General features: G+C 47.7%; 14 protein-coding genes, 1 non-coding gene and 1 pseudogene across 19 annotated transcripts; 3 read left to right on the forward strand and 13 right to left on the reverse strand.

Annotated features, from left to right (window-relative positions):
- Window positions 1-1,104: 1,104 nt before the first annotated feature.
- Window positions 1,105-20,619, reverse strand: HDAC1 (histone deacetylase 1). Of its 2 annotated transcripts, none has more exons than XM_056846901.1 (14): window positions 20,557-20,619; window positions 16,699-16,811; window positions 15,504-15,621; window positions 14,270-14,344; window positions 13,038-13,176; window positions 10,445-10,586; window positions 9,174-9,266; window positions 8,632-8,740; window positions 7,892-8,032; window positions 6,427-6,535; window positions 6,168-6,298; window positions 2,951-3,097; window positions 2,181-2,229; window positions 1,105-1,262 (listed from the first exon to the last, which is right to left on the reverse strand). In XM_056846901.1, the coding sequence occupies exons 1-14, from the start codon at window positions 20,603-20,605 to the stop codon at window positions 1,235-1,237; spliced, it is 1,443 nt and encodes a 480-aa protein (XP_056702879.1). In that variant the 5' UTR covers window positions 20,606-20,619; the 3' UTR covers window positions 1,105-1,234. The 2 variants fall into 2 exon arrangements, with proteins under 2 accessions (XP_056702879.1, XP_056702878.1); XM_056846900.1 differs by having other exon boundaries at window positions 2,945-3,097.
- On the reverse strand, window positions 11,378-11,446 carry TRNAG-GCC (transfer RNA glycine (anticodon GCC)). The gene has a single exon. It is a non-coding gene; the product is annotated as a tRNA-Gly (tRNA).
- Window positions 20,620-24,405: 3,786 nt separating the features above from the next.
- LCK (LCK proto-oncogene, Src family tyrosine kinase) lies at window positions 24,406-53,651 on the reverse strand. Its single transcript, XM_056845766.1, has 12 exons — window positions 53,547-53,651; window positions 51,364-51,445; window positions 49,361-49,451; window positions 48,725-48,823; window positions 47,077-47,180; window positions 45,600-45,749; window positions 44,294-44,446; window positions 43,130-43,309; window positions 37,583-37,659; window positions 30,922-31,075; window positions 25,756-25,887; window positions 24,406-24,608 (listed from the first exon to the last, which is right to left on the reverse strand). Exons 1-12 carry the CDS (start codon window positions 53,643-53,645, stop codon window positions 24,406-24,408), a joined length of 1,524 nt encoding a protein of 507 aa, XP_056701744.1. The 5' UTR covers window positions 53,646-53,651.
- Window positions 53,652-66,973: 13,322 nt separating this feature from the next.
- FAM167B (family with sequence similarity 167 member B) lies at window positions 66,974-69,864 on the reverse strand. The gene is made up of 2 exons (XM_056847443.1): window positions 69,555-69,864; window positions 66,974-67,266 (listed from the first exon to the last, which is right to left on the reverse strand). Exons 1-2 carry the CDS (start codon window positions 69,861-69,863, stop codon window positions 67,003-67,005), a joined length of 573 nt encoding a protein of 190 aa, XP_056703421.1. The 5' UTR covers window position 69,864; the 3' UTR covers window positions 66,974-67,002.
- A 9,727-nt stretch (window positions 69,865-79,591) lies between these two features.
- Window positions 79,592-91,960, forward strand: LOC130475260 (myotubularin-related protein 9-like). Its single transcript, XM_056847009.1, has 10 exons — window positions 79,592-79,817; window positions 84,847-84,955; window positions 86,402-86,527; window positions 87,385-87,558; window positions 87,957-88,174; window positions 88,796-88,957; window positions 89,381-89,522; window positions 89,742-89,962; window positions 90,857-90,999; window positions 91,818-91,960. The coding sequence occupies exons 1-10, from the start codon at window positions 79,621-79,623 to the stop codon at window positions 91,958-91,960; spliced, it is 1,635 nt and encodes a 544-aa protein (XP_056702987.1). The 5' UTR covers window positions 79,592-79,620.
- A 1,280-nt stretch (window positions 91,961-93,240) lies between these two features.
- On the reverse strand, window positions 93,241-223,440 carry EIF3I (eukaryotic translation initiation factor 3 subunit I). Of its 2 annotated transcripts, none has more exons than XM_056847054.1 (11): window positions 223,436-223,440; window positions 101,305-101,398; window positions 99,928-100,015; window positions 98,953-99,018; window positions 97,579-97,728; window positions 96,833-96,960; window positions 96,189-96,299; window positions 95,062-95,151; window positions 94,047-94,120; window positions 93,507-93,599; window positions 93,241-93,364 (listed from the first exon to the last, which is right to left on the reverse strand). In XM_056847054.1, coding segments are annotated over exons 1-11 (978 nt in total). In that variant the 5' UTR covers window positions 223,438-223,440; the 3' UTR covers window positions 93,241-93,282. The 2 variants fall into 2 exon arrangements, with proteins under 2 accessions (XP_056703032.1, XP_056703030.1); XM_056847052.1 differs by lacking the exon at window positions 223,436-223,440 and adding an exon at window positions 102,076-102,120 and having other exon boundaries at window positions 101,305-101,397.
- On the forward strand, window positions 102,541-108,574 carry TMEM234 (transmembrane protein 234). Its single transcript, XM_056847056.1, has 5 exons — window positions 102,541-102,636; window positions 104,694-104,845; window positions 105,517-105,583; window positions 107,105-107,197; window positions 108,481-108,574. Exons 1-5 carry the CDS (start codon window positions 102,624-102,626, stop codon window positions 108,555-108,557), a joined length of 402 nt encoding a protein of 133 aa, XP_056703034.1. The 5' UTR covers window positions 102,541-102,623; the 3' UTR covers window positions 108,558-108,574.
- On the reverse strand, window positions 109,502-125,561 carry DCDC2B (doublecortin domain containing 2B). Its single transcript, XM_056847051.1, has 9 exons — window positions 125,284-125,561; window positions 121,222-121,279; window positions 116,524-116,600; window positions 114,983-115,114; window positions 113,798-113,944; window positions 113,563-113,601; window positions 111,064-111,263; window positions 110,184-110,284; window positions 109,502-109,606 (listed from the first exon to the last, which is right to left on the reverse strand). The coding sequence occupies exons 1-9, from the start codon at window positions 125,559-125,561 to the stop codon at window positions 109,502-109,504; spliced, it is 1,137 nt and encodes a 378-aa protein (XP_056703029.1).
- Window positions 129,209-133,287, reverse strand: IQCC (IQ motif containing C). Its single transcript, XM_056847093.1, has 5 exons — window positions 133,236-133,287; window positions 131,450-131,593; window positions 130,102-130,447; window positions 129,711-129,829; window positions 129,209-129,247 (listed from the first exon to the last, which is right to left on the reverse strand). Exons 1-5 carry the CDS (start codon window positions 133,284-133,286, stop codon window positions 129,209-129,211), a joined length of 699 nt encoding a protein of 232 aa, XP_056703071.1. The 5' UTR covers window position 133,287.
- CCDC28B (coiled-coil domain containing 28B) lies at window positions 137,646-144,979 on the reverse strand. The gene is made up of 5 exons (XM_056847055.1): window positions 144,783-144,979; window positions 143,418-143,587; window positions 141,092-141,246; window positions 139,715-139,737; window positions 137,646-137,780 (listed from the first exon to the last, which is right to left on the reverse strand). The coding sequence occupies exons 1-5, from the start codon at window positions 144,941-144,943 to the stop codon at window positions 137,726-137,728; spliced, it is 564 nt and encodes a 187-aa protein (XP_056703033.1). The 5' UTR covers window positions 144,944-144,979; the 3' UTR covers window positions 137,646-137,725.
- TXLNA (taxilin alpha) lies at window positions 152,493-164,895 on the reverse strand. Its single transcript, XM_056847058.1, has 11 exons — window positions 164,857-164,895; window positions 163,116-163,369; window positions 162,170-162,496; window positions 160,975-161,066; window positions 159,290-159,460; window positions 157,949-158,143; window positions 157,265-157,384; window positions 155,730-155,804; window positions 155,319-155,411; window positions 154,411-154,506; window positions 152,493-152,961 (listed from the first exon to the last, which is right to left on the reverse strand). Exons 2-11 carry the CDS (start codon window positions 163,333-163,335, stop codon window positions 152,617-152,619), a joined length of 1,734 nt encoding a protein of 577 aa, XP_056703036.1. The 5' UTR covers window positions 163,336-163,369; window positions 164,857-164,895; the 3' UTR covers window positions 152,493-152,616.
- KPNA6 (karyopherin subunit alpha 6) lies at window positions 170,758-206,235 on the reverse strand. Of its 2 annotated transcripts, none has more exons than XM_056847049.1 (14): window positions 206,229-206,235; window positions 188,539-188,675; window positions 186,243-186,338; window positions 185,165-185,264; window positions 183,682-183,776; window positions 182,669-182,800; window positions 181,863-181,951; window positions 180,426-180,525; window positions 179,148-179,311; window positions 175,063-175,141; window positions 173,125-173,250; window positions 172,081-172,208; window positions 171,281-171,459; window positions 170,758-171,148 (listed from the first exon to the last, which is right to left on the reverse strand). In XM_056847049.1, the coding sequence occupies exons 1-14, from the start codon at window positions 206,230-206,232 to the stop codon at window positions 170,961-170,963; spliced, it is 1,617 nt and encodes a 538-aa protein (XP_056703027.1). In that variant the 5' UTR covers window positions 206,233-206,235; the 3' UTR covers window positions 170,758-170,960. The 2 variants fall into 2 exon arrangements, with proteins under 2 accessions (XP_056703027.1, XP_056703028.1); XM_056847050.1 differs by lacking the exon at window positions 206,229-206,235 and adding an exon at window positions 190,610-190,632.
- LOC130475787 (cyclin-dependent kinase 11B-like) lies at window positions 201,403-204,110 on the reverse strand (annotated as a pseudogene).
- On the reverse strand, window positions 208,731-212,639 carry FAM229A (family with sequence similarity 229 member A). Its single transcript, XM_056847057.1, has 3 exons — window positions 212,615-212,639; window positions 211,332-211,469; window positions 208,731-208,859 (listed from the first exon to the last, which is right to left on the reverse strand). The coding sequence occupies exons 2-3, from the start codon at window positions 211,448-211,450 to the stop codon at window positions 208,757-208,759; spliced, it is 222 nt and encodes a 73-aa protein (XP_056703035.1). The 5' UTR covers window positions 211,451-211,469; window positions 212,615-212,639; the 3' UTR covers window positions 208,731-208,756.
- Window positions 216,460-222,788, forward strand: TSSK3 (testis specific serine kinase 3). The gene is made up of 2 exons (XM_056847653.1): window positions 216,460-216,631; window positions 222,127-222,788. The coding sequence occupies exons 1-2, from the start codon at window positions 216,460-216,462 to the stop codon at window positions 222,786-222,788; spliced, it is 834 nt and encodes a 277-aa protein (XP_056703631.1).
- Window positions 223,441-227,015: 3,575 nt separating the features above from the next.
- Window positions 227,016-240,310, reverse strand: BSDC1 (BSD domain containing 1). 2 transcript variants are annotated; one of them, XM_056846885.1, is made up of 11 exons: window positions 240,272-240,310; window positions 238,495-238,555; window positions 236,727-236,843; window positions 236,318-236,485; window positions 236,152-236,206; window positions 234,275-234,390; window positions 233,799-233,867; window positions 232,551-232,632; window positions 230,975-231,490; window positions 229,651-229,754; window positions 227,016-227,198 (listed from the first exon to the last, which is right to left on the reverse strand). In XM_056846885.1, the coding sequence occupies exons 1-11, from the start codon at window positions 240,280-240,282 to the stop codon at window positions 227,166-227,168; spliced, it is 1,332 nt and encodes a 443-aa protein (XP_056702863.1). In that variant the 5' UTR covers window positions 240,283-240,310; the 3' UTR covers window positions 227,016-227,165. The 2 variants fall into 2 exon arrangements, with proteins under 2 accessions (XP_056702863.1, XP_056702861.1); XM_056846883.1 differs by lacking the exon at window positions 240,272-240,310 and having other exon boundaries at window positions 238,495-238,611.
- Between the last annotated feature and the right edge of the window lie 22,918 nt (window positions 240,311-263,228).

Raw genomic sequence — 263,228 nt, forward strand, 5'->3', positions numbered from 1 at the left:
CAAATACAATGATCTTTCATTTCACCAAATAACAAGTTATCAAAGAGCAGGAAGATCTGCGCGAAACTTGCGCCCAAGAGACTTAAAAACCAGGTAAACCGGTGGCTTAAAAAAACAAAAACCCTTTACCCCCCACCCCCTCCCCTTGAGTGACATGGCTAAGGTAGCAGCACCGCTCGGGGCCGACCCCTACCGCGGTGCTCTGCAAAAGGACACTGCCCCACATCGTTCCCCCTCCCGGAGAGGCTCCAGCTTGCCGGCCTTCTGCAAGCCGCCCCTCTCTCCAAGTATCAAACAAACATGGCGCTGTTTAAAACAGGCCTTCCAGAAAGCGACCTCGCCTGAGAGCCGTCTCTCACAAGCCTGTTTTGTCACACACCAATACATATTATGGGGCTTCGGAGCTGACACAAAACCAGGAGGGGCTGGGAGAGCAGCATTCAGAAGAGCCAGGTTCTACTGGTGCAAGAGGCACCGATCCCGGAGAGATCCACAGTCATGACTGCTTTCCTTCCTTAAGAAGAAAATGCATATTCCTCCCAGGAATCTAAAGGGAGTGACAGGTACAGGGCCACCCCCCACACACACACAAATCTCCTCCTTGCCCTAGTATATGCACTCACCAAGCCTGTGCCCTTGGCAACACCTGCTGAGGCTGGAGCCCCCTGTGTTAGCCAGGCGTTGGGATGCTCAGAGGCAGCATTTTATTGCAAGCTGCCTGAAAGGAAAAGGATTCTTCCATGGGCATTAACGGTCTTATCACTAGCACACACCCTTCCCCCCCCCAAAGTTTCCCAAGGTTTTATGGCTGTATCCATACTTCAAAAAAAAAACTATCCAAGAAAAGAGAGCAAACCAAAGCTCCCGGAGTATATAATTCTCAAAAGGGGAGCTTCATCGTTTCAAAACGAGAGAAAGTGCAGGAGAAATTGAGTGAGTCTGGGTTCCCCACCCACCCAAAGAACAAAAACAAGAACACGTTCCCAATGAAGCAGCGGCAGGAACAGGAGATTAAGGGGCTCTCGCTCTCTCAAGCCGGGGCTGTGCAAAATCCTCCCCATGGCTTATCCAGGGAGGGGCAGAAGGAAATGTTGCCCAGGTCTATTTCCAGTCCCCCCCCCACAATATATTTATATAGAAATATCTACAGAAACATAAAATACAAATTCTGAAGGAACGGAAGGGGAGGGGGAGCAGAAAACCTGGGAACGTCAGCTCCCCGGCTGCCAGCCTCTTAAGTCGATTTCGTCTCTTCCTTCACCCTGGTTCAACGGAAGCAAAAGAAGAGGGTATGGTTAGCAGCGCCGGGTGGCTAGCAAGCATTTGCAAGGTTGCTGGCCCACAGTATTTAAGGAACCTCAAAGGTCTGGGCGCACCAATCCTTTTTTGAGCACACAGAACAGATTCCTCAACTGTGAGTCAACATGTTGAAAGTGTGATCAGAGTCTGACCCTGCATGTGCACTCCCCTTTCTTTCCAACTGTGCCCATGCTGGAGAGCAAACTATGCCATCACCGGAGGGAGGCCCTTCACCTCACCCTGTGGGCGCCTCTGCCAAACTGTGGTGTCGATTTAAAACACACACACACACACCGTGAGGTGGCTATTTTGTCTCTCTGAGCATACATACGCCTCTCAAACGATTTCTGTTCAGGGGAAACTGCCCAAGCGGAGCCCGCTAATGCTTCTCCCAAAGGCACCGCTACCTCCAGAAGTGAGCTGCTTCATCCCTGGAAAGAGCAGCAGAGGGACAGTCAGAATGAGGCCACGTGGCTCCACCTAAGCCCATCCCTGCTTGGGGGGAAACACACCAAGAAATGCACTGAGGGCAAGACTCGGCCCTCCCAAACTCCTGGGTAAGCGGCAACTGTGCCTGAGTGTATGGCGGCCCCACTAGGAACATATTCAACTTCCTGATTTTGCCACCTGAGGCTGCAAAACGTACAGGCGTTCTCGAGCATCTAGAGGCCACACCGCTTGAGGCTAAGTGGGCTGTGCCCAAGGTGTGACAAGCCACAAGGTAGGCTGGAGCAACAGAAATGGCCAAACTCTGTATAGATACTGACACACGCAGTTACTGGGGTGCCTGACCACGAGAACCGGCTACTAGAAAACACCAACATCTCACACGGGGGGTGGGAATACAGCAGCCCCTGCCAGTCCAGGCAAGGAGGTCTCACCCCTTGGGCTCTGCCATCTCCTCTTTGGCCTTCTCCTCCTCTTTGACTTCTGGAAGGGAAACATAAACACACATTTTTCTTGCCCCATAAAGAATTAAGTGCAGAAGCTGCATTTACACACACAACCTCTAAAGTGCATAGTAAAGCATTCCTTTTTCTCTAGTTTGCATTCCTTTTCTTGCTCCCATTCTTCTGCCCCCTGCCCCGAGAATAAAACACCACAGAAACACAGAAGGAGTGTAGAATTCAGCTTCCTGGGAGCTGAAGAGAGCCAAAACGATAGCCGAAGAGGAGGGAGGGAGGGAGGGAGGGAGAGGGAGGGCAGATTCTAGTGCTTCTGGCTACAGAAATAATAAATGCCTGCTGAAGTTTCAGAAGCCAGGGAGATGGACTGAAGACCACATCCAGGGGCTGGAGGACACGTCTTATGAGAGCTTCATGGGCTCCCAAGGTGGGGCTTGACAGAGCAGTGCAAAAATGCTGGTGGTTAGCCTTTAAAGCCCCAAGCATCTCGGGCCAGGGCACGTAAGGGAAGGCCTGCTCCTAAGCTGACCCTCGTGGATCATTCACTGGGCCTGAAGATGGAGGAAGTGGAAAGCAGGACATTTCCTGTGGCTGCCCCACCCCTTGGCAGCTTCCTGGTTCTCCAGCTTAAGAGTTTGCCGCTCTTAACCATTACTGGCTCTAGAACTTCCCAAGGGTCTGCACACCCCTCCGCACTCCCCAAATGCCAGGCATAAAGTCCTGTTTGGCTTCAGGTTCACCCTCACCTTTTTTCTCTTCCTCCTTCTCCTCCTCTTCCGTTTTCACCCGTTTGGCCTTCTTGAAGTTCGCCACATTTTTGCGCCCACCTTCCCCTTCATCCTCGGAGTCGGAGAATTCTTCATCACAAGCTATCCTCTTATCAGAGGAGCGGACTGCGGGGCAGCAGAAAGTATATCAGCAATGCAAGACTTTTCACTCGGGTGGGGGGCGGAGAAGAGTTTCAAATGTTACAGTCAACTATATGTAGGTACACGAACACAGAGAGAAGTGTGCAGTGTCAAGGCAATGGCACTGTGCTGCACCTTATCCCCACTAAGGAATATATGGGGCTGTGTGTGTTATAAGACATCGAGGCACTTCCGGCTTATGGCAACCATGTGAATTAATGACCTCTAAAACATCCTATAATTGACAGCATTGCTCAGGTCTCACAAACTGGCTGCCTTCAACTTTCCCTAGCTTTCCCCCCCTCTGTGTATGTTAAGCATACTAAAAGAACTCAAGGATTCTGCACCAAGAAAAGCTGGATTCTGTTGGCAGAGTATGCTAAGTACTCAGAGAAGGGTCATACTAACTGATTAAAGTTGCCTTTATTGAGGGAACTGCAAATTTAGATAGGAAAGCTGAGAGACGGAGCTTCGAGCTGCCTATCTAACTAAGGAGGGAGGAGAGAGTAGAATGACTTCCAAGAAGGAGGAGGAAATTTGCCTTCTAAGAAAATCTGTCTAAGGACAGACAAGAGGTGTGAAAAAAAGGGTGGAAAGGTCTCTAACCTTACAGCCCTAACTAGCTGACCACTTGCCCACCCCCCTTTCTGGGTCTTCTTCTGAGTTCCTTTGCACACTAGACATTGCAACTCTTCCAACATATTCTAGGGCTGGCACACAACTATGCATACTGGGCAGCTTCGCACAGCTTGTTTTGCATGATTTATTCTGATTCTGCTCATTAGGGGTTAAGGGACCCAGAATGCCTTGACCAACGGAAATTGTATTCTGCAATGCCTCCAGCGGCCGAGGCTTCAGTAGGGCCTTTGTCCGCACCATCAAGACACTCTACAACCAAAGAAATTTGCTCTTTAAAAAAAAGGAAGAAAGCTGTGATCTTCAGGATACTGAATTTTACAGCTGATACCACATTCCGCTTTTAAGGATGGTACAGAAAAGATGGATTGCCAGACTAGGATCCGGAAGGTCCACTTTAGCCTAAGTCACCTAGCAAGCTTCATGGCAGTTGTGCTCCCTGTTAAACCTACCTCACAAATGTGGCTGTGAGGACAAAGGGGAAAGGAAGAATGATATACGCCACTCTGAACCCCCTTGGAGAAAGCACAGGATTAAGATGCACTAGATAAGATTCTGAAGTCCCACAGGATCACTATATATTAACAGCCAGCAGCAACTGACTGTAGGCTCCCTGTTGCGAGTCCAACGACCAGTCCGCCGTCTTGTCAACAGCAGCCATTCCTTCCCTTTCCCCTATCCAGGACTCTACTTTTCCCGATTCTTTGTCTTTAGGGGGGAATCTCCTTCCCGACCAACCAGTTTTCCCATTTCCCACACAGCAGCTGACCCGTCCACTCACTAGTTGCAGTGTTTGCTTTCATTCCGTGGTTTCAGAGCGAGAAGAAGAGTTGGTTTTTATATGCCAACTTTCTCTACCACTTAAGGAAGAATCAAACCGGCTTACAATCACCTTCCCCTCCCCCTCCCCACAACAGACACCCTGTGAGGTAGGTGGGGCTGAGAGAGCTCTAAGAGAACTATGAGTAGCCCAAGGTCACCCAGCTGGCTTCATGTGGAGGAGTGGGAAAACCGACCCGGTTCACCAGATTAGCCTCCACTGCTCATGTGGAGGAGTGGGGAATCGAACCTGGTTCTCCAGATTAGAGTCCGCCACTCCAAGCCACTGCTCTTAACCACACCACCATGCTGGCTCTCAAGCCAAGCCAATGGTTCTGGACCAGGCCCCCCTCACACGTGAAAAACTGGAAACATCTAAGAAAATATTGGCCTTCAAAGCTTAAGCCTGCATTCAATTTTTTTTTGAAGTAGCGCATTCAAGACAGTTTTTTGGCACAACGACGTCAGCCCAGGACCCTGTTTCCAACTTTGCGCCAAGGGCGTAACAGCCTCTTCTATTTGTTATTTCTTTAGCACAACTGGAACCCTCTAAGACACAAGAGCGGTAGAAGAGCACCAGAGGGCTAGGCCTTTCCCCACCTTTGCCAGACCTCTGCAGAAAACCCAAGAGATGGCAATTTCTCCTAGCCTGGGGTTGCGTGCTTGATTAGCGGAAGGAGCCCTCGCCAGTTAGAAAGGGACCCACACCTATGTATATCTCCCAGGCATCAAGGACACCACCTGGGAGGTGGCAGTCACCACGCAGATGAATAACAATAAAGTGCCATCAAGTGACAACTGGACTTACGACAACCCCTCATGCATTGTTTTTCAAGGCAACAGTTGAGCAGAGGTGGCTTGCCACTGCCTTCCTCTGCATAGCCTCCCCCCCCCCCGTTTTCCTTGGTGGTCTCCCATCCAACTATTAACCATGGCCAACCCCTGCTTAGTGTCTGAGCCCTGAGAGCTCAGGCTATTCAGGCTGCTCTACACAGACTAGCACCGGCGAAAGAGCCTGACGTTCTGCCACCTACTGCCACCCAAACTTTACATTCATTATAAGATTTGAACTCTCCGTCTCCTGTATTTGAGACAGCTGGCCAGCAACAACACAGTCTGCACAACGATACCATAAAATCTCAACAGACCATGACGAAAACAACTGATACAGACCACATCCCAAGAAAACTAACTCTTATCGATTTATGCCCCGCAAGCTCTCCTGAAGGGTGCTGCCTTTCAAAGGTCAATTTTCTGAACTTTTCTAAAGTTCAATTTATTTGTTAACCGCAGGTTTGGATTGCCTTTCTGTGCAAGTTTTGGTAGAATTACTATTTACACAGAAGTGTCTACATTTGAATATTGCCTTTCTAAGGACAGCAGTGGGCTTTTTTGGACCTCCTCAGTCAGGCCATTTCAGAGTCCTGGGTCTGCAGCCAAAAAGATTTTGGGTCTTGCCAAGGAGGTTCAGATCTCTAGAGGAGAAGGAACAGCCGGGGCCAGAGCTGCCAAACAGACTCAAACAGCAAGTGGTTTCTACACAGCAACTTACACACAACCCCCAACAAGGCACCACAATCCTCACAAGCCCAGTACTCACTGGAAATCCGTTTGTCAGGATCTTCCTCGTCTTCCTCTCCACTGTCCTCCGCCACGGCATCCTCTGGGATGGGCTGCATCTGGACGCCAGGAGCATGGGGGAGCATCCGCAGGTTCTCAAAGAGGCGCTGCCTAGGGCCAAAGCAAAGACACATGCCCCACCACACACACCAGCCGATCAGAACAAGGGGCAGCGGTCAACAGGCAAGAGGACAGAGAGCTCGTGGCAAAAGCTCACCACAGCCGAGCAAAAGACTTACTTAATCTTCTCCAGATATTCATTTGTGTTTTGGTTGGTCATGTTGGAGGGGCTGATGTGGAGCTTGAAGTCTGGGCCGAAGTATTCAAAATAATCGTTATAGGGAAGCTCTGCAGGAGACACAAGAGGCACGCACTGCTGAAATGGGACTGGGTCGGCACCAAGGCATTTCAAACCGTGCACAAAGAAAAGCCACAAGAGCTGCAGCTTTCACACACATTGAATAATGCACTTCAGGCGTTTGCAAGTGGATTTTCCTGTGTGAAAACAGTAAAATCCACTTGCAAACTATTGCAGTAAAGTGCCTTGAAAGCACATCATCAAGCATGTGTGAAACCAGCCAGCTTGGGGGGAAAACCTGGTTCAGATGAGAGAGTCTCTGCACAGGCAAATGGATGCAGATTTATTGAATCTGTGTACTATATTCAACGAGCCCCGTGGTACAGAGTGGTAAGCTGCAGTACTGCAGTCCAAGCTCTGCGCACGACCTGAGTTCGATCCCAACGGAAGTTGGTTTCAGGTAGCCAGCTCAAGGTTGACTCAGCCTTCCATCCTTCCAAGGTCGGTAAAATGAGTACCCAGCTCGCTGGGCGCTAAAGGAAAGTTGACTGGGGAAGGCACTGCCTAGTAAACGGCAGGATGTGACGTCACCCCATGGGTCAGGAATGACCCGGTGCTTGCACAGGAGACCTTTACCTTTACACTACCATATATACTCGGGTATACCCGAGTATAAGCCAAGGTGCCTAATTTCACTCCAAAAATGGGGAAAAATTAGGCACCCACGTATAAGCCGAGGGGGAAATGCACCCCCCCCCGCAGGCTTACCTGACCAGGCTCCAGGTGCGCAGGCAGGCGGCGGTGGTGCCCCCCTCTCTGTGCGAAGGCCCCGCAGGGTCAGCTGGCAAGCGGGAGGACCGGCCTGAGGTGGGGGGGTGGGGAGGTGGGGGAGGTGGGGGGGGAAGAAACCGCCGCCGCCACCCAGCAGAAGGCGGGGTGGGGTGGGGTGGTGAAGAAACAGCCGCCGCTGTGCAGAAGGCGCGATCGTGCAAAAGGCGCAACAATCGCGTGGGGTGGGGGTTAAGAAGCCGCCGCCGCCACGCAGAAGGCGCGATCAGGTGGGGTGGGGGGGAGAAGGCGGGACAGCCCGCCCATCAGCTGGCCGGCGGGAGCGCGCTGGGAGAGGGCCCGACAGGCGAATTACCGTAATGACCCGAGTATAAGCCAAGGTAAGTTTTTAAAGCCAAAAATCATGGCTAAAAAAACTCGGCTTATACTCGAGTATATACGGTATATTCAACTAGGATTGCCTGGGCTGCAATGTGTGTGTATTTGGGAGGGCATTCAATCTCTAGTGCAAAATTTCTGATGTCAATAGAGTGTCATTTTCCTCTCAAACTGAGAGCAGCTGTAAAAGCTCCCGGGGAGGTGGAAAAAAACCTCCATATACATATGTACTACTTTACCATTTGGGATCTCCGTGTTCAGTGCCACAGCGGTCTCGTACGTCCAGCACCTGGCCACGTTGCGAATCGTGTAGCCGCCACCTCCAAGCATCAGCATGGGCAAGTTAAAGCTTTTGATGAACTCCACACACTTGGCATGACCTATGGAAGGGAGAAAGCAAGTCAGGCCCCTGTCGAGACATGGAGAACTGACATGACGGGAGAGAAGAAGAGCTGGTTTTTATATGCCGACTTTCTCTACCACTTAAGGAAGAATCAAACCGGCTTACAATCACCATCCCCTCCCCACAACAGAGACAGGGAGGAAGGTGGGGCTGAGAGAGCTCGAAGAGAGCTGTGACTAGCCGAAGGTAAACCAGCTGGCTGCATGTGTAGGAGTGGGGAAACCAACCCAGTTCAATAGGTTAGAGTCTGCCACTCATGTGGAGGAGTGGGGAATCAAACCTGGCTCCCCAGATCAGAGTCCACTGCTCCAAACCACCGCTCTTAACCACGCCCAACTGCACAGGTGGCTGCTTGAAATTTACTAATTTGGGGGCACCAATAATTCAAGCACTGTGCCCCCGCTGGACACTTGAGTACATTGCAAGTAACTGAATGTGCTCCAAAACATGCACCCTGACATGTTCGGCAACATGTCAAAGATCCTGAGATTCGCCTCGTGATGGAAAAACATCTTGAGAAGGTCCTGAAAAAGCCCCCATGCCATCCCGCCTGCAAGAAGCAAAGTCCCCTCTTACCTTTAATGGTCAAATTAAAACAACCCAGCCTGTCCCCTGATAAAGAATCCGACCCACACTGCAAGGCAACAGCGCTAGGCTGGAATGTCTCCATCACTTTAGACATGACCTGATCAAAAAAAAGGGAGAGGCTAGTCAGAAGAAGAGTTCGTTTTTATATGCCGACTTTCTCTACCAGTTACTCAAACCAGCTTACAATCACCTTCCCTTCCCACAACAGACACCCTGTGAGGTAGGTGGGGCTGAGAGAGCTCTAGCAGAGCTGTAACTTGCCCAAGGTCACCCAACTGGCTTCACGTGTAGGAGCGGGGAAACAAATCCAGTTCAACAGATTAGCCTCCGCCGCTCGTGCGGAGCAGTGGGGAATCAAACCCAGTTCTCCAGATCAGACTCCACTGCTCTTAACAACTATACCACGCTGGCTCTCAGATGCCCACGCAGGAAATATTGCAGCAATACAATGAAGTTGTGACAATGACAGAAGAGCAGCAGCATGTATATGGGGGGGACCCCAGTAAGATGCACCAGGGAGAGAAGCTTACTGGCTTGAAGATGGCTTCATAGGACTCATCGTCTATTCCATCCCGGAGAGGGTAGTTGACAGCGTAATACTTTCCTTTGCCTGCACCAATGTCCTAGTATGGTAAAATAAAGGAGGTATCACAGAACAATCAATCTCATCTAGTCTTTCTCTCCCCTGACCCCAGAATAGCAAAACACATGAAGTACCATTTCAAGTACTTGAAGGGCTGTCATACAGAGGATGGTGCCAAGTTGTTTTCTGTTGCCCCAGAAGGTCGGACCAGAACCAACAGGTTGAAATTAAACCAAAAGAGTTTCCATCTAGATATTAGGAAGAATTTTCTAACAGAGCGGTTCCTGTTACAGACTTCCTTGGGAGGTGGTAAGCTCTCCTTCCCTGGAGGTTTTTAAGCAGAGGCTAGATGGCCATCTGTAAGCAATGCTGATTCTATGACCTTAGGCAGATCATGAGAGGGAGGGCACCTTGGCCATCTTCTGGGCATGGAGTAGGGGTCGCTGGAGGTGTGGTGGGGAGGTAGTTTGGAATTTCCTGCATTGTGAAGGGGGTTGGACTAGATGACCTGGTGGTCCCTTCCAACTCTATGATTCCATGATCACTTTAGACATTTTTTTTTTTTAACTGACCCACCTTCCTCCTCCTTGGGAGCCAAGGCAGTTGCACATACTTTTTGAGCAAGGCAGAGTACGCTTTATGCAAGTGTGCAGAATTTGACAAAACAGCACTGGGGTAGGGTTGGGGGAACCTAGCCAACCCAAGCCCATTTTCAAAACCTTCAGGCTGGCTTACGGTACAAAAATGTAATCTACTCCAGAAGCCCCACACTCCGCCTCCAGGACACCCCACCCCAAGCACCCAGGTCAGTTTCCAAAGTCTCACTTGGGGATCGCTCAATTTTTCGCGCTTCCATAAGGGCTTGAAGCACAGCTCAAATAAATAAAGTAAGAGATCCTCAGAATGCTCAATGCTGAGACCAGTCTCTTCCTGTGTTTCCTCAGTGTAATTACAAAGAGCACAGAGGATATGGTTCTCTGCTCAAAGATGCTATAAAGCCAGAGAGTCCAGCATCGAGAGGATTCTTAATGAACCCTAAGCCATGGTTTTAGAAAGGGATGATGCACAAGAGGGCCACCCAGGATACACTTCCACCATGGGGGTGGGGGTGGGGAAAGGGAAGAGACTGTTCAGGAAGAACAAGTGTGAGATTTTAAGGAAACAGAAATCAATTGGGGGATTTCCAGGGCACATTTCTGCTCCAGCCTCCATTCTCACCCGCAGGTCCCCCGTTCCCGGGAAGTATTCTCCGTACTTATGAAAGGACGCCGTCATGACGCGGTCTGTGGTGTAAAAGGCCTCCTCCACGCCATCGCCGTGATGGATGTCGATGTCAACGTACAACACCCGCTGGTGGTACCTGGGATGGCAAACAGTTGTCCAGCTGGTTACCTGATGCTCAAATGATGCCTGCTCGACAGCACCTCTTCCACGCCATTCTGTGTAGGTAGGACTGTCAGGATCCCACCACTTGCAAGCTTCTCCCTTTAGGGAGCGCTTCCTATATCAACTGGCCTGCCAAGGAACCCCTGAGCATTGCACAGAGGGTTCTGGGGGACACTGCCTAGACGCTAGAGTTCACAGTCCATTCCCCAGGGGGCACTGGCCAGGCGTGTGGGGTCTCATCATCATCATACGAACTGACAGCATGCCCCAGAACACCTGCTGATGAACCCCTTCCCCCTCTAGCTGCCTACTCCAGGGGAAGATCAGCCACACCACACAATGTTGCCTGTCTGAGAAGTCCTGACTACCATTATTTACTTCTCTTTCCCACTGAAGAGGAAAAGAGCTGGTTTTTATATGCCTTCTCTACCACTTAAGAATCAAACCGGCTTACAATCTCATCCTCCCTTCCCCTCCCTACAATAGACACCCTCTGAGGTAGATGGGGCTGAGAGAGCTTGAAGAGAGCTGTGACTAGCCCAAGGTCACCCAGTTGGCTTCATGTGTAGGAGTGGGGAAAACAACCCAGTGCTCCAGATTAGAGTCTGCCGCTCGTGTGGGGGATCAAACCCAGTGCTCCAGATTAGAGTCCACTGCTCCAAACCACATGAACACATGAAGCTGCCTTCTACTTAATCAGACCCTGGGTCCATCAAGTCAGTCTTGATGGTCTTTCACATTGCCTACCTGCCTAGTCCCTTTAACTGGAGATGCCGGGGATTGAACCTGGGACCTTCTGCATGGCAAGCAGATGCTCTACCACTGAGCCACGGCCCCTCCCACCGCTTTTAGCCACCAAACCACGCTGGCTACAGCCCTTGACAAACTCTCAAAGAGATTCAGTATCACCTGGAATATGGGCTGACAGTGACTGTGCTATCCTGACGCACCCAGGCTAGGTAAATACACCAGCCAACTGGATATGTAGTATGAAGGTCAAGTCCAGGAAAGTGGGACACTTATCCCACCCTACAGAAGCCACACATGGGCAAGTTTTTTTGCAGATGGGACTTCAAATGCATGTCTGGATCTCAGCAACTGGCTTTCTTGCAAAATCTCGAGTGGGAAGAGCTGACCAGGTGGGCAAGAGCAAGTGAAATCTCAAGCAAGGAAACAAAAATGAAGCTAGAAGAGGAATCAATGCGGGTCCCAGTCTCTTCTTCCTGTCCCACACAGGAACAAACTATTAAAATCCATCACAGTACACATGGGCTTAAAGCCATCTGGGGAGCCAAACTGCCCCCCAACGCAGGGTATATAAAGCTAATCCTGGTAGCATCCAGGGGAGAAGTACCATCTTTCACAGTTACCGTGACTCAGGAAAATTGTTAACCTTCATAGCAAACTCCACCTGGAATAGTACAAAAGAGCAAATGTCCAGTAGCACCTTAATGACTACAAAAAATTCTGGCAGGGTATGAGATTTTGTGAGTCACAGCTCACTTCTTCAGATACAGCTAGAATGTGAGCCCATCTACCCTTAAGCAGAGAAAGAGCGAATTCAGACACCCAATGGCAATAGCATGTAAATGTCAACAGCAAGTAAATGACATTAGTATGTGCGACTGGATTAGGTGTGATATGCAGAGGAGGAGTAGGCATGGAAAATCAGCATTGGTAATGAGACAGGAATCCTAGCTCTTTATTCAACCCAAGAGAATGTGTTGTCTGAATTCACTCTTCTCTACTTAAGGATAGATGGACTCACATTCTAGCTGTATCTGAAAAAAATTGAGCTGTGACTCAAGAAAGCTCATACCTTGTCAGAAATTTTGTTAGTCTTTAAGGTGCTACTGGACTCTTGCTCTTTTCTACTGCTACAGACTAACATGGCTACCCACCGTGATCTACGATTGGAACAGTCATAAACTTCTCTGCATACCAGCTTTTGCCCCACCCTCATAGAACATCTCATGGTAAAAGAACCTCCCTTGCAAACCAGCCCAAAGGGGAAAATGACATTGCCTCAAGCCTGTTTTACACCAACAGCAGGCAAGCTAGTTAGCCCTTTCAAAATTCATGGGAGGGAAGAAGGGAAAGGATTGACTGAATGCTTCCCACTGGAAACTAAAAAAAACCCCAGCGTATCAGGAAGGAGCCCAATCTCCCCAACACCCCACTACATGCAGGGAGTTTTTTGTAGGCAGGACCATTCTATCATGCGACCCTCCACCAGCAGGCTGAAACAGCAGAGTCCAATAACAGCTTTACTGCCTCATCTGCTGCTGTTTATACCATATAGGCCGAAGAATGATAAAACCCAGTACAGATGGGCATTCTATTGACACAGGGCGAGGCATGTCGTTTTCTCTACTAGAAACTCCTTTCTTTATGAACTCTGGAGCACGCCGGCCGCCCTACGTACTTGAGCAGCTCCAAAATGGCCAGGACGATGTCATTGACGTAGCAGAAGCCAGAGGCCTCAGACTTCTTGGCGTGGTGCAAGCCGCCCGCCCAGTTCACAGCGATGTCCGTCTGCTGCTTGTTCAGCTTCACCGCGCTGGCTGCGGAGAGATTTGCAAGCCCGTGACACAAGACAGTTTTTGCAAAGAGCCCTCTGAGAAAGTACAGAGTCAGGGAAATCGAGAATTCCGCGCAGGAGGCAACCCACAGCTTGCACGGATGAATTCAGGATTCTTATAACCCAGCTGGACACCAAAATCTGCAAAGCCAGCATTCAGGTTGCACAGCAGAAGGTCGATTACTACCAGTCACTGACCTATAAGTCTGAAATTTCGACCAGACTCACAAGAAACCTTACTGGATCATACCTGCACAAATGAGAATTATGTACTCTCACAATGCCTCGTTGCTTAACCTTTTAGCATCACAGCATCTCATGCACCCCTTAGCACAAGCAGTCAAGATTTTTTAACTAATAGACATAAGCGGTTATAGTAGTCAGTACTGTTCTCTATTAACTGTATCAAATTGATCTAGGTGTAGACCAGCTTAGTTCTATTAAAATTAGTAATCTGGGGTTATGATTAGTTGATCTTGAGCACTGACAACTTGTAGATTATGTTTTTTCTCCCCCCCCCCAAGTGTTTTTCTCACCTTTTTTCTTTCTGAATCATATTGAAAAATAATTTAAAATTTTTTAAAAGATTTTTAATTAATAATGATAATTGCATGCCATCAAGTTGCAACTGACTCATGGCGACAGTGTGGTTTCCAGGCAAGAGATGAGCAAGGGTGGTTTGCCATTGCATTCCTCTGCACAGCTGAGGATGTCCTCTGGACTTCCTTGGTAGTCTCCCATCCCAATACTAACCATGGCTGACCCTGCTTAGCTTCCAACTCTGATGAGATCAAGTAGTCAAGGCTATTCAGGGTGCTATGGTTTTTAACTACACAGCTGCTAATGCTGTGTATCTGTTGAGAACATATGCATGCACCTATAACTAATTATCTACAGTGTCTATAATGACACTAATTGTGAGTGCTGCTGATTACTATTCACTGTTTTGTAATTTCAAAGCCCCCTTGCAAGGCAGGAGGTGAAGTCAGAACACTTGTGCAATGGAAATCCCCTTCAAAGAGGATTTTCCCCCTTCACAATGCAAGTTCATCCATCCTTTGAGTACTAACACTTACCAACAGAGCCTCCTGTAGAAAGCTGACAGAACTCAAATAAGCCATCAAATACAGGGCAGTCTTCTCCAACATTGACTTGGGGTAAAAAAAGAAAAAGATATTGACAAGACAAGCAACAAATTTATTCAAAGACTATAAGTAGACTAGGCAGAGCAAGACAGAGGTATAAGAAACAAAGACCTTTGGATCAGCTTCTGTTTAAGACTAGGATAGTTCTATGATTCTATACACTTGTCAAGGATGCTCTAGGCTGATCCTGCATTGAGCAGGGGGTTGGCCTGTATGGGCCCTTCCAACTCTATGATTCTGTGATTCTTCCAATCAAGAAAACAATTGCTGGGGGACGGGGAGAGACAGATGGGGAAGAGGAAGATCTGGCAATAATATAAAAAATGGTAAAGGGTCTGGAAAAAAGGTGAGATTTCCCCTTTAAACCAATCCATGTAGTCTAAGCTTGGCACTGTACAAGCAGACAGCCAATGCATGGCAAAGGGGAGCTTTACGGAGAAGAGAGCACAGCCTTTTCACAGTTCAACGTTACAGAGGCATGGGATGGGGAGGCTTAGCCAGCAGCCTCGATACTTAGTCACATGGAACTGAATGCAAGAACTCAAATGATCACAATACTGTGCATTTCTATACAGGGTCCCAAGTACTTCATGCGTACTCTGTCAGTATGGCAGGTCAGTATTGTTCCCAGTGCTATAATTCCTTATTGATTCGGACTGTTGCCAGCCTTTACGTTTCCAATGAGAAGCTGCTTCTTACTCCCAGAAAACCAGGGATACAACCCAAGACCACCACCATTTAAAATCTGCACGCCTGCTCAGCATTTTGCAGAGTGATGACTGGACCAGCTTACGATCATGACCCAAAACACCCGCTGCTGTTCCCCCCCCCCCAATTTTGTGTTTTTATTTTTGTGACATCCACCCTGTTGAAGTTCTGGTAAACTCAAAAGTTTGTACACTGTTTGGCGTCATTTTGTTTGGATGTTAACATTTCTTTGGCTGACCATACGCAAACCCCTTTCTTGGTTTTGGTTTTTACTTCAGACGGACGTAGTTGCCTACAATTTCTCTCTACTGATTTTGAGAGTGTGCTCTATGTATTATAATCCCTGCTCAACTCTGATGCTATTTCTTACAGTGCAAAATCCCCTTTCAGACTAGGAAGTGCCTGCCCTGCCCCTCCTGTTCCAGCAAACATCAGAACATGACCCTTGTTAACTTACACCGCTGCATCTGCTTGCTGTATTCAGACATGTTGTCTGGACGAATCGACCGCAGAAATTTGATGTAGTCGTCACTGTGGTATTTGGTCATTTCTTCAGCACTTGCTTTGTAAGGGCGCTGCAAAAACAGACCAGTTCAAGACTCTTTGGTCATGGCCGTCCCATCTCAACAAACCTCAAGCTATCACGAGTGCTGTCCACGTTTATTTCAAGACTGAAACATTTCATTACATGGAACTGGTAAGTGAAGTCTTGGAGCACCTTAAAGGCCACCAGCTTTACTACGGTAAAAGCTTTCATGGGCTACAGTCCACTTAGTCAAATGCATAAAACGAACTCTCAGACACAGATTTATATAAATACACGAAGTGGAAACTATGAACAGAGAGGCAAAGAGGCTGACATTTGTGCAAAACTCACAATATGCTCCATAAGTAATCACAATATTTTTAATTGGCAATAACAGGCTACCTAGTTATATTCATTTAACACAGGGGTGGGGAACCTTTTTCCTGCCAAGGGCCATTTGCCCATTTATAACATCATTCGGGGGCCATACCAGGTGTAGATCTCTCGGGGGGGGGAGAGGCTAAGGTTGCCAGGTCTCCAGCCACCACCTGGAGGTTGGCAAACTAAGGAGAGGCTATGCAGAGGCCTTGCAGGTCTTCCCCCCCTCTCCACACACACACACACACACTCTCACCAGCGATTGGGGGAAGCCTTACTGGCTTCCCCCTTTACACACACACACACACACACACACTCACTCTCCAGGTGGAACCTTCCTGGCTTCCCACCCCACTCCACACACACACTCCCTGGGCTGTGCTAGCAGCCCGGCGATCGGGGGAAGCCTTGCTGGTTTTCCCCTCACACACATGCATGCGCACCCCGGCCCTACAGCGGCAATGGCGGCGGCTTCCACGGGAGAGTCCGCGGGCCACACCAGATGACGTCACGGGCCTTAAATGGCCCGCAGGCCAGAGGTTCCCCACCCGATTTAACATCTGACGAAGCTTAAAAAGGTGCCCGTTCTATCTATCTCTTGCCATCCCGATTACAAATTTCTTTTCAAGATGATCTAATTCTTTTAATGTATTGAGAACATTTGTTTCTTGAACATGGCTTCTTGACTGATATGTCTTGCCCCGGGTTAAGTGTGGAAAGTAAAAATAAATCTGTTGATTATACTTACATAGATTTCCATTTTTCTGTAAAGGCCATAGTTGAGGAGGAGGTTGTGGGTCATCCTGATCCTGTGGGGTTTCATAGGATGGCCTTGACCATAATAGTAGTTCCCAATGTCCCCTGAGAAGTGAGATGAAAACAAACCAGTTACATAGCAAACTGCCCCGAGCAAGGAAACTGCGGTTCAGCTGCTGGCATTTTGGGCTAGCAGGGATGGAAGATCTAACTAGGCACAACTTCCCACAGCACTCCAGGCACAGAGGGGGAATAAGCAGCTTGGGACGACATGGAACAGTGGCCTGGCGCTCAGGGAAAGGCAGATTTATGAACGCAGTTATACAGAGGCTTACCGAGTTTGCTGCAGAGAGGGTGAGATGTAGAGACTGAAATGTCCAGAAAGGGAATTTGTGCAGAGCAAAGCAGCTCCAATAGCTAACAGCACACATCTACACTCATGCACAGGTCTCATTGTTCAAGTCTTGGGGCAGCTTAGTATATTAGAAGGCTATCACGCCGGCAGCAGGTATCACTGTTCCCTGCTGCAGAAACATGACAGGAACGGTGGAACTCCATCGCAAATACAGTCACCCCACCTCCAAAAGGAAGCATCATAAAGCGTTACAGAAAAGGACCACCAAGACAACAAAGACACCCCTTCCCTAGGAGGAAAGTTTAAGGTGAGCCTAAACACCTTAACAAGAACAGGATGTCGAAGTCTGGATGGACAGATGGTCCAATCCAGTAGGACACTGTTTGAAAACTGGAGCCCAACTGGGGCTCCAAACAGGTGTATGAAGACTTGCAGCTGCCTTCATACTTTTAACTAGTCAATGCAAAAAACCCCACTGTAGTCCCAGAAAACCAGACTGCTGTGGGGGCGTCTCTCAGGAGATGTTAGCCCCATAAGGAATTCTGAGGCTTGATTCTTACTGAAGGTTTAGTGAGATTAACAATTAACCCGCTTTAGCCCAGACCCTCCTACTTCAAAATTATGGCTACCAGCAGATGAGGCTCTTTAAAAATGCAGCAAACCAAGGAATTTGGACCTTTCGGAAATTGCTAAATCATGTGACTATAGCCAGCATCAGTAAAGGAAGCTACCCATCTTGGAAAACATGGCCCCGGTAGCCCGAAAAAGGGAGGAAAGGAAGCCTAGAATAAGAAGTGGCTCACCCTACTCCTACTGATACTATGCTAAATAGAAGAACCAGGAAGAAGGGAAACGACTTATGTTGCGGTCAGAGGGAATGTTCTAAGACCCCAACCCTCGGGAAAGCACCGCTTGAAACACTTCCTGCTCTGCACAAGCACCCAACACTGTTTAGCTTGGAAAGAAGGTGGTTAAGGGGAGATATGATAGAGGTCCAAAAAATTATGTATGGTATGGAGAGAGTGAACAGGGAGAAGCTTTTCTCCCTCTCTCATAATACTAGACCATGGGGTCATCTGCTGAAGATAGAGGGTGAGAGATTCAAAACTGATAAAAGAATGAATTTCTTCATACAATGCATAGTTAAATTGTGGAACTCCCTGCCCCAGGACGTGGTGATGGCTGCCAACCTGGAAGGCTTTAAGAGGGGAGTGGACATGTTCATGGAGGAGAGAGCTATTCATGGCTACTAGTAAAAATGGATACTAGTCATGATGCATACCTATTCTCTCCAGGATCAGAGAAGCATGCCTAATATATTAGGTACTTTGGAACACAGGCAGGACAATGCTGCTGCAATCGTCTTGTTTGTGGGCTTCCCAGAGGCACCTGGTTGGTCACAGACTGCTGGACTTGATGGTCCTTGGTCTGATCCAGCATTGCTTTTTTATGTCCTTATGTTCTTATTCCTACCACCCCACTGTGTAAAGCTGCCTGCCTCATCCCGGACACAAGAAGCTGCCCTGGGAAGTGTGAGAAGGAAATAAGAGGCAGATATTTGGGATGGGGGAATTGTTGTTGAGTTTGAGCAGATTTTTAAGACACCACAATTTTTACGGCTGAGGTGGCAATATTAAAGAACGTGCCCCATTATCATTGCCTCTCCTCAATCAGTTTTCCTTCCCAGCCCCACTGCTTCACTTATTTCTCTTCCAAGACCCACCTATAGCATCCTCTATACACAGTTCCTACCCACAGCAGATCAAAGACTTGTCTCTTGCAGCCCCCCAAACCCCCATTTCTTTGCAAGACCTTCTTCATGCACCTGGCACTCAACACTTGGGCCCTCTATGCTGACCTTCAGGCCCCGTGCCTCCGGCCTCAAAAACAGCGCCAAGGATGAACCATCTCCCAAATATTGTCGAAGGCTTTCACGGTCAGAGTTCATTGGTTCTTGTAGGTTATCCGGGCTGTGTGACCGTGGTCTTGGTATTTTCTTTCCTGACGTTTCACCAGCAGCTGTGGCCGGCATCTTCAGAGGAGTAACACTGAAGGACAGTGTCTCTGACAGGAGACACTGTCCTTCAATGTTACTCCTCTGAAGATGCCTGCCACAGATGCTGGCGAAACGTCAGGAAAGAAAATACCAAGACCATGGTCACACAGCCCGGATAACCTACATCTCCCAAATGTTGGGCAGGGAAGGTTTGGTCAGCTAGAAGATAGTTGTCTTTTACCTCTTTTAAAGGAAAATATTATTAATGTTCTTATTTGTGGGAATGCAGACTAATGAAAGGTTCTGTATGCCAATAATGTTTCTGAACTCCTCTACTAGGTTTTGCTAGCAGCCATCCTGCTTCTTCCAACTAGCCCTAGTATTTCCCTCTCACTTCCAGTTCCCTGCACACCTTCATTCTCATTCTACTCCAGCTGCTATCCATCCTCTGCCACCTTGATTCTTTCCTTCTCACCCAACCCACAGCCCACATATGAGGCTTCCCTCAGCCCCAAACAGCCTTGACCTCCAATGACCTATCTAGCAAGAGCAGCAGCCAACAGTGCAAGCCAAGAAGTCCTGGGATCAAATGTCACCCCAGGGGCCACAAGCAAACCCCCAGTGTATTTCAGCTTCCCTCCCACCTATAGTATGGAGATAAGACCACTTGCTGAGGTTGTTGTATGGATTAGAGGTCACATCCAGCACACCCAACAAGGGTAACACAAACACTTTGGTAAATGATTACAACCAGCTCATTCCTCTCCAAGGACTTCCCTTGTGATGGTTCCTCTTCCGGCACCAGAGTCTTCATCACTGGTGGTCCACCATCATCTCCAGACTCTCCCCGGAACCTCCCCTCCTTCTGTGCTTTTTCCTCCTCTCCCCCATCCTGCATTCTTCATTGCCCCACCCAGCAGCCCTCCCCTGCCTTTCCACCCCCATCACCACCCTCCCCTACCAGCTTGGCGTAGCGATCACCGCATCAGACCCGGGTTCGAATCCCCACCTGGGCGACCTGCAGCCGCCCCAACCCCTCTCATCCTAGCCTACCTCACAGGGCTGTTGCGACAAGAAAACGGAGGAGGGGAAGAGAACAAACAGAGAACTATATAATAGAGAACTATATATATATATATATAGTTTAATAAATATAGTAAATATATATAGTTTAATATATATATAGTTAAATATATAGTTAAATATATATAGTTTAATAAATATATAGTTTAATAAATATATATATATAGTTTAATAAATAAAATTGCCAATGACAAGAGTCCTCCCTCTCTCTCCCACAGCTTTCCCCACCCTCCCCTAGTTTCCCCACCGCATCCCCCACTCCCGCCTTCCTCCCTACCCCGTTCCCCTCCACCCCAATCATAAGAAGCTCCAATTTCTCCCTTTCCCTAAAGCCTTCATCTTCACTCGCCCCCCCTCAAGCCCCTCATCACCCCCTCCCTCGCCAGGCCCCTCCCCCGAGCCCCCCACCCACTCACCGTCGTAGTAGTAGCAGACTTTCCGCTTGGTCCCCTGAGTCAGCGCCATTTTCCCCCTCCCCCTCCTCCTCCTCCTCCTCTCCCCCCTCCCGCTCCCTCCCGACAGCGCCTCCGTCCGAGCCCGAGTTCCGCCACGCAACCGAGCGCGCCCGACGGAGAAAGGAAAGACCGCCTCCAGCGCCCGCCCCGCTCCCTTTCTAAGCTTCCTGACCAATCGCGACGCCAACGCCTGCCGCGTTACCCAATCGGAAGTCAGGGGAGGCGGGGCGACTCGCGCCAACAAGTTAGATAGAGCCGGCGAGGAGTTGCTCGGACTGTGCCATTCCGTCGCGGGAGGGCGACGGGGCGGGACCGAGCGGGTTGTACCATTTCCGTGGAGGACGGAAGGGGTGGTTGCGCAGGGGGAGGCTCCTAATGAAGAGACGGGATTCCCCCCCCCCCCGCCGCGCAGGAGCGTGCCATTGCCGTGGCGGGGGAGGCTGAGCGAGCGGGTTCCGTCTCCCGGACACCAAAACTTTCCCCAAGTTTCTTCGGATAGATAATTCACAGTGGGTAGCCGTGTTAGGGCGAAAACGCATGGTTGCTTTATCCTCCTTTAATCCCTGTTTTAGCCAGGATCGAACGCACATTAAGTGAAACGCACGTGTTCGATCCTGGCTGAATCCTCGCTGAAACAGGGATTAAACGAAGATAAAGCGACCATGGTCTGTCTGCAGTAGTAGAAAAGGGCAAGAGTCCAGTAGCACCTTAAAAGACTAACAAAAATATTTTCTGGCCGGGTATGCGCTTTCGTGAGCCACACTCACTTCTTCAGATCTGCAGTTGTAGAAAAGAGCCAAGAGTCCAATAGCACCTTAAAGACTAACAAAAATATTTTCTGGCCAGGTCTGAGCTTTCGTGAGCCACAGCTCACTTCTTCAGATACAGCTAGAAGTGAATCCATCTACCAGAAAATATTTTTGTTAGTCTTTAAGGTGCTACTGGACTCTTGCCCTTTTCTACTTCGGATAGAGTTTGCCAAAACCGAGCTGCCACTGCCAGACGAATAGCGTGTGTGGCAGCATGGCATAGTGGTTAAGATCAGTGGTTTGGAGTTGTGGACTCTGATCTGGAGAACCGGGGTTTGATTCCCCACTCCCAGGGCCGGTGCTACCATTAGGAGAACTAGGCGGTTGCCTAGGGCGCAGACCTCAGAGGGGCGCAGTTTTCAACAGAATGGCTTCTTGAAGAAAAAAATGAAACTGACAACTGATAGATAGATAGATAGATACCACAACAGTGCTATAGAATATAGCTAATAATAATGTCTTATAAAAAGTTTTGTGCTTTTATTTTTTCTACAAGACATCTGTTCTTGAAAATTGGTTAGCAATTGGAGGGGGCACAAGTGGCTAGCCTTGGCTAGGGTGCAAAAATGACTGGCTCTGGCCCTGCCCACTCCTACACATGAAGCCAGCTGGGTGACCTTGAGCTAGTCACAGTTCTCTTAGAGTTCTCTCAGCCTCACCTACCTCACAGGGTGTCTGTTGTGAGGAGGGGAAAGGACGGTGATTGTAAGCGGGTTTGATTCTTCCTTAAGTGGTAGAGAAAGCTGGCATATAAAAAACAACTCTTCTTCAATGGCCGTGGATTTGGCAAAGAGACCTTCACAGTGTTTCTCATCCCCTTGGCCTGCCAGTTGCGATGTATTCAGATCCCTTGGTTTTATTTTGTATTTTATTCCGATGCTTATGATATCCCTGATGGTTTTCATCGCTTTGGACCATTTTCATTGCTTTGGACTGTTTATCCTGACCTGCTCACTGCTACTTTAAAAAAAAGCATTTCGATACTTTGCATTTTGTGTTTTTTTTAACTTTATTGTGAGGCACCCTACTTGTAGAATGACAGGGCAGCAATCTTTAAAATAAACAATACTCAAAAATATTTTCGCTTTAGCAGAGATTTGGCCTGGACACCCAGGAAAGAATCAGGTGGAATCTACCTATGACATGGTGTGCAGACTGGCTTCCTCCCTTTTTCCCTACGCAGAGATTTATGATGTAATTCATTCTCTGCCTTCCATTCTCATCCCCCTTCATGTAATAAGGATACCCAGTTTGATTTCCGCATATATCTGAAGAAGTGAGCTGTGAGTCAACAAAAGCAAATATTGAAATAATTTATGTTAGTCTTTAACATGCCCGTGGACTTTTTTCCTAATCAGCCTTGCCACGATTTTTGTCTCTTTCCTTCACTCCCTGCTCCTCACGACCCCCACACGCCTTTCTCCCAGCATTCATTTACAGTCAACCTGTTTCCCCTTCCTTGAGTCACCTGCCTTGGACCAGGGTTGGGGGATTTCTGAGACCCCCTCTCTTCTTGGGAACGTGCCCTGCCAATGGTGGGGAGAAACCCACAAAGCTGCCTTATACTGAATCACACCATTGGCCCATTAAGGTCAGTATTGTCTACTCAGACTGGCAGCAGCTCTCCAGGGTCTTAGGTAGAGATATTTCACATCACCTGACTCTTTTCACCAGAGATGCCGGGGATTGAACCTGGGACTTTCTGTATGCCAAACAAGTGCCCTGCCCTAGGAAGAGATAAACTACCAAGTTCAGCACAAACCTAAACACAGACCAATAACCCATGGTCTGTTCCGTGCTAGAGCAGAAGATTCAGAGCGAAAGGGACTGTTTCTTGTATAGTAATAGAGCATCTTTGCTGGGCATTTACAGCACTGGGGGTTCACTCAGGTTTCACTTCAGAACTTGGCTTTGGTTGCCACCATTCAGTGCTGGAATGTGTTGTGCGGTAGTCACCAAGGAGCATGTGCAAAGGGCCTTCTCACTACTAAGAATGATTATTATTGTCTTGGATTATTTATATTTACCCTTGTACATGGTGCTTTGCAGAGCAACGTAAGCAAAACAAAAAACCAAAAAAAACAAAGATAGGGCTTTGTCCCGAAGAGCTTACAATCTAACAAAGTGCTGCGTCTCGGATTACAGGGTGGGTGCTCCCATCACTGACAGAGTTGCCAACCGCCAGTTGGTGCCTGGACATCGCCCGGAATTACAACTGATCTTCAGGCTACAGAGATCAGTTCCCCTGGAGAAAATGGCCGCTTTGGAAGGTGTCATAATATATGTATGGCATTATACCCTGCTGAGGTCTCTTTCATCCCCACACCTTGCCCTCCCCCAGGCTGTACCCTCACATCTTCCAGGAATCTCCCAACCTGGAGTTGGCAACCCTAGATGGCTTTGTCTAAACAGGCATTGATTAAGACACTGAAGGCCAGGTTTGCTTGGAGGCAGGCTTAGCCCAGGACAATGTTTCTCAGCCCTAGAATATGTGAGGTAATAGAGGGAATAATAATCTCTCAGATGTATCCAGAGCCTCCCCCATAGAATGGGGGCTTAAGGGAAAAGCCTTCCAGGTCTCAGAGGGCGTAGCGAGCCAGTGTGGCATAGTGGTTAAGAGCGGTGGTTTGGAGCAGTGGGCTCTGATCTGGAGAACCGGGTTTGATTCCCCAGGAGGCTAATCTGGTGAACTTGATTTGTTTCTCCACTCCTACACACGAAGCCAGCTGGGTGACCTTGGGCCAGTCACACTCAGCCCCACCCACCTCACAGGGTGTCTGCTGCAGGGAGGGGAAGGGAAGGTTGATTGTAAGCCGGTTTGAGTCTCCCTTAAGTGGTAGAGAAAGTCGGCATATAAAAACCAACTCCTCTTCTTCTGGTGTCCGGCTGCATTGGGCCTTTCCAGGCCATGCCAGTGCTTCTTGCTCCTCGTTGCAAAATGTTTTAAGAAGGGATCGGTGTGCTGGGAGATTTGGTCAGGGTTATACGTCTGGTGTTGCGGTCACACCTGCTGCTCGTACTGTCCCTCTGTGGCAGTGAAAAAGTCCTCCAGGACATGCCTCAGATATTCAAAGGTGGGCCTCTGCTCGGGGATGTCTTTCCAGCACTGCAGCATCAGCTGATACAGCTCGTCCGGGCAGTTGTCAGGTGCAGGCATGCGGTAGCCACGCTCCAAATTCTGGATGACTTCCGGGTTGGTCATCCCTACAGTCACAATGCAGAACACTGAATCAGAAAAGGCTGGGAAAGACAGCACAAAGATATACAGACTGGGGATGGAGATGTCCCCCAACCAACTTGGTGCGTGTGTGAGTGTGTCTAAAGGGCCATCAAGCTGCGGCTGACCTAAGGCCACCCCATGAGGGTTTCAAGGCAAGAGACTGACAGAGGTGGTTTGCCATTGTGTTCCTCTGCACAGCAACCCTGGCATTTCTTGCGGGCCTCCCATCCAATTACTAACCAGAGCCAACTCTGCTTAGCTTCTGAGATCTGACGAGATCAGGCTAGCCTGGGCCATCCAGGTCAGGATCAATCATCTCTGGGCCTCCTTAAAGGTCCAAAGCACACCTCAGAATCCTTGCATCTGTAGCTGCGGTCCAAACAGGAACGTTATCAGCTTTATTAGAGCTAACTACAATCACAACGCAGTTAGTCAGCTTTCAGGTTTCACAAAACTCTTCCTCAAGCCCAATGTAAGAAAGAAAAAAAAAGGAAGGAATGGAATTAACAGAAGCTGCCCCAGTCTGCAATACGGTAACCTTCCCAAAACTACATTTTTTTATTTATCAGAAGGGGTGATGGTAGTAATTGGGGTAGTGGCAGCAACAGCAGTAGTAGTGTTAGTAACTGCAGTAGTAGTAATAAAGTAGTACAGAGATTATGAAATATCAAAATACAGGCCAAGGAAGGTTACGGTATCTATGGCCATTTATGCTGGGTCAGTTTTGATGCTAGCTCAAAGCTCTTTTAAAATGTGACCTTTAAAATGCCTTTTCATGGTCCCTACGCAAAAGGAGAAATTCTACACACACACCACTTGCCTGCTTCCTCGTTCCTTCCATTAGCAACCGCCGTTTGCATAGCTAACACATTTTGCATGCTTCCTTGAGGGGATTCTTTGAGGCGGGGTGCAGCAAACACAAAAGGTCGTGTTAAAGGGGCTTGTAAGAAATGCGAAGCATGATGGTTCTGCGTGAAAAACTCAAAAAAATATGCAGGGCACCAGTCTGGAACGTGCTGCTAATTACCAAGCATAAATGGCCTTTGTTTGTTAGTTAAAAAGAAAAATAGATGCAGGGCTTTTTTCTGCAAGAGGAAAAATTGCTACATGTTGCTGCTGAAAAATTCTGACCTGGATAAGGAATCCGGCCGTAGGTGATGATCTCGGTCAGCAGAATCCCGAATGACCAAACATCCGATTTTATGGTGAATGTCCCATAATTAATGGCCTCTGGGGCGGTCCACTTAATGGGGAACTTTGCTCCTGGAATAGACAAAGGAGGGGATGTTAGCTTGACAACATCGGTACACAATTGCTCCTTGGTGGTGTTTCTGGTGCCTTGACTTGCTTTGGCCACAAGACGGTGCTCTGTCTCCACTTGATGCCAAAAGACCTTACAAAGCAAGCCCATTTCACTGTCCCGAGCAGACACGCATTTTGCTAGGGTTGCCAGCTCTGGGTTGGGAAATACCTGGAGATTTTGGGGGTGGAGCCTGGGGAAGGCAGAGGTTGGGGACGAGAGGGACCTCAGCAGGGTACGATGGCATAGAGTCCACCCTCCTAAGCAGCCATTTTCTTCAGGGGAACTGATCTTGGTCGCCTGGAAAACAACTGTAATAATGGGAGATATGCAGTGCCACCTGGAGGTGGGCAACCCTACCTTTTGCACATTATTATAAACCCTCCCTAATGCAGGTCTGCACAGATGTTGCTTGAAAAATGCTGCAGGCAACATATCTAGGAAATGCAGGCTACAAAGACAAGTACCTCTGAGCATGGGCAGCCGGGCCATAGAACATGACCCTCACTGACGCTTTCTGATCCACTCAATATATCTGGCAAAATGGCGCACAAGAGTTTAGGCTGTGATTAGGGTTGCCAGCTCCGGGTTGAGAAATACCTGGAGATTTTGGGGGCAGAGCCTGAGGAGAGCAGGGTTTGAAGAGAGGAGGGACTTCAATGCCACAGAGTCCGATTGCCAAAGTGGCCATTTTCTCCAAGTCAACTGATCCCTATCGGCTGGAGATCAGTTGAAATAGCAGGAGATCTCCAGCCACCACCTGGAGGCTGGCAACCCCAGCTGTGATATATTTGCCCCTTTATAAAGCACAGTAGGATGTTGTGTTCTGTCTCATGAGGGCAACTGTCTCCAGACCTGTCAGCCCCCAAATTCCACCCCACTTTCCCATCACACTGGGCAAAATTCTTGGGGATGAATCTGCAATATAGCTCAGCTTTTGAAAGGCCTTTATTTACATCACAGGGGTCCCTGTTTTCTGTCTACCTAATTTCCACAGGAGCATTGGTCCCCATAACCAAACAGCAACCAATGTTTGGTCCTCTTCCTGAGGGGAACATGCCCTACTCTGTTGCCCATTGTGGCATCAGGGAAGCCCCAGAACTCTCCAGTTTTGCTTCCTGGGAAAAAAAAGAAGTAACTTTACTCTGTTGGAGCATCCACACAGCAGTTTTCCATGTACTTTCCTTATCTTAGCTGCCCACACCAACTATCCCTACCCCCCAGGCCTTAAAAACAACAACGGCAATAGCTAAATCACTATGTGTTATGATATTACAATGATCTGTTAACCAGGATTTACTGGATCCCAGCATACAGTTGTTATTTTAAAAATATGTCTCTAGCCCAGGGGTGTCAAACTCAATTGTTATGAGGGCTGGCTAAGATATAAATGTCTCTTGATCAGGTCGAGCCATGCCTTGCCATCCCAGATTGACAGTGGGGGGGGGGGGAGGCGGGCTGCCTCAGCTGGCTCATGGGCTGGATAAGAGCTCTCAAAGGGCTGGATCCAGCCCCCAAGCCTTATGTTTGACATCCCTGCTCTAGCCCTTTTCTTTCTGGAATTAGAATGGGAAATGTGCAGCACCTGTCCCCTTAGACCTCTGTAACAAAAAGCACCAGAGACATACTTTATTAAAAATGAGTGCTGGGAACTAGTGGGTTGTGTCATTATAATGTAAAAACACTATGGCAATTAACAATATTTTGTAAAAGTCTGAAAAAAGCCCTCTAGTGGGGGGGGGAGTAGCCATGGGGGGGCTGAGGCAAGGGAAATGGCATTGATGCAGTCAGGACCTGCAAAAATGCACACCTTCCAATCCTCACACTGTCCAAAAACATCTTTCCCAAAATATTGTACCAAACCTGGTTTGGGAAAGAGCACAGCAAAGCTGGTAGACTGCCTCTGCACATGGGGATTCCATTTAACTATCAATGAAAATAGCAAAAGTTAGACCTATTCTCCATTAACTAGTAACTTTCTGATTAAAATAGTGGTGGTCACCACACCTTGTGGTACTGACTTAAGAACATAAGAAAAGCCCTGCTGGATCAGACCAAGGCCCATCAAGTCCAGCAGTCTGCTCACACAGTGGCCAACCAGGTGCCTATAGGAAGCCCCCAAACAAGACGACTGCAGCAGCATTGTCCTGCCTGTGTTCCACAGCACCCAAGATAACAGGCATGCTTCTCTGATCCTGGAGAGTCCATAAGGTGATCCTATTATGGATCCTATTATGGCTCTATTATGGATCCATCCTACAGTCCATAAGGTGATTATGGACTGTAGTATTAAAAATTGCTTCAATATTCACAAGATCCAACAATGCAGAAGTACAGCTGCCTGCTGTACAGCCTATCTTTCTATTCTCTCCACTTCCACGGAGAACAAAAACAGAGATCATTAAACTAAAGTAACACAGTTCAGGAATATAATTTCAATACTGTTTTGCCCTTTGGGCTATCCAAAATTGTGATCCTTCCACCCACCATGACTGAACTGGGGTGGGGAGGAAATCGCTGGGCAGTTCCAAGAAAGGGAGCGGCTTCCTGTGTTACCACCATGCAAAATTTCCTCCGGCCGCTCCAACTCAAAACCACAGGCCCCCCTCATACACCCGCAGCGTGTGCAAAGCGCTCTTTCACACTTCTCCCTCGCACAGACAGAGCGGCCTCCTGTGGGTTTCAGCTTCCTCTAAGAAGTGAGGTTGTTGCGTCAGGCAAAAGCCAAACGAGAAGCAGAGGCGGTCTCTCAGCTGGTGTGTGTGTGGGGGGGGGTTAGGGTTTCCAGGCCCCTCTTCGAGGAGGTTTTTGGGGCGGAGCCTTCGGAGGGCGGGGTTTGGGGAGGGACTTCAGTGCCATAGAGTCCAATTGACAAAGCGACCATTTTCTCCAGGTGAACTGATCTCTATCGGTTGGAGATCCGTTGTAATAGCAGGAGATCTCCAGCTAGTACCTGGAGGTTGGCAATCTAGTGGGGATGCTCATGTGAATCCTCTGACCCGGGGAAGATGGAATCAGGAAAGGCTCCCCACGTACCACAGAGCCAGGGACCCAGTTACTAGTTCTTATTTCGGAACAAACTGCTGTATGTAGGGTTGCCAGGTCCGAGTTGGGAAATACCTGGAGGTTTTGCGGGCGGGGCCTGAGGAAGGCCTGGTTTGGAGAGGGGAGGGATTTCAACGCCATAGAGTCCAATTGCCAAAGTAGCCATTTTCGCCAGGTGAACTGATGTCTATCGGCTGGAGATCAGTTGTAATAGCATACCTTTCCCTAGGCTTCTCTTGCAAAGAGTTCCCCAAAATGTGCTAGCTTAGGGCTGGAGAAATTGAATAAGGTTGAGGAAGGGCCATACACCTAACCTTGCGTTAACCTGCCCTGCCGCTTCTCCACCATTTCCTTTGACGTTCACTCTTTCTTCCAGTGCAGCAAAGCTAACAAAAAGGGAGGGAAAGGGTTGCCCGCTTCACCTTTACGATTTGCAAATGTCAATTCTGCATCAGCAATGATGCACATAGGGAAACGCCCTTTTGAAGTCTCCCCAGCAACTGTAGAAACAGGTGGAAGGTAGAAGTATCCCCCAGTAGCCACTTTTGCTTGGTGGGAAGGAGAGTGGAGGATGGGGAGAGGGGGGGTATGCCAGATGACACTGCCCCCCCTCCAGTAGCCGTCTTTTCCTTGCAAGCAACTTCCTGCCTTTCCCAGGGCTTTGCTCCTTGTTCCCAGCAGGCAATTTGCAAAAGTCAGGGCACTCTGCCAGGACTGCCCTACAGCCACTTCACCACTGCTAGATCTAGGGTTGCTAAAAGCCAGGTGGTGGTAGGCAAACCCCTGCCAATCCACCTGGCTGCCCACCAACCAGCTGAGGGTTGGCGGGCTACACGTGCACATGTGCCTGCCCTCGGCGACACATCACTTCCGGTTTACACCGGGAAGCGTTGCCCGGAAGCATCACAGTTTGAGTGGTAAAGGCCTCTTGCGATACGGCACTTCCGGGTGTAAACTGGAAGTGACGCAATCGCTTCGGCGCGGCCACGATCTCACCTCACCTCCACCCTAAAAACCTCCTGCCGGAGGAGAGGAAAGATCTGGTAAGCCTGGCTAGGTCCGAGACCAGTATACTTGAAGCATGGAGGTTTGACTCTTGAAAGCTTATACTCAGGATATCTTGTTGGTCTTTAAGGTGTGACTAGACTCGAATCTTGCTCTTCTACCAAAGACCAACATGGCTACCCACCTAAAACTACTAGCACGAGGGAGCTAGCCCTCTACTCTTCTAAAAAAATGCCTTGTGATACTGTGAGTGGACTGGGGAACAGTGGGCACAGATGTAGCTGCCTATACAGAGCCAGACCACTGGTCCGCCAAGGTCAGTGTTGCCTTCTCTGACTGGCAGCATCTCTCCAGAGTCTCAGGCTGAGGTCTTTCACATCACCTACTCTGCCTGATCCTTTTAATTGGAGATGCTGGGGACCAATCCTGGGACTTCCCACATACAAAGCAGATGCTCTACCACTGAGCCATGGTCTAACATTATAGGAACGGTAACCCCCAAAACTGTGGGGGTTTGTTGTTGCTGTTGCCTATATTGTTCCTAGCATAACGAATAATTAGGCAAATGGGATAGGGGAAAAAAATGTGGGCTAGCACTTTTGGACAGCATTGAGGCAAGTCCTCAGTGAGGATGCTACTGTGCTGCAGGGGCTCAGCTCTCTTCCAGCCACCAGCAATGTGGGAAGTGAGGGAGTGGCCACCAAGACCCATGCCTAGGGTTCCCAGCTTCGGGTTGGGAAATACCTGGAGACTTTGAGGGTGGAGCCTGAGGAAGGTGGGGTTTGGGGAGGGGAGGGACTTCAATGGGGTATAATGCCACAAAGTCTGCCTTCCACAGCAACCATTTTCTCCAGGTGATCTGATCTCTGTCACCTGGAGATGAGTTGTAATAACGGGAGATCTCAAGCCACCACCTGGAGGTTGGCAACCCTAGGAAGAATACACACCTTCTTGAGCGGTATACTCATCGTCCTCTATCAGACGGGCCAGGCCAAAATCGGCAATCTTGCAGCAAAGGGTCTCGGACACCAGGATGTTGGCAGCTCGCAGGTCACGGTGGATGTAATTTTTCTTCTCCAAGAAAGCCATTCCTTCAGCTACCTTTGTTGGGGAAGAGAATGGGCTGGTTACTACAGGCCAAGATCAACCTGGCAGATAGGGTTGCCAGGTCTCTCTTCGCCACCAGCAGGAGGTTTTGGGGGCAGAGCCTGAGGAGGGCGTGGTTTGGGGAGGGACTTCAATGCCATAGAGTCCAATTGCCAAAGTGGCCATTTTCTCCAGGTTAATTGATTTCTGTTGGCTGGAGATCGGGTGTAATAGCAGGATATCTCCAGCTAGTACCTGGAGGTTGGCAAGCCTACTGGTAGAGTAGCCAGCTCCAGGCTGGGAGATTCCTGGAGATTTGGAGGTGGAGCCTGGGAAGGGCAGGGTTTGGGGAGAAGAGGGTCCTCAAGTATAATGCCACAGAGTTAGCCATTCAGAGCAGCCATTTTCTCCAGGGGAGCTGATCTCTGTAGTCTGGAGATCAGTTGTAGCTCCAGGCCCCAGTTGGAAGTTTGCTCTTGTCCATTCATCCACTTTAATGCTGTCCCTCCTTCCATCTCCAAATGGGTTAACCTCATACTTCAAGACAGGCAGGATTTCACCCCCAATGGATTCCTCTGTCACTGAATCTCCTTGGTTTTAAACTGGAACTCTAAAATTTGTAGATTGGGGGGTTTGAGTATTTTTATGCCTTCCATCTTGAGATTGTAATGCCCAGATATAAGGGCTGGTTGAGGACACTATGTATTCATACGCGCACACACATGGAAGCTTTGGGAACGTTGGCATCCACAACTATAAGAGGCCAACAGATTACATTGCTTGCCTGGTACGGCCTTTCACCAGTAGAGAAAACAGTGTCTTTGAATTACCTTCATCCTTAGGAATGTGGTTTTGAGTTACTAAGATCACAAGACCTAGCACTTGCTTAGAGACGCCTTCGGGCAATATCTATAGGCTATGCTAATTAATGTGGAGTAGACACCTAATGTCTATAGGTGCTTTTGTGTATCAATCTGCTTGTCAGCAGCTATGGGCCTGCCCCATCCGAATGCATAAATGATACTGAGCTTCCTTTGTTCTCTGGTGAGTAACTCTGCATCTTATTTATGGGTTATTTCACCCCAGGTCTGTGTTTAGCTAAACAAAGAACTGTTGCTTTTAACCTCCTCCTTGTTGTCTTTATTGGACTCTATAAGACCACCAGGCACTTCATATGGCGCCCAACGTGGGGCGAAGCTGCAAGGCTGCCTCCCTATTTTTTTAACACCCCAACATAATTGGGAGGGGATTCGCTTTTAGAATCCTCTAGCCTTCGGTAGGTGGGCATGGAGAAAATTGCCCCAGAGGAAGCCTGATGTCGCTAGTGCGCACCCAGCCCTTTTGGCTGGAGAGACCCCAGCTTGCTTCCCTGGGGGGCGAAGGACTCCAGAAAAAGCCCACCCGAACGTTCGCTCAAGGAGGTTAAACTGTGTGAAGAGGAATGAATGGCTGGGATTGCAATCCGTTGTGAGTATGATGAAAGAAAAACAAAACAGAACATGTGCATGTGTGTGTATGAATGAAGGCAGCTGATTTTTACTGTCTGTGTGAAAGGTGTTGCCTCATAAAATCCCGGAGTAATGGTAGTAGCCCCCCACCATGGTGAGGTCGGATTGCAGGTAACTGGCAGGGAAAAGAATCCCGGGTTCCATCAGTCAGTTCCCGCTGACGAGTGAAGAAAAGCCTTAGCCGGAGGGGTCCTCATGGATCAGAGCCATGGGATGTGTGTTAAAAAACTCAAAGAAAACTTTTATCCCTGGTTTTCCTGTTTCTACTTACTGCCCTCTGGGGTATTGGGGTAAGAGTGTTAATTCAGGACCAGAGGATTAAAAGTAAGAGGACAAAAGGTCCCTTTGAAGTTTAAAAAGCCGAGATGCATCAGAAAAAGGTTAACCGTATATAAGGGGAATGAAAGTAAAATAAAAGATTTTTTTTAAGTGAAAAAAAAAGTTGTTTAGATTTTAAAGAATGAATTCTATTGAAGCTTTCTTTCTTTCTCTCTTAAAAAGCTGTTTTTTACTTATCAAGCTGTTTTGTATCTGCCTAGCCCTGCATAGCCAAATACATGCCTTCCATAAATCACTTCCCCCTTTTCTCCCTCCTCCTTTCTCATTTCGCAAAAAAAAAAATGCAGCCTGCTCCCTGCTGGGGTGCCAGATTTAGACAGGAGCGGGACGCAATGTTGGCTGCTGGGGAAAGGGAAAGGCTCATTCCTTGTGCTTGTTCTGTTCGGCTTCTTTCTCTGTGTTTAGTGTTTGTTTTGTGGTGATATAAAGCAGACAAAAAATTGAGCATGTGTAATTTCATATGGTGGCTGTAAAAGTGTAAAGAGGGTAAGTTCTAAAAGTGGAAGAAGGGGGGCTGTCTTCATGACAGACTGTTGTCATTGATGGATCTTGGTTTAATAAACGTTGAAAAAGGTGGTAAAGTGGTTTGTATATTGAAAGCAAAGGAGGCAATGTGAAAGGGTTATTTAATATGATATTTGGAAGGTTTAGCTGTGCACATAAAGGAAAGGAATGAAAAAGTGTATACAGAAAAGAGCAAAGAAATTAAACATTATTTTGTTGTATTTTAATTGAAAATTTTTAAGCTTGTTTTGGTTAAAAAAAAACCTCAGCCTTACAGGGTTCCATGTTGGTATTACATTTAAAAAGTATTAAATGCTGCTGTATATAGTAAAACAAAAATATTATAAAATTGTGCTTCTCTTATCTGTTGCTGGGTCAACAAAATGTCTTTTTTATTGTTTTAAACATGTTTGGCTAAGAGTGAAAATAAGCTGTCAATTCCCTGATCACCAAACCCCCATCCTGCTCTAATGGTTATGTTAATTTTGATGTTAAAGTGTTTGTAAAATTAGTGTCTTTTGTCTTTTAAGCAGGTACCCACAGTATTCTTTAATTGTTGATAACAAAATAAAATGCAGGTTATCTTCAAGTTAAAAATTGAAATGCCTAAAGGTTTTACAAAGGGCATCATGAATCCAGCATTTTATAAAATGGTAATATTGGCTATTTTTATAAGTTTATCCAGACTTCTATGTATGTATTTTTAAAGGTTGCTGCTCTGCATTTCTTCTGAATTATGTTAAAAGCCTGCTCCACAACCCTCATATAAAAGAAATCACACAGAGCAAGGCTGTATGCATTTTTGCATTTTAAAAAGAGGTGGGGCCTCAACAATGGCCATGTTAAGGTGGCACCTACCTTGTCCACATCATCCATTCAACATAGCATGTGCCCTCCCCCAGAAAAACAAAAAAACAAAACAAAAAGAGGTAATATAAAAGTTTAATTATAATGTGTTTGTTTTCTGTATCAATTATTGCATATAACAATTGAACTTGCAGTTTCCCCTGCCCTGAAATAAAAAGGGGGGGGGGCAGAAGCTGGTTCCTCTTTTTATTTCTAAAATTGTTTTTTTCAGGTTAATAATTGCATCAAATATACGTAAGGTTGCACATATTCCCATTCAAAGTTAGCAAAGTGCTTTTCATTATAGTTTTTGGGATACTTTGTTTGAAAAGGGATGGTAAAGAAAGTTGTTATTGTTTTTTCTAGGATGTGCAATTCCTAAATTGTTGTTTCTGCCATTTATTATACCATGTCTTATAAGGTGTATATGCTCTTCCGTTAACGCTTCTTGTTTAATTGCATTGCTGGCTCACCAAAACCCCACTGGGGCTCCTGCTAACTCTATGCTTCTTCAAACTATCTTTCCCAAAGTTTGTCCACCTCTTGGACTCTTAATAAAGCAGTTTTAGGGATCTCCCGGAATCTCCTGGAATCACCCTGAAATTGACAAGAATGTCAATTAACATGAAAAAGGGGGAAAATAAAGTGCCCCTAATAAAGGTCTTTTACCTGTGGCACTATAAACTGCCCCTGTATACATAAGCAGGCGCAGAAATCCTCCTTTTAGATGCAACACCCGTGTAGATAAACGCATGTCAAGAACAACCCCTCCATCCAGCCTTTAATGCTAGAAGTGTGGCGTTCAGGTACTGTTAATGTTGTAGTTTATTGCAGGGTCTCCATCAAAGACAATGACCCCTTTGCAAAGATGTTTTTCCTGAGTCAAAAAAAAATGGTTTCCAGTGCCTGACCCTGTTTCCAGCCTCTTCATCATTACTCTAGCCCTTATTCAACACTCACAAAGACTGATTCCTTTTTTAAAAGTAAGGCTTGGACTTTCTTACTGCTACAAAAGATGTCTGTTTTGACCGTGTCTTTTAATACAGGTCAAGTAATTAAAATGCCTAAAAAAACTCCTGAGGGCCTGTGCCAGATATAATGTCATTCCAGGCAAATGGGTACTGATCCAGGAACTCTGCGGAGCTGATGGCCTACAACTGAGGTAAAGCAAATGTTCCAGGTACTGCTCAATTACCTTTTACAGCGGTCAAAAGTCGCAGAAAAGACAGCGTGGAAACATGCTAGTCATGTGGAAAAGGTATCCCAGATGCCTGATGCTGAATCAACAATAAAAATCTCGGGCCCTAAACCCTCACTTTGTTTCTGCAGAGAGGGAGCACAACGTTTACTAACTTAGACACCCCTCTGGATAATGGGGGCCCTTCCTGAGTGTTTCCAATGTGATTTCTGGAGGCGATTGACACTGACACTGACAGTTACAAAAGGACTAAGTTTTGTTGTTTAAAAAGTTTGTGGAAACACTAAAATTGTGTTTGATTTTAATACGGACTTTGGCTACACATCTCCATCTTTCAGACTATACATAAAGAGACTAATTATATGGACCTTGCCCACGTGCCTGTCAGCCCTGTTATCAAAAAGTGACTATTAAACTGAAACCATCAACACAGGTGTACTAAAAAGATTGTGGGGATATCAACAAGGGTTTTCTAATCATCATAACCAGGACATATTTGGACTTACGAACCACTTAAAGACATTTTGCCTGTGACATTCGGTTTGATACTCTAAATGGACAATATTATAGGTGCAAGTGTTTCATAATGTATGCCAAGTACAAACTGGGGATTTATGGGGAGTTCTTAATATGTCTGCATAGAAGGTTGTTTATTGCTTAATGATCCTTTTTGGTTTATTGTCTGTTGCTGCCTACAGTGCCTGCCCTCAGGTTCTATATATATTGACACTTTAGCTTAAACTCTCATGCCTGCAGTTGCTCTCAGCACCAATTGTTCTATTAACCTGCTGATCCAACGCGCACTGTCCCAAGGAGTTTGTGCGCCTCCTGGACCCCTAGCCCCCTCACACTCCCGCACTTTAAAAGAATTTAAAGGTAACAAGGAAAAGGGGGGAAATGTAATGCCCAGATATAAGGGCTGGTTTAGAACACTATGTATTCATATGCACACACATGGAAGCTTTGGGAACGTTGGCATCCACGACTATAAGAGGCCAACAGATTACATTGCTTGCCTGGTACGGCCTTTCACCAGTAGAGAAAACAGTGTCTTTGAATTACCTTCATCCTTAGGAATGTGGTTTCGAGTTACTAAGATCACAAGATCTAGCACTTGCTTAGAGACACCTTCGGGCAATATCTATAGGCTATGCTAATTAATGTGGAGTAGACACCTAACGTCTATTGGTGCTTTTGTGTATCAATCTGCTTGTCAGCAGCTATGGGCCTGCCCCATCCGAATGCATAAATGATACTGAGCTTCCTTTGTTCTCTGGTGAGTAACTCTGCATCTTATTTGTGAGTTATTTCACCCCAGGTCTGTGTTTAGCTAAATAAAGAACTGTTGCTTTTAACCTCCTCCTCGTTGTCTTTATTGGACTCTATAAGACAACCAGGCACTTCAAGATTTGCCTGGCACCTGCCTTACTATCTTTTAGGTGCCTGGCCAAAACATTTCTTTTAACCAGGCTTTATCTTTCCAGCTGTTTTATGGTCAGATATTTGTTTTATGGATAGTTTTACAGCGCTTTTATGTCACTGGGCTTGTTTGAATGTCTTACGTTTTTTTAAAAATATTGCTCATTTATTATTTTAATTGCAAGCTGCCTCGAGGAGAACTCTGGAGAGGCAGCATAAATATTTCCTAAATAAAATAAATTGTAACCCCTTCAAATAAAAACCACAGTTCCCTAGAGAGGGGAAGACACAATGAAGCTGGCTTACGTATGTCATGTAAATACGCTACTAGCTTCCGTTTTGCCAGCAGAAATCCTGCCCAACATTTTTTTCCACCATTGGGGGTAAAAAGGTTTCCAAAGAATAGAAACTCCCCCTCCTATTTCCTAACACAATTATTCCCTTATAGGGTTTGCCAACTCTGGGGGTGGAACCTGGGGAGGGAGGGGTTTGGGGAGGGGCAGGACCTCTATGGGGTATGCCATATAGTCCAAAGCAGCCATTTTTTCCAGGGGAGCTGATCTCTGTCACCTGGCAATCAGCTTTAATTCTGGGAGATCTCCAGGGCCCACCTGGAGACTGGCAACCCTAATTCCCTAACACCATGTCCTCCCCTGCTGTCTTACTAGGTTTTGTTCCCTCCAGACCCCACCCAAACCCGTTTCACACCTGTGCTGCCATATCCAAGAGTTTATAAATGGTTAGGTGCAGTCCTTCTTCATCCTTGAAAAAGTCTACCAAGTTTCCTGCCAGGAAAGAAAAATATATGTAAATGTCGTCAAGCTGAAACTGACTGAAGGCAACCCCAGCAGGAGGCTTTCAAGGCAAGTGAGAAGCAGAGGTGGTTTGCCATTGCCTTCCTCTGCAGATTCTTCCTTGGGGTGGTCTCCCATTCAAGTACTGACCCTGCTTACTACCTAAGATCTGATGAGATCAGGCTAAACCATGCCACCTTCCCACCCCGAGAAAGAAAGAAAAAAACACTTATCAAAACATGCAAAGTAACAATATGGATGCAAGCGCCTCTGACTGCCTGTAGAGTGTATTTCCTTCACCAGTGAATAATTACAACCCATCTATACATACACACAGACACATTTATATATAAAGGGCCTCCAGAACAGAGGACACGTCTTTCAAGAATTCTTCAACTTCGGCATCTCTTTTTAGAAAAAGTCCACCACTGAATATGGGGGCAGTGTCTTTCTTGTGGACAATTCACCAGGAATGTCTCCTGGCCAAGACCCACTGAAATGAATGGGGCTTAGAGCCCTGCCACAAGGGGATGGACAGGTTGTGTACAGATGATTCCTTCCCCACAAATTCCCTCTTGCCCACAGGGGTTACCAATGTGTCCTCCTGGTAGTGACTCCTAACAAGTGGAGGTCACTGGCTAAATGTGATTATCTTTCAGAAAAAGCCCAGTTGTGAAGATAGGGAGGGGCAACAGCAGATGGATTTTGCATGTCATTGAAAGAGGCAGATTGGAGGCCAGTAAATTATCACCGTCCACTGGGAAGTTCTCCTGCGTCAGCCCTACTGAAAGGAATAGCAGCTGCACAAGGCCATGCCTGGATTGTGGTCCATAGTAATCTATCGAGGGTTTTTTTTTTTGGGGGGGGGGGTTGGTTGGTAGGGTTGCCAGGTCCCTCTTCCCCACCAGCTGGAGGTTTTTGGGCGGAGCCTGAGGGGGTGGGGTTTGGGGAGGGGAGGTGCTTCGATGCCACAGAGTCCAATGGCCAAAGTGGCCATTTTATCCAGGGGAACTGATCTCTATCGGCTGTAGATCAGTTGTAATAGCAGGAGATCTCCAGCTAGTACCTGGAGGTTGGCAACCCTACATATAACTGTTATCAGCCTGTGCCCATGCCACCCCCAACCATAAGGGACACAATTCCTTTTTTTCTCTTGTAAAATTATCAAAATAAAAAAAAATTATGAGGTTTTTCTCTCCAAGGCAAGCACTTCTTTATTACTGGGGTAGAGGATGCGGGGCGGGGGGGGACAGCTCTTCCATTGTTTCTTCAAAAATTACCATCTGTAGAGTGGGAAAAAACCTCTTAATTCCCCTTTTCATGTCCTGCCCACCATGTGGGTAGAGAAACAGCACAAAAATAACCCAGGTTTTGGCAAGAAGACAAACTTTTGTGCACGCGTGGCCATGTGAGGATCTTTTTCGAGCCTTTCCTTGAGTTCCGATTCAGAACCAAGCGGCTACGATGGGGCCACAAACTCTCAGAGGAAGGAGCACAGCCACAACCCTCTGGAAAAGATGGCTGCTTGGGAGGGTGGAATCTATGGTCTTATACTCCCTGAGGTCCCTCTCTTCCCCAAACCCCACCCTCCCCAGATTCTGTGTGTGTGTGTGTGTGTGTGTGTAAAGAGCCATCAAGTCGAAGCCAACTTATGGCGACCCCTTATGGGGTTTTCAAGGCAAGAGACTAACAGAGGTGGTTTGCCAGTGCCTTCCTCTGTATAGCAGCCCTGGACTTCCTTGGTGGTCTCCCATCCAAATACTAACTAGGGCCGACCCTGCTTAGGTTCTGAGGAGATCAGGCTAGCCTGGGCCATCCCCTCCCAAATCTCCAGGAATATCCCAACAAGGAATTGGCAACTCTACATTTTGAACTTTATCTCAGAAGCCAAGACATCTAGAACCTACTCTGTTCTCCCTCCAGCTAGAATCTCCAGTAGGGTTGCCAACCTCCAGGTACTTGTGGAAAAAGTAGCCAAGTAGGAGGTAACACTGCTACATTCTTTTGTATCCCGAAGTGGAACTTGGCTACCATCCTAAATATCTGAATGCAGTCATGAATTATTGAAGCTGGAACTATATAAGATTGTTTGTTTAGGGGACTGAGGAAGAACAGAACAGAAGAATTTTGAAACGGCCGTATCCCCTTTCTACTTTGAATTCATTCTTTGAAGATACCAGCTGGATATTACTGTATGCATATTTTTGGAAGAAATGTACTAAGACATGCTTTGAACTTTGGATATTGATGGATTGATCAGTGATTGATCCCGAAGTGGAACTTGGCTACCATCCTAAATATCTGAATGCAGTCATGAATTATTGAAGCAGGAACTATATAAGATTGTTTGTTTAGGGGACTGAGGAAGAACTGAACAGAAGAATTTTGAAACGGCCGTATCCCCTTTCTACTTTGAATTCATTCTTTGAAGATACCAGCTGGATATTACTGTATGCATATTTTTGGAAGAAATGTACTAAGACATGCTTTGAACTTTGGATATTGATGGATTGATCAGTGATTGTTACTATGTATGATGTCTTGTTGGTAGCTCACAAATAGATATTTTTGCACTTTGTTATACACAGTTTCACTCCTGTGCTAATTTCCTAACCTCCAGGTACTAGCTGGAGATCTCCCACTATTACAACTGATCTCCAGCCAATAGAGTTCAGTTCACCAGGAGAAAATGGCTGCTTTGGCAATTGGACTCTATGGCATTGAAGTCCCTCCCCTCTCCAAATCCTGCCCTCCTCAGGCTCCGCCCCCAAAACCACCTGCAAGTGGCAAAGAAGGACCTGGCAACCCTAATCTCCAGTGTTGCTAGACTGCTGTGCACTGAATGAGCCATATCTCCAGTAATTTCCCAATCCAGAGCTGGCAACCCTAGAGGGTCTCCCATATTGCACATGAGATCTAGCTGGGGCCTTACAGTCCTGTTGCAGCCTACCCAGGGTGCATCCGAGAAAGGAGACACAGCACACAAGCCTCCCCATCCCCGCTGTGAGAGGAAGGAAACCCCTCCCAAATCCTCTGGCTATTCTTGTATCCCTGGCAGGCGACTCCTATTGTAGCTGTGTCATGACAACTTTTAATTTCCTTCTTTCCCCATTCCTCTCCCCCCTCCACCTCCTGGTTTCAGATTCAGCAAAAGAGGGCCTTGACCTTCATTATCTAGAACAGAGGTGGGCAAATTACAGCCCCAGAACAGCATCCTGCCCAGGGGAGCTGTGCTTTTCCTCCAGCCCTCAAAGCTGTTTAACATCAGCATCAACTAGAGGTGCTCCTGATGCATGCTCCCAAAAATGTATTAAATGGCAGGGGCCATTTGGAGCAGCACAACCGGAGAAATGGCCACACCTGGGTCTCCGCCTGCTTCAGCAAGCTTCCAGTGCAATCCTAAGCAGAGTCACTCCAGCCTAAGCCCACTGGTTTCAATGGGTTTAAACTGGAGTGACTCTGCTTAGGATTGCACTGTTAATGTTGGGTGGCATTTCCTGGAGCTTATGCTGGAAACAAGAAGAGCTGACAGAGACCCTGATGTGGCCCTTGGCCCAAAACAACTGCCCACTCTTGACCCAGAGCAAGGGTGAAGCTGAGGAACTGGGCAGAGACAAAGGTCGAAAGAGGCAACTTGGCACGTGAAGAGGTTACCATCTTTCCCTTGCATGCTGATGGCCACTGAAGGTTTCTTGAGTTTGCTGAGGACACTAATAGTTTTTCAGCGGGGGACCTCCGTGGGGAACGTCATCGAGTGTATCCTCCAAAGCAGCCATTTTCTCCAGGGGAACTGATCTCTGAAGTCTGGAGATCAATCTTAATTCCGGGAGATCTCCCAGACCCACCTGGAGGTCAGCAACCCTATATTCTCCCCTGTGCTGAAGACTTACATTTGTAAATACACAGATAATAAATCCTGTAGAACCTGACCCTGATGTCCCTGGTGTTTGCCACGGATTGTGGAAGTGGGGAACCTCTGTGTATTCCACATTTGGGATGGTTGAAAGACAGGAAAACAGAGATTGGGGGAAGGAATATCAGAGAGACAGAAGGCTTCCAAGACGAACTGGTGAGGTGGTGAGCTCCCCCTCCCTAGTAGTCTTCAAGTAGCGGCTCGATGAACACATGTCAGGGATGCTCGTCTAGGCTGATCCTGCATTGAGCAGGGGGTTGGACTAGATGGCTTATAGGGTCCCTTCCAACTCTATGATTCAATAGTTCAAGATTACCTTTGGTGCGGCAACTTTGAAAAGAACAGGTTAATTTAACAGACCCAAAGGCTTGAAGAGTGGGCACTACAACCACTAAGATCTTTAGAGCTATAGGTTTCTACCCTTTTCTTTTCCCACCCTTCTCTCCCCCCGCCCCTGTCAACTGTTAAGGCACATTATTCTCCCTCTCCCCCAGTTTCTGCCCCAACCTTTGTGATATATTTAATTTTTTTAATTTATTGCAATTAAAATTAGTTTAAAATGTTTGTAAAGGGCCCTCGAGTCAGTCCCCTTCCCAAGGTCACGGCTGTCAGCTCACAGATTCAAAGCCCAAGACACAACAATCAGAAAGCAGAAACCCTGCCAAAACTGACGGCCAAGGCATTGTTACAGAACACCAGTGCCAAGCCACATTTTGTACAGGAAATGGGGAGAAAAGTCCCATTTAATTAATCTAGGGGAAAGTCTTTGCTAACTCCACATAGGGAGATCCATCAGCCTCGAGAGTGAGAAAAACTCTGTAGAGAGTTACCCTCAAAAGAAAATGATATTGGATGCTATACTATGAGATACTTCAAAAATAAAATGTTCTGCCTTGGGTTGAAGGGAAGTCTGAAGTGTGGAAAGGCTGCTGCAACAAAAAGTCATCTGGTATTGGGGCTGCCAACTCCACCTTGGGAAATTCCTGGAAATTTGGATATGGAGCCTGGGGAGGGTGGCGTTTGAGGAGCAGAAGAGCTCAGCAGCGACATGATGTCGTAAGATCCATCCTCCAAAGCTGCCATTTCCTCCAGGGGAAATGACCTCTGGAGTCTAGAGATCAGTTGTCATTCTGGGATAGGGTTGCCAACCTCCAGGTATTAGCTGAAGATCTCCTGCTATTACAGCTGATCTCCAGCCAATAGAGAATAGTTTCCCTGGAGAAAATGGTCGCTTTGGCAATTGGACTCTATGGCATTGAAGTCCCTCCTCAGGCTCCACCCCCAAAATCTCCCATTGGTGGCAAAGAGGGACCTGGCAACCCTATTCTGGGAGAATGTCAGGCCCCCAAGACTGACAATGGGCCTGCCACTCTAACTAAATCACCATTCTCACACCACTGAACAAAGAACTCAAGAAGGTCAGAAGGTTGGGAACCCTATGTGGGGTGCTCAGAATGTTCTGGGTTCTGGAGCCCAGGACAATCCTGGCTATACATGAAGCCCCCCCCCCCCGAGTGTGAAGGCAGGAAACAGGGCTCACCCCCTCACCTTTTTCCATGTACTCCGTTATGATGTACACAGGCTTCTGGGTTACCACAGCATACAGCCTCACCAGCCGCGGGTGCCGCAATTTCTTCATTAGGTTGGCTTCGGCAAGGAAGGCCTCAGGCGACATGCTGCCTTGCTTCAGGCTCTTGACAGCAACTTTGGTGTGACCATTGTAGTAACCTACAGAGAAACAGAGTGAAGTGCTGAGCCCAAGAATCCTTATCTGTCTAGTACATTTTTTAATCATATCAACCATCCAAGGAGCTTACAGTACTGTAAATGTACCCTTCCATATTTTATCCTCACAACAACAACCCTGTGAGGTAGGTTATGCCAAGAGAGAATTACTAGCCCATGGTCAACTAGTAGTAACTTTCCTGGCAGGCTGGGTATTTGAACTTGGACCTCCCAGATCCTAGTCCAATACTCCAACCACTTTATGACACTGCAAAGTGAAAAACAGAACTTAAGTCTGTGGTCATGGCTCAGTGGTATAGCATCTGCTTTGCATGTGGAAGATGCCAGGACCAGTTTCTAGTTTAAAAGATCAAGGAGTAGGTGATGCAAAAGATCTCTAGAAAAAAAAGGAATTAACATATAAGAAGTAAAACACAGTTGTATACATTTCTTTTCTTCTCTTCTCTTCTTTTCCTGCTTGTTTTTGTTGGGAAAATCTTACAGAATTATTTAAAAAAATCCACATGGGTTCATAGGCTAAACCAGTGTTTTTTCTGGGGCTGTGGCTCAGTGGTAGAGCATCTGCTTTGCATGCAGAAAGTCCCAGGTTCAATCCCCATCATCTCCAGTTAAAAGGACCAGGCAGTAGGCTATTACAACTGATCTCCAGCCAATAGATATCAGTTCACCTGGAGAAAATGGCCGCTTTGGCGACTGGACTCTATGGCATTGAAGTCCCTCCCCTCCCCAAACCCCGCCCTCCTCAGGCTCCGCCCCAAAAACCTCCCACCAGTGGCAAAGAGGGACCTGGCAACCCTACTTCTGACATACAAGATTTTGTGCAGGCTCCAGCTCACTGTAAAACTTATTTCCACAATCATGAGGACTAGACATTTATTGGGTTTTTTAAAAACAGACTCCCAAGGTGCTGAAATGCAGAAAATTCAAATGACCACCACCCTTGTTCCCAGTCATCACCACACTGACCCATCCAGACTTCTCCAAACTGCCCAGCTCCCAGTTTCTCCACCAGTTTGAGTGTCTCCCGGGGCACCTCCCATTCATCCTGCCACCAGGGCTTCTGTGGCTTCTGGGTCTGGCAGGGTTTGCCAAGGAGGGTGCACAGCCCGTCGGTGTGATCTGGTATACAGGAGGCAGAATCAAATCAGAAAAGATGAAGCAAAGAGGAGGAGCAAAAGTTCTTTTGAAGGGTTATGGTCCAGGTGACAATTAAAATGTCCACTTGGAAGAAAGGGTCACTGCAAATCCTAGGAACAGGTAGGAAAGGAAGGTCATCAACTCCACATCCCAAAATAGGGCACATAATCCAGATCACAGCAGGCACAATGGGTGTGCTGCAGAAAGGGCAATGCAAATATCTCCATGTGACTGCAAAGGCTGATTCATACATTACCTTCTCAAGGAAGTGACATGGGCATTTCAGTGCCCCTCTGCCTGCTCTGCCCTGATCTGGATGGCCCAGGCTAGCCTGATGTTGTCAGATCTTGAAAGCTAAGCGGGGTTGACCCTGGCTAGTACTTGGATGGGAGACCACCAAGGAAGTCCATAGTCTCTACAGAGATGCAGTCAACGGCAAAGGCAAACCACCTCTGTTCGTCTCTTATCTTGGAAACCTATGGGGTCGCCATAAGTCAGCTGCCACTTGATGGTACTTTCTGCTCCCTGCCCGTTCTAGAATTCCATACTCCTACTTAAAACGTCTGCCTAGCAAAGTCCCACTGCCCACATCTGGCAAAGTGAGCCTCTGACAGTGGGCTCTAGTCTATGAAGGCTGATGCCAGAATAAAATCTTGTTGGCCTTTAAGGTGCCACAAGATTCTAGCTATTTTTTTCTGTAGCAAACTAACATGGTTACCCCTTGGGAATTCCAGAAGAGGTGCTGAGTTACACTGAATCCCTTAAAGAGCACGATAAAGTCCACCAAATATATTGGTAGCAAAAACTTTAGCAGGTGACAGCTCGCTTTACCAAAGGCAAGAAAAGTTCAGAATTCCTCCCACCTAGGGTTGCCAATATCCAGGTAGGGCCTGGAGAGCTCCTGGGATTACAATTGATCTGCAGATTCCAGAGCTCAGTTCCCCGAAGAAAATGGCTGTTTTGGAGGGTGGACTCTATGACAACCTCTCTCTGCTGAGGCCCCTCCACAGACTCCACCCCCAAATCTCCAGGAATTTCCCAGCCTGGAGCTGGCAATCCTACTCCCACCAATAGCCAGAACAGGCAGAGAAGGATGGAGAGGCTCCCAGGACTGGCCAGAGTCTTCTAGCCTTACGCGTGTAATGCTCCACCAGCTTGTGCAGGCTGTCAAAAGGGATACGAGGGGAGATGTAGCAGCCGCCATTGTCCATGTTGCGGATCTTGTAATGCTTCACTACTTCCCCTTGGTTCTGGTCAAAGTCCCGCACGGAGAGGGAAAAGGATCCTAGGAGGACGCACGAGAAAAAGGGAACTCAGGTTCTGGATCAGGTTCTTTTCTTTCCTTCTATCTAGAAATGACTGTTCCTTACCAGCTGGGTTCATCTAGCTCAGTATTATCTACACTGGTTGTTGGTGGCTCTCCCAGATCTTGGGGAGCCAGAGGTTCTATCTCATCTCAGTACCCACCACTCAAAATGCTAGGCACTGAACCTGAGACCATTTTCATGCACAGCAAATGGTCTCCCACTGAGCAATAGCCTCCCCCACAAAAAGAAGTCACTATAGAAATTCTTTCTTCCTCCCTTATAATTTTTAAAAGACGTTTCTTCCTCCAAATGTGCTTTGAGATTTTGCTTTCCGTGAGAATCGGCAGAATGTCTCAGCTATTACCACCTCTGCTAGATTGTACGGGGAGCTGCTTCAGCAGTTGGGGGTCCCAAAAGAAAATTCAGAGCTCATCAGAGGCAGATCATAACGTAGCACATCTTCATTGACACCTTGCGATGAATCCCAGGAGGTCTGTGTGGATTCTGTCCCCCCTTACCTCAAAAAGATTTCCTGTTCCATTCCAACAGGAATCTCCAGTGAACTTTTTGTTTTGTTTTTTAAAAAGAAGTGCCAGTACTCATATATAAAGTTCCTCGATTGGTACCAACTCCCCCTCAGGACTTGGGAGAAACCACCCCCCCTTGACAGTACTGGTGAGTACTACCACAAAAAAAGCCCTGGGAATCTCCATATTTATACCCCACCTTTAACCATGACGAATGGCAGGGTATAAATGTTTTAATTAATACATTATTAGACTCAAAGGGGCCCACCTTTCCTAACAATTCTGGTCACTAACAAGACAGAACTGCCCTTTTGAAAGGGGCTGGGTTTGACTCAAGGAACAAAAAGCATTAGTATCTTATTAATGCTCAGGGCATGTCTGCACCAAACGTTTCGTCCCAGTTTAACTCTTATGATTTCTCTCAAAGGATCCCAAAATCTCATGTTCAGGAATTTTCTGACCGGAAACAGATAAATTGTTTTTATCAAGGCAGGTGAAGGAAGTTTGAAAAGGATTTCTGTTTGTACGGTGGCCACTTTTATCCCATTTCGTATTGTTTCAAAAACCTGTCTGACTGTGTGTTCCTCAAGGCAAGCAAAACCTCTCTCAACTCAGCTTCAGCTCTCTAGCAGTTTCTTGGAGTTTCCCGCATTTCTTGGGGGAAATGAATTACAGTTTAGCCAAACTGAGTCAGTAGTATGGATACCCTTCTGTGCCCAGTCTCCAAACCCCCCAATGTCACAAAGCTTTGACTCTCATCTGCGGGGCCACTGGTTACCTTTGGTGGATTCACTCTCTCGGATGAGGAAAGCACCATGTGTGTTACCGGCAGCCAGGAGCTGCCGTTCAGCATCCTTCCTGCTGAGGGCTTTGAAAAACCACCTGCCAGAAACAACAAAGAGCTCATAAACGTCTTTCCCACCATGTAGTTTGTGATCAGAGTAAGCAGTTGCAATGAGGTTTATTTAAGCAAGTAAGAACATTGGCCTTTTACGCGTGGTCTGTTTCTGTGGATCTGCTGCTCTCTAACAGCACAGTATTTGCAGTCAAATTCTCAAAACAGTATGCACAGGGGCTTCCACACACACACCCCAAAGAAATTGAAGGAGTACCTTGTGATCAATTATGCATCCCCAATGAAAATGCAGAGTTTCTGAAACATGTGTGAGTCCCTCCTCCCTGAAAACGCTTCTTTGTAATTGGCTGCAGTCTATTTTTTTGAAATATGTCACCAGCCCCTGCCAGCCCCACAGCAGGATTCATTCATTTGATCTGAACTGTGACCACTTTACAGCCAAAGCAGAGAAGGGTCTGGACAACCCCCCAACCAATTTGTTTCTGGCTACCTCAACGCAGAGGCCATAAGAACATAAAAACACTCACACAGTCGTTTGTGACCATTTCATTGCTCCAATGGTACACTCACAACAAAAAACAGGCTTTCATGCCTATAAGAGGAAGAGTATAAGGCAGCAAATCAGCCCGGCTCTGTTCCATTCTGCCAAGAACCGAAACAGACCCACACTCGCTGTGAAACTGACCAAATAAGCAGCCTCATGGGTTGTTTGTGATTATTTCAGCATTCTCTCAAGTGTTCGCTCTGAAACTGACCCACACATGCTGTGAAACTGACCAAATAAGCAGCCCCATGGTATTTCAGCATTATTCTCTTGCTAGTGCACTCGCAAATAGCTTTGAGCGGAGGGGTTGGATGAGGGGGACAGACACGTGAGAGGCAAAAGTGTGAATGGGCATAGGGAGAAAAACCCGAAGTGACAAATATGCATAGGACCGGCTTTCGATTCGGGATCAAGGCAGACTTTAAACTCTGGGTAAAACGGCATCCTGAAAACGTGGGGAAAATGAGAGTGGAGAGTGAGGCAACATCTGAAGGTGGAAAAATACATGCATAATTAAAATGAAGACCCAAAGTAGTTGGGCGGGGTGTGTGTGTGTGACCACAACAGGAACAACCCGTGCATAAAAGTCCATTGAGTACTCAGATTTTAAAAGTGCATGAAACATTTCCCCAAACATGAAAGCACACATTAAAATAATTACAATAGAGTATCCCCCAACCTGTCCCCTGCCTCTCTAGTTCAGATAGAGTGAGAAAGAGAGTGACAGAGTTGCACCAATTCACAAATACATTAACACAGTGGAAACTATGATAGGGATTAAAATCTCTATTCTGTGCACCACTTGCATGGTTCCTTCATTGCAGCTGCATAACTCTGCCTTGGAACCCATCACTCGGTCACGCTCCAGGATGACAAAGGGACAGAACTAAAGATTTGGCATTTATAAAATCTACTCTTTCAGAGCTGGTTTCTTCCTTTGTTTTGGCATATTTCTAATCACCTAGAAAGACTTGAGGGTAGTTTATGAATGACGCTTTGAGGGAGAACACGATCATTTCTACTCACGGTTCTTGTTCCAGGCTGTTGTATCTCACAACGAAGTTGCATGGGATAAAGCCCACCTGCCCTGTAGTGAGGGATTGGGCTTTCCACCACTCTCCATCCCTGGAACGGGGAAAATAAATATCCGTCGTCCCCCTTTGCTGTGTAATTTTATTTTATTCATTCTAGAAAAAACATACTTCTACACCACTTTTCCTGCTCAGAGCAGTTAACAGGAAAATCTAAAAACGAATTCAGTAAAACAATCACCCAAAAAAAAGCAACAACAAATGCAATGTATCAAACACCAGTCACTATAGGGAAGCCAACTAAACCAGGCTCAATTGACTCCAGCAGAAACAAGAGATTTGAATCCTCTACTGAATCCCCCCAAAAGGGGGCTTTGCACACCTAGATGATACTGAGGAGTGGGGGGACCATGGGGGCAGCATCTTGTACATGTGCATCATGGCATGCAAGCCCACAATGCAAGTCATACTGCTAGTGAATGTGAGAGTCAAGAGCTTTTGTCAAAGTGCCAGACCCATAGGTAAAACTCTTAAGCGGGAACAGACTTACTCTTATTTAATTATTTAAAACATTTATTAGCCACCTTTCTCCCTTGTGGAACTCAAGGCGGCTTACAATACTCTTACTTACTCTTCCAGTACCCGCAGCTGTTCCCCTTTCCGAAGCACCAAGTCTCCATCATGGGTTGATTGGTAATCATATAATGCAACCACCAGGTTATCTGAAAGGAAAATTAATACACTTCTAGAAGATATTCAGAGTTGCTTGACAGGGGGAGATATTTCAAACTCGGCTTGCATAACTGGGGAGTTACTTGAAGATAATGTAACATGCGTTTGCAAACAACAGCCGGCCTAATCGCACAAGCAATGAAAGCCGTCCCTTGAGAAGGGGATGCAATATTTTTAGGGATGACTGTAAAGCAGTGAGAATTAATCCTCAGATCCTTTGCAATGCCTCTGAAGATGCTGCCCCCACTTCTCCCAGCCAGTCTGGGGCGTTACCCCCTTTGCTTCGTCTGTACCCTGGGAATGTCCCCTTGTTCAGTCCTATGCCCTAGATTGGCTTGCTGGCCAGCTCCCACTTGAAGACACCACAAACGTTTCTATGTTCCCAGTGAGGCCGTCAGACGATTGTCAACTCTGGGCTTAAAAGTCTGCTGCCTCCACCTCCAGTACAAGATCTGCTGAGTTTGAGAGATGCTGACCAAGTTTGTGCCCTTTTGGCACCAAGGGCGAGAGAAGCTTCCAGCTGACCTCTTTTGATAGGATGGTAAATCTGAGCCAGAGAAAAATCCCCCCTCCTTTTTCCATCCCGCCCCAGTTTATCTGCCCTGTTGATGAAAAGCAATGCAGTGGTTATGTGAGGCAGCTGAGAGCAGAGAAAATGATTGCAGTGTGTTGTCCCTCAGAGAAAATGGCAACTCACATCCTTGCTGACTGAGCTCCCTTCCCTCTCCAATCTTGGCTAGGACTGCCAGACTCCAGGTGGGACCTGGAGATCTGGAATTTCAGCTGATCTCCATATGACAGAGATCAGTTCCCCTGGTAGGGTTGCCAACCTCCCAGCACTAGCTGGAGAGCTCCTGCTATTACATCTGATCTCCAGTCAATAGAGATCAGTTCACCTGGAGAAAATGGCCACTTTGGCAACTGGACTCTACGTCATTGAAGTCTCTCCCCTCCCCAAACTCTGCCCTCCTCAGCCCCCACTCCCAAAATATCCAGGTATTTCCCAGTCCAGAGCTGGCAACCCTATCCCCTGGAGATATGGCTACTTTGGAAGGTGGACTTGATGGCACTATACCTCAGTGAGGTCACCCCCAAATCCTGCCCTCCCTAGGCTTCACCCCCAAAATCTCCAGGAATTTCCCAAGCTGGAGTTGGCAACCCTAATCTTGGCCATCCCTAGGCTCTGCCCCCAAATCTCCAGGAATTTCCCATCCTGAAGTTGGCAAACAAGGCTTGTATCATGTTCAGATGTAATAGTGGGAGATTTTCAGCTACCACCTGGAGGCTGGCAACTCTATGTACATGCATTGACTGTAACATGAGAATTACTCAACACACATATAAAGAGTAAACAAATGTACACTGTACACAATTGTATGTGCGTTCAGTGTAACTTGTGCACATGACTTAATTTTCAGGCATTTTTAACTACGTTCCCAGAATACACCCTCATGCACCCCCTGTGTATTCTGAAAATTGCAGCTCCCAGAACACCTGATAACCAACGTCAGGCATTCTGGGAACTACAATTCCCACAATGCAGTGCAGGAGAGGATTAGGGTTTCCAACTTCCAAGTGGTGGCTGGAGATCTCCTGCTATTACAACTGATCTCTAAATGACAGAGATCAGTTTCCCTGGAGAAAATGGCTGCTTTGGCCATTGGACCCGATGGCATTGAAGTCCCTCTCCTCTCCAAACCCGGCCTTCCTCAGGCTCCACGCCCATAATCTCCAGGTATTTCCCAACCTGGAGCTGGCAACCCTAGAGAGGATGTAAGCAGAGGACTACAGTCTGCGTTTGTGTGCCCTGGCCTTTCACCCAAGTTCCCAATGTCCTGCCCTGACAGTGGTAGATAGGCTTTTTGGCCTGCATTGCAGTTAGGAGTGGGAAGATAGTAAAACCTTGAAGAGGAGAACTGGGAGGAGGAACCACTTCATTAGACAGCAGAGGATTCCAAGCTTCAGAGCCATTGGCAGTCGGCCTCTGAGGGAGAAATAAAGACAAAGTCAAGATCATTTGGTAGCACTTCTCAAGAGAAGAGGGTGACCATCACATTTCTCACCAGGCGGGTTGCCAACAACCAGGTCAAGCCAGAATTACAACTGATTGCCAGACAAAACCAGTTCCCCTGGAGAAGGTGGCTGCTTTGGGTGGACTGTATGAAATTATAACCCACTAAAGTCCCTCTAAGGAGCCCCATGGTGCAGAGTGGTAAGCTGCAGTACTGCAGTCAAAAGCTCTGCTCACGACCTGAGTTTGATCCCGACGGAAGTTGGTTTCAGGTAGCCGGCTCAAGGTTGACTCAGCCTTCCATCCTTCCAAGGTAAAGGGAAGATGACTGGGGAAGGAACTGGCAAACCACCCCATAAACAAAGTCTGCCTAGTAAATGTCGGGATGTGACGTCACCCCATGGGTCAGGAATGACCCAGTGCTTGCACAGGGGACCTTTACCTTTAAAGTCCCTCTTGAAGTGCCCACAATAAAGGTATTTTACCTGTGGCACTACAAACTGCCCCTGTGTACATAAACAGGTGCAGGAATCCTCCTTTTAGACATGACACCCATGTAGATAAAACAAGAACCGCCCCCCCTTCCTCTGCAAACTCTTGCTTTTCACTCAGTCTGCATAAAAGCACTCACATAACATTCCTCTAACTGCAACATTCAGAGAGAGAGAGAGAGAGAGAGAGAGAGCGCTGTCTCTCCCTCCCCCCGCTGTGGAGAATGGCCAGGTCCCCCTTTCCCTTACCCTCAATGGTTGGGAGGCTAAAGCCTCCCCTCCCCTCTAGCCGCGATTGCTGGGCGGGCGGCTCGGCAGTTCCTCCCCCCCCCCGCCTATCAGCTGTTGGGCGGGCGGGCTTCCTTTGGTAGACCTGGCCTCCGGCTGAGTCCCACTGGGAGGCCATGTCTACCCACTGGCTTTCTTGGCGGTAGACCTGGACTCCAAGGAGGGGAAAAAGTCCCCCTTCAGAGGCCAGGTCTACCAATTGGCTTCTATGGGCCTCCGGAGGCCAGGTCTACTGCCAAGAAAGCCAATGGGTAGACCTCGCCTCCCAATGGGACTCAGCCGGAGGCCAGGTAGACCAGGCCTCCAGACGAGAACTCCGGACGGGGAGGGGGAAATGGCAGGGACTTACAATTTAATTTTTATCAATAAATAAGATCACTATTAAGTATGATATCAAGTTTTATTCAGTGTACCTACAGTTTAATTAAGACTTAAAACTTTAATTAAAGTTTATTAAGTTAATAAACAGTGTACCTACCTATATAGTTTAAGTTTAAGAAATTTGGCTCTCAAAAGAAATCAATCGTTGTACTGTTGATATTTGGCTCTTTTGACTAATGAGTTTGCCGACCCCTGACCTGGGGTAACGTGTTTTTTTAGGCACAACTCCTCCCCAAACCCACCCTCCCCAGGCTCCACCCTTTCAGTCCCCAGGAATTTCCCAATCCAGATTTGGCAAGCCTAGCCTCCCACTCTTTTTGGAGGGAAATGAATGTGGATGCAAAGAGTAGGGTTGCCAACCTCCCAGTGGAGGCTGGACACCTGCTATTACAACTAATCTCCAGGCGACAGAGATCAGTTCACCTGGAGAAAATGGCTGCTTTGGAAGGTGAACTTTATGGTATTATACCCCATTGAAGTCCCTCCCCAAACCCTGCCCTCCTCAGTCTCCACCCCCAAAATCTGGCAACCCTATCAAAGAGGGATGCAAGATTGATACGCTAAGTTAGCAACCATTGGTAACAGACCCTAGTGGGTTGCTTTTTAAAATAAAAACTTTTTAAAAGAACTACGGTAATTGTCTCTATTGAAAATGAACTGTCATATAGAGACCAGTGTTGCAACCTACATTCCAGGATCCATCCAGCTGAAGAGAAAATGTACATCGTGCAGGGGAGACAGACATGGCAGGTTAGGGAGGAAAGGAATTTTAACAGCGAGAAGCTGTAATGTGGTTTGGCTTTCAAAGCCGGGGCCAGGGGAACGTTCAGGAACTTTGTGCAAAGCATTCGGCAAGGAGTCAATGCAGACATTTAAGGAAAGCTGTGGGGAATTTGAGCAGAAGGTTGTCTCACCTCTAACTTGGTGTCTGGGTCGATGGGGTAGTGGCAGATCTCACAAATTTCTATATTCTCCATCCACTCGTCCTCTGAACTGTAGCAGCAACCCATCATCTCTGCCAGGGTGTGGGAGGGAGACAAAAGATACCCCACTTCAAATCACTGTCCAGCTACGGGTGGCTTTGAGTAAATTGCTTAGGAAAAGAAGTTAAAAAGACCTCCAGGTGGGGCCTGGAGTTCTTCCACGATTACAACTGATCTCCCGATCACTTCCTCTGGAGAAAATGGCAGCTTCAGAGGGCAGACTCTATGGCATCACAACCCCAAACTCCACCCTCCCTAGGCTCTGCCCCCAAACCTCCAGGAATTTCCCAACCTGGAGTTGGCAACCTGGACACATAGACTTCATAATGTGTGAATTAGCCCAATATTATTTGGCATTAGAAGCATATTTTCAACACTTCCAGAAACAGAGCAAAATAACTTCATCCAAAGGTTCCAGTCCCTCCAACAATTGGTCGCTATCCCCCCCCCCAAAAAAGGCCAGAACTCAAGGTAGTACAACTGAGGACCTGTTCTATACTTCTAGACACCCAAGTCCAAACTCCTCTTTGAGAGTTAGTCCTACAGCTTCATGTTCTCTTGTCCCTTTAGAACCAAAAGTAGTTGCAGTAAACAAATGTAGATCAGCTCCAAAAAGAGAATGTTTCACTACCTGATACTGCTTTTGATAAAATTAATCAAGACACTCAAACCTCACAATCTTCATACCCTCTCTTAGAATGTAGCAGGGTGGGCTTCTAAGAAGATCCTTCCAGAGGTGCAACATCTGCTGAATAAAGCAGGCATTGTCCTCCTCCAGGAAACTTGGGTGACTGGGGAAATGCTTTTTACAGGGTTCTCCGTTCGGGCTCAAATTAATGTTAAGGGGGGCAAGTAGGGTTGCCAACCTCCAGGTACTAGCTGGAGATCTCCTGCTATTACAACTGATCTGCCGATAGTGATCAATTCCCCTGGGGAAAATGTCCACTTTGCCAATTGGACTCTATGGCATTGAAGTCCCTCCCCTCCCCAAACCCCCTCCCTCCTCAGGCTCCGCCCCCACCGGGGGTGAAGAGGGATCTGGCAACCCTCAGACAGGTTTAAAATTGACAGATTAGAGCAGTTAGATTCTTCCCCTTTGGCTTTGCCAGTTTTGATGCATCTAAATGATGTTAAATTGATAATTATTACTGTTTATCTTACTCCATCCTCTGTAAAGGGGAAATTGAAATCTACGTGGAGCAACTTATCTGAACAACTGAGCAATCTGTCTTCTAAGTATCCTGAGGCTTTCTTAGTCATAGCAGGAGATTCGAACGCTCAATGCTCGTACTGGAGCAGATGACATGCACTGGTTTTTAGCCAGTGGAAGATTAGAAGCATCTGTGCTTTGTTATTTGAGGCAGAAATGCAGAGTCGGCAAGGTCAAAACTAAGGGATGCCTCTTTAGAATCAGGCCCATCATTGCTAACCAAACCTCAAGAATTATATCGGAGGGTTTCGATCAGTAGAGGAAACCAGCTGCGTCCAACACCAAATATATATATTTTTGTGATTATTTGCTATAACGATCTTGGCTGGCTGGTGACATATAAACAAAATGGCTCGTTCTCTTCATGCAGTTCTGCCACTGTTCTCAGCAGCAGTTGCAGCTGTGTTTCCTGAGAAAGATTCTGGGCCTTTAAAAGTTGCCCAGCAGGTAGAAATTCAGCAAATATGTTTGGTTTCCCCCCCCCCAGTTGGTGCATCCCCCACAACTGATGAACCTGTTGAATTCCCATGTAGTTAGAAGAGCTTCTGTCAGAAAAACTGGCAATTCTGTTTTCTCCTGAAGCAAACTTGCGTTGTTGTGTCAGTAAAATAGAAAAATGTATCAACCTGGGGCAGCAAATGCTCTCTTCGGCTGCTTTTGAATCTCTGTAATCTGTACCCAATACTAACACATTAACTTGGAGAGCCGGTATGGTGCGTAGTGGTTAGCATGTCAGACTAGGATCTGGGAGATCCTGGTTCGCATCTCCGCTCTGCCATTGAAGCTTGCTGGGTGACCATGGTCCAGTCACACACTCTCAGCTTAACCTACCTCACAGGTTTGTTGTGAGGATAAAATGGAGGGAGGGAAGAACAATGTAAGCCGCTTTGAGTCTCCATTAGGGTGAAAGGTGGAGTATAAATGAAGTAAATAAATAAATAAATACTCTCCCAGTAAAAGTCACAGCCGAGCAGGTTTTTATTATTATCAGTATCTTAATATTAACATCGAAAATCTTTGCATTTTTCAATTACGGCTTAGCTGATGTTTAGCTTTGCTCACAATATTGTAATTTTGTGCATTTGGTTTGATCGTCCTCTTTACAAATCAGTGGGACTCTGTGTATGTTTCTGTATATTTTTACATATATACATAGGCACACTTTTGCATTACATTTAATGTATTGTTTAATTATTGTGGTCCTTTCTGGGTTTATTTTTGAGGTGTCCCCCCCCCCGCCCTGAGGTTTCTTTGTTTGTTTTTTTGTTATAAATTGGAAATAAACTGGGGGGGGGGGGAATGTCCAGATGCCATTTCAGAAGCAGCTATCTGTGAATGTGTACTGTTATCACACGAAAGAGAAATTGAATTTCTGACCACTTTGGTCAACAACAGACAATGTGATGCGGTGACAGAGAACAAGCCGTGATGTGGATTGTGGCAGGGTCAAATCTCACCTCTGCAATTAACTCGCTCGGTGGCCTCAGACAGGCCACTCGGTCCTACTGTCCCTCTCCATGTGTCATATATAGGGATACCAACATAGCCTTGCCTTACAAGGTTGTTGTAAGAGTTACAAGTGGACAAAGACCATCCTAAAGTGCTATAAATGGCCAAGTATTTCTATTTGGGTCTATACAGTTAAATATGACGTAGTATTTGCAATTATTTCATGGTTCGCATTGGGCCCCCTCTCCATCTTTTCCTTCTGTCTCTTTTACTTTATTTTCCTCTTGTAATTGTCACTCATGTCTATATTTTGGCACTGATGTCCTGGTATAATATAACCAATACTTTAGTTAGATGAAGATATTATACATTTGTGTTATAGCAGAGGTTTATTTAATATTCTAATATACATTTTAAAGCGATGCAGGGGAGATATGGGAGAAGGACGAATTGTAGTTTTAAAGGCTTCTGTTCCTTTTAGCAGACATTTTCCTTTTTTCTTTTCTTTTTCAATTTGCACCCATCTTTTCAACCTCAAAATCTCCAAAGATGCTTACAACACATTTGAAACAAGGATAATCCGATACAAAAATTAAAATTGCGACAAAACCGTCACATCAAAGAGATTTAAAAGCCAGAGATAACGTCTGTTCATAACCTCACTAGGCATCCCCCAAAGGAAAATAATTTACCCCTGGCCTAAAAGATCCAGTGGAATAGATCTAGCAGATCTCCTTCAGGAAGGAATCCCACAAATGGGGGACACTCTCCTGGGGTTCAAAAACACGTTCCATCTTGTCCCTTTTCTGCATCGCAAGAACCACACTGAACTTTGGCACTTACCTGTTACCAAGGAGGGCAGAACTCAACCTCCTTCTGATTCCCAGTTTGACAGATGGGGATCATTTGATAGGGTTCTTCTTCTTTTTTTTTATCCGGAGCCCAGACAGCTCCTTCTACAACAGGGCGTCTCAAACTCAAACACTCACCTTCTCTCTTGCCACCTTCCCTTGCTGATTTCCGTCCCTTTGAGGGCTTTGCACAGAGAGCCCCAGAAGCTTGTTCTCAGCACTAGCGTGACCACAAAAAGTTCCAGAGCTGCACAGAAAAACACAAAGGCTTCCTGCCAGCCTCAACCCTGGCCCTTGTGATGCAGCTCTAGAACTGGATGGTGCTACTGGCTCCATCTTGGCCTCTCAACTCACACTGTGTGGACCCCCCCACACCCGGGAATCTCTGGGAGGGGGTGACCGGCACTGAATCTGTCTGTTCAACGGACAGCGTTGTGAACACTTCGGTGCTACCAGCAACCCAGTGTGGTGTGGTGGGCAAAGCATCCAACTTCAGCTAGGAGACCCAGGTTCAAATGCCCACACAGCCACAAAGCTCCCTGGATAGGGTTGCCAGGTCCCTCTTTGCTACCAGCAGGAGGGTTTCGGGGCGGAGCCTGAGGAGGGCGGGGTTTGGGGAGGGACTTCAATGCCATAGAGTCCAATTGTCAAAGCGGCCATTTCCCCCAGGTGAACTGATCTCTAACGGCTGGAGATCAGTTGTAATAGCTGGAGATCTCCAGCTAGTACCTGGTTGGCAACCCTACTCACACAACTAGGGTTGCCAGGTGTGGCTTGGGACATTCCTGGAGATTTGGGGGTGGCACCTGGGGATGGTGGGGTTGGGAGAGGGACTTCAGTGGGGTGTAATGCCATAGAATCCACCCTACAAAGCAGCCTTTTTCTCCAGGAGAACTGATCTCTGTGGACTGGAGATCAGCTGCAATTCCAGGAGCTCTCTAGGCCCCACCTGGAGGTTGGCAACCTTCGTGTAGCGCCTTCAAGACTACAAATTATCACAGCAGAAACTTTCCTGGGCAAACTGGTGCCTCACTGTGTGAATGTTGTGCATTTAACACTGAGGGTTCCACCTCAAGAAGGCTTCCAGTGCCCATGAATTAGGGTGGCCAGGTCCCTCTTCACTACCGGTGGGAGGTTTTGGGGGGCGGAGCCTGAGGAGGGCAGGGTTTGGGGAGGGGAGGGACTTCAATGCCATAGAGTCCAATTGCCAAAGCAGCCATTTTCTCCAGGTGAACAGATCTCTGTCGGCTGGAGATCAGTTGTAATAGCTGGAGATCGCCAGCTGGTACCTGGAGGTTGGCAACCCTACCATGAATCCTCCTTTTTTTCTTTTGTTGGTTTTGTAACATCTAGCCTGAGGAAGAGCTCTGGCAGACGAATACTTGCACACACTTTGACATCATTGCAGCTAGTCCCAAGAAAGGTATTATGTGGATTCTGCTTTCTATTTTTATTTTGGACCGGTATGGTTGCAAAGAAACCTTTGTTCCATTAATCAATCACTCTTGAAAGCACTGGAGGACTCTCCTTTTTGTTGCAAGAGGCAAGGAACTCCACAGGTCACTCGGCTGACATCTATAATAGCTTTGAATAGAGCCATAAGAGCTTTTTCTACCCATATAAAGCAGGAAGTTCAAACACAGATGTAGAGTGTGGGAGAGAGCTTGTGGGTGGAGGCAGGATAGCTGCCAGGAAGGCTAGAAAAGATGACAGTACAAAAGGAATAAAAATGAGAGGGGAGGGGGAAAGAGGCACTACCATTCATGTCTGAAGAAAAGGACAAAACGCAGGCACATCATGATGTCTCTGTGTGTATGAGTGTGAGCCAAGCCTACTCTTTCTGCTACTGAAAGGATCACAAAAGTATTGTTTGTGGTTTGAAAGGACAAACCCCAACAACAACGGATGAGGAAGGCAGGAAACAGTGCACAAGATGCACATGTACTATGGTTGCCAACTTCCAGGGACTAGTTGAAGATCGCTTGCTATTACAACAGATCTCCAGCTGATAGAGATCAGTTCACCTGGAGAACAGGGCCGCTTTGGCGATTGGAAAATATGGCATTGAAGTCCCTCCCCTTCCCAAACCCCGCCTTCCTCAGGCTCTGCCCCCAAATCCTCCCGCCGGTGGCTAAGAGGGACCTGGCAACCCTAACCTGTACCCTTTCAATTGCAGCAGACTTCTACTGAGTGAAAAAAGAAATAAAAAGATTTCTGGCTGGATCCCGTAGATCCCCATTCTGCTAATCAGGGGAAGGCTCTTTTGTGAAATGGAATCTGTGTCTCTGGAAATCTTTCTTACCTTCTAAAATAGGGTTGCCAGCCTCCAGGAAAAGAGGAAGACCCAACAAGAGATGGATGGACTCAATAAAGGAAGCCACAGCCTTCAATTTGCAAGATCTGAGCAACGCTGTCAAAGACAGGACATTTTGGAGGACTTTCATTCATAGGGTCGCCATGAGTCGGAAGCGACTTGACGGCACTTAACACACACACAGCCTCCAGGTACTAGCTGGAGATCTCCTGCTATTATAACTGATCTCCAGCCGACAGAGATCAGTTCCCCTGGAGAAAATGGCCGCTTTGGCAATTGGACTCTATGGCATGGAAGTCCCTCCCCTCCCCAAACCCCGCCCTCCCCAGGCTCCGCCCCTAAAACCTCCCGCTGGTGGCCATGAGGGACCTGGCAACCCTATTCTAAGAGCATTTGTAGAACATTGCCCAACAGATGACCCAGGCTATAGTCTAGGTCAGGGGTCCTTAATATGGTGCCCATGAGCACCATAGCTCCTGCCAACACATTTCTTAGTGCCTGCCAAGTGTTTTTAGAAAGTGAGTGGGGCCATGTGGGCCTGCTGCCTAGCCGGGCTTCTGAATGGCCATTGGAGATCCGATTGGCTGTGCATAATAAAATAATATTGTTTTGGTGTCAGCTGCTGTCTCAAGCCGGCTTTGGGTCTATGTGAGTTTACATGCATGTAACACACTGGGATGCATGTAAAATGTGCTTCTCTTCTTCGTGACAGCGCCCCAAGTTAAGAATCCAGCCTCCCACATTACCAGTGACTTGGGGAACACTAGTAAAGGCCACGTGCAAAGGGCAGAAGTTTCCCAACTACTTCAGCACTTTTCCTGTGCCTGTGGGCTTGAGCCTGAACGAGTGATCTAAGATGCACACGGAGGAGTTGAATCTCAGTCGGCTGCCTTAAACAGGACAAGACTTTATTGCTACAGATTAAGCTAGAGCACAAGACAGGGGAAACACCTATCATGCCTACTGATTACAGAGCTAAGGAAAATAAGAGAAAAATAGGAAGCAGAGAGTAGGAATCAATGGTCAGTTCTCCCAATGGCGGGATCTGAGCAGTCAGGGATCTGTGTTGGGACCGGTGCTTTTCAACCTGTTCATCAATGACCTGGAGTTGGGGTTAAACAGTGAAGTAGCCAAGTTTGCAGATGACATCAAATTATTTAGGGTGGTTAAAACAAAATCGGACTGTGAAGAGCTCCAAAAGGATCTCTGCGTACTGGAAGAATGGGCATTAAAATGGCAAATGAGATTCAATGTGACCAAGTGTAAAGTGATGCATATTGGGGCAAAAAATCCCAACTTCACATATACACTGATGGGATCTGTGCTGGCAGCGACAGACCAAGAAAGGGATCTTGGGGTGGTAGTGGATAGCTCAATGAAGATGTCAACCCAGTGTGCAGCTGCTGTAAAAAAGGCAAATTCCATGCTGGCCATAATTAGACGAGGAATAGAGAATAAAACTGCTGATATCATACTGCCCTTGAACAAATCTATGGTGAGACCACACTTGGAATACTGTGTACAGTTCTGGTCACCACACCAAAAAAAGAAAATTACAGAGCTTGAGAAGGTGCAGAAAAGAGCAACCGAAATGATTAAGGGACTAGAGCAACTGTCCTATGGGGAGCAGTTAGGGCCTTACAGCTGTTTAGCTTTGAAAGAAGGCAGCTAAGGGGAGACATGATAGAGGTCTATAAAATGATGCATGGTTTGGAGAGAGTGGACAGGGAGACGTTTTTCTTCCTCTCCCATAATACTAGAACACGGGGTCATCTGCTAAAGTTGGAGAGCGAGAGATTCAAAACAGATAAAAGGAAATATTTTTTCACACAACGCATAGTGAAATTGTGGAACTCCCTGCCCCAGGATGTGGTGATGGCTGCCAGCTTGGAGGGATTTAAGAGGGGAGTGGACATATTCATGGAGGAGAGGGGTATTCATGGCTGTTAGTTAGAATGGATACTGGTCATGCTGCATACCTATTCTCTCTAGTATCAGAGGAGCATGCCTATTATTTTGGGTGCGGTGGAACGCAGGCAGGATGGTGCTGCTGCAGTCGTCTTGTTTGTGGCTTCCTAAAGGCACCTGGTTGGCCACTGTGTGAACAGACTGCTGGACTTGATGGGCCTTGGTCTGATCCAGCAGGGCCTTTCTTATGTTAACCACTTTGTCCTGAAGAGGGCTTGCTTTTCCAACCGGAATCAACAGCCACATGCTAAGGGGACTCTGAACTTGCATTTTATTACAGAATGAAGCTCAGTACATGGGAGCAGCAGCCCGTCGAGCCAAAAACATCTCCATCAGCCAAGAGGTGTTCCAAAGGCAGCCTTTCCTCAAATGGCTGACTGCCGCATAACCTTGAAGGCACAGGCCGTGTGATCCGAAGGGTTTCTTTCAGAGCACACAAGAGAAAGAATGACTGGCTCAGAGGAGCTCACCCACCACTGTTTCTGAATGAGGAGACACCTGAGGAGAGCGACAAATGGGAGATCCCAGATAGGATCTCTTCTGGGGTTTTTTTTTTTAAGGGTCCCACAGCTGCCGGAAGAACCTGATTTGAGTCAGGGATGCAGCGTTGTTGGTGGAACCCTTTCCGCCACACCCTTTTGCAAATGTAAATCATCTTCCAGAGATGCTGCTCTGAGGCCCCATGCGGCAAAACGTGGGCTCAGAACAGACAGGACAAATACCATGCATTTCCTTTCACTGATAAGATGCAAACTGCCACTTTGTGCAGCCTCAATTTGCCACGGCTGACTGCAGTTTAAAGGAGAAAAACCTGCTTGAAAAGACTTTTTAAAAATGCTGATAGCAGAGTGGGGAAGCCAGCTTCTAATAGCAAAAGGATTGGAGCCAGTCAGACTAAATTGTTTCTTGGTCCGTGAAGCTCAATTCTGTCTCCTCTGTGGTGTTCCAGGGTCTGGGGCAATGAGGGGTCATTCCTATCACCTCCCTGCTGAGACTAGGGTTGCCAACTTCCAGGTAGTGGAGGAGGAAAAAAGACACCTCTGTACAAATATCAAGGTGATAAGAAAATCAGTACAGGAGCGAATATTATTAAAAATCAACAAATTCTTATTGTGACTACACACATATATATTACAAAAATAGTCACGTTGACCATCAACATACAAAACGCAACATGCATCAGACACAAAAGGTGGGTAATAAATAGGGTTGTAATATATATGTGTGTAGTCACAATAAGAATTTGTTGATTTCTAATAATATTCGCTCCTGTACTAACTTCCAGGTAGTAGCTGGAGATCTCTCACTATTACAACTGATCTCCAGCCAACAGAGATCAGTTCACCTGGAGAAAATGGCCGCTTTGGCAATTGGACTCTATGGCATTGAAGTCCCCTACCTAAGCCCCTATCCAAACCCCGCCCTCCTCAGGCTATGTCCCCAAAACCTCCCGCCGGTGGTGAAGAGGCACCTTGCAACACTACCTGAGACCCTTTAACGGGAGCTCTTGCCAGGGATTGAACCAGGGAACCTCTGCTTGTAAAACACATGGCCTATTGGTACCAGTTTGCATTCCCTAACAGGGAAATAGCCACTACAAGAGGAGATTTAAACTGAGCAAGTTGTGAAGAGGGGAAAGCATTCAACACACAGCCACCGGCTCCAGTTCTGCATCCCCAACCTGCTTTAGGTCCCACTGGGGATGAATGAATTAAACACACAGATTAGCGTAAGGCAAGGCCACTTATGGTGTATGTTGGTGTGTGTGCTGGGCCACTCAGAGCCTTTCTGTCCTAAAATGCCCTGTTTTAGTCCTATCAAATATGGGGGCAGGGTAGGGACATGTGCATTGCATGACTACGATCATACCTCGGAGATATTGTGGGCTCGGTTCCAGACCATTGCAGTAAAGCGAATATCTCAATAAAGCAAGTCACACAAACTTTTTGGTTTCCCGGTGCATATCAAAGTTATGTTTACACTATACTGTAGTCTATTAAGTGTGCAAAAGCATCATGCCTAAAAAATGTACTGTAATAATAATGAAAAAGTTTGAGATATTGGGAGAATTACCAAAATGTGTCACAGAGGCCATTTATGCAGGGTCAACTTTGATGCTCGCTCAAAGCTCTTTTTTAAAATGTGACCTTTAAAATGACTATTCACGGTCCCAAAGCAAAAGGAGAAATTCCAGCACCACCCCACTCGCCTGCTCCTTTGTTCCTTCCATTAGCAATAGTCATTTGCATAGCCAAGTCATGGTTGTGTGATTTTGCATGCTTCCTTCAGGGGATTCTTCGAGGTGGGGGGCGGAGCAAACACAAAAGGTCGCATTAAAGGGGCTCTTAAGAAATGCAAAGCAGGTATGTGCCAGCTTCGCAGTCACTTCCTGAATGAAAAACTAAAAAATAAATAAATGAGGGGCAATTCAGCCTGGAACGTGCTGCTAATTGTGTGTGTGTGTGTGTGTTAAATGCCGTCAAGTAGCCTCCGACTCATGGTGACCCTATGAATGAAAGTCCTCCAAAATGTCCTATCCTTGACAGCCTTGCTCAGATCTTGTAAAAATTGAAGGCTGTGGCTTCCTTTATTGAGACAATCCATCTCCTGTTGGGTCTTCCTCTTTTCCTGCTGCCCTCAACTTTTCCTAGCATGACTGTCTTTTCCAGTGACTCTTGTCGTCTCATGATGTGACCAAAATACGATAGCTGCTAATTACCAAGCATAAATGGACAAAGACTCGAAGTGAGCACATGCTGTTGGGGAAATGGCGCCGACAGACTTGCTCGAAAACATAATATCTGTGAAGCGCAATAAAGTGAGGTTTGCCTGTAATTCAGCATTAGGCCTGTGTGGTAGGAAGTGGTAGCAGAATCAGGACATCTCCCTGGCAAGGCCAGCTCTCTATCAGCTGGAGATCAGTTGTAATAGCAGGAGATCTCCAGCTAGTACCTGGCAGTTGGCAACCCTAAGTTTTCAAGAGGGCCACGAAAGATGTTATGTTGAATGCAACGCAACAATCAACTTTGTACCTTGAAACTCAGAACAAAAGTTTGCGCACAAGATGAAGGACAACCTGCTGCATTTCAAATAAGAGGCCCAGCCCAAGTCCTTTCACCTGTTGTCAAGAAGGCTAGGAGCAAGCTGCGCCTCTGAAACATCATGCTTTAATAGGCACATGACGATGAAAAATTACAAGCAGACACACCCGCTGCGTCCACAAGCTGCTGCTCTGATAGTCCTAGGGTATTCAGAATTTCATTCACAAAGCTGTGCGAACCAACCAATGCTGGAAGGCAAAAGAGCAGGTAAGTTCTAGTGAGGGAACCTTCTCTTTAGGTTTTGTACAGTCTCGCCCTAGAAGGCAGGATCTTTATCAATCGCCTGTGAGAGCCGGCTACAGAGAATGGTTTGCACAATTTGAATTTGGCCAAAGAAAAAGAACGTTGGTTCTTGTAGGTTATCCGGGCTGTGTAACCGTGGTCTTGGTATTTTCTTTCCTGACGTTTCGCCAGCAGCTGTGGCTTTCAGAGGCGAAACGTCAGGAAAGAAAATACCAAGACCACGGTTACACAGGCCAGATAACCTACAAGAACCAATGAACTCTGACCGTGAAAGCCTTCCACAAAAAGAACGTTGTCCTGAACCACAGGTCTAGGTGGCTGCTGTGGTTTTTGAAGACTGACGGTGTTTTGGAGTTCCTAACCCCTGCCCATGTGCCTGTCTTGCTTACTACCCACTCTCCCTCTATATTTGTGTGGGGGGATGTTATTTAAGCCTTCAGGACTATGTAATGCTGCACCTGGAATTTCCTACAGTTTGGGGAAGGGAGGGGAAATGACAAGACAGCACAAAAAAATTCAGCATACAGCAAATGGTAAGCCTACCTCAAAGTTGACAGCTTTACATGCCCCACTCCTGAAGCACTTTGTCCTAGCCGATCCTCCTCACCAATAACTGTGGCATATTACTTGACATTACCCAACAGAACTCCCATGGCTCACCTGGGCACCCCTTCCTAGAGCAGCCACTTCGCTCCTTCTTTCTCAGCCCAGACGGGATCCCAGCCTCTTTGCATCTTACAACAGCTACTGCCCATGCTCTTAGGGCATTTGGATTCTGCAGGGCTGGTTCTCCGGCTGAGCCACACAAGTGACTGGGTGGGGCGGCGCCAATATCTCCTCTGGAGGTCAGTGAGCTTCTAGCCATCAGCCACATGGCTAGGGGCCTGACATTACCTCCTGGGTCCACACCGCTGCTGGCCGCTATGTCCTTTGCTCGGGGCAATAAAATGATATGACCCGTCCCCATACATGTGCTACCTTCATCCCCCTGCTTTTCTTCTGCCTGTGCTAGCAAGGTGATAGGAAAAGAAGCTCATTGCGCTCAAGTGCTGCCTCTTTGGCCTTTTCCGCACTGAGTTTTTGCTGCCACTCAGCTTCTTAACTGCATTGTCCGCCCCCCCTCCACCCCTGGCAGGGTTGCCAAGTCCTCCCTGGCTACCGGTGGGGGATGGGAGAGTAGGTTGGGAAAATCCCAGAGATTTGGGGATGGAGGGACAGGGACCTCAGTGGGGTACAATGCCATACAATCCACTCTCCAAAGCATCCATTTCCTCCAAGGGAACTGATCTCTGTAGTCTGGAGTTGAGCTGTAATTCTGAGGGATCCCTAGGTCTCACCTGGAGGCTGGCATCCCTCCCTCCCCCCCCCCCCACACACTGGATCATTTTCCAGTGATCACTCTCCCAGTCCCGCCCCCCCCCCCCAATTTGTCCCATGGCATTTGATTATCAGGTTGGGGCTGGCCTGTGTAGAAACTGCCTCTGCAGCCCATACGGTTGCCAACATCCTGGTGGGGTCTGGAGATCTCCCGCTATTACAATTGATCTCCAGATGACAGAGATCAGTTTCCCTGAGGAAATGGCTGCTTTGGAGGGTGGACTCTATGGCACTGTACCCTGCTTACAAACCCCACCCACTCTCCAAATCTCCAGGTATCTCCCACCCAGAGCTGGCAACCCTATTCGCCCATTACCAAAAACCATGGCCCGATTGCTCTATACGGGCCTTTAGCCTTCGAAGGAGAGGAGGGCAGGCCCCAGTCAAGGTATTTTGTCATTCCAAGCAACACTGCAGAAATTTGGGTTGGACCTAATTGATGCTGGCCCAGGCCTAGGAGGAGATGTAGTTGCCTCCCGTGGCTGGAAGGGAGCAGAATCGTAGCACATCAAGACCCTCTGCCTCATGCCACCCCTAGTAGTCACCTGGGTGGCTTGGCTGGAGAACCAACCCCAGGACAGAGAAACGCCTGTTCTTGGCTAAATCATGTGAGGCAGGGTTGCCAACCTCCAGGCGGTGGCTGGAGATCTCCCACTATTACAAGTGATCTCCAGGCGATAGAGATCAGTTCCCCTGGAGGATATGGCTGCTTTGGAAGGTGGATTCTACGGCATTATACCCCATCGAAGCCCCTCCCCTCCTCAAACCCCGCCCACCTGAGGCTCCACCCCCAAAACCTCCAGGTATTTCCCAATCCAGAGCTGCCAACCCTAATGTGAGGGCCAAAGCGAGGCCTGGGCCGGGGCACAGCTCCTCAGCAAAGGGAGAAACGGCGTGAGTTGATATTCATGCGTGTGACCCCAATGTGTTTGAGGGGCATGGAGAGCAGGAAGGCCGCTTTGGGTGGAATGTTGCACAGCAGGTCGGAGTCCTCTTCGCAGTCCTCCAGCCCAAAAGTGGCATCGTCCAGCATCTCCTTGTGTTGGTGGCAGGCCTGCTCCACCTTCAGCCTGTGAATCTGGCTACGCAGGCCCATCAGCTGGCGGGCCAGCCGGTGGTCCAGAGCCTTCATCTCCCGCTAGACAAGAGGGGGAAAGAGGGTAAGGGGTTGAAGCGCTCCGTTCTGAGGTTGGTTCCAAGGAGAAATGCATGCTTTCCCACCCACCCCCAAATTGAAACCACATTAAGGCACGATGGAATGCAAAATATATAAATAACTGTGAAATAGGTTTGGGAATGGCAAGTAGGTGAAGACTTTTTGTTTGTTTGTTAGGAGTTCCCTCACTAACTCTTACTAGTCCTTCTTCCCTGTTTGTGTGTTTTTATGCATATGATTTCCCTGACCTGTATGGCCCAGGCGAACCTGATTTTGTAAGGTAAGCAGGGTCAGCCTTGGATGGGAGATAGGGTTGCCAGCGTCCAGGTACTAGCTGGGGATCTCCTGCTGTTGAAGGGCTGTCATATAGAGGATGATGCCGAGTTGATTTCTGTTGCCCCAGAAGGTCGGACCAGAACCAACGGGTTAAAATTAAATCAGAAGAATTTCCATCTAGACATTAGGAAGAATTTTCTAACAGAGCGGTTCCTCAGTGGAACAGGCTTCCTCAGGAGGTGGTGAGCTCTCCTTCCCTGGAGGTTTTTAAGCAGAGGCTAGATGGCCATCTGTCAGCAATGCTGATTCTATGAACTTGGGAAGTTCATGGGAGGGGGGCATCTCAGCCATCTTCTGGGCACTGGGTGTGTGGGGGGGAGGTAGTTGTGAGTTTCCTGCATTGTGCAGGGGGTTGGACTAGATGACCCTGGTGGTCCCTTCCAACTCTTATGATTCTATGATTCTATTGCAACTGATCTCCAGCCGATAGAGATCAGTTCGCCTGGAGAAAACAGCCTCTCCGGCAATTGGACTACATGGCATTAAACTTTCCACCTTCACCATGTGTTTGTTCATATTTTATGTGTTTATATTATTATGTTTTAAATTGTGTATGTGTATGTGTGTGTGTATATGTGTATGTATGTACGTATGTATGTATATGTTACATGCTTTTTCATTATTGAACTGTTTGAAATGTTTTAATGTTTGCCACCTTGGGGCCCTGAATAAGGTGGAAAAGGGGAACAGAAGTTTTTAAAATAAATAAATAAAACAAATAAACATTGCAAACACAAAATAGCAAATTAACAGTGAATAATGGGAACTGCTTTAATTCCTTCCTAAGAATTCCCTTGTGCCATAATGATAATCTATGCTTTTTGTGCTCACTTTAATACAGTGTTTCTCATTATTCTTTTTTAGTAAGAGCTATCAAAACTTTTTAAAATTGTGGAATGCAATCAGAATGTACACCCAAATTAATTTTAGTGGCTTTCAGATCAAGCTCTTTTATCATTCCTTCTGTAAAACGGGTAGAAAGTTGTCAGCCTACAAGGCTGTTGCAAAGCCAGAGGTCATATGGAATGTAAAGTGTCTGGGGGTGCGTGTTCACCCCATCTGCCAAGGTCAACCACAAGAAACAACGGTTTAAGCATACCAGTCCCATGAGCACACGAACTTGCCTTATACTGAATCAAACCCTTGGGTCCATCAAAGTCAGTTGGTCTACTCAGACCAGCAGTGGCTCTCCAGGGTCTCAGGCAGACGTCTTTCACATCACCTCCTTGCCTAGTCCCTTTAACTAGAGATGCCGGGGATTGAACCTGGGACCTTCTGCATGCCAAGCAGATGCTCTGCCACTGAGCCACAGCCCCTCAGAATGGATTTAGTGCTTTACAACGATCAAAGGACTCCACATTCAATAGCTCAGCAACCTTCACAACAACCCTATAAGGTAGCTTGGTATTATTATTGTTGTTATTATCATCATCATCTTCTACAAACTGCAGAGGGGGGAAGGTTGAGTGTTGCAGAGAGCCACTTTGTGAGTTCATGGTTGAGGCGAGATTTGAATCGGGGACTCAGGAGCTCAGATTCTTAGCTACTCCAAAGCTCCAGCACAGACAAATTCCAGAGTGGGGGGGGGGGAGCTGTGCTGGCCTGCTGCAGCCAAAAGAAAAGTCTTGTAGCACCTTAAACAGTACTGAATGCTCTGGGGCAAAAACCTCTGGCTCATGAAAGGTTCTGCCACAATAAATGTGTTACGGCAGTTTAAGCGCAACGGACTTCTGGCTACCCATAAGCAAGATAAGGAACACACATCAGGCGATGCTCGGCTTGACCAACAGGAGCGATTCACCTCCTGCTCGCTGTTCCGCACCTTCCTGAGTACGAAGCTGGGGAGTTCCATACTTTTTTTTTTTTACCCGGGGCTCCTTTCTCCCACCCTAGGGAGCCCACATTCCTTCTTTCTCCGTACCATCAGCACTTACCAGCTCCACCCGAAGCCATTCCAGGGCTTCGTCAATGGTGGGGAACCCACAAATGGTCTTCAGTGGCTCCTGGGTCGGGGGCCCTTCCTCCTCCACCTCTCTGGTCTGCTTTTCTTTCAAGGTTTGGAGGGCTCCATCCTTTAGGCTGTTTCTCCAGGACGGGCTCTGCACCCGGGCCTTCCACTCCAGGTAGGAAGGGCGGCGTGTTTGCAACTTCAGCTTGGCTGTCAAGGCCTTGACGCTGTCCAGGTCCTCGTCCTCCGAATTGGGCTCCTCTTCTCCCAGCTCCTTGAACTTCACCAGGGACATAGCAGAGGTGTGCTGGGGTGCAGATTACAAACTGACTCACAGCCTTTCTCGATTGGGTATATATGTGTGTGCGTACGTGCATACACAAAAGCTGTTTATTCTTGGAACAATAAAGCTCTTGGAATTAAAAAAAAAAAGCAGGAACTTTAATTATCCAGAGACTTTAAAAAAAAACTGTATTATTGTCTCCAGCTAGGAGGAGACACCCTGTTCTTTGAAAGGAAGTTTCAGCAAGGACATGCAAGCCAGAAAGAGTGTAAAGTAATTTATCCCACTTGGCACTCCTCCTTTTTCCCTGACTCTGGTATCAGCGGAGAAAGGACATTGATCCTCCACCCAAGCATGAAATGGAGTCAGGGTTGAAAGGTCACTTTGGCAGCTTTGGGGCAATTTTATATCAAACAAAGCCCTTCCTTTACCCACAACATGCCTTACAAATTTGGAAAGTAAAGCATCAGCACCACCTGCTGACTTGTTAGAGAATAGCCACTTATGAACTTCAATGTAGCTTAATGCTGTTCAGTTAGCTCTAACGCTCTTTGAATTAGGTATCCATCACAATCATGTAACATGTGAACCAGCAGCATTTCCCATGATCATGTTGGCTGGGAAAAGTGCTTCCACGGTTGTAGAAATGGCTGTTGGTTGCTCTGCCAATTTGCATATTATGTTTCTGCATGCGAAGGCCTTAGGATAGGTGACTGGGTGGTGGGCGCTACCATCGACTGGGTAGCACCTGCCAGGCCTTGCTGCCCAGTCAGTTGGCAGCTGGGTGAGTTGGGAGTTTTTCCTGGACAGCACCTGCTGGAAAAAGGCCTCCACCCACCTTCCTCAAACACATAGATTGGGTGCCAGGAGAGGGGTCCACTGGATCCACTGTTGGGGGTCGCTGGATTAGACAGACAATTGCATAGATCCAGCAAAGAGATTCTTGTGGGGATGTAAAATAAAACAGGAGTCCAGCTGCACCTTACAGCAGAAGTGCCCAACCCTGTAAAGCCTGTGGCCTCATGTAGGATTTGGAGACGGTATGGTGAGTGCCATCCCAAAAACAGCCTCCACAGGAGGCGAAGCCAAGCCCCAAATAGCTTCTGCAGGAGGTGGAGCCAAAGGGAATACCTCCCTCCTCCTGGGAAGAAGGAAAGCCTGAAGGGGGAATGCAACCAATGTCCAAGGAAAACCCAGGTGCTTACCAATTCTCCTGATCCTCCAGTGGAAAACCCTTTTATTTTAACAAGGGCAGCCAATAACAGTGTGGTGTAATGGTTAAGGTGTCGAACTAGGATCTGGGAAACCCTGGTTCGAATCCCCACTCTGCCATGGAAACTTCCTGGGTGACCTTGGGCAAGCTACACATTTTCGGCCTTGACCCCAGCAAGTATTTGGATGGGAGACCTCCAAGGAATACCAGGGACATGACATGGAAACAGGCAATGGCAAACCATCTTGGAATGTTTCTTGCCTTGAAAACCCTATGGGGTCACCATAAGACAGCTTCGGTCCAAGGCCTTTGGCCCTGGTTCCCTTCTAACCCTCCCTGCTACACACTGGTGATCAAAGATCAGTATAACAGAAATATTCCAACCCAGCTAACACTCTGGAGTGGTTGGCTGTCCTGATGTGAAAACCAAACCCATTCCAGGAGCCTGTGAGGATCTGAAAAAAGGGCAGCCTTCCGCTTCTTCTCAACTTTTTCTGCAATGGGTTATCAAAAGGCATTCTGCCAATGTGGATGCATATGTCTAGGCGCAAGGATGGAGCCAGTAAAAAGGCAATGCTCCTGTTCTCCAGGCTTCAAAGATGAGCCCTCTCCCATGCAACACAGATCTAGAACTTAATGCCTCCTTTTCTGCTAACACACACACAAATATTCCTTCAGGGGAAGACGCACCCGTGTAAACCGTTTTAGGCACTGGTCCAGTTGCTGTGTGGTAAGGTTCAGCCGCTCCTGCCTGCACAAAAGGGAGAGATCCCTCCACTTCTGTGCGGCTGGAACTGATTGTGGTGGTTCTGTGGTGATAAGAAGGCCCTCTGCACATGCCCGGAGGTGTGCTTGAGCCTTGGCATTGAAAACTGGTCCAAGTGACGTCTCAGATCAAATCCTAGTTTGGCCTTCCATGGCCAACTTTAAGCCTGTGTCTCACAGAAACGGCAGACATTTGAATAGACATGAACACACTCGATGCTCATTGTGCAAAGGGTTCAGATGCTGACTGCTGTGGGCATAAAAACACAAGAGGAGGTATGCATTTGCATGTATTTTATTTATGTCTCGCTTTTCTCCCCAGCAGCTTAGAACAGAGGCCCCCAACCCTTTTAAGACTGTGGACACCTTTGGAATTATAACACAATGTTGTTGTTTTAAATCTGCCTGGCCAATCAAATCGCCAGTGCCCAAGCAGAAGCCTTGCTGGGCAAAAGCCCCACCTGGCCCCACATCCCTTCTAAGACAGGTGCCAGGAAAGGTGTAGGTGGCCGCCATGGTGCCCACAGGTACCCTATAGGGGACCCTTAGCTTAGAACATCATTCTCTTGTCTCCATTCTCTCACAACCACCGTGGGGTAGGCTAGGATGAGTTTGTGATGGGCCCACGGTCACCCAGCGAGCTTCCATGGTAGAAGTGGGGATTTGAACCTGGGTCTCCCAGGATCCTAGCCTTACACTGTATCCACTGTACCAGGCCAACTCTTTCGAGTCAGTTGGCAACACTAATGTGGCTTCCTGTCCTGGTGCGTTGTGGGGAAGGCCCAGTTCCTTAAATTGTGGGGCACGATTGCTTAGGCAAAGCCTCATGAGGATGTCACCTCTCAGCTCTTGTGGCCCACACTGCAGTGGTTTGCATTCTGTGGGGTGAATGTGTGGGGCGAGGAAGCTGAATTTGATGTCTCAATTTCCTTCCCCAAACCTTGAGAACCACAGGAGAGAGACCTTGGTTTGAGTCACTCCTTTTTGAAAAGTTAGATATTGTGGGCCTGCCTAGTGCCTGCAAAGACCATTTTTATTTTCTCAGGTGTTGAAATCTCAATTTGAGGACAGTGTGCTTTCTCTGCAACTGCTGTTGTTTTTCTTCTTTTTTAAATTGCTCTTTTAAAAAAAATGTTTGCTTCCACTATTTTAAAAGAGAAAGATGAAGAAGTCTTTTCATCGATAGGTGATAAAATGCAGCTTAAAATAAAAGAGCACAGATAAAATGTCAGAGCACATTTGATACAAAAATAAATAAAGCACAAATAGTAAGCACACTCACAAAGCTATTCTAAGCACAGGAGGGGGGCATGGCTCAGTGGCAGAACATTTATTTGGCATGCATAAGGTCCCAGGTTCAATCCCCAACATCGCCCGTTAAAAGGACCAGGCAGTTCATGATGTGAAAGAGCTCTTCTTTAGATTCTGGACAGCTGCTGCCAGTCTGAGTAGACCATAGTGGCCTTGATGGACCAAGTGTCTGATTCAATATAAGGCAATATCATATCTGTACACACACACACACACACACACATAATATGTAGTTACACCCTTTGAAGGATGTACTTCTCCTTAAGAATGCAAGATTAAGACTGCCGTCCTAGAGTAATGTTACCCTGAACTCCGGTGTGATTTACTTCTGTAGAGGAATGCAAAGACTCACAGGGCTCCATCCCCTTGATTTCCCAGCACTGCATAGTAAACATGTCTTGCTTTGGAACGAAGCCCCTGTTCTTCCTCCTCCCACAAAAAACCAACGGGACTTAAGAATGGTTTCACCTGGGCTGGATCAGGCCATGCCCAGAGCTAGGGTTGCCATCCTCCAGATGGGGCCTGGAGATCTCCTGGAATCACAACTGAGGGGCCGTGGCTCAGTGGCAGAGCCTCTGCTTGGCATGCAGATGGTCCCAGGTTCAATCCCTGGCATTTCCAGTTCAAGGGAATAGGCAAGGAGGTGATGCAAAAGACCTCCGCCTGAGACCCTGGAGAGCCGCTGCCAGTCTGAGTAGTCAATACTGACTTTGATGGACGCAGGGCCTGATTCAGCAGAAGGCAGCTTCATGTGTTAATGTGTCCAGCTGACAGAGATCAGTTCCCATGGAGAAAATGGCTGCTTGCAGGGTGGACTCTAATGGCGCTGTACCCCACTGAGATCCCTCCTCTCCCCAAACTCTGCCCTGCTCAGGCTCCACACCCAAAATCTCCAGGAATGTCTCCACCTGGAGCTGGCAACCCTAAGCTGCTGGTTATGAGTCTCCAGCGCTCCATACGGGTTAAAAAATCAAATGAGTTCCCATCTAGACATTAGGAAGAATTTTCTAACAGTTGGAGCGGTTCTTCAGTGGAACAGGCTTCCTTGGGAGGTGGTGAGCTCTCCTTCCCTGGGGTTTTTTAAGAAGAGGCCAGATGGCCGTCTGTCAGCAATGCTGATTCTATGACCTTAGGCGGATCATGAGAAGGCATAGAAAAGGGCAAGAGTCCAGTAGCACCTTAAAGACTAACAAAAATATTTTCTGGTAGGGTATGAGCTTTCGTGAGCCGCAACTCACTTCTTCAGATACAGCTAGAATGTGAATCCATCTGTCTTTTAAGTAGAGGAGAGTGAATTCAGACAAGCATTTGTATGTCAATGTTAACAGTATGTCAATGTGAATCGCAGGCGTGATGGGATTAGGTGTGGTATGCAGAAGAGTCTGAGATGTCCAGGAGAGAGATGGGTGCGGAGAAATCAGCATCGGTAATGAGAAGGCATCTTGGCCATCTCTTCTGGGCACTGGGTGTGTGTGTGTGTGTGTGTGTGGGGAGGTAGTTGTGCGTTTCCTGCATTGTGCAGGGGGTTGGACTAGATGACCCTGGTGGTCCCTTCCAACTCTTATGATTCTGTGATTCTATTGCAACTGATCTCCAGCCGATCACCAACTCTTATGATTCGAGATTGGCTTCCTGAGCTTCTCTCCCAGCATCTTTCCCGCTCGCCCTCGGGCTTTCCCCGCCGCCTCCTCTGGCCACCGGTCGCTGGGAGGGAAAACCCCCTTGCATTTGCTGAGGCCCTGGACGGCGGGAGACAAAGACCAGCGGCCGGCCAGCAGGCGACCTTCAGCCCCCGCCTCTCCCCGCCCAGGGGCGCGCGCAGTTCCCGGCGCTCCCGTCCCCGCACCCCCGCGCGCCAGCCGCGCTCCGGGGCCAGCTGTCGCCGGGCTCGCGCCGGCTGGATCTCCGCCGGAGCACGAGGGGAGCGCCTGCCCAGCTCCTGCCAGCGAGATCCCCTGCAGATCCTGGCCGGGCGAGGAGGGGGATCGCAGCTCCGGCTGGAAGGTAAGGGACGGGAAGGCGCTCTCCCTGCAGAACCCCCGGATCCATAGCCAACGTAGGAAGCTTCCCAGCCCATTTCTGGCATCTCATAGAATTGGGAGGGACCACCAGGGTCATCTCGTCCAACCCCCTGCACAATGCAGGAAATTCACAACTACCTCCCCCCCCCCACACACACACCCCAGCGACCCCTACTCCATGCCCAGAAGATGGCCAAGATGCCTTCTCATGATCCGCCTAAGGTCATAGAATCAGCATTGCTGACAGATGGCCATCTGGCCTCTTCTTAAAAACCCCCAGGGAAGGAGAGCTCACCACCTCCCAAGGAAGCCTGTTCCACTGAAGAACCGCTCCAACTGTTAGAAAATTCTTCCTAATGTCGAGACGGAAACTCATTTGATTTTTCAACCCCGTATGGAGCGCTGGAGACTCATAACCAGCAGCTTAGGGTTGCCAGCTCCAGGTGGAGACATTCCTACTCCATGCCCAGAAGATGGCCAAGATGCCCTCCCTCTCACCATCTGCCGAAGGTTATGGAATCAGCATAGAATCTCCCCATGGCGAGGCTGGGCACGCAAAGCAAAGAGTCGGTTTTTCAGACTCTGCTTGGCTGTTTATTGGGTATGTTTCTCTTCTGCCCGTTCTCCAAGGAGACCAGGGTAGGGTGTCTCGTTGCTCTTCCGTTTCATCCTCGCCACAGCCCTGTGAGGTAGGCTAGGATGAATGAGCGAGTCAGTGTGAGCGTGCGTGAAAGAATGAGATTGTGTGTTGTGCTGACCCAAGACTGCATGGCAGAATGGGGATGTGAACCAGGTCTCCCCAGTCTTGCCCTCACAGTCCAACAGCCATTATGCCACATTGACTCTTGCGGGACTAAAGTTACGATAGTTGGGTGGTCTGATGCATTATTAGGTAGCTTTATGGCTTCGCATGAGTCCCACTGGTGGGTGAAGGATCCTACTAGGTTTCTCAGCTTCTTTTTTATACTGACCAGCCTCACAAGGTTGTTGTAGAGACTTCTTCCAGGCTGGTACGATTTAGAGCCTGCCAAACGGAATGCAGCCCCTCTTCCCGGAGATTTGCCAACTACTCAGCTGCCCTGTTAGCAGAGCCTTTTGCCTCTTGGCCTGAAGACCTTAGCAGGCACGGACTGTTTACATCCCTGCGATGAAAAGCACAGCAGGCTGCTGTTAAAGGCGTGTGTGTGTGTGTGTATGGTTTTTCCTGGTCAGTTGGCAACTGTATCGCCTAGCCGTGCACCGGGGCCCACTGGCCAGTATTGCCCAAAGCTGTTGAGAACCTGCTGGGTTGTCATAACAGCACACAGAAATAAAAGAGGAGATGTGAAGTTTGCAGAGGTTTACCCATCTCTTAGTCTCTAAGAACACAAGAAAAGCCAGGCTGGATCAGACCAAGGCCTATCAGGTCCAGCAGTCTGTTCACACAGTGGCCAACCAGGTGCCTCTAGGAAGCCCACAAACAAGACAACTGCAGCAGCACCATCCTGCCTGTTTTCCAGCACCTAATATAATAGGCATGCACCTCTGATCCTGGAGAGAATCTGAAGGGAAAGGCTCGCCCACTTGTGGATTTTGCAACCCTCCTTGCAATTTTGGCGTTTCCTGGGCTTTGCAGCATCTTCTTCACAATCCAACCCTTATTGTTGGTCAAGAAGGGAAGGCAGGCACAGACCCTTCGCCAACGGAAATGCTCGATTGTAGATAACCTGTGCAAAGTGGAGAAAATGTCAAGATCCTCCAATGCAGCCACCTGAGATGAAACGATTAAGCCTGCAACCCACTTCCTCTTGCTGTGTCTCCATGCCAGGAAAAAGATCACATGCTCGGTTGTGTACACAGGAGATTGCTTCAAAGAAGCATATCTCTCAATGCAGGGGGGGGGAGGGTTTGCTGGAAAAATAAGAAGCAAAGCAAAGAGTCGGGTTTTTCCAAATTCTTATCTTATCATTTGGATGTTTGGCTCCTGAAGTTAATTGCGGCAGCACCAGAGAAGTTGGCGTTCGTGTCTTCACTGCAGTCTTTCGAGCCAGACATAGGTGGAGAGAGAGAAACTGAGGCAGGGGAGAGTGGGTGGAAGGAGGGGGAGGGGGGAGAGGAAGAGACTTCCTTCCTCTGTCTTCTTTGCTCTCCTTTACTGGAAATAATGGTTGTTGTTTTTTTAAATGATTTATATTGATTTTTATGGGGTACAGAATAAAAAGAGGGGGGGAAATATAACATTTCATTCCAATCTTTGTCCGTGCCCATTACAGCCCACTTTCTTAAACAACAACCCCCAGCTATGATTTCTTAGGGAATTACAAAACATATTTAATGAAACTAATCTCATATTTTTTCCCCATTTTAGTTCGGTTATATAGGTTAATTTAAATCAGCCAATCGATTTTCTTTAACAATCAATCAATAATCAGCTGACAAGCTTATACACTTTCTTACACGTATTAACCGTTATATTTTTTTAACACCTAATAACCACTTACTAAATCCCAGCTCTATTATTAGCCGATGTATAGCTTTACAGTTCTTGCTATACATAGTATTTAACCATTTTTATACATATCTGTCAAAAAACGGTTTCCATAGGAAATAATGTTGATCAGGATTCCCTCCCATACGTTTATTATATTCTTTCCAGTATGGTTACCACAAGCACAGATATCTCTGCATGCTTAAAGGTTCCTTCAGTAAAACCTTAGCAAATTAGGATGGTGCAGAATTTCAAAGCAGAGGACAGAGAGGTCCGACCGCCAAGCAACCTGAAGCCTGCACTTGGGCAACAAACCTCCGAGAGCTCACAGAATTGCTGTCCGCAGAGAAATACACAGCATGGAACGGCCTGCAAAACACCACCTGGGCGCTGCTTCCCCCTCCATTCCTTTCCCTTCTGCAGGATGCTGGTTTACAGGCAGCCCACTGAAAGAAAGAGAGGAAAGTCTTTTCCCAGTAGGGTTGCCAACCTCCAGGTACTGGAGCAATGCTGATAACAATGCCAATATATTATAGCTACATATACCCTTTACAGTATGTGGTAATGAAACCACCAACAACACATACATTCAGAACAACAGTGGATGTGCAAAAATACCACAATTAATTTGAATTATAAATTCTATCAGGTAAGTATCAAGTAAGTCCTTTGAAATAACTATCTCAAAACAGATGCTGCAAGATGAACAGTCAAGGAGAATACGATCGTTTCGGAGCACAAAACGATTGTATTCTCCTTGACCCTAACCCTGATAGAATTTATTCTATCAGCTATTACAACTGACCTCCAGCCAATAGAGGGGGTTACCGCACTTTGTATTCCCAGCAATGTATTAAGAGTTTGAAAATGTTGTAAAAAACATCGCTTTAAAAGGGTTTTTGGATACCATGGCTTATAAATGGTTGGAAGACGACTTCACAGCTAAAGGGGCCAAACAAAGTGCGAATAGTATTTTTTATAATGTTTTCAAACTCTTAATTCACTGGTGGGAATACATAGAAAGTGCGAACAGTATTTTTTATAACATTTTCAAACTCTTAATCCATTGCTGGGAATACAAGTGCGGTAACCCCCAGAGATCAGTTGCCCTGGAGAAAATGGCCACTTTGGCAATTGGATTCTATGGCATCGAAGTCCCTCCCCAAACCCTGCCCTCCTCAGGCTCTGCCCCCCAAAACCGCCCACTGGTGGCAAAAAGGGACCTGGCAACCCTAGAGAGAAGGGAAGTGAATGGAAGGAAGGAACTCTTGAGAATAGTATTCTGGGCAACAAGGGGTCAGCAGCAGGAGTGGACAAAGGAAAGGTCAGAGAGCATCTATCCACCCCTGTATTGACTCTATTGCCCTCCCTTTTGGGTTGCCAGGTCCCTCTTCGCCACCAGCGGGAGGTTTTTTGGGCGGAGCCTGAGGAGGGGAGGGACTACAATGCCATAGACTCCAATTGCCAAAGCGACCATTTTCTCCAGGTGAACTGATCTCTATTGGCTGGAGATCAGTTGTAATAGCAGGAGATCTCCAACTAGTGCCTGGAGGTTGGCAACCCTACCTCCCTTGAGGTTCCAAAGTCTGTGCTAGCAATTGAGCGACATTGCACAGTGGCTCAGTGGTGGAGCATCTGCTTGGCATGCAGAAGGTCCCAGGTTCAATCACCGGTATCATCTCCCGTTAAAGGGACTAGGCAAGTAGGTGATGTGAAAGATCTCTGCCTGAGACCCTGGAGAGCCGCTGCCGGTCTGTGTAGACAATACTGACTTTGATGGACTGAGGGTCTGATTCAGTATAAGGCAGCTTCATGTATTCATGTGTTCATTCCTTCCAAAGCAGGACATTTACAACACTCACGATCACATATGGGAGGAGGCGTGCCCGGCCCTTGCTGAACCCAAGCATCAGCCTTACCTCTCTTCTGCCACAGGTTCCCCTGGCCCGGCAGCCCTCTCCGGGACCGCCACGGCTGCCACATCTCGCAGCCATGGAGTTCGCAGAGCTGATCAAGACCGCCAAGGTGAACAACGTGGTGCTCTCGAGGCCAGGACTCGCGCCAGTCAAAGGGACCCTGTGCATCACCAGCCACCACCTCCTTCTGTCGTCCCAGGCAGGGGGAAACGGGGAGCAGAGCCAGATGGAACTCTGGCTGCTGATTCGCAATGTGGATGCTGTCGAGAAAAGGTGACACCCTATTTCACCCCCTCCCCTCCAGGCACCTGGCCTCTTAGTGCCTTACCCATGTTGGTCTCCATTAAAACAGCTAGATTCGAGTCCAGTAGTTCCTTAGAGACCAACAAGATTTTTGGGGTATAAGTGGCTGAGAGCGGAGGTTTGGAGCGGTTGACTCTATAATCTGGAGAATGGAGTTTGATCCCCCACTCCCCCACATGAGCTGCGGAGGCTAATCTGGTGAACTGGATTTGTTTCCCCACTCCTACACATGAAGCCAGCTGGGAGACCTTGGGCTAGCCACAGCTCTCTTAGAGCTTTCTCAGCCCCACCCACCTCACAGGGTGTCTGTTGTGGGGAGGGGAAGGTGATTGTAAGCCGGTTTGATTCTGCCTTAAGTGGTAAAGAAAGTCAGCATATAAAAACCAACTCTTCTTCTTTTGAGTGTCAGTGCTCCCTTTGTCAGATAGTGGCTGGCCTCTTTGTGAGGAGCACTGATCTCAAACCTGGCTAGTTCTCTTCATGTGGAGCCTAAAAACATATGAAGAGCCCTGCTGGATCAGGCTGGTGGTCTAACTAGTCCAGCATCCTATCTCACACAGTGTGTCAGTCAGTTTATTGAAACGGTCCAAGACCAGTCAAAATATTCATCACATGTACAGAAAATAGAAATATTAAGTTTAGGAGGTATATAAAGTAATCCAAAACATGTAAGCACCAAGAATTAATTATAAACATTATATAGGTCTTATACATGGTTAACCAATTAAAATCCGTGCATAATAATTTACACTATGATTAAAAAAAAAGTCTCAGTGATTATCAGACTGCAGGGAACCTGGTTTATTTGTGAGTGCCTTACGTTTGGTAATTGCAGTGAATAAAAATTTTGCTACCAAACGTGAAACCCCCATATTCTTGTCTTCCAAGAGATATCTCAGGAAAAGGCTCTCAGACTAGTGTAAGGAATTTCCGGCTACACATAGTGTGCACCCATTTACTATGGAGGGCCAACAACTAGACCTACGGGCCAAGGCCTTCCTCTGGTGCTGGGATTCAGAGGTTGACTGCCTCTGAATGTGGAGGTTTCCTTCAGTCACTATGACTAGTAACCACGGGTAGACCTGTCTTCTATGCGTAATCCCCCTTTAAAGATGCCTATGCCTGTGGCCATCACTACACCCACATTTTAATCCACATTTTAATCGCTTGTTGACTAAAGGAGTATTTCCTTTTGTCTGTCCTGAATCGACTGCCCATCAAATTCATTGGATGCCCTCAAGTTCTAGCATTTTGGGAGAAAAAGTTCTCTTTGTCCACTCTCTTTACCCTGCTCATAATGTTATAAACCTCTTGTCATGTCCTCCCCCTCAAGAAGGCTTGCAAAATGCAAGCTCCAGCTGGGGAAAAAAGATCTTCAACTGTACAATTAATTCAGGTTAGCATTTTTTTTCTTTTAAAAACGTGACCGGATAGCTCAGATCTAAGGTCCCGCCAGCCGACTTTCACTAATTCACCTGCAGCAGCAGCCTAGATTCATCCTTTGCGCAGGCAATGCAGATATGAGCAGACTGATGTGCCTGAGTGAACCTTCCTCATGGGTCAAGCAGGGAGGTCCAAAGTGGGCCACTTAAGGAGCAGGAGAAAAGGGCCAGCTCCTCCTCCTCTGGGAGAGCTGGTAGGCAGGCTTGCTCTCTGTACCCCCAAACATTGGGTTACATACCCCATTCTCCACCTCCAATATGGCAGCCTTTTCTGCTCCTTTTCACAGCAGCCTGACTTGGATAAATTGTGTGTGTGTGTGTGGGGGGGTTCTTGAAGGGAAACCTTTCTCTGTTTGATTTCTTTGGCTGGGGCTGCTGCTGTCCTGAAAGGTACAAGAAGGCAGGGGAGAGACTGCAACCCTGCACGAGTCTCTGGAGTGGGCTGTGGAAATCACACTGGGGTGTTTGTGCTCCTGAACCACTCGCAGGTGGGCTAGGATGCTTTGAATTCTGCAGCAGAAGCCCAGATGCTCACCCCTTACACCTGCTACTAACGTCTCCTTCCTTCCTGTTCCCCCAGTGTTCAGAATCTAAGCTGGTATCAAAGCCCCTGGACTAATGGCTCCCTCCAAGAGACCAGGTTTGCCTTTAACCCTTTATCTTCCCTGTAGCCTCTCCTCCCCACCCCCTTCACCATGCAACGCTCAGATTTTTGCCCTGGCCCTCGAAGGCTTCTGTCTCACCCGCCCCTGAGTTTCCAGTGACGCTTACTCAGTTGGCAGAGAATTTCTGGAGCTTGCATTTCCCACACCTCCTTGATGCAGATTTGCTGTCGCATTGTGGGTTTGCTTAGGCCAGGGGTGGGGAACCTCAGGCCCGGGGGCCGCATACGGCCCCCGAGGACATTTTTTGTGGCCCTTGGGAGCTCCGGGAACCCTGCCGCAGAGGCGGGGCGCAGGGTGGCCCTCCCCAAGAGTGTTCCTGGGGCCACGGCTTACAGCGCCCTTGTAGCGCCCTTTGGACCTCCTCTCACTGACTGTTGGTTGTTGGTCGGCGAGAGGGGAGGGACGCTTCCCCCAAGGCTGCCCCCTACAGCTGTGGCATACAGGAACGCTGTGGCACATTGTAAGCCCCTCTCACTGCCTGTTGACTGTTGAGCAGTGGGGGGGGGGGAAGTGGCCGGCGGCTCCCGGCAGCAGAGCATGCATGCGGGAGCCGATTGGGCTGGGGGGGGGCTTTTATGGACTCTGGGGGGGAGTGCATGGAGACTGGGGCCCGGTTGCTTGGTGCTCTGTGCGCCGCCGGGTGTGTGTGTGTGGGCGAGGGAGGTGGGGTGGCTGGGGCCCGGTCACGCAGGCTGGCATGCGCGAGTGTGTGTGTGTGGGGGGGAGGCTTTTCTCTCTTTTCTTCCTCTTTTTCTGTCACTCTTTCTCCTTTCTCTCCCTCTCTTCCTCCCTCTTTTTCTGTCTCTTTCTTTGTCTACCTCCGTCCTTTTTTTTCTTTCCCTCCGTCCTTTTCTTTCTTTCTTTCTCCCTCCCTCCCTTTTCCTCTTTCTCTGTTTTCCTTCCTCCCTTGCCAATCAACTGTGGGTTGCGCCCCCCTGGCGCCTCGTTTTCTGGGGCCCACCGCTGGCTGCCCTCCCACCTGGGAGGGGGGAGGGGGCGCCCTGCAGGCCTTCTCTGGCTGGCCTCCCCTGGGGTTGCCAACCTCCAGGTGGTGGCTGGAGACCTGGCAACCCTAGCCTCTCCCCCCCCCCACCGGGAGATCTACACCTGGTGTGGCCCCCGAAAGATGTTATAAATGTGTGAATGGCCCTTGGCAGGAAAAAGGTTCCCCACCCCTGGCTTAGGCAGAGAGAAACATCTTCAAGATGCTCCGTGTTCTGCTCTCTGCCTGCTAGGACGAGAGAACTATATGGTAGAAAGTGCCATCAAGTTGCAGCAGACTTATGTGACCCCATAGGGTTTTCAGGGCAATAAACAAACAGGGGTGGTTTACCATTGCCTGCCTCTGTGTAGCAGCCTTGGACTTCCTTGGTGGTCTCCCATCCGCTAACCAAGGCTGACCCTGCTTAGCTTCTGAGACGTGATGAAATTAGGCTAACCTGGTCCATTTAGGTCAGGGTGAGGACAATTGGGGGAAGTTATTTTGAAGCATGGCCTCTCTGGGCAACCTACCACATTTTTATCCCACCAAGGAGCTCAAGGTAACTATATATGGTTCTGTCCATTCTGTCCTCACAACAACCCTGTGAGATAGGTTAGGGAAGGACTGGCCCCAGGTCAACCAGTATGCTTCATGGCAGAGTGTGGATTTGAACCTGAGTCTTCCCGGTATTAGTCCAGCACCTGAACCACTCTCACACCTTTCCCTAACCTCCATATATCCACAGCGCCATATGTGTGTGATCCAGACCAGAGCTAGTAGTTGTCATTTGGAGAGGTGACTGGAAATCAACAGTGGCCTCCAGTCCATGGCCCTGGGAAGGGGAGCTGTAGGAACTTGGCCCATCTGAGGATATTTTAGGCCCCTTCCCTGACCAGATTTTTTTCTTACCTTTTTTCTTACAAAGGTATAAGGGGACAAGCAGAGGCCATATTTTGCATAAGTTCTTAACAAGGCATCAGACGCATACTTTTGTTTGTTGATGGTGTGTGAACAGCATAGAAGATAAGGCAGATGCACCCTCTAGACTAACCACTGCAGGACTACCTAACAGTGTTCGTCTTTCTTTGTGTGAAATTGGCCATCACCAAGATGGTTAGAGAATAGTAAAAACTTTTCTGTCTACTTCAGACGCATCTTTATGGGTGGTGCATGCTTCTACACCTCAGTGAGTCTCTGTAAACAAAACAGAGGGTCGGCTTTGGTTCTCGTAGGTTATCCAGGCTGTGTAACCGTGGTCTTGGTATTTTCTTTCCTGACGTTTCGCCAGCAGCTGTGGCAGGCATCTTCAGAGGAGTAACACTGAAGGACAGTGTCTCTCACTGTCAGTGTTACTCCTCTGAAGATGCCTGCCACAGCTGCTGGTGAAACGTCAGGAAAGAAAATACCAAGACCACTGTCACACAGCCCGGATAACCTACAAGAACCAATGAACTCTGACCGTGAAAGCCTTCGACAAGAGGGTCGGCTATTATTCTAGATGAATTGCGCTGGATTTAATAAGATGCCATCTGGTATAGGGAGAGGGTTTTTCTCCTTTAGGCAACTGTTGCACTTTCTTTCTATTGTCTCTGTCTCCCCCAGAAAGCTCATGTGATTTCCTGCCCACTTCAAGTACAAAGTCAACTGGGGCCAGAGAGGATTTTAAATGACGCAGCTTGCATTCTCACCCCACCCGTCACCTCTTCCTTTGCAAGAGCTCGAGCCCTTCCACATGCACCCTGCAGCGATGAGTGCATTACTGCAGGAGCGCATGGCCACACTTTTTCATTTGCACACACCCCATGTTCTGCATCTCCTGCTTGAGGAAACAGACCCCCAAACCCTCTGCCCTGCCCACTTCCCATGAGCCCTCCTGCTCACGGCACCTTCTCTTGGTGGTCTCCCGGCAGGCTTGCCAATGCTGCTGGCACCATCACTCTCAAGTGCAAGGACCTGAAAATTCTGCACCTGGAGATCCCAGGCATGGAAGAATGCCTGAACATTGCCAGTTCCATTGAGGTGAGCAGAACACCCTTTCCGTGTGGCTTCCCTTGAACTCCGGCCAGGCAGGATTCTGGGAAGAGAAATGCCTCTGAACATGTGCAGAGCGTGCATGTGTAAAGTGCCATCAAGTCGAAGTCGACTCAGGGCAACTACATAGGGTTTTCAAGGCAAGAGCCTAACAGAGGGGGGGAGGGGTTTGCCAGTACCGTCCTCTGCATAGTGACCCTGGAATTCCTTGCTAGACTCCTCTCTGTATACTGACCAGGGCCAACTCATAATTATAGCCAGTCTGTATATTTGGCACCCTGGCTCAATGACGGAGCAAGGAAGGGTTTTGCAAGCAGAAGGTCCTTGGTTTAATCCCTGGCTGTTAAAGGATCTCAGGTCCAGGGTGTGGGGAAAGACTCCTCTCTGCCTGAGACCCAGCCAGTCAGAGGCAAGGTTGCCAACTCCCAAGTAGGGAAATTCCTAGAGATTTGGGGGTGCAGCCTGGGGAGGGCGGGGTTGCTGGAGCCCCATTCCCTCATCTCCAATATCCTGTCTGGTTTGAGAGTACAGTGTTTCCCTCTCCAGGGAAGATTTGGATCTCTTTTGAGAATCAGGCCTGCTCTGCTGGAAGCTGGTGATCTAAATGGGGCGGGGGCAGCGCAGAACAGCTGCCTGTGCCTGCAGGAGTGCCTTGCCTCGGCTTTTATCCTGGGGGGCGAGAGAAAGCCAGCGCTCCTGCACTTGGCTGTTTGTTTGGTCAGCGTGAGCCGGCCCCGATTGGCAGACAGTGTTTGCCTGGTGATTTCCTTGTTGGGAAAGCAAACAGCAGCAGGATGTCAGCAGCGAAGGAACTGGTTTTGAGCCTGAGGCACACTTGGCCTTTGAGAGGATCTTGCCTTGGCCTATGAGCGCTGCAAGGGAGGGGAACTTCCTCGGGGACATTTTGCTTGCATGCAGAATTCTCATCCGGGGCCGGAGTCAACACCAGAGCTGTGTGTGTGTGTGTGTGGGGGGGGATTCAGAGCATAGTGCATTTTAATCCCCCGTGTGTCTTCATGGGAGCATCAGGCCAAAAACCACAGTCTGCCCTTCTGCAAAATCACAGCAGACACGAGTCAAGTTTATTAATACGGTTGCTTGACCAATCACGTGCCAACACATCAAAATTTCCAGACACAATAGTTTTGCACTGCAGAATCACAGCTCTCATTTCAAGGATTGGGGCTGCTGGATCCTAGTCCAGAGGCTGGAGGGTGAGTTTGTATTGCTTGAGCTCCATGCCTGTTGGATCTAGTGCTTTGCTGAGCAATCCACACAACTGCCTTCTTCCATTCTTGATTGGGAGGGAGCGGGAGAGAACTTATCTGCCTTTTCCTAGGGCACATCATGAGCTGGAAAGCCGAGAGGCCAGCATGGGTCTGGGTAAGGCCTCAGATGTTCACAGAGCTCACGTACCTTCCTTGTTTCCCCCAGGCCCTCTCCTCCATTGAGTCCGTCATGATGACGTACCCCTTTTTCTACAGACCCCAAAGCATGAAGCTGGAAAATGGGTGGCAACTGTATCCACTTGAAAAATACTACCAGCAAATAGCCTCCGATGTGAGTAGTGGGGGACGACGCTTGATGGCGGGGAAGAGTGAGTCCAAGGCCTCTCAAGATATGGGGCTGGGCAAAGCAAAGTTGTAAATCCCCCGACCTGTTTTATTTCCAGCCAAAATCCCATACAATCCTTTCTTCAACAGGCTCTAGGGCAGGGATCCCCCAACCTTTTTCAGCACAGGGAGGTGAGGGCAACCAAAAAAATGGTCGCCATGGAAGGTGGAGCAAACCGCAAAAGGGCCACCCCAGGAAGCAGAGCCACATGAACACATGAAGCTGCCTTCTACTGAATCAGACCCTTGGTCCATCAAAGTCAGTATTGTCTAAGACCGGCAGCGGCTCTCCAGGGTCTCAGGCAGAGGTCTTTCACATCACCTGCCTGCCTGGTCCCTTTAACTGGGATTGAACCTGGGAGCTTCTGCATGCCAAGCAGATGCTCTACCATTGAGCCACAGCCCCTCCCCATGGCCACACATACACACACAGAGAGAGAAAGAGAAAGCCCAAGTGCAGGGAACAGTTTTTTAAAAATACACTGGGAAAGAATGAGAGAATAAAATCCACACTGCGGTGGCAGCTACCATCAAAGCAATGTTATTTTAATCTGCACAGCCAATCAGAAGCCTTGCTGGGCAGGAGCCTCATCTTGCTCCGCCCACTTTATAAAAACATTTGGCAGATGCCATGGTGCCCGCGCTGTTGGGGAACCCTGCTCTAGAGCTCAGGTGTAGAACAGGGTTCTGCATCCCAGAAGCAGTTAATGCCAACCAAAGCTTCCCCTCACCTCCTCCCCCCTCCCATGGCAGAGCATACAATCCCACCCCGCTAGTCAGTCTGACACCAGGCCTCCCTCCCAGACAGGCAACTGGAGGCTCTCTTCTGTCAACGAGGATTTTACTGTCTGCCCCAGTTACCCCCCAGTGGTTATGGTGCCAGCTGCAGTTGACGATGAAGCCCTGAGAAAGAGCGCCTGCTTCCGCCAGGGGAGACGGTTTCCTGTCCTGAGTTATTACCACAAGAAGAACGGGAGTGTGAGTCCAGTGCTTTGCTACCATTTCCTTGTTTGCTTGCCTTTCTTTCCGAGGACACCACGATCATTTCCCCCATCTTTGTGGTAGTGCTACAAAAAACCAATTTAATCTGAACCATAACAGGACAGGAAAATGAAAAAGAGCGATAATGGCAAAGGTCAAGTTTCTAGTCCCTGCGACTGTGAAGATGCAGAACCAGGGCCAGGAAAATGAAAAAGAGCAATAATGGCAAAGGCCAGGTTTCTAGTCCCTGTGACTGTGAAGTTGCAGAAACAATGATGCGAGATACTAACGACGGGAGAATTATTCAAACGTGATTGATTTTACATAGCTGAACGCAGGGTGATAGTCTCCTTGTCCATAATGACTGCCGCATATGTGCTGTTTTGCTCCGGCAGGTGATGCTCCGCAGCAGCCAGCCTCTCTCCGGGCCCAACCGGAAGCGCTGCCGGGAGGACGAGCTGCTCTTGGGCGCTGTGCTGGAGCAAGGGGACCGCGGTTTCATCCTGGACACCCGCTCAGCACAGGCAGCCAAGCAGGCCCACATGACGGGTGGAGGCACAGAGCACAGGGCTGCCTACCCTTGCTGGAAGAGGCTGCACCGGCCCCTGGAGAGGTAAGCGTACAGAACCCAACTGAGATGCAGGAGAAGCCTGGGGTGGGGCTGTGGCTCTGGTAGAGCATCTGCTTGGCATGCTGAAGGTCCCAGGTTCAATCCCTGGCATCTCCAGTTAAAGAGACTAGGCAAATAGGTGATGTGAAATATCTTTACCTGAGACCCTGGAGAGCCACTGCCAGTCTAAGAAGACAATACTGACTTTGATGGACCAAGGGTCTGATTCAGTATAAGGCAGTTTCATGTGTTCAAGCCCAGTAGACAGCCACTGCTGCCAACTGCCACAGGGGCTGATTGGCATAGACCTGGCCAGCAGCAACAATGGCAGATGAGCCTACATAAGCAGTGGTTTTCATTGCCGACGGCTAAGCTGAGAGGCCCCAGCAGCACCAATGGGCTGCCACCAGTTCCCTAGGATCTAGGGGTGGGGAGGGGAAGGTGATTGTAAGCCAGTTTGATTCTCCCTTAAGAGGTAGAGAAAGTCGGCATATAAAAACCAGCTCTTCTTTCCATTGAAGAAATCCAACGTCCATTTTCCCAAGAAGGCACCTCTGACCGGAACCGAGGCAACTCATCCTCTCTGACTGTTGTCTTGCCTCTCTGTCTTTTCCCCCTTTGTAGGGGCCGTCCCCTCCAGGAAAGCTTCACCAAGCTGGTGGAGGCGTGTCTTGACCCTTCCAACAGCATGGACCGCTGGCTGGCTAAGCTGGAAGCCTCTAAGTGGCTGTCTCACATCAAGATGGCTCTAAACACCGCCTGTCTTGCAGCACAGTGCCTGGAGAGGTAGGGAGGGAGGACCCCTGCTCTTCCCATTCTCCCTGTGAGCGTCAAATGGATCAAGACGGGATTCAGCACAGCTCCAAGGAGGGCAGGCGCTCCTGGAGAGTGCGGGGGGGGGGGGGCGCTCAGTCAAAGACCCTGGAGGAAGAGCATCCTCCCAACCTGAGGGGGACAAAGCCCTTAAGCAGTGGGGTTAGCCCAAATATGGGGTGGAGCCTAGATATTAGGTACCAGTGGCTGGACTGGCTGGGAAGACCACCTGGGCTCACTGAGTAACCCTGGCCTAGTCCTTGGCTTTCAACCTCTAACCTATGAGGTCGTTGTGAGGTAAAAATGGTGTCGCCCCACCCGTGGACTCTAGGTAGGGTCCTTTGGAAGAAGGGTGGGATAGAAATGTCAGGAACGAACGCAGTGGTTTTCTTTCAGAGAAGAGGCTTACGTTCTGGTGCATGGATACGAGGGGACGGACACCACTCTCCTGGTGACGGCGCTCGCCCAGGTCATCCTGGATCCCGACTGCAGAACTCTGGCTGGCTTCCAGGGGCTGGTGGAGCGGGAATGGATCCAGGTACCTTTAAAAACTTTTTTTTTTTAAGGTGAAGCAGTGGGTACGGTATCTGAGGGCTGCCCTTCTCCACAGCCATGAGGACTAGCAACACACACTTTTTAAAAAGCCTGGGATTGTCTGAAATGGGTGCAGATACCACATCTCGAGGCTGCATATATCTTTTTACCAGTCTGACCCACTCTGTCAGCTCTGTAACGTACCTCTACCTTGCTTTCACAGGCCGGCCACCCGTTCTCCCTCCGCTGCGCCCGCTCGGCCTGTTCCCACGCCCGCCTCAAGCAGGAGGCTCCCGTGTTCCTTCTCTTCCTGGACTGCGTCTGGCAACTCGGGCGCCAGTTCCCGTTCTCCCTGGAGTTCAGCGAGCACCTCCTGCTGACCCTCTTTGAACACAGCTACGCCTCACCCTATGGCACATTCCTCTGCAACAACGAGCAAGAAAGGTGAGGTGGGAGCAGACAGGCTAAGCCAGAGATGATGCTCCAGGGCAGCCCCTGGGAGTGGGAGGAGCTGCTTTTGATTGATGGGCCCTTGGTAGTTTCGCGACGGACCACGGGATCATGAGCTTATGCAGCCCACTCTATTACAGCCTTGCTGCCTGCCAGCAACCTTCCCAGTCCCATTCAAGGTGCTGTGTTTTACCATTGAACCAAAACAGTGCAGTTTGAGGCCCACATTCTTAACCACTGCACCACGCTGAGAGCCAGCGTGGTGTAGTGGTTAAGAATGGTGGTTTGGAGCGGTGGACTAATCTGGAGAACCAAGTTTGATTCCCCACTCCTCCACTTGAGCGGCAGATGCTCATCTGGTAAACCGGGTTGGTTTCCCCACTCCTACACCTGAAGCCTGCTGGGTGACCTTGGGCTAGTCACAGCTCTCTTAGAGCTTTCTCAGCCCCACCTACCTCACAGGGTGTCTGTTGTGGGGAGGGGAAGGTGATTATAAGCCAGTTTGATTCTCCCTTAAGTGGAAGAGAAAGTCAGCATATAAAAACCAACACTTCTTCTCAGCCTTTTCCGGTGTGGCCCTTCAGCTGTGAACCACACTCCTTTTTGCCATCAAGTCACAGGTGACTTATGGCAATCCCATAAGGTTTTCAATGCAAGACATTCAGAGGTGGTATGCCATTGCCCACCTCTGCGTTGTGACTGGCCTCCCATCCAAATACTAACCAGGGCTGTCGCTAGTTTCTGAATCTGATGAGATTGGGCTAGCCTGGACCATCCAGTGAGGGCACTTTTCCCATCCCCCAAAACATACCTGTGAATTGTTGAATGTGAGAAGCCCAGCAAAAACATGATTATTTTGCCAGATTTTTTAATTGGCTCCCCCTGCAGGAAGCTCTGTGAAGTGAAGGAGAAGACTCATGCTCTCTGGGCCTGGCTGAATAGCAGAGACAAATATAGGAATCCACTGTATGCACGCAACCCCCTGGTTATCTGGCCATCTGTGGAGCCCCAGAGTGTGCTGCTCTGGCAAGGTATGATATCCCTTTACCAGCATGGTGTAGTGGTTAAGAGCTGTGGTTTGGAGCGGTGGAGTGTAATCTGGAGAACCAGGTTTGATTCCCCACTCCTCCACATGAGCGGGGGACGCTAATCTGGTGAACTAGGTTAGTTTCCCTTCCTCTTCCTTCTCCTCTTCCTCTCCACCCTTTCCTAACTATGGATCCTTTAACCAGGCATCCAAATTCTTTCCTCAAAACCTGCTTTCCCCAACCTACAGCATGTTGTAGGACTTGAGTTGGAAATCCTTATTCTGTGTGTGGACTCTCCAGCCATCAGGCCCAACAGGTTTCAAACTCTTTCCCATTATTATCAGGACTAGACTTGAATAATTGTTTATGTAAGGGATCCCTAATATTAAGTTTTGCTTACGCAGATGTAAAAGACACATAGGACTGTATGAAAAAAACTGCATTGCGAGCCATGAGGCTTGAGAGAACAGTTCCTTTTTAAGGAACTGCAGCTGCTGGATATGTCAAATTATTTAAAATATTTGTAAACCCACCTCTCTCACACAGAGTGGGATTCTGGGGTTTAAATAATTTATGGATATATTTTTTGCCTTACCAGATAAATGTGTGCCATTAAGTTCCCTGCTGTACCTTGAAATGACCCCTGTGGCAATGCTGTTCCCATTCTTATGTTCCCCTGGTTTTTCCCCTCTGGGACTTACAGAGTGGGGTCCTTGAAGATCCCCATAACCCGCACTGAGGAATGAGAAAACGTTAACTGCTCCCTTTCCTACTCTCTTTTGGAAGTGGAAATGTCTTTCTAACCACAGTGTTTTCTGCAGGCTTATTCCTCCGCTGGATCCGTCCATCCCACTATCTAGATGAAGCACAGGCAGAAATAAAAAAAATAGCAGGAAACAGCCAAGTCCACATAGAACAATCGAGCAGGACACCGCAAGAGCAGATTCCAGCACAGACTGATTGAGGAGCAGAAACCCAGAAATGAGAAGATCCCCAACTGACTGGAGAACCAAAGCCAGCCACGGCCTGCTCTCCTCCCCATCTTGAACATGGGAGTTCTCAGAGGCACAAAAACAGAGATTTTGGCTTGGTGCTGGCCACACAAGCCAGGCCGTAGGCATAATCCCCAGTCTGTTTGGACACGCACAGTTTAGCCCAGTCTCTGAACTGTTACAACCAAGCTTGCCAATTAGTTATAAAAAGTACAACAGCCAGCTGCAGGCTAACACTGGTCCAATTCACCAGGTTTCTAAAGCAAGAAAGCCCAGCTCTGTTGCTTAGAATAACTTAGATAAATGGGCAAGCCAGTTTGGGCTTTCCCCCAATATTCACCTCTGGGGGGGGAAAAACCCTAAACTATAGGAGGTTTTGCCTCCACAGAACCACAACTGATTTGCACGTCTGCAACTGGTTAACTGCAAGTCAGTCTACCTAACCCAATACTGTTTACTCTGAAAACAACTCTCCAGTCTCTCAGGCAGGGAGAGGTCCTTTCAGTTGGAGATTCTAGAACTTCCTGCATGTAAAAAGCAAGCATTCTGCTCTGATCCATGGACTGATCCCTAGGAAACCTGTACACAGGGCAGGATGTACTCTGACCTTTAATTAATGAATGAACATTCTGGAGCAGGTAGCCCAACTGTGAATGTTCAGAACTGGCAGAAATTACACACTGTTTTAAAAGAATTTCCGTCTAGACATTAGGAAGAATTTTCTAACAGAGTGGTTCCTCAGTGGAACAGGCTTCTTCGGGAGGTGGTTAGCTCTCCTTCCCTTAAGTGGAGGTTTTTAAGCAGAGGCTAGATGGCCATCTGTCAGCAATGCTGATTCTATGACCTTAGGCAGATGATAAAGAGGGCACCTTGGCCATCTTCTGGGCGTGGAGTAGGGGTCACTGGGGGTGTGGGGGGGAGGTAGTTGTGAATTTCCTGCAGGGGTTGGACTACATGACCCTGGTAGTCCCTTCCGACTCTATGATTCTAAGATTTTCCTTAAACAGTGTATAAGCAACAGACTCAGGCGCATTCCAATTTCAGTGGGAGAAAGAGTATTTATTACTTCCTTTTGTATTACTTCTATAAATATGCCAAAAAGGATAAGACAGCTGCAGTCCCTGAGAGAAGGCAGAGAGGTGGGCCAGGCCACAAGCAGCAGCAGCAGTGCTCTGCCTCATCTCAGGTGGCTCCACCTCTCTTGGGAACAAGCACAACTTCAGGCCCTGAAGAGATTAAAGAGACCAAAACGGCAGTTGTAGAAAGGGGGGGGGAGGAGTTGTAGGGAGCCGCTTCAAGCTTCGAACTCAAACTCAAAGTACTGGGGATCAAAATAATGGATCCGGACATAGCCGTCCTCACCCCCGCTGCTGTAGCTGAAAGGAAAACGAGGGGGAGAGGTGAAGCTGTTGCCCCGGAGGGCTGCGTACCCAATCCCCATGACTCCGCCCGCTTTCTGTCCGTTTGCGTACCCAATCCCCATGACTCCGCCCGCTTTCTGCCCGTTGTGAAACTTACCTCTTTCCATCAGGATGGAAAGCGACACTGTTAATGGGCCCGAAGTGACCCTTGACTCTTCCAAACTCTTCCTCAACACCCAAATGGAAGAACCTAGAGCGGCGAAAGGAGAGGTTTGTGAGGGAGAAACGGGCCAGACGAACAAGAGGCAATGGGGGATCTTCTCGGTATCCTCCGTTCCCAATGCCCCTCTGCAGGAGACCAGTTCTCCGGCCAAGCCACCCCCACGCAGCTGCCTGGGGCGGGGGGAGGAGGAGTGTGCTGATGCTCCACAGGGCCTCCGCTCACTCCCAGCCCCTGGACAGTAGAGGAAGTGGTGGTATTCCCCCTTCCCAGGCCCATGCTGCCACCCATCACCTGCTGCACAGGTTTGGTGTGGCCTGGCTGGCAGTGGGACAGGCCCAGGAGGGGATCAGCGTACCTTGCTTGGGGCAACCAAATATCTTGCCCTGCCCCTTTGCCTGCTGAAACCAGAATAGCTGGGGAGAAAACCACCAGCACCCCCCTCTTGCAAGAAAAAGGCAAGACAAACGTGCTGACCTGGCCTCAAACTTGCCGATCCTGGTGGAAGTCGTTGTCACATCCATGGCTTCCTGGCCACCGCCTAACACCACCTGCCAAAGGGCAAACAAGGGGGAGGGAAACACATCTGAACAAAACCCTCCTCTGGTATGAGGCTATAGTTTAGCCGCTGCAGCCCAGGAACTGCGACCTGCCCGTGGAGGGAAAGAGGATAGATTCAGGGGCTCTGAGGCCCATCCCATCCCAAGGAGAAAGAGAAAGATAGTCAGGCCAGGAGACCTAGCAACTGACTGATCTCGGCTGGACATATTCATGCTGTTTGGAAACAGGGACCGTGGCCTACCCATGTTCTCTTGTCCCTCAGTTTTCAGCCTTGCCATTAAAGCACGCAACTATATTTTTGCCTTCCCAGCCCAAATGAAGACAGTTGGGAGGTCGCAAAGGAAGGCAAGGCATGCATAAATAATCCATGCTCAGATGGCGGCACAGAAAATCTCCATCCTTTTTCGGCTCTGGCCCCGGCACCTGGTGGAACTCTCTGGCTAGTGAGACCTGACCCCTGCGGGATCTAGCACAGTTCCACAGGGCCTGTAAGACGGAGATATTCCACCAGACCTAGGGTTGAGGGCAGCGACGGTTTCCCATCAAAGCTGGCCTCCCCCTTCATTTGCGCTCTCTGATTGGCACAGGTGTTCCTGAATACCTCTCCACTAGGCTGAGTGGCAAGGAAATGGGCGCCATTGGATCTTCCAATCAGTTTCGAACTGTGAAGTTTAAATGTTATATATTCTTTTTATGTAGTAGCAGAATTATGAATTTTTATGTAATATAGTGTTTTATGATGTAAGCTGCTCTGAGTCCGGCTCTGGCCGGGATAGAGTGGGATATAAATCCAAAAACAAATAAAATTTAAAAAATAAAAACCTTAAGTCCAGGAAAAGATCCTTCAAAATCTACTAGGAGACAGCACAACACTAGCCACAAGAGTGTGTGCCCAAGGAAGGGACACTTGTAGGTTTGCCCAGAAACGTACGTGATCAAAGATGGGGGACAGCGCAGCTGAGTTCACAGGCCGCTCGGTCCGGAAGGTCTTCAGGTGGTCGAGCGTTGCGGAGTCAAACAGCTGCAAAGGAAGAAGCGGCTCACCAGTTGCCCTAACGGCGGCCTCGGCTGACACTACCTCAGCTGGGTTCATGGACATGGTCCCAACTGCTTGGCCTGGAGACACCGCAGCCCCCCCCCCCCCCGTGCCACCATTGCAGGGCCAGAAAGATGCTCCCCAACTGCGCAGCAGCTGCAAGTCCCACTCTGGAACAAGGCTGGCAGGGGTTTCCCACCTTCTGCTGTCCCGTTGCACAAAGCCGGATGGTTTCTCATGAACCAGACAACAGCCGAGCACGGCCCCTGACGGTCAGGGGCAAGGCGCTCAAGAATAACTGCTGCAGGGTGACTCGCGACTCAGAACACATGAATCACCACCCCACAGCATTCATCTGGCTGAAGGTGGCCTTTTTGGGAATGGGACAGAATTTTTTGTCGTGCAGAATATTCACAGCCCTGCACACACAATCTTTCCCCTTAATAGGAGGGGAAGCAATCTGCATTTTGGTGTTACCCCGCCATATGGGAGGGGCTGTGGCTCAGAGGTTCAATCCCTGGCATCTCCAGTTAAAGGGACTAGGCAAGCAGGTGGTGTGAAAGACCCCTGCCTGAAACCCTGGAGAGCCACAGCCGGTTTTAGTAGACAATACTGACTTTGATGGACCAAAGGTTTGATTCAGTATAAGGCAGCTTCATGTGTTCATAGCACTTGTGCAGGGAGCATTTCATGGTGTGCACGAAAGCCACACACCTCCCAATGCCTGCACACATCTCTCTTCCCCAGCAGCTGCAGGAAATCCAGCCTAAGCCACAACCCTCACGTGGGAATTACGTCGTTGCGAAGCAGATCAAGGTTTCGTTTTCTTTCACGTTCGTTGTGCACCAAAACCGAAAACACAGGGAGATTCTGGACTTCAAGTGGCAGATGCTCCTGGGTTCTGCCCCACAGCGCCAAAAGGCACCTTGCGCCCCCCCACTTTCCCAACCCAGAAGGTGGAGACTTAGAGGATGAGGCGGGGAAGATGAGGCTTTTGGGCGAGCGATGGGGTGGGGACACACCTTGGCCGTGTTGTCCTTGGAAGCCGTGACGAACATGGTCATGTCTCGGGAAGTCTGGATGTCATTGATCTGTTTTGTGTGCTCCTTGACGTTCACGAGAACCTCCCCGGACTAAGGAGGAAGGAAAAGAAGACAGTGATAGTGCCTCTGGAGCAACAGGAAAAGAGGGGAAAAGCATCCCCTCAATTGCTATGAATAATCACAGCACTCATCGATCATGTTTAAAGCGTTCCACATACATTCTCCCTCTAGTATGCTTTACGACAGCACCGCAAGGCAGGCCATTGTTTGCCGTCTCATATGGCAGAGGGAAACACGCAGTTCCCTCACTCAGAGTGTCCACATGACACCCGCTCTTGTGAAGGCTCCCAGTCTCAACTCTCTGCACAGCAAATCACAAGCTTTCCAGGCAGCAGGGCAGGCCAATGATTAGCGGTGGATGCATATGCACGCAGCCTCTCCAAACACCCTGTTCACCCATAAAACCCTCTGAGGAGACCTGGGCAAATCTCTGCCCTGCCCCCTAGCCTGCCTCACAGGCTACAGAACTCTCTCTCGGAGATGAATTCTAAACTTGCCGTCTGGCAAAGGGTTGCTTTTGGGGGGGAATCTGTCCCAGCGCAACACGCCCCGCACTCGCTCACCTTTCCACTGAACTGGTTCAGCTCTCCGTTTTCATGCCCCACGATGATGAATTCCCCGAGAGGCCCCCACACAGCACTGGTGATTTTGGATTCGCTGCAGGGGATCTTCATGTAAGGCTCGTTGTTCTCTGGGGGAAACAGAAGGCTGGTTTTAAAAAGCAAGTAGAAGCTCAGCTGCCACTTGTCCCCACCGCTCTAGGACTCCACCTGTGGCCAGCCACTCCACCGTTCAGGAGAAGGAGGGAGAAAGTGCTGGAGGACCCTTCCCCCTGACTGCCTCCCTCCCAAGCCTCATCAGCCACCAGCCAATAAAAAATCACAGAATCATAGAGTTGGAAGGGACCACCAGGGTCTAGTCCAACCCTCTGCACAATGCAGGAAATTCACAACTACCTCTCCCCCCACACACACCCAGTGACCCCTACTCTATGCCCAGAAGATGGCCAAGATGCCCTCCCTCTCACGATCTGCCTAAGATCATGGAATCAGCATTGCTGACAGATGGCCATCTAGGCTCTACTTGAAAACTTCCAGGGAAGGAGAGCTTCCCACAGAGGCAATAACCACAGAGGCAGTGAGGCCCCTTACTTTGACCTGCTTTCTGGGTTTGATTTTTCTGTTTTTAAGCCATCTTGCATTTTCCGTCTGGTTTTTTTTTTTTTTTAAATAGATTTAAGGAGGGAGAAACAATTGTGGGTCTGAAGGTTGCTCATCCCAATCCTTGTGCCTTCACCCAGAGGCCTCACCAATCTGGCTGGAGTCCCGCAGGTCAAAGAAGCTGACAAAACACTGGTAGCCCATTTGCTTGTCCGTGGAAAACATGATGATGTTCCCTCCGAAATCGAAGCCACACGTTCGGACGGCGGAGTTGGTCTCGACCAGAGCCAGCTGCTTGCCTAGGCGGAGGATATGGCAGAAAAAGTCAGCTTACAACGAGAAACATTGGGTAATTGCCTCGTATGGAATTGTGACAGAACTTTGTCTCCCTCTCCCCAAATACTAGAACTCGAGGGCATCCAATGAAGTTGATGGGCAGCAAATTCAGGACAGGCAAAATGAAACACTTATTTACTTGGCAAGTAATATTAAAATGTGGAATTTGCTGCCAAAGAATGTAATGATGGCCCCGAGCCTAGATAGCTTTAAATGGGGATCACATAGGTCTGTCGGTGCCTACTAGTCATGGTGACTAAAGGGAACCTCCTTACACAGAGGCGACATCAGGGATAGGCCTTGGCCTCCTTGCCCTGTGGTTGGACCTCCAGAGGAACTGGTCGGCCACTGTTTGAGACAGGATGCTGGACTAGATGGACCACTGGTCTGATCCAGCAGGACTCTTCTTATGTTATGTTCTTAGCTAGCCCAGCACAGTTTCCTCTGCTTGGCTGCTACTAAGGCCAAAGCAGGGACAATTCTTTCCCTGCCCAGCTACCTGTCATCCTCTTCACTGAAGATGCTGAAGACTGAATGCTGGGACCATTCAAAGCCTGCGGCTCCCACTCACAGCCAGAGAATTACCCCCAGGTTAGCAGTCTCACCCCTACACATGTTCATTTAAAAACAAGCCCAGCACTTCCCGAGTAGAAGTGCATCAGTGTACAAAACCTCTAACATAATGAAGAAAATGAAAGGAGGAAGACATAGGGTGGGGGAGAGGGAACTAGAAAAACGCAAAATAAGCTGATTTTTAAAAATGATGTGGAAATCGAGCGCACCAACCACCACTGCTGTGCTTTGCAAAAGGCCAGAGCAGCTGCAGGGCTCAGAGAGTGCCCTAAAAATTCATGCCGAAGCTAAGCAAGGCAGGATCTGGGAACAATCCAGATGATGCTATGGGCCCCAAGAAGAAAGTGCAGATAGGAGGTTGGTGGTTGTTTTTCAAAGGGATCACAGCTGATGACGCAGTTGCAAAATTTTGTTCTAAATATGGTTAACCCTGCTTATCCATATAGATCCAGCATGGGTATCAAACTAATTAAAACCCACATGAGTGAATCCTGTGCTGTTGTGCAGGTCTCCAATTGTCTCCAGGGACCTCTTCCCACCCACCCCACCCACACTGCTTACAGTACTCTCAACAGTACCCTCCCAAATCCATGCAACCCATTTCTAAATTCTACCTGTTTCGCAGTCCCAGAGACGACAGCTGTTGTCTGCAGAACCGGTCAGCACATGCCTCGTGTCCCCTGAAGGAGCAGTGAAGGAATTCAACAATGCAAACACAGACATCTTCCTTCAGGGAACATATGTAAGTGACTAGGCAGCGTCAATATCCAGACAAAAATGTGATGCCATGGTTAGAATGCATTTCAAAACATGGCACCAAAGGGCATGAGGGTTTGGGTTTTTTTTGCAGACCGTGCTGTATGGTGGTTAGAGTGGAGAGGAATGGAGAGACCTGGGTTCACTAGGTGATCTTGGGCCAATCCCAGGATTGTTGTAATGATGAAATATAAGCTGCCTTGAGCTTCTGGGAGGAAAGACAGGATAAAATAAGTGATGACCACATAAATAAATGTGATGGGCAGCACCAAAACACGTTTTGAACACATGAACACACGAAGCTGCCTTATACTGAACCAGACCCTTGGTCCATCAAAGTCAGTATTGTCTACTCAGACCAGCAGTGACTCTCCAGGGGCTCAGGCAGAGGTCTTTCACATCACCTACCTGCCTAGTCCCTTTAACTGGAGATGCCAGGGATTGAACCTGGGACCTTCTGCATGCCAAGCAGATGCTCTACCACTGAGCCACGGCCCCTCCCCTGTTCATGTGTGCTAGATCAAGGGGTATCTTAATTAAAGTGCCTTTCAAAACGCATTAGTTGTCCCGTGAAAACATTCTTACTGGTTTAAGTTGGCACTGTATGTATGCACTGTCTGTATGTATCCTCTCAGCCCATCCAATGAAGCAGGCTGTTGTCTATAAATGCAAAATGCTTACAGCTCTTCTCGTTGCTTTGCTACTACAGGCTAAATTTCTCTCCCAGAATCTTCAAATTGTGCAGAGTGGTCCTGTCACATTTGCAATGGTGCCTCTAAAATTAACTGTCCCACAACCACACAACATTCTCGTTTTTTAAATCCAAAGGATACAGTCAGCATCAACACACCAGACAGCTCCAGTATGTCCATTGTATGTGCCCATCCTCTCACCGTTGACAGAGTACCAAACGTTGACAATCTGGGAACAAAGGAGTTGTAGTTACACACACAAAGGCAAGATCCGGCAAATAACATGCAGAATATTTCAAGCAAATTGTGGCTTATACGCTGGACTATTTTGAAAGCAATCAAAATCTCATTACGTGCTGAATTCAGGAGACATAACAGACAATGCATTTTAAACGCTAACAAAGCCAATCCACTAGACACCTAAAATATATTTCTTCTTCAGGGTTGACACCTAATGATCTGAAATAGTTTTCCAGTTTTGTATAAGAAAAAAAATAAAGAGATTTTTAAAAAAGTTTGCTCAATAAAGGGAAATATTTTCCTCAACACACAGGACAGAATATGATGAATAGGAAATCTATTGTTATGACCCACCAAGATGAAAACCAGACTTTGTCCTTCAAAAGTATTTATGTTCCCTAGGTAGTACAGGCAGTTTACCCAATTAACAAAACCCAAATAGAATATTACCACCTTCCTCTGAAACAAATTGCCACTGGCAACTAAGAAACAAATTCTTCAATCTTCTGGAAGGCCAACTGAAACCCCTGGGTAGCACTGTTATCAAAACTGTGCAGATGACCACTTATAACCATCATAAGAAGCAGGTTTCACAACCTCTGGGTTCCTGTGGCAAAGGCCCTGCCTGGCTACCCTGCCCCAGATCTCAGCTCTTTTAAAGAACATGGCCTACTAAACGTAAACTAGCTGTATCCAAAGAAGTGAGCTGTGACTCACAAAAGCTCATACCCTGCCAGAAATTTTGTTAAGTCTTTGAGGTGCTCCCAGACTCTTGCTCTTTTCTACTGCTACAAAAGGACTAACACAGCTACCCATCGAGATTTAAACTAGTAAGGGATTGTACATGCAGCAATGTGTTTGTGACTCTGTAGATACTGGGCTACGGTGGACTTCAAATACATTCCTCCATTTTGAGTTATGGCCAAAACTAAGTAAGCAGCTGTTGCAATGCAGGCTGGACAACTTCCCCCCGATACCACCCCAACATAAGTACATGGATAACACACTGCATACCTGCTGAAACTTCTGAATTGATTTCAAGGGCAGCCCCACATGCAGCTCATTGCACTTGCCGCTCAAGGTTTCAAAGTCATGAATGTTGACAGCCTTACTGGAGATAACCAAATGTGCTCTTAGCTATACTCTCCACCAGAGTGTCATCTGTTTGTATGAGTCTGTATGTACATACCCTTTGGTTCATTATTTGCATTCTCCAAATAACAAAAGGATACCACTTTGGATTGAAAGGTGCAGAACAAAAATTCAAGAATAGCATACCGGATCTTTGGCCACTGTGAACAACAGGTCACCTTCTCTGTTATATTTGATCTGAGTAACGGCCCTCTCATGGCCCTGAAGCAGGATAGGTTTCTGAAGAAAGACAGATTAAACAAACAAGCAAGCGAAAATATTGAAAATGTGAAAATTAACCTGTAGGCTGTTTATGTGACCCACAAAACAAGTAAGTGTAACTTAATCAATTTTAACTTTGGGGACAGGGAACCTTCCTCCAAGAAACTCAGGGTGTGTACCTGATTCTTTTCTCCTCCATTTTACCCTCACAACAACCCTAGGAAGGAGGTTAGGCTGAGAGCGTGGTTGGCTTAAGGTCAGTGGACCGCTTTGAGGGAGGAAAAACTGCTGGGTTCTTCCATCCTCCGTCCTAGTCTCTTCACGGCACATATGCATTACCTACTCTGACATAGTGGGAGCAGGAAACCCTGACCGGCGTTTGGGTGTAACGTTCTTCCTAGGAAGGCAAAATGATCCCGTTCGGCGCCAGGGTTGCCAATTCTGGCTGCATAAATTTCTGGAGATTTGGGGGGTGGAGCCCAGGGAGGGCGGAGTTAGAGGACGAAGCTCAGCAGGAACGTGACGCCATGAAGACCACCCTCCAAAGCTACCACTTCCTCCAGGGGAACTGATCTCTGTAGTCTGGAGATCCGTTGTATGTCCGGAAAACCTGCAAACTCCACATGAAAGCTGGCAATCCTTTAGCTCACTAACGGCGTAGGCAGGCCTGCCAGGCCACCGGGGTACTCAACTCACCATAGCTGCGGTCAGGCAGGGCCGGCGGCAACAGGACGCGAGAAGAAAAAGGATCCACTTCCGAAGTCAGACCGGAAAAGCGCGGCCCACAGGACATTACTTCCGGTTTCCGCCACCTGACACATAAAGCGGTCCGGCTAGACCGGGACAACAAGCGGCCTGAACTTCCGGCAATAACCAGGAACCGCTCTTTACTGACGCTTCTTCTTTATGGTGGGCCCTTTTGTATGGCGAAGGAAGCATCTGTGCGTCGAAAAGAAAAGCCGGGTCGGTTTGGGAACGGAAGCCGAGAAAAGTGGCTGCTCGATCCGTCAGATCTCTATGGTTATAGTGCCTCTTCCGCGCAATTCGAAACCAAACGTGTTCTAACTTCCATGAGCTTTCCACATTTCCGATGCCTGCCTTGCGGGAGGTAGACATAGGAAGGCGACGGACCATAGAGACGGCACAGGGAGAGCGACCACCTGCAGTCCTCCATTCGAACGATGACTTTCAGTTTAAGTGACGCTCTGCGCCGCTGTTTTTCCGCAACTCTGTAGCCGATCGGCATGGCGTCGCTAGGTGAGGGACCTATTTCCGGTACGGGAGGGAGCGTGCGCGTGGAGGAGGCAGAGACGCTGGAAGGGGGCTGAACGGGTCTTTATTTATGTGGTTCTCCCAGCACAGCCATAGACGTAAAATGTCTGGGAATTTTGAAGTAATGGGGGGGAAACATAGAAATGCTGACAATACTTACTCTCCTACCAAACCTAAAATTACTTTGCTGCTTGAACAACACAGACTGCATCATTTATAACTTCGCATGTAAAATTGCATTGTTTGGCATATTTATGGAATTTAAAAGTACAAATGCCTTTGTTTTTTTACAAATAAAATTGTGGGTATTTGTATATTAAGTGGCATCAAATCATTTCTGACTCATCGTGACCCTATGAATTAATGTCCTCCAAAATGTCCTATTGGTAACAGCCTTGCTGAGGTCTTGTAAACAGAGCAGTAGCTTCCTTGCAAACTGAGAGCCGAGTCCAACTATCTCATGTTGGGTCTTCCTCTTTTAATGCTGCTTTTGACTTTTCCTAGCATTATTGTCTTTTCCAGTGACTCGTGTTCTTACAATGTGACCAAAGTACAATAGCCTCAGTTCAGTCATTTTAGTTTCTAGTGACAGTTCAGGCTTGATTTGATCTAGAACAACTTATTTGCTTTTTTGGCAGTCCACAGTATCTGTAATACTCTCTTCCAACACCACATTTCAAAGGAATCTATTTTCTTTCTGTCATGTTTCTTCATTGTCCCAACTTCCACACCCATAAATAATAGGAATGACTATAGAATGAATTGCCCTGACCTGGATGGCCCAGGCTAGCCTGATCTTGTCAGACCTCAGAAACTAAGCAGGGTCAGCCCTGGTTAGTATTTGGATGGGAGACCACCAAGGAATACCAGGGTTGCTGTGCAGAGGAAAGCACTGGCAAACCACCTCTGTTAGTCTCTTGCCATTAAAACCTCAAAAGGGGGTCGCCATAAGTCAGCTGTGACTTGGAAGGCACTTTACACACACATAGAATGAATTAACTTGATTTTGGTTGCCAGTGACACATCCTTACACTTAATCTTTTCTAGCTCCTTCATGGCTGCCCTTCCTGGTCTCAATCTCCTCCTGATTTCTTAGTTGCAGTCTCCCTTTTGGTTGATGATGGAGCCAAGGAATAGAAAGTCTTGAACAATTTCAGTTTCCTCATTGTCCACTTTAAAGTTGAGTAATTCCCCAGTAGTTATTACTTTTGTCTTCTTGTTCAGCTGTAGTCCTTTGGTACTTTCCACTTTAACTTTCACCAGTAGTCGTTTCAAGCACTATTTTCTGCTGGTAATGTGGTATCGGCATATCTCAAATTATGTTCCTCCCCACAATTTTCACTCCACCTTCATCTAAATCTAATCCAGCTTTCCTTATGATATGTTCTGCATATAGATTGAAGTAATAAAGAGAGAGCTGCAAACTGTTATGCCATCATAGCACACATATCCTTTTGTAATTTGAGGGATGGGAGATGGCAATTAGAAAACAAATTTTGTTGTTAGGGGGGAAAGTGCATCATTTGGGCAGAATATACCATCACAACTGGATATTAGCATATTTGGACAGCAAGCTCAGCTTTGTAGTGCTGAAAACACTAAACTCATTATGCACTATACCATATTAATTGTAGACAAAGCTACACTCATTTCAAAACAAAAAAATTCATGGGAGTTTTTTGGGGATTTCCCCAAACTTTCCATTTGTTTCCATTGAAACACATTCCAAAAAATTCCAACTAAGGAGAAATGTGCTGTTTTTCACTCCTGTTTTTCCTGCTCACAGCAACCATGTGAGGTAGGCTAGGCCAAGGGACTGTGACTGGCCAATGTAATTAATGCTTATTCATCAATATGCTCCGCTGAGTTCAGGGGGGCTTACTTTCAAGGAAGTGTGCACAAGATTGCAGTGTAACAAATATGAGAGTCCATGCTTGGGCTGTGGGGGAAAACTTTAACCACGTTCAACCACCCTCTTTCACATCCCCAATGTACTTTCAGAAGACTTCCTTGAGTCTGCTAATTTGACGGTTACATTGCAGGTGAAGTTGCAGCTTTGGTCTTGGTGGCAGCTCTTTGGGGAGGAACCAACCCATTTTTGAAAACAGGGACTGAGGGTCTGGAACAGGTGAAGAAGGAAAACCGGGCACTGCAGTTGCTGGCAGAAATGAAATTCCTTTTTCTCAATTACAAGGTATGATATCCTTCCCCAAAACACTTTTCTTCCCCCCAGCCCTTTGAAAATTGCCTAAGGCTGCAGTCCTGTATATGTGCTTACTTTGAGGTAAATCCCATTGAATTCAATGCAACTTCCTTGCGAGTATGCGTGGATAGGATTCTGGCTGCAAGTCTAATTAATTTTCTAACTCCTAAAGAATCCTGTCTTATGGGTTTGATATTGGGAAACCTATTTTGGAAAATTCCTTTGTAACGTTTCCTTTCATAAAACAGGATTAACCCCTGTGTTGAGAAACTCAAGACTGGGGGCTTCAACCAGACTGGAGTTTCCCCAAATGAAAACACATTACTTTAACTCCTTGCTTTCCCCAAATTTTGTTTTCATAATCATGGTTGTGTCGTTCATAGAAGAGAACAATGACAACCATGATCCTAACAGTAAGAAAAAGGTAGTACAAGTTTTATGTGGATGCCAGCCTTGTATTAGTGATGCACAGACCCAAAGAGTGGGTCTCTATAACCCTTTCCTCCACTGTTTAAATCAAGACCAGCTTGGGTCTTTCATTACACAGTATACCCAAATCTGCTGTAGTCCAGGGAATTGGGAGGTCAAAGGTATTTATTACAGACCACAACCAGCAAAAAATTGGGAGGTCTGACCATACCATCTTATACTTTTTCTTGCAGTATGCAATTCCATTTATGCTCAACCAGTGTGGCTCGCTCATCTACTATCTTACTTTGGCTTCCACAGGTTAGTCCTTCCTTACTGCTTTTAAAGGATGTAAGCGGGATTTGTGGAGAAGGGGAGAACAAACAGTTCCAGCTTTGAAACGTCATTTGGCCCACTCAGAAACTCCAGTGCGCATGGCCGGTGGGGAATGGGGACGGGGACGGACACTGCAGCATAGCTTCTGGGAATGTTCTTCTTGGGTACCATTCCAGCAAGCCTCAAAGCAGCAGCTGAGTTACAAATTGGGAACCTCCCTAGATAGTCTTCGGTAAGCCACTGCCAGCCCCTATCAGCATAACAGAGATAGCATACATAAGTCTGATACTGGTCTGTCAAGACTGGTATTGTGTGTGACTGGCAGCATATCTTTCACATCAACTGCTACCTCATCCTTTAAGTGGAGATGTTCGGGATTCAACCTGGAACCTTCTGCACGTAAAGCAGACGCTCTACCACCGAGCCACAACTCCTTTGTTTCATGTGGTGTAGCCCTCGCAAAACCTTATAAAGTTGCAAGGACTACACCACATTGATATATGGAAAGTGCTTGGCTGCTTTAAAGTACTAGGTTAAACACTAACAGGTACCTTGTAGGCTCCTGGTATTTGCAGGTGCCCCAGATCTTGATTTCTGAGCAACTTTGATTTTGCATTCTTGTCAAGACACGACAACTGCATGGCCCAAACTGGGACAGATCAGTGGGTGAGTTTAGCACATTCCACCCCAAGTCTCATTGATCACTATGACTAAGTTGCTGATCATATCCCCCCACTCCCATAGCACATAGCTTACCATACTTAACTGAGACTGGCAGAATTCCCACTGCAGTGTGGCTGCTCTCTGTTTCTGATGGTTTCTCCCTATAATTGCAAGACAATTGCTTTTCCTGCTTGTGAAGATAGGACAAGCCATTCAGTGTTAGCTTTTGCTTAGCATCACTATTCTCCATTTTGAATGCTTAAGAAACCGTTGCTTTGTAAGTGTAGAGGCCTAGCAGAGACCATGGAAAACAAGATGCACCTGCAGCCTGTTACCAGGCAGATAAGTCCCGTTCAAGGCCGAGTCAACATACCAGCATAATTGGAAGCTAGATTCATCTATGGAAAGTTGGGAGGGGGGGAATGAGCTCACTCTTCACTCCTAGGACCTAGTCCGGCCTGAACCATCTAGAGGTTTCTTTGAACCACTGTTTCTGATTGGAAGTCATGGGTCATCTGACAATTCAGATTGCCATAAATTAGCCATGCTTATTCTATGCTTAGTTTAAGAATAAGGAACTTCAGCTATGTAGGAGAGTTGTAAGTATAACCAGCAAGACTTTGTTATTTTCTTTGCCAGTGTGTCTTTAAGATTACTGTACTCGCATTTTAATTATTTTCTTTTTAATTTCTTAATAAACCTTTTCATTTAAAGGTGGTTTGAGTTATTTGACCTGACTCGGTTACGTTACAACACGGCTGGGGCTCTGGAGAGGGCGGCCAGTCGTGACACTGCTCTACCTGCTCCTTTGTTAACTTGAAAAAAAACTTGGATCCTTTTCAGACCTTACCTTGGCTGTGCCTCTTTGCAATTCTTTGGCTCTGATGTTCACCGTGGCAACAGGGAAGATGCTTGGAGAAGACATTGGCAGCTCACGTAGGTGTCTCCTTCTGACCAGATGCACACACAACATCCCTCTTTATGTTTTTCTACTTCATAGCCTACAGACGGGAGATGCTAAAGGGGGAAGTGTTATTTCCCCCCCTTTTGCTATGAATAAATCCTGTTGAATAGAAAACTACAAGAAGGAGGCCTGTGAAGTAGTTTGGAAATTGTCCCCCCCCCCACATGATTCTGTAAGCTTAATCCTGACAAGACAGAGGTTCTCTGGGTTAGCAGAAAGGCAGACCAGGGACTTGAGATCTCTCCTGTCTTGGATGGGGTTATACACCCCCTGAAAAGCCAGGTTCGCTGCTTGATACAGCAGTCACCTTAGAAAAAGGTGGCTCAGAGTGCTTTTGCCAAGCTTCTGCTGCACCCATTCCTGATTCAGGCAGATCTAATCACAGTGATCCATGCCTTAGTTACATCTAGACTGGACTACTACAGTTTTATCTACTTGGGGCTTCCCTTGAAGCTGCAGTTAGTGCAGAATTCTGCAACTAGACTACTGATTGGGGTCAGCTACTGAAAGCATGTGACACCCCCCCCCCCAATACTACAGTAATTACAATGGCTTCTGATGTGCTCCCGAGTCCAATTCAAGACAGTGTTTTTGTCTTTTAAAGCCCTACATAACTTGGTACCGGGGTGTCTGAGGGACCATCTTCTCCCATATGTTCCTGCTCAGGAATTGTGATCACAGGGAGAAGCCTCCCTTTGACCAAAGAAGCTCATCTGGTGGGTACATGAAGGAGGGCCTTCCAGAGGCAGCCCCACAATTCTGGAACAGCCTCCCCATGGAGATGCGCCTGGTCTCCTCATTCCAGATCTTTAGGAGGCAGCTGAAGATGGTTTTATTTAGGACTGCATTGGACTAATCTAGTTTATTGGCAGCCCTAATCTGCATTAAAAAAAAAATTGCTGTTCTATTTACATTGTAAGCCACCTTGAGTTCCGCAAGGGAGAAAGCCGGCTAATAAATGTTTTAAAGAGGTAAGCTTGAGCACACCAACACCCCTCTCCCGAGCCTCAGGTACTCTCAGCATTCTTGCACCAGGAACTTCCTCAGTCTTATCAAGGTGAGAGTGTCTTTTAAAAAATAAATTAGACAAAAATCTTATTTTTCTTCATACCGAGTGAACACCTGACCTTGCCTGTGGGCAGCCTGGTTTTATTGCTTTCACACTTGGCATGAGGGCCAGCCCCTTCACACTATGAAATAAGCAGTGAGCACGTTCAGGATTTGGGCTTATTTCCTGCTTGTTTCCTTTCTCTAGGTGCCGCCCTGGGAATGCTGCTGACTGGTTTGGGAGTAGCTCTCTGCATAGCCGAGTCTGTGGATGAGAAACCATGAGGAGAGGGTGCCAGAGACAATGGTTAGCAATGGACAAGGGACTGGAGGCTCTGGCTCCACTCCCGTCACCTTATGCGGTGGAGGAGCTTGCCCCAGAGTCCACACATACTAGAGCCTTCAAGGTCTGGTGGGGATGTGTCGTGTTCCTCCTTTCCTGATGCTTCTTGGAGCCTTTATCTGATTCACAAAGAGCCTTGGAGCAGCTGAGCTTGGACTGGAGTGTCCCTATCAGCCAGTGAGGAATTCAGGAAGAAAAAACCCTCAGTTCTGGCATGGAACATGTTGCTGTTCTGTTCACTAGCTACTGTACATGTGTTTTTGTAGTTAAATTTTAAGTGACAGTTGTCACCCCTCGTCTCCTTTTTTAAAAACAATCACATCAAAATTCATGGTTGTGGCTACTGGACCTGCATTTCAAAGCAGAATTTAGCCCCCGTATTCTGGTTTTACAAATTTATTTAAGAAAATCTGTAAGATATTTAGACAAAGTCAGCACAAATCCATTAGGCGGATGCTTTAAAACATCCCATCCAGGAGGAGAAAGCATGCTGGGTCTCTCTCCCATCATAGTCATTTCTCATGTTCGATTGAGCTCCTCTGAGCTGGGTGGAAGCCGGGCTGTCGAGGAATTTCATCCGCCAGGTCACCAGCAGCATGCTGAATCTGACGGGCCTTCTGCACTGTCTCCTTCTGTTGCATAGAAACATTTTTAGAAAGATACACAGGGATGAAGATGAGTTGATGCCGAACATTTTAAAATAATTATTTGGAGAGGTTGTGGGGGGAGCTGGAAGTGGGTGTTCACTAATGGCGGGTGCTAACAAGAGCTATCAGCAGAGGGGGAATAGAAGGAGGTTTTAACATCAGTGAAAACAGGATTCTAGAATAAACTGTGCTATTTGCTGAAGTCATTCATGTCCTAAACAACACATTCATTATTTCTGTTAAAACATGCTGCCTATGTACCACACTAAAAGGTTCATTACCTTGTTGAGTTGCCACTTTTTAGTCTGAGGCATAACTTCCTCTTCCACCATCTCTGCAACTTTCTGAAGGGGGCAAAAACACACAGAAAGCTCAGGAAAAAGCCACACGTGCTCTTGAAGAAGCAGCCTTTAATTTCTGCAAACAATGGGAAAAGGGTATCCTGTGACTAGTTTACTCTCAAAAGGCAACTGCTTTCGATTTCTCAAGTTCAATGAATTCTGGAAAGATTACTCCAAATGCTGTATTCAGAGATATGCGGCCTATTCCAGTCCTAGGCATCTCAGAGTTTGAAGCTGTTAATAGTTTGCCACAAATGAGGGGACAGTATTAACTTCAAATTACACTGGGTACAATCCATGGCAGTGTCTCCAGTGCAGCCCTGTTGCTACAGTGACAGAACATGTGGCAAGAGGGCAGTCCCCAAAGCATTTGAATTCCAGTAGGTGTGTCCAGAATGTTATTTAAAAGAGCTCCCTAACTTCCTGAAGTATTTCAAATACAAACAACTCCAGTCCAGGAGCCTCTGTGGATTTTAACACTCGCCTGAATCCAGTTACTTCTTTGTGGTACCAAAGATCCTACTAAAAAAAATCCCAGAAGATTTTTGATCAGACAGATACCCAAGTGCATCCCGCATACCTGGTCAACAGGTAACTCCACCTGTGTGTCTTCATCCTCCCCGACTTCCTGTGCTCCCTGCATCTCTTTCCTCGCTCCTTTCAGCTTATAAACGCTTCCTTCTTCTGGAGATAAATAAAAACATCTTGTGAGTATTCTTGTACATACCACAGTTGTGCTTAATTAAATCCACTATCCAGCCACCCACAAAGATGCAGTGATGGTTGCTAGTGCAGAAGGATTTTCAAATTGTTAGGGCAATTTCATGAAGAACAAACCCACTGAGAAACTCCCTTTTCCAGGGCAACCTCCCTCCCACTTCCAGATGCTGAGGATAAAGCTCCCCTCTTAGAAGCTTTCCTTAATCATCAGGCTGGTTGCTTTGGAAAACAGAACTTTAGACCCGATGAACCTTTGTCAGGTCCATCAATGCTATTCTTCCATATACTCACTTCCAAAGGCAGCTTGGTTTTAAAACTGCAGCCACAGGATTATTTTCCAGCCTCAAGTTTCTGCCTTCCTTGTCATCGATAGGCATGAATACTCCTACTTGTGAGATACTTCTGATGAGGACTTATAATAATATTTGGGTGCCATCAAGTCACAACCAACTCATGAGGATTCCAGGACCGTGGGGCTTTCAAGGCAAGAGATGAGCAGAGGTGGTTTGCCATTGCCTTTCTCTGCATGGCAGCTCCAGTCTTCCTAGGTGGTCTCCCATCCAAGTACTAGCCACGGCCCACCGTTTAGCTTCTGAGCTCTGACAAGAATGGGCTATTCAGGCTGCTCCATTTGCTAAACCAAGCATTTCCTTTCTGTGACCACCAAGGCTCTGCACAGCCCTTCATGCATACTGCTGCTTTATATAATTCCTAGGAATCTTAAGAAAATGTCTTTTTACCTTGGTCAGACCACTGGCGAGAGTTCCAGCTGATTTGCCCGACACGGACTGGCTTTGTGTAAATGATGCGCTCCTGCTTCTCCTCTTCGCTGAGTAGATGTTTCCTGGCTTTTTCGTGTGGCGCTGGAGAAGAGCCTGGGCCACTGTCCTTCTCCACAACTCCTGTAGACCGCACCCGCCGAAGATCCAGCTGGAAGTCCCATTGAAGGAAAACACTTAGGGTCACACTCAGTTGTCCCTTGGGGCCAGTTTCATCGAGGGCCTCTTGTATAAGCACAGTCGTGTGCGAGGTAGGACTTCACACTGTCCACTGTTGCCATTCTCATATACTACAGTGCTCCAGAGCTTATCTTCAAGACCACATAAGTCACCATAGCTGATGTCTTTGAGCTCTTGACTCACTTGCAGAAGGACTCACTTTGCACCAACCAAGGTGAACCAAAATAATTTCTGAGCCTACCTAAGGGTCTGAGGCAGAAGCAGGACAGCTTCAGGTGGAGAGAAGCTGTCTTATACTGTGTCTGACCATCAGGCCATCAATCATAGTATCATAAGAGTTGGAAGAGGCCATTCAGGCCATCTAGTCCAACCCCCTGCTCAATGCAGAATCAGCTTAAGAGCATCCCTGACAAGTGTTTGTCCAGCCTCCGCTAAAAGACTGCTGGTGTGTGTGTGGGGCTCACCACCTCCCTAGGTAGCTGATTCCACTGTTGAACAACTCTTACTGTAAAATTTTTTTTCCTAATGTTCAGTTGGTCAACCTTTCCACCCATAATTTAAACCCATTATTGCAAGTCCTGTCCTCTGCTGCCAAGAGGAACAACTCCCTGCCCTCCTCTAAGTGGCAGCCCTTCAAATACTTAAAGAGAGCAATCATGTCCCCCCGCAACCTTCTCTTCTCCAGACTAAACACTCCCAAGTCCCTCAGCCTTTCCTCGTAGGGCTTGGTCTCCAGGCCCCTGATCATCCTCTTCGCTCTCCTCTGCACCCGCTCCATTCTGTCCTCATCGCCTTTGAAGTGAGGCCTCTGGAACTGCACACAGTTCTCCAGGTGCGGCCTGACCAATGCAGTGTACAGTGGAACAATGACATCTTGTGATTTGGATGTTACGCCTCTGTTGATGCACCTCAAGATCAGTACTGTCTACTCAGACCTGGCAGCAGCTCTCCAGGGTCTCAGGTAGAGGTCTTTCACATCACCTGCTGCCTGATCATTTTAACTGAAGATGCCGGGATTGAACTTGGGACCTTCTGTGTGCCAAGCAGATGCTCATTCACTGAGCCACAGCCCCTCCCCAGCCTCAAGCACAACCAGTGCAGAGGTGGACGACTGGCTACAAACTGATTTTTCTCTCTAAATGCTTGAGTGCTAAAATGACCTTGGACACAGTACCCCATATAGTAAAATGACACTGGCTACTTAGAAAATAAGCATACTTTGCTTGATGAGCATCTTGTAGTAAGTCGGCGTACTGGTTAGTGAGTTGGGCTAGGAGCAGGGAGACTCAGATTCAGATCCCTGCTTGTCATGAAACTTTGGGCCGGTCATTCTCTCTCAGCCTAGCATACCTCACAGGGTTGTTGAGAGAGTAGAATAGACAAGGAGAGAGTCATGTATGCAGCCTGAGACTTTTAGGAGGAAGGAGGGATAAAAATGCACTAAACGAATAACAGTCATCCTAAATGATGTGGATCCACACTGATGTGGATGCCGGACCATCTACATTTATATCCTATATAGATCAAGAACCATCATTTGGGGGTGGTGGAAATAAATAAAGGAAATATTTTTAACTTATGATTTGTGTTAAAAATGATTCTTATGATTCCCTAATCTTGAAAGATATATCTGGTTAATGTCCAAACCAATTTGCAAGGATAATAAAGTAGTGCTTAAGGACTTTTGATTTTAAAAGCAACTTCATATGATAAGCCCTGCTCTTGATCTACATTAAAATTTATGACATCAGCCCCCAAAGAAGCTTTGGAACCCAGTCCCAATTTTTCATCCTTAAATCCCAGTATTGCCCCTCATCCATTACCTGCTGCGGTGCTTCAAGGAGAGCTGAGCTGCTGGCGCCATCTTGAGAAGCCAAGTGGAGTTTGCCAAGCTGAGAACAGGAGGAGAAAGGATTTCCATAAAAGGTAAGCGACACGTTTCTTGGCCTCAGGCCAACTTAATTTCAGCAAGAAGCACGAACTGTTCAGCACCACAAGACAATATCATTGACAGCACTCAAGGCTCCCCCAAAAGACGAGGGAACAGCACTACTCTGTCTTCCAGAGCATCCTCCCAGTTCCTACAGTATCCTATTGTGGGAACAGGTGGGGAAGGGACTTGAATAATCCTATTTTGGATAAAAATCTAACATGAGGAAGCCAACCCACAGCTTTCTGGATGCACCCGCCTTCTGGCCCCACTTTTACAAATATAATCCTCCTGAATTATTTATTGCTAGGAATGTGATTTCTCTCCCCCCCCCCCCAAATTCACCTACTTCTCGATTGCAGTTCCTTCTTCTGTTATTGGGGTGGTTCCTGAAAGCACAGACACAGCAAAATACACATTGTTAAGGAAAGGGAGCCCAGAGAGAAAAAGGTTGTGATTGCATCCCCCACCCAGATTTATTTATTCCAAGGGATTGTTTTAGACAAGAGACAGCGGGACGACACAAATGCCAGTGGCAAACACACAACCATTGGTCAGGGTTACGATGCAGTTTCCTTCACCCACCGAGGGGACCGATGGACGACCTTCTGGGGCACCAGTAGCTCCACGTAGGGCAGGTTCTTGTACTTCTCCATCCCCACTGCCACGTAGTAGCTCCCGCTCACCAGTTGGTCACCGCAGGAAATGGCGTTGCCATTCAGCTGGCACAGCCTGGCAGAGACAAAGTGGGGGCAGGTGGCTTTTGGGGAAAGATGACTGATGGAAAAGGAGATCCAGTGTCAAAAACAAGTCCTGCCTTCGAGACTTCACCATAGATCTGAAATACGACTAAGCAAGGGACCCTTGCTTGGCAATCTATTTTCCCCTCCCCACAAGTGGGGGAGAAGGAAATTAATCGCATACCAGCTGTAAACGTAATGTATCAAATGTCATTGTGACTTCAGTGCTTGATATCATATTACTATGAATGTATTTTGCATCTTGGAAACAGGTTCATGAGTTGAGAATGGTGTCCTGAAAATTCCAAATACTGTTGTCAGTGCCCAAAGGAGGCATTATGGTACAAACACACACTCCGAGCACTCCAACTAAAATGAGGCCTTGCTTTTGTTTGACTCTGGCTTCATCTGGATTTTCATAGCCATTGCAGGAACTTCATACTCTGAAGTGCAAATCCTCTATCTAAATAAGCCACATGCCTTCAATTTACTTAAAGCATAATAATAAAGACCACTACCTGCAGGGAAAAAGGAAATGCTATAAATAAATAGGGAGGATATTGACACCACAGGCATAAACTGGTTTAATAGTAATTCCCTCTCCCTGTGGAACCTTGGGAACTGGTTCTGGGAAATGGATCTCAAGCAGAATTCTCAGCCCCTTTGCCAAAGTATAGTTGCTAGGATTATTTGAAGGAAATGCAATGGCATTTAAAGCAGTATAGGTTTGTAGTGTCGATCTGTGTTCCTCAGGAATACCTGAGAGTGTCGACTAATCCCAAGACAACAGCACAGACTCCGGGGAGTGATTGGGGGACACCCGTGCCTCTTGGAAGAGAGCCCTGCCCCAGTGCCGGAGCTCACTCTGCCACCAGGTCACGAACATGCCAAGAACCTTCACGTGGAGTCCCCTTCAAGCCCATTCCCAGAAAACGCTCTGTCCACCGCTCACAGACAGCACAAATATATGTTTTCAAAACTAAGCAGAAAAGAGAAGGCAGTTGGGCGTTATTTACTCAAGACGACTCACTTTTGGACAGCTCCGGTCCGCAGGTTTGCCCTCTCTGACAGCAGGCCTAGGACGGTATTCCACTGCTGCAGGGAGCTCTTGGAGAGGACTAGGCGGAACGGGGGGCTGAGCAAGTCGCCGTTACGGAAAACACTTCACAGAAGAAGCAAAAAACAAAGCACTGGACTGATGATGTGGACAGATCTCTGGAAGAGCACCCCCCCCATCCAGGATACCTCTTCTACACACACTTGTTCAGAGGTATTCCAAAGGAAACCCAGATGGTGCCATGCTGCAGTCTCAGCACCTCAAGTGTCCTTTCCACCAGAGAACCCTGTGCACCCAGATTCTGAAGAACATAAGAAAGGCCATGCTGAATCAGATCAAGTCCAGCAGTCTGTTCACACAGTGGCCAATCAGGTGCCTCTAGGAAGCCCACAACCAAGACAACTGCAGCAGCATTGTCCTGCTTGTGTTCCAAAGCACCTAATGTAATAGGCATGCTCCTCGGATCCTGGAGAGAATAGGTATGCATCATGGCTAGTATCCATTTTGATGAGTAGCCATGAATAGCCTCTCCTCGATGAACATGTCCACTCCCCTCTTAGAGCCTTCCAAGCTGGCAGCCATCACCAACCAAATCCTGGGGCAGGGAGTTCCACAATTCAACTACACATTGTGTTAAGAAATACTTCCCTTTATCTGTATTGAATCTCTCTGCTGAGGAACCAAGTCTTGCATGTCTGCCATGGAGCCCAGTGTGCCACACAGGGTCCTGGAAGGCTCACTCCATTGGCCGCACTCAATGTGCCCATACAGATGTACTCCGCAGAGGAAGATGGCATGCAGCAGGCCTTTCAGAGAGGCTTGCCCACCACTGTCACTGTCCCCATTCCAAGGGACAGGATTGTAGAAATGCAGTCAGCAAGTGAGCAGTGTTTGAGCAAGGCGCACCCTAAGAGGTGAGGTGTCATGAGTGTTCTGCCTTGACACATCCCAGATGGCTTCCCCATCACCACCACCTCACATGCCTGGAACTGGAGCTTGAGATCCATTCCACTAATAGCAGTGTTTCTTTCCCGTGCCAAACAACCTTAGAATCATAGAGTTGGAAGAGATCACCAGGGTCATCTAGTCCAACCCCCTGCACAATGCAGGAAATTCACAACTATCTCCCCCCCCCAACACACCTCCAGTGACCCCTACTCCATGCCCAGAAGATGGCCAAGATGCCCTCCCTCTCATCATCTGCCTAAGGTCATAGAATCAGCACTGCTGACAGATGGCCATCTAGCCTCTTCTTAAAAACTTCCGGGGAAGGAGAGCTCACCACCTCCTGAGGAAGCCTGTTCCACTGAGGAACCGCTCTGTTAGAAAATTCTTCCTAATGTCTAGACGGAAACTCTTTTAATTTCAGCCTGTTGGTTCTAGATACAAGAAGTCTTCCTTGTGCCAGCGAAAAGCACCAGTGTCAGCGGAACAGATCCACAGGATCCAACCTACGTTTACTACTTCACTGTCCCCCAAAAGGAATCTTACACAGAAATCAAAAAGTCACTCACTGTATAACGCAGGGCACATTCACCGGTCTCCTGCATCGCTCCAAAACATTTGCCCTCCGGGAAATGACTGGATAGCTCTGAAAGCCAAACAATATCTGTACATATAAGAAGTACTATTTATTATCAAGATGCCACCATCAGCAGACATGGCCGCTTTGCAGAGAAACATAAAACAAAAATTAGGTCTGTGCCCCAAGAAGCTCACAGTGGGAACTTTGACAGTAAGACATAGAGGAGAGTCAAGAGGAACAAGGGACGAACTGAGTTAAATGGAGAACTGCTATACATCTCACCCAGAAACGCTGGGAGGATTTGTGTGTCCCAAAGCAGAAACGGGATTCTGTCCTCCCTAAAACCTGGAAATGGAGTTTCCTCGGGGATAGATTGCCCCCTTTGGCTCACTGGGAAACTTCCTGGCGGGCTACTGCTCTGAAGGGCGACAGGTAGCCAGGAAGCTGAGCCAAGCGGCCCCCTTAGAGGATGGTAGTGGCTTGGAGGCAGCTTGGATCGGACCCAGACTGGGACTGCTCAGTTTGCTCAAGGACTGTTTTAACATCCCAGTGTGCCTCTGGCTTTTCTACACAAAATGGGCAGCTCTCAATCAGTTTCGTGCACTTCTGACTCAGTCACGTCACACAAAGGAGACAGCAGAAAACCAATTTATTTTGCAAGCATGTTGCAACACTCCATATTTGTTTTTCGATTTAGTAAAAAAAAACACCCAGAATGTCCTGGCCTCCATCATGGTCTAGGGGCTCCCAATGGGGGCTCATCCTCGAGCATGGCTGAGCTTATTCAGGAACGAGGAGGGACACACACACTGTATATGCGGTGGCTTCCGCACTAGGACCCTTCCGCACTGCTCAGTCATTTGCTTTCCACAATCAGCTGCAAGAGAATTGCAACCAGAGTTGTGGCAAGTCACTTGATACAGGGCAGTACTTCCCAAAAGAAGCGAGCAATAGCCCATCTCAGTGTGCACAAGGTTAATCAAACATCCCATTCAAATAAGGTTCTAACTCTTTTTGAGACTGTGATAAAGACTGGCTAAGGCCAACCTCCGAAGGCCTGAACAAGATGGAATGTCTTGCCCACATCCGGGATTCTCCTCGCCAACCCGCTTCATTGCTAAGGCAGACGGCGTTGCTGTCACAAACCCTGGCGCCTTGAAAGGCCTTCTTTACAAAGGTGTGCAAGTGGTGTTGCTAAGGTTGCTGAATCTCTTATATACACACACAGCAGGTCTCAAAGGTGGATGGAATGGTTCCAAAAGGCTCCTCCCATCTCGCATGCTTCAAACCCTCAGGCTGGAAGGGGACAAAGGGGGCAAATACTCCAGGGGCCAACCTCCGCAAGTCAGAGATCTGCCTTCAGCTGCTGGGTACTTCTCTCACTCGCCCAACAAACTAGATCTCGAGGGCATCCAGTGAAATTGATGGAGAGGGGCTGTGGCTCAGTGCTAAGAGCATCTGCTTGGCATGCAGAAGGTCCTAGGTTCACTCACCGGCACCTCCAGCTAAAGGGACCAGGCAAATAGGTGATGTGAAAGGCCTCTGCTTGAGACCCTGGAAAGCCGCTGCCGGTTTGAGTAGACAATACTGCCTTTGATGGACCGAGGGTCTGACTCAGAATAAGGCAGCTTCATGAGATGGACAGTGGATTCAGGACAGATAAAAGGAAATGCTTCTTTACTCAATGCGGAATTAACTGATGGAGAATGTAGTGATGACCACAGGCACAGACAGCTTTAAATGGGGATTAGGCGCGTTCAAAGGGAACAGGTTTATCAGTGCCTACTAGCCAAGGTGACTGAAGGGTACCCCCTATTCAGAAGAAGTAAGCCTCTGAATGCCAGTGCCAGGAAGCCACATCAGGGGAAGGCTTCGGCCTCTATGCTCTGTTGTTGTCCCTCCAGAGTAACTGGTTGGCCACTGTGCCAGAGGATGCTAGACTAGATGGACCACTGCTCTCATCCGGCAGGGCTTATGTAACCCATACCTGGGTTGCAACGGTGGGTTAATTTTAACTTTGCATAAGTGGGGCCATCTTTATTGTCTGCTAGGTTTCTCTGGTTGAAAATGGGCCTTTGTACCCTGACAAGTTTTTATGCTGGCTTTGCTATTCTAAAAGGATTACTGTCAAAGAAAACAAGGCCTCCGTCCTTGGGCGCTGATAAGGTGGTACAGAGCAGAATTTTGAGTTATCCTCCTTGAAGGTACAAGAAGCTAGATACAATTTCTAAGCTGCATGAATGCTTCAGTACTTGCTTATGTTTAATTGGATGGGATAATTCTTCTTTTGCCGTTCTTCCTCAGTAACGTGGGATGTCATTAAAACTCCAAAGTTGTATGCATGAGCTCATTAGAACTTCCGTCTTCAAGTGACTTACTAGGTGAACTTCTCAGCTCGAGCTCTTAATAACGGATTACTTTTAACGGCTCTGTTTTGTTTGGAGAGCATCATTGGGCAACCCTCCTTGGAACCATCAATAAATTCCTCGTCACAACACACCCTAAGCAGAGTCACAGCCAAAACTGACAATTCATCTGATTTATTTAGGACAGTGGTTCCCAAAGTGGGCAGTACCACCCCTTGGGGGGCGGTGGGATTACCTAGGGGAAAACTAAGAGGCAGGGGGGCCCTAGAGGTGGGCCCCTTGAACTGTGTTGTTCACTAATTTACAATAGACCAAGCTATGGCACCATGCTGGCAAATTTAGTGGAAACTATCAGAATTTTTTTCCAGACTTTGAAGAGCTGATACCATTGGATCAAGTTCATCAGTTTTGCTGAATAAAAACTAAAGAAGATTTGATTTTGAACAGATGTGCAATTAATTTTTACCGTTTTGAAATTGTATTGTTATTATCTTCTTTGGTGCGTCACGCAAACCCTTTTTGAATAATGCTTTTTATAGGATAGGGTAGGGGGCGCTGGGGTTGAGTCTGTGGGACCAAGGGGACGGTGACCCAAAAAGTTTGAGAACCACTCATTTAGGAGAAGGGGGAAAAATAGAGCGAAGGAGAGATGGCAGAAGAATCCTGCGGCTGAAACAGCCAGTGTGGTGTAGTGGCTAGAGTATCAGACTAAGATACGGCCAACCTGGGTTCGAATCCCCACTCTGCCAGGGAAGCTTACTGGGTAACCAAGGTTGCCTACCTCCAGGTGGTGGCTGGAGATCTCCCACTATTACCACTGATCTCCAGCCAATAGAGATCAGCTCCCCTGGAGAAAATGGCCACTTTGGCAACTGGACTCTATGGCATTGAAGTCCCTTCCCTCTCTAAACCCCACCCTTCTTAGGCTCCCCCCCAAAAAAAATCTCCAGGGATTTCCCAGCCTGGAGCTGGCAACCCTATTTGGGTCCTCATAGGGGAGAAAAATGGGGTATAAATATAGTAAACAAACAAATTATGACCGCAACTAGGCCTTACGCAGAGAGCACAAGTGAACATGACCCATCACACCAAGGTCCTACAAAGCTAGAGCACTTCAGATGACTCACTTAAGCAAGCCAAGCCAGGCATTCCAGAGAAAAGAGCGCGCACACACAAAAATCAACCAACCTCCCTAATCAACATATTCCAGGGGACACTTCCTGCCTATAATCAAAGCTGACCCTGTGCAAGGGCAAAGTCTTCTGCTACAGCTACAATGCGATGCATACTTACTTGGGAATAAGTCCTCCTGATCTCAGTGGACCTTACTTGAGCCCACCTTGGTGGGGGAGAGGCTAGGGTTGCCAACCTTCAGGTGGTGGCTGGAGATCTCCCACTATTACAACTGATCTCCAGGCAACAGAAAATGGCTGCTTTGGCAAGTGGACTCTATGGCATTGAAGTCCCTCCCCTCTCCAAACCCCGCCCTCTTCAGGCTCCACCCCCAAAACCTTCAGGTATTTCCCAACCCGGAGCTGGCAACCCTAGGGAGGACAGGATATAAATTATTATTATTACTACTTCTGATTCAACCCTGACGGAAGCAAGTGCACCACTACTGGTGAGCTTGGCAAACTTGGCCAGCCATGGCATGGGCCCAGGAGGGGGTATGGTCCCATGGGATACACCTTGAACCTGGTCCTGGTGACTGTTCACACACTCACAGATCCCATACAGCACAATTCCCAGTTGGCGTCTGGAAAGCCTGTCATGAAGCACTGCTTGTCAGTGTGACATCGCCAGGCCCTGCCCTGTGAGCCTGTGGGTTTGGGATAGGATTGCCTATTCGCCACCGGTGGGAGGTTTTTGGGGTGGAGCCTGAGGAGGGCGTGGTTTGGGGAGGGGAGGGACTTCAATGCCGTAGAGTCCACTTGACAAAGCAGCCATTTTCTCCAGGCGAACTGACCTCTATCGGATGGAGATCAGTTGTAATAGCAGGAATCTCCAGCTAGAACCTGGAGGTTGGCAACCCTAGTTTGGGATGCAGAGCACCTGGCAGTGCTAGGTGGCCTCTTGTTTCATACAGAACTGACTGGGCAGGTGCGGGGAGAGTGGCAGCTTTCTGGGGTTGTAGGCCTGAGGGCAAGTGTGCCTCTTCTCAATTAATGTGCAGCCTCTAACAGTGGAGGCATTTTACCCCTATTTGTTAATTTAAATCAGCATTTTGTGCAACATGCTTTGATCTCTCCCCCCACCTCCCGTTAAAGCAGACCCAGCAGTAGCAGTGCCCCAAAAGTCCCCCCCTCCTCCTAGGGACTCACCTGCGCGCGACCTGTCTTCTGATTCTCACTGAGCTGCTTCATTCCAGGTTTTAGATAGCTGCAACGTGAGGAGGGGAGAAAATGAGCACAGTGAACAAAAGGAGGCCTGAGAGTCAGTGCTGGACTTGGATTCGAATCTCAGTTCAGCCATATCTACCTGGGAGCATTTGAGCATGTCCTCGAAGCCTCTCTCTCCCCATCTGTACAACAGGCAATGTCCCTGTGCTTTACCTTACTATTTTTGGCATGGATTAGCCTCAACAAAACCAAGAATTATTCAAAACAACAGAAAGCCACATTCAATATAGCTTACTTGGGTGGTTTGTGATCTATAAACACTAAACTCCCCATCAGGACTGCAGTCTCCTCTCTGAAAGGTTTGTAGTTGTAATAGTTGAAAACTAAGATATCTGAAAGATGATATCCCCTCCCCACACACACGTATATTACTATGCCGTTTTGTAAGATATGCTAAATGGTTTACTAATTTGATTTGTTCTCACAACAACCCCGCCAGGTAGTAACTGTTATTCCAGTTTTTTCAGGCAGGGAACCAGAGGCTGGGGAACATTGACTTGCAGAAGCCTATGCCAGCAATCCGTGTCGGAGGCAGGATTCCGTTCTTCCAAATCCACTCTACCCTGGCACCGTCTTAGAATCGTTACTGTTTACAAAGAGCTTACATTCCTCTTTGTAAGGGATAACATCTGTGGTGTTTGAAGTCACTTTTGGGAAGGTTAGCAGGACAGTCAAATGCAAGGCATCTTACGTCAACAAGTGCAAGCAGCCGCATGGAACTTGATTTCAGAAAAACAAAACAAATGCTCTTTTCTCTGGCATCCAACTACATTTGTTGCCAAACAGGTCTCTGGGGTGTGGCCGTTTCCCTCCCTGCGGACATACTGCTGTGTATGAACTGTTCAATCTGTGTATTCGTTGCAAAATGCGGAGATGGAAGGGTGCAGACTTGGGGGCAGGCACCAGGAGCATGATTCAGCCCCCGGGGGGGTTTCTCAGCAGGTCTTTTGCAAGACTTTATGGCTTGCAGCTGCCACTTCCCAAGCCACAACTCCAGCAAAGGGATCTGGCACCTCTGTCAAAAGTCTCCCTATTTGTGCAGCCAAGCCGTGGCCTTGAAGGGGGCTCTTCTCCCCTCTCCAGGATGCAAGGGCAGAAGAAGTTTTGCTCTCTCCTAGGAGGAAAGGAGAGAGTGTCTCTGGGGTAACCAAGGGAGATGGCCCTACTAAGTCCCTGGCTGATTTTCACACTAAGGGAAGAAAAGGGTTCAAGAGCCCCGTGTGTGTGTGTGTGTGTGTGTGTGTGTGTGTGTGTGTGTGTGTGTGTGTGTGTGTGTGTGTGAGAGAGAGAGAGAGAGAGAGGGGGGGGAAGAAAAGGGTTCAAGAGCCGTGTGTGTGTGTGTGTGTGTGTGTGTGTGTGTGTGTGTGTGTAAGGGAAGAAAAGGGTTCAAGAGCCGTGTGTGTGTGTGCTCCCCCCCCCATGCCATTCCAGCTAACAATCAGGGAGGCAAAACACTTTGCACTTTGACAAGCACAGAAAGGAGTTAGTGGGTCAAGTCAATGTTGTGGGAGAATCAACCCTTTTTAATTCAGAGCATGGTTTCTGTTAAAAATTAATAGCAAATTACATCCTCTTTTTCTGCACACAAGCTATTTGGATGTAACCCTAACCCTTCAGTAGGCTGCAAACTGCTGATCCAAGAATTCCAGACGATACAACAATTACTTAGGATGAATATAGTGCTTTTGAATTACCTTGTAAGGTACCTCTGCTTGATTTATCTCTATACTGCACATGGGGCCGGGGGTTAGGGGGGTGAGGAAGCAACCCTAAGAGAGCCTCAAGCCACCCGGGGAGTTCACAGCGGAGAGATTTGAACACAGAACTTCCTGAACGACAGCCTAGCCCAATACACTGCACCCATTCTCAAGTACGACACCAAACTCCTATTTCAGCCAATGTCAGTTCCTTGGGCTAAATGTTGGCCACCGGCTGTTCTTGTTTTCGTTGTACCTTAAGCAGAACTTGGTACCTACCAAGACCTCAAAAGTATTCCTAGTGGGCTTCTGGATCAGATAGGCCACAACGAATCAAACAGCCTCCACTCCTTCACATGTCTCGCTGCCTTAAACTCCAGAGAGGAACACAGACAGGCAAACTCCGCGCTGGAAATAAAAGCTATGTGCTCATGGCGCTGACATCACGGACTCGCTGGTGTCACAATCCCTGCTTCCATCCAGGGCCGGCATCAACATATGCTAGGGTGGGGCAGCCGCCAGGGCCCAGGGCTTCCAGCAGAGACTACTGCTACCATCCCCTCCTGTCCCTGTCCTCCCACCAACCATGCTGCTGGCTACGTGTGCTGCCCAGCCTTATTGGGGTAAGGGCAAGCATGCAGCACGTGCAGCTTGGAGTGTCCATGGCGGGAGGGCTTGCAAGCAAGTGAGTTGCTGGGGAAGGAGACATAGGCTGGCAGCTGGGGAGGGGAGCACAGGTGGGTGGGCAGGAAGAGGGGTGTGATCAGAGGGTGTGGCAGCAGGCAGGGGAGAGGCCCAAGAACTGTCTGCCTGGGGCTCCCAGGCGCTCTCTGCCCAGGGCCCCACAAAATCTGGAACCGGTCCTGACCACAGATCCCCACCTAGCTCCAGAAACACGCCAGGGAGGGCAGCAGGAGACAGTCCTGGATTTCACTGCAGGAATGTTGTTGACCCACCTGCCAAAGCAGAATTCTCAGGGGGCGGCTTAGTACGACACAACCCTTCCTCCACCACCCTCACCATTCTGTTTTTCCCATCTTCCAACACATCGTTTATTTACTCCGGAAGTGCTTCAGTAACTAGGCACCAGGCATTAAACAGACAGACACACGTTCTGTCACCAGGATGATCCATTACAGACACCAAGGAAGGCAGGAGTGGGGGGGGGCATTCAGGTAAAAACCAGCTGGTGGGACTAGGGTTATACTTTCCCCTCCCTCCAAAGCTTCTCTACTGCAAAGCAGCCCCTCCAGGAGGTAATGGGCAAAGAAGAAGACACTGCTCGGCCACATGGCACTGGGCTTCTTATTCCTCAGCATCACAATCTGGTTTCCATAATCCAGACAACCTCAAGCTTCAAGAGATCCAACAGACTGTTCCCGTCTCTTCGTGCCAAGATAAGAAAATTCTCATTTTACAGGCGCTTCAAATTATTAACAAATGCACATTAAACTTCCTGCACCATTTTCCATTCTGGAAAACAGATGTAATAGTGTTTTCAAAACCAGCCATGAAGAGACAAAGGATGTCCAATTCCAGGCTGCCAAGGAAACAAAAAGTCCAGTCTGGTCTCTGAACACAAGGCAAAGACTCATCGGTGTGTCTCACACAGGGGAAAAAACTATGCTAAGGCTCAGTCACGGGCAGCCCTCGGGCTCAATCTGGCACCTTCAGCTGCAACCCAAGAAGCTATAAGTACCTAAGCAGCATTTTGAAAGGTGCAGCATGGCAGTTACAGTTGCTGGCCAGGAACTTTTGCAGGCCAAACCACATTTTGCCATAATCGGCGAACAGGTGGGACCTTAATGGGGCTCCTGCAGAGCAAATCCATATGTATTATTTATTGACTGTATTCTCCACATATTGCAATGGATGTGAACGCCAGCCAGAACTTGAGCAAAATCCAGCTACTGTAGGTCTCTCTGAAGGAAGTGTTCCAGGGGTGTAAACGTACCCCTCCCCATCTTAAGTGCAGTCTCAATGGAAAACAAAGATGATATTTGTCAGGGAGAGGACCAATGTCCATAATCCTGGCACAATCCCACATAACTGACAAGTTTACCTCCTGCATTATTGGCTTTTCTGCAGCGGGCCTGTGTGAACTGGGGTAGGGCCTGGGGATGAAGTACCTTCTCTGGGATGCAAACACAAGCAGCCACCAAGTGAACGATCCCTGCATTGCAAATGCATCCCCTGGGAGATTCCTCACGAGGCAGGACATGTAGGTTTAAGCTTTGGGTTCCAATCCACCCTTGTGACCCTCCTTGGCCCTTAAAGGTCTACTCACGCCAGCCTTTTGAACCGCTCAAAGCCTGCTGCGACATACTGGCACCCATTATGTAGTTCTCCCAGCTCGGTGACTCGATGGCCCTGCCTGGGTGTATAGATGTTCCTGACGGCTGCAGGGGCCTGGATCGTGCTGGTCACCTCGTTCAAAAAGGCCTCAAAGGTCAGGAAGCGCCGCTGACTGACCACAAACTTCCTGCCGTTAAAGAAGGGGTCTCCGTTCCGATAGACCATCACGTTCTTGGCAAGAGGTGCCACCGCTACGGTCTCAGAGCGCATGTCCAACTCCGTCTGTGGGCACTGGGCTGTGAATCCAGAGAAGGCACTTGGCAAAGGGTGGAAAGAAACTCCAGTGAGCTTCCCCAGCTGAGAGGCAAACCCTGCCACCTGATCCTTTCCCCCTTTGCCAAGCTCTGTTCCGAGTGCAACTCTAGTGTTTCCATAGCATCAAACTCTGCAGGGGGGTGGGGGGAGGAAGTGTCATGGGTTGGCCAGGAGGACAAGACTATTTTCAACAGAGAGAGCCACCTTTTCCCAGCTCATAACTATTTTATTGCTAAGCCTGCAAATACTATGAGCCTCAGTTTGGCAATAGACCCTATTTTTTCAGTTGTGCAGCAAGTGACATAACTGAGCATGAGCAAAGTTCTTTTTCTCTAACTATTGTCACTGGTCTAAGATTTACCTTTACCTTTATCTATGAAACGTAGTGCTGTTATAATCAAGCTCTTTATTGAGCTTTTTAATTTTGGTGAAAGCTTCCATTTTCCCAAGATCTAGTAACATATCCTGCAAGAAGCCCAACAATGACAATTTCACATCTAAGATTTTTTGGTCTAAAATTTAAAGTACGGTTGCCATCAGCCTTGAGCCCCAGTGACTCTCCAAAATGTACTAATACCCCTTTATTAATTCCATACTACTCAAGAATGTAGCATCCAGTTACCATTACATTAGAAAAGGGATGCACAATCTTTATTTCACTTGCCTACCCAACAACCCTGCAAAATATCTCATCTTTGTTCCCATTTTACCAAGAAAATAATTTGTCATGGTCATAAATCACAGCAGCAAGTAAATTATAACAAATGTAATGTTCGCTAAATAGTAAATGTCATAAAAACAATAACACATGTAGAAGCCATAACCCCAGTAAGCCATTTTAGGACATCTTGGAGATCAGCACAATGAGTAAATGCCATTTCAGCCTTCCCCTCACTTGCTACCTTGGGAATTTTCCCAACAGAGTCACGACCTTAATCATAAGGACTTAACCATGCACATCCAGATGCAAGCAAGGATGACAATCTTTTCGCTCAGAAAAAAGATCAAACTTGGGAGAGGTGAAGGAGGTTCCAGGACCAAACTGTGATGGACAAAATTATGCATTCACATGAAAACAGCCCAGAGGAGAATTAAGCCCGGAGCATCTTCTGCAGTCCAGTGCCATTCGCTTATGTCAAGCTCTCTGCATACATCCAAGCACTACAGTTTACAATGTCAAACAAGATGCTCTCTCTTAAAGCAAAGATGGTGAACACCCGCTCCACAGGTTTTATTCTGTTATTTTCTTGCAAGTAAACTATGTTCAATGTACATTCTACATTTGTTTTTTAAAAAGTAATAAAAATGATTAAAAAGCAACAGTCCATAGCATATTCCAGAGGAAGAACTGTCTTAGTCTGCCACGGCCAAAGCAACTAAAAGTCCTTTGTGAGCCAAGGTATTCCGCATCCAAGGCATCACAATTGAAAATACCTTGTCACTTTCCCATCACATCACCTACTGTCAGATCCTTTAACTGGAGATGCTGGGGATTGAACCTGGGACCCTCTACATGCAAAACAGATGCTCCATCACCGAGCATGGCTCCTCCCTTCTTCTGCTAGCACACAGAGTGGGGTATTAGAAGACTGGAGCAGACTTGAAGAGGAGCAGGTGGTCCCTAAGATATCCTGGCTCAACAGCTCCAGTACTTACTGCTCTCCAAAATCCAGGAGTCACCAGAGAGGGCACAGCAATGGCTCACCTCTACCAGGACAAATCCAAAAGCCACAGCAACAGGCAACAGTTGGCTAGCCTATGAGAGACGGGCAGGCAGCTTGTTGCCTAACTGCTGATAAATCCTCTACATCACAATGCAAACCCCCAAATCTTGCTCTATCCAGCTCCCTGGTCGACAGTACCCAAGCAGGGTCAGCATTTGGAGTTACACAAGACCTTGAGCTAGGCTTTGTTGGCGATCACTTGCACCTACAGAGAAAGTGTCCTCTCGAGGTAGCTTGATATCAAGCCACGGATAACTCATTTGATCACTTTTACGACAGAAAAGGAATATGCAGAGCAGGCAGCTTGCCTAAGGCGTTTTTTGTGGACCTAGAAACTTTTGTGGACTTCTTTGCAAAGTTGCCCAGGGTGACATATGGATTAGTTCAGAAAAACTCTAAGATCCCTTTGAGTATTTAAAGACAGTAATGGACTGCATAAGGGAGTGTGTGAGTGTGAGCATTTCTCCATAACGCCCCCATAGTATCCATCCCTGGAGATGGGTAGACCTGTGGGAGTTTCTATGTAATGTATTTATTTAGCAGCAAGACAAGGTAACTTTGGGGCAGATCTCCCACTGATATGTTTGGATATGCAATTGTACCTATCTGACGACTAGTTTTCATAAAACAGGGAAATGTTCACCCCTTTTCCAAAACACAGAGCAAGCTGGCCAGGTAGACCTCTGGTAGTAGGGAGTTCCAGAAAGCTGCCGTAACTGAACTTCAGATGGGAGGGACAATGATAGAAATCTCTACAGGACTAGGGTGTAGGTTAACCAAATCAATGCATAGACCTCTTCTAGTGCAGTGCAGTGCACTAGAAGACACAAAGAGCAGACTCCAGACAGTGAAAAAATATTTTTTATTCATAAACAGAAAAAAAGAAGAAAACGTGTTGACACCCTGACAAAGCTCCTCTTTTACTAGAGACCCCCACAGTCCAGATATTGGACCGGTAATGCTGGCTGATGGCAGAAAGAACACTGGAAAAGTTTGACCAGACAACGGCACAACAGGGCTGATTTAAACACATACCTACCTCCATAGGCACAAAAAGACTACTGCACCTGTGGAAAGTCCAGAAAAGAACTGGGGTTCAGCGGCAGAAGTCACAGCGAGGTCCCGAAGGTTCCCAAGCTAGAAGCTCAGCATTCAGGACACTGGCAACCACGAAGCTCTGGCCTACAACTTAAAGCTTACAGAGATGAAGCTCCTTCTTTCAAGTACCCCACAGGCAACAACAGGCAATGCACTCAGGCCAAACACCAGCTAGTTCAGCAAAGGATGCTAAGTAGGTCATTTCAGCTTGGGTTTGCCTCCATCAAGGACTGCACAAATTCAGCCTGCAGAAATATCACTCTGCATCCCCAGCTGCCGTTCCATCAGTGTAATTCCAAGCAGAGTGGCATTTCTGTTGGTGTAGGAGAAAGAGGGTGATTTCTGCCAATTTCCCCACACACAATTGTTCCTGGAGGTCCACTGAGGTCCACTGACCTGACAATTTTGGGAGGCACAGAAGGCTGCTGCAGGAGGGGAAAGAGGGACATGGCTTTTATCCAGCACAACTCCTGTCACACTCCTTAGGATGTAAACCAGACCTACACAAGGTCTCTGTTCATAATACACCCACCATAAGTGCATCGAGAAGTCTGCAGGTAAGCTTCGTTGCTGTTCTCACAAGTCTCAAAGCTGAGCACAATCAGGATCCAGGGAGGCCATGTGGAGTGGTTAACTCCAAACAGCAGCAACAACAGCCTATTTGCTGCCATGGAGGGAATGCCCCCCTACTCTCTTTTCACCAGCAGCTGGCAAAGAAGGGTGAACTTCCAAGTCTGTGTAAACAGGGACCTTGGGACATGTCCACAGGACGGCATTCAGTTACTTGTGGTTCCACAAGCTCTGTTTCAGGTTCAGATACTGGGATGGGGGAAGGGGAGAGAAAAGGGAAAAAAGGAAATCAGCGTTGAGGCAGTTCATTCAAAATGGTATCTTTCGAACAGCATCTAGCACACAGTTGCTTCCAAAATAAATATTACACCAGCATGCTGCTTTGTATTCATCTGCTCCATTCCGAAAGGAGTCATGAATGCATGCCCAGAGTAACATCTCCTTCCCCAACCCCACCCTCGGACAGTCTTAAGCATCTGTTCAGTGTGACAACTAGTGGCTGAACACTCTCAGATTTAAAGGAACACAGAGGCCCAGGACCTCGACTCCCCAACTCAAAGGAAGACCTGTGTCCTAATGCATCTCTTGCTCACAGCAGATCTGTTTGCAAAAGTAGCAAACAAGTACAGAGGGCACAGCAGCACACCTGCCCAACAGTGATCTGGGCTCCAGACATTTACGGGAGTGCCTGAAGCCCCAGAATGCTTCTTACATTCTTACGGCTGACGATGGCTTGTTGCAGCCACAGCAGCTCCATGGTCAGGTGTTTTCGGTACAGCTGGAGGTCAGGCAGAGCTTGAGGCATCTCCGGCACTCCCTGGAAACGGAGCTCTGCACAAGGAGAAGTCAACATTAAGGAGCCATCCCTCATTCCTGTGATTCTCCCTTCCCTCTATTCCCTCTGTGCACTGATGAAATTTGGTGTGTAGGTTCTTAGGGGCAGGGAGCTCTTGGGGGGGTGTACTGATGCTACTTTGTGTCAAACAACATGTAAATGCTATAAAAACCAACTGAACTGGTAACTGCAGAGTGCACAAAAGGTAGATTATGCAAGGGGAGGGGAGTTCAGATGTCTACAGGAGGGGGGGTTCCACATGCCTTACCTCGGCTCAGTCTAGGAGACTCCATATCCAGGATAAGGCTGCCCCATTCAGACGACACATTGCTGCAGTCTTTGCCTTCTGCATTCTCTCCTGGCAGGACACTGGCATTCCCAAGGGGCTCAGCCATAGGATGATCTGGAACCAGCCTCACATCACCAGCCCCTACTTCCACAGCCATTTCATTCAGAAGCTGGCTCGGAGGCTGCATCTCGCAGTCATGTTCAGTCTCGGTTTGTAATGTCTCTTGACGACTAGGCTTCCGCACCTCTGTGTGGGCACTGACCTTCTTGTTGAATGCAGCATTTTGGCCACTTAATTCCTTTCCTTGACTTGGCTTCTGGGCAGACTAGATTGAAGACATCAAGCAGGGACAAGGGCACGAGAGTCAGAAAGATATTACACGGTCCACCTGGCCCAGAAAGTGCAATATGCTAGTCATCTACACGTCCTTCTCTCTGGCAGAGAGACCAACAAAGCAATCTGGGTCTCCTTCAAGACCCACAAATACATAGTGACGATAACGTCCAGAAGCAATGTCTGACATTGTGAGAAGCAGCACCAAATCATCCATCAATGCAAGCTCCCGCCCACAAAGGCTCCAGCTGCAGCATGTCTTCCTAAGCACTTCGCTGCCTTTCCTACGCTAGACCCATGTGGCTATTCTTCTCTTTGAGGAGAGAAAATTCTGCCAATCAAACTAAACTCACAGTTAATCCATTAATTCTCAAATAGTATCCTGTGAGATAACTGACACAAGAAGCAAAACACAGAATTAAAGCGTCCCAATGAGTCCTCAAAATACTCCCTCCAAACAAGAGGCTTCCCCTCCCCCCCCCCCGGTTCTTTGTTATGGTCTTGCCTTCTTCCAGTTTGCCTCTTTCAGGGAACTCCATGCCTGCTCTCTACATTAGTTTTAATGGCTTGACATTCACTGCCTTGGGGATTGTATTTGGGTGGTAAGACGGCAAGAAATGTTTTAAAAACATATATAAAATATGAAACCTCCTTATACCGAGCCAGGCTATTGGCCAGTTTAGTTCAGTACTGTCTATTCCGATGGGCCGCAGCTCTTCAGGATCTGTTGCAGATATTGTTCCCTATCACTGAGTTGTACCCCACCTGTATGCTGCACGGGGGCGGGGGGGATCAATTTGCTTAGTTTTATCCAGCTGTCCTAATAGTGTCACCTTTTCATTCTTATTTTATGAAAAAAAATCAAACAATTCAATCACTGCCTTTTAAGAGGCCAATTTAGATTTTCCTATGTTCCTTTCTGGTGAAATTTAAAGCCTAAGACATTAAATGCACTACTGCCTCCATCAAAAGCAACATGAACCAACCCTTTTACCTTTGAGAGAAACACAGGCTTTGGTATGGAGTGTTGACTCCACTGCAGCTGATCCAGATTCCCTTCAATCTGCTTTACTATGCTCTCATACTCTCCCTTTAAGCATTGAAACTTTTTTCTGATGAGGTGACCCCGAACACATGCCTAGGAAGAAAGAACCATTCTTTAATATCAAGGATGAGAATGAAATAACAGAACGGACCAACTCCTTGCCACAAGACAAGGCCACATAGATCAACTGACTAGAACGTTTTTCCTCTGGCTGTGCTGTGCCTTTAACAGCCACCTGACAAACACAATTTAAGCATGTCTATCACTTTATCTCCAAGCCCGAAAAAGCTTTACCTGCTAAACCACATTATGTCAGGCAGTTACTAAAGGCTCAGGAGCAGGGGCAGCAGCAAAGATGCAGTTTCAAAACAAAAAAGTGGCCCTATGTATTTGTCTAGTAGCCTGTGGGAATACTATGAACATTTTTTTTTGCCCTCAAGTCACAGGCAACTTATGGCGACCCCGTAGGTTTTTCAAGGCAAGAGACATTCAAAGGTGGCTTGCCTTTGCCTGCTTTCATGTCACTACCCTGGTATTCCTTGGTGGTCTCCCATCCAAATACTAACCAGGGCTGGCCCTGTTCAGCTTCCAAGATCAGGCTAGCCTGGGCTATCCAGGTCAGGGCACTATGAACATAGCATATCCTAATTTCAAAAAAGCTTGTGATAAAGTGCCACATGATATTATGGTTAGCAAACCATGCAGACCTGATCCATCAGGTTGCTTTTATGCAGCCTGGAGAACCAGACCCAAACAGTTCTCACCCCTCCCACTTCATCAATCTATACTCTGGAAGGAAGTTTTGAGTGGGACCCAGGACCCTGCAACATTTTTATCAGTGACTTAGATGGGGGAGAGAAATCTTTATCAAATGCGCAGATAACACAAAACTGGGAGGAAACGGCAGCTTCCAAGTATACACGCTGGCATCACACTCCCCGCTAAGCTCCTCCGCCTCCCCAGGCACACACACACACCCCAAAAAAAACCTCCAGGAATTTCCCAAGCCAGAGTTGTCAACCCTAAAATTCAAATATGACCTCGGTAGCTTGGAAAGCTAAAACTGAAAGTCAAGAGAAATGAATGCACAATTGAATCAAATAGACGACGAAGGGCGCTACGTCAAATATGACCTCGGTAGCTTGGAAAGCTAAAACAGAAAGTCAAGAGAAATGAATACACAATTGAATCAAATAGACGACGAAGGGCGCTACGTGGTTTAGCAGCAGTGCATGCAAAAAAGGACCTTGAGACTGGCCTGGCGTGAATCTATGGGGGTTACCGCACTTGTATTCCCAGCAATGTATTAAGAGTTTGAAAATGTTATAAAAAATACTGTTCGCACTTTGTCTGGCCCCTTTAGCTGTGAAGACGTCTTCCAACCATTTATAAGCCTTGGTATCCAAAAACCCTTTTAAAGCGATGCTTTTTATAACATTTTCAAACTCTTAATACATCACTGGGAATACAAAGTGCGGTAACCCCCCAAAACTGAAAATGAGTCTTCAGGATAGTGCGGCTACAAAAAAAAAAAGGGGGGGGGCTAATGTCTAGCCTACTTCATAGGGTCGTTGTGAGAAAAACATGCATGCACACACACACACACCCTGGAGAAAGAGCAGGATAAAACGAACAGAAGGAAACGAGGGCCTAAGAAACAAGGAGGGACAGCCGCTCTCCTATTGATTTCCGTCCCCCCCCACGCGCCCCCCGCCATCTTATTCCGTTTTCCCACCTGCAGCGCCATCACTCTCCTCATAAACTGCTCTCCTTCCTCCAGTGCCATCTTCCTCCTCCCAAGCAAACGCTAGTAGAGACCGCTCCAGCTGCCCGGGCAACCGCGCCTGCCGATGACGTTACGAAGCGCGACAAGCAGGCCCCCCACCACAGCCCCTTGTTCCCTCTTGCAATTCCAGAGACCGGCCTCAAGGTGGCGTTGCCCAGCAGCCGCCCGGTGCTTGGGTGGGAGCGAAGAACGCGGCGTTTTGTCAGATTTGAAACGCAGTGGCTTGCGCATGCGCATTGAGTTTGCTTTAAATGTTTCTCAAAGCAGCAGCAGAAAGAGTTTGAAACCATCACTTCACATCTATTTTGTGAAGTAATGTATCCTTTGTCATTTTTGGTCCAGCCTTTCCTCCAAGGAGCTCAGCTCAGGGAAGACATATTCCCCCCCCAAAGAACACCCTCTATTTTATGCCCACCATAACCCCGTGATTTTCCTGCCCGAGTGCCATTTGAACCCACTCCCCAACCATTCTCCAACAATTACCGCATTCAGAAGAACAGTGATCTCTTCTCACTAGGGAACTCCTTCAGATCCCCTTTAGGAAATAGTATAGGCTGTTACCACACCAGCGATGTATCAAGAGTTTGGAAATGTTATTAAAAATTCTGTTCGCACTTTCAGTGTATTCCCAGCGATGTATTAAGAGTTTGAAACTGTTATAAAAAATACTGTTCGCACTTCGTTTGGCCCCTTTAGCTGTGAAGACGTCTTCCAACCATTTTTTTAGCTGTGGCATCCAAAAACCCTTCTAAAGCGATGTTTTTTATAACATTTTCAAACTCTTGATACATCGCTGGGAATACCTAGTGCGGTAACAGCCATCAGGCATGTGTATCTGAAAAGTAATGGAGGAGACCCAAATAATTTCTGAGCCAGGATCTGATCCTGCCAGGCTCAAACCAAACTAATGCAGGATCGTGAGCTTTCTGGAGCTAATCTGGCCCCCATCTCTTGTCTCTAGGAATGGACCCAGGTTCCAGAGGTTGATGGATTCCAAACCCCAGGTTAAAATAGTAGGCGAGAAGACTGGCCCTTTAACTTATTGGGGAAATTTCTAGTGGGCTGCTGGCAGCCAGGAACAAACTGAGCCCCCTGTACAGCATTGGCCACACTGTCCGGGCTCAGACTCTCCAATTGCTTCCTTGTGTGCTGCTCTCCTTGGCAAGAACCAATGATCAAGACTGTTCCTGCTCTGGGGGCAAATCTGAGTTGAACAGCCCCTATGGGTGCAGGAAGCCCCACTGAGGCATAGGACTGTCAACCCTAGGTTTGAAAATTCCTGGAGATTTGAGGGGCGCCCACCTGGACATTCCCCAGGCCCTGCCTGGAGGTTGGCAACCCCACTGAGACACTTAAGAACATAAGAAAGGCCCTGCTAGATCAGACCAAGGCCCATCAAGTCCAGCAGTCTGTTCACACAGTGGCCAACCAGGAGCCTCTAGGAAGCCCCCAAACAAGACGACTGCAGCAGCACTGTCCTGCCTGTGTTCCTTGGCATGCTGTGCCTGCTTTTAACATACCCAGCTTCTCCTGTTATCTTGGCTGAGCCAAGTTCCATGCTGCCAGGTCTGCAAGATCTCTGTCTCACTCATGCTTCTCCTGAAAGAGTCCTGGGGGAAACGGAAAGAACCCACAAAACTTCCCAGTTACCAATCCTGGAAGATAAATCAAAATGAAACGGGCAACACCAGATCAACATCTTTTTATTTAAATGGTTCTAATGAGTTGATACCAATGGCTTTTAAACAAGGAGGGGGAATAATTTTCAAGAGATGTAATCAATTTTAGGAGACCATTGAATTACCAGGGTCCAAGAGAGGTTAAACTGCCCCAGGCCCCACAAAACTGAGGGCCCTCAATCTATTGGTTCTTATTGCCCAATGGACAACCAAGGCTGTGCCTGCCTGACCTTTGACCTTCTGAGCAGTGGCTTACAGAGGCAGCTAGGAAGCCTGTTTGCCTACTCCATGAATCAGCATTCATTATTATTAACGGGTTTAGTATTTGATAATGATACACACTAAACTATATACCAATTTATTGCACGGATATTCCTTGTACTTAGAGCAGGATTTGAATCCAGTAGTACCTTCAAGACCAATGAGATTTCCAGGGTATAAGCTTTAGCAAGTATACGCTTTCGAGGGTCAAAGGGATTCCCAACAGCTCATACCCTGAAAATCTTATTGGTCTCCAAGTTGCTACTGGACTCGAATCTTGCTCTTCTACCGCAGACTGACTGATCTACCCACTTGAAACTACTGCATGTACTTCAACACTCTAGATTATCTACTGACAGCCTTGTGGGGGGGACTGCTGGAAGAGGCCCCAAAAGCTGTGCTTCAACCCGAGTTACCTTCCCGCAATCCCAGTCTTCAGAGGATTCCTTGGGAGCACTCGCCAAATCACCCAGCCTGTTGTCACATAGCAGGTCACATTTGGTCACTTTGCAGATGGATTAACAGCATTGATGCAGAAGCACTTGGAGAGCTCAAGGGAGAGGCCGTGGCTCAGTGGTAGAGCATCTGCTTGGCATGCAGAAGGTCCCAGGTTCAATCCCCGGCAAAGGGACTAGGCAAGTAGGTGATGTGGAAGACCTCTGCCTGAGACCCTGGAGAGCTGCTGCCGGTCTGAGTAGATAATACTGACTTGGATGGACCCAGGGTCTGATTCAGTATAAGGCAGCTTCATGTGTTCATGAGGGCTTCTGTCCACACAGAAGTGCCGCCCGTTTAAACTCTTATCACGCCACATCACTGAATTTTCTACTTCAATGCAAACCCTCTGCTGTTGTTGTTGGTTTGTTTCCTATTAACCAAATCACAAACAAGGTTGCACAAAAGAAGTCAAGATTGCGTGCTGGGGACTGCAGCCTCAATAAAAAGGGAGCCCGGGGGGGGGGGGTCGTAGCCAAATGGCAGAGGTTACAACAGAAACACCACAATTTTTTATTAATTGTATGCTTAAATTCCTTGAGAGTTCACTTACAGCGCATTCCTAAGGAGAGTTACTCCAGTTTAAGCCCATTGAAATGAATGGGTTTAGACTGGAGTAACTCTCCTTAGGAATGCACTGTTAGCAGCGGACAGGGTGGTTGTTCTTGTGGGTAGCTTTCAACCCACACTGAGGTGACTTTCACACATGTTGGATCGTGCACTGTGAGGAAATCAAAAACCCCATGTGTATAGTCGTAGTTGTAAATAGCCAAGTATGTGTATTAGAATGAATTTAATGTCTGGTTGTGTAAGGGAAAACATAACAATCATGCAAATTAAGGGCTTGCAAAATTAAGCTGTGGTATCAATCCTTAGCTGGATAAGAAAAGAGCCAGCCAGCAGGGACAATGTAGCCATCTGATTGGCCCTTTTAGCAGACTTGGATAACAGCCAATCAAAAGGGAGAGGTTTCAATCCCCCTTCAATCTATCAGTAGGCTGACCTCTCAGACCAAAAACTCAGAAGGGAGACTCAGAGGAAGAGTTCTGGAGGACTTCCAAAGACAGAGCCAAAATCTATAAATAGCTACAGCAGAGAAATCCCTTAGATCATGGAAGGTGCCTGAAGAGCTGAGGATGATGTAGACCAGGGAGGGCAGAATAGCTGTAGAGACAGCTTGGCCCCAGCAGCCTGACTACAGCCAGTCTCAAAGGAGTCCACGAAGGGAGCTGCTACTTTGGAGTGCAGGGAAGGGGAGATCCCCCTCCCCCTGAGAATGCGGGCAGAAAAGCCTCAGAATACTGTACGTTTGAAATTAGCAAGAACGGTTCTTAAGGTTTCTATTGTTCTTATCAAGTTGCCGTTAAATATTAAAGAATGTTGTTTTGTTTGGATTTTAAAAAGAGTTATTTTTTTACTTGGGAAATAAGTGCTTGAGGCCTAACTATGTTTACCAACCCCACGATCCTGACATGCACTTTCAATGCGCTTTTAGCAACTGTATTTGCCTGTAGGAAAACCCAGTTGCAAACGATTTATACGTGGCGTTGAAAGTGCATGATCCAACGTGTGTGAAAGCAGCCTGAAACTCATGCTAAACTCCCCACGAGATGGGGGGCTGGCCCACTAGAAGCTGAAGCACCGCATGGCCCAATGACAGCACTCCCCCCCACCAAGGTCTCCTACAATGTCACAAAGGTATCCAGGGCACAATCCCGGGGCGCAGCAGAGCAGATTCCTCTGGACTTTCTTCCATTGGCACTTGCCCCGTTTCATTCTCCAGGAGTTGGCTACTTCTGTGCTTGACTTTTCCGCAGGTGGTTTGAACCCAGGCCCCGATCCCTGTTTCCCCCTAGATAGAGCTAACTGATTTCAGCCTTCTTTCCCCGAGTCATTCGGAGGCGGACTCCAGTGCGAGTGTCTTTCCTCTCTCAGGCCTGCTGTTCCTCTGCCAAGGGTTCCCACTCTGCTCGAGAGACGACTCGGGCTGCTGCTTCGCTTCCTCTAGGCTGTGGAGGCATCTTCCAGGTCAGGGTTTTCTGCCAAGTGCAGCTTTTGGCTGAGGTAGTGTATTAAGTGAAAACGGAGGAGCCAAGATCTTGTCCCCTCCCCAACAGTTCTCCAGGCAGAGGCCACATCTGTATAAACAGTTACTCCAGTTACCAGCTTAAATGCGTCATTCCTGTACTATACTCACTGACAGAGGAAGCAGTAAGAGCAAAGTCACCTCTTCGTAAAAAGGAGACAGCCCTCTTTCTAAGCCAGCATGGTGTAGTGGTTAAGAGCAGTGGTTTGGAGTGGTGGACTTTAATCTGGAGAACCAGGTTTGATTCCCCACTCCTCCACATGAGCGGCGGACACTAATCTGGTGAACTGGATTTGTTTCCTCACTCCTCCACGTGAAGCCAGCTGGGTGACCTTGGGCTAGTCACAGCTCTTAAAGTTCTCTCAGCCCCACCTACCTCACAAGGTGTCTGTTGTGGGGAGGGGAAGGGAAGGTGATTGTAAGCCAATTTGATTCTTTCTTAAGTGGTAGAGAAAGTCGGCATATAAAAACCAACTCTTCTTCTTGTGCTTTACAGTGTTATGTAGGCACACAACCAGTCCCCTACATTCTGTCACATTCTAGTATGACCAATGGACAAAAGCCAGGAAGAGGCACGTAGACAGGTGCAGGTTTGATAATCAGTAGACTGGGGTGACTGGAGGAAAGGGAGCAGGTATAGCCCCCACCCTAACAGCATCTGCAAAGGTACCCCAGTACTTTTTCCCACAAGTGAATGGCTGCCATTCAAATGGGGGGAGTTAGCAAGAGAGGACCCCCAGCACAGTGTGCCTCAGGGCTGTGTGTTGCCAGGTATCCTCTGGAATGGGATTTCTGAAGTTTGTGTGTGTGTTTACATGCAATAGATCCTGGCAAAATGCAAGCCTTCCCCTCCATTCATATCCTATCTGCCCTAGTACAGATTCTGCTAGTTGACTGTATTTAATAACCAACATTTAGAGAGTATCTTCTAAGCATTCGCAAATTTCTCTGGTAAATCTTGCATTCCATATTATTAATAATAATCCTTCCAACAACCCTGTAAGGTAGATCAGCCAAATTATCCTCATACTGCTGATGGGGTGGGAGTGAGACCAAGGGAGAGCATTTGCCTAAGGCCGCCTGATGAGTTCATGGTAAAGGGGAGATTTGAAGGGCGGTGGGGAAGACCTTCTGGCTCACAGCTCCTGTTCTCATGTCACAATGTTCAAAGAAGTTCCCAATGAGACCCAATGGGTCCAACTAGACTTAATGCTGTAGGCCTGCAATTGGAACTCCAGAGGTGTTCTTTGATCCTGAGAAGCAGCCAAGTGTGTGTGTGGAGGAAAATATAGACTTGGATCATGGTGCTGGGCGGGGGGGGGGGGAGGTATTTTCCCTCTGCACTGTTTCCCCAGTCAGAAATGCCCCCACCCAGATCCTTTAAATTCTGCACGGGTGCAAGGAAGATGCTCCCTTCCCCCTAGTGCGCTTAAAGCAGCCAGTGGGGAATCGACACGCCTCCCGTCCCAATGCTGTAGTCCCAATCCATGATCAACTGACTGCATTTTAGCATCAGAATAGATACGGGAGGGGCTGTGGCTCAGTGGTAGAGCATCTGCTTGGCATGCAGACGGTCCCAGGTTCAATCCCTGACATCTCCAGTTAAAGGGACTAGGCAGCTGGGTGATGTAAAAGACCCCTGCCTGAGTCCCTGGAGAGCTGCTGCTGGTCTGTGTAGACAATATTGACTTTGATGGACCAAGGGTCTGATTCAGTATAAGGCAGCTTCATGTGTTCATACCTGCAGTCACAGAATTCCAGCCTCATGTATAGTTTGACCTCAGTCCACCACAGAGACACAACGTCCTTTCCTCTCGAGAAGAATGACCCGTCCACTCCACGACCCCAGTCCTGCTCCCCCCTTTGCAGCACCAACTGCCCCCCTTCAGCCCCCATAGGAAGGATACATGGAGTTGCTGAGCTCTTCCAACTGCAAAGGGAAAGAAGAAAACCATCAACAAAGGCAAGCAGCTTTAAAACTGGCCAAGTGAGGGTTGCCAGCTGTGGGTGGGGAGAGATTTGGGGGCCAAGCCTGGCAAAAATGCAGAGTTTGGGGAGGGGAGAGGAGCTCGCTGGGTAAGTAATGCCATAAAATCCATCCTTCAAAGCTGCCATTTTCTCCAGGGCAACTGATCTCTGTAGTCTAGAGATCAGTTGTAATTTGGGGAGAAATCCAGGCCCCACCTGAAGGTTGGCGACTCTAAGCCAAGACACCAGAGGCCTCCAGCACCAAGGATTGGGAAGAGGCAACTGTGCAGATGGAAACAAGTGCGAGGCAAGCTCAAGGACACTCCAGGCTATAGCACCAAAGAAAGAAGATTCAGGGGCGAAAAGAAAACAAGTTTCCACAGGCAAAGAACCACATGTCACAGGGTGGGGTGTAAAAATTATGTCGTTTAGCTAGCTTTAAAACTTGGTGTGGGGGGGGAAAGGTAGAAGAGTTGGTTTTTATATGCCAACTTACTTTACCACTGAAGGAAGAATCAAACCGGCTTTCAATCACCTTCCCCTCCCCTCCCCACAACAGACACCCTGCGAGGTAAGTGGGGCTGAGAGCTCGAAGAGAGCTGTGACTAGCCCAAGGTCACCCAGCTGGCTTCATGTGTAGGAGTGGGGAAACAAATCCAGCCCACCAGATTAGCCTCCGCCGCTCATGTGGAGGAGTGGGGAATCAAACCCGGTTCTCCAGATCGGAATCCACCACTCCAAACCACCGCTCTTAACCACTACACCACGTTGGCTCTCATAGGGCTTAACCAAAGAAGTGGACCTGGAACAGGCTCTCTAGGAAGAAAGCTTTACAAATGACACCACACTGGGAGAGGGAAGGCTTTACTCCACAAGGCACTAACCTGGCCTCTGCTAGAGGCACTCAGAGCAAAGCCTCTCCTCAAGATCTCGGTGGGTGGTTGATCAATCATTTGCACATATGGTGGTGGATAGTGCCGTGAAGTCATAGCTGACTTATTGAAACCTCGCAGGGTTTTAAGGCAAGAGACGCTTTTGCCTGCCTCCGCGTGGGCTGAAAGAGTTCTGAGAGAGCTATGACTGGCCTATGTAAACCCTCCACAAAGCTGACTTCTCAGCGTCACGGAATACACACAAACATTCTAACTGCTTGGGGAGATTGACTGTTTAAATCTCAAATATTTCAGGTCAATTGGTTATACAGATTTCTAGAACGCCTTGGGTAAAACTTGTGACTCAATTTCAAGCTGAAGGAGAGGATGGGAGAAAGAAGAACAGGCAAAAAAGGAAGGACTGAGATCCTCTGCAGCTCTTACGTTTGTCAGTAGCTGATCCAGATTCCTGTCGGCCACAGTTTTCTTCTGGTCCTCAGAGAGCTCCTCCACGTAGACATCCAAGCTGAAGTGCAGACGGGCCAACTTCTCCTGCATCTCCCGAACGTGCTCTAATTGTTCGAAGGAACATTCCTTTCCTGTGCCAGTCCGGAAGGGAAACATGGGCGTTACCCTGTGCAGTCTCCAAGAGATACCAAAACAAACCTCCAACTCTGCTTCCCTCACAGGCAGAGTATAATCCTGGTGGGAAACGCAATTCCCAGTGGTGACATATGAACACACATGGAGCTGCCTTCTACTGAATCAGACCCTTGGTCCATCAAAGTCAGTACGGTCTACTCAGACCGGAAGTGGCTCTCCAGGGTCTCAGGCAGGGGTCTTTCACGTCACCTACTTGCCTAGTCCCTTTAACTGGAGAGGCCGGGGATTGAACCTGGGACCTTCTGCATGCCAAGCAGATGCTCTACCACTGAGCCACAACCCCTCCCCTTAGACCCTTTTGCCCCCAGTTCACTGATTTGAAATATCAATTTTGCTTAAGTGTTAAAAAAATGTTTTCTGCCATTCAGTAAAGCAGAGGTAGCAGGCATGCTATAAACTGAGGTCAGTTTCAAAACCCACGCGTTGAACAGATGACCAGCGATGGGTTTTATAGTCGCTTTAGCAGATGAACAGCAATTTGACCAGAAATTCAATAGACCTCATCACATGAGATTGGGGCTAGAAGACTGGTCTGGGATTGGAGTGTCCTCGGTTCAAATCCTTGCTCATCCATAAAGCTTAGAGAGTGAACTCGGATCTATCCTACTCGGCAGGGTTGTTGATGGGGGAAACATGGGGGAAAGAACTCACATAAGCCATCCTAAGCTCCTTAGAGTGAAAGGAAAGATACAAATGTGAAAAACAGGTAAGTTATTGGGGATAGCCACCCCCCTCCAATGAACACATGAAGCTATCTTATACTAAATCAAACCCTTCATCCATTAAGGTCAGTACTCATTTACTCAGACTGGCAGCAGCTCTCCAGACTCTCACATCACCTACTATCTGATCCTTTTAACTGGAGATGCCGGAGATTGAACCTGGGACATTCTACATACCAAGCAGATGCTCTACCACTGAGCCATGGCCCCTCCCTGAATCATGTCCCCTCCAGTGCTGGTAACCTTCCCGCTAAAGCTTGATATTTATTTTGCTTTCTTTCCTACTCTGTCCCAAAAAAGGGCTCTGGATGGGCTGCCACATGCCCTTGTCTTTAAGGACATCCCAAAAGCTCTGCTGGTTGAGACTAAAGGCCACCTTTCTGCCAACTTGGAAGGCTTTAAGAGGGAAGTGGACATGTTCATGGAGGAGGGGGGTATTCATGGCTACTAGTCAAAATGGATACTAGTCATGATGCATGCCTATTCTCTCCAGGATCAGAGGAGCATGCCTATTGTACTAGGTGCTTTGGAACACAGGCAGGACTCTGCTGCTGAAGTCGTCTTGTTTGTGGGCTTCCTAGAGACACCTGGTTGGCCACTGTGTGGACTTGATGGACCTTGGTCAGATCCAGCATAGCCTTTCCTGTGTGCTTATGGTTCTCTTTGCAAAAGCAGTCAGCCAGATCCCCCCAGGAAGCCCGTAAACAGGACACTGCTAGCTAACCAGAACCTTGCTATCTAACCAGAACCCTCCACGTTCAGACGGAGTAGCCTCTGAGAGCCAGCAGCTGAGAGGGGGCACTGAGAGGCAGACAATCTGCCTTTGTCTGCCTCTCAGTGCCCCCTCTCAGCTGCTGGCTCTCAGAGGCTACTCCGTCTGAACATGGAGGGTTCTGGTTAGCTAGCAAGGCTCAGAGCTCCCCAACATATTCGGCCAGTCTGTTTTTAAAGCCATCCACTCTGAAGGCTGTCTACACGTCTCGTGGCTGGGGATTCTGCCCACTTCCTCCCATCTGCGCTGAGCCAGCTGCCAACCAGTTTTTTTTAACCACGCAGTCCTGTGAGCTGAGCTACAGATGACAGACAGTAAGTTACCCGAGGCCACCCAACAAGTGGCCAGAGTTGGCGTCGGAACACCCAGAACAGATTCCACCTAACTTTTTGGGTTTCCGTGAGCTGTGACCGGCACACATCGAAGTTGCCTCGTTTTACCCTCGCAACAACCCTGTGAGATGAAGAAAAAGACCAATCCATAGCTCCCAAGTGAGCTGAACAGGGATTCGAACCGAAGCCTCCCTGATCCCAACCCCATGCTTTGCCAATTACAGCCCACCGGCCAGGAGAGCCATCAGTTCTGCACACCCTTCTGATGGCGCGGGACTTACCGAAAGCCTGCAGCTTCCCAGAATGGAAGTCATTCAGCAGGTTCAAGAGCCCTCCCTCCATTTCGTACACATCCGAGACGTCCGTCAGGAAAGAGTGCTGCAGAGGGGCAGCTACCGTGGTCCCCGTGCTGCCTGCAGGCTGGGGGGCTCGGGGCTTCTCTTTGTTCGCTCTGCAACAGACACAAAGGACAATAAGAGGCAAACCCAGCCTGGGAGACGGCAAGCAGCCTCACTTCCCCTTTCCGTTCCAAGGAGGCATGGTGCGGGGGGGGGGGGGCAGTGCAATCTGCTTCCTCATGCTACAGGGTCAGCTGAGAAGGTACATGTAGAAGGCAGTGGCCAAGAATCTTCCTGGGGTTCAGCCTGGTCTCCTTACAGGGAGCGACTGAAACAGCCCAAATGATGGGGTGGCCTCATGCGGCCTGGGCTGAAGAGCTTCATCTTCTACACGTGTCTGCTGCTATCATACTGCCCTTGTACAAATCCATGGTGAGACCACACTTGGAATACTGTGTACAGTTCTGGTTACCAGGACTAAAAAAGGATGTTGCATAGCTTGAAAAGGTGCAGAAAAGAGCAACCAAAATGATCAGGGGACTAGAGCAACTGCCCTATGAGGAGCGGTTAAAACGCTTAGGGCTTTTTAGCTTGGAAAGAAGGTGGTTAAGGGGACACATGATAGAGGTCTGTAAAATTATCCAGGTGTACTTCATCACAGGGTCATCTCTGTCCAGGCTGGTATCTTGGCCTCAGATGCTGGGGTGGAGGGAACTGCTCTTCAATACACCATTATCAAAACACTTCAACACAATCTAAGAGATCCTCAGGGCATTTAACATAACATTTTCACAGAATCCCCAAACAACCTTTTTTATCAGAGCTGCTATAAAAAATTGCCAAATATTTTTCTTTTAAAAAGGCCTCATACCTGGGCACCTTAAGCTGAGCGCCCCTAAGCATGTGCAGAGGGTCCTCCCTTTGTGAAGGGATCCAGCTTTTATAAAAAATGGTTTAAGGACAGAACAGCTAAGCATAGGCAAAGTGCTTTTTTCTCACGGAAAGCTCTTTTAAAATCAGCATAAGGGCAAAACATGTTTGAGCTAAAACCAGAGAAGAGCCCCCCCCCAAAAAAAACCACATCCCCCCCCCCCGACTTTACATCTTTCTGTTCTGGGAGCTTGCTAATAGGCAACCTATCTGACGTACCCAGCAAAGAGAGCTTTGGCTCTTGAAAACTTAAACCTTGGAAATGTGGTCGGTCTTTAAGATGCTACTGGACATAAATCTAACCCTACCCAACGGGTTCCAGGTTAAAACACTCTACACCAAGGAAACCATTCAGATCTGCCCTAGTCCTGAACAGACCTCTTGAACTTGGATCTTTGCTTCGGTGATGGGAGGTGAGGCATCCCCAGGGAGAAGGAAGTGCTCTTGCTGGCAGGGACCGGCAGCTTGCGCAAAGCGCTGGAGGGCATTGGCTGAGCCAGGTGGGCCTTGGGGCTCCTCTTCTTCTTCTTCTCTTCCATCTCTCAACCGGTCACGTCCCTCAGCTACCCACAGGAAGGCCTTGGGGTGGTGGTGATGGGGGGCAATACTTCAAAAGAAATAAAGAACAAAGCATTTAGCCATGATGCTGTGGACCCTCCACATAAAGAGGCAATATATCTTCAAGTACTAAAAGCTGAAGGGCAAACTACAGGGGAGGGCTGCTTGGTTGCTCAGGGGCTCTGCAGAAACAGGATACCGGGCTAAAGGAGCCTTTAAACCAATTCAGCTGGGCTCTTGAGTGCACAGAATTAGTTTTTTGCCTTTCTAATTACAAGTGCACACATACCCTACAAAAATGAAAACACTCTAAACTGGTGGAACCCTGACCTGGATGGCCACGCTGATGTGGTACAGTCCTGCCAGAGCCACAACTGCCTGCTGATTTTGTAGTTCAGCAATATCTACCCCCCCTGCCCCGGGTTCCTGGAAATGGGTTCAACTAAAATTTGGGGGTCCCGTTTTTCGGGCCCTACAGTGGTCCCTATGCCTCAAAAATGAGCGCCATCTGTTTATGATTTCAACACGATGATTTTACGGGGTGGTTAAATTGTTTTATTTTTATATTGTGATTTTAGTGTATTTTACTGCATTTTATGTATTAAGTATTATGTTGTTCACCGCCCTGAACCCGGCCTTTGCTGGGGATTGAGGGCAGGATAAAAATCAAAACAAACAAAGGTAACACCCCTCATTTTCACAAGAAATTATCTGCAGAAATGACATAGCCCGGAGTTTTCCTGGTTTAGAAGAGATTTACTAAGATTCCCCTCTTCTACTCCTCCCATCAGTTATTCAGGATCCGTATTCAAGGAGGGGCATTGGGTTGAGGGCATGGAAGGCGACAGACAAGGCCCCATTGGTCTCCCCTGTCCACGGACCGTATCTTATTGCCGCTGGAACACTCTCTGTGGCCCTCTCAGCTGCCCTGTCTTTAGATGCATCACATTCCTCCGATCCCTCTTCCCCTCAAAGGCTGCCTTCAGCCTCTAGCTGCTGAGCCCTAGTTAAAAGAAGTCCAGCGTTCTACTACACGGCCAAAGAATCGTCGAATTTGCAAAAAAGGGAGGAAAAGTAGTCTTGCAGCATCTTACAGACAAACAGGTGGATTGTGGCAGAAGCTTCTATGGGTCAGAGCCCGCTTAATCGGATGCATGAAGTGACTTCACAGGGCAGCAGGTATACAAAAATGCAGAGGGGAAGAAATTACAAAGAGTGGGACTAAAAGACTCCAAAACAAGAGGCCTAAGTCTGGGGCATTTCTATGCAAAACTATACCAAAAATACAGCGACTACTGGCAACAGCTGTAATCAGGGATATAACAGGGCCTACCTGGTTACAGCAAATAATTTTACACCTCTTGTGGTTAAGAAAGCTCATCTCTGTTAAGAAAAGGGTCCCTGGGTCCCCAGTTATCATAATTAATAACCATTAATGCTGTTGACTAATTCTAATTTAACCATATTTTTTCTGGGTTCTCCTTTAAAAGCTCCTTTCTTGAAGAACGGTGACTTTTCTGCCAGCAACGTATATCTTCTGCCCTCAGACACCACTTCATGCTGCTGCTGGTGGTAGGCTCCAGCCCTTGACAGCATCTGCCACAAAAACCAGCTGGTCTTTAAAGTGCCGCAAGGGCCATTTATGCATGGGAGGTTTTGCCTTGGATTTGCCACCCTCTAGATCAGTGGTTCCCAACCTTTTTTGACCAGGGACCACTAGGACTTTTTTGTTCGGTGCAGGGACCCCAAGGTTCAAAATAAAAATGCTGAGAATTTGAAAATAAACTTTAATCATAACTGTTAGTTAAACATTAAACTTAGAATAATATTTGAATATATATTTTTATAATAGAGAACTTTTAATTGAAAATATTAATTTATTATGGGTTTATAACTTTGTTTTGCGGACCTTAATTTAGTTCTCGCGGACCCCTGGGGGTCCACAGACCCCTGGTTGGGAACCAGTGCTCTAGATGCACATTTCCCCCCGTCCAAATTCTCAAAATTCAACAGTAAGCCCGCATGCAGAGTTTTGAGAATTCGGATGGAGAAACTATGCATCTAGGCAGCTGCAAATCCAAGGCAAAATCCCCATGCATAAAGATGAACCCTTTCGGCTTTCGCTCCGGCATATCAGGAAAACGCCCCTGTTAAAAATCTAAGGAGCAGCCCTTTAAAAACAATTTAACAGACCAAACCCCCCCCTCCCACGCTAATATAACTACTTCTTAGCTGAAGAGCCTTTGGCTTGTCTTAGCATCCTATAAAGAAACAACGGCCATTTATGCGTGGGAGGTGTTGCCTTGGGTTGGCCCCTCTCTAGATGCACATTTCCCCCATCCAAATTCTCAAAACTGAACAATAAGCCCCCCATGCAGAGTTTGGAGAATTCAGATGGAGAAAATGTGCATCCAGAGAGGGGCCAATCCAAGGCAACACCTCCCATCCAACGAGACACAAAGAGAAGGGGGGGTCATTTGACGCACGCTAAGCTGGGGGGGGGCTGCAGCTGGCTCTCTTGGGGAGCATCGATGCAAGCCCCCCCCCCATGCCCGCCTGTTTTCGCACAGGGAAGCCTAAAAGGAGGCAGCTCCACTACCCATCCCCAAGCCCCCACCCCCTCTCCGCGGTCCAAACCAGAAAGCCCCCCTCCCCACCCAGGCCGGCGGATCCAGAGAGGGCAGTCGGAGGCCGACCCGGGCGGGCCAGACTGACCTCTGTGCGGACGGAGGCCCCGGTGCAAAGACGCCACCCGCCTGCACATGCGAAGCCCGGCTTTACCTTAGCGGAGCGCCTTCCCCGCGGCTGTTGCTAGGTCAATGGGGGGGGGGGATATCTTTGGACCGGCAGCGGCGCTAGACCATCCGCACCGCCCGCCCTTTGCTGAGCTCCTGGGGGCCCTCTGCAGCCCCCCCCCGCTTTTCGTTGCAACCCCGAGCTGAGATCTCAGTCTACAGGGCCTCCGGGCACGTGCAGAGTGCAGCCGCGCCTAGGTCTGCCACCCCCTCCCTCCACAGGCTTCTTAACGGCGGTCTCTCTCGTGCACCAAGACTGCGGCGCTGCAACGGGGACCACCCCCTTCATGCCCCCTCCCCTCCCTGTCCTGCTTTGTGAAATTGCTGCTAAAAACGAAACGCGTCCGCGGGAGCCAGATCCAAAACTAGACGCCACAGAACAGAACGAGATTCCTTAGCCCGAGCTTCGTTTTAGCACCAAGTGCTTACATTAACCTTCCGTAGCAATTCAGAGCAACTCAAGACATGGGTACTTTGCAATCCAAATCTTGAGCTGGGACACCCCACCTGAAAGCACCCGGCGCAACTCTTACAGTGCATTCCTAAAGAGAGTTACTCCAGTCTAAGGCCGTTCATTTCAATGGGTTTAGACTGGAGTAACTCTCCTTAGGAATGCACTGTTAGGCGGTTGTGATTTGAATAACTCAAAGCTTTATTTTGGGGAGCAGAAGCATGCCAGCTCCCCGAACAACTTCTGGGCGAGTTAGGACCTGTACTAGAGCTGCCCTTTTCCGGTTGATTTATTGGCATCAGCCTCCCTCAAGTTATGTTTCATCCCTACAGGGAAGGACTCACCAGGGCATGGCTGAGAATATCCCACGCACCACCCTAGAGCTGAAGCTAGGCCAACTTTGGGTGGAAGGCTTCCTGGGGAACCCCATCTACCCTACCTAGAACTCCAGGACTGAAGGTAGGATATAAATGGGGTGGGGAAAATGGTCTTGCCCCTACTCTGCTTGACATAAAAGAAGGCTGATGCAACTTCTATCCCCTTCCTAGTAAAATGCTTAATTACAAACTAGAAGGAAGAGGGTGTTATGTTGCACACTGGGGTCCCCAATCTTTTCCTTAATGACAGCTACTTCTGAGTAACAAAAAAAAAAACCCCAACCCCCCCACACACACACCCTCATTACCAAATCTGTTCTATCCTAGGAATTGAATGTGGACTATGAAGGACACCACAAATGAGGCTATCAGCTTAACAGTGCAGAGGATAATCCGATGAAATTAAAAGTTTTGAAAAAGCTGAACGCAGATATTCTCCTGGATTGTCATGGGAAGGCAGGAGCTGGCGTGCAGCAGCCAGCGAACTACCGGATGGGAGATCCATGTCACACAGCAACCACTATGAGATTCCTGGCTCCAAGGCCCAACCTGGTTAAGGTACCAGGGGTTCTGACTAGTACTTCATAGAATCATAAATTGGAAGGGACCACCAGGGTCATCTAGTCCAACCCTCTGCACAATGCAGGAAACCCACAACCTCCCCCCTACACCCCCAGTGACCCCCTACTCCATGCCTAGAAGATGGCCAAGATGCCTTCCCTCTCATCTGCCTAAGATCATAGAATCAGCATTGCTGACAGATTGCCATCTAGCCTCTTTTTAAAAACCTTCAGGGAAGGAGCGCTTACCACCTACCGAACATAAGAAAGGCCCTACTGGATCAGACCAAGGTCCATCAAGTCCAGCAGTCTGTTCACACAGTGGCCAACCAGGTGCCTCTAGGAAGCCCCCAAACAAGACGACTGCAGCAGCACCATCCTGCCTGTGTTCCACAGCACCTAAGATAATAGGCATGCTCCTCTGATACTAGAGAGAATAGGTATGCAGCATGACTAATATCCATTCTAACTAACAGCCATGAATACCCCTCTCCTCCATGAATATGTCCACTCCCCTCTTAAAGCCCTCCAAGCTGGCAGCATCACCACATCCTGGGGCAGGGAGTTCCACAATTTAACTATGCGTTGTGTGAAAAAATATTTCCTTTTATCTGTTTTGAATCGCTCTCCAGGAAGCCTGTTCCAGGAACTACTGAGGAAACCTGTTCCACTGAGGAACTGCTCTAACGGTTAGAAAATTCTTCTAATGTCTAGATGGAAAATCTTTTGATTTAATTTTCTTGCCTTTGCATAGGACTCATCCCTGGAATCTGTTTAGCAGCAGGGCTAAGCCCTGAACAGCATCAAGATACATGGTGGTGGAGGAGGGGGGGGAATCAATCTGAAGCCAATGTACACCATAAATGAATTCTGTACACCAAAGGGGCCTCTGGACTTATGTAACACAAAACCACTATATGCTTTCACAGCTAGCTGTTTCAGGAACTGGAAGGATAGTCTCAATAAAGCGTGACTGGAATGGAAGCCTGTTGTGTTCAGAGACAAGTCAAGAGTGGTACCATGATGAAAAGGCAGGGGCGTCGAAGTTCAAACCCCTGCTAGGCCATGAAGCTCGCTGCAGGACATTGGATCAGCCACTTTTTTTTTTAACGTAGCTTACCTCACCGGTTTGTTGTGAAGATAAAATGAGGACAACCCATGCATTTGACCCTGAAATGCCTGGGGGAAGGGTGGTATTAAAAAAAAAGGTACCAGAAATAAATATACAACATTAGTTTAATTTATATTGCAGTATAAATACCAAGGTATCACCCTGTATTTCAGCATATGCTTAAACCAGTCCAGGCTGGAAAAAATCCCAAGAGCCGACTTGAACCACGACCCAATGATCTGGTTCTGAAGCTGAAGAATTCTGCCAATCCCTCTAAGTGGCACACCACCACTTTGATTCTCAAAAAATCAAGTAGTATATCTCAGCCTTTTACACACACTTGTAATTTTTCAAAGCCCAATTAAAGTCGGCCAATTCAAGATGCATCCGTTTATCTCAAAGAGCACACAGGAAAACAATACAAACAGTGCAAAGCCCAGTCCAAATGTCTGTAGTAATTGGGATGGAGGCTAGGAATAGCTAACTCCATTCATGTTCAACCTCACTGTTCAAAGTGGAAGGAAGAAAGAAAGAGCCAAACGTGCCATCAAGTTTATGTTTGTTTCTATTGGATACAAAAGATATGTACAACAGATCTGGATATAGGCTATTTGTACCACACCTGTTAAAAATGTTCTGAAGGTTCCCTTGAAAGAGCAAGAGCAGAGAAATATCCGGATAGAGGTGGCCAATTCCGGCTCAATAGTTGTCCAAGATCTGAGTTGCGGTCCCCACAGACATCCGCTTCATTTTCTTTCTGCTAGCCCCACCAAATGCCAAAAGCCACTGTGATGGAATCATCACCTCCAATGGGGGGGGGGGGGGCAAAGAAAACAGAAGCAAACCCCAGAAAAATGGGGAAGCTGATCTGCTCATCTGAACAGGAGGCTGTGCCAAATGAATGGTGAAACATGGTGGAAGCTGGACTTACAGGGAGGTCGCTGGGTCACAAGCACAAGTGTGCCTCCCCACCGGCCGCTCCCACAGGCTGGCTCCCTACAGCCCACAATGCAACACACACCTGGAAGCGCAAACAGCTTCGCGAGAAAGGAATGCTAAACCTAAAAAAAAAAAAAAAAAAACCCAGAAAGGGAGGGAAGTTAACTTTCAAAAGAAGAGGTGGCAGGGGCTAACACACAAAAGATGAAATCTGCATCTGGTTTTAAGATCAAGAAGTGGAACAAAACACAGGATAGTAAACTGGGCCCCAAAAAGAAGCATGCTGAAACCAACAGGGGAATTACTAAAGACTAAATGGGACATCTTTTTGTCTCATTCACAGGACTATGCAGAAAGGATGGCCTGCAAAGGTGCAGTTCAGGTAAAACACGCTAGTCACTCCTGACAAGCTCCAGGCAGCAGCAAATCTGCACTTCTGTGTTTGTTACCCAGCACTGTGTGGAAGGGGAGTCCTGTGATGTGATACCAAGGCCCCGTGGAGAGGAGAATAATAATACACTGGGGTAAGCTACCCCAGTTCCTCCTGCCCCAAGGATTTGCTGTGCACAAACAGGTGCGTGGACATTCGTTTCGTGCAAAACACTTAAGGAAGTTAAAACCTTTGGATTAAACCTTTAATACATACGCTTGTGCGTGTGTGCATATAAGCATAGAGGCAACGGTGAAGTTATAAGGCTATTGAGACATAGATTCTGGAAGTAGCAAAGTCTTGGAAGGGATTACCTCCTCTCCCCCAAACTGACAGGGCTCCACGGCCTCAGTCTCTTGTTCCCCCATGAAACAAAACTACATTTACTTTGTTCTCCTTGTTTAAAAAAAAGTAAATCTCAAAATTAAACAACTCACAACATACCAAACTCCTGAGTCTCCTGTACTGGTTTTAAACTTTGGGGCTGTGGGTGTTTTTTTAACCCCTGAAACTTTTAGGAAGGGGAGAACAATCCTCTAAGCCCCTCTGATGTCCACTTTTTGCTTTACATTTTGCATTCATAGCATAGCACCCATTAAGCTGCAGGGGTCAAACAGATGCCACTGCTGTGGAATGGGTGATATCGGGGTGAGAGATTTGCCCCGGGCCATCCGTCACAAGGTCTTTTGGTGACGCTGCCTTCAATCTAGTCACACGACACACAGCAATGTGGATCAATCTAGTTTCTCTCTTTTTGTCTCTCTCTCTATAAAAAGTGGGGGTTGCCCTGTCAACTTTGTGTCATATGTAGATTTTTTTTTAAAAGCAACCAAAAAAAAAAAAAAAGCTTTTAGTATTGTAAAAAATATATATATAACTGGAGAATCTCAAAGGCCCAGGAGGGCTGAGCTCTCACCCCCAGCCCTGGCTTCGGGGAAGGTGACTAGATGAGTCTTTTGAAGTTTGCCAGTCAGCCTCCCTTCTTCCACCTTCACTCCACAGAATTTGCAGCTGCCTCAGTCTCTTCCAGGGCTCGTGCTCCTAGGCTCAGTTCACCAAGGGTCTCAGTGGGTGGTCCTGTGCAGCGCCCCGCCTGCGCCGGAGGAAGGCATTCTCCCACCACGGTGCCCTGGGGTGCCAGCTCGTCCGAGCTGCCTGGCAACTGGTCCTTTGGCGGTTCCAGGGTGCCCGTGCCAGTGGCCGGAGAGGCGAGGGCACACAGGTCCTGCACCTTCTTGTTCAGGTCATTGCGCTCCGTCTGCAGGGCCCGGCACAGCTTCTCGAGGCGCTGGATTTTCACCTGGAGCCCTTCCAGCTCTTTGTCCCTGAGTGTTTTCTGCAAGGGAAGAGGAGGAAGAGCATCCAGGTCAACTCCAGCCTGCTTTCCACAGTGGTGGAAACACCCCCCCGCCCTAAAAAAAAAATCTCTTAAGAAGTTGCTCAAAGAAAGCCAGCCACTCAGTTTCAGTGGAAGTGATAATAAATGAACAGGAGACGTTGCCACCAGTCAGCACTGGGTAACTAACAGCCTGGGGGCCATTACTGACCACAATAATCAGGGCCTCTCCCCACTCCCACCCACTGGCCTCGCCCCAAATGCCTGAGCCTAACATCCTTAAGCCCTGACCTGGAAGGCCCAGGCTACTCCGATCTTATCAGATCTTGGAAGTTGAGCAGGGTCAGCCCTGGTTGGTACTTGCATGGGAGACCACCAAGAAAGTCGAGGAGCGGAAGGTCAAGTTGCTGCGCTGAGGAAGGCAATGGCAACCATCTTTTTTCCTCTCTTGCCTTGAGAACCTTATGGGGTCGCCGTAAGCCAGCTGCAACTTGATGACACTTGCCACCACCAACATCCTTATGCTAAATTCGAGTCCAGCAGCACTCTAGAGACCAGCAGGATTTTCAGGGTATCAGCTTCTGAGAGTCGAAGCTCCCTTTGTGAGATACCCCAAAAATCTTGTTGGTCTCTAAGAAGCTACTGGACTCAAATCTAGTTCTTCCACTGCAGACCAACATGGCTACCCTCCTGAAACTATCCTTAAGCTAGTATAACAAACATTTTATGACACAAAGGGGAAACAAGTGGGCAGTGCTATTCATTCCCTCGCACCCCAGAACTGACCTACTGTTTTGTGCTTTTGGCCCCCATCTGAGTTTATTGACTTACTGTATGATGGTGGCGGGGGGGAGAACATTGCCAGGCAGTCATTCCATAGGGTCACTGTAAGTCGGGAGTGACTTGACAGCACATAACACACAACACACGTGCTCCAGTGACTGGCAAGCAACCACATGTTAAACAAGGCACTTAAAAGCCAGTCGCCAGCTGCTACATCCGGACTGTGCACAAAGGGAAGTCTAATTCAGTGCATGCCCTGACCTGGATGGCCCAGGCTATCCCGATCTCATCAGAAGCTAAGCAGGGTCGGCCCTGGTCAGTATTTGGATGAGAGACCACCAAGGAATACCAGGGATGCTTTGCAGAGGCAGGCAATGGCAAACCACCTCTATTAGTCTCTTGCCTTGAAAACCCTACTGTGACTTGACGGCACTTTACACACACACACAATTCGGTGCACAGAACAACCCAGCATGACAGAGCAGATGTGACTGATAAACTTCTACAGAACTAGGAATTGTGAGAAATATGTAAGTGTTTCATTCCCTTGTTGTTGTGAATCACTCTGCCTCCTCAGCTGAAAACATACAGTGTTCACAGATGGAACTGGTGTCCAAGGGGCGAAATGTGTGCCTAATAGGCCCCCATTCCAAGTTTTATCCCCACCTCTTCTGCCATTTCCAGAAGGGCCTTGTTGCTACTCTCCCAGCGAGACCTGTACATCGTGGTCTCTTTCTCCAGCTTCTTGATCTTCTTTGTCATCTACAGAATTGAAAACCAGGAAAGAAAGAGAGAGAACTAATGTAAGCCAATTCCGATTGGATTTGCTTGGCCTTAAAGGCAACGATATGCCCCTGTGCATTTCTCCCACTTCCCCATACCATGGCAACTACCCACATTATCAAGAGAAAATACGACAGCCGGGTCTGGGAAACAGACACTGCAAACAGCAGTTGGCCTGGCACAGGGGATGCCTGAGGCAGCAGACTGGGAAGTGGGTGAGCTGGCACACCTCACAGGTCAACTCTCCTGAAATTTATTTTGATTAGAAGCATAGCAAGTGTCAGCCTCTTCCCAAGGCAGAAAATGCTTTCCCAGCATCTTGAAGCTGTGGCAGGGACAGACGGGAGCGCCTCAGCCCAGACAAGAACATAAGAAAAGCCATGCTGGATCAGACCAAGGCCCATCAAGTCCAGCAGTCTGTTCACACAGTGGCCAACCAAGTGCCTCTAGGAAGCCCACAAACAAGACAACTGCAGCAGCACCATCCTGCCTGTGTTTCACAGCACCTAATATATTCTGCATGCTCCTTTGATCCTGGAGATAATAGGTATGCATCATGACTAGTATCCATTTTTACTAGTAGCCATGAATACTCCTCTCTTCCATAAACATGTCCACTCCCCTCTTAAAGCCTTCCAAGTTGCCAGCCATCACCATATCCTGGGGCAGGGAGTTCCACAATTTAACTAGACATTGCGTGAAGAAATATTTCCTTTTATCAGTTTTGAATCTCTCACCCTCCAGCTTCAGCAGATGACCCCACATTCTAGTATTACCAAGGCACACCATACCTTCTCCATTTCTTGTTTGAATGTGGTAAACACCTCGCTGCTTTTGGAAAGGGTGTTCTGAAACTCTTCAAACTTCTCTGTATAGAGGGCCAGCTGGAAAGAGGAAGGAATGGAAGATATGTTTATGGCTAAAAGCACAATTTACTTTAACCATAGCAAAGTTCTCTACAATCCTTCCCAGGGGGAGGAGGTAGACCTGTCTAGCACTTGGCTAGAAAATCAAGCTAATCATCAAAAGCAATTAATAGTGACCACCCCCCAATTAGCTTAGGAAAAGGAGCCCACAGTCCTTAACCTGCCAATGACTGATTGTGCCTGCAGATTGGAATGGACATTATCCCTTTCGAGCAGAAGATAGATTTGTCCTTTTTTTGGGCAGAGAGAAAGACAACCAAATACACAGACACCCACCTGCTGCTTAAGATGGGTCTCCTGTTGCTTCATCAACTCACACATTCTCTGGGACTCCACAGCCTCTTTCAACAGCTGCAAGAAAAGGAATGGTGGTGAAAAGAAGTAGCAAGAGGCATTCACTTGGCACAACAGCACGGTATCCTCTCTCCATCCCCAAACCATTCATAGAATAATTTAAGGGGGAGGGGCTCCTGACCCAAGTGCGCCCACTGGGCTGCACTGCTGCCTGTGGTCCTGGGGCAGTTCAGGCTAAACTGATTCTAGCAGCTAAGACCTGTATGCCTGGGGAACAGAAGCCTGTCCATGGACCCTGTGCCCCTTTCTCCCAGCTGTGCTGTTACGAGGATCCAGGGAAAGCGGATCCAATCTGATCTCTTCCACTCCTGCCTGTTTGATCCAGGCACACAGATCCAGGTGAAGTGAGACCCCGACCAGGATGACGGAGGGAGACCTGTGTGAACAGCAAGGCCCTCCTCTCTTATGTTGGTGTTATGTGTGTATTTTTACTGAATTGTTTTATATACACTTTATTTTAAATGTTGTTTTAATGTTGGATGGTTCTAACGTTTGCTGGCTTGGGGACCCTATCTGGGTGGAAAGGCAGCACAGAAATGTTTTAAAATAAACAACCCTCCTCCCGCCCAGGGGAATAGGCATGGCTACCTGGCAGAGGACTACCTTCTGATCTTTTCCCCATTTCTGCAAGGTTAGCCTGAGTCCTGGAAGCCTGACTGGCTGAGGCGGGAGGGGCTGCTCCCTACAGGCTCATGGCATGTTAGGCTCGGAGGCTGGAAGAGCGGCCAGCAGCATGTGCAACCGGCCCTGGGTGGGGGAGGAAGTCAGGGGGTAGAATAGGCCCATTAAGGAAGATGGGGGCTCTGGCTAGGCCACTAGAAGACACTCCTGCCAAAACTCCATGGGTTTTTGCCCTTACATAGCACCACAAGGCTAGGCCATGCAGACCCTTGGGAACGGCTGCCATTTTGCTTTGACCGTCAAGACACACAGAAGCTGCAGTCTCTTTTGAGAGCATTTTTTAATCATTCCCTTTTCTCCTTTACATCCTGCTGGGAACTAACGGCAGGGATACAGATGTGAACATTTCCTGCTTCTGCAGAGCGGGCAGGGCACATACTGGGGATCTGCCTCCCAGAACAGAAACAGAAGCACTCGGCAAAATCTTCAGTACAACCCTCTCTGCAGAGCGAGGTAGGAGGTCTACCCCTCAACAAGGGTACTCTCCTCCATCAATGGAAAACACCTGCGTTCGAAAACTTTCATGCAGAAGGATGCAATGTCTACTCCTTGCCCAAGCGTGCTGTGGATCTCACAGATTCTCCAACTAAGAACCCGCCATGCCCTGCAAGACCCATCCTCTCCTCTCCTTGTCTGCTGCGCCCAGCTCCCTCCCAGTGGTTTCCTAACCTGTAATGAAAACTTCAAGTGTTTTCAATGATCTACAGCACTTTCCTCTCATACTGAGGTGGCAGCCAGACTTGGACCTCCTCAGACATCATGTCACAAAGACTCACAAAGTCCTTCTCTCGCTGGTGTCTCTCCTCAGCCTCCTTCAGCATCTCCTGGGCCTGCTGGAGTTTGGCATCCACCAACTGCTGCTGCAAGTCCTTGTGTTTGAAGACTTTATCGATGTGCTGTGGCCAAGAAAAGTGAGTCAAGAAAAGCTACTTGCTGGACCCAGGCCAGGCCCCGAAATCAGAGCTGCTGTCTGGAGCATAAGCATCAAAGTATTACTTCACCAGTAATACTGCAAGCCCTGAACTGGATGGCCAATGCTAACCCACTCTCATCAGATCTTGGAAGCTAAGCAGGGTCAGCCCTGGTTAGTACTTGGATGGGAGACTACCAAGAAAGACCAGGGATACCGCGCAGAGGCAGGCAAGGGCAACCTCCTCTGTTTGTCTCAACGGAGTTGCTGTTAGTCAGCTGCCATTTGACGGCACTTACGTACGTACGTAACGTTCCAAGGAAAGTGCCCCTCCCACATCAGAAAGAGGATGCAGCATTTTTAGGAGGGGTGAAAGAGTTAGCAGATATATAATGATGTGTAGTTACTAAGCCCAGAAGATCGTCCAAACAGTTTCCCCTGAAAGTTTCCACCCGCAATTCTATAAGCTGCATCAGGACCCTGAAACTTGCTGTGTGATCCAGCCTGAGCCCCACACGGAGCCCCATACTCCAGCCCAGGGGCTGCCCACCTCTTCCCGCAGCTCGTACTGTTCGATGAGCTTCTTCAGCCGCTCGGCCAGCTCCATGTTCTCCTGCCGCAGCTTGGAATTGCGCTCGTTGTGCTGCTCCATCTGCAACTGGATGTCGTTGAGTGTCACCTGAAAATGGGAGGTCACCTCCTTCCGCTTCTCCTCTTCTTCACGGGCACGCTGGACACCCTCCTCCTAGTGGGGGGAGGTAGGGTAAAGGTAGTACCCTGCGCAAGCACCGAGTCATTGCTCACCCATGGGGTGATGTCATATCACAACATTTATTAGGCAGACCATGTTTATGGGGTAGTTTGCCATTGGCTTCCCCAGTTGTCTACACTTTACCCCCAGCAAACTGGGTACTCATTTTACTGACCTTGGATGGAAGGCTGAGCCAACCTTGAGCCAGCTACCTGAAACCAACTTCTGTCGCGATCAAACTCAGGCAGTGAGCAGAGCTTTTCACTGCAGCACTGCAGCTTACCACTCTGCCCCACAGGGCTCTTCTAGTGGGGGGACAGGGGGCAAGAAAGTCAGTCCCAGAGTCCAAGGGCAGGAGAGTGACTTCAATGAAATCACAGAAGAGCACCTGCAGGAGGTCTAGGTTCAATCCCTGGTAGTTCCAAGTTTGAGGATTTCCCAAGCAGCAGGGCTGGAAAGGTCCCCGCCTGAGAGAATCACAGCCAGGCTGAATAGGTACTATATCACATGAATTCAGATCCCCACTCTACCATAAAGCCCTCTGGGTGACCTTGGTCCAGTCATTCACTCTCTCTCTCTCAGCCCAACCTCTGCCACGGGGCTGCTGGATGGATGAAACAGAAGCAGAGAGAGTCTTGCACTCCACTTGGAGCTTCTTGGAGGAAAGAGAAGATAAAATGCAGGCTGGCCAGCCCAACCCAGAGGGCTACATGGACCTGCGGGCCAGCTCACTGTAAAGCAGCGAGACAGTCCCTGATAGAACTGCACTTACCGAAAACAAGTTGACATGCCTGATCTGCTCGTCTTATTGGCTTGGACCCCCATCACAATCTTTTACGATCAACTGGGAGGGCTTAACTTGGAACCTTCAGAATTCTACGCCTGGCCAGTGAAACTGTGCCTGGTAGCTACCCTTGTAATTATCTCATGCTGCCTTCTTGGAACAAAGGGCTGAGCCAGCAGCACAAGTGTGAATCCCCCCCACCCAATCTTTCAGTCTCAAAAGCCATCCAAGGCAAGAATGCTGCATGTTAATACAGCGCTGCATGTGTTGCAACCCCGGGCTTTGGCTGTGGAGTCCTGGCAAGCAGGCACTGGCAACAGCGACAGGCTAGGCTGGCTTAGGGCAGGGTCTCTTGCCTTGAGGGTGCGGTTGTGCCTCTGTAGCTCCCGGCACAGACTCTCCAACTTGCTGCGGGCCAAGATCGCCTTACTGTGCTCACTCCGTAGATGGTCCTTCTCCTGCACCAGCTGAGTCTGCTTCTTCTGCAAGATTTTCATCTGCTTCTGAGAGTTTCGGTGCTCTTCCAGCTAGAAAGACAAACACGGAAAGGGAACTGCATAAAGAAAACCAACATCTGCATAGCAGCAAAAAAGACTGGGGAAGGGGAAGTGCTACAGTCAAGGGAAAGTGCTCAGTGCAAGACTGAGCAGTGGTCTCCTTGACAAGGTGACAATCAACTAATTCCGTTTCAGAGCCCTGACGGCCTTCTTCCCTATTTTAAGCAGCAAAATCAACACCTGCATACCTGTCTCTCCATTATCAACTACCTAAGGTGGCTCAAATGGCCTCACACCACTGACTTGGCCCCAAAGCACTCCCTCCACCATGCTTTCTCACTTCACAGTTCAGTTGGCTGCTGTGAGGGTTGCGTTCCACATGGAACTCAGCTTTCACATGATCCACTGCAATCTGGGAACCTGCTCCCAGCCTGTGCTAGGCTGTGGAGAAGATCAAGCTTGTGTTTGTTTTGCTGGCAGGTGCTAGCCTGACAAGTGGCTCGTCAGCATCCAGACTGCACTGTTATCAGGGAGGAGGCAGGCTTTAGGCCCACCTGTTCTCCAGATTAAAACAGGACAAAAACTGGAGCCCCCTCCCCCTTTAGAGGACACAGAGTTTGGCTGTATGTCCTGCCTCAAGAGTCCAGTGGGAGGATTACTTTCTCCAGCATGTCCTCCTTCATTAAAGCAGGCTGTCGGGGAGATCATCCTCACCTCCACAGAGGGCAGCATCAAGCCTGAAACTCATGACATTCCTACTACAGCCAAAAGATACATGGTTAATATCATTTTTTAAAAAGCATTACCACTTAACTCTGCTGAACGCTCAACAGAAAGGTATTTTAAATGGCTTCGCAGAAGCCGAAGGGCGTAGCCAGATACCTGCTCCTTAGGAAGTGAGCTTGGTGCTCAATCATACTTTTGGAAGCACAAGAAGTATTCTGGAGAAAGGGAAACATCTTTGCACCATAGGAAGCACGGAGCAGGCTGTGGCAGCCAGGCTGGCCCTCATCAGCTATGTCGGCTAGCTTAGAGCATGGCAAGATTGAAGCACCAGCTACTGCTTGGTTGGTCCAACTCACACAAGTAGTCAACTGGAGTGGTGATATATTTAGGAGCCATCAGGGCCCCAGGACTCATGGCAACACCACAAGGAATGCAGAGAATAAGGGCTGAGAATGCGCTGTATTTGGGGTGGCAAAAGATCTCGAGTAAGCCCAGACTTTTACCCGAGGACTGGAGGCCCTGGAAGAGCACTCCAAACACACAAATTTCTAGACGCGGAGTTAGCCGCATTGCTGTTTGGTGGCTGGCTTACCAGCTACAGCTCATTTTACGTTTTTGCCTTTGAAACAGTTGCAGCTGACCCCAAATCACCAACGCAGGGTGAGATTAAAGGGAATCACAGAAGCCTTCCTCTGAGCTATCAGATTTCTTGGGAAATGAGGATCTTGGAAAAGATGCCATTTGAAGCCCTATCCTGTTGCCCTCAGCACTGCCACCCCAAACAAACACGCTTTCCTCTTGCCCTGCCAGAAACTGACCAGTTCTGCATACTTCTTGCAGAGGGCTGCCAGCCTCTCCTCTGAGGTGCTGAGAGTGTTGAGGGTCTGCATCAGCAATGTGATCTCCTTTCCTGGAACACAAAGGGCAAAGCAAACACACATTCAGGGCACAATGGGATGAGGTGACAAGCAAAGGAGAGAGGGAACTGAAATACTTATAGACCAACAGGAGAGATTTTCAAGGTCAGGGAGAGTTCATGTGATACAGGAAAATATCGTTATGGGGTGGAAAAACCCTGCACACCTTCTCTGGTTATCAATCAAGATTTTTTGGGGTGGGGGATAAAAAGCTAAGTAGCAGAAGCACCAGTAGTTTTCACTGGAACATTTTTCTCTGGTTATAGCTTTTTCATTATCTAGGAATACATCATATCTCTAATACAGAACACGACCAGGGGAGTGGATTTTTCTACAAACCTGGGGGAAAACCCAACTTTGCAGGAAGCTCCAGAAAGAAAAAGTGTGTGTGTGTGTGTGTGGGGGGGGGTTATACCAAAACAAAAAGAAAACAAACCTGCAGACAGTTCAGAAAAAGGAGATCTCAGCCACCCTTTTGTGGTTGCCTGGGAACTGCACTAAACATTGCTCAAGAGTGAGGTGGTGGAACAAGAAAGTTGCAGATGTGACAGGTAAGTGGGGGTGGGGGTGCTGATGGGAGGGTTGGGGGGAGAAAGAGGGCAGCAGGAAGACAGTGATGGGAGGGTGGGGAGGTGAGCAACTGAGAGAGAAGCTCGGGGATGGGATTTCTCCTCCCCCATGAGTTCTTTGCATGTCACCTGCTTGTCGCTGCCCTCAGAGACAGCACAAACAAATTCGTATCAGCAAGATGGGTCACTGATAAGCCCAAATAACAGCAATAGATTTGGGCAGGGGGGTGCACTGAATATCATGCAGGTTGTTCGTTGACTCTGGAACTCAGTCTCCTTAAGCACTCGGCAACTTCAGCCAGAACCTCCATGATACCAAAAAAGCTGAGCTGATGGCAGTCAGAAAAGCCTTTACAGGCCCTCTTGATGCAACAAAAAGAGCAGTAGAATGGGCAGAAAAATCAGAACAGTACAAAAAGATTAACAACAGTGAGTGATGACTTATTTCTGGGCAACAGGATTAAGGCACAGATCACCTTTCATCAGGAAGAGAACGCATGATGGTCAGGAAGGAGCAAACTACCTACCAAGCCCCTTGCCCTTCTTTTTTTCCTGGGCTCGCTTCTGATCACGCTCTGCACCCTCATCATTGGTTCCCCTGGGGCTCTCTTTCTCCCCGTTTATCTCAGGACAACTCTGTTCCTGCTCGCCATTCCGTGGGGACTCGCTCCGGCCCTTTTCAGCCTCATCCAGCTCTACATGCTCATTCTGCCCATTGTCATCTCCTGGACCTTCTTGGTTGGTATCCATACAGTACGTGTTCAGGATATCCTCCAGCTGTCTGCTCAGTTCTTCAGAGACATCGCAGGTGGCAGACTGGTGGGGCTGGGATGCTGTCTCCTCTGTCAGAGATGCTGCAGGAATTAGAGGTAGGAACGTGAGACACGATGTTACACCTTGGACCCCTTCTTATTTATCCATAACTCCTTTCTCACTAAGACTCGAAGCGGATTACACTAGCTGCTCCTCCACTGCATCTTGTAACAGGAAATATCTACAAACTGAACACGTCAAGGCAGTTCTAAGCAAGCTGTACCACACACTAGAAAAGAAAGCAAATCTCCTCCACCCTCCAACTGTTGAACTTATTATTGGTTTTATAGATGGTATGATGTTAAGCCTTGTTGCTGTTGAATGCTATAAGTTATCTTGAATGTATAACAGCGCAGGGTAAAAAAATCAGTCAGAGATAACTCTGTCCACCAAGTCCCCAAAGCTTAAGGGGTGTTTGGACAAGAAGGTCAATAAGCTAGGGAGAAGAATTTAGAATGTGTGAAAATGTTAGTGGCAGAACAGAGAAGGAAAAACTCTCTACCTGTAGAAAAATGGGCACAGTGAAAACGAGAAAGGGGTGGGGTGCAGAAAGAGGCCCTCATTAGTGGGAGCCACAAGCCCCTCTGAGCCTATGTCAGAGAGCAAGATGTACATTCAAACAGATTCAATTACTGCCAGGGCAACCGTAACAACACAAACCCTCTTTCTTGCTTTGTTCTTCACTCGCTGGAGCTTCACCACTTCCATCAATCAAAGGCTTTGAGCTGCATGGCTCAGGAGGGTGTGTACATTCACTGCTTCCTGAAGACATTACGGGAGACTCGGCTAAGTCACCGTCATCTGGCCCCAGACTACAGTTTATTTTAGAAGGACTGGCAGGTAGCAGCACAGCTTTGCTTTCCCCATCTTGGTTCTTCATTGTATTACTTCTCCAAAGCCACTTTCAACAGTTCCTAGCAAAAGGAAAATACAAATTACTAGTTTACTATAAGAAAGGAGAGTGGTTGGCCATTTTGGTGCCAATCATTAATCAGCACCAGGTATGGAAAGAAATTTCATTTTTGTATTTTACTTATTTACTTTATATATACCCCACCTTTCTCCACAATGAGGACCCAGAGAAGCTTACATCATTCACCTCTTCTCCCTTTAATCTTTGTAAGAATCTTGTGAGGTAGTTTAGGCTGAGAGAACATGACCACTCCAAGGACACCCAGCAAGTTTCCATAGCAGAGTGGAGAGATTCAAACCTGAAGTATTCCAGATCACAGCTTTTATTGCTACTGTTTTGCTTGTGGCAGTTCTAACATTTGTTTGTTCTCAGTTTAATGGTGAATTTTGTCCTCCTAAGACTGGGAACAACTCTTCCAGCTCTGGGTATACAGGAAACCAAGCAAAGATGAAGTATTCCACACTATAAATATTAGGGGATCCTTTGTTTTGCTGATTTCCCAGCCCCCATTACCCTCCCACCTGTGTCAAAGACAGGGGCCACATTCCATGCACACAGTGCTTGCCAGACACCAGGGTCCCAGCCTACAGACATTACATAATGAGTCCTCTTCCTTTTGTTGGATTTTTAAAGGAAAAACACAGGCCCCCAACCACTCTCTTAAGCCCCTTTTTGGCTTGTTATATCAGGATCAAATATTTTATTGCATTAGCTCAAAAGCTGCAACAGATGGTACAATTCTGGCACAATAAATAACAAATAAAATACATAAATACTTAAATCATAAGTGAAGCTTGCAAAGACAAAAATTCTACATGACATTTCATAAGATCGATTTAAAGCCAAGATAATAATACACTACCGATTTAACAAAAAAAGTTTATCAATCTCCTATCAACTAATTACAAGCACTTGTTATATCCTCCTGCCATTTCAGTCCACTCCTGCCATTCACCCCACTCAATGAACACATGAAGCTGCTTTATACTGAATCAGACCCTTGGTCCATCCAAGTCAGTATTGTCTGCTCAGACCGGCAGCAGTTCTCCAGGGTCTCAGGCGGAGGTCTTTCACATCACTTACTTGCCTAGTCCCTTTAACTGGAGATGCCGGGGATTGAACCTGGGCCCTTCTGCATGCCAAGCAGATGCTCCAGCACTGAGCTACGTCCCTTCCTCAACGACCCAAGTCCTCTCATTTGCCTCCCCTCCCCACCACAGTTGCACTCAGTAATTTCACTGGCTCCCTCAGCCCCACAACTCTCCGCCCACCCCAGCCTCAAGTTTTTCACCCCTTCAGTCTCAGAACCCCCTTCCCCCCTCTACCTCCCCCCACTCAGAAACTCTCACACAAGTATATTCAAGCCCCCCCCCCGGCCTTTCTTCCCACCTCAATTCAGTCACAAGGGCCATTCCCTTTGCGCGCCCCCTTTCCTCGGCTTCTCCGCCTCCTCAATCCCCCCCACACACACACAGCTACGTCACTCACAGCGAAAATGACGTCGCGGCCAGGCGGTATGACGCGTCCCCAACCGTTGGCAAAACAGAGGGAGGGGGGATTCGATCGCCTCAGCGTTCCTCGCCGTCTTCCCCCAGGCCCCCTTTTTCCTCAGCTCCCTCCACACACACAGCCCCGGACAGTAGCAGATCCAAAAAAAAACCTCAGCGACGTTGCGGGGAAGCGGCTCCTGCCAGGGCGTGGGACTGCGCGTGCGCGATCCACAGCCGCCAGCCAATCAGTAAGGGCGCTGTAGCGAGGCACGCTGGGAAACGCCGGTGGAAAAAGCGGTACTCGAGGCGGGAAGCGGGGGAATGGCCTGTGCTTCCCGGCATGCTTCACGTAGCGGAAGGAAGTCGGCCATAGTGCGGCAGCGTGAAAGACTACAGCTCCCAGCATTCTACGGGCCACGGTAGCCCCGCAGGGGCTCGGTGACTTTCAATAAAATATGCCAAAGGATGTATTTCTTAGCGTGGTTCGGGCACGCGCGTGGATGTGCTTGTCTGTGCCTTCAACTCTTCAAAATTAATAAATAAATCCAATGTTGTGTGTGTGTGTAAAGTGCCTTCAAGTCTCAGCTGACTTATGGCGACCACCTTTGGGGGTTTTCATGGCAAGAGGCTAACAGCGGTGGTTTGCCAGTGCCTTCCCTCTGCACAGCAACCCTGGACTTCCTTGGTGGTCTCTCATCCAAATACTAACCAAGGCTGACCCTGCTTAGCTTCCGAGATCTGACGAGATCAGGCTAGCCTGGGCCATCCAGGTCAGGGCCAAATCCAGCGTTACAGACTGACAACACTTATTTGAAGATAAGCTTTTGGTGAGGAACAGCTCATTTCTTCAGTCAGGCAGACTAAGATTACGTGAAGGAGAACGCAAATTATTTCTCCTCACTGTTCATGTTGAAGAGGCCCAAGAACCAGGGCATGCTTGACACAAAGACAAAGCCCAGAATTCTTCAATTACCCTACCTCCCATCCAATTTCCTATATATAACACCAGCAGCCACAAAAATAGTTTTGTGGTTAGTATTATTTCTTGTTAGAAATCAGTCGCATCCTGTGAAAAGTGTCACCAAGAAGAACACGCCTAACAGTGCATTCCTACGGAGAGGGACTCCAGTCTAATCCCATTTATTTCAATAGTCTTAAACTGGAGTCACTCTCCTTAGGAATGCGCTGTAAGTCTGCAAAGACATAGCTTTGGTTATGGAGTACAAGATCTCCTTCATGAGGCAAAAATAGTGCTAGTCAAAACTACAGAGCGATGAGTGGATCAATCGCTCCCGTTTCTTATAGCTATTGGAACTTTCAAAGGCATTTTCAGACAGAGACATTAAAATACAACTGCAAGTAACCTAACGCAGCATTTCCCCCCCTTAGAGTTGAAAAAATCTAGACAAGAGAAAGCAATCATAGTGCTCCAGAGGAAGATTCCAGTTTTTTTTCCCAGTTACATCAACATTATTTGTAGTTCCTCATTTTCACTATGTGAATGTAAACTATACTTCTTTCACTGCCTTTGAGACAGTAAGGGAGACTCGCTGTTAATTCGTAATATATCTTGACAAAAGTCAATATTACATTATAATAGGCAGGTCAGTTACCTTTAAAGAGAAACTGCTGTTCAGATTACCATTTTACCATGGCTTCAAGGCCATGCTCACCCTTCCTCTCTAAGCTCATTGTGGCATACTGTGGGTCTCTATTTTATCCTTGCAACAACTGAAGTACGTTAGGCTGAGAATGACTGGCCTATGTTGACTCAAAATGTTTCACAGCATGCAGGGATGAAAACCTAGGGCCCCCTCACTGTAGAACGGCCACACTGTCATTCCACAAACTATGTAAAACAGAATTGTTCAGGAGGGAATTTTCATGAAGAGGGCTATTATAACAAAATGGTTCAGGAAGGCACTCGTATAAAGGGAACTGGACTGTGGACAGTATAGTCTGCATTACCTATTTGTGGTAGGTATTTTCGAGTTCCCACTGCATTGCTTTTTATCTATCCAATACCATTTACTGCACGGTTTAACATATGTCTCATACTTTGTTTCAGATTTCTGTAATTCTAGTCCTTTTACATTGCTTACTCAAGGTCTCATCCTATTGATTGCATCAATTTACACTGTAATCCGCTTTGCATCTTGGTGAGAAAGGCAGATAATAAATACAGAAAACAAACTTGGTGCACCAGGAATGAAAATCAATATAAATTACAGAGCTTCAGAAACTGAAGCTGCAGCATTTTATTTATATATTGAAGTAGTCATAAGTAGGGCTGCAAACTTCCAGGTGGCGGCCTGGAGTTCTCCTGGAAGTTGCTCTCCAGACCACAGAGATCAGTACCCCTGGAGAACTTAACAGGTTTGGAGGTTGGACTCTTAAGGCATCACATCCCTGCTGAGTCCCCCATTCCCAAACTCTACCCTCCCCAGCCTCCACCCCCAAATTGCCAGGAATTACCCAACTTGGAGTTGGCAATGGTAGTCATGAGCCTAGTTGGATGTTGGGGAAGATATAACAGGCTTCAGTTCAAAATAACAGAATGCACAAATGTAAACCCGTCCTCCCTTGCTTAGCATTTTATGACTCATCCAGGATTTTAATTTAGAGGGCATTGGAAAAGGTGATGCACTGTAAGTATAACTGGACTAGTATAATCTTGCAACTTTCACAAAGAGCCATTCCCGGGTTTCTACACGAACTGGAGTTGGGGTAGAAATATCTCCGGAGAGGAACTTCTCCCTCCAAACCACATGAATTTAGCACAATATATTTACTGATAATATATTCTGTGAAGTTTGTAGAGTTCGACATTATTCATTCTACTATAAATATGTTCAGGGTATGCACAGACAATGCTTTAGAGCTGGGGTGCTTTTTTAAAACTATAATTTCTCTTTTAGCAACAGGGTCACCAAAAGAGGGGCAGAGAGAAAAAACTTCCTCTTTGTCCAGGCACCCATGGTAGAACACAGCCTAGTTTAAGAATTCAAGCCGTTAATTTGTTCTTACTCAAGAGATTAAAGCAGCCCAAATAGCCCAGCTTAGCCTGAACTTGTCAGATTCTGAAAGCTAAGCAGGGTTGGCCATAGTTAGTACTTAGATGAGAGACCACAAAGGAAGACTGAGGTTGCTACGCAGAGGAAGGCAATGGCAAACCACCTCTGCTTGTCTCTTGCCTGGAACGCCCTGTGAATGGGGGTCACCATGAGTCAGTGACATGTTCTGTAGAAACTAAAGCCTGATTCAAAGTTGGTGGGAAAAGCACTCACTCAACAGCAGGGTCATTCCCACAGTGACTCTATTAAACTGGGCTGGGATACCTGCTGTGCAGCTGTATTACTGGGGTATCAGCAGCCCAGTTTAAAAGACAACTAGGGGAGAACAAAAGGAGAATGCAGGCCTAACTGCTATGCTACAATGAAGACCAATGTTATCTCTAGCCAGGGCAATGTGTACTCTACTAAAATAAATATAAATTCTAGTCTTGGAGGATCTAGAGGAACACCTGAAAGCTGAGCTTCTAAAGGAAAGGATACAGTGCTTTACAGACCTTAAATGTTCACACATGGTTTTATGAGCCTTGACAACTTTTCTTCAACTTTAGGACCCTCCCAAAAATTTAGAAACACAGCTTATTTTTCAGCTTTCAGGATTTTATATTTTTAATGACCATATTTTCTAATTATTGCTACCACAAAACATAATCCTAAACTCTTCCCAAGTTTGTCATTTTTTAAAAAGCTACAACAAAAGCGTTGTAGTATATAAATAAATATGGGGTAACCTTGTCATCACAACAAAAAGCTATCCCTCACCTAAATAAACTTTGTACTTCTGAGAAACAGCAGGAGGCACTTAAAATAAAATGCCTGAAGAAGATACTCGGCAACACAATGAAATTGCTAGGGGCCATGGCACCTGGGATTTAATGAGCCCTGGCCTATCTAAAATTATTTTAAGTCTGTGGTGAATGGTCCTTCCCTTGCCTAAAGTGGGGCTTGAGTCCTGCAACACCGAACAACAGGATACTTTGGGAAAAGCTGTGACAGTTTATACAGAAACAGCAGTTTTTAGTGCAGATAGCACCTGAACTTTAAAAGTGAAACCAGTGAAGACAGTGGACTTAGAGTGGAGTAAAGGATTGCACTGTAAGTGTAGGAGCCAGTGCTGCTAGCAGTCAGAGCCAACACAAGGACAAGGACTTTGAGTGGGTAAACTGCAAACTCTGGTAGGGAAATTACATACCTTGACCAAGTCGTGCACAGCCTCAGTCCTAATCTACAGACCCTCCCGCATAGGGCTCTTGAAGTGCTAGATATTAGTGGCAACATTGGGGGAGGGGGGAGAAAAACTTTCACTCCAGGCATATCTGGCTTGCAGTCATTGAATGCACAGATGTAGTTTATTAATTTCCTTGGCATTTTTCTCTAAACAATGAAGAGTAAATCGTAAATCTGTTACAAAATACAGCCCAAGGCTTCACCTCCAATTTCTCATCTACTTGAATGTCTGTTCTTGAAGGTGTTAGGGAACCCTGAATTCAGACCTTGGAGAGCAAGAAGGGGAATATGTGCATACAGTAAGCTTCTATTAAGACACCTGAAGGGTCCCCTCCCCTACCCCAGAAATAAACTTATGGATTGCCTGATGCGGCTAACATCCAGCCTTATCCAAATAAGCTCTGACCAATAACAAGAGTTCAACTGAGCAGGTGGCTCATACAGTACATAAATGAAAAGCACAGCCATGTTTCTGGGCAGGCCTGCCACACAGTATTCCATGTCTCTCTCTTACAAGAATTTTATAATCCCTCTCCCCTGCTTCTGAAGATCAAATTAGACAAATATCTACGTGTATATATAATATATAAAAAATACAGAACTTTGACTTCTTCATTTTGAAGTAAAATGTACACGATACAGTTGTGAGCAGGAGGTAATTCTGAGAGAAACAGGCCACTTGGCTATTTGAATTAACAGAGTAAATTATGCCACTGGGTGTAGCTAATATCACTCCCCCCCCCCCGAGAAAATCACATCTGTCCCCATAACAACTGTCCAAGGGTGTGGGAAGGGGGGAGGGACATGAACCAAAAAAAAAAGCTTCCGTAAGTTTTGAATATTTTTTTTCTTCAAGTAAAGATGCAAGATGGGGTTTCTTCCACAAGTTTTCAACACTTCAGTCAGTAGCAAGTGTAAGTGAAGCCCACCTCCGTGGTAGCTGTGCTTCAAGTCCTTTTATCATGCACTGCGCCCTCACAGCGGACCTTTAGGGGCTGGTGGGGGCAGGGCTTGCTGCTTTCAGTTCAAAGAAAAATCTCCCCCCTCCCCCACCACCAAGGATAAAGTCTTGTGAACGTGTGGTGGGGGATGATGGGCATTGTCCAGCTTTTCCTGCACCCTGCCAACTGGGATGTTTTTAACAGTGGGGCAGGAGGAAGAAGACTGTGGCTGCAACCAGACCCACATCCCTCGAAAGGTGCTGTTTGGCAAGAAGGTTTTCCAAAAACAAAAAAACAAAAACAAAAAAAAAGTGAGGGCCAAAGCAGGGCTTTTGGCAGATTAAGGAGTCTTTAATAAAAATTAACATGTGCAAAAAAGTATTTTTAAATAGTTGAGCCCAAAGAATCCAGGGTTAGACTCCTTGGCTCCAGTGTGTTGTCATTTTGCCTTCTCCCACTGAAAAGTGTCGTCTCAAGTACCCAAGTGAAAAGTCACAACATTTGAGGAAAAGCCACCACAGAAAAGGGGGGGAACACACATGCTAGAAGGTGTAACACAAATGCACACCTCTTCTTTCATCCACCTTCGCCCCTGCTTTTGATACACTGTGGAGCAGCAAAAGAAAAAAGATACATGTACTGTGTGTGTGTGTGTGTGTGTGTAAGAATCTCTCCTCCTCATGAGAGCAAAGCATTACTGCCAGGTGACAGTGAAGGAGAAAGCCATTTGTAACCGGTGGAGTGGGCGCTTTGCAGCCTTGCGCTCTGCAGACAAGAGAACGGGGGCTGGGAGACGGAAGGCTCTCTGTGGTTAACTTCCCAGCAAAGTTATGGTGTTTCCCCCCACGCATGCTCAGCACATGTTATAGCTGGAAGCCTTCCATGGGGGCCTCTGGCTGCTGGAAGATGAACTGCTGCTGGTTCTCGTCTACCTGGGGAGCCAAAGCGGCGTCATCGTCCTCAATACCAAAATAGTGCTCAATCAGGTCAAAGGCCTTCTGGTAGATCTCTTGATTTTCATGGCTCTGGAGGAACTCTATTTTATCCAAGCCTGGAGAAGAAACACATTTTTGCCCCCACAGTTACCAAAAAGTATTCACAAATCAAAATATAATCACGTAAGATCTTTTTAGGCCAAGGAATTCAGCAGGGCCGCCAATTTCACGCCCGCTCTCAGACTTACCGTATGCTTCCTCGATGAGGCTACAGTAAGGGTTGATGCCCGTGCTGCTCTGCTTGGCCTCTTGCTCGCCCAGCCGCAAAATGTTCTCCAAGCCATTGAGAGCCACCTGAACAATCTTGGAGTCCATGACTGTCAGGAGGTCACAGAGTGGCTTGATGCAGCCCAGGTTTACCAAGTACCTGGAAAGAGAAGGAGGAGGAGAAGAGTTGATTTTTAATATGCCGACTTTCTCTACCACTTAAGGAAGAATCAAACTAGCTTACAATCACCTTCCCTTCCCCATAACGGACACCCTGTGAGGTAGGTGGGGCTGAGAGAGCTATGACTAGCAGAAGGTCACCCAGCTGGCTTCATGTGTAGGAGTAGGGAAACAAATCCAGTTCACTAGATTAGTCTCCGCCGCTTATGTGGATGAGTGGGGAATCAAACCCGGTTCTCTAGATCAGAGTCCACCGCTCCAAACCACCACTCTTAACCACTACACCACGTTGGAAGCTGTATGAGGGAAGCCATATGAGGGTCACACCCCTGAAATGTGAAGATTATTACCTGACAGCCATACATTTGGCCCCTGCATTAACTAACATGTTAGGACAGCACTCTGCCAATGACATGGCAAACAGGGTAGATTGATTCCACAAGTTTAACAAGCCAGCAAACTGAATTTGAAGCACTAAAGTGGCTGGAGGCTTTATCCAAGTTGTCACGTTCATGTTGCTGTGCTTGATACATCCCAGGAATAGCTCAAAATTGTTGGCTGGAAAAGACTTGCCAAGTGGCAAACCAACTTGCCAACCTACTTGATCTGCTCCGGGGTTCCTCCAGATGTAGCATTTGTGATTGCCCATGCAGCCTCTTTCCGTGTCCGGAATTCAGCCTTCTGCAATATCTCAATCAGCACTGGGAAAATGTTGGCATCTATGACAGCCTGGAGAGGGAGGGGGGGAAGAGAAGATAATATATATGACACCCCTGTAGTGATGAACTTACTGCTCACTCCAAGCTATCCATCCACCCGGCCTGCCGCATATCAAATCATTCCGTTGCCTTCTCTAGCTGTCGATTGACCTGCAGTGGACTTGAGATTAGCCCCATGGAATTTGTCTTTTTTTTTGTAAGCTGGCATTTTGCTACTTTAAAAGCTATTCTTTATTTTAAATGAAGTAGTAAAATGCTTTGAAGATGCTGCATAGTCTTTTGGCCATTAGCCTTGGCATGCACCAGAACAGAACCATTGCTCTTTTCAGCCACCCTGTTTGTATACAATCTTGCTTTACAGTTTTCACCACACACCCCTTCTGGAGACAGTAAGCCTCAAAAGAGGCAATGCACGTGAACAACTGTTTGGTTCATTACAGATTGGATCTCTCTCCATTCCCTCCCTGTCCAGGAAGTTCATGTTCCAAAATTATGCCAATCGGAGCATCATGCTGTTTTAGAAACCTTGCACATTTCTTAATCGCTAATTCCACAGCTTTTGCTTCATGTGTTTCTGAGAGCAAATAGCTCTCCTAAATAACATTTCTTGCATGGCTAGTTACTAAGGCGCCTCAGCAGTAAGACTTCCATTCAACATGGGGCTGGAATTTAAATTGGAAATTGCAGAGAAATCATTTAATCTCATGCAGTCTCTCCCCCCCCCCGCATCATATCAACTGTCAAAGAAAGCAGTAATCACACCATTAAGCCCCTTAACATGATAAATGTACCATCAAGAAATAGGAGAAGGGCAAACTGCTACTGCTGCAGTAGGGTCAGTAAAAGGACAGGCAGACTAAAGTCTGAAAGTTGAAACACCAGGCTAGAAATGTGCTACAGATGCCTTCTCACATGGGAAGTTGTACCTGTATTTGAGCCCTGTTCCCTGCTGTGACATTGGAGATCGTCCAGCAAGCTTCTTTCCGGATGGACTCTTTGGGGCTGCTGAGCAGATGAAGGAGGCAAGGCAGAGCTGAGCAATTCAGAATCACCTAAGAAAGGAAAAGCCATTAGCTAGAGGGAGATTGTTCCTCTAACCTACCCAAACAGCACAAAGCACCTTCTCCCAAGATTTGGAAAGAAAGATGTTTGCAGTATTCGCCACAAATTCCAGATGCAAGATTCATTTTGGTATTCCCCCTATCAAAACAAGCAGCTATCCCTTGAAATTAAACCAGCATCCCTTTTTACAACAGAGGGGCATCTACTGGCATTTGCACATCTCCTTACAGAAGCCCAAACTGTATTATTCCCCTTGATCATTACCAAGTTGCAGAACAAGACAACTGTACTGCATTTACTTGAAAGGAATATGACCCTGAAGGTAAGACGCCCCCCTCCCCTCAAAAAGAGAATGTTATGCATAAAAGCAGATGATGCTAAAGTTAAAAAACAACCCCTCATAAAAAGGTAGCAGTATATAAACAATGTTTTTCTTAAACAGGAATCAATATGCGGTAAATATAGACAACAGTAGTAAATAATTAGTTTCACTTTTTGGACCTTGTCGCATTGTAACTGTTCCCAGTAGTACTGGATCTCACTTTCAAATTTATAAAGGCAAGAGACTAGCTTTTGAACCACCCCCAAACTTGTGGAACTACTAAAGCAAGGGCTCAGAAAAACTGACCAACTAGCAGCAAAATTCTACACAGAATTACACCCTTCTAAATTCATTGGAATCGATGGGTTTAGAAGGGTGTAAATGCACTGATAATCCCCTCCCCCAGGTCACTATGTTTTCTGTAAGCTAGGAAGTCACACTTTTCCAACAGAAGGTGTTATATTTCCAATCCAGAAGGATTTTTAAAATCAACTACTTGCCTTACCCTTCCCTATCTAAAAATGTCCACAAGCTCATAACAGCTATAACTAATGTTGTGCTAAGCTGCTGTGAAACAAGTGGTTTGTTGTTGTTGTTTTTAGTTTCACTCTCATGGGGGGGGGGGAGCAGAACTGCTAGACAACTCCAGCTTGAAGCACAGGAGAAGAAGCAAAAGTACTGCTGCTCTGAACCAGAAACATGGGTCAGTGGAGGAGCAAATCCCCCACCTCCACTGTTCCTACCACTTCTTACCATTTGCCAGGCAAGGAACTGCAGTGTCTAAAGCTAGCCCGGGAGTCCTTTCTCTTCCCTTGAAACTCAAAGCACTTTGAAAGGCTGTGTTTGCAGATACAGTGTCGCTTTTAGTACCACCCCTGTCAAGCTTTCTCTAAAGCTCTCCCCTCTCCCCGTGTGCAGAGTGAATCACCTCCCATGCTCAGCAGATCTGTATGCCCAAGTGGAAGACAACACCTTCATCTCTTTTAGGCAGATGATGAGAGGGAGGGCATCTTGGCCATCTTCTGGTCACTAGGGGTGTGGGGGGGGGAGCCTAACCAGAGGCTGGGTGGAGATGTAGGCCCAGCAGATTCATACAAACCCCTACTGATCTATTGGAGCTTGGATTAAGATTTGTCACTTCGTTTCCCTTTCTGGGCAAGTTTATACTAAACAGTGAATGAAGTCTGAAAGTGGTTTAGGCCCGCTCCCACCCCCGCAAGCTGATTTTATGACCTTAAGCAGATGATGGGAGGGAGGGCATCTTGGGCATCTTCTGGGCATGGAGTAGGGGTCACTGAGTGTGTGGGTGGGGAGGTAGTTGTGAATTTCCTGCATTGTGCAGGGGGTTGGACTTGATGACCCTGGTGGTCCCTTCCAACTCTATGATTCTTTTTCAGAAAGCCATAAACAAAGTGACAAAATATAATTTTCCTTTTGGGTAAATCCAGTAGGTTCCAGAACTTGGTTCTAATTTTATCACCTGAGTCTGGATGTCATCTCCCGTCACAATATTGCCAACGGCTCGCAGAGCTGGGGAAGCCACCTTGTAATCACTGTGCCTGTGGGGGAAGAACAGAACATAGCCGTTGCACATCCCTGCAGCAGAAGGAACACTTCAGTTCAAACAGAGCTCATCTTTGCCTTCTCAGCAGAATCAAAACACACGTGAGTAATTGTGCCAATACAGATCCTTCCCATTCTGTTCCATGGGGCACTGGTGTGGGCTGCATTCAGCACTGGTCATGCGAGCACCAGAACCACCCCACGGCGTTGCAACTCAATACGACTATATGCCTTAAAAGTGTTCAGGTTATACACAGCAACATGATGCCAAGTTGCACAGCAGGGGAGCTGGACTTTGGTTTACCATATCCACACCCAACTCTGCCTAAAGCTGCCTTGAGCCAACAGGAAAGGCAGAGTATACATGTTAATAAATACACTCTGTCCAATGAGCTGAGAGATTTGCCGGATGCAAAATTGTGCCTTTACACAACTGTGTCTTCATATCGCCCTACGCTTTTGAATTGAGATTCTCCTACCATCTACAAAACTTCCTGAATCAAAGAGTGTCAATGCAGACTGATCTCAGAGGAGCTTGGAAGCTAAGCAGGGTCAGCAATAGTCAGTACTTAGATGGGAGACCACCAATGAAGACTGGGGCTGCCATGCAGAGAAAGGCAATGGTAAACCACCTCTGCTCATCTCTTGCCTTGAAAACCTCATGGTCCTGGGGTCACTATGATTCAACTGCAACCTGATAACACACTATTATTATTATGACGTGTTATTCTCTATGAGTGCTGGCCAGAAATCCAGCTGCTGTATTTTGCACCACACTTCAGAGGCAGCGCCCATATAAAGCTCATTAAAGTCACCTAACCTAAATGTTATAGCAGTATAGGTAACAGCAGCCAAGTTCTACCTCTCTAGAATGACTGCAGCTGTCACACCATCCAAAGTTGGTTAAAGGTGTTCTTATTGGGACTGGAACTGTTTACTGGCTACTCAACCAGCCTGTTATGGCATCCAGGAAGTGCTTTCAGTATCCGATTCAAAGGAACTGATGTTGAATCTACATATTGGTGACACTGTACTGCAAATCCGGGGAAACTTCCCCCAGTGGTTTTGTGTAGATGTTGTTATTTGGACTTTTGCCACCATTTCCTGACCAGGTCAGGCTCAGAGTGGCTCACAACCATTTATACAATTAAAACCACATACAATGTTAAAAAGCACGGAGAGATACAGGGTAGAGCCCTGAAGGTAGCACAAGAGCAATGGGCTCAAATAATTATATCCAACCATCACCTTCAAGTGTTGATTAGCCAGATGGAAATGGAACTACCAGAATGCAGCATCCCTGATTTCTAATCCAGAGGAACACCGTAGCAAGAGATCCAGAACAATCATGTTTCTAGACTAGTCATCCATCCTGGCAACTGAGGTTCTTTAAGCCCTAAAAACCCAAGTCTGAAACAGGCCTAAATCTGTCACCCAAAAAAAACAGCCTGGAGGTGTCTTGCCATACTCAAACACTTTGCCCAGAAAAGGGAAGTCTAAGCCAGGGACCGGTGTTTTTTTCTTCCAGAAGGGATTTAATAACCTTCTCCTTTAAGATGATACTAATGCCCGTCCTTTAAAGCTGCTGTTACTATATCCTGGAACCATCTCAACAATCTTCTCCAGCTCAGCTAAAGCAGCCCAGGTGAACAAGAGTCAAGTGCCCAGAATGTCAGCTGATTTCCCCCAAGCCATATGCCTATATTGTCAAGTTGCAGTAACGGGTGTTCATCCAAACAACCAAGACTGTGCTTAAATAAGCTTCTGAGATTCAGCTGTTAAAGCAGTGGAGTCTGGTTGTGGCATGTTCAAATTATTTAATCTGCACGATGTCTTGCAAAGATGTCACACTGAGCTACCGAACATTCAGAGCCTGTATCAGGGCAGAACAAAGAAGCCCCCTGTCAATTAGCTAAACAGCTGGATGGCTTTGTGCTGACTCAGTGGCAGAGACGCAATTGCTTCAACACCTTGACGGCTACCAAGTATGCACAAAGATCAGTTCTAACTCATGTCTAGACACATTCATATCTCAAGTTTTTCTCCACTTGCACTTTAGTCATCTACCAGCCTGTTTCATTACCCCCAGCTCCACAATAAACCAGGGAGCCAAGCAGACTCTACAGGACCATGCAAGATGCATAGAAGCAGTGTTCCGCAAAAGCCCTTTGCCAGCTTGCTAGTGGAAAGGATGCTTTTCATCCTGGTGGATGCCTTTCTAAACCAATTTGCTGCACTGTGCCTTTACAAGTGTTGCAATAACAGGCTCACAGCACATTTTTACTATCATTTTCAGCAGAGGTGTTTCTTTGCCTCAAATGCATCTTTGGGGGCCTTTTCAACTTCCCATTCCCTCCCAGTATCTTCTCAGTCAGAAAGAGAAGATAGAAAGTGAAAGCATGGCACCACTATCAGAAGCACCCCATTTAGCAGGTAAGAATAGAGGGGTGTTTAAAGAAGTCAGATTTGCTACAGATCTCTGCAAAGCAGCTTTTCCAGACCCAGTATCCAGAGTTTCAGTCTGCTTGTATGCACATTTACTCCAGATGGATTTTCTGGGGCTCCCTCCCATGCACAGGATTGCAGCTTTGAACATAGGAAGTTGTCTTCCATGGAGTCAGACCACTAGTCTGTCTTAGAACAGCACTTTTGACAGGCAGAAGTCCTGAAGATCCTATCTGAAGATCGTTCTCAGCCCTGCTACCAAAGACATATCCATTTGCAGTGGCTGAACTAAGGGACCACTGCACACAAAGCGTGTACTGTAGGCTTAGCTATGCCGCTCCCCATACCTAGAATAACTATCTGAAAAACTGGTCTAGAAGTCTTGCCACCCAAAACACGTTTGTTTTTAGGTGCCACAGAACTCCCTGGTTCTTGAAAAACCTGTCAGTCATCTTCACCATCATAATAAACACTTCTGAAGAGGAATGTAAAGCAAGCACTGCACTGGCCTTTTCGGCAGCAAAGAGAGGCTCTGCTACAAGGGAAACCCAAAACAGAGCATAGGGATTGGCCCAGATTTTAAGAAAATTCTCTCACTAGGAAGTTTACATGCTGTACAGCATCTGAGCTTATTATGAAAGTGATGTCATGTGACGAAAGATTTGAAAAGGCGTCCCAGTCAAAGTTACAAAACAAATCACAATTTAAAAAATTTGAAAATGAATTTGTTAATTTAGATAAGATACTTGCTTGAAGGCAACACACACTGATAGTTAGCAAGCCGAATTGTTCTTAATAACACGATGTTGTTGACAGGACCGGACTTCACAGCTGACTGACAGGCCAAAAGTGCTGGCTACCAAGCCCAGCCACAAACTATGCCTCCTGCTTCAGAGCAGTCACGTCTATGGAGCAGGATACTTTCCAATTTCACAGGACAGCCCGGGCTTTCATAGAAGCACCAGTCACAGCAACAGGAAGTTCCTGAGAGTCGCCAGGAACCCATCCGGATCTAAAATCTAGAGCTTATGCTGTGCAATGGTCTAAGGAGAGCTACCCACACTCCCTCCGCCACTCCCTCCAACATGTCAACCCCTGTGCTGATGCAAGACACACATCCTCTAAGTTCCAGCTATAGAGATGGGGGCCCTCTAACCTCCAAGGCAGAGGTCCCCAATCTTTTTGAGCCTAGGGGCACCTTTGGAATTCTGACATGATGTGGCAGGCACAGCCACAAAATGGCCTGCTACAGGAAGTGGAGCCAGCCATTCAAAGGCTGACACAACTTACCTTCAGTCACACACAGCAAAGATCCTTGTCCTGTGCTGGCAGCTGAAGCAACATGTTTAAAAATCTGCACAGCCAATCACATCTCCAATGGCCAGTCAGGAGCCCTGATGCACAAAAGCCCACCTGCAAAAGCCCTACCCACTTATTAAAAACACTTGGTGGGCATCAGGAAAGGTGTCAGTGAGCACCGTGACGCGAATGGACACCACGCTGGGGACGAAAGGGTAAAGGACTAATTCCAACTTCCTTCATAGGCTGGACACTTACATTAGCAACTCCACCAGTCGCCGACATACCCCAGAGTCTATTACAGCCTGGATTTTCTCATTAGGGCCATCTGATAGGTAGGAGAGTGCCCAGCAGGCATCTGCCAGCAAGTCTGAGTCGCTGCTGAAGAGTAAACGTGACAAGACGGGCAAACAGGACGACACCTACCAAGAAGCACAAGCACAGCGGAAAGTTAGAAAGGATCCCCCATAAGACAAAAGAACAACAGGCTGGTGACCAGCAGCGTTGACGTAGAGCAAAGATTAATTACACACACCCAAGAGGTTTCCTGTACTGGTGGCCCATTTGGCAGAAATTAAAATCCATGGGTTTGCGGGGCTGGTTGTGCTAATGGTTCCAGATGCAAGCCCCTGAAAGGCTATATACTGCTTTTCAGCACATAAAGGGATATAAAGCAGGCCCCCCTGGCTTCGGTATTTCTCCTACCATCCCTCTACTTGTATGACAGCATGGAAGTGTACTGTATGTTCTTGAGAAGTGCGAGCACAAAACAGAGAAGAAGTTAACTTCTACCTAAGAGGGCTACACTAAGTTCAGGAAGGTGCTTTATGAAGGGAACAGGACTGTACCACTGTGTAGGGTATGTATTATCTGTTGCTGTATGTATTTTCCTGTTCCTACTGCACTGTTTCCTGCTTGTGTAATTCCATGCTCTGCATTGTTAAGACATATCATGTCTCATATTTTTTGTGTTGTTCAAACTTCCGCAACCCCAGTCCCACTGGGGAGGGGCCATGGCTCAGTAGTAAGAGCATCTGCTTGGCATGCAAAAGGTCCCAGGTTCAATCCCCGGCATCTCCAGTTAAAAGGGACTAGGCAAGTAGGTGATGTGAAAGACCTCCGCCTGAGACCCTGGAGAGCCGCTGCCAGTCTGAGTAGACAAAGCTGACTTTGATGGCCAAGGGTCTGATTCAGTATAAGGCAGCTTCATGTGTTCATGTGCATCGCTCATTAGATGTGTCATCCTCCCGGTTGTGTTGAGTCACACTGTGTAATCTGCTTTCAATCTTAGTAAGAATGGTGGACTATAAATAAAATAAACTAAGAATAAGAAATAAAATTTCTTCCAGAAGTGTTCATTCGCCACGGAGAATTTTGTTTTTTCACAGGGTTAGGGTTAAGTAATGTGAACCCTTAATCCCTTGCCGTTAAAATATGAAGCAATATAATCCAGAATTGTACTATCTCATTCTGTGGGTAAACTTGAAGTGCCTGGGGCAAGGGAGAAGGCAAGTGGTGCACTTTCTTATGTCTCACCTTTTCAAATTCAGGGGGTGGGTTCTTCCCTCTGCACAAGTTCGACAAAGCCCAAACAGCATTCCGCGTCATAGTCAATCGGGTAGACTTTGTGAGGAGCCTAAGAGACATACAAAATAAGTTTTACTCTCTCTGGCTGCAGCTGTTTGTCCTGACAGCTGTCATTTATTGCATAAGACTGTCTGTTCATCCCGAAAGCAACAGAATTAAATCCATTCTTCATTGCACATAATTTCACAATTCAGGTTTCACACCCTGCATAGTCATGTAGGATGAACCAGAGCAACTTTTATTTCAAAGCTCAAGGGGGATTTGACTCCAGAGCCTCCAACATGCCAAGACAAAATATCCACTGCATTGTAGTTGACACTTCAACTGCACATTATTCTAAATTAGCAAGTTTTTATTTCACTTTCTCCTCCAAGGAGCTCAGGGGAGCTTAGATGGAATATAACATTTTCACTCTCATAACTACATAGCAAAGTGGCCCTACTCAGAGCAAGAGGGATTTGAAGAAGAAGAACTAGTTTTTATATGCCGACTTTCTCTGCCACTTAGGGAAGAATCAAACTGGCTTACAATCACCTTCCCTCCCACTCCCCACAAGAGACACCCTGTGAGGTAGGTGGGACTGAGAGAGCTCAAAGAGAGTTGTGACTAGCCCAAGATCACCCAGCTGGCTTCATGTGTAGGAGTGGGGAAACCAACCCGGTTCACCAGATTAGCCTCCGCTGCTCATGTGGAGGAGTGGAGAATCAAACCCGGTTCTCCAGATTAAGAGTCCACTGCTCCTAACCACCGCTCTTAACCACTACACCATGCTGGCTCATTTGCCTTACAAAACAACCCCATAAGCTTCGAGGTCCCTAGGGAAATGGGGAATTTGAACCTGTTAACCTTTCTGAATGAGGTGGGTTTCAGTCACCACTTTCCAAAGAATTGAGATCTGTTTGAACACTTTTCAGGAAAGGACAAGAGACCTTCTAGATCTCCCTGGATAAAGAATATCTCCCATACTTACACACCCAGACTCTTCAGATTAGCTTATCTTTTGCTAAACCAGTGTGCCACAAGCAAGTACTTAACACAGTGTGCCACACAGAAGATGCTGGTACAGCAATTCCAATGAATCAGGCAAGTGCTAAGTTGCACATTACAAAGTAACCTGCATCCCCAAGCAGGCATCCCTAGCCAGTCTGGTCTGGGGAAAATCCTTCCAGGTTCTCAGTAAGCCAATTAAGTAAGAACCTCATTGTAAAGAACAAAACTATTGGGTCTACACACAGTTCATTCCAGCCAATGAAATGTTTCCTGCTCAATGCCATGGAAGTAATGGAATGGAAGCACACACAAAGATGTGACCCCTGGGTCAAGACAAATGGCACGGAATTTGGAAGAGTCCTAGTGTTTCTACCCCATGCCTCAATGGCTACTCACAACAACAAAGGAGGAAGGATGCCACAGTTGAGGACGTAGTCACGACAAGCAGAGCTGTCTCCAGCGATGTTCCCCAGGGCCCAAACAGCCTGGAAGAAGGGCACGAGCGTCAACATTCAGCCCTTGAATGGAGGGGAGAGGAGGCAACGGTGGAGAAGAAAGCCATTCTCCGGGCTGCTCATTAACAGTGACTCCAAGGCTCCACCAGCTTATGGCAGCTTTCAGTTGATGCTAACTGGGTACAGCACAATTCTTTACGAACTCCATCCTGTGTACCTGAACCCAACTTCACAGCCCTCCAGAAAGTTGCTGCTAAGGTTTGGTCTGCCAGGTCAAGCAGCAAGAAATCCACCTACGACTCTCTTTTGTTCTTGCCATCACTGAAATGGCGGCCCAGTCTCCAGCGTTTCCTTTCCTCCCCATCTCCTCTGAATCTCTCCATATACCAAGCATTAATGCTTCTCCCATGTCCTGCTTCCTGCCAACACCGAGGCATTAGCCTAACATTTCCCTCCTCGCAAAAACTCTACTGCGTCAACATTCTGTTGCTGTTATATCTGCTCTGAGCAGTTAGAATGCTTGAACATTCTATGACACCACTGCAGCTCAGCCAACGGCACGCTTTGGGGAAGGGAGTCACAGCTTTTCTTCCTTTTAAATAACATTTCACAACTAGGAATCTGAAGCTGCAAGACATCTGCCAGAGGCAGAATACATCTGAAAGAAAATATTTCAGACATGAGCCACAAACCATCTCTTTAAAAAAATCTTCTAACCCCAAGCATCAAACCTTGAAAAAGCCTCACCTGCTCTTGGACGTCTTCAAAATCGGAGCTCAACAGCTCAATGAAGATTGGAACGGCCCCAGCCTCAATTACTATCTTGGTTTGTAGAGAGGTGCCAGAGGCAATGTTCGTGAGTGCCCACGCAGCTTCAAACTGAAAAGCAACACCAGCAGCTTGTTAAAGGATGCCCTCACCATAACACCTCAACACAACAGCTCCGCCTGATGAAGGGTCTGCCCAGATTTTGGTTTCGGCACTTGCTGAGCTGTTCAACTTGTGTACTGTTGGAACTCTTTTGCTGGGAGTACCACAGTTCAGAAAATGGTCCTGGCACACTTTCTTTACGGCTGCATCTTAGCACATCTCAAAGTGGCTCAACACCTCAGGGGCTTACAGTCCTGTGGAAGCAGAAATGCATTCTCGACAGTTTCCCTCAGACTGTCCTCTCGTCTTGGAGATACTTAAGTCTGTGGCATCTTTGGGAACACATCACAAGCTTTCTCTGGTTGAGCTTATTTTTGCAGCCAGAGGTGCAGTGGGTTATTTATCATGAAAATCCATGCACCGCCTCCCCAGAGATAAGTGGGATGAGCATTGCAAAGGTACAATGTGATAAAATCGTAACAGCCACAGACATTGTTTACAAGCCATAAGAAAACCTCAGCCATTAAAATACATGCAATGCTGTAGCATACACTTTTTTAAGTCTAACTTTACTGGCTACTTTAATAATTAATTTTTTAAAAATCTATCAAGACCAAAACCCTTGGATAGTGTATCAGAGTTTATTTAATTAGCCTCTTGCCTTCAGCAACGGCATACTTTCAGGAGACTTGTCTAAAGTGGGTTTCTTATATATATTCTTTGGTTTGGTGTTAGATACCACTTTGTGATTGATTCCTTAGCAATCCCATACAACGTGTTGGATCATAAACTTTATCAAGCACCTCTGTGCAAGAGCAGGAACTTCAGTTTTCAAACAGCTGACATTCTGGCCAACCATACGTAACAGTCCATTCTTCCAAATGGCTCACCTGTAGTGTGCTGTTGTCACTTCTCTTGAGGAATTCGACAAACCTGTCCACCACTCCCTGAGAGCTTATCACTTCATCAATTGGAGGATTTGGCTCTGAAGAGCAGGAGGGGAAAAAAGGAACATTTTGTAATACAATCAAGGAAGTGGTATTCCAACACACATGGCCTTTGTTCACAATAAGAGATGGTTTACAGAATTCCACTCAGGTCTTTGATTTCTATAAAGAAGGGAAAAATTACCACAAGGTTTAGATACTTGTCTTTTTCAATCAATCAACATTTATGACGATCAAAAGATCAATTAATATCAGTTTAACAGCATCATTTACATGTGTGTGTGTGTGTGTAAAGTGCCGTCAAGTCACAGCCGACTGATGGCGACCCTTTTTTGGGGGTTTCATGGCAAGAGACTAACAGAGGTGGTTTGCCAGTGCCTTCCTCTGCACAGCAACCCTGGTATTCCTTGGAGGACTCCCATCCAAATACTAACCAGGGCTGACCCTGCTTAGCTTCTGAGATCTGACGAGATCAGGCTAGCCTGGGCCATCCAGGTCAGGGAAATAATTTACATACAAATATAAAATTAATATATAGAGATTAAAATTCATAACCTTATTGTGCTGTTAATTATAGACAACATTTATTAAAATGTTTGGAATATCTGCTTTCTTATGGAGCAATGAGAGCCTGCACGGGGGCTGGATTGTGCCTGGACAGTTTGTGTATAATGCCTCTAGGCTGGGGGCAGAAAAGAGAGATCAAGATCAGAACACCTGGAACTAGACTTTGTTCTCCAGAAACTAATATTCAAAATGGTCATTTCCCTCAAAGCATGCAGCATTTAACCTCATATACATATTTTAAAATCTGCTTTTAAAAGAAATTCTCTTGCCATTATGTGAAAGCCCCTTCTACTGTAGGCTGGCTTTGTACAGTATATCAACAGCTGCATGCAAGCAGATACAGACTTGCAAAAACTTGTGTAAAAGTTTTCACTGCAGAAGTGATTTCTAAACAACCAGCATTAAAACATTAACCCTGACCTTGTCTTGTTTGTATACTCCCACTCTTATTACAGCATTATATTCATAGATTATCTTTTAAAAGACTTTTCAGGTAAGTCTGAAAAGTCTTTTAAAAGATAAAATGGGGAAGGGCTGTGGCTCAGTGGTAGAGCATCTGCTTGGCATGCAGAGGTTTCCAGGTTCAATCCGCGGTATCTCCAGTTAAAGCAACCAGGCAAGTAGGTGATGTGAAAGACCTCAGCCTGAGACGCTGGAGAGCTGCTGCTGGTCTGAGTAGACAATACTGACTTGGATGGACCAAGAGTCTGATTCAGTATAAGGCAGCTTCATGTGTTCAAGCCATTTCAAAATGTTGGGCATTGTGAAGTTCCTGCAGGAATACCATGTATGATCTTTGTAAGTGGTCTCTAAACATAAGAACAGCCCCCACATAAATGCATTTTTTAGCTGCATTTACCTTTTGAAAGCAGTTTCCTGAACCTCTGAGTAGTTACTAGCTGAAGGTCAGGGTCTTCTGAGAAGAGCATTTCCACCATCTCTCTTGTGATAACTCCCTCCTGAAAAGATAACATGCCAGGTCTAAGACGCTTCCCAATGAATGCTAGATTTAGCATACTTAAATACAGCATCAGCAGCATTCAGCTTTTCAGAGACAGAAACTACTAAAGCAAGAATAGGAATGGAGAACAGAGTCCAGCTAGACCACTGGTTCCCAACCGGGGGTCTGCGAGAACTAAACTAAGGTCCGCGAAACAAAGTTATAAACCCATAATAAATTAATATTTTCAATTAAAAGTTCTCTATTATAAAATATATATATTCAAATATTATTCTAAGTTTAATGTTTAACTAATAGTTATGATTAAAGTTTATTTTCAAATTCTCAGAATTTTCATTTTGAACCTTGGGGTCCCTGCACCGAACAAAAAAGTCCTAGTGGTCCCTGGTCAAAAAAAGGTTGGGAACCACTGAGCTAGACAATCAGGTAGGTTGCCATTGCCTGCCTCTGCATAGCAATCTGGACCTCCTTGGTGGTCTCCCATCCAAATACTTACCAAGGCCGACCCTGCTTAGTTTCCAAGATCCAATGAGATCAGGCTAGCCTGGGCAAACACCATTTGGTTCCTCTTCCTCCAAGTGCTCCAAGATGTGAGCTGACAAGACCTTTTCTTCCTCCAGCAGCCTATCTTGGATCCAGTGTCATTTGGCTACTCCCTCCCACTCCTGCAATGGCCATTCTACCTGGTCACTATGCAGCCTTGACTGAAGCTATCTATGAATTGGTATTAGAATTTGCTGGCTTTCTTCTTCCCTTCCCACTCCTTTTCCTTTTTGTACCATTTGCATTGTGTTATAGGCAATTATGATGAATGGCAAGCCACCCTAAACACAATGGCAGAAAGGCAGAACACAAATGTAGTAAATAAATATCCAGTATTTCAGTATAGCACACCCCCAAAAGGCATCCTGCACTGTGAGAAGTGTTAATACAATGAGAATGTAACAAATGAAAAAGTCTTCCAAAAATTAGTTACCCCAGCTGTGGTGGAGCTAACGAATGAATCAGCCAGGGGGCTGTCAAACATGGTAGAATCTTCACCAATCAGCTCCACATTTCTTCGTTTAAAGAGCTGAAACAGAAAACAGACTGCATCAGAGGAGAAGAAGCAGGGCTGAGAAGACTTAAAGATAACAAGTGATGCGCAGACTTCTGCAATTTCAACTATGCAAGGAGATACGCATGCCACTGAAGTCCACTACCCACTGGGACAGCAGTATCGTTTTCCCTTCCCCCTGGAGTTTTCATTAGGCCCTGCGCACATTTTTCAGTTCATTTCTGCAGCCATAAAAACTAGAAATCTGCCTCTTTACACTGATTCTCTGGATCCAAACTCTTTCACACCCTATATTTCACAGCAGTGACACAATGATGCAGCCCTAGCACTAAGCATCTTTGCAGCTACTGTATACCGGAGCCTAGCCATTTCCCCTGCGTGCATTCACGATGTAGGAACCCTCAGGGGCAGGCATATTGTACTCAGCCACTCCCCACTGCCCAATCACCCCAAAATAGTGTTTACTGGATTACACCTCTAAATCACTAGAGACCAAGTTTTACTAGACCACATTTGGGTTACAAATGTAAACAGGCTTTTAAGCACTCAATAGGAGACCACTGGTACCTTACGGAGCATTCAGTTTCTTACAGCTATGTTCCAATTAAAGAATTTAGTTACCGGTAATCTTCCTTTTAACCTATTATAAAACAGTTTGAGCATTATTGAAACCTCAGTATGGTGCCTTTTTGTGATCCAGCACTTTCTACGACCATCTTCAGTAGGTCTTTTTGTTCTCTATTCGACACATTACAGTATGAGAACCAAAAATACAAACAACGGCACCAATGGTTATCCAATGCACTAATTAAAACTGTCTCCTATCAACCAGCTGTAGCTTTAATTCCTGTGTTAAAGGGTGGGGCCATGGTTCATCAGAACATAAGAGCCACCTTGCTGGATCAAACCAGTGATCCACTTACAGCGCATTCCTGAGCTGTGCCGGCGGCCAGGCCGAAAGGCCTCTGGAGGCTGGCAAAGGCCTGCGCCAGCACAAGGGCCCACAGCGCTGGCGTCCGGGTGGCGCCGGCGGCATTTGTGGCCCCAGCACCGGCGTGCAGACTCGGACACCGACGGAGCCTTCTGCCGGCATTTGGACGCCGACAAAGGCTGCAGCAACGTCCCGGGAGGCATTCCCAGGGCGTCCCGGTGCCATTAGGCAGCCTCCTAAGCCATTACGGCTTGGGAACGCCCCCTTTTATTTTTGAAGAGACACAACCTTTTAGGTGGCGTATCTCCCATGCAACCTTATGTGGGTTGCACGGATATTTGGCGCCGGGAGGAGGTTTCAGCTGGCCCAAAACCTCCTTAGGAGGCAGCGCCGCTGCGTTGCCTCCTAAGCCTGGCGCAGGCATTCCTCTTAGGAATGCACGGTTAGTCCTGCATCCCGTTTCACACAGTGGTCACAACCAGCTGCCCTGGAGGACCAAACAGGACACAGATGCCAAGACCTTCCCCTGATGTTGTTCAGTGGTACAGCATTTGCTTTTCATGTGGGAGGTTCCAAGATCAAATCTCCAGCTTCTTTAGTTATGGTAATGCAGGGTAGAATTCTGAATATACCATACTCAGACAGGATCTGCCCTTGCTCTTCTGGCTCTATTGACACATTACCCATGCCCTTTTGGAATGCTGCTTTTACGAGTAACTTCGATCGCACTATATTTCCCCCCTTTTAATATACAAATCCAATGCCTCTGTGACTGACATAATGCCTTTTTTACTAAGCGACAGGGACCCCAAGGCTACATTGTCAGTGGCAAGATTTGTTTCAGTCCTTATATCTCTCCAACACTAGATATATGCTGCTCAAGATCAATTGATCAAGGAGCTTCTAAGGGATAAAAGGAAAGTTTAAAAGGATCAGGAGGCTCCCAATGTGAAAAAAAAACCTTGACCTGAGACCCCGAAGAGCCACCATCAATCTTAATTGGCAATACCAATTTAGACAGACTAGTGGTCTTCAGTGCAAGAGAGATTCACATGCTCAGGTGACTCAGCCACTGAAAGACTGAAATCCCAGTTTTAATCCACTCTACCAGTTTGCAAAGCTCGCAGCTTCTCAGGTACGAGACAACCATACCCCTCACAAAAAAAAAATAACGAGACAATGATCCATCTAAGCTCCAGAAATGTTTCAGGGTAATCAGAAGCAGTTAACTCTGACTGCCTTCTAGCCAAGACAAACGCATCTGTCACCCTGCACAAGCACTACCTGTTGCTCCCGCTTCTGTTTGCGCAGCTGGATTCCTTCCTCCTCTCTCCTCCGGCGCATCTCCTCGGGATTCAGTGCCTTGTTTTTGTAGCTCTTCATTCTGTAGTTGTTCTCTTTCGCTGGGCTCGCCATGGTTTCTGCAAGGGAAGAGGAGAGGAAGATGCCATCTCTGCTAAGTCAAGCGGAAACAGGGCTCCAGGCTAAGGACCTGGCATTGTGCTACACCTGTACTGAAGGGGCTCAAACGAACGTGGCTGATGTATGTCATCACTTACACAGAAGAGCTTGTACAATCCAATCACCCAACGCCACTGTTACAGATAAGAACCAAGAAGTGCCCTGCTCAAAGCTGCGCAGCAGGTCCCATTGCATAGATAGGATTTAGATAATTATCAATTGGTTTGGAAGAAATATCAAGGAAGATCTTCAAAGATGAGATAAGTTAAGAATTTCCTGGTTCGGAAGAATTTCTGCATTTAAAATGAACATACTAACAAAGTTGATTTTTTAAATTCCAAATGGTACCAATTTATATAGATGAAAAGACTTTGCTGTGTCATCTCTTCAGAGCCCTACTCGCTAAGCCTTACAGTGCATTCCTAAGGAGAGTTACTCCAGTCTAAGCCCATTGAAATGAATTGGATTAGACTGGAGTAACTCTCCTTAGGGATGCACTGTTAGTCTGCATACACTGCAAGCCTCCCTTCCATAGTTTCTAGTAACAAAACAGAGCACGCTAATTCTCCCAGCTTTCTCTGGAACAAGCTGGAAAAGGTAAAGTCAAATGGGAAACAAGCCCCACCCCTAATTTTGGGAGTAAAATTAAGACTAGTGAGATTTCAGCGTTGGAGGGAAGTATGCAGAACAGATCAAGACTAGCTTACAAGATAGCAATGAACTTTACAGTAGCATCTTGGTGCTTGACCTGCTGTGGCTGGAGAAGAATTCGGTGGATCTTTTCATTAGCAACAGGACCAACCAAGGCATCAAACAAGAACTGCTGAGCTCAACACAATATCAAAATCAGTATTTTGATATTGCATTTTTTAAATTTTCTATCACACCTTGAGGCCCTAAACACAATGGGATTTACATTTACATACTTACATATGTATACATACATACATAAACAAAGCAGTCCACAAAGGCGGCAATGCTCTCCTACAATTAAAACAATACAGGGAAGCCAAGAGAGCACTTGAAATCATCTTTCAGCATGGTGTAGGAGAGCCAGCATGGTGTAGTGGTTAAGAGCGGTGGTTTGGAGCGGTAGACTGTGATCTGGAGAACCGGGTTTGATTCCCCACTCCTCCACATGAAGCCAGCTGGGTGACCTTGGACTAGTCACAGTCTCTCAGCCCCACTTACCTCACAGGGGGTCTGTTGTGGGGAGGGGAAGGTGATTGTAAACCGGTTTGATCCTTCCTTAAGTGGTAGAGAAAGTCAGCATATAAAAACCAACTCTTCTTCTTCTCCTTCCTTACAAAGAATGAGCATAACAGACCCCGAAAATGTTGATTTCTCTTTCTGACAACCGCTCGGGGCTAGGGGACCAAAAAAATCACCTTAACAAGAGCCTACCCACTCAGGTCAAGTGAAGAGGCCTAGTGTGCCGGCATGAGGTACAGGGTCTTCTCAGTGGTGACATTGAGAATTGAAAATTCATTTGGCCTCAGCCTTTGAAAGCTGCAGGGAGCTTCTAAAAACAGCCACCTCCTTCCGCCACATATTTTGGGTAATTTAATAATAGTGAGTCTTTGGATTTTATTCTGGTCTGGTATGTCTCCCTGCTATGATCCCTGAATGTGCGTTGGTGATGGTCCTCTTTTCTGTTGCATCATTGGTATGACACTGTTTTAGCGTACTCTACTGTGTTATTTTTAAACTGCTCTATTGTAAGCTGTCTTGATAAAGGATAGGCACCTCTAAAACAAAAATAACATTTGGGAAGCTTTGAAACAACCCGAACTTCTGCAGGGGGTCTTGTAGAGAGCACAGTAATCCAGCCCAGCCCAGGAAAACCAGCCCCAGAAACCTTCACTCAGTGCAAGCAGGGTCACCTCCTGTTTACCTGCTGCTTTTCGGGACGCTTTCCCTCCATGTCTCTCCCTGATCCCATCCTCACCAGTGATGCCTGCAATGAAGGATGTACAAATGATGGCCTCCCATTCTCATAGCAACAAGGCATGTCACAGACGCAGACTTGTGACTTCACTGCTAAGTTAGGCTGCAGAAGGAAACGGAGTTGGAAGTTTCAGACTGGCGCTGGCAACCACCAGCTGGAGAACTGCCAGTGTCACTTGTGGAAACTGAAAAGAAGTGCCGGTCAATACCACCCCCCAACAACAATGCCTGGCAACGTCCTACGGGGCAAGAAGTCAAAGGACTGGGTTGACAAAAGCTTTCATGCAGTCCAAATACTTTCCTCTCTACCTTCCTAGCTGGTTCAGTTCACAATCCCTCACTTTTCCCTCTTCTAATTTCACCATGTTGCCTCCGCAAATACACACACCCCGACAAGGTTTCCACCCATCCTCTCAAAACACCTGTATGTCGCTCTCTGTCTTGTGCTCTCCCTTCAGCGCCCAGCTTCCCAGTGGACCCCCTGGCTCAAGGCCTACCCTCCCAGTCTAAATATGTGTAAGTGCATTTGGTCGTCCTGTCCTCTGCAGTTTGGCAAAGGGGAGAAAACAAATCGTAAAGTCTTTCAGGGCAGAGAGGGGACCTGCTGCTTGTTTTCACCAGGGGCCAGTATCCACCCTCCGTCCTTGAAGATAGGATTATAAACATACCTAATTCAGTCTTGAGGAAGGTTAACAGGCTCAGTTGCTCTTCACTGGGGACCCAGGACTGCTGCACTCCCAAAGCCAGTTAATGAAACTGGCCTTGGGAATGCCACGTTTCTAGGTACAAAGCTTAAGCCAGGGCCTCCCGGTCCCCTGCTCTCTTCCAGCACACCGCATTGCCTCCTTTTGCTTCCTACCATGCTATTAATCTCTGCTGAGTAAGAGATAGACTCACATATTTAAAACTGGGGCTCTCACTGCTGAGTCAGAGGGAGACGCAGACAGACAAGGAAGCTATTATGGGAAAAGACTGGACAAACATGGCTGTGTTTTTTGCCCGCTGCTGTACCATGCAAAAGGGAGGCCCAATCAGGAAGAGGCAGGTGATCAGAAAAAAAACTGAGCATGGGTAGTCAGCAAGGTTTAGAAAGTAACTTATTTGTCAGGAGTTATAAAAGACAGAAGAACTGCTTGTGTCACTAAATCTCTCTTCATTAGGCACAGTGTTTAAAAAAGTAGGGCTGTACCAGACATCCACCTATTTCATTAATCAAGATAGAAGAGGTTTTCTGGGGGGGGGGGAGAAGACATCAAGTATTCCCCCACACACACACCAAATTTTAGGGTTGGATCCCACAGAAGATTTCCACGCGCACAACAGCTCTTGCAAGTGGAAGCACTAAAACTATTCTTCATTGCCTGCTTGCGCCAACTGAAAGTGATCATACCCCCACTACTTTTTTTCACGTGCAAAAAAGCAGCACAAGGCGTTTCTTCTGGTACAGTTTCAAAACCAGATTAAATGAAATCACATAAACCACATCATGTGTACGTGCTCCATATACACATGCACTTAGTTAAAAAATCCCATGGAAGTGATAGGTGTTGCTGAAGCTGTTGCTTAAGGGGAACTGCATGAATTGTGTTTTCCTTTCCATGCACACATCACTGGATCCAATCCTAAAGATTGACAGCAGTCCCCTCCATCCAGGCCTGTCTGCTGCCATCTGATCCACTGCTGCAGCAGATTCCTTTGTTACTTGGGCTCCAACTGGGGATTACACAGTGAGCAGAATGATGAAGAAGGAGAGTTGGTTTTTATATGCCAACTTTCTCTACCACTTAAGGCAGAATCAAACCAGCTTACAATCACCTTACCTTCCCCTCCTCACAACAGACCCCCTGTGAGTAGGTGGGGCTGAGAGAGTGTGACTAGCCCAAGGTCACTGAGCTAGCTTCATGTAGAGGAGTGGGGAAACAAATCCAGTTCACCAGATTACCCTCCACCGCTCATGTGGAGGAGTGGGGAATCAAACCAGGTTCTCCAGATCAGACTCCACCGCTACAAACCACTGCTCTTGACCACTACACCACGCTGGCTCCAAACCACCACTCTTAACCACTACACCATGCTGGATCACATGGTAGTCAGCCAACTCTGGCTACAGAATGGTATCACTGAGGCACCACCACATTGCTGCCTTCTTTTTGCCATGGGGGCAAAAACGATATCACGTGTGGCAGACCAACACTTCCACCTTCACCACCTGAAGTGAGCCCCATAAGCTCCACATGCACACACTAGTCAGTGGGTCCCAACTCTTGCCTCTAGGCTGGCAACTGAGCGGCCAAGCTCTTAGCCCCCAGAGGGCTGGGTTTGGCACTGGGGTTTCCAGCACCACCCCGTAACACAGAAAGCTCATTAACAAGACCACCACGCAGGCAGTGGGCTATCCAGGTCAGGGCAATGTGCTGTCGAGTCATGGCAACCCCAGCCACGAGGTATCCATGGCAACAGATGAGCAGTAGTAGTTTGCCACTGCCTTCCTCTGCATAGTAACCCTGGACTTCCTTGGTGGTCTCCCATCCAAGTACTAACAGTGGCCTACACTGCTTCGTTTTCCAGCTCTGACAAGCTTCAGCTATGCTGGGCTTCAAGATGCGAGATAGGCTAAACATGACTAAATGTGAGATATGAATAAGGTTGCCAGGTCCCTCTTCACCACCAGCGGGCGGTTTTTGGGGCGTAACATGAGGAGGGTGGGGTTTGGGGAGGGGCTTCAGTGCCATAGAGTCCAATGGCCAAAGCAGCCATTTTCTCCAGGTTAACTGATCACACAAGAGCGTTTGGCATGATGTCAGAGTATCATAAGTGATTTTGCACGTTACTACTCCACAGGAACACAATGTGTGCTTCCCGTTCCTTAACACCAACTTCAAGGTGAAACTACCACCCTGGACTTTTATGTGCTCAGAAGATACAAGAGTTCCAGTTGGGGAAGATACGAAGGCTGTACCTTGGTTGTGAAATTGTACGTATGAACCACAACTGCAGGGAATTTGTACATGCTGTTCCTGTGCGCCATGGAAACTTTCCAGATTGTTTCAAAGCATGAATATACATTCACAGACACAAACACACTGTCCAGTCATTAAATCTTTGATAACACATGTGCAATGCATCCTGTTTTTTCTTTCTCTGCTGCTCCCCACCCCCTTTAAACTTCCCTCCTAGCTCTCCACACAAGGATCACATACATACAAGTTTGGAAACTAGGCCCACAAACATGCTTTTCAACCTCTCCACTCGCACATTCCAAGGATTGCCTAGCTCTGAAACTCTTAACACTCCAAACAGCAGCTCACAGCAAATAAGGAACCTGCCACAGCTCTCTTTAAGGGGGTTCAGCGGAGAAAAATGCAAACAGAGACAACAAAAAAATGAATGCCATCCATTTTTAGTTCTTGGAGCTAGCTACGAACTCAGAGGCTTTAGGCTTTGGTGGACCTCCCAGATGAAAAGCTGCAGTTCCCTCCTCCCACTTCCAAGATAAGCTCATGAGTTAAATCCGTCAAGCTGACTACGGAGTACATGTCATCCTCAGTGATGCCAGAGAAAGCACAAGTCATGAGTCGTTTGGCAGCACACGTCACCTGCAGGCAGCAGCCACTTAACACTCCAACTATTCCATGCAAACTAAGTGAGAGTAACAGATTCAGGAGTATCTGTGCCAAGCATGCGGCAGTCATCATAGGGTGACAAAGATCCTTTTCCCTTGCTCTTTTTTCAAGGATTGTGCAAAACTTGGCACTTCTAAAAACCTTCTATGCTGGCTCAGACCATCTAGCTGAGTGTTCCATCTAGTAAGAGTCACCCTAGCTGAGATATTTAGTCAAAAAATGGAAAAAAAAGATGGAAAAAAAAGATTTGTGAGAGTGACAAAATTTCAAGGCAAGGCTTCAAGGCAAATATTAAACCAAAAAACATAGGATCATCTCGGAGGTGGAGGATTTTAAACTGCTACTGTTTAATGAGATAGTTGCGCAAAGGAAAGGTCAATCTGATCCAGCATTTTTCACATTTCTACCTTGAGGGGTATCAACCCTGTTTGCTATGGAATTCCCTCCTCCCCATGTCACAGAGCAGTCTGGGGTTATGTTCGCAATATGTGTCCTATTCAACAGACACACTTGGTTGTGCTTATTGGAGGGACAAGGCACACTGCCCACAGCTGTACAATCAATCATAATTTATTACAAACATGGACCATCAACTAAAACAGAATGTCCCACAGCTGTACATTGTAGGGGAAGCTCAGAAGCAGAGGAGGAGCCGTCTCTCCAGGAAGTCTGTCCACAGTTATCGACCTTCTCATCAAGGAGCTGCCTATCCAGGGTTCTCCAGAATATAGCCGCACAAACGCTAATGTTAAATGCAACATTAATTTAGGCACAGTGCTCTGGATTCCTGAGTTCCATAAGGGCTTATCAAGTACAATTTTTTGTTTGAGCAGTGCTATCTATCCATTTCAGTGGATGACCAACATTTGCATTAGAATCATTACCTCATTCACTCCCTCCACATCACTGAAGATCTTATAAGTCTCTTGACATGCCCAGAGCCCTTTCAGATGGTCAATCACTCTACACAGCTAACCAGGCTTTACTTTTTCCTGAAGGAGTCAAAAAAATGGGAAGGAGGAATCCTCAACTCAAGTGATCCTCCTCCAGTTTTACATGGAGTTCTGTGACATGGGGCTCTTTGGTTCTAACAGTTGGGGCACTATCAGAAGATATCCCACTCCAGTTTGAAGCACCACCATTATGCTACTGGACCATTTCTCCCAGTCCTGGAGAAGCCGGTGCAGTAAGGCCAAAGTACTTGTGCCAATGTAAGAAAGTTCTGTGATGTTTGTTGGGGGGGGCGCATTTCTGTCACTCACTAGGGAGGACACTGCTGCTTGCCCAAGCCAACCAGCTGACCTCCACAGGCCACATCACCAGAGCTCCTGGACATCAAAGTTCCTTCCTCCAACTCCAGAACCAGTTCATACGCTTGCCTCTGAAACAGGTTTGATTGCAGGCTGAAATACCTTGGTGTGCTTTACATCCAACCAAGAACCACCAGGATCAATATCTAGAGAAAAAAGCCAGCTCCCATAGGACAATAAGGGCAGGTAGTAGGAGGAATGAGAAAAGCTGAGATCAAGCTTTTCACTATGGATGCAGATGCCATTTAACAAAAGCAACCTATCTAAAATTTATCATGTAAATATTTTCACAGTAACAAGGGCATAATCTACGCCTTATTCATATTCTTACACATTATCAGCTCTGCTACTAATCAGTTAAGAAAAATTAACATGTCAGTCTTATGTGCAGATGGATAACAATAAGACTAGCATTGGAAAATACACACTACACAAGCAAAGAGAATCCTATAATGCACAGGTAACTCTTTGTCAGTTTCCCAAACCTTGGAGAACATTTACAGCTATATATGAACAGTAAATGAAAGAAACTTATTGTTTAAACATTTAAATGTTTAAAGTTTTACATCCAAATGTTGGATGAGGGCATTGAGACACATCATCCTTTGCGTTTATCAACTTGCCTTCAAGATTCCATATAAAATAATGATAACACTGGTGTGTGTGGGGGGGGGGGTAACATGGACACAGAAGAACCTCACTATGACCAAATATTTAAGGAGAATTTTGCTAGAAATATAAAGTCGGGGGAGGGGGTGATTCTTCTGTTTTTTCCTACAAGGATTTTTTTTTTAATTTCCCCTCCCAAAACATGTAACTAATTTTTTCTCAATATTTATTTACAGGATTTGTTTCCCATGCTTCTGCCCAATCAAGGCCACCTAATATGCTATGTGTACAATATATTATTTAAAAGTTCAGTGTTTTCAATGTGTGAAGTTTAATCTGATATGCAAACACACAACTGGTCCTGTTAGGACTACATGAGATGGTTTCTGTACAGATAAATGCATTTTCTTTTTACTATGAAATCCAACTTTTTGCTATTTGAGAGTAAGAAAAAATGAACTATATATATATATATATATATATATATACACACACACACACACACACACACACACACACACACACATACATATATATATACACACACACATACATACTAAGGAAACCATACAGCAGTTCACAGCTGTCTCTCTTTAGTACCTGGCATACTTATAATGCTGCTTGTAGAATGTCATATTTATGAAATTTAAACTAAATGCCTAACAGTACAATTTGTAGCTAATTAGGTTTTTTTACAGGCTAATTAAGTTATCAAAGACACATTTTATAGTATAACAGCAATACAATAAAATATTAGACTTGATAGGGAAGTATTGCCTATTATTTCCATTTTTCCCACAGCTTCAACATTTCTAGAACTTTTACATCTCTAGATTTCCCCAAAAACCTATTTTCAATGTTGAAGAATACCGGAAGTCCACACCAAGCACTACATCTAACATATCTTTGCCACTTGCTGCTGGCCCAATTAACTGTTCTGTTCAGGATAATAATTCACTGCACCAAGCAAACAATCCCCCTTTAGGGCACGTGGGAGGGTGAGCCTAGTAAAGGCTAATTTAAGGGCTCAGAAAAGAAAGTTACAGTCCGGAACAAAGCCTGCCCCACCCATGTCAGTTCTCAGCCTTCGTTCCATTCCCTACACTTCCCAAAGAAGCTTAGGATACTGAACAAACGACCGGACCAGATAACCAAAGAGACAGCAAAAGCACGAGATTACTAGCAGGGCATTCGCAGGTGATGAAGACAGGAAGGAAAGACAACCTAAAGCCACCCTAAGCCCCTCTTAAGAGGGTCTGCCAGTAAGTCACGCTGCTGGTCAGAGATATACGTTTCAAATATATCGATGTCGTCAGCATAATTTGATGCACAAAGTGTGTCACTGACTAGAATAGCTCATATCAGATCCAGTGAATAGGTGGGCCTGTGCACACAAGCTATAATCCCACAGTAATTCAGAATGTGTTTCCACATTTGGAGTGACCTATCCTTTTATAAAGAGAGAAAGTTTCCCACCATTCAGGCTTGGATGCATGTGGGCAGCACCTACTGAGGTATTCTATGTTTTTATTAGTTCCGGGCCTTCACTACAATTATGCCTCTGAAGTACCACAGATTGTGTTCCTCAATGCATGTGTACGCAGGTGCACACAGAGCCAACTAAGAGGTATCCCAACAGCTCACAATGGATTACTAGAGCATTGTACGTCTGCTAGCAAATCCTTTATTCAGACAATTCTTTTGATGGCCTGGTGCAGTCATCACCGCTGCAGACAAGCTCACAACGCAACAGCATCCATGGAATGTGCCCCTTTGCTGACCAAGCCGGCTTGCAAACAAGGGGAAGAAAGGAAAAGCATTTCGCTATCCAGGAAGTCAAGCTATTGCTATAAATGGCCTTTTCACATGCTGGTCGAAGTTATCCCCCAACATCGCAACAGGTGTCAGATGCCAAACTCCTGACACCATGCCCTCTGTAACTCCCAACAGAAGCAACTCAGAGCAGAAAAACCCAAGGAAGATACAGACATAGTCACAAATCACACCACGTGACTGCACTACAGGCTACCCTGAGTGGTACCCATTGCCAGGACAGAGGGAAAACTTCATTACAAAGTCTTAAAAACTAGGTATCCAGACGGCTGGATTTTTTCCAGTCTTCCCATATCATCCAGTGTATGGGTTTTGACAGACTCCATGAATATTTTGACAGCTGCATCACAGCAAGAGAAATGATAGCCAGGGGCTGTCAGACTTAGAGGCTGCCCTGGTGCAGTTTGATTGGCACTTACTTGTTCCTACTGTAAGCAGCAGTTTGGGTTCTGAGAAATGTTAAGCAAACAGGGCTAACCCCCACAGAAATAAAGGGTGTAGAACCACTACCACCCCTAATTGCAGATTATTAATTAAAATATATATACCCCACCTTTCCTCTAGGCTCAAGGAAGCTATGTTTTGTTGTTGTTGAAGAGTTGGTTTTTATATGCTGGCTTTCTCTAACACTTAAGGGAGACTCAAACAGAGTTACAATCACCTTCCCCTCCCCACAACAGACACCGTGTGAGGTAGGTGAGGCTGAGAGAGTGTGACTAGCCCAAGGTCACCCAGCTGGCTTCATGTGGAGGAGTGGGGGGGAGGAATCCAGTTCACCAGATTAGCCTCCGCTGCTTGTGTGGAGGAGTGGGGAATCAAACCCAGTTCTCCAGATCAGAGTCCACCTCTCTTAACCACTACACCATGCTGGCAGTTGCTGATCAATCAGGACTTTCAGGTGGGCACAGAAGTGTAGGTTTTGTGTCACTAGACTTTTCTTGGTTAGATCTGCCATATGGTCATCATACCAGGCTCTCGTGTATTTCCATGAGACCTCCTTTTAAGTCCCAAGTGAAGAGGTGGCATCCCCTGCTGTATGGGAGACAACACTGATCTACAGGATTGTGGTCAGTTCTAAAGTTGCTGCAGGGCTAGTCTGTCACAGAAAATTTAAAACAAATCTTCTGGCATCTTAAAGCACTAACAGATGGATAATGAATTACCACATTACAAAAGTCTGCTAGTCTTTAAAGTGCCAGAAGGCTGCAGTTTTATGGCTATTATAAGTATCACTAGGGGACGATGTGAAGTGCTTTATAAAGATACAGCATTACTGCTACTTGCGTTAGTTAAGATTCCACACTACTCACATGTAGCAAAGTGCTTTTTCAACACAGGGCCAAGCAGTCGATAGCCAAGTCCAGTTTAGATGTTGTGTCACAGCGTCCAACCACACACACACCGTGCAGGGACCCTTGAAACTTTTTCTCTGTACACGCTCTAGCCAATCGTATCCGGAGATACAACACAGCAAACTCAAGGACAGACTTGCCTTCTCAAAGAACTATTGAATAGATTAAGGCTTTACCTAAAAGTACAAGACAAACTGAAGCCTTGAAATTCTTTGGACAATTGCATAATTCCAAGATAACTCTTGGGTATCTTCACAGCAATAAAGGGAGAGAATCCCAAGACGTTCCCCTTCCTTACAACCAGGCACTGAAGCTTATCATAGTATTGTGAACTTATATTTTCCACAGTAGTGTCATCATATCAGGAACTGCCAAAATATCACAATATACAAAAGACTTTGAGTTCCTAAAAACTCAGACTAGGGATTAAGTCCCCCCTCCCTCAAAAAAGAGAAAACTGAGAAAAAGATGTTTCAGGGCATGATGTTAAAGTCCAAGGTCGTCCTATATTCCTCACCACCACTTTGTACTTAACATTCAGCTTAATTAAAAGTTCTTGGGAACCTACAAGCTTGTGCTCACTATTCAGTGATATTTTGGTGGTTCCTAATAATAAGGTATTACACTACTGTGTCTGGAATTCTTCTCTAGACCACCTATCTTACTATGTGACTCTTTTTAAAGTCAAGAAACCGTAGGTCACCTTTACAAGCTGTAGGAGTATTCATTCAGCTGTCTTAAACTATTTCCCAAGAGCAATTCCTCGCCACAAGGTATAGTGAGGGCTACTAATCTAAGATAGTTTTTAAAGGGGAATTAGACAAACTGGTGGAAGACAGCTCTAACAACAACTACTAGCCATGAATCTTTCATAAATGTGACTTTGGCACCTGGGGATGCAATTTTCTCCTCAGCTCTGTAGGGGCCACTGTATCAGGTGTTATCCTGTCTGCCAGTGAGAACTAAATGTAGGGAGCCCCAAGTGGTGGAAGGTCCCACACAAAAACACAGCTGAAAACCCACCCATGAAAGGATAAAGACCTCCAATTTTAGTTGTACTTTTGCCTCTGCTTCTGATGCGCCCACCAGTTCTCAGACTAGAGATCCCCCCAGTCATAGTTGTCATGAAAGCTCAAACTCTCTCACTCACAGGCTTGTAGGCCAACACTGCAGCAAAAGAGGGCCTCTTCCTAGCATACCAACTGTATTACTAGATGACTAAAGAATTTTATACTAGACATAACAACTCTTCCATCATTGGGTCCCATTTAGACAATTTAGACAAAAAAGGGTTCTTTCTCTGTAGAAAAACAAAAGAATCAAAAACATTTGTTGAAATGCTGAGATTTATTTCATCCTTCTCTTAAATGTGGTAGTAAACAGGCAGAGGTAACCAGGAGCCAATTCTTCCATTAAGAAGATGGACCAGGGTTTTGCAACTTCCTTCTCACATTCCAAGATTAGTCTTGCTGTGTGCATACAGGAGCTCAGCTTGTGTCTCAGAAGAGTTCACAAACACTTCAGACTGCATATTCTTGAAAAAGTTCCACAGAAGTTAGAAAACATGAGGAAGGCATCTGCCCGATGTCCTTTAGGAAAGAATGCAAAAGTAAAATGTTTTGAAGGGCATTTGTTGGTTGTTATCAGCAGTAATTAGACTCAAAAAAATTAAAAAAAATTTTATTCTACAAATTTACAAGCAAAAGACACCAATCAACATAAAAAGTTTTAAAAACAAAAGGGGGGGAGTTCCAAAACTGAACTTCAGGTTTATTTGTTTTTGTTTAGAAGAGTCCTTGGCTTTTTTGGATTAATTCCAGTCCACAGAATGGAACGCTGTACTGTATTCCAGACAGGTGAAGAAGCCTTCCGCTCACAGACAATGTTCCGCAGCAAATAAAGAAGCAGAATCCAAACGGGAGGAGCGCAACGAAAGCTCTTGCCAACTGCACCGGCAAAGGGTGAAACGTTCACCGCTTTCGCTTCCTGTCTCTTTGATCTGCTGCACCTTCCGCTTAGAACTTCAAACTGAAGCCTGGGCCGGCAGCTGATGCCCCTTGGTTTGTGGTTGTCAGGTGGAAGCCTGTATCCTTCAGATTGTCGTCGGTCAACTGGCTGTATCCTAAGTCCCCCTCGGGAGGCTGTGGACTCGTACCGCGCTTCACCCACTGCTGCTCGCTTTTGGCCGGCTGCGTCAGTAACATGGATGGGTCAATCGTCAGGGGGGTCTCTCGGAAGTACTTGTGCTTTAAACCATCTTCCGCGTTGATTAGTTTGCCGGGGTAGTACGTCAGGAACTTGTTCATGAGATCAAATCCCTGGTCAGAGAGCAGCGCCCCAAACCTCTTGCGGCGGTTGTTGTACGGGTACTCTGTGAAGGTCATCTTCTGGACTGCCGGCAGCTCATTGTACCCAGGCCAGATTTTCTCACTTGGGGTTCCCAGGTCCTTGAAAACTTTGTTAATTTGGTCTATTTCTGAATTCCCCGGAAAGAGCGGCTTCTGGGTTAGCAGTTCTCCAAATATACAACCCACGGACCACATGTCGATGGCTGTGGGATATTCCTTGGCTCCAAGCAAGAGCTCTGGAGCCCTGTACCACAATGTCACAACAATGGGTGTATACAGTTTCCGAGGTGACCCATATTCACGGGCCAAGCCAAAGTCTCCAACTTTTAAGATGCCAGCATGGCTCAACAGCAGGTTAGAAGTCTTCAAGTCTCGGTGCAGAATCCAGTTGCCATGGAGGTACCTAACTCCCCGTAATAGTTGAATCATCAACGTTTTCACTTCATCTGGCAAGAAGGGCTGCTTCATCGTTTCCATGAGACTCTTGAGGTCGTGCTCTACATAATTCATGACAATATAGATTTTGTCCATGTTGCTGCCAACGACAATTTCCCTAATGGTGACAATGTTCGGGTGTTGTGCTTTCAGGATGGTGTTGATTTCCCTTAGCGACGTTATGGGGAAACCTTCTTTCTCCTTTTCCATTTTCAGCTGCTTCAGGGCCACAACCTCATCTGCTTTGGCTCTGTACACCACACTGTACATTCCCTCCTCTATTCGGTTCAAGCACTGGAACTCTTCCACGCTACGACAGCCCTGAAGGGCAGGAAGGTACTTGGGCAGCTCTTGCTTCAGCTCCACGGGCGAATCGGGGAGGTAGTCTCCTTCCGTCATGGTGTTGGACTGCGGGCTGGCCTCAGTGACATCCTCCTCCTCTGCTTCACTCCCTAATGAGTCTCGATCGAACCTCGACTCGACTGGGATGTGGTCGCCATTCTCCCATTCCTCCTCTTCACTAATTTCTTCGTCGTTCACCTCTTCAACAGACTGTTCGGAGACTTCTTCGGAACTGCTCCGTCTCCTCTTCAGATTCCTCGCTGCTGGACTCCTCCTCCTCTTCTTCCTTGTCCTCCTCCTCCAAACCGGAGCCCTTTCCCCCTGATGACGCGTCTACTGAGTTGGTTTTCCACTTGCTGTCGCTGATGTCCTGCAGATCTGAAAGAGGGTCTTTCTCTTCTGGCTTTTCCTCTTTGATTGGCTTTCGGATTCCATGCGGTGATCTCTCAGCTCTCCCTCTTCAAGGGAATCGCACTTTGAATCCCGATCATCAGAATTGTTTAGGCGCTTTATGTCTGCTTTCTCCTCTTGTTCCTTTCGGCGTTTCTTCTCCTGGAGAATTTCATCTAACGTTTTCACTTTCCAAGATTCCTTTTTATCACCCATTTGTGTCAGACAAGGCACAAATAACCATTATTTTCTCTCATGTACTGTAGGGTAGGACAATTTCACATGCCCATCTTCAAGTTATTTCTAAGGTTAGGTAACATTCAACAATGGGCTCAACCAGCAGTAATTAGACTTTTATTGTCATATACTGACTTGTTTTAATTGCTGTGGGGTTTTGGTAGCCACTTTGACCCTCTCTTTGGGTGGGAGGGGAAAGCAGATACAGAGTGTGTAAAATAACAACTGAAGTACTAAAAAACAGCATTACCGTATATACCCGCGTATAAGCCGAGTTTTTCAGCCCCAAAAAAGGGCTGAAAAAGCCGAACTCAGCTTATACGCGGGTCAATACGGTAGGGGAGGGGAGGGGGGAGGAGGGAGCAGGGAACTTACTGCCGCTGCCGGTCCCACGCCGCTTCCTGCTGCCAAGAGCGGCCTGGGGCGGCCTCCTGCAGCTGCAGGGAGGTTGCCCCGGCCCTCGCCCGCCCTCGCCGCCGCTGCTGGCGGCCGAGGGCGGCCTGGGGCGGCTGCCCCGGCCCTCGCGCGGCCTCGCCGCCACTGCTGGCGGCCGAGGGCGGCCTGGGGCGGCTGCCCCGGCCCTCACGCGGCCTCGCCGCCGCTGCTGGCGGCCGAGGGCGGCTGCCCCGGCCCTCGCCAGGCCTCGCTGTCGCTGCTGGCGGCCGAGGGCAGCCTGGGGCGGCTGCAGGGCGGCTGCCCCGGCCCTCGTTCGGTTGTGTCGCCGCCGCCGCCAGGCCCGCGCCGCTTGCTGCCGGGAGCCCAGGTAAGCCTGCGGGGGGGGGGAGGGGTTATAAGCCGACCCTCGGCTTATACGCGGGTGCCTAATTTTTCCCCATTTTTGGGGAGAAATTAGGCACCTCGGCTTATACGCGGGTCGGCTTATACACGGGTATATACGGTACACATTTCCTGGGATTTCAACTACAGCCAAATGGATGTATCCTCCTTTCAGACTCACCCAAGAACCATTTCTCACCCTCACACTGTCAGGATTGAAACTAGTACTCTCCACGCATAGTAAATTATCATAGAGGAATCTAAATGTGCTTGGGAACCCAAAAGCTGTGGTTGTTACCTCCCTACATCAAGTCTTTCACAGATTAGTAAAATAGCCAGTTGCCTGGCCACCTATGGCAAGTAAGAACTACCTCTGGAAGACCAGGCAGGGAAGCTCTTCTATTTCAGGCTACAAACCATATTATAGCCTTCATTATTCTTCCTAAACCAAGGGCATGAACCAAGCAATGACAGCCCAATCTAAGCCACTTTTTTGTACCGGTACTAATGGACCTCGGTTAGTCTCTTGCCTTGAAAACCCCAAAAGGGGTCGCCATAAGTCGGCTGTGACTTGAAGGCACTTTACACACACACACACTAACGGACCACTAATTTTAATATCACTGCAAAAGCAAAAAGCTGTAACAAACAAATCCTCTTCAAAAAGTCTTTGAGGCCAAGGGACAGCAACAGTTCAGGGGCAGAGAATACATGTCACAAAGAAGGCCCGTGGTTTCAACACCGGTGTATAAGGACACCACGCAGCCAGGACTCTTCAGAAAGGCAGTGAGTCAAAACAGACAGCACCGCTCTAGATAAAGTGATGGCCTACTACTAACACCGTTCACACTGCCCCATGGGAACATGCTGTCACAATTAGGGCTGTGGCTCAGTGGTAGAGTATCTGCTTGGAGTGCAAAAGGTCCCAGGTTCAATCCCTGGCTTCTCCAGTTAAAGGGACTAGGCAAGTAGATGATGTGAAAAACTTCTGCCTGAGACCCTGAAGAGCCGCTGCCAGTCTGAGTAGACAATACTGACTTGGATGGACCAAGGGTCTGATTCAGTATAAGGCAGCTTCATGTGTTCATGTATGCATTCAGTCCACACTGTCCCACAATCCACACTGCAAACAAGACTACCCAGAGAGTTACTCAGCACTATATCAAAGCTAGAGTAAAATAAGCCACTGTCGTGCGTATGGTCAAGACGCTTCTCCCTCACGTCAAAAAGTTTTCCAAAGGAGAGAGAAATTGTGGTTGTATATGCGGATGGCCAAACATACAGAGTCTTTACATGGTAAAGATATGGAAGAGTTAAAAAAAACTTGGTTAAAGGCCATCGCATTTTGGGATGAACTGGCAAAAATACATCTTACAAGTATAGTTAATGAATTATAAATAAATGGTAATGTAGTTTATATAAGGATAGGTTAAGGTCATTTTAAATACTGTCAGAATACTTCTCCGGAAGTCCAGTGGTGGTGGGACACTCATTTAAGGTGGGTATTTGGGCACTGTTTATTCTATAATATTATAACAGAAGACGTAAAACTGTAGTATAAGTGCTCTTCTTGTATTTTTGTTTTGCTTTTTAGTTATTTGTGTATGTGATTTATAATGTGTTGTTTTTATGAAAACTAATAAAAAAAATTTAAAAAAAAGTTTTCCAAGGGGGCAAGGGAGGAAGACCGGGAACGGAAGCTGGTTGGGCCCGAGGGCTTGCCCGGCGTCCCTACCGCCACGTGAAAATGCACAGACGGGAGGCACAGCTTTATAGCTCCGGGACAGAGTACAGCCAGCCCTTCTCTGGAGAGCTTGGCAAGGGGCAGAGCAAACAGCTCACCCGCACCAAGGCGAGCGGCGCTGCAGGGCGACGGGGGAGGGGCAGACGACGACGTTAACTTCGCTCCCTCTCCCGAGGCAACCGGCCGGCCGCCGGAATGCAGGCCAGGCTCTCGGTCGGGGTGGGGAGGCGCGGCCGGGAAACCAGAAACGCGCGTGTGGCGGGGAAAAGCAACTCCCACCCGCACAGGCGCAGCCGGCCTCTGCCCACCCTACGCCGGGCCCCGAGCAGCGCTTACCCCAAGACCGGCGGCTCGAAGAACCAGGAACCGAAGGGAGCGTCGGCCCCAAGGAAGGGAGGCCCAGCGCCGCCTCAGAAGGACGGCTGAAGGGGAGAGAGCTCGCCGGAATCCCCTCAAACAGGGAAGGGGGGAGGAGAAAGGCCGCCTCCCTCGTCAGCCGGGAGGCTAAGGAGCCCTCAGGGAAGGAAGGCTCTGGTCCCCACGTTCAGCCAACTCCCGTGTCTCACCCATGCCTGCGAGTCTCTCTCTCTGTCTCTCTCGCACGCTCCCTCCCTCCGGCAGCGGCTCCGGCGGCGACAATATGGCGGGCCAGGGAGAGCCAGGCCAATGAGCCAAGCGGCCTGCGAGGGAGGACGGGGCCAAAGAGGAAGCCGACGGCAGCCGAGGGGGGACAGAACGCCTCGGCGATCCCAGGCAGCCCGCCGGTCACGCCCCCCTCCTTAAAGAGGAAGGCGTTTGAAGAGGAGGGGCGGGGCTCGCGATGACGAAAGCGAGGGTCGAAGGATGGGTCGGGTGGCGGAGGTGTCACTGGGGCAATCGCTCTCTCTCTCTCTCTCTCCCCCCCCCTCACAAAGACGCTGGAGATTTCAATGTGTGTCGCAGTAAATCTCCCATGTCTTTCTGGTGCCGCTTTTCGTGTGCACTAGAGGCAACTTTGGGTGAAAACGCATGGTCACTTTATCCTCCTTTCATCCCGGTTTCAGCCAGGATTCAACGCATGCGTTTCGCCTAATGATCCTGGCTAAAACAGGGGTTAAAGGAGGATTGTGAACAAAGAAGGTTGTGGCTTTAAAAGAAGTCGTGTGTGCAAATGTATCTATTGCACACGTACTCTCTGCCGCACTATGTGCCTGTGGATATAGCTACTTATGTCCCACATTACTCCTCAGTGGGAACTCGAAGCAGCATTCTCTCCTTCCTAGGGGTGGCCGAGCTCCAGGTACTAGCTGGGAGATCTGCTATTACAACTGATCTCCAGCTGATAGAGATCAGTTCCCCTGGAGAAAATGGCCATTTTGGCAATTGGACTCTGTGGAATTGAAGTCCCTTCCCAAACCCTGCCCTCCCCAGGCTCCACCCCCAAAATCTCCTGCCAGAGGCGAAGAGGGGCGTGACAACCCTACTCCTTCCCGATTTTATCAAAACATCCCTGTGAGGTGGGTTAGAGGAGGAGGAGGGGTTCATGAAGTTTACACCAAAGTTGTGCAGATTCAGCATATGAAGCTGATTGGAGCAGTAGAATGGAGCAGGCCTCTGATGGATGCCACAAACAAAAACTTCTCACAAGGAGAAAACTTAGCCTGGGGAGAGGTTCTCACCAACCCCATCTCTAGAGTTCAATTTGAAGGGAACTATTAACCTTAGGGAAGCATTTATTTTTAAACACCCCAGTGTAATAAAGAGTTCTGGAGAACTTGAAAGCTCACACGCCGCTTTGTGTTGTGTGACCTACTGCAAACTCAGTTTCTGACTCCAGATACACAAGGAATGTCTAAGATTCAGTAATGAAGGGACAATCCTGCATGCCCAGAGGTGCTCTGAAAATAGTTATATATTTAATTACATCAGATATTATTGGTTGTGCATTTGGTGGGGAGCACACAGGACCTACGATAATCGGGGCTCTCTGGTTGATGGAAAAAGCTACAGAGTGAATAACACTGATATCAGGTTTGTTTGGATAAATAAATAGCTACAGGTACATATACACACCACTCGTGTCATGGAAACTTGCTGGGTGACCTTGGGCTAGTCACACACTCTCAGCCCTGACCCTGGCTAGTATTTGGATGGGAGACCTCCAAGAAACACCAGGGACGTGACATGGAGGCAGGCAATGGCAAACCACCTCCAATGTCTCTTGACTTGAAAACCCTATGGGGTCGCCATAAGTCAGCTATGACTTGACAGCACACAAAAAAACCCATATACACAGCAGACGTTATGCTTCTAAGGTCCCCCAAGCCTCCCCCTTTTTAAAATAAATGAATAAATAAATTACTGACTAACCAGGGATTAAGCTAAAACTTTCCTGAAATTTTTAAGAAAACATTTTGTTAACTATTCTTTCCTTGGCAAAGCCCACAAATTAGTCCTTTCAGCTAAAGATCCAGGGCCCAATTTAATGTGTCTCCTTTTAGTTATTTGATTCATTAACAAGTTATTCTTCTTGAATTTTTTAGATCTGTGACATCTATGACATGAACAGGCAGGATTTATTTTAGATCTGTGCCTGTTATGACATGAGCAGGCATCACAATGAGATTAAAGTTGGAGCTCTTACACATGCTGGCATCAGAATTATCAGACACGAATCAATCCCAATGTCATTAAGTCCATAAATGGCTCCAGGTGCATCCAGCCATTTATTTTTATTTCGCTCGAGGCACATCTAGCCGTTTATTTTTATTTAACTCATTTACTTCATTTGTAGCCTGCCTTTGTCACACTCTCCTATTACTTACTTGACCCAGGGCTGAGTCCTGGGTTCAGATTCTGAGGCTTCCCTCCCCTTCATGTACTCTGGACACCTGCTTGGTTCCAACTGCTTGATGAGCAAGGAAGGGCTTGCAGCAGACAGAAAGGAAGCGGAACTCCATCAAGGGACCCCCTCACAGAAACATTTTAAGGTGTCCTTTTATTAAAATGTGCGACACTGTTCTGTGTGGCTTGCTTTGCTGTTGTCCGGCTGTCAGCGGTGTTTCCTGGGACAGCTGCCGTGGCCTTAGCACTTGAGCCCGACCTGGGGGAGACTTCAGGTTGTTCGTGGCCTGTGGCTCCCACCCATGGCAATGTAGACGTCAATGGGAACGTTGGGCAGGGTCAGGCAGTGGCACCCTGGACATCTTCGCAGCTGCCTGCCCAAAAAGAGAAAGGAGACAGAGAAAGCGATTACACCCCATGATTTTTCGGTGCCTCGGCTGGGCCAATCCACACGCGGGAAGGGAAGAATGATGAATGTGGCCCAGAATGGGACATCATAAGGAATTAGCATTCTCTTTCTTGCAAAGAAGCAGCCCAAATATCCCAAGCTTGTCAGAACTTGGAATCTAAGCAGGGTAGACCACAGTTAGTACTTGAATGGGACAGCACCAAGGAATACTGGGGTTGCTACATGGAGAAAGGCAATGGCAAACCATCTCTGCTTGTCTCTTGCCTGGAACGCCCCATGGGTGGGGTTGCCATGAGTTGTGACTCGACCACGTCCTTCTTGCAGAGATTAGTTTCTGAGCTTTATCATTACAACCACGAGCTCAATATACAGGGAATGCTCATCCACATGATCCCCTAGGTTGACCTTGGACACAAGGCTTATGCAATTCCCATTCTTTTCAAGGGGACGTGGTTTCCCAGTGGGTTGTGCCCAAAATTAACCAGTTTCTTTACTCAACCAGTAACTAAAATGTGGGACTCACTATGAGAGGAAGCAGTGAGGGCATCGAAGGCACATGGGGATTAGACTGATTCCTGGAGAAGAAGAGGTCTATCAATGGCTTGGTCACTCCATAGTCAGAGGCAGTAATCCTCTGAATCCCAGCGCAACACCAGGAGGCAACAGCCTTGGCCTCTGTGCCCTGTTTGTTGACCCACCATGGCAACCAGTTGGCCACTGTGTGAAACGGGTTGCTGTACTACATGGACCACTGGTCTGATGCAGCAGGGAGCCTCTTATATTTTTACGGGGGAAGGGATCAGGAGCACCTGGATTTTCCGTCCAAAAGATCTCAGGTAGATCTGTTTTAAAGATGGTACAGCTAGCAGGACTCTCTCTTTACACTAAGGGCTGCCCAGAAGATTTATAGCCAGCTAGCCAATCTTGTCAGATCACAGAAGGTAAGCAGGGACAGCTCTGGTTGAGGGTTGCCACGCAGAAGCAGCAAGTGGCAGACCACCTCTGTTCGTCTCTTGCCTTAAAAACTTTTGGGGGTCACCATAAATCAGCTGTGACTTGATGGCAAAAAAACTGAAAAAAACTTATGTGAGGGAGCCTCCTCCACCAAACTTGCAAGGTTCAATGCCCAAAGGTGATTTTTTAAAAGCTATGCAGATTCTAGAATGTGCATTTAAAAGTTAAAGTATTTATTATAGGAATGTTTGCTTTCCAACTAGGGTTGCAAGCTCCAGGTTAGGAAATACCTGGAGATTTTGGGGGTGGAGCCTGAGGAGGGTTGGGTTTGGGGAGGGACTTGAATGGGGTATAATGCCATAGAGTCCACCTTCCAAAGTGGCCATTTTCTCCAGGTGAACTGAGAGATCACTTGTAACAGCAGAAGATCAGCTAGTACCTGGAGGCCGGCAACCCTATCCAGCATGGCTTTTCTTATGTTCTGTATGTTAAGGTCTACGGGAGGAGGGAGGGATGTGTGCAGAGAATGGCAGACAAAGACTTTTATGGGACTAAAGGGCTTCTTAAAGATGCTGAACAGAAAGGGGAACGATAGAGGTGAGCAGCTGCTAATAATCCAAGTGTGAGCAGTGCACAGATTTATACCAGTGCAGTAGAACAATCAGAGCCCCGTGGCGCAGAGTGGTAAACTGCAGTACTGCAGTCCAAGCTCTGCTCACGACCTGAGTTCGATCCTGACAGAAGTTGGTTTCAGGTAGCCGGCTCAAGGTTGACTCAGCCTTCCATCCTTCCAAGGTCGGTAAAATGAGCCGCCAGCTTGCTGGGGGTAAAGGGAAGATGACTGGGGAAGACATTGGCAAACCACCCCGTAAACAAAGTCTGCCTAGGAAACGTCAGGCTGTGACGTAACCCCATGGGTCAGGAATGACCCAGTGCTTGCACAGGGGACCTTTACCTTTTTTTACTAGATCATAGGGTGTGCCTGTTTATTACTTACTGTGAGACCTTATGTGTGCCACTTTCTACTTAAAGACTCACAACAACCAGCATTTGGAAACTTTATGATCAATCAGTATGTCAGTTATCAGTAGGGTTGCCAACCTCCAGGTACTAGCTGGTATTACAACTGCTCTCCAGCCAATAGAGATCAGTTCATCTGGAAAAAAATGGCCGCTTTGGCAATTGGACTCTATGGCATTGAAGCCCCTCCCTCCTCAAGCTCTGACCCAAAAACCTCCTGCCAGTGGCGAAGAGGGACCTGGTAACCCTAGTTATCAGGTTGCATGTTATCAGATATGAACACAGGCATTCTTATACTGGCTCTCTGTTGATCTCTTCCTCTGAACATGGACGTTGTTCAGCTCTTTAATGTTCAACGGTTGTTGACTCCCATAATAGCTACATTTTTTTCCCTGCACAGAAGGGAACAGCAGGCATTCAGCTTGTCCTAGGCGTTGTTTTTCCATATTGACTCAGTCCTTACCTTGTTGCAGTGCGCTCAGGGGCAACAGGTTCCTGGGTATCAGGGGCAGTCGCCAGGCTGGGAGAATCTCCTGCCTCTATGGGAAATCTCCGAGCTTGTGGGGTCTCTTGGGAGCTCATGTCCGAGCCCCAGACCTGTCTGATAAAGGAAGGGTGAGTGCGATAAGGCCCTTTCCCCATTGAGTTCCACGTTAGACCTGGGCCCCTGGGCTAATAAAAGACCATCTAGCAGAGTGCACAGTGCTAGCAAAAATGGCCCTGCGATAAGGTCTACAGGGTAGGAAATGCAAAAACTCTCTCGGGGAGTGGATAGGACACACCCATATCTACAGCATGTCTACGTTGCTGATTGTAGGTGGCTAGAAGTCAGTGGGCCTTGACCTGGATGGCCCAGGCTAGCCCGATCTTATCAGATCTCAGAAATGAAGCAGGGTCAACCCTGCTTAGTATTTGGATGGGAGGCCACCAAGAGAAGTCCTGGGTCACTACACAGAAGCAGCAACGGCAAGCCACCCCGAATGTCTCTTGCCTTGAAAACCCTTCAGGGTCATCTTAAGTCAGCTGCGGCTTGATGGCCCTTTCTATAACCACCAGAAGTGAGTGGACACCCAGTCCAACCTCTCTCCCCATCTTCACTGAAACAGCAGAGGCTCACATTTAACAGGAAAGAGCCCTTCTGCCTCAGGTCTGGAAGCTTTCCTTTCTTGTCACTATAAGGCTGCCCACCTTCTTGCCTTTCTAAAAAAACAGGATGAGTGTCTTTGAAAAGCAGCTTCACAAACAGAAACAAGGCAGGAGAAGCTTTTGCTAGTATTAGGAAAAGCTTCAGCACCTAGATTCGGAGAAAACCAGAAGACACGAAAGCAGCAACATCCCCCTTTTGGGTTGCCAACCTCCAGGTAGCAGCTGGAAATCTCCTGCTATTACAACTGATTTCCAGCCGAAAGAGATAAGTTCCCCTGGAGAAAATGGCTGCTTTGGCATTTGGACTCTATGGCATTGAAGTCCCTCCCATCGCCAAACCCCACCCTCCTCAGGCTCCGCCCCAAAAAAAACTCCCACCGGTGGCGAAGAGGGACCTGGCAACCCTATACCCCCTAGATGTGTGTGGCGGTCCGCCTCAGAAGTGAAAGACGTCCTCAGGGGCACAAGCTCGTTTGAGAACAAGGCCCAGGCATTCCAAAGAGGTTCAAGACGTGGGGCAGGCCTAACTCAAGCCAAGATCTCCTGTGAGATGCAAGGGGCTCAGCTTGGCCTCCAGGCCCTCGTTGTCCCAAGCCATACCTGTCAAAGGCGGAGGAGTGCTCCCTAGAGTCCACTGGGCAGCTTGAAAGAGCCTATTGCAAAGGACAGGCTCGGACAGAGCCCAGAGGGAGGCAGCAACAGGGCCGCATTGTGACCCGGAACGGCAGTGCTTGCATCACAATGCATCGGAGGGCCTTGAAGGGACCAGGCCTGGACTTCTCTGTACTCCCGGCCTCTAGGGGAACCCCCTCTGGAGACCTTTCCTGGCCTTGTGAGATCCAACTGGAGAGTGCTTCTCCCTCTTCCCATGAATCTCCTAGTATAGCCTCCTCCCTGTCTCTTTTATGATCCTGTATTAGATGAATAGGCTTGCCAACCTCCTGGTACTAGCTGGAGATCTCCTGCTAGTACAACTGACCTCCAGCCAATAGAGATCAGCCCACCTGGAGAAAATGGCCGCTTTGGCCATTGGACTCTATGGCATTGAAGTCCCTCCCCTGCCCAAACCCTGCCCTCCTTAGGCTCCGCCCCCAAATCTCCAGGTATTTCCCAACCCTGACCTGGCAACCCTATAAGAGAGACCACATTTGTGTCCCGGAGACCCTAGAAGGGCACTCAAATGGGTTGGGAATCAAACAAAAATGAATTCAGGGGGGCATTTGTTTCTACATTGACGTCCAAGTCCATGAGCCAACAAGCCCTGCATTGTATGCTGTCCTCCTAGGGTTGCCAACCTCCAGGTAATCATTTATGGCAAAAAGCATGAAACTGCAATGCTTAACACTGAAAATATAATATCAGCCGATATAAATCAGTTCACCTGGAGAAAATGGCAGCTTTGGCCATTGGACTCTATGGAAGGCAGTGGCTGCTTTGGCAATTGGACTCTATGGCATGGAAGTCCCTCCCCTCCCAAACCCTGCCCTCCTCAGGCTCCACCCCAAAAATCTCCCACCAGTGGCAAAGAGGAACCTGGCAACCCTATGTCCTCCATCTTCAGCCATGACTCCTTTCCCTGCATCAGTAACTTTTATCACCTTCAGCTTCAGGTAAGAGCTTGCTTCCTCCTAAGGAGTGGGTCAACACCAGCTGAAATGTTAACATGGTGTCTCCAGTAGTAGCAAATACTGAATTTCTAGCCATTTGCTCTTCAAGTAGCCCCCTTCCTTCCTCTCAACCCCTTTCCCTTAGGCAACTCCTCTTCCTCAGTAACATAGGTGAGATGAGAAAGTCTGGTCTTGTTTTTGCTTTTGTCTAAGTTTGTGTTGTGTCCTTATGAAGATGCCCAAGAGACTGGATTCCAGGCAGGGTTGCCAACCTCCAGGTACTAGCTGGAGCTCTCCTGCTATTACAACTGATCTCCAGCCGATAGAGATCAGTTTACCTGGAGAAAATGGCCGCTTTGGCCATTGGACTCTATGGCATTGAAGTCCCTCCCCTCTCCAAACCCTGCCCTCCTCAGGCTGTGCCCCAAAAACCTCCCGCCGGTGGCAAAGAGGGACCTGGCAACCGTAATTCCAGGGGTCTGTTCTTCTAACAGTTACATTTCCTTGGGCTTGTGGGAAGTGCATTTCACTGACACAAAAGACTCCACATAAAAACCAAGGCTGCTTGGACCAGAATTGGATCTGAGGAATTCAGCAGCGCCTCAAAGAATGGCAGGTAGAGATTACAGATGCAAACAATGTAGGAGGGTTTAGAAAGAGAAATACCGTGTACGAAATCAGGGATCAGGACCATGACATAACCATTCATCAGAGTGGCCGCTGATGAACATGAAGGGAGAAGAACTGGCCTTCTGCACTGGAAATTTAAATGCCAATATTGAACACAGGGCATGGAGATGTATGGCAAACATAACTCTAAAAAGTGCGTTTGTTCCCAGACTCCCTTCTAACTTTAAGGTATCATGGCCGCTGGCTGCATGGCCAGTGTCCAAGATGCCTTCAGATTTACCAAGCATCAACAGCATCCCTGGGGTCACCTGCTGTCCCTGATTCCAAAAAGCTACCAAACAAAATTATTCTCCTTTGTTGCTCCTAAAGTACTTGCTTCACTCTCTTATGTAAAACATCCTTAAGGTCTCCAGGCTTTTCAGTTTACAAAATAAGTTAACTGGCAAGAGAAAGTTGTAATACCAGGATGAATGGAGTGTGGACTGGCTGCTTCAGTTGGCGGTAGGGTTGTCAACCTCCAGGTAGTAACTGGAGGTCTCCTGCTGTTACAACTGATCTCTGGCCGATAGAAATCAATTCACCTGGAGAAAATGGCCGCTTTGGCAATTGGATTCTATGACATTGAAGTCCCTCCCCAAACCCTGCCCTCCTCAGGCTCCACCCCAAAAACCTCCTACCAGTGATGAAGAGGGACCTGGCAACCCTAGTTGATCAGCAATGTTTTTAACACTAAAGGAAATGCTGTTTTACTGATTGTAGAACAACAGCCATAAGATGGCCAATAACCACAGCTTCCTCAAGTGACTGGAAGCGAACCTTAGACTAGCTGTGACATTAAAAGCACATCTTCTGTCTTCTGGTATCCAGAGGTCAACTTTAGCAACAGAGGTTTCTAATTCTTACTTTGAGGCCTCTCAGAGATTGCTGAAAAGGGGGCCTGGCACACTCTTTCCCCCTCCAGAAGTTCGTCTGCTTTTTGTGGCAAAGCAACATCACTTAGCTCCTTTATCTGGGAGATGTTTGTCCAGTCCCGCATAAATCAGATCGATTTGGTTTACAACAGACTGTTGAAAATTAACCAGCACCCCTGGCTTTATATCTCCTACTCTTCTTCCAGAGAGCTCAAAGCATTTCAGCATCAGGGGTAGATGAAGCTTGAAACATGGCAACTTTCAAGCCTCATAGCTAACCTAGGATTTGAACCTGCAAATTCCCATTCCCCACTCTGGCCATACCATCACATGGGTCCTCTCTGGAATAATCTTTCCAAACAAGAAGAGTTGGTTTTTATATGCCAACTTTCTCTACCACTTAAGGAAGAATCAAGCCGGCTTTCAATCACCTTCCCTTCCTCACAGCAGACACCCTGTGAGGTAGGTGGGGCTGAGAGTGACTAGCCCAAGGTCACCCAGCTGGCTTCATGTGTAGGAGTGTGGGGAAACAAATCCAGTTCACCAGAATAGCGTCCGCCGCTCACGTGGAGGAGTGGGGAATCAAACCCGGTTCTCCAGATCAGAGTCCACCGCTCCAAACCACCGCTCTTAACCACTACCCCACGCTGGCCAAGAACAAATTAGTGACGCAGCCCATAGACCAGAGCCTGATTTCCCAGCGTATTCCAGAGTCACAAATTCCGTGGGAATCACCTCACTTGATAAGAAAGGGGGTTGAGGGAATCGGAATACTTACTCTCAAGACTCGCCCGATGTAGCTAGACCCCAACCCTGCCAACGCAGTCTCAAGCCAGCAGACTCCCATGGTAGGGGGGAAAAACAGAAACTTAACCGTCCATGTTTCAACCCTAATAACTAGCAGGCCTACCTACACTACACACTACAGTAATCTCTTACCCCAAGGCCACACAGCTGTAGGCCTCTTGGCAGGTTAACCCATCACCCCCCAGGAGGACACTGGTGAGAGGCAAGCGCAGGGCCAGATTTTTGTCCTCTGGAGAGGTATGAATGGCCTCTTCCCATTGGTGCAAACCCACCACCTCTGCCCTGTGGCCTTCGGGTAACACAAGGTTGCATCACAATGAGAGCTCAAAGTTTTAAGATGTCCAACCTCAGTTTTCGCCCCTCATCAAAGGACCTTGGTCTAGGCAGGAAAAATGATCTAACGTCCCGGGCTGCTACCCATGCAGGCCCTGGTGTTGAAGGAGAAGGACAGCGATGCGCAGACTTTGTGATGACATGATGCCCTGAGAGGATGACCGATGAGCACGTTAAAGACACGATGGAGGAGTTCCTTTTCTCCCATGGTTACCAAATGGGCAAAACCATTGGGGAAGGGACATATTCGAAGGTCAAGGAAGCTTTTTCAAAGAAACACCAGCGAAAAGTGGCCGTGAAAATTATAGACAAAATGGGAGGACCAGAAGGTAAGCTGCCCGAGATGAGCGGAGGGTAAACTCAGGAGGCAGGTGATCTTGCTGACAGGTACCTAGGAACAAGCCTTCCGTATGTTTCCAAGGGGACAGTTTTTTTCTGATGAACGCTTCCATTGCAACGATGGTTTCCTTTCACAAATGCAGACAATGCTCTTGCAAAGGAACCCTCTCTAGAAAGAGGTTGGATCGCCCCTGCAGATATATGCCGGCCTAGATTTGACTGTTTTTTTCCATCCAACTCCTTGCTTCCAGGTTGCTGAGACATTTCCTTTGCAGGGTTTGTTGGTTCTGCAACCTTCCCCCCCAGAGCACCTAGTCTTGGCCATGCTTTCGTCTCTCACTTTCACAGATAATTTTTGCCAGTGTCAATGGGCGACCACTATATTTAAGGAGCCCTAGAACAATCTGAGGCATCTTGGGTGGGCTTGGTTTCCCCACTCCTCCACAAGAGTGGCGGATGCTAATCTGGTGAACTGGGTTGGTTTCCCCACTCCTCCAGATGAAGCCAGCTGTGTGCCCTTGGGCTAGTCACTCTCTCTCAGCCCCACCTACCGCACAGGGTGTCTGTTGTGGGGAGGGGAAAGGAAGGTGATTGTAAGCCAGTTTGAGAGTGGTACACAAAGTCAGCATATAAAAACCAACTCTCCTTCTTGACTCTTTGTTGGAAAACATGGGAGGTTCTTTAATTGCCATATTCCTGCATGGGAGCTGTTTTTCACTAGTATTCAAATGATCCAAGCATGGGGGGTGGGGACAGACAGATGACTACACAAGTTCCATTGATAGAATTTTCCATGGTAAAGAACACCCAGCCAGCACTTGTCCACATGGTGGGGGTGAACTTATGTGCAAGCACATAATAAACCCACTACAGGACAGTTAAGCCAGACATTGCAAGCACCAGCTTCTGCCAAGACTGACCAAGAATTCATGAATATTTGAAGGGCACTCTTAGCTCTGTGCCTGACTGGGCTTGGCTCCTAATAGAACTTCTCCACTGTTTGGGGCACGGCTGCCCTTTCCAATTTTAGCAACTGGGTGTACAATTCTTAGGCCAGTCCAAAAAACTATTCTCGGCTATATTTCAGATTAAACTGCTCAGATACCATGCTTTTAAATATAAATATATATATATTCTTTTATAGCATATAAGCTTAAGAGATTGAAAGGTGACTCATCTGAGACAACTTTGCAATTGCTTGACGAACAGGTTCCTGCATATTTCTTCAGCTCTTGAAGACAGCATCTATTCTAATTATACTACAGTTGGTGGTTAGATTCACCGTGTCGGGACTTAAGGCTGCAAACTGTAACACTTGGCTTGGAGTAAACCTCATTGACTAAAATGGGACTTACTTCCAAGTAGACCTGCTTAGGCTTTCTCCCAGGCAGCCCATTCCTGAGGGGGAGGGCTGCGCCGTTGACGAGGCAGCGCAGCTGCACCACCTCCAAAGGAGGATTCCCCCCCCCCAAAGCCCTTACCTGCAAGCCCCGTGGGAATGCTCCATAGCATTACATGGGGCTATGCCACCTAAAGAAGTGGTGTATCTGCAGATAAGGGCAAAGGGGGTGTTCCTGGCTGAAGGGGGGTTAGGAAGCTGCCTAAAGGTGGTTCTGCCCCCGGAATGCCCCCTGGGACGACGGCGCACCTGGGACGACAGAGGTGCGCCATCAGGGCGCCAGCGGGAGGCTGTGCTGGCAGCGCAGGGAGGCTGGTGTGAGCAGCCCAACACCAGTGCCCATGCCATTCTGGGCAGCTCAAGAGGCCTGGGCGCCGACACACATGGCCCAGACGCCAGCTCATGGAACTTGACCGCCTCGTAAACACTTTCAGCCTCCCAGCTCAGGAATGAGCTGTAAGTCTCAAATCACAAAATCACACACGGTTGGAAGAGACCACAAGGGCCATCCAGTCCAACCCCCCGCCATGCAGGATCCCACAATCAAAGCGCTCCTGACAGATGGCCATCCAGCCTCTGCTTAAAGACCTCCAAAGATGAGGACTCCACCACCCTCCGAGGCAGCGCATTCCACTGTCGAACCACCATCACTGTCAGAACATTCTTCCTAACCTTTAGGTGGAATAGTTTTTCTCTTAGTTTAAATCCATTACTCTGTGTCCTAGTCTCTGAAGCAACAGAGAATAAGCTAGGTCCCTCATTAACATGGCATCCCTTCAAATATTTAAACATGGCTATCATGTCACCCCTTAACCTTCTCTTCTTCAGACTAAACAAACCCAGCTCCTTAAGTCTCTCCTCATAGGGCATAGATTCCAGACCTTTCACCATTTCTGGTTACTCTCCTCTGGACACGCTCCAACTTGTCAACATCCTTCTTAAATTGTGGAGCCCAAAATTGGACACAGTATTCCAAGTGAGGTCTGACCAATGCAGAATACAGTGGTAGTTAGTATTACGTCCCTTGATCTAGACACAATACTCCTATTGATGCAGCCCAGAATTGCATTGGCCTTCTTAGCCGCCATATCACACTGTTGACTCATATTCAGTTTGTGGTCCACTAAGACTCCCAGATCTCTTTCACATGTACTGTTGTCAAGCCAACTATCTCCCATCCTGTACCTGTGCCTTATGTTGTTTCTGCCTAGGTGAAGTACCTTACACTTCTCCCTATTGAAATCAATTTTATTGCTTATGGCCCAGCTCTCTAGTCTATCAAGGTCATTCTGAACTCTGACCCTACCCCTCCCAACTTGGTGTAATCTGCAAATTTGATTATCACGTCCTCTATTCCATCACCCAAGTAATTTATAAAAATATTAAATAGTACCAGTCCCAGGACAGACTCCTGTGGCACTCCACTGGTCTCTCAGCTTCAGTGGTTCTAAGTTCACAGCAGCCAGTGTTTGCTGCCTGCCAGATTGTTCCTCATCAGGAAGGCCCCAAGTCACTTCAGATCTCCTGAGCATCTAAAATCATCTCTAAAATCTAGCCAACAATCTTTGTTGATGTTTCCCTCTCTTGCCATCAAAGCAGGTCCATGACAACAACAAAGGCAGTTTTTTTTTCTTGTGGCATCACAAGAGGCAAGAAAAGGAAACTCTCTACTGAACTTTCACAAAGGTTATATAACCTTCTCTAAACTGCTTTTTAATGTATAATCTAGATAGGTGCTCTAGAGGGGAAGAACTGATGAATTGGTAAAAGCAAGTTTTGCACAATTTAGTTTTTTTTTTAATAAACTCTTCATTATTGGCCTTGTTGGTTTCCCATTGGATGTATATTTGACTAATGGTGTTAGCCTGCCCCCCCCCCCCGCAAGCCCGGGAAAGGCTTATAAATCCCTCTCTACAAGAGAACCAGTTCAGGATGCTTTTGCTCCTCTCTTCTGCTGCTGTCTTCTCCCTCCACCCCTCACTCTGCATCATTTGCACCAGCTACTGAAACTCCCGACTTTTCTGTGGGAGTCTGCAAAACTACACACATATGCAATGCCATTGAAAAAACAATTAGTACAGGAGCGAAGGATACTTAAGGTGCAGAATATATTTATAAGCTACTGTGTCTTAACAAATACACACTAACAATTACACAATTGGACTCAACATACAAAGATCTTATACAACAACTATACAACCCATCTCATGGATGGTGGTGGACAAGAACAATATCAATTCAGAAGTGCAATGTCTCTCACTGTATGTACATCAATCTTCTGTATAAGTTTCATACAGGTAAGTAAACAGTTGTAATAAATATTGTCGAAGGCTTTCACGGTCAGAGTTCATTGGTTCTTGTAGGTTATCCGGGCTGTGTAACCGTGGTCTTGGAATTTTCTTTCCTGACGTTTCGCCAGCAACTGTGGCAGGCATCTTCAGAGTAGTAACACTGAAGAGAGACACTGTCCTTCAGTGTTACTACTCTGAAGATGCCTGCCACAGTTGCTGGCGAAACGTCAAGAAAGAAAATTCCAAGACCACGGTTACACAGCCCGGATAACCTACAAGAACCAGTTGTAATAAATATTTGTAATAAATATTGAATGTTCAAGGAGGATTCGCTTCATGGAAGATACGGCCGTTTCAAATTATTTGAATTCTTCATCAGTCCTTCAAGCATGTTCCTCTATATTGCACATCTCTAGTAATCAATTTAAAAGTGCTGCATGCATATCAGATCCCATGAAGGGTAACATTCACAAATGTAGCCAGCATTTGTGAATTTGTGAATGTTACCCTTCGTGGGATCTGATATGCATGCAGCACTTTGAAAATTTATTACTAGAGATGTGCAATATAGAGGAACATGCTTGAAGGACTGATGAAGGATTCAAATAATTTGAAATGGCCGTATCTTCCATGAAGCGAATCCTCCTTGAACATTCAATATTTATTACAAATATTTATTACAACTGTTTACCTACCTGTATGAAACTTATACAGAAGATTGATGTACATACAGTGAGAGACATTGCACTTCTGAATTGATATTGTTCTTGTCCACCACCATCCATGAGATGGGTTGTACAGTTGTTGTATAAGATCTTTGTATGTTGAGTCCAATTGTGTAATTGTTAGTGCGTATTTGTTAAGACACAGTAGCTTATAAATATATTCTGCACCTTAAGTATCCTTCGCTCCTGTACTAATTTCCTTATCTCCCGATACCAGTACAGTGGTGTCTATTTTCTCCCCCATTGAAAAAACAATGGCAGACCCTGTAAGAAGCAAGACCATAGGATAGGCACCAGTGTGTTGGACTTAAGAACATAAGAAAGGCCATGCTGGATCACAGCAAGGCCCATCAAGTCCAGCAGTCTGTTCACACAGTGGCCAACCAGGTGCCTCTAGGAAGCCCACAGGCAGCATTGTGCTGCCTGTGTTCCACAGCACCTAATATAATAGGCATGCTCCTCTGATTCTGGAGAGAACAGACTTACGATGGCCCCACCCAGATCTAAGGGTGGGCTTCTTTCTCCAGCACTGCATTACTCCATGGATGGTACCTGTAGCCCTTTCAAATTTCATCCTGGATGGCCCAGGCTAGCTCAATCTTGTCAGATCTCAGAAGCTAAGCAGGGTCAGCCCTGGTTACTACTTGGGATGGGTAACCACCAGGGAAGTCCAAGGTCACTATGCAGAGTCAGGCAATGGCAAACCACCTTCGTCTCTTGCCCTGAAAACCCCACGGGGTCACCATAAGTTGGCTGCGACTTGATGGCACTTTCCACTACCAGAACCATGAACACAACAGAAGCCATGCAGCTCATCTTGGAAAAGCTTTGTAGTAAAGTGAGTCATGACTAAGCAAATAACTGAATGGCTCTATTAATGAGTCATGAACCTTCCCAAGACATCACAATCAGAGCATCTCCCAAGAATCATGATTGCTCCAGAAATACAAGGTGTGACTATGTCCTCCTTTAGCCAACCAAACATCCACTGATGCACCTGGGTCAACTGCCCAGCGACTACTTTTTGTGATAAAATTCTCTTATGCTAACTCTGCCATTTTCCTCCCCAGAGTTTATCGAGAGATTCCTTCCCAGGGAGCTTCAGATCGTCAAGCGCTTGGATCACAAGAACATCATCCGCGTATACGAGATGCTGGAGTCAACCGACGGGAAAATCTACCTGGTGATGGAGCTGGCAGAAGACGGCGATGTCTTTGACTGTGTCCTGCAAGGCGGGCCCTTGCCCGAAAGCCGAGCAAAAGCCCTCTTCTGTCAGCTGGTAGAAGCAATCCGCTACTGCCACAGCTGTGGTGTGGCGCACCGCGACCTGAAATGCGAGAACGCCCTCTTGCAGGGCTTCAACCTGAAACTGACTGACTTTGGATTTTCCAAACTGCTCCCCAAGAACCGCAAGGAGCTGAGCCAGACGTTCTGCGGCAGCACAGCCTACGCCGCCCCCGAGGTGCTGCAGGGCGTGCCCCATGATAGCAGAAAGGGCGACATTTGGAGCATGGGGGTGGTTCTCTACGTCATGCTCTGTGCCAACCTGCCCTTTGACGACACAGACATCCCCAAGATGCTGTGCCACCAGCAGAAGGGGGTTTCCATCCCAGGCCACCTGGGGATTTCTGAGGAATGCCAGGACCTTCTCAAAAGCCTGTTGGAACCAGACATGTTCTTGAGACCTTCCATCGAAGAAGTGACTTGGCACCCATGGCTAGCAAACCCCTGAGGAAAAGGACCATGTCCCAAACTCTCCCCAAATAAAAGGGGACAGGCAGTTTCCAAAACGCTCACATATATTTTAACGTTATGCTCAGTTTTGTAGTCTATCCTTACCCCAGCCTTGATTCATATCTGGGAAAGGGGCGGGGAAAGAGGAACAAAAAAGTAGATTGGCAGATAATCTCACCATTCCTCCCACATCAGGGATTAGACTCACCTGCTGTAATAAACAGTGGCCTACAGAGACCCAGATGTTTGGAAACTGAACCCAGGGACCACCAAATACGGAGAAGACAGCATTCCTCTGCCACTTTGCCAGCCTGCTAAAAGCACACACCCTCCAACCCTCTTCCCAAGTATATTTAAGGAATGTCAACACTAAATTAAAAGGGATACAGTGAACAACAGAAAGGTGTGGATGCCTCCTCCACAACTCTCTTTTACAGGCATCTTGGTAGGGAGGATTACACCGCAGGTCTTGCTGCTGGCACAGAAAACACCCCCTTACGTTCAATCACATGCTCCTAAGATGTGTTATATTCATAGAGTTGGAAGGGACCACCAGCGTCGTCTAGTCCAACCCCCTGCACAATGCAGGAAATTCCAAACTACCTCCCCCCCCCACCCCAGTGACTCCTACTCCATGCCCAAAAGATAGCTACGGTGCCCTCCCTCTCATGATCTACCTAAGTTAGTCATAGAATCAGCATTTCTGACAGATGGCCATCTAGCCTCTGCTTAAAAACCTCCAGGGAAGGAGAGCTTACCACCTCCCGAGGAAGCCTTCTACCATCAGGCCATGACGCAAACAGATGCTGGTCCATTCCAACTAGCAATGGCTTTCTGGCTGCCTCTGCCCCGTGCCTGAAAATGCCATGACTCAATCCAGACCAGTAGGCATGCAAAGCACCGAACGTTGGCCTCGCCTGCCAAGTTAGCACATACATCCTTTTCAGCCTCTGTAGCTCTTGCTGGTTGGCAAAAGGGACATGTGCAAAACTGGGGGTGCAGAAAAACACCCAGAAGTTTAAGTCCTCAGAACTATTGGGGGGGGGTCCCCTGGGGAGGCAGAACACACCTACCAGGGATGGGAGTGGTCTGCAAGTGGCAGAACTCCCAGATCCTCTACAGCCGAGACCCAAGCAATGGCTGACAATCACTCCTCTCTCTTTTGCTCACTGAGACCCAGAAGGGGAATTCTATAAGCAGCTGCAGGATGAAGGGGATACTTCAAGGAAGTGCCTCAAGCAGCCAGGCGGGGGCCACATTACCCCAACTTCTTCTGCCTTTCTCCCTAAGCTCCACAGAGCCTTGTCTGGAGAAAGAAGCTCCTTCCCTTCCAGTTCCTATCCCCAGCTTGGCTCCTCTGTCTCTCCCAAGCACACGCAAGATCTCCAAAAGGGTGAAAACATACAACACGCATTCCAGAATGACATGCTATGCCCCCCTCCCTTATGCACAACAGATTCTGGTGGGGAGAAAAAAAGAGACTTGACACGTGCAGGCTTATTTCTGTAGAACTCCTTTAATTGCTGTTAACGGCCAGTCTGTAAAAGGTTCAGGAGAAAGTCATTATTACAAAACTAACAGCTGTTAGAGTCACTTGTTTACCCCCAGCTAGAAAACGGCCCAGGGAGATGTAGTATAATTTAAAAATAAGAGAATATTGCACAACCAAGGGGGGGGGGAAGGGTTGGGAGAACCCAAAAGGAGAATCATGAAGACGTCTGAGCCCCGGCACTTTCTCCCAGTCCCAAGTGGCCATCAGGCTCTTCCATGGGAGCAGTCTTCCTGGAACTTAATTTGGCTCTAGGCTACCGAGCCCTGCCCCACCCTCTCTCAAAAGCAGGCTGAGCTAGAGCCCAAGTGCTCCTGGTCCAGGTTTGCAGCTCTGTTAGGCAGACGACGCATGATGCGGCCATAGATGTAAAGCTTGATACAGTCTGGTCTCCGCGTACTTGCAGCCTGAACGCCAACACATTCTGCAGCCCTACGACCGTAGCAAGTTCAGAGGCTCTCCCGGGCCCCATCTTTGAGGGCCTGGGGAAAACGGCCCAGCAGGCTTTGCGACCGGCATCCCCTGCCCCAACAAATTGCAAAGCCTGGACAGGCCCTAAAGACACAGCCAAAGAGCGGCTTCCTTGGCAACAATTTGTCAATAGGGCTTGTGAGCTGCAGGCATCGAGCCCTCTTTAAGTGCTGTACCAGCTCTGAAAAAGGGGGAGGGGGAATGCACCCACAACGTGTCTCACATCCCCCATCCAAACTGCTTTGAAACAGCACTGGGTGTCTGGTTTATGCAAAAAAACCCTACTCTGCTTACGGTGGACAAGTGTGCTTCAAAAGCAGGGCTCTTCCCTGAACCTGCTTTTAACTCTGCTTTCAGGTTCCCCCCCCCCCCAACGGGTTCGTTAATATGGACTAGGTCAAACAAAAGCCTCCGCCTGATCAGAAGCCTCTAAGTGCCTGTAGCAGCTACTGGTTCTGACAGCTGCTCCAGCCACCCATAAAAAACCTCCTCACAGTCCTTTTCTGGTGCTGCCGCCTGCTCGCTTGACTCCACCAGCAGTGCCTGGCCAATAGAGAAGGACAAGGAAAAACCACAGTAGCTTTCTTCTTACAACAGCGGAGGAGGAAGGAGCCAGATGTTGCTGAAGGGAGGTTAAGCATGTGAGCAAATGAGCAGCCAAGTGCCAAGGACGGGTGCAGCAGCTGTTAGACCGGAGAGCAGTGACAGTCACCCAGAGGCTTCTGACTATGCGGAGGCTTGGTCAAAACCTGTAGTGTGAACCCACTGTGAGTTAGAAAAACAGGCCATCTTATTACACAGCTGAAGGGCAGGTGGTAGTTGACAAGGGGACATTAAATGGGCATTTACTGCTGTTGCTACATGGAACTGGGAGATGATGTGCTCTCTCATGCTGCCCCATTCATTTCAGTGGCGCTGGAACCGGAGAACCTCCTGGAGGATTGCACCCCAAGGAGATAAAACCTCCAGTTTGGACACATATTTTAAAAAGTGTTTCATCATTACTGTGTTCTTCCACGGTTCTTTGACCAATCTGCAACAAGCGGGAGGAGGAGGGATGAACTCTTTTGCCTGTACCACTTCCTCCCCACAAAAAAGAAGATGCCTACAGAAGGAATGAAGGGAAAGAAGGAAGAGCGGCTTGGAGGCAGTTCAGCCAGATGGGCCCGGCCAGCCTTACAGTTCTTGGGAAAGTTGGAGGACAGGCGATGCCCAGCGCAGCAAGGGAGGTCGTCCAAAGAGGTCCTGGATGAATGCCTGCACACAGGGACCCCAGTGGATGCTACCGAATGGCATCGGCACAAGGGAAAGGAAGAGAAGCAAGAGGTTTTGGCAAACACCAACCCTTCAGAGCAGACCGTGTCGCTGAAGCAAGACTAGCAAGGCAACTGGCCCAGGGGAACCAATGACATAAGAGGGCTCTCCAAAGAAGGCAGGCTTCCCCCCGGGGGGGGGGGGGAGAGACGCCTCCTGTACAGTGCCCAGTCACTTCACGGCTCCTATCGTGGGAGACAGTTCCAGTTAGGTCGCACACCTAAATCCGCACAAACTATTTTTTTTCAGGGTTGAAAAAGTGCTTCAAGTCCTGCGGGGGAAAAGAAAGAAGGGGCTGGAAACGTGGGAGGGAAAACTGAGGTAGGGAGGTGTTCCAGTTCCTGGGGGAAAAAACTGAGCTCCTATGTGGGGAAGCAGATGGGGGGGCGCGAAAGGACAGCCTGTTGCCATGCTACAGGTTCTTTCTCCTTTACACCTGGCTTGCGGGTCACAGTGGAAGAGGGATTTGCCCTCGCGCCACCCCCCCCCCAACAAAAACTTGCTGCATTTCAATGAAGTCACACAAAAGGGAACACAGCTAGCAAACTGGCAGCCTACAGAGCGAGCACGATACTTTCTCCTCTAGGTGCAGTCAAACTCAAGGACACTCCTCCCCCTCCCCACCGTCCAGCCATCCCCCCCAAACCACCACCACTTGATACCCACCTCAAGCCAAAGAAAGAAAGAAAAAGAAAATCTAAAAATCCACACTGGGGCAGTTCCAAGAGTGGAGTTCCTAGTCCACAGGATCCACTGGAAAGATGTGCCTAGCCCCGCTTTCTACTCCCCCGCCCCAGAACAATGCTCTCCAGCACCCCCTCATGCGAAATCAGCCACTGTCGGAATCCAAGTGTGCTGTGGTCCAAGATTCCCCAACCAGGTTCTTTTTTTTTTAGCAGAGATGAGATGCATCCAGCCTGGAACACATTTACACAGGAAGAGAGACCAGTTGCTTTGTGATTTAATTCACATTGGATGGTGCGGAGGAAGGGGCGGGGCAAGGGATGAGCCCAGGATGCACAGCGCGGGGAGCGATGGCTGCTACTCCCAGTTCTCCCACTCTTCATCTTCCAGCTGTAGGCAAGAGACAGAAAGCACATGAACGTGGTGTTAAACAGGATGCCCAAGAAAGGACAAAACTGCCTCGGGACTGATGGGGCTTCATAAAATGCTGAAGTGGATTATAAACTGCCAAAGAATTGCTAATTGATCAGGAATTCCGCAGGGCCTGCAAGACGGCGGAGCTATTCCACCGGGTTTATGGTTGAGGCCAGCGACGGTTCTCGTTATAATTATTGGCCTCCCTAGTCCTTCTCCCCCTTTTCCCGCTGCTGAGCACCACCCCTTCTATACCACCTTAGGGGGTGGTTAGATTAATCTGCCGCCTGCAGATTGCTATTTTTGGAGTTTTAGCACCATTGAGGGGCATTATTGGGCTATTTTAAATTGTATTTTAAATTACATATTTAAATGGGTTATTGTTTTATTATATTTTAGATTGTGTAAGCCGTTCTGAGCCCGACCTTCGGGTTGGGGGGAGTGGGGTAGAAATGTAATAAAATAAATAAATAAAAGGCAGACCATCAAAGCCATTGCTACATGTCTGATCATGACTCTTTTAAATATTCAAAACAAGAATCACCATATAGAAGGATGTTTCAGGGGCGGGGGTAATGGTTTTTCGTCTACAGAAGCAGAACAAAAATTCAAGGCCAGTAGCACTTAAAACATTTTGGGGGTATAAAGCTTTCGTGAGCCAAAGCTCACTTTGACAGATTGGACCCTGGAAGATTATACCCTGGAAAACCGTTTTGGCCTTTTAAGGTTCTCCTGGACTCAAAAACAGAAGGAAAAGAACAGCCTTCTCATTAATGAATTTTTAATTTGCTAATCACCTGCCTGTTAACTAACTGAATTTAAAATCACCTTGTACATCACCAAAGACTCACTACTGATACATTTTTGGAGATAACTGAAGAAAGCACAACTAAACTTCACCTGCAGCGCTGGAAAATTACCACTAAAGGTAAGAATTTTTTTTTTAACTTTCCATCCCTCACAGTTGCAACTATATGGAAACAAGAGGATATTCCAGAAATAGAAAAATGGCAACAAAAAAGGTCAGAATACACAGTGATGACAAAATTAACCAGCATGCTGAGAGGAAAAATGATGAATGAATTCCAAAAGAATTGGAAGTGTTATTTTGAATATGCAAATTTGAAGATATAAAAGAAGACACTAGTATGTAGAAAGTAGTTGTAGTGATTTTGTTGAGAAAGGAAGTAAAAGAGGAAATTGTGTTAAGAAATTAAACAACATTGAAGAAACCATAGCTTACAGCAGAAATGTCAGACAGATATCATAATGTTAAATGTAAAGTGTAGAAATATTAAGATGGCTATACATTGAGATTTTAAGAACTGCTAAACAGCAACCCTGGAAGAAGCCCAATCTGTATATGAATGGGATGTATGTAATGTTTGTTATGTTAAAATTTAATAAAATGTTGATAAAAAACAAAACAAAAAACTTTCCGTCCCTCACTACAGTAACACAACAGAACCAAAACAGCTTCGGAACAGATGCTCACTTAATCTTCAGCTTCACCTCTTCAAGTTTGGCCTCCCCAATAAATCAATGGAAGCTTATTAAACTGATCCAAAATACACTTGACGCACATTTGATCATCAGTGGAAGGAGAACCAAGTCACCCCAAACCAACAATATCACCAACTCCAAGTTACCTGAATTTCAACACACATACAACCCCCGCCCCCCCCCCCACAACCTGTCCTATCCTTTTATTCGTCAAAGCCTTTCAAGAGGAGTGGCCCTCTTTTGTCTCAAACGCTTTACAGCCTTCAAGGCTCTCTTCCCACCAGAACAGGGAGGGCCAGAAGCAGCACAGCCCAGTAGAGAAGGGGTGGGAACACTTGCTTGATAAATAGCCACGAGTCATTTTTATACCAAACATGGCTTCTTCCCTGGGCCTGTAAATATGGCTGAGGTAGAGAGGAACAAAGAAAGGAAGGGCTGTGGCTCAGTGGTAAGAGCATTTGCCTGGCATGCAGAAAGTCCCACGTCCAATCTCCAGCATCTCCAGTTAAAGGAACCAGGCAAGCAGGCGATGGGACCTCTACCTGAAACCCTGGAGAACCGCTGCTGGTCTGAGCAGACAATACTGACTTTGATGGACCTTGATGGTCTGATTCAGTATAAGGCAGCTTCATGTGTGTTCATGTGAGATGCCTAGAAAGGGAGCCAACTGATTTGAATCTGTTCCCTGTTCTAGAAAGAGGCATGTTCAGCGGAAGCAGCAATAAAGATGCACATTTCAGATAAGAAACCGGCAGGTTTCTGCCAGCAAGAGGGAGAGAAACACGCATCCACTCCAAAAAGCATCCGAGGGCTTTTCCCAGATGCCGGGCTCCATAAGGAAAGCCACCTCCACCACCAGGAGCGTTTGGAACGCCTTCTCTAGACAGGACAGGCCACAAGTCGGCGGCCTGCTGCAAACACTGACCTCCTCAGAGACGTCCACCTTGGAGAGGGCCAGCTGCACCTCTTCCTCCGTCATGTCCAAGTCAAAGTCCTTTTCCCAGTCCTCGCTGACATCCGTGCTGGAGCCTGAAACCAAAAAGGAGCCAGGGGCGGCCTTAGAGATTCTGGGGCCCTGAACAAAACCCCAGGGTGGGGGGCCCCAGTACCACACCCACCCAGCAGCACTCCAAGCAAGGAGCGGCCCTCACCCGGGGGGTAGGAGGGCATTGCCTCCACATTTGCAGCGGCCTGAGCTCTGGACTGCAAGCCGGTAGGTGCCTGGGCAGGCACAAGTAGCTGTGGCAGGGTGCAGGCAGCTGCCTCAGCCGCCAAGGAGTCAAGCAAGCTGAGCAGCTGCCACCATGAGAGGGTGGGGGGGTCACAAGCAGCTGCTGCATGCTCAGCCCCACAGCAGCTTGTTCTTCCTTTCCCCCCTCTGTGAGGAGGAGCAGGACTAGGGCCTATTTCAGGGCCTTTTTTTGCAGTCCAGTTGGCTTCTGCCCACTGAGTCTGGGGCGTTGGAAGAAGAAGAGTTGGTTTTTATGTGCCGACTTTCTCTACCACTTAAGGGAGACTCAAAATGGCTTACAATCACCTTCCCCTCCCCTCCCCACAACAGACACCCTGTGAGGTAGGTGGGGCTGAGAGAGCTGTAAGAAAGCTGTGACTAGCCCAAGGTCACCCAGCTGGCCTCATGGGGAGGAGTGGGGAAACCAACCCAGTTCACTAGATTAGCGTCCGCTAATGTGGAAGAGTAGGGAATCAAACCTGGTTCTCCAGATTAGACTCCACTGCTCCAAATCACCGCTCTTTACCACTACACCACGCTGGTTCTCAGCAAGGCTGTCAGAAGGAGGGGGGCCCCCACGCTGCCTGACAGCTGATTGCCTGGGATGCTGCCCTAAACTCCCTGGCCCCTGCCACCAGAGAGGCAAGCGGTGGCGGTACTATGGCAGATGGGCAGTCGGGGGCACACCAGGGCAGCCCCTCTCCCAGCGTAAGGCCCGGGGCAGCTGCACTGCACAGCCCCTGAAAAGGAGAGCTGCTCGGGAGGGACACTCCCGGAACACCTTCCACTGTGCAACACAAAGAGCCTTCACAATACACAGCACACAATAATCCCTACTGTCAGTTCTGCATGGATTCCCACACATTCACAACGGCACTGCATAAACGTGGAATGTGGACATTCCAGAGCCGCAGAGGACGAGGAAACATTTGTAAGCAGATAGCATTGCAAGACCCCCACACCGACAACGACAGAGCTGCAAACCAGGCATGTGTGTCGAGCTATTTCTGGAACCCACCTTTCTTCCCGTTATTGGAGGGTGTGGACTTCCCGCTGTCCGAGTTGAGCTCAAAGACTCGCAGATCCGTGAGTCCGTCCTCCCGCGCGGTTTCTATCCTGTTTGATAGCTTGCTCTCCGATTGCTCCTTGGGCTTCTCCTGAGAAGACTTCACCTCCTGCAAGGCTGGAGGAGGTCGCACGGGCTCCTCGGGCTTTGGCGATGAGGCCGGCTCTTCCGCGCTCGCTTCCTGCAGCCTCTGAGAGAGGTCTCCTGCCCCAAAGAGCTGGGCTCCAGTCTGTAAAGGGGCGGTAGGCACGGCCAGGGGGTTTGCGATCTGAGTCACCAAGGAGACGCTCTCGCTGCTTTCCGACGGGGTCACCTCCGCTGGGGTGCTCAGCATTGCCCAGCTCTCCACAGATGCCTCCAGAGTCGAAGTGACAAATTCTGCAGAGATGGGGGAGGATGGCTTCATCTCTTGGAGAGACTGCAAGCTGACGTGAGATTGGGGGGCTGGTGATGACCCAAGAAATTCCTCTGTGGCAAGAGAGGCGGGGGGAGGATGAGAAGAGCAGCCAAAGGATTTGACTGATGGCATTAACAGGCGGCACACAATGTATGCAGGAAGAGCACAGAGGAATGTTTAGCAGGGAAAAGCTCTCTTCCTTTCCATTCCTTCCTCCACCCCCCACACACATATTTGAGACAAGTGAAAACAGAAGGATGTGTGCTGGACCTAAACCCGACCACAGCAATCGCTGCTCAAGTGGTCCTCTGGAAAGGTGGGGAGCGGCTGTGGCTCAGTGGTAGAGCACCTGCTTGGAATGCAGAAGGTCCCAAGTTCAATCCCCAGCATCTCCAGTTAAAGGGACTAGGCAAGTAGGTGATGTGAAAGACTTCTGCCTGAGACCCTGGAGAGCCGCTGCCGGTCTGAGTAGACAATACGGACTTTGATGGACCAGGGGTCTGATTCAGTATAAGGTAGCTTCATGTGTTCAAAGGTGATGGGTTTCTTCTCTCGTCGGCACGATTATGCCAGGTCAGGCCTATTTTGTGTGTCATTTCTGAGGGTCAAAAGGCAAGACTAATGCTCCAGCAGGAAGTCGCTACTGGAAATGTTTTGGTCCCCTGCCCCCCAAACAACAAGTATTTATGCAGAGCTGCAATACGCATCCTGAAGATCAAGGAGGAGGAGACAAGGCAACACACTCCAATGTGCCTAGCAGCCTTACGGGACAGCAGAATGCTTGCACAGGGCCTCACTAACCACTAGCCCTGATAACCCACACAAAACCAGCAGCCTCACAGCCTTCTGTCTCGTGGCACTCGGGAGCACCACGGCCAGATGATGCCGTAACATCTGGTCCCTTCACAATCAACCTTGGCAGATGCAGTGGAGGGTTTTATGCCCCGCCCAGCCACAGGCACATACCGAGCCTAAAGTGTGGGCAGATTATTTAATTTATAGCCCTGCTTTCTCACTGAGGCTCAAGGCTGACCACAAAATTCTAACGCAATGCAACAAGAACAGTGTAAGTCATTTGGCAGACAAAGCTAGCGCCTTTCTGCATCTGGGAAGCAACTGCAGCTCACTTACCCTCCTCCTCCTCCCAGCCGGGCTCCTCAAAGTGAACACTCTGCTCAGCCCGCTGCTTCAGAGCCTCCCTTCGGACTTCCTCCTGGGTGGAAAAGAATTCCCATGGCTGTCAGAAGCTGTCCTAGTGGGTCCCCGGCTGACCAGTAAGACAGCATGTGGCTTTGTAGCATCACAAGGATTTAAGGTATCTCTTGTCATGTGGGGAATGTGTGTTATGGAACAGAACCCAATGGGGGGGAAGACATTCTGGAATCGCGATCCATGAACAATGGCACGATGCGGAATCCAAACTGGAGCTGCCTCAAGGGACCTCAAGGGACCACTCAACTAGGTGAACCCAGAACCGGGCAGAAGGGCTGAAGAAACAAAGACAGCAGCAGTGGCCTAAAGAGGGGGAGGGCTACATTCCTTGAAGCATGGAAATTTATTTTGCCGTGGTTTCGAGAAGCCTCCCATCCTAACAGGAGAGACAGCAAACAAACCGGCAGCCTCCTAGCTGCCAGGAAGGCACCGCCAGATCCACATGTCAAAAGAATGAGCTCTATGGTTGCTTTCAGAGCCCCAGACAGTGAAGTAATCCCAGCGCCAGGTGAGAAGTTTGCTAGATCACCAAGCGGCTCTTTGCTCACTGCGTTACCAGGAAGACCTTTTGGGCAACAGGGACTCTGTTTTAAAAGTATGCTAAGTCACGGCCAAGCATAAACCCAGAAAGCTGCCGACACTTTAGACCTGAAGCCCCTGCTTAGCCTCAGCTGAACTGCACATGCAGCCTTCTCGACCACTGACAGGAGACCACCTCCTTGGCAACCTTGATTTTTTCAGGCAGCTCCTGATGCGTTCGGACAGTAGACACCAAAGCATGCTTCCTGAAACCTGATGCAGTCTACGTTGGAGGGTAATAAAGGATAGTCTCCAAGGCTTCCAGAAGCCCAGGGTCTCTTCAGGGTCTCCACTCCATAATGCCTGCAAATGCTGTGGGATGCACACCCTTTGTATCGCTGAAACCACTCAGGGCCAGGTTTGGTGTCTATTCACAAGAAGGTTGTGTAAGGAGGGGTGGGCATCAGAGAAAGGAAGAAAGATGGCAGTCAATTATGATCCTCCCCAGAGCTCAGCATCTCTCTCTCGAAACATGGTGAAGGACCCTTTCTCCAAATACCCTTTTGTGCCACACTCAATAACAGCCTGCATCAGGGCAAAACCACCCACATACCCCCTCTTGCCCTCAGGGCATCTCTGCAAGCTTACCTGCTCCAACTGATGGACTTTATAGAAGTAGCGCTGCCAGAACTCTGAGTGGGACACAGCCACTGGGACCTGGGGGTCATTGGGAGGAAACAGAAGAACAAGTACAAAGTGAGGACTCTGTTGACAAAGCTTGCTTTAAACTAAGTCACTATGGAAGATCTCCTCCTAGACCATCTCATCAAATTAACTCCAACTGCCAGAAGTCTAGGCTGAAAACTAAATCTGCCCTCTTGGGTCTTTGGCAACCCAGATCAGAATGGTTCCCTGCAGGCAAGAACGCTGCATAGGGAATGGAAATGAAATCTTTTATTCTTCGTTTGATTAGTGCTATAATCGGCAGCCTTGGCCCACTCTTCTGAAGAGAGAAGAACGCCCCACTGCCATCAATAATGTGCTCAAGTAACATCACTTGAGAGCTTGGCTCCAGCAGCGGATCCAAGAAGACAAACGGACTAAGCTATGCTGGTCCACCTTACCATTTTGGTGTAGAGCGATCGGATGGACGGGCTGCTCCCCAGCAGCTCTGAGACCTCCTTTTTCTTCTCCTCTAGGTTGAAGTGTGATAGCCAGGCCTCAAAGAGCTCAGATGGTCCTGCAGGGGAAGGAACCAAGGCCATCAAACCAAAGGTGCAACTAACCGACGCATGCTCAAAGGAGCAAAAAAACACAGGGGTGTTAGAGGAGACACTCCATGACACAACTGTAGTTACCCAAGTGAGAGTCCAAAACGTACTCCACTATAATCTACTATTCCACCCAGAAGAACCAGGGGAACCAGGAAATTGCATTCTTTCTGTCACAGAAAGAGCAGCATGGTACCAGCCACAGGCCGCAGAAGGGGTGGCTGGAGGGAGCTGGTTTCCCCGTCCCAACAGCCAGTTGTTTTTGCAAAGAAGTATCCTCCAGCCTCCACCATCAGCCAGTGGACCAAAGACCACAGGACAAATGCCACCTCCCTCCAAACAGGAAGAGAAGCTGGATAAAAATGCAGAGGGTCAAACTGATCACACTCTACCACTGCCCTCGCTCCCCTTTCCTCGTGCATTTCAGCTTTTTTTGCTTTTAAATTGCAAGCATTGTCTATCAAAGTGGTGCCCATGAGTAAAGAGATGCCGGCATCTCTTTACTCATGGGCACCACTTTGATAGACAATCGTCTGAAAAGCGGGATAAAAACATGGCCAGTAGCAGTGCTTTGTGACTGACAACAGAGAAAAAAGATTACGTGAACTTGCTTTTCTCTCTAATGGAAGTCTGGTTGCCAGTGAGGGTCAAACTTGGCCTCTTTCCCCCCCCCCCACATTTTCCCCCGGCTGGGACCCAAAGCAGCTTACATCATTCTTCCCTCTATTTTTGTTCACATAATTGGTCAAATTTTGCCATTATTGCATATTCTGCCAGTTTGCTTTACCAATCCTCTCTGGAAAGATTCTTCTGCCTTCCATTTTGTTGCTAAAATGACTCTGGCTGCCGTTATCAAATATCTAAACAATTCTTCCAAAAATCCAAAGTGGAGCAAGGGCTCATCCTGGTTGCCCATGACAGCCTCAAAGAGCTGAGATGGGAAGGAAGGCTAGCTCTGTAACACTTTTCCCAACTGGGCAAAGAGCAATACAGTAATGTGGGGTGGGGAGACTGTATGGGGAAGCAGCAGCAGAGGAGGAGGAATGGCAGGTGCCAACCTAGCTCTCACTAAAGGCAACTAGAGGTGGAGTCCGATCTGGAGAACAGGGTTTGATTCCCCACTCCTCCACATGAGAAGCGGAGGTTAATCTGGTGAACTGGATTTGTTTCCCCACTCCCACACATGGAGCCAGCTAGGTGACCTTGGGCTAGAGTCACACTCTCTCAGCCCCACCTACCTCACAGGGTGTCTGTTGTGGGGAGCGGAAGGGAAGGTGATGGTAACCTGGTTTGATTCTCCCTTAAGTGGTAGAGAAAGCTGGCATATAAAAACCAACTCTTCTTCTTCTATAATCCTCATTTATGTGAGAATTTCTTGCCCAGGATATTAGGCACACTTTATGGCCAAGCAGAAACTTGAACCTGGGACCTACCCACAACAGAATTCAATGCCCCAACCACTGCACCAATCAATCAAAGACCAGCAGAATCATTTCCCATGTGCTTTGACTTCACTGTACATTTCCCTTAGGCTAAAAAGCTTCCTTTCTCTTTTGGCACAACCCTTATTTCAGAATTCTGGTCAATCCAACCCAGGCTCGGATTTATGAAGGCAAACGGCACACACTTCACTGTTATTAAGTGGATGCCTGGCCTGTTTTCCAGACAGCTATAACACCATGCATCTCCGTTGCCCCAACTTTCTCACATCAGACGAGCCCCCAAATTACCATCTGGTTCGTTGCAATAGGTGGCTGGGTCAGACTGAAGGCTGTATAGCCGGGCCTGGAAGAGAACAGACAGGGAGATGCTTGTGAACATAGAGACCACTTTCCTGTGTACATAAATCCCCACTTTACAAGCAAAGGCAGACTGGGGTGGGGGCTGAAGCAGCACCTTGGCACTGTCGTACAACTCGGTGGTCCCAGAAGGGGTCGCCATCAGAGTTATGACATCACAGTCGATAGTCTTGTCTGGCGAAGGTGCAAACGTGTCTGAGATGACACCCAGGAAGTTGGAGAGCCCTTTCCTCACTTTCTCTGTTGTACCTGAAGAACTCTCTGTCTTCTCGAAGACAAAAGAAGGGAGGGGAGGGGGGAATTAAAGCAGAGGAACCATAGATAGCACTAACCTACCAACCCCATCATGTTGTGGGATTGATGAACCAAAGTAATACAGGGAAGAATAAAGCACCAGGGGGGTAGGGGGTGAGGGGATATTACTTTGAAAAATCATTGCCAGTACCTCCCAACCTCTTCCCCCTCCCCACTTGCCATGCCCTTTTTGGCTCTCAGTGCCCACTCACAGCCAGCTTCTCTTTGACCACGCTGGCGGTGGCCGCGATGGTGCAGGCTGTGTCATGCTGGACCACCTGGCTGAACTCGGTCAAGTCCCGTTTCATGAACTCCAAGGCCTCTGTGGACTACAGCAGAGAGAGAGAGAGCAGGACAGACTCATCGTATTGCTGAGCACACCCACAGTGACTGCCAAAGTTCTTTAAGGCTGATGTCAGAAACCTCTTAGCAAGTCATGAGAATGCTCTTCAACAGAACAAACATGGCTAGGTGTCTGGAAGCACTTGCCCATTTGACCATTTCACTACAGCTGCAGGCTCTTTAGGCCCTCTGCTCTTTGGCAGGAACTGCCACCATTGTGGAGAGAGGGGGGCACAAGACTCAGCACCCCTAACTGGATGCCCCAGGACAGTTCCAAGAGTGCGAGAGACACAAAAAGGTCTCCCCGCCCAGGAAGAAAACCGGAAAAGTTCCTTGGCCCCAGCAAGACAACTTTATTCCCCTCTTCAACCTTTCCCTTCTGTTCAGTAGCGTGAGCTGTGCAGCTGGCCAGGGGCGGGATGGGAGGAGTGATACCATCTTGCCATCCATTACAGGTAGGCAACCCACCAGCCTTTAGATTCTGAACACTCACCGGAAAGCACCCACAGCTCACTAAAGCAGTTTACTATCTTCTACCTAATCACCTGGTGTAACAAGCTATCGTTATCCCCATTTTAATAGCTAAGGAAGTGAGACATAGAGATAAGTGACTTCCCCAGGGCCATTCCGCAATTTGTAACCAAGCAGGAATCTGAAGTTGCATCTCCGCACTCCAAGTCAAACCACCCTGGCTAGAAAGCCACACTGAAGGCCAAGCTACATGTTATATTTAACATGTGATTACCACAGGGACTTACAGGGACTTACAGCCAAATGGCAGCTGCGTGTTCCCCAAGGCAGCACAATTTAGAAGCACTGCAGAGGCCCAATTTGTATTGGGACTGGGGCACAACCTGAAACAATCCTGGGGGACGTTATTTGCTGTGTTGGGGATGCATGCATACTGAATGCTTGCACATGCACTCCCTCAGACAGGTTGAATAACACCTCCCTGCGGGGCGTTGTGAAAACGGCATGAGGGGCTCCCTTGCTCTCCTCACACTGTGGACCTGAATTGGGCCCGTCGACACTCTGAAGAGAGTTGCTAGTCCCTGTAGTAGTCACATGTTAAACATACTGTATAGTACAGCCCTGAGGCTTGATTTAAGCGTGATGTTGGCTGAGGTGAAAGCTGCCACTACCCAGGGATTCGGCAGTCACACTGCGCCTTATTTAAACTGGACTGCTCCCTGGGCATAGCAGCTATGCCTTCTTCTGACTGGGAACAGGGTAGAAGAAAACACACACACAAAATATATGTGGGGTGGGGACACGGTAAATGGTAATCAGTCGGTAGCAAGCCAGTTTCAGAAATGCACATGTCTTTACTCTCCTGCAAACCTAAGACTTATAACTGCCCACAAACACACAAAGTAGCCAGCTGACTAACCAAATTACCAAACAGGAAAACAAATGCTCAGAAGCATTTCTTACAACTCACATTTGAAGAAATGGGCTGCAGCAAGTGAAAGCATACACCCCAAAATTGAGAAGCACTTAACGGAACACTCCCACTTCAAAAGCTGCTCAGTCATGCTGGGCCAAAGTCCACACAATCGGACATGTACAGTCGGCCGAGTCTTTCTAACAGCATTCTTCATCCATACCCCCGCTTGATCAAAAACAGAAGGTACCTACCTTCTCTTTGACAGTTTGTATGCTTTGTTGTAACCAGCTTCTCCACCAGCCTCCATCTTCCCTGTTACAGGACAAACACATGAAGCTGAAAGTGGGAATTTTACAATATAAACTCATGCCAAGGAATGCCTTATGAACACCAGTTGATTCCCAACAAGCCCTATAACCATCAACTCTGATTCAGAACTAAACTTGTCAAAGCTAGAAAAATACTTTACGTTCCCAGGCATCAGGATCACGTGTTTCAGAAGAATCCACGAGACATTGTTATGTGTAATTACACCAAAGGGCTAAATAGGGCCCTCCTTTCCTTGAGGATATTTTGTGGTTGCCTTTCCTCCCTCTTTCAGCAACATTTCCCAAGATTGCCTTTTAGATGGAAGCTCTTTAAAAAAGTAACTTAACACAATTCTAGGGCCTATTTTTAGTTTAAGGGATATACATTTCGTTAGTAGTGAATGAGTCACGACACTAGTTGTTAAGACTGTGGACATCCACCAGAAATTACCTGTGTGTCAAAAAATAGGTATAGCAGTGGCTTGTACAAAGCATGTTACTGTGACTGAAGCCATAAATTAAAGCTACAAACAAAGCTACTGCAATATTTATAACCACTCCCTTTAAAAAAAAGATGCCAGAACAACAGATCTAATCAGATTACTACAGCACAGAGCTCAATGGCACACAAAAACACATGAAGCTGCCGTATACTGAACCAGACAATTGGCCCACCAAGGTCAATATTGCCCACTCAGACTGGCAGCAGCTCTCCAGGATCTCAGGCAGAAGTCTTTCACATCACCTCCTACCTGACTCTTTTAATTGGAGGTGACAGTCACTCACTCTGGGACCTCCTGCATGCCAAGCAGATGGTTTACCACTGAGCCACGGCCCCTCCTCTCCCAAAAAATTAAAATTAGAAGCAACGAAGTTTTGCTTGATTACTCCTCCCCCCAAAAAAGGTATTTCTCAAACTAAGAATCCCTCTAGATTCTTCCTCCTTCATACATCGAAAAAATATTTTTTTCATCAAAACGAATGGTTGTTATTGAACCACAGAAAAGAGCAAGAGTCCAGTAGTACCTTAAAGACTAACAAAATTTTTGGCAGGGCATGAGCTCATAACCTGCCAGAAATTTGTTAGTCTTTAAGGTGCTAGTGGACGCTTGCTCAGCTAGCAGCAGACTAACACAGCTACCCATCGTTGTTGAACTGTGTAACACTTGTCAACATACAAAAGTACTTCATAGGCAAGCAGAGGAGCACCCCAAGGAAGCTGGGCTTCAGCTCCTTATTTAGCCATCAAAGGAAGCCGGTTTACCCTCCTCTCCCTATACACCAGCCACGGAAAGGAACGGCCTGCCGCAAATAACACGAAGCACAGCAGGGCCCACTCACCCTTCACCTTGGGCTTGAGCCCAAGGCCCCTTCCCGAACGAGCCCGCCTGCCCTTCTTCCCGTCCCCCCGGCCCAGCTCTCACTTCTGATGTCCAGCCCAAGCCTTCAGAGCCCGCCCAACCTACAGGCTACCCCCAGGGACCCGCCTCGGGGCCAAGGGCCCCCTCTCATCTTTCCCCTCTACGGTTGAAGCTCCGCTCTGTGAGCGGGGAGGAACCAGCTGCGGAGAAGCCCAGAGCCACTCTGTACATGCTTAGGGGCAATCAATCCCGCCGGGACACTTCGGGCAGCGTCTCTTCCAATCCGCCCCTCCCACCTCTCCCCTGATTTCCCCCCCCCCAAGTAGTGGCACCGCCCCCAGCGCTCCGTCTTATCTCACCCTTCCGCCATCTTGGTCTCCTGACGTCACCTCTATTTACTGACCTTTGACCCGCCAGGAGACGCCCCGCCCCTTCAGGCCGTAACCGCCGTTTCCGGCATTTCCCTCACTTCCCTTAAGGGGTCCCGGGCTCAGTGTGATCATAAATCTACTTCCGGTTCCCTACTGAACCTGCGAAGCGGCTGATACGGAGAAAGAGAATAGGGCACCGTGGCGATGGAGAGGGGGGTACAGCGGCTCCCCCAGATTTATACGCACCGAGAGAGAAAATGGCTTCGCTTTCTGTGTCTCTTATGTTTTCGCTTTGTGCTCCTGACACTCAGAGGGCTGCAGCCAAACAAAACGTGGAAGTAATGGCTCTGAATAACGCTAGTCTTTTGTGCCTCTATAGACAGAGACCGACGGAAGCCGCGTAGGTCCAAAAACCCGCCAAAGGCGCTTTGCTGCAAGGCATTTCTTGGCTTTTGGGTTTTCTTTGCATCAGTTTGCAGCCTCGGTCTGGTTTGGAAACACGTGCTTTGAGTTAGCGAAGAGAGGGATTCTTCAGCTAGAGGGAAATAACCTGGCAGAGATGGTGTTTATCCACCACTAGACCACCAAGGAGTACCAGGGTTGCTGTGCAGAGGAAGGCACTGGCAAACCACCTCTGTAAGTCTCTTGCCATGAAAACCCCAAAAAAGGGGTCGCCATAAGTCGGCTGCGACTTGACGGCACTTTACACGCACACACAGGGTATTGGATGGGAGACCACCAAGGAATACCAGGGTTGCTGTGCAGAGGAAGGCACTGGCAAACCACCTTTGTTAGTCTCTTACCATGAAAACCCAAAAAAACCCCATAAGTCAGCTGCGACTGGATGGCACTTTTTACACACACACACACAGGGTATATCACTCGGTTGGGCTTCCGTTGACTCTTTATCTCAATGTCAACGAGAGTTTAGATCAGCGACTGTTGTGCTTATTTTCAATTGGATTCTTCCATTTTTCTTACTTTTTGCACGAAGGCTGAACATGTAATACACAGTATAATAGATTAGCTGTGGGTGTTAACTTCATGCATTTGATGAAGTGAGCTCTGGCTTGTAAAAGCTTGTAATGAAATGTATTATTAATAATAACAATAGTAATATTCGTTTTTAAAGTGCTACTGGACTCCTGTTTAATTTTACACAGCACCACCTATTCAAGCCTGTCTGGCAGTCTACCACAAAAGGCTTTACATGGAAAAGCTGCTTTCCTGCTTCAACACCCAACTTGATGAAGAGCTCCAGAGAACCCAAAGGCTTGCATTCTGCTATATGTTATTTTGGTTGGTCTTAATAAAATGGCATGACATAGCTTTTGGTTTTTGTACCTCTGTGTTTGCTCAGGAATTTAATGATTATGACAAGTGCAGAGGGCTAAAAAAGTTCACGTGAAAAACGTTCAGAATTTTTCTCTCTTTTGCCAGGCAAGGAAAGAAATCAGCCTCTCCCCTGTAGAAACTACAGGGATGGTAAAGGTCCCCTGTGCGACCCATAGGGTGACATCGCATCCCAACATTTACAAGGCAGACTTTGTTTTACGGGGTGGTTTGCCAGTGTCTTCCCCAGTCATCTTCCTTTTACCCCCAGTAAGCTGGGTACTCATTTTACCGACCTCGGAAGGATGGAGGCCGAGTCAACCTTGAGCCGGCTATCTAAAACCAACTTCCATTGGGATCGAACTCAGGTTGTGAGAAGAGCTTTTGACTCCAGTACTGCAGCTTATCACTCTGTGCAGTTTACCACTCTGTGCCACGGTGCTGCTCACAGGGATTATAGCAGCCCAGATAAGCAGGTGACAGCTGCAGCCAGGAGTGCCTTCTATCAGCTTTGACTGGTTAGCCAACCGCAGCCTTTCCTGGACAGTCAAGCTCTGGCCACTGTGGTGCAGTCCCTGGTTATATCTTGATTAGATTACTGCAGTATGCTCTACATAGGGCTGCCATTAAAAAGTGTTGGGATACTTCAACTGGTGCAGAATGCTGCAGCTAGGATGCTGACTGGAGTGGGTCATAGGGACTACATCACTCCAATCTTAGCCCAACTGTATTGGCTCCCAGTTTGTTTTCAGGCACAATTCAAGGTGCTTGTGTTGATCTTTAAAGCCCTATTTGGTTTGGCACCAGCATACCTGAAGAACCACTTACTCCATTATGAATGTACCCAAACACTACAGTCATCTTCCGAGGCCCTGCTTTGGTTGCCTCTGCCTTCTGAGATTAGGAGGGTGATAACCTGGGAGAGAGCTTTCTTGGTTGTGGCACCCAGAGAGACTTAACTTTCCCCTTCTGTTGCCATCTTCCACTGATGGGAAGCCTTTTTTATTTTGTGTGGCATTCCCTCAGTGATCCCCCCTTCCTGACCTATGTTTTAATGGTTGTTTTAATGATTTTTTTATATATTAACATTGTTTTCATATTTGGGCTTAATGGTTTTTAAGATATGTTTTTAATATGTATTTTTTAAATCTGTTAACTGCCTTGGTGGCTCTGATAACAGCAGAAAAGTGGGTACAAATTTTGTAAATAAATTAAGACTACACATGCTACGTATCTGTCATCTGTAATCCCCTTTTAAACGACAAGTAAATTAGATGCATTGGGGGAAAGCTCTTTCAGCCCAATCTTATGCAAGTTCATTTGGAAAGTAAGTTCCACTGAGTTCCAAAGGACATATTATCTAGTAAGTGTGCAATGTAATGCGGCTTCAGTGTGTGTGTGTGTAAAGTGCCGTCAAGTCGCAGCCGACTTATGGCGACCCCTTTTGGGGTTTTCATGGCAAGGGACTAACAGAGGTGGTTTGCCAGTGCCTTCCTCTGCATAGCAACCCTGGTATTCCTTGGTGGTCTCCCATCCAAATACTTACCAGGGCTGACCCTGCTTAGCTTCTGAGATCTGACGAGATCAGGCTAGCCTGGCCCATCCAGGTCAGGGCACGGCTTCAGTACTATGTAACAATTATTATGAATGGGCAGTCAATAATCCCTATACTGCACAGAGATTAAAAATATGGTCAGGAAAATATTACATTAAAATGTGCATTTACTCCATTGGGGGGGAAATCAGGCCATCAATCAGATTGGCTTCATCATTTGATGCACTTGATGCAACCCCCTTGGTTTACAGGCTGAACACATGAAGCTGTCTTATATTGAATCAGACCCTTGGTCCATCAAAGTCAGTATTGTCTACTCAGATCGGCAGCGGCTCTCCAGGGTCTCAGGTAGAGGTCTTTCACATCACCTACTTGCCTAGTCCCTTTAACTGGAGATGCCGGGGATTGAACCTGGAACCTACTGCACACCAAACAGATGCTCTACCACTGAGCCAGAGCCCCTCCCCTGGCTGGATTTATGATCTCTCCCAAAGGGGAGAACTGGCAATGCTTCTGTGCTGGCCTCTTTTAATCTAGATATGTGAATTACTGGTGAGTCCTTCTGTTGGCTGCAAGCAAACTTTCTAGGGGAGGGGAGATGGCTCCACCGTCGGCCCTTCTGTGTCCAACAGAACACAGCTGCTGCCCCAGTAATTGCCTGTGAAAGCCATCTCAGGAAACACAAAAGACAGGGCAGGCACAACCCAACCTTTGGCTACAAAGGATTGTGTTCAAAGGAAGCACCAGTTCAGTGTGTGTTTGCATACGGCCATTGTGTAATTCTGGAATAGGTGAATGAGGGTGATGGGCACATGCAAAGTGTATATCTCCCTCACCTATGGATTAGCAGAGCTGGACTGCGTTCAAATCCCCATTCAGCTATGAAGGTGACTGCGAGCTCTTGCAGTCACTCTCTCAGCCTAACCTGCCTCACAGGGTTGTTGTACAGACAAAATGGAGGGGAGGAGATTCATGTACACATCGCCTTGAGCTCCTTAAAGGAAGGATGGGACAAAAATTTACTAAATAAATACATAAATACAATACTTTGCTTTCTCTGTACAAGAGGTTCTAGCATCACACAAATCAACAGCACTAATAATATTAATAACTGTACTATAAAGTCACAATTGTCTCATGGTGACCCCAGAGCCATGGGTTTTCAAGGCAACAGATGAGCAGAGGTGATTTGCCATTGCTTTCCTTTGCACAGCAATGCCAGTCTTCTTTGGTGGTCTCCTACCCAAGAACTAACTGGGACCAGCCCTACTCATAGGGTTGCCAACCTTCAGATACCAGCTGGAGATCTCCCGCTATTACAACTGATCTCCAGCGGATAGAGATCAGTTCGCCTGGAGAAAATGGCCACTTTGGCAATTGGACTCTATGGCATTGAAGTCCCTCCCCAAACCCTGCCCTCCTCATGCTCCACCCCAAAAAGAGAGACCTAGCAACCCTACCCACTCAGCTTCCACACGCTGGCAAGATGAGGCTAGGATGTGCTGTTACAACAGAACGAATAAAAGGATGAAATTCAGATCTGTCATGTAAGCGAACCAGGGGAGAAACAGCCAGGCCTTTGAAAAATACCTTGAAGGGAAGAAATCTCAAGTCCAAGATTTTTTATTTTAAGAACACAGCAATCTTTACCTCAAGGATAACTCCTGCTTGTCTGTTTCCCTTATTGGGATGTTGTAGTGAATTACATCCCAGTAATGACCAACATTCAAAGCACATCGTGACTGAGAGATTGAACCGGGAACCCGGATGTCCCCAACTCACATTTTATATCTCCAGCATGCTCAGTAGCAGCACAATCCTATGCTGAGTTACCACAATCTAGTCAATTGGTTCCAGTGGCTTAGATTGGAGTAATTCTGCATAGGATTGTGCCAGCATGGTGTAGTGGTTAAGAGCAGTGGTTTAGAGCGGTGGACTCTGATCTGGAGAACCGGGTTTGATTCCCCACTCCTCCACATGAGCGGTGGAGGCTAATCTGGCGAACTGGATTTGTTTCCCCACTCCTACACACGAAGCCAGCTGGGTGACCTTGGGCAAGTCATGTTCTCTCAGCCTCACCTACCTTACAGGGAGGGGAAGGGAAAGGTGATTGTAAGCTGGTTTGATTCTGCCTTAAGGCAGCGGTAGAGAAAGTCAGCATATAAAAACCAACTCCTCTTCTTCTTCTATAGATAACCTGACGCCAGTCCTTCTGCCATCTGCAGTATAGGGATGGTGATGCTTACCTGCTGAGCAGAGCTCTTTGTCAAGAGGGTTGCCGACTCTGGGTTGGGAAATTCCTGGAGATTTGGGGGGTGAAGCCTGGCAAGGGCAGGGTTTGGGGAGAGGAGCAACCTCAGCAGACATACAAGAAACACATGAGTGGCTGGCTTTTCACATCCATGGATCCTGCAATCATGAGCAACCTATAGGTTTGCCAACTTCCAGGTAATAGCAGCTATAATGATTGATATTTTTAAAGCCCTCTGGTGGTATGGCAGGGGAAATGGCAGCTGGTGGAGGAAAGCATGCAGATAACTTCTTTCCATTATCACACACACGTGTGTGCCCTTGCATTCGCAGCAGCTATGAACGCCAAATGGACAATTGTTACCATGCAGCTACAATCCCAGAAGGCTTCCCCACCCATTTATCATGTTGAGCAAAAGTTTGGCATTTGTAGAAAGATCCTCACTACATCCCTGTAAGGTAGGTTAGGCTACGCCTGTGCGACTGGCCCGAGGTCACCCAGCAAGTTTCCATGGTAGAGGAGGAACTGAAACCTAAGTCTCCCAGATCCTGGTCTGACACCACTACACCACAGTGTTTCCAGTCCCAGGTCAGAGTTCCAGGTAGACATGTAGGATATGGGATAAAATACATAAGAAGATAGAAGGATTAAAAATACTTGATCCTACTAGAACTTCAAATAGGATTAAAACGTGAGGAACCTCAGATAAGAGTGCAGATGAATATGGTGCCTGACCTGCAAGGGTTTAATAGAAGGGGAACTTTTAGAAATACCTTTAGCTTTCCTAGTTAATTTGTCATAGGTGATGCACGGCCCTTGAATTAGCAGATCTACATCTTGTTTTTTTTTTTTTTAATTATTTTTATTTATGTAGTTAAGGGGAACAGGAAAGGAAAAAAGGGATGGGGTAAACGTTAACGTTATAAAAACAATACAGTGTTGTAAAATGATTTCTAAATAAAATATAATTACAGAATATCTTTAATTTGTTGTTCTTGCATCAGGCTGATTTCTTATATTTTTTAAAAAATTCATATTTTACTTAGCAGATAGTTGAAATAAAAAACAATATAATACAGAATTTGTTATAATATTTAAACATACTTCGTTTGTATTAGTTATATTTCATGTAAGTGTAGAAAAACGCCCACTTCTCCTCGAATTGCTCAGTGTATTCACTAGGTTTAGGATTTAGTTCAAAAGTCATTTTAGCCATGGTTGCATATTCCAGGAGTTTCTCTTTCCAATCATCAATTTCAGGTATGTGGGTTTGTTTCCAGGTTCTTGCTAAAATTATTCTGGCAGCTGTTGTAGCATATTTGAAAACATCATGCAATTTCAAAGGTAAACTTGACGGTACTATACTGAGTAGATAAAATTTTGGATCAAATGTAAACTTCATATCTAACATCATCTGTAATTCTCGATGAATTCTTTTCCAGTATAGTTGTAGTTTTGGACATGTCCACCAAACATGAAAATAAGAGCCGTCTGATTCTTGACATTTCCAACATGCACCTTTTTTCCCTGGAGTTGTCATCTGGGAAAGCATATTAGGAGTCAAATACCATCTGTAGAAAGTTTTGTACCAATTTTCTTTCACTTCTTGACAGACAGTGTATTTCAATTCAGAAGAGCAAAGTTTTTCCCATAGGTCCAGATTAATCATTTCTCCGAAATTTTGCATCCACTTTATCATGTTTGTTTTCACTTGTTCTTCTTCTGTATCATATTTCAGAAGAAGCTTGTATATTTTTCCTAAGACATGTGAGTCATTTTTAGATATTAACTGCTCAAATTCTGTTAGTTCACGAAATGGTTGTGGGTAGGAACAGTCTTTTTGCAAATTGGACCTCAATTGTAAATAAGTTAACCAATTCAGCTTTTGAAATTTTTCTTGAATTTTAGTCATGGTCTTAATTTCTCCCGTGGGCTCTATCATGTCATTGTAGGTAAAATGAACACCCGGTTTCAGTTTAACGTTATCATGGTAGGCTTCAGTTGGTGACATTATGGGTGGCGGAGAAGGACTTATTCTCTTTTTATATCTTTTCCACACTTTCAGTAACACTTTTTTGACATCGCAGATCTACATCTTGGAAGCATCAGTTTGTTGAACCCCAGAGATTTTTTTACCAGTTAAGAGAAGCGTAGTGAGTCGCTTTTCCAGGCACATACAAACAGATGCCTGGAAAATTCAAACCAGGGATTGGTTTTCCCATATGTTCTGCTTCCAGATAGACCCAGTGCTTTTTGTTCAAGGCTGGACGCGCCCTTTAACTCACTATGATAGTTCCTGGCAGACCGCTGCCCTGAAAGGTACTTGGACCTGGCCACTGCTGGCAGCAGCAGGCGCTGGCTTGCCCATTGCCTCCTCTCGCACCACCAGCAGCTGGCTCAGACTTGGCAGGCAGCTGCACAAGAGGAAGGGGCAATCAAGCCTGTGGAGCCCCTCAGCTCAGCATGCCCCATTCGATAGGGTTTCCAGGTCCCTCTTCACCACGGGCGGGAGGTTTTTGGGGCGGAGCCTGAGGAGGACGGGGTTTGGGGAGGAGAGGGACTTCAATGCCATAGAGCAGGGGTGTCAAAATTGTTACGAGGGCCGGATATGACATAAATGTCACTTGGTTGGCCCGGCCATGCCTCGCCAGCCCAGATTGAGAGTGGGAAAGGGTGGCTGCCTCAGCTGGCTCGTGGGCCAGATAAAAACTCCAAGGGGTCGGATCCGGCCCTTGGGCCTTATGTTTGACACCCCGCCATAGAATTAAATTACCGAAGCAGCCATTTTCTCCAGGTGAACCAATCTCTATCGGCTGGAAATCAGTTGTAATAGCAGGAGATTATCAGCTATTACCTGGAGGTTGGCAACCCTAACAATTTGAACAGGCCAGTCTGTCCCCTGTTATGGACTATCGAAGTTGGGGAGATTTTGATGTTTTACATGGAAGATGCTCCCTGCTTACGTTAACCTATGCAGGCCTTTGCCAGGCCCTTTTTGTGCTCTTCTATTTATAGAGAAGACTGCCTGTGCTGGCTTCTCTCTTTTCCTTTCTCATCTCTCCTTCCTCCCCCAGAAGGGATTTCCGGAGGAAATACGCTTGGCTGCTAAAATAGCCAATGAATTCCCATCATCTGCTTCCAATCAGGGTTTGTCAGCCTCACAAGGGTCGGTGGGTCTGAGTATTTCCAGGGAAGGCTCCCATGTGTTGGAAAGGGCTCCTCGGTTCCCTCTCCCTGCAATTAATTTGCCTACAATCACATCCTCCTTCCTGGGGCATGATTTGGGGCTGTGGGGGTGGAGATGGGTTCTTGTGCAATGGGTAGTGTTGTGTATGTATATAGTTGGGGAGTAAGCAAGGGAGACTTAGGAACTTGAGTTCTGCACGGAGGATCCTAAACCCTGCTCACCCTATTGGTCAAGCAAACGGACCCCATTGGCTCTAAGCCAATATGTACCATTGGTCACCAGGAGGTTATGTCCCCCTATCACGGATCAAGGGGGGAGTGGCCGCAGGCGGCCAAGGAAGCATATAAACAGGGGTTGCTCATTGTGTTAACCAGTTCTGTTTCTGTAATCAATAAACGCGGTTGTTGTTTGAACTCCGTCTCCGACCTTGTGAATCCTTCCCACGCGGACTTAACAGTGGCGACAAAGACTGGAGAGCGACCTGGCTGACCTGCTGTATCACTCCCGCTCCGCCGTTTCTCAATGACCGGTAGGCAGCCCGGTCCGCATTGCTGAATCACACGCCGGCTGTCCCACAGCTACCGCCTCGCTCCGCGACTTTGCTGTGTCCGGTAGGCAGCCCGGCCCGATTGCTGATTCACTTGGAATCTCGGGAGAGACGAACACACCGCACTCATGGCCACCACCGGTTCGTTGGAGGCATTCGAAATCTCCAACCCCGGCAACTGGGAGAGCTACGCTTCCCGTGTCTCATTCTTCATGGTGGCGAATAAGTTCACGGACGCCAAGCAGAAGCGGGCAGTTTTCTTCAGCGTCTGCGGGCCCCGGATGTTCCAGCTGGCCCAGACCCTCGTGGCTCCCGCAAAGCTCGAGGAGACCGGTTTCGACGCCATCATGACGGCGCTGGGCAGCCATTTCACCCCGCAGCCCACGGTGTTGGCCCGCCACCATGAATTCCACCTCCGCGACCAACAGCCTGGGGAGACCGCTGCCGAGTACCTCGCCACTCTCCGCCAGATTGCAAGGTCCTGCGCTTTCTCAGCCCTCGACGAGATGCTCCGGGACCAGTTCGTATTTGGCCTCCGGGACGCGAAGGTGCGCAGCCGCATGAAAGGGAAAAAGGAGGCAACTCTGGCGATGGCCGTCGAGGAGGCGACCGCGGCCGAGTCTGTGGACCGAGACGAGCGAATTGGGGACCGCGCCACCGCCGCCTCTGCCAGGGGCCCGAGAGAGACTGCCCTGTCCATTTTGGACATGCTGGCGACTCCGGCGATGAGGCCCACAAAATGTCCGCCAGGGCACCCAAGCCACGGGGCCCAGCTTCAAGGGCCTGCGCCAGCTGCGGCGACCCACATGACCGCCGCACATGCTGATTCCGCAATGCTCAGTGCAGGGCGTGCGGGCGTTCCGGCCACATCGCCAAGGTCTGCCACTTGTCAAGGAAACCGTCTCGCCCGGAGAAGAAAGATGGCGCTGCCTGACCGGTCCACGCTCTCTCCAACGACTCTGAGTCCCCAAGCCATGACCGCCGCAACTGCTACCGCGTCCACACCCTCGCTCTGCACAAGGTCCACGGCGTCTACAAGCTCTCAGCCACCGTTTTCATTGAGGGGACGCCCTGCGAGATGGAAGTGGATTCCGGGTCCGCCCTCTCCATCATATCTGCGGACAACTTCCGGGTCCTGGCCGAGCGCGCCCCGATGCCCAAGCTGCAGCCCTCCAGCCTCATCATTACGGACTTCCAATGCCGCTGCGTTCAGGTCGAGGGTGTCGCCTGTGTGAACGTGAGCTACGGGTCCCATACGAGCCGCCTGCGCCTCATCGTCATCGAGGGGCCCCACGCCAGCCTCCTGGGGTTTGAGTGGTTCAAGGCCCTCGGACTGCAAATCACGGTCCTGCACCACCTCAACAGAGCGTCCCTCGAGTCCGTCTGGGCTGAGTATGAGGATGTTTAGCGTGGCCCCTTGGGCTGCTACAAGGGGCCGCCTGTCTGCCTCCTCATCGACCCCGCCGCCACCCCCATCCGACTGAAGCCCCGCCGCGTCCTCTTCGCACTCAAGGACCGGATCGACGCAGAGCTCAATCACCTCATCGCCCAAGGCGTCCTGGTTCCGGTACCCAATGCGAAGTGGGAAACCCCGATCGTCACGCCTCTGAAGCCAAACGGGGATGTCTGCATCTGTGCGGACTACAAGTGCATGCTGAACCAGGCCCTGCAGAGTCACGCCTACCCCGTGCCGGTCGTGAGCCACCTTCTGGCCTCCCTCGCCGGGGTCCGGGTCTTCTCCAAACTAGACCTGGCCCAGGTGTATCAACAGCTGCCGGTGGATGAGGCCTCGGCGGAGGCGCAGACCATCGTCACTCACCAGGGCACATTCCGGGTGACCCATCTGCAGTTCGGGGTCAGCATGGCCCTGGGGATCCTCCAGAACATCATGGAGGACCTCCTTAAGGGCCTGCCTGGTATCGTCCTGTACTTTGATGACGTCCTGATCGCAGCTGCCTCCGAGGGGGGGCTCTTGGACCGCGTCCGCCAGGTGCTTGGCCGTTTCAGAACCACGGGCCTCACCGTCAAGTGTGAGAAGTGCCAGCTGGGCCTTCCACAGGTAGAGTTCCTGGGCTACCTCATCGATGCTGCTGGGATCCACCCGACCCCATCGAAAGTCAAGGCGATCCACAGTGCCCCTCCACCCAAGTGCAAGCAGGAGCTCCAGGCGTTCTTGGGACTTTTAAATTTCTATCACGCCTTCCTGCCCAACAAGGCGTCGGTCGCCGAGCCCCTCCACTGCCTCCTGGACAAGTCCGCTCCGTGGTCGTGGAGCAAGCCGCAGCAGCGAGCCTTTGAGGCCGCAAAGGGCCTCCTCTCCTTGTCCAGCCTGCTCGTCCACTTCGACGAGAAGTTGCCAGTGGTGCTGACCTGCGATGCCTCCCCACACGGCGTCGGCGCGGTCCTGCAGCACCAGTTGCCTGACGGTCGGGAAGCCCTGATTGCTTTTTACTCCAGGAATCTCACGCCGGCCGAACGGAACTATGCGCAGATCGACCGGGAGGCCCTTGCCGTCGTGGCCGACTTGCCAGAAGCAGCCATGGTGCCAGCGCCGCTGCCGATTCCTGTCACCAGGGAGCCGGAACAACCGGAGCAACCGGAGCAAACGTTGCCGCTGTCAACGCTGGACTCCTCCAGCAGCCTGGCGGACGACACCTCAGCCACCAAGGGTGAGACTGATCTGGCAACGACGGGTCGACCGATGTCTCCCATCTCAGCGCCGCGCCGTTCCCAGCGGAATCGATCATGGCTGAGCTACCATCAGGACTTTGTGTGCTCCCAGTGCATGGTGAGGGTCACTCAGACTTAGGGGGGAGGGGTGTTGTGTATGTATATAGTTGGGGAGTAAGCAAGGGAGACTTAACAGGTAGGGTTGCTAGGGTTACAAACTTCCAGGTACTAGCTGGACATCTCCTGCTATTACAACTGATTCCCCTGGAGAAAAAGGCCGATTTGGCAATTGGACTCTATGGCATTGAAGCCCCTCCCCAAACCTAGGGCTGCCGGGTCCCCCCTCTCCTCCGGCGGGAGGCTTTTAGGGCAAAGCTGTGGGGATCCCGCGCACGGCCATGTGCGTGTCACTTCCGGTTTACACTTGGAAGTGCCGCATCACGAGGGGCCTTATACCTTAAACTGGGAGTTTGAGTGGTAAAAGTCCCCTTGCAATGCATTTACACCTAGAAGTGCCACATCGCAAGGGGCCCTTACCACTCAAACTCAAAACCTTAGCTGGTCGGCGGGCAGGAGGGTGGATTGCCGGGGGTTTGCCCGCCACCACTAGGCACCTGGCAACCCTACCCAAACCCACCCTCCTCAGGCTCTGCCCCAAAAACCTCCTGCCAGTGGCAAAATGGGACCTGGCAACCCTAAGGGTTGCCAACCTCCAGGTGGCGGCTAGAGATCTCCTGCTATTACAACTGATCTCCAGCCAATAGAGATCAATTCACCTGGAAAAAATGGCTGCTTAGGAAGGTGGACTCTATGGCATTATACTCCATTGAAGTCCCTCCCCTCTCCAACCCTGCATTTCTTAGGCTCCACCCCCAAAATCTCCAGTTATTTCCCAACCCAGAGCTGGCAACCCTAGCAGTGGTGTAAATGCTGCATCCCAGCTAGCCTGCATCATGGCAGGATTTATGGCGGCGGGGGCCCGTTTGCTGGCTGGCCTGAGAATCCTGCTTCTCATCACATGTCGGGGTGGGGGAGAGACCATCTGTGCCTTCTTTTCCGTGTATCCAGACCACAAACCCAGTTTCTGTTACTGTATAGAAAAGCAGCATCTCATTTATGTTCAAAGCTCCCAGTGGCAAATCTCTCTCCTTATGGAACCTTTCTGGGGTAGCGGCCAAGGACTGCAGCAGGCAGACCCAGGTGGGATTCCAGCCGCAGCCTATGCCTAGGGGTCTCTCGGCTGTCTCTCCCACCTGCCACCCTTGGCAATGGTTTTTTAGCTTCTCTTCCTTGCTTTTGCTCCTAAGCCGAAGCTCACAAAATAATTAACGGATCTGTATTCCGAAAGGGGTCGCCATAAGTTGGCTGCGACTTGAAGGCACTTTACACACACATTGTACTTTAAACCATTCTAAGAAAAACCATACTAACTAGTATGCTCAAAGCATGTGTACCAGTCACTTTTTTCTTCTTCGCTTGTTTGTGTATATGCAATTCTAAAATAAAAAGGTATTTCTAAAAAAAGGGGGAGTTAATGGCTCCATAAAGGAAACATTTGTGTTTACCATAGGGTGTTACGGAATCCAATCATTTCACACACGTTACACAAGGAATCCTTACGGGAACCCTGTAATGCGGAACAGTATTGTTATTCTCATATTATAGATGAAGAACAGCTTGACCAGGGTCACCAAGCATGTTTGTGATGCTGGAGGCAAGGACTTCACAGTCCACACTCTTAGCAACTACACAGGACCCGCCTCATCCTCAAGACAGGATTTTTACTCAGAGATAAATCTGGCAGATTTCAATGTACTTCCTATGCCAGTGGTGGCGAACCTATGGCACGCGTGCCAGAGGGGACACTCAGAGCCCTCTCTGTGGGCACGCGCGCAGTCGCCCCAGCACAGAGTTTGCCTGAGTTCATTACTAGAAAGCCAGAGGGACGCGGGGCCGGGCTGCTCCCCTCCCCCTTTCCACACATGCCTGCGGGCATTTCTCACATCACCCGCCCCTCTGCCCAGCAGCCCAATGGGAGCGCTTCCTCCCTCCCCATCACATGTGGCAGGGCGGCTCACATGCCGGGCGGCTCACATGCTGCATGAGGGTGCGGCGGGGACGGCAGCCTGTTGAGTCTGTGGCGAAGGTGATTCCCGTGGTGGGGTTGGAGAGGAGCTAGGTTGGAGGGGAGCATAGCTCACAGCGTGGCATAGCTGGAGGGGAGCAGAGCGCTCGGGCCAGTATTCAGGTTAAATTGCCGTGTTGGCACTTTGCGATAAATAAGTGGGTTTTGGGTTGCAGTTTGGGCACTCGGTCTCTAAAAGGTTCGCCATCACTGTCCTATGCTGTCAGTGATTAAAGAATAGGGCAATGACTGAGGAAACCTGAGTTCAAATCCCTACTCACAGGGTGACCTCAGGCAAGTCCCTCTCAGCCTAACCCTGTCATACTACATCCCTCAAATCACATGACCAAATGCAACTCTTGTCCTGCTTAAAGGATGCTTTCCCCCTCCAATACCCCATTGTATCTTCACAACTAGGGTTGCCAACCTCCAGAAACTAGCTGGAGAGTTCCTTCTATTATATCTGATCTCCAGCCAATAGAGATCAGTTCACCTGGATAAAATGGCCGTTTTGGCAATTGGACTCTATGGCATTGAAGTCCCTCCCCTCCCCAAACCCAGCCCTCCTCAGGCTTCGCCCCAAAAACCTCCAGCTGGTGGCAAAGAGGGACCTGTACTGTGATGGTGGCAAGATGGTCATACTGGATACTGGATGATGTGGTGACCTTGGAGGGCAGGGCCCTAGTAGGCTTGGAAAGGGCTTGCTTCATGATTGGCTGTGCAGATAGCCTACTTCTGGAATTTTCACTGCTGTCCCCTTCTAGGGTTGCCAACATCTGGCAGGGGCCTGGATATCTGCCCTCCCCAAGACTTCACCCCCAGATCTCCAGGAATTCCCCAGTCTGGAGTTGGCATCCCAACTAGGTTGCAAGTTCCAGGTTAGGAAATACCTGGAGATTTTGGGGGTGGAGCCTGAGGAGGGTGGGGTTTGGGAGGAACTTGAATGGGGTATAATGTCATAGAGTCCACTTTCCAAAGTGGCCATTTTCTCCAGGTGAACTGATCTCTTTTGCGTGGAAATCATTTGTAATAGCGTGAGATCTCCAGCTACCACCTGGAGGTTGGCAAGCCTAATCCCAAACCCTTCACTCAAGAGCTGATCAGATCCACCAGGGCACCTCATAATTCTATAGAGGCTGAAAGTGCACTGGGCCTAGGGTTTCCAGCTTCTGATTTAGAGATTCCTGGAAATTTTGGGGTGTTGCCTGGGGAGGGTGGAGTTTGGAGGCTGGAGGGAGATTAGTGGGGATGTGACTACCCTCTGAAGCTGCCAAATCCTCCAGGGGAACAGATCTCTGTAGTCTGGAGATGAGTTTTAATTCCAGGATAATTCCAACCATACCTGGAGGATGGCAACTCTAGCTGGCCCTATGACATCCCACGTCTGGCTATGGTGAACAGAGTAAGATCTGGGGAATGAAAACAATTATGGGCTACTGTAGGGGGAAATAGACTGTAGTCAATGTACATCTTCTTGCATTCTGATCTGCAGAGGATGACCTCTATTAAATATTAAATATCTAATTGCATCCCCATTTACAAAAGTTATTGTGGTGAGCTTGACTCACCAGACTTTGTAATGTGCAAGAAAATTATTGATAACATCTGGAAGATTTTCAAGATTTCAGAAGTATCGACTATAATCAGATGCTTCAATAATCTTGATTGAAACAGAAGGGCACTGACCCAACCCCAAGGATCTAGGGGAGGGGACATGGCTCAGTGGTGGAGCATCTGCTGGGCATGCAGAAGGTCCCAGGCTTAATCCCCAGCATCTCCTGTTGAAAGGACCAGGCAGCAGGTTATCTGAAAGATCTCAGCCTGAGACCATAGAGAGCCACTGCCAGTCTGAGTAGACAAAACTGATCTTGATAGACCAATGGTCTGATTCAACACAGGGAAGCTTAATGTGTTCATCTAACAGCCTAGCAACCCCACCCCACATGGAGTAACATGGGAATAACACCCCTGTGACTGCATACCAATGCTGGCACACATCCCTGATATCATCCTGCTCCCACGCATATAGAGAATACAGCAAGGGAAGGACCAAAGGTGGCACAACATCATTCACTATAGGGAGGGCTATGGCATGCCCATAAGGAGCCTTGTGGCTGCCACGTTTCGGGGGGACACACACCATATTTCAGGGGGCAACACACTTGAATCCACTTTTGCAAACACATTGACTGGCAGACACTCAGGGAAGGAAGCGTGGCCATTCCAATTGTATCCCCCAGCTACCTGCAGAGCAGCATAGCAAACCCGAAAGAAGTCCATCCCCTCTCCCAGGCAAGGATTCAAGTTTGAGGCAGGGACAACGGCTCAAAGAGCAGCTTTTTGTAAGACTGGGCAAGCACAGGCTCTAGGGCAAGAATGCACAACTGCACATTTACAGAAGGCGTTTGTGTCCCAGGCACCAATTGTCTTGCTTAGCAACCTCCACTGGCTTCAGGAGGGCAGTTACATTCTATTCCCCCTCCCCGTTGTGTAGCCTGCAGGGTTTATCACCCACCAGGGGAATTGTGGAGCCTGTTTCTCCCCCTTGCCAGAACACAACTGTGCAGAAAATTAAGCACCTCCCAGGACATGTCCCATGATGCAGAAGGCAGCTGAGGTTAGTTCTGAGTGAAGGGGGGATAGACCCTCGGCAATCCCTTTTTGTGCAAGCCCACATTTTATCCCCATGGTTGATTTGACTATACAGTAGTGAAGGGAGAGCCATAGATACTTCCTAAGGGCTTTGGAGGAAAGGAGTTAATTAAAAAAACATAACAAATATAACAAATCTCAATATAACTACAATATAAATATATATTACATGTGTATATTAATGAATATGGAGAGAGAGAAAGAGAGACTCTGGGGCTGTTTAGTTTAGAAAAAAGACAGTTAATGGGTGGCATTATAAAGGTTTATGAAATTGTGCATTTATTTACATCACTTATACTCTGCCTTTCTCCCCAGTGGGGACGCAAGGAGGCTCACATCCTTCTCCTCTTCTTCACTTTATCCTTACAACAACCCTGCTCGGTAGGCTAGGTTGAGGTTGTGACTAGCCCAGTCACCCAGCAAGCTTCCATGGCAGATCCTCGCCTGACACTCTAACCACTCTCCACACCAAATAAGTAATGCATAGGGTGGAGAAAGTGGCTAGAGGGAGGTTTTTCTCCCTCTTTCGTAATACTAAAACTTTCAGGGACACTCAGTGAAGTTGATGGACAATAGGTACAGAACATACAAAAGGAAATACTTTAATCAACAAGCAATTAAAAGGTAGAATTTGCTGCTGGTGGATGTAGTGATGGCCATGAGCATGGATGGCTTTAAAAGGGGGTTAAACAAATTAATGATCAGCAATGGCTACTAGTTGTGATGACTAAAGAAGAAGAGTTGGTTTTTATATGCCGACTTTCTCTACCTTTTAAGGAGAATCAAACTGGTTTTCGATCTCCTTCCCTTCCTCTCCCCACAACAGACACCTTGTGAGATAGGTGGGGCTGAGAGAGTTCGGAGAGAAATGTGACTAGCCCAAGGTCACCCAGGCTTCATGTGGAGGAGTGGCGAAACCAACCCAATTCTCCAGATTAGAGTCCGCTGCTTTTAACCACTACACCACACTGGCTCTCCAGCAAGAACCTCCTTAATCAGAAGGAGCAAACCCCCAAATGCCAGTTCAAGAGGCAACATCAGTGGAAAGCCTTGGCCTCTAACCCTGCAAAGGGGTAGTTGTGTTAACTGTCAGAGCAAAATTCAAAAGTCCAGTGGACAGCTTTATTTATTAAATTTATACCCCCGCATGATCTCCCCACAGGGGACTCAGGGTGGCTTACAGAATTTAAAATACGGTCAATATAAACACAATACAAATAAATACAATAAGTATAGAACAATAAAACCAATTAAAAATCAACTGGACAAGACAAACAAATCTTAAAAGTTTACGCTGTACTTAAAACTTCGCCAGTCTTACAAATTCCACGAGACTGTCAAAGAAGGGAAACATTAATTCCAGCATGAGCTTCCCTGAGTCATAGCTCACTCCTCTAGATAGGTATGATTTGCTTGTTGGCCCTCCAGAAGGGCCAACTCCAGCTTGGCAAATTGCTGGCAGTTGGGGGGCAGAGCCTGGGGAGAACAGAGTTTGGGGAGTGGAGGGAGGGAGCCCAGAGGGAGATGCGATTCCAAAGTCTACGCTCTGAAGCTGCCATTTCTAGGGTTGCCAGGTCCCTCCTCACAACCGGCGGGAGGTTTTGGGGCGGAGCCTGAGAGGGTGGGGTTTGGGGAGGGGAGGGGCTTCAACCCCATAGAGTCCAATTGCCAAAGTGGCCATTTTCTCCAGGTGAACTGATCTCTGTCGGCTGGAGATCAGTTGTCACAGCAGGAGCTCTCCAGTTGGTTCATGGAGGTTGGCAACCCTAGCCATTTCCTCCTGATCCTTGTAGTCTGAAGATCAGTTGTAATTCCGGGAGAACTCCAGGCCCCACCTGGAGATTTTCAAAGAATCTTGTCTATTGTTATTCCCATATCAGATATGATTATGCTGTTTTTATATATAAATGTGTATGTGTGTGTGTGTATATAGATAGATAGATATAGATATAGATATAGATATAGATAGATAGATAGATAGATAGATAGATAGATAGATACACATATATATACATACATATACATACACACACACATATATATACATACATATACATACACACACAGATATATATATACACACACACACATATATATACATACATACACACACACACACACACACATATATATACATATATACATATACACACACAGATATATATATATACACACACACATATACATACACACACACACACACATATATACACACACATATATATACATACATACATATACATATACACACACACAGATATAGATATATATACACATACATACACATATACACACACACAGATATAGATAGATAGATATAGATATAGATATATATAAAGGATGTTAACCACTAAGGATAACAACCATTAGATGAGACACTGTGTAGATGTTAAGGTTTTGATTTTATTTACAGAAACGAGTTTGCATGAGGCTTAAGACGAATGGCTGAAGAAGCTGCGTTTGCAGCAGCGAAAGCGCGAAGTTCATCCGGGCCGCGTTCCCTCGTCTTGTCTCTTGTTTATCTTATTTACTTTCTTACTTATTTACTTATCAACAAGTTGGAGTCAAAGATTGACTGATTGTGAGAAGTCCGCGAATTGTCTTGTACTGAGCAGCCGATAGGAGCTGTATCATTTATGTGTTGTTGTTCCGTTTGTATTCACATTTTTGTATTCACGTGTTTTTGCACTTATTTCTTATATGAATATAGCTCCAACTGCATTACAAGAGCCTAGTACTATTTATTCTCCCAGCCTTGCTTTTTGGTACTTGTGCATATTTCTTTAGCCTTTAACCCATAACATATTTCTTTAGCCTCCACGGCAACTGGTTGGACAGTGTTCGAAACAAGAAGCCGACTAGATGGCCCCATGGTCCATAACCTTGAGAAAACTACAACGCCCAGCAGGCGGCGCGGCTGGCGCATGCTCAATGAGGGAGGGGAACACAGGCGCTTCTTCTGGTGGCTTGGGCCCGCCTCCTCGTCGGCGCGTGGCGGTTGATGTGATTGGCGGCTGGTGCCGCTCAAGGAGACTGGGCGGCTCCTGCGAAGCGAGGGAGTGTGTGGCCAGGATAGGTAGAGCTGTGCAGAGCAAGGGACCGGTTAAAAAGGTGAGCGTGCAGAGAATGGAGGTTGCACTGGGCCGGAGAAGAAGGATGGAGCTTCCGCTGCTTGGGCGGATGCATTAAGTATGTATGCATGTTTGTTTGCATGGGGTGGGGGCGCTGCCAGGGTGGGTGGCGGTCCCCTCCCTGCTGTGCCTGGGAGTGTTGGTCTTGGGTGGTACCCGCCTCTCAGCCCCCACCGTAGGTTTAAGAGGGAGAGGAGGACAGGTTACCCGTGGATCACAAAAATCCTGGCCCATTCGGATCCTTTGCCTTAATGCTTAAGCCTGATCTGGAGGGATCAGCACGTGAAGGTTTTCACAGGATGGAGCGAAATGCACCAGGTAAGGGTACTTTGCAAGACACGGGAGGGGGGGGGATCAGAGGCAAAAGTTGGCACTGCTGGGCATAAAGTCGGGCTTGGAAATCACCCTCTGGTTTGGAAACCCTCTGTTCCCCACTACCCTTGCAAAGATTCTGTAAGAAAGGAAGTGCACTCTGCACGTACTCAGGAGCAATTTCTGATGTTTTTACTTTGCACGTGCCAAGGCTGGTCCTGGGCACCAATTAAACCATCTTAACAAGGTGGCACTCAATGGTAAGGAGGCAGGAGGCTAGGTTGCTGTACTTAATATCTGACAGGCGAGGTGACATGCTTGAGAGACTCTCCCATAATCCCAGGCATTTATCGGCTGGTTGTGATTAGCCACAGGGGCAGGGAAGCCTGCACAAGTACCGAGGGGCATAGATCCTGAGGCTAGGTCCTGCAAGGCTGACCTCACTGGACTCAAGTACTGGGATAGAAGGAAGAGATGTGCTTTTTTGCATCCTCAAAGAGCCTGCCTCAAAGGGGTGTGTGTGTGCATGCGCAGGGAGACTCTTGCTGAGCGCTGACATTCTGTGGTTACAGTCACAGAGGGCCTGCCACGTTAATCTGTGGTAGCAAAAAATAAGGTGTCTGGTGGCAATTTAAAGACTTGTCAAGATTTTATTCCAATATAAGCTTTTTGGGGACTAGAGCCCCCTTGGTCAGATTTTCCTTCATGCTGCTGATCTTGATAAAACCTTGACGCCACAGCCATTTTTGGGGTACGCCAGTTTAGCCAAACTAGAGAAATAGCCAAGAACAGCTGTTGTGAATTATTTTTGTGTGTAAATGTTGCATATTTGCTTTTCACCATGTACTTTGCATTTTTGGAGCCAGTGTGGTGGTTAAGAGCGGTGGATTATAATCTGGAGAACTGGGTTTGATTCCCCACTCCTCCACATGAAGCCAGCTGGGTGACCTTGGGCTAATCACACTCAGCCCCACCTACCTCACAGGGTGTCTGTTGTGAGGAGGGGAAGGTGATTGTAAGCCACTTTGAGACTCCCTAAAGATAGAGAAAAGCAGGGTATAAAAACCAACTCTTCTTCTGATTATTTCCCCCCCCCATAAATGACTGCCTAGTCTGGACCCACCAGGCTGCTTCTGACTAAGTGGGTGCTAGTTCACTAAAACTTGTGGAATAAAATCTCATCAGTGACTAGGAGCCACTATACTGTGCTTGTATATGTTGCCTGTCTCAAATTTCTAAGGTGAAAAAGGTAGCAACTTCAGCCTGGCTGGAAGCTGCATCATATAACATGGAAAACATTCCCTACAATCCAAATATATGGTTATTCAGAGGTAAGGGAAAAGCACTCTGCACATTCTTAGTTGCTACCTATTGCACCTCTATTGAGGCCTTGCTTCTCCAGAACTCAGCAATGTATATTTGTTATAACTTTCTGGGTTGCCCTGGCTACAGACATATGTGCAGTTTTGTAAACTGGTGATGGCAGCATCTCACTTTTTGTCCCGTGAAGTGAAAAGATAGAAGAAAAAACAGAAATGATTGGTCCACTGGACTGTAAGGGCTGCCTTCTCTCCACTCACTGGGCTAGCAAGCCCTGCTTTGAGCCAGGAAAGGTTTATGCCTGGGTGTCAGGTTTGAAGAAGGCAATGATATCTGTATTATTGCATGAATGACATACAGTTTGTAGACTGTTGTGGCATCTTGATGTCTGTGCCTTAGTTCTCCTGCCTGCAGAATGGGAGTAATGGTACAATTGTGACTGTCGGCTTTATTCTGGTAATAACAACCAAGAAAGACCCCCTCCTTTGATCAGTGGACAATTATGTAAGAAATTACTGGTGAGGTTATTTTGGAGGTGCCTTTGGATGCTCAAGTAGTTCTGCCATTTTGTTGATGGAAGGGTCTTTTTTCTCGAAACACTTAATTTATGAAAGACTGTTGGGGTGGGTGCATTAGGGAGACTTGAAAAGTGGTTCCAAGCAAGGGGCAACTGGTTAGAAAGGGGAATGGAACCTGGAGGGATGGTGGATCAGTACTGGATGAAAACATGGCAGGAGGGAAAGCGATGACTATTTCCCTGGACTGCTTCTCTTTAGGGTCGCTGTTTATTCTCTGCTGGCTGTGCTGAAGATTCTTTGTTCCTAGGCCTGGATGGCTTTTCCCTGGAGGGTTATGCTGCAAAAACCACATGGTTGAAATGAGCTGGATTCTGCTTCGGTCCTAATGCCCTCTGCGCAAGCGGGTCACCTTGCAGAGTTCTGTGTTCTCTGGGGATGAATGTTAGAGGGTCAAGGTGTTAATCTTCTGGCAGCTCCAGGCTTTCTCCTCTGTGTCTGTATTCTGCAAGCCCGTTAATTAGGTCTCCTGCTTTAAAGCCTACTTTCCAATTCCATTTTAAGAATAAATACATTTTATTTCCTCAGGTAGTTGTGTGTGTAATTGTAAGGGGGGGTCTTAAAGCTAGAAAAGGTACAGCGTGGTTTTAAGAGGGCTCAGCTTGCCTCCACTCGAGCTGAGCGTTCTTCCACTAGGAGTGCTCACGGGCTGTTAATCTGTTATCATTGACAACATATGCCGTAAATGTGCACGTTTCAGCTTGGAATGATATCATGGGGGGGGCAGTAACATCTGCAGCAGATGTCAAGCACAGTTGCTGGCCAGCGCTCCCGTTTGTTGGTCATCTATTGACAGGGCTGTTGAAAATATATTCAGTATTGAATGTTTAAATGTGTTGGTTGCTTCTTTTTTTTTAAAAAAATATTATTTAACTTAAAATGGTCACATCAAAACATCATAAAATACATAGAAAAAACTAAGTGAATAATAAGAACCCCCATAAACTCCCATCTAGGCTGCAAAACCAACTCTCAAAAAGGGCAAAAAACAGGCGATAAAAAGGATCCATGCCCCCTATTAATACTGTCAAAACCATTGTAAAACGTTGTGAGATAGTTCAGTGTCTTTGACAAAAGAAAAACCTACAAACAGAAATATAACACACGAATACCAAGGTGATTTCAAATGGAAATCACCTCCATCACTAAACACTCTACAGCCCCCTTAATCCACAGTCAAAATTCCCCAGTTCTGCCGATCCTTCTCATAAGCAGCCATCATAAGTTTGAAAATCCAAGACAGTCGAATGAAACCCCCCCAGATGGATCAACCCTCTCACACTACCCG

The sequence above is a fragment of the Euleptes europaea genome, chromosome 3 (genome assembly GCF_029931775.1).
Source record: "Euleptes europaea isolate rEulEur1 chromosome 3, rEulEur1.hap1, whole genome shotgun sequence".
Lineage (NCBI taxonomy): Eukaryota > Metazoa > Chordata > Lepidosauria > Squamata > Sphaerodactylidae > Euleptes > Euleptes europaea.

What these genes read in the sequence shown, in the direction of transcription:
- HDAC1 (XM_056846900.1), bottom strand. Translation starts at nt 20,605, where the DNA reads ATGGCGCTGACTCAGGGGACCAAGCGGAAAGTCTGCTACTACTACGAC. An exon ending in AGTCTGCTACTACTACGACG is followed by an intron (nt 16,812 to 20,556) that starts GTGAGTGGGTGG and finishes CTCACTTCTCAG; the next exon opens with GGGACATTGGGAACTACTAT. An exon ending in TTCTACAGGAGGCTCTGTTG is followed by an intron (nt 13,177 to 14,269) that starts GTAAGTGTTAGT and finishes ATCTCTCCGCAG; the next exon opens with CCAGCGCGGTGAAGCTGAAC.
- LCK (XM_056845766.1), bottom strand. Translation starts at nt 53,645, where the DNA reads ATGATGGGTTGCTGCTACAGTTCAGAGGACGAGTGGATGGAGAATATA. An exon ending in GTTTGGAGAAGTCTGGATGG is followed by an intron (nt 43,310 to 44,293) that starts GTCAGTGTGGTG and finishes GTTTCTCTGTAG; the next exon opens with GTTACTACAATGGTCACACC. An exon ending in TCTTGGATATGGCAGCACAG is followed by an intron (nt 31,076 to 37,582) that starts GTGTGAAACGGG and finishes TCCCCAACAAAG; the next exon opens with GTAGCTGAAGGAATGGCTTT.
- FAM167B (XM_056847443.1), bottom strand. Translation starts at nt 69,863, where the DNA reads ATGTCCCTGGTGAAGTTCAAGGAGCTGGGAGAAGAGGAGCCCAATTCG. An exon ending in AATGGCTTCGGGTGGAGCTG is followed by an intron (nt 67,267 to 69,554) that starts GTAAGTGCTGAT and finishes CCTCTTGTCTAG; the next exon opens with CGGGAGATGAAGGCTCTGGA.
- LOC130475260 (XM_056847009.1), top strand. Translation starts at nt 79,621, where the DNA reads ATGGAGTTCGCAGAGCTGATCAAGACCGCCAAGGTGAACAACGTGGTG. An exon ending in GCAGCACAGTGCCTGGAGAG is followed by an intron (nt 88,958 to 89,380) that starts GTAGGGAGGGAG and finishes GTTTTCTTTCAG; the next exon opens with AGAAGAGGCTTACGTTCTGG. An exon ending in GAGTGTGCTGCTCTGGCAAG is followed by an intron (nt 91,000 to 91,817) that starts GTATGATATCCC and finishes TGTTTTCTGCAG; the next exon opens with GCTTATTCCTCCGCTGGATC.
- TMEM234 (XM_056847056.1), top strand. An exon ending in TCTTACTTTGGCTTCCACAG is followed by an intron (nt 105,584 to 107,104) that starts GTTAGTCCTTCC and finishes GATCCTTTTCAG; the next exon opens with ACCTTACCTTGGCTGTGCCT. An exon ending in AGAAGACATTGGCAGCTCAC is followed by an intron (nt 107,198 to 108,480) that starts GTAGGTGTCTCC and finishes TCCTTTCTCTAG; the next exon opens with GTGCCGCCCTGGGAATGCTG.
- DCDC2B (XM_056847051.1), bottom strand. Translation starts at nt 125,561, where the DNA reads ATGCGCTCTGAGACCGTAGCGGTGGCACCTCTTGCCAAGAACGTGATG. An exon ending in CGGACCGGAGCTGTCCAAAA is followed by an intron (nt 113,945 to 114,982) that starts GTGAGTCGTCTT and finishes TGTCTCTGCCAG; the next exon opens with GCTGTGCCAGCTGAATGGCA. An exon ending in GTCGTCCATCGGTCCCCTCG is followed by an intron (nt 113,602 to 113,797) that starts GTGGGTGAAGGA and finishes CTGTGCTTTCAG; the next exon opens with GAACCACCCCAATAACAGAA.
- IQCC (XM_056847093.1), bottom strand. Translation starts at nt 133,286, where the DNA reads ATGGCACTGGAGGAAGGAGAGCAGTTTATGAGGAGAGTGATGGCGCTG. An exon ending in AGCCTGTGTTTCTCTCAAAG is followed by an intron (nt 130,448 to 131,449) that starts GTAAAAGGGTTG and finishes TCTTCAATCTAG; the next exon opens with TCTGCCCAGAAGCCAAGTCA. An exon ending in CCATCGTCAGCCGTAAGAAT is followed by an intron (nt 129,248 to 129,710) that starts GTAAGAAGCATT and finishes CCCCCATCCCAG; the next exon opens with TATCTGAACCTGAAACAGAG.
- CCDC28B (XM_056847055.1), bottom strand. Translation starts at nt 144,943, where the DNA reads ATGGAAGAGAAGAAGAAGAAGAGGAGCCCCAAGGCCCACCTGGCTCAG. An exon ending in TGGGAAGCTGCAGGCTTTCG is followed by an intron (nt 141,247 to 143,417) that starts GTAAGTCCCGCG and finishes GGACTGGCACAG; the next exon opens with GAAAGGAATGTTCCTTCGAA. An exon ending in TGGATCAGCTACTGACAAAC is followed by an intron (nt 139,738 to 141,091) that starts GTAAGAGCTGCA and finishes TTCCCTTTGCAG; the next exon opens with TTGGAAGAGCTCAGCAACTC.
- TXLNA (XM_056847058.1), bottom strand. Translation starts at nt 163,335, where the DNA reads ATGAAGAACCAAGATGGGGAAAGCAAAGCTGTGCTGCTACCTGCCAGT. An exon ending in AAAGAAGGGCAAGGGGCTTG is followed by an intron (nt 161,067 to 162,169) that starts GTAGGTAGTTTG and finishes TTTGTGTTCCAG; the next exon opens with GAAAGGAGATCACATTGCTG. An exon ending in GCAAGAAGTATGCAGAACTG is followed by an intron (nt 159,461 to 160,974) that starts GTCAGTTTCTGG and finishes TTGTCTTTCTAG; the next exon opens with CTGGAAGAGCACCGAAACTC.
- KPNA6 (XM_056847049.1), bottom strand. An exon ending in TTAGCTCCACCACAGCTGGG is followed by an intron (nt 185,265 to 186,242) that starts GTAACTAATTTT and finishes TTATCTTTTCAG; the next exon opens with GAGGGAGTTATCACAAGAGA. An exon ending in ATCCTTCCTCCTTTGTTGTT is followed by an intron (nt 180,526 to 181,862) that starts GTGAGTAGCCAT and finishes TATGTCTCTTAG; the next exon opens with GCTCCTCACAAAGTCTACCC.
- FAM229A (XM_056847057.1), bottom strand. Translation starts at nt 211,450, where the DNA reads ATGAGCTCCCAAGAGACCCCACAAGCTCGGAGATTTCCCATAGAGGCA. An exon ending in CCTGAGCGCACTGCAACAAG is followed by an intron (nt 208,860 to 211,331) that starts GTAAGGACTGAG and finishes CTTTTTGGGCAG; the next exon opens with GCAGCTGCGAAGATGTCCAG.
- TSSK3 (XM_056847653.1), top strand. Translation starts at nt 216,460, where the DNA reads ATGACCGATGAGCACGTTAAAGACACGATGGAGGAGTTCCTTTTCTCC. An exon ending in CAAAATGGGAGGACCAGAAG is followed by an intron (nt 216,632 to 222,126) that starts GTAAGCTGCCCG and finishes TTTCCTCCCCAG; the next exon opens with AGTTTATCGAGAGATTCCTT.
- EIF3I (XM_056847054.1), bottom strand. An exon ending in TGAACCAGTTCAGTGGAAAG is followed by an intron (nt 96,300 to 96,832) that starts GTGAGCGAGTGC and finishes CTTCCTCCTTAG; the next exon opens with TCCGGGGAGGTTCTCGTGAA. An exon ending in TTCCATCCTGATGGAAAGAG is followed by an intron (nt 93,365 to 93,506) that starts GTAAGTTTCACA and finishes TTTTCCTTTCAG; the next exon opens with CTACAGCAGCGGGGGTGAGG.
- BSDC1 (XM_056846883.1), bottom strand. Translation starts at nt 238,611, where the DNA reads ATGAGTTTATATTGTAAAATTCCCACTTTCAGCTTCATGTGTTTGTCC. An exon ending in TACAAACTGTCAAAGAGAAG is followed by an intron (nt 236,844 to 238,494) that starts GTAGGTACCTTC and finishes TCTCTGCTGTAG; the next exon opens with TCCACAGAGGCCTTGGAGTT. An exon ending in AGGTGGACGTCTCTGAGGAG is followed by an intron (nt 227,199 to 229,650) that starts GTCAGTGTTTGC and finishes TCTTGCCTACAG; the next exon opens with CTGGAAGATGAAGAGTGGGA.